This window comes from Paralichthys olivaceus, chromosome 18 (assembly GCF_024713975.1).
Source record: "Paralichthys olivaceus isolate ysfri-2021 chromosome 18, ASM2471397v2, whole genome shotgun sequence".
Classification (NCBI taxonomy): domain Eukaryota; kingdom Metazoa; phylum Chordata; class Actinopteri; order Pleuronectiformes; family Paralichthyidae; genus Paralichthys; species Paralichthys olivaceus.
This window is the reverse complement of record NC_091110.1, coordinates 1,741,239-2,021,265: the sequence shown is the minus strand read 5'-3', so window position 1 is coordinate 2,021,265 and position 280,027 is coordinate 1,741,239. Positions and strand designations below refer to the sequence as shown.

The window sequence follows — 280,027 nt, the reverse complement described above, 5'->3', positions numbered from 1 at the left end:
TAAGTGAATGTTGAATTTGTATTGCTTATAAATGATATGCAGATGTGTCTTGATTGGTTTAGTGTAGCATGGAACTTATACCACAGAGGAAATTTGGGAGACACCCCAATTACTGTGATTCAAATTGCCTTTTTGGTTACCAATTCTAATTTGCTTTGACAGTTACAACTCTAAGTTGTCTTCAAAATATAAGCATGTTTTTCTGCTGAAAGGTTTTGCATTGAGCTGAACTGCAGAGCTTTCATTTTTAAAAGTTGTGAACTCAGGTCTGAGGATTTAAGACGGATTATAAAAAGTTCTGCACATAAGGTCCAGCACCCAAACAATAAAAGAGTGAAAGTATGTTGTAGAACTGTTTGAGGAGGTCTCAGTAATGACAAGGAATAGCTCTAGAGCATTACCACAGGCTAAACAGGCAGATTTAAAGAGCCTCTGACCAATAGCTACAGTAAATGGACAAATGTTTCAGGTGTAGAAATTCATTAGTCTGATAAGATATCAGGGAAAACTCAAGAATTCAAGAAATTTTGACTCTAGCTAGTTTGTTAGCTGATAAATTAGATTACATTGCATTACAGATAACATGAACATGAAGTAGTTTTCTCCTCAGCTCTACATGATAGTCAACAGTGTGCCTTTATTTAACAGTTGATGGTCTGTGTTGGTAGGGAATAACATTATCAGTACCGTATTCTACATAAGGTTTGACCTTGACACTCTTCCACAGAAAGTGGAAGCAAGTTGTGCCAATTATCTTCTTGTTGCCAAAGCAGTCCTGACCTTAGAGTCATTTTTGGAGTGGCTGGTCATGGAGGCTTATTGTCTTGTTGCACCATCTTGTGGCCAGGATCAAGGTGAGTGAACTGTTGGATCTGTGTGTGAAGTTCATGGTTATTCACAGGAGGTTGTTCTGTACAGTATGTATGCTGCTTCCTAATGGAACCCTTCAACCAGCATCTTTTAATTACTATTTATTTATTTTGACAACCAGATATTGTTTCAATGTTTATTTCTATAATCATTTGTCCTTTATACAGAAGTTACAGCTTCAATGCTGAACATTGTCATGGTGTTCTTTCCCACACCATCTGAGTCATGGGGGAAGGTTTATTGTCTACTACTGTCTTGCATCTAATCTGTAGTCTAACAAAGACTTAGTCATCAGTAATCAGGGGCTTTGTGCAGTGTGCACTGTACTGTAAAGCACTTGTGGTCATCACGACTAGAAAAGTGCTATATAAATTCAAACCAAACCATTTAACATTGGGCTTGTTGCAAATATCTGGTATAGCTGTTGGAATGGCAGGAATGTATCAATCAAATTTTATTTGTATAGCCCATATTCACAAATCACAATTTGTTTCATAGGGCATTAACAAGGTTTGACATCCTCTGCCCTTAACCCTCAACAACAGTATGGAAAAACTTAACAGTGGAAAAGAACGTAGAAACCTCAGAGAGAGCCACATGTGAGGGATCCCTCTCCCAGGACGGACAGAAGTGCAATAGATGCCACGTGGATTCAAGCCCATGACCTGAGACTCTGACTCAAACCCCCCCCCCCCCCCCCCCCCCCCCTTTATTTCCTTTTGTTCCTCTATATTACTTGTTCTTTCTCCTTCACCCCAACAGGTCCTGGCAGAGGCCGTCCACACCGAGCCCAGTTCTGCCGGAGGTTTCATCCACCTGGGAGTTTTTTCTCCCCGCTGTTGCTCATGCTTGCTCGGTGTGGAACAAGTTGGATTTTGTGTTTCTTAAGATCTTGGACTTTTGTGCAGCACCCTGAGACAACTGTTTGTTGTGATACCGTGCTATATGAATACATTTGATTGATTGACGTGTAATGGAGAACGTCAGAGAAATAAGAGTAATTACAGCATTGGTTAGAGTAAATAGTTTGCAGCATGATGGAAGGTAAATGAATTGAGGAATTATTGTCAGCAATGGTCGAGTATCTGAGGAGATATTGTATGTCAAGCAGTCTTGTTGTAGTTACATGTTGTCCGTCTTTATGATCACGATCTCTGACTCCAGGGAAGAAGTCAGGTCAGTTACATGTATTGATGAGACATTCATTTATTTGATGTGATAAGGAGGGAGAAGAGGAAACAGAGGCTCCATGCTGGGGGAACTCCCATCATGCACTGGACACTTCTCCACTTCTCTCTGTCTCTCTGCCCCCCCACACTCATTTATTTATTTTAATACATGTCAATGACTATGTCACTTTTTCCTCCCATAGTCCCTCTCTCTCTTTTTCTCTCTCATTTCAGATGTCTCTGACTCCAGAACTGCAGGACAACAACTATTACTATTATAAATAACAATACTTCAGTAATTAATTATTATATGACTTGTTGCTGTTATCATTAGTAATCAATTACTTCTTTACACTGTTATTGTTTACATTTTAACTAGTCAGATCTGATACCTGATGGTGCTCAAGTGTTCCCGGTCTCTCTCGCCTCTCTCTCTCTCCCCCTCCTCACTATCTCTCTCTCTTCTCTCCCCTCTTTTCCACCCATCTCTCCTCTCCTCCCCTTTTCTCTTTGCTCACCCCAACCAGTCGAGGCAGATGACCGCCCACGTTGAGTCTGGTTCTAGAGGTTTCTCTCTGTTAATGAGGGAGTTTTTCCTCCACAGTCTCCAAAGTGCTGCTTATTGAGGGAACTGTTGGGTTTCTCTATATTAATAAGATTTTAATGTCTTGACCTTCTATGTAAAGTGCCTTGAGATGATGTTTATTATGATTTGGTGCTATACAAATAAAATTGAATTGAAATGACTTGAACATTCTAAACCTAATTAAACACAACTAAGAGCAGGTCTAAGACAGGCCTGGACCAACTCTAACTATAAGCTTTATCATAAAAGGTTTTAAGCCTACTCTAAAAACAGTTCATTGTCATTTGTTATTTAACCCCTCATCGCATAGCAAAGTTTAACATCATCATCACTGAGTGTCTTCTGCCTCCCTTGATGGTACTGTAATAGTCTGTGTGGAGTGAGCCCATGAGAGTGCATTTTCGACATAGAGATCTTTGTCACACATTTTTTATTTGTTCAATTGTTTCAATCACCTTCATAATATTTTTGGTTTTGCGGTCCTACACACTCTTCTGCACTCCCTTTAGATCAGTCACACGGTCAAAACCCCATAGAGACTGTGTCTGCCCCCTGCCCGATTAAATTGAAATGATGAAATCAAAAATAAGCAGGGAAGGAATTAAACATAAGAATAGAATTAAATAGAAATCACCACAACTTTGTCAACCACGGCTGTCTCAGTAAATGTATTAATATCTGACGACTCTCTCATTGAGACCTGCATGGATGCATCCTGAGGATTGTGCCAACCCCCCACCCTCCAAGTTTATCAAACCCATTCTGGAAAACACAACAGCCAATTTTATTAGTTGTAGTTTAGTGTGCTCCTGAATTCCTAATTGCGTTCTCTTGGGTTTTATAAGCCTAAAACAGATAATGTAATTATGGTGATTTTAATATTTGTTGAGAATAATATTGAGTATAATACATTGAGAATAGTAGCTTTAGTGCTGCATTTATTTCAATATTAGACTCAATAGGTTTCAGTCAGTGTGTACATTAACCCCAATTGTTTTGACATCCTTGACCATGTTCCAACATGTCATCAAAATGTACCATTTAACAGTCCTTCCATGTAGTCCCGTTCTATAAGAAAATAACTTAGTATTTTTTGTCCTATTGTGGGACTACATGCCATTAAGCACAAACTCATTGTCTACCAGTCTATCTGATAGTGCTGTGTATCAGAGGAGTCCTATTCTTCTCCTGAGATTGACCATCTTGTCGATAGTACTTCAGACTCAGGTAACACTATAGTGCCTCTAATAAAGATGCTTGAAGGAAATAAGCTCCTTCTACTCATGGTGAACAACCATTAAACAATAAAAGTTAATCTGTTTAAGTTCTGTTCCAGACTAATAATAACCACATTCAAAATCACATTTGTAACAATAGAAATAGAAATTTAAATCAAAAATGCCCTGCTTAGCTTAATGTAGTTCATAATGTCTGCATGATTTCAGACAATTATGAATTAATCAAGAATAATTCAACTGATCAACTAAATTAGCTCACTTAAGCTGGTTTGATCGAGGAATGTTGCCATATGGCGCAAGGAAACAAGAGAGGGGGTGAACTAATTAAAAGTAAAATAATGAGGATTTTAATTAACTGCTTCCCCAGACGTCAACAAGCGGGAATGTGGGGTTGTAATTAAAAAGTCCTGTTGTGCTGGCAACATTCTCTCCCTCCTGGTTTTAATAACGGTAAGGGCTCCATCCATCTAATTAAATCTGTAAATGAAGTAACAACATTGAGTTTTACACCCCAACCCCTCAACAGACCTACATGTTTCTCATAATTCTGTTATAAATAGGAATAGGGAAAATGGAGAAGGAGCATTCCTCTTAAGAAAAATAGATATTTCTGAATTCACTAAAGAGTACTTAAAAAAATTTGATTTGGGCAAATGTATTAAAAGTCAAAACGAAAAAGTCATTTACAAACAGAGGCTTTTATATTACTTTCTTGACAGGGATATTTGTGGTTTACCAGAAGAACAATCACCTCAATGACTTTGAAATGGAAGAAGTACCATTGGCTGTTTGGCAAAATAGAGTCACTGGGTAAGATAGTCAGCTAGGTGAGCAAGAACCCAACGGTCAGTCTAACAGGCCTCTGCAGAGATGGAGAACCTGCTGGAAGGAGGACCATCTGAACTGCACATGTGGTATAGGGTCTGGATAGAAAGCACTCTCGCGGAAAAGGCCGATTACTCCCCATTTGTTTGTCAAACAGAAGTTGAACATGAGGCCTTTGGACGGAATTACAAACACTATGTCTGCTAGTACACCAGGTACCACTCGTTACCTGTGACTGGGGCAACGGTTGACCTCTCAACACAACATTGACCTGAACCATAAGACCAAGACAAAGCTGAAGTGGCTTCAGGACAAGGATCTGTTAGTGAGTCTTTGCACCGCGATGTATGCTGTTAGGTGTCCACCAGCTCACCCCACCATTGTGGTGACTGATGACCCACCGATATATGTGTGACTACATGATCGACAACAATTGCTCAACAATAGCAGGAGGGTTCTCTCTCTCTTGTTAACAGTCACTGGAATAAGAAATGAATCTATTTAACTCTTGATACTTTAGCAAAAGAAATACATGAGCTATGCTTAGAACTATTTACTTTTTATCTTCCTGTTTTTTATATATGGTTGAATAAAGGTTTTCTGTAAGAAAACATTGATAATTACTTAAATCTGACATATTGATCTGACGGTATATGAAATTCAAACTCTTCTTTCCTCAATTTCATTTTTTCAGAATTGAACCGTGAACACAAACTCAAAAATTCAAGCTGGACTCTAAAAACCTTTGACTTGTCCTGCAAAATCAAATAATTGATTCAAAAGTATAACAATATCTTAACTCAAAAAATGCTGCTGTCAGACATCACACAAAGTCAGCATAAACAGTGTTCAATAATCATCACACACTACATAAAGAAATGCAAAACACAGTACTCTGGGCATAGCATGGACAAATCTATAGACTTTTCTGCCCTTATGATTCTTGCATACAAGAAAACCTGCATGATGTGATTTTACAGTAAGCAATGTCAACCATTCATTCAGCCTCAGCATCAAGCCTCTGGGCCGGGTCAGACCACAGGACTTAATCTACATCACAGGCAATCCTCTCCCACAGGGAAAGAATCCTTGAATAGATTCCACTCCTACACATGCTGCATCCATTGACAGGACCATCAATTTGCCAGGGACTGACAGGCTGGTGAATCGTCATGTGGTGAAGTAACTGGAGCTCAGCTATCACATCACATCTGTGCAGGACACAATTTGAGGAGGTTGAGTTCCTCACACACAAGAAGTTAGAAACATCTAATGTAGAAATTACACAGAATATTGATCAGTTGTAGAAATACTTCTAAGTTAAGAAAAACCTAAACATGGTAACACTCTTATTAGGGCTGATAAGGTGCGAAAATTGAAATTTTGAAAATTGAAATTGTGCAGAAGGCATAGTCCGACCAAAATTATATCTCATAGATTTAGACTTTTGATGTTTTGTGCTTGGAGTTTTCATTCTATCAACAGTGAAATATTTCCATTGTACTTCAAGCTTTTTGGAATGAATGACATTACCAGTTGGGTCAAGAGTCTTCTCTGTGAACAGATCTAAGTTTTAATAAATGCAGAAGGTCAACTGAGGCTCATCGAGTTAATTATTTTATCCACCACTGTGAACACCAATTAGAAGTCCAGCCATCTTTCATCAAACATCTGTGCAGGAGATTAGTTGATTGGGTATAAGGATATTGTCTTGGTGGGTGGACTTTAAACCATAACAGACATGTTTCTGTGCTCTGATCTATACACCTGTGTTTTCACAGCTTGAAGACTTCAGGTGTTCTGCATCTATCGGTCCTATGTATATATCATCAGGTCAGGTTCCATGTTAGAGCAACACAATGAAAGATATTAACTCAGATTTTTATGAATTATATCATTTTACACATGCAACTTTATGGACGATGCAGGACTAATACCAAATTTTTAGAAAAAAATAATTCTGTAAAAGAATCCAGAATATGATTGAAAGAGTGACCAACAATACAGTTGCATACAATATTTAAACTGGTGTACAGATACTAAGTTCATAGGTCTGTTTATTAGGTGTGAGCTTGTTCATTATCCCCTGCTACCCTGAAACTCAACTAAATAAATAAAGCCAGGACAAAGTTGACATTAAGTTTCATTCAGGCATCACATTAACTCAGCAGAGTGCTCAGGATGTAGAAAGTTCCATTGCAGTTGTTGGTCCTGTCTGTGTGTTTTAGTGTCAGAGGGGCGTGGCCTCTGGTTACCTGCACCTGATAGTTCAGCAGCAGTGCAAGCAAAGGGGTTGATGGGAAATTTCTCTCTGCTTAAATAGGCTGCCTTATAAGGTGGGTGTGTATAATAGATGATTGTGGAGAATAAGGTATGTCACATGATGTGTGTCACATGATTGGAGCAGCGCAGCTTGAGTTGGCTGCCTGAACTACCTCGCAGGGTTCGCTTTATTTATGGTAAAGCATTTTGCAAAAGAGTAAAACCTTTTCACAGCTGTTATTTCAAGAAAATAAAGCTATTGGGTGCTTTAATAAAAAGCAGCAGCAAACATGAAAAGTTGTAGCAGACTGAATATTTTGCATTTATTGTATTGGGAAATTACATATTTATTTTGCATAAAAATACATGCATTTATTTATATATTTAGTTTTTGATCTAGTACATTTAAATTGTGCAATGGCAATGATTATGATTAATGTAGCAGAGAGAGAGAGAGGAGAGAGAGACTAGGAATAACATCAGGTTTCAGCTCTACATAGATAAGAGTGATATTTATGGATGTAAATATGTTATTAATGATAGATGATGATGTAGCAACAGTTCATATTATGTAATAGTCTTACTAATAATAATAATAATAATAAAGAGAGAGAGAGAGAGAGAGAGAGACAGAGAGAGAGAGAGAGACTCTTGGAACCACAGAGAGCATGTGTTTTGTGAGCGAAGTGATCTAATTGGATAATACAGTGTTATGAGCTCTTTGTTATATGAAGAGGCTTGATTGTTAAGGGCTTTAAATGTGAGGAGCAGGATCTTGAAATCTGAATTTTACAGGGAGCCAATGTAGAGAAGCAAAGACAGGAGTAATATGATCTCTCCTAGTTCCTGTCAGCACTCGTGCTGCAGCATTTTGACTTTTCACATACTTACCAAGACATCCTGATAATAAAGAGTTACAGTAATCCAGTCTAGAGGTAACAAATGCATGGACGATTTTGTCCTTCAATTTGCCAATAAGCTCACAGTCCTCTATAGCACTTCATTTAACTTTCATCTAACCTTCATCCTCTTTTAGTCACGTTATGTAGTAACATCAAGGCCAACTCTGCCAGTTCTTAGTTTCTGTCTTTATCTGCCTAATGGTAATTCAAGTTTGTATGTTATAAGACATTATTAGCCAATATATCAGTCAGGCTCTAAAGGAGAGCAGCAGCTTTTCTTACATGACCCAATGATCAGGTGCTGTGCATCACCTCTCTGTCTTCAGCAGTTGTCAGTGTGTACTGCACATATTTATTTCTGACTGAGTGTCAATCTCCCTTTGAGAAGCAGGCAAGGTGCCAGGTTGATGTTCTGTTGGCCCCCCAGGAGTACAGGCTTTCATTAGCACTTTGTAATTAGGAACAGATGCAATCTGCAGCCTGGCACTCAGCTCTAACAGTGACACACACACAAAAATATACACATTCTGTTGTTCAATCACGGACACAGACTTGTGTTGTTTCACCTCAAGCAAACTCACAGGCATTCGGTGAGGCAAACTTGACCGTGGAAAGTGATTTGACAGCATGTCTTTACTGTAGTTTCCAACAGTTTGATCCACAGGAGGAAATCAAAAGTAATATATAAAGTAATATCTAAAAAAGTACTGTGTTAAAAAGCTGGCATATTTGCTCTTTGGACCAGTCACATCACTCTCATATTCTACTGTATCCAGCAAAAAAGTAAAATTAATTAATAACAATAAAATAATAAATAAATAAATAAAAGCAGAGTAAGCATTGTGATTATTTAGAGCCTCAGGCTCACTTTAAAATGTTCAGTGATTGTCTCACAAAAGCCTTGGACTGCATTTCACTGCATTAACATAACTTTTGGATCATATTGACACTTAAAGGTCCAGTGTGTAAGATTTAGGTGAAAGGAAACTATTGGCAGAAATTCAATGTAGAATATTCCTCATGATATTTTCGTTTCATCTAAATTGTATAAATTATATATTTTTTTACCCCAGAAAAGGCCCTTTGTATTTAAATACTTTATATTTACATTGAGGGGGTCCTCTCGACAGAGGCTGTCATGTTTTTTACATTAGTCCAGACTGGACAAACTAAACACCTTTTGAGTTTTTTTGGCAATTAAAGGCTACCTTCTTTTTCATGTTTGGAAGGAGAGGGTGAGGTGAGGGGTGTTCAGCTGCAACATGCAATTTCAACACTAGATATCACAAAATTCTACACACTGTACCTTTAAGATATTAGACTAAAGTAACATACTTGATGACTATGAACATTACTACCCAATAGGAAACAAACCTAATGGATTTGCAGGCGATTTATGATGCTTGGACATATTATTTTCATTTGTAACAAGTTTTACTTTGGTTCTGTTGTAAGGTTCTGAATGAGACATAACATCAAAAGGGAACCTTCCTATTTGGTCCCTTAGATATCTCTTTTGGTCCTTTGGTCTTTCTGATTTGATCACTGCATAACCCTACAATAGGATGGGTTTATGTCCTAACCAAACAACAGTACAGCTGATACTATTGTCTACATCCTGTTCTTACCAGTTCTCATAACTGCACATTCTGTCTACGTTACATTTTATGTTGAACACCCGTGACCACATTGCACTTGAGTGGATCAAGCTTGCTATCACTTTAACAGAGAGGCTTGACACACAATCATTTGTGCAGTCAGAACAAAGGACGGATCACACTGAAGGCTAATTATTGTGGTTCCCAACTAATTATCTTTGCCAGTGACCTGTACAGTGTGAGGAGGAAGTTAACAGTAACCTCTGTGAAAAACCACATGATATGATGAGGATTGAGCACCATGAGTAATATGGATTGTACTTGGGGCTGAAAGGCTTTGACTATAGGGAGAGGTTCACTTTATTATGAATTAAACTGGCTTCCTGTGTAGTTTGCTATAGATGTGATCATTGTTTACTGTAAATGCTCTCCAGTAAATTGGATTCAACACTGAAAACATGTAGGTCTTTGCAGATGCTGTATTTGTGTAGAAAGGTTTCAGTGGGAATCTGCTGTTTGAAGAAGTTCTGGAAATGATTTGGACAGCTTGAACAAAATACTGAAACATTACAACCTCATATCAAAATGTGTCCATTTTAATTCAATTCAATTTTATTTTTATAGCACTAAATCATGATATACATTATCACAGGGCACTTAACACAGTAAGGTCGAGACCTTGACAACTTTAGAGAAACCCAATAGTTACCAGAGTTAGCAAGCACTTTAGTGGCTGGGGATAGAAAAAACTCAACTGGAAGAAACCTCTGGCAGAACCAAACTCAATGTGGGCGGCCATCTGCCTCGACCGGTTGAGGTGAGCAGAGAAAAATGGGGAAAAGAGGAGAGAGACCAGTGTGAACAGTTGTGTAACCATCATGTTTGGACGGGTCGCAGCAATCTCTAAAGGTAGTTATGAGTCATTAGAAAGTCTCGTCATCATCTTCGTACATCCAAGCCTGAAATCACACTAACCAGTTCATCTAGTTATTATATATCGTCTACCTGCTCCTTTTTTTTTTAGATAGTTTTTAGGACAGATCATAGTCTGTGATTTTACATTCATGTAGATGTTGCCAATGGCAGCCTTAGTTCAGCATTTAGATTTAATAGACTCTGTTGATTTAATTCAAAATGTAAATAAACCCACTCAATGTTTTAATCACATCCTAGATCTTGTTCTGAAATATGGCATAGACATTAAAAATGTAATATTTCCCCAAAAGCCTTTTTCTGGCACACCATTTTTAAAATGACATGTGTTTACAATTATTACTACACTGATTCTGGACAAAAAAATCTATTATAGTTGGTGTTTATCAGATAATATATCTCAGGAAACAATTCCTCTGACATTTACCTCACAGCCATGTGTCAGTACAATGCAGGAAAGTTATCACAACTTCACTCCCACACTAGTTGATAACTTTGTAAATAGTACAGCTGCCTCATTACAAACAACCCTTGACGCTATCGCCCCAAACTAAAAAAGACAAAAGTAAATCAGAGGGATTTGCTCCATGAAATAATCCTCAAACACATGCTCTAAAACAGGCATCACGAAAGCTGGAGAGGAAGTGGTATTCTACCAGTTGAGAGGATTTTCACCTGGCCTGGAAAGATATCCTAATAAATTACAAGAAAGCTCTCTGAAATACAACCTCCTATTCATTAGAATACAAAACCAGGTTCCTCTTCAGCACTGTAGCCAAGCTGACAGGGAGTCACAGCTCTACTGACCCATCGAGTCCTCTAAGTCTAAGCAGTAGTGATTTCATATACTTCTTTACAAATTATATTATAACATGAGGGAAAAAATCACCACCTCCTCCCTATCAATAGCACAGATACATTGTCCCATCCAGACCAAAATTATCACCTTCCATAAAAGATCAATGAGGAATGACTCACACTTAAATAAGGAGGGGTTAAAATAGACCAAACAAACACCTATACTGACCTTGTTCTACAAATAAGTTCCACAGGAAACTTCTGCTCTGCCGTGAAAGCACTCAAAGAGCTGTCTGTGCCAGAAAGCAATCAGTTGGAATCCAGATTCTAGGACAGGGCTCAAAATCTTCAAATCATTTATAGAATCTATTGCATTGTATTCTGCCGGTAAAAAGACACACTCCAAACTCTGAATGCAAGCTGAATTAGGCCACTATTCATTACTTATAATGAATAAAAGAGCCATTAAATTCTGGAGCCATATTAAAAAGAGCAACCCTGACTCTTGCCTATGAGTTGAACGTAGAAAGGAGTCCCCTCTGTAAACTTGTCTTGAGGCTGGCTAACCTCTCCCCCCTCTCACATCACTGACCAGCCTCGGAGCAGTCACATCATCTTTCAAAAGATCAGACTGAACCAAATTATAACTAGAGAAATAAGAAAATACATCAATTATTGAAAAGATCATAGCACACATTAGAAACGTGTTTGGCCCTAAGCAGACAGTACAGTGTGACAGACTGCCTGACCACAGTAACTGAACCTGAAGTAGACACTGACAATAAACAGACTGAGTGAGCACAGTCTGCTAATAGAGGAGAGCAGACAAAGGCAGAAGTGGCTGAGGAGAGGCTGTGCTCTCACTGGGATGGAGGAGCTGTAGAGACAGAGCTAATACAGACACATTAGACAGAAATTCTAAAGTCTGACAGAGAGGGAGAAATTACTCCTCATTCTTGGAGAAAGCAAAGAATGTGTTGTGCTGTCAGCTAAATATGCCACTTCCTGCCACAACACAAGACACCAGTGGGACATAGACATGTAATATATTGTGCATACCACCATCTCCTTCTGTGTTTTGTTTCTTTGTCATTGTGTTGTTATTCACTGTTATTCCTTGTAATTTACCTTTAGATTATATCTTCATACATTATTGTAGTTTTAATACTATTATTGTATTTCTGCATTTGCCGCACATTTTAATGTCATGTGAAGCCTATTGAATTGAATTGAAAATGATTGAGAGAGAGAGAGGGAGAAGTACTCAGTGCATGATGGGAGTTCCCCCAGCAGTCTAGACCTATAGCAGCATAACTAAGGGATGGTTCTGGACTCACCTGATCCAGAACTAACTCAAAAAGGAAAGTTTTAAGTTTAACTTTAAATGCAGAGATGGTGTCTGCCTCCTGAACCCAGAGTGGGAGCTGGTTCCACAGGAGAGGAGCCTGGTAGCTGAATGCTCTACCTCCTGTTACTCTTACAGACTCTTGGAACCACAAGAGAGCCTGCGTTTTGTGAACCAAGTGAACTATTTGGATAATACAGTGTTATCAGCTCTTTGACATATGAAGGGGCTTGATTGTTAAGTGCTTTAAATGTGAGGAGCAGGATCTTGAATTCTAGTCTGAATTTTAAAGGGAGCCAATGTAGAGAAGCTAAGACAGGAGTAATATGATCTCTCCTTCTTGTTCCTGTCAGCACTCGTGCTGCTTTTCACAGTCTTCCTGGGACATCCTGATAATAAAGAATTACAGTAATCTAGTCTAGAGGTAACAAATGCGTGGATTCGTTTCTCAGCATCTTCCTGAGACAGGATGTTTCAAATTTTCTTAATATTGTGCAGGTGGAAGAAAGCTGTCCTAGAGACTTGTTTTATATGTGGTTCAAATGACATGTCCTGGTCAAACATAACTTCAAGGCCCAATTACAATGACCTCAGTTTTGTCTTGTTTTAAACACTTTGTCTATCCAAATGTCCCAAGTGCCTTAGTTCGGACGAGTGAAATATTTGAGTTCACAGGGGCCTGATGTTGGTCACAGGCCCTCTGTGTTGCAGCTTCTTCTTCCCTGCTTTACTGAAAATGTCTCATTCGCATAGATTGTCATCTTTTCTTTTGTGTTATTATCAAAAAGAGCCTTTGAAATAAATGAATGCCTCCACATTTCCTTAAAGTAAATGTAACTTACACCCACAGCCCATCCTGCCTTTGAACCTGGGTGGACAAGTAACTTGTTCGCACAAGATAATAACTTGTGCACACAAGTTGAAGAAAATGAAAACACAATAATAATACCACCTTTCAGGCATTCAGGAGATTTATTTTCTCGGAACACACATTCTGTGGTACACTGGGGCAATCGTACCAATAACCTTTATATCCTCTGCGGTCTTCCTCCCCAAATCTTATGTAAAAACTACATGGACGAAGATATAAAAATAAAAGGTACGACCAGTAACAGACTGGAAACCGGAACATATCCCTGCGGGCTGATGGTCATTCTGGCCACTGCTTTGTGTGTTTGCCATAACATGCAAACATTTTCCTGCCTGGCATTGTGCATATTATAAGATTAGACAAATTAATTTCCTCTTTTCTTTATATATAACTTCATGTCATTAGACTGCACATTTTCATTTGTGTCTCTGCTGTGGCTCAGGAGGTTGATTGGGTTGTCAACTAAGAAAACTAAAAAAGTTGATTGTTCGAATTCTGGCTCCTCCGATTTACAAGCTGTATTGCCTTGGGCAAAACACTGAACCCCAAACCCCAGTGAGTGAATGATGTGTAATAGAAAAACCTCTGGGTATAGATGTATTATATGTATGTGTGTGTGAATGGGTGAATGTGACTAGTATTGTAAGTGTAAAGCTCTAAATAAATGCAGTCCATACTCAGGAAGTTGGAATGGAAACTTGTGTAAAAGCAGGCGTGGAAGCACACAGTGTTCTGGGGCCTAAGGCAAATAGTAACAATGTGATTCTTACCCTGTATTCAAGCATTCGCCTTTTTCGTTACTGTTGATCTTGAAAAAGTACATACTGCAGTCCAGTGCATACTGTGTCCTCCACTACTAAGTCCTTGTTCACACAAACATGATGAAGTGGATGTGTGATCGTGTAGAAACCTGGGGTCAGGGGTTGTCTGAGCACTCACAGCCGTCCTCTGGCCTCTGGTCTCAGACATGACAGACATGGATCATTAAAAATGTAGTGAAGACAGACACTTTCTCCTTTATATTATGAATTCCTTTAAACAATGTAACATACACTGACACACAGAGCACCACAGGCTTTTGACAGCTCCTGTGTGTGTGTCCTTTGATTGATGAGCCCTATTCTAAATGTGTTTTCATCCAAATCAGTGGGAGTTTAACTGCCGTGTGCATGTTAATACCAAACAAAACATTAGCCGGAGCAGCCGAATAGCTAACTCTCTCTCCCTCTGATTTCATCACTCATCTCTCCGTGGCTCCGCATGACTCCAGGACACAGAGGAGTCAGAGATGGAGGGGGAAATGGAAGGCATACACCATTAGAGGCCGGTAATGTTACACACATGCTGCTATGACATTTCTGAGCTTTCTGAAAACTTCTTTTCATCTGTTCTGGGTCAGAGACTCATCTCGATGTTCTGTTGCTTATCTGAAATCTTTCAGGGACAGTTGTAAGTTATCTATTAATACGATAAGCTCAAAAAAGAGATGATGGTTGTCTGTGCCTGAGGTTTGTAGTGCTTAACATATGTAAATCCCTCAGTTGACAAGAGTGATATCTATTTCACACATAGACGTATTAGTGATGCAGGTCCACCTAACATGTGTTGGACCGGGGATTTACACAGCACAATTACCAAATAAATGTAATACACCTTAGGTTTCTCAGTGTTTCTCTGGGTAAACTCTGCGATGACGGCCAAGGTTTGGTAGTATTTTCACTTAAATATAACCAAGAATAGTAATCTTGATACTTGCCTCTTGTCCTCCACAAAAAGCCATCCGGTGATATAGCATAAGCAACTGGGAGCTGCCATTAACTCCCCATGGCTCTGTGAGCCTCTGCTGAGAAGCTGCAGATGAAATCCGCCTCAGGAGTGAAGCAGAAGGCTGGAGGGCTACTAATGACTTGATGTGGCACCCTGACTGTGTTCATTTCAGAATAACCCAAGCTCATCCTCTCCCTACTGGGCAGCTAATGCAATTACACACTTACATCTACAGGGGGCTCCTTCTTCCTCCAACTCCACCACTAATCTCTTTGTGACTTTGTGTGTGTGTGTGTGTGTGTGTGTGTAGGCAGAGGTAGAAGCTGGGACTGGTAGGTCTCCTGCTCACGATCTGTGGTTAATCAATCATTGTACCATCTTAATGACACCATGCTGCTTCCCTAATGTCTTCTGGCAGAGGCCGCCTGCCGCTGGCACAGAGCTCACGCAGATACACATATGGTCGCCTCAAATGACTGACAGGACCCCTTTCATGTGTGCATCCCTGCATCCCAGATGCCATCAGCCACATACAGCCGCCGCTGGCTAAGACTTGAATGGCGGATGAGGGGGAGGGATAAGAAAAGAAAGAGAGATGAAGAGAGTTAAAGTAAATTGTCCCAGGAACAATGCAACATGAGACAACGCCTGCAATAATAATATGATATAAACATCAGAGCACGATTGAAGTGAAGAGTAGGTAGATGTATACGCTGAATCATGAGTGTGAATACTTAACTTTTACTAATAATAGCAAAGTGGGGGCCCAAATAACTACAAGATCCAAAGACACTCAGCTGGGGCGTTAGAGAGCAAGCAACTCGAATAAGTGAGAGAAGAAAAGTGTCTCAATTTTCTCCTTTAACACACTGCAAAAGACATATGTCAATCTGACAGTATATTTTTGTTATATGCTGACGAGTCATCAGTGGTGGGAAGTAATTGCTGCACTTCGGCACAGTTTTGTGATACTGGTTGTGTTACTTTTAATTCACATTCAAACTGTTTTCCAAGCATCGGCATGTAAGCTGTAACAAAAAAGACCAACCTCTTTCACCACTCATTGGGCTGCAAGTTGAGGTTAAACTCTTCATAAATCACAGACGTTGAGAGAACAGGCCGAAGAAAGTGTTTTACTGCTAATACACCTTTTTTCAATAAAGTTTTTACACAAAGAAATATGAAAATACAAACCAATACACATTCACAAACATACAAAAAAAAGTCCCCAAGGAGAAAAGGAATCCCCCCGTCCCATCTGCTGGATTCAGACCTCTCCAGTACATCACTGCAAAAGATCCTTAAGGTTCTTAGAGGGTGAGTACTCTACTGTCTCAATAACTGATTCCTTCACTCTATGTACAAGAGCAGTCTGCAAGTACAAGAAGCTGGGCCATTTTTTGGATTACTGCAATTCATTTTACACTTTAGATCAACATATAACCTTTCTGTAATCCTGAAAGTGTTGTCTAACCAGACCAGAGGACAGAATGGAGATATCATACTCAGAGGAGACATGACACAGCTATGAATGTTCTTTGTGCCAAAAAATCTGTGACATCACCCCCATGAAGTCATGTGATTTCAGTCACATTTTCTCAACTAATAATGCTTGTTTTGTTTTTTTTTGGTAAGTAAAGCCTAAATTTGATAGGTCATTCAGAATGAGTGTGATGGATGAGCAGGGCAACTCGACTTCAGACAACTTGAAGAGAATAGAGGCGACCGTATTCCAGTATCCAAACACGGGGGGACATTCCCGGAACATATAACAACTACCAACTGCTTTCAAGGGACAAATAATACAAGTAGGGTAACCACATTTATTCATTGAGAAGAGCTTGCAAGGTTAGACACTGTGTATACAATTGTAATGAAGGTGTAAGTATATGTAAACAGATGTCACACAGAGCATCTAATAAAAAGGTTTGTTGTGTTATTACAAAAAACTCTTAACATTTGCAGAGCAAGCCACTGCTGTTGCACAGTACTTTATGATTTGAATATCTTATGAGAGAACTCTGCACTGAGGTAACACCTGTTCTTAAAGTCAAACTTTGTTGCATTAAAATGCCGCTAATACATCCACACTTTCGCTTCAGTGCAATTTGAGAAAGTGCTTTTCAACACTACTTCCTACCATCCTGGCCTATCAGCCAAACCGATAGACAGTGCTGTCCATTTGCCGCTGCAGTCGGTGGCCCATCTGTCCGCAAGAGTGCACACAAATCTCCTCCCCGTCACGACAACACACACAGACACACACGCACTCCTTTTCAACAGAAGTGGCAGAGGAGGCACTCTGGAACTAAGAGAGCAATCTATCATCTGAGTAAAGCTCCAGTTTGACACCACACACTGCTGCTAGAGAGAAACCATAAGCCTGAGGGGATTCATGACAAACACATGCACATGGCAAATGTGGAAATATTGGCATCATATTATTCAGACTTTCATACTGTATATGCAGCATAAAATGGTTCCACAGCTCACTCAAAGGCTCTATATGTAAGAACCTGAAGCAGTTGATTGTATACATTTCTGCATATGTGTGAGTGGATTGTTTTGTAACTTAAATGATGAGACCTTCCTCAACATAATTGCCTTTAACAGCCTGTGAACGGATCTCAATGTGAAAGACTATAGGGACAAATGTTCTGTGAAAATGTTGCTACTGGCTCCTGAGGTCCTTGGTACCGTTCTTCCTCTGACCTTCAATGCCAACGTGTTGCGACAATAGCTAATGCCAGCTTAGAAGTGGAGTCTGCTATTGTCTACAACTAACAGATGCCTCCATGTTAGTCAGACCATAGTCGACAACCAGACTCCACCTTGTTTCAAGCATTGTGCTGGAGAATAGTTCATGGTGAGACTGTGGCATCACTGAAGGTCAATGCCCTGGATATAAACTCATCTTGTCTACGTTTTTTACGTTGATATTTTCTGGAAATATTCCTTGAAACAGCAGACTACACATATTAAGAACCTTTCCACAGAACATTTTTGTCATTATCTGACCAGGGACCACAGGTTCATTTTCCAGTGGCTGTGGCTGAGGTATAGTGCAGTTGTCTTCCAACCAGAAGTTTGATCCCCAGTCTTCCCCATCTGCATGCCAAAGTGCCCATGGGCAAGATGCTGAACCCTGAATTACCCCTCATAGAACAAAAAAAAAGTGCTGCTAATAGATGCACTGTATGAATGTGTGGGTGAATGGGTGAATGGCACTGTACTGTAAAGAACTTTGAGAAGTCATCAAGAGTAGAAAAACACTATATAAATACAAAGCATAACCATGTTAGGTGTTGTAAGTCATCGTCAGCTTATTTTCTTCTCAGCTCTGCCAGAGCCCAACTCTTCACCCATGCAGATGCTGCTTGAATGATGTGGACTGCAGCACTGCTGCTCAACCAGGCAACTCCTTGAGAGTGTAGGTGAAGTTATGGCTGCTGCTGCAGGGGGATTTGTGTGGAACACATGGAACCTCCTCCTGTCATTGTCCGTCTGGCTACTGGTTCATGTGGGTTGAGACAGTGGAGCCTGAGGCAGAGGAATCTGCTGGATGAGGTTGGTGCTCCTGCCCCACGGCTGGTGCACTGTAGTGCCCCAGTGGAAATGAAATCTCTGCAGCCAGCAAAAGAGACAAGTAGAACATTAAAAGAGAAAAAGAACTATAACTAAACCAAAGTATGTGAAAAGTATTTAACCAGATGTCAGTACTGGTTTACCGGAAGTTGTAGGGGGCCATGTTGACGACGTGGAACATGCTGATGAACTGATACTCCAGCACCTGACGGGATGTAATCCATTTTGTGGCATCAAGCTGAGACATTTCTTTTTGTATAGTCACAAACTTCAGCACATCATTAATTTCTTTAACAACTTTAACTGCAGCATTTTCAGAATTGATAACCCAGATCTTCACTCACCCCCAGGACCTGGATATCTTTCAATGAATTCTATCTATGCTACACAAGCTCATGTTAAGAATTGAAGGGAATGATAAAAAAGATCTACAGGCAGGTCATCCAGAGAGGCAAACTTCAACCTACTGCTCTCTATCAGCTGAATCCCTGTCTCTCTGTGAAACAGTTTTGTGGTCTGGTCTGTTCTGATCTGATAGTGAGCTTACCAATAATATTCAGAGTACATCAAACTTGGACAATTGGACAAAACCTAATATTTAACAGCAGGGCAGAAATATGAGACTGACAGTTTTTGTTTCCAAATTAATAGGGGCATCAAGTTCATACAGTGATTCAAAAAGTCATTACAACCTGACTGTCCGCACGCCTAAACCTATCTATCATAATTTCTTATAATTGCAGAAGTTTTTGAAACAAAGAAATGTCCATTTAATATTTAACTTCTTATAATCATCATCATCATCATCATCTTATAATCCATCTTTCTGTATTATCTTACAAGGCACAATTACTTTTATTGATTCGAACTCGTAATTGTGCCAAATTGTGAGTATATTTAGACAGAAATCTGACCCATATAATAGGTGGATGTCAGATTTTTTACAATATAAAGGGAGGTGTTGAAGTTGCTATGTGGAGTTTCTGACTTCTTGCACAATATCTCAAAGAGCACACAGTACCCTACTACCCCTCCAGAACACTGCGCTCTCACAATGCTGGGTTCCTGTGTTTTGTGAATTTGGGCTATACAAATAAAATTTGATTTGATTTGATTTGATTTGACAATATTGCTTTGGAACAGTTGTTTTTATAAGCAGGTCAATCTTTCTGGCTATTCAATACTTTTATAGTCTTAATGACAACTCAAAGATCTTCACAGTACAGTAGACTTACACATATTCTCTATATGTAGTGCTCTATCAAAATATATCTCATTCACAGATGTGTCTTGCCGAAGGACACTGCAGAGCTCGGAGTGGACGAGCTGGGAATCAGACACACTGACCTTCCAATTAGTGAATGACCTGCTCAACCTCCTGGGCCAAAGCCAGCAAGCATACAAAATATGAATCTACTATTTGATTTATTTATACTATAATATGATCCTGCCATCTACTGGAGACCCTTGGTAACTTGCAGTTAGTCCATTCATCACAGTGGTGGTTTGATCAAGCCACATTTCCTGGAAAAGCAGAAAATTAGTTCTGTCAATTTATCATGCAAGAACTGTCAAGCTGAGATTTAAAGTTCAACTGATATGTTCTTATGAATGGGAACGTATAAGAACCTTCAGATCTGACAGGATGGTTGATGTTTATTTTGGTCTTGATAAAGTCTAGCATTGCAAACTTAAAATTATGAAATGTCCAAAAAAGCAGTTAAAGGCAACATTGTCATTTTGCATAGGGAAATTTGCCTTTGATATTTTGGTTGCCAAACTGATGGCTTACATTACTTCCAGGCATCAGGACAACACATGTTCTTCTTTTTTGTTTTTTTTAACAGCAAGGAACATTACCCATGTGGCCACGGTGTGAATGTGTCAACACCACCGAGGCAGGAGCCTTGGATTGTTCCTGTAAAAGCGATGAGCAACAGAATTTAACCATGACGATAGACTCGTGTTGAATATTCACAAACTGTGGTAAAATGGTACGGAAATGATCAAAAAATAACCTAAAACAACTTCATATAAAATTACAATAAAATAATTAAAGTAAAGGGTCTTTGGTTTTTCATTTTTGTTTTTAGATGAGAAAACCAACTTCCATCTGATTTGTTCTCCTTGTTGAAATTGATGAATGAAAATAAATGACAGGTGAGACAGAAGTGAAAGTAAATATTTCAAAAACAGTTATCTGTTCAGAGGTAAAATTGTTTTTATTTTTAGTGACTTTTGGCCATTTCTCCGGAAAAGAAAATAATAACAGTGTGATGAAATGAATGTTTGGACTTGCTTAACATAGATAAAGACATTAAAACACTGCAATGTCTGTATCTCGAGTATTCGGACTCCTTCACTGACCTCAGCTTTTATGTTGCAGCCTTTTACTCTCATTTTATCCCCTCATCAATCTAAACACTATTCCTCATGACAAAGCCAAACATTATTTGATACTTTAACATTTCAAATTGTTCAAATGTTTGTTTTCATATTGTTTGTGCTGACTGTAGATTGATGAGGGAAAATTTGTTAGCATAAGGGTACGACATAAAATGTGAAAAAGTGGACGGCAGTAAATTCTTTCTCAATCCACTGTGTATCCACTAGATATCTTACAAAAACAAGTGTGAAAAGACTCACAGCTTTAAAGATCTAAATTAAAACTAGGATAGATGCCTTGTTCAATTAAGGTGAACTAACTCAAACCGTGTCCACGGAATTAAACAAAAAAAACATGAATACACATTTCAACATTCCAGTTTTCAACAAACCTACACCAGAGAGAAACATGGAGCTTTACTGAATATTAGGCCGGCTGGAAGATACAGTCTTTTGTCATCAAACAAAACGTCCAACCAGGCAAACTGTCCATGATGTAGGGCTCCCACCTTTTTTTTTTTAAAGTCATTTGAACATCTAGCTGTTTTGCCAGTCTTGTTCTCAGGACTGTAGTCAGTAGCTTGAAACAAGCTCATCACAGGTAAGCTGGAAATGACCCAACTACTTCAGACTGTGTTTGTGTGTGTGTGTGTGTGTGCGTGTGTGTGTGTGTGTGTGTGTGTGTGTGTGCGTGTGTGTGTGTGTGCGTGTGTGTGTGTGTGTGTGTGTGTGTGTGTGTGTGTGTGGTTGAAAAGTGACAGCCCTTTAAAAACCAACTCCAACCACTAAAACACTCGATCAAACTCGGTCTGACTGGTGGTCGCTGGGTTTCTGTTCTGATTGGGCGGCTGCTGGGGCATGTGGCCTCTCCGTCGGGGTGGGGCCAGATATTCAAACATAGAGGTGTTGTGGGTGGAGAGCATGTTCTTCAGGTCGGATGGCATGGGGTCGGACCAAAAGAAGTCGTGGTTGAGCGCGTCATCACTGTCTGTACGCTGCGCCGGGTCAAGGACCAGGAGCTTGTCTATCAGGTCCAGCGCGTATGGGTCTTTGACGTAGGCTTTGAGGCGATCCTTCACTTTCCTCTTCTGGCCTTTAGGCAGCTCCATCTTCTGGTACAGTTCGTATTTCTTATCCACACCAGGCCACACCTGACAGAGAGAGAAATCATGTCCAGTTGACAAAAGCGAGCAGCCTGAAATCATGTGAAGCTTCTTCAATCTTAAGTAACAATCCTTTCTGTTATATCACCTTACCTCTGCAGTTATGGAGCCACAAAGCTGGCTGATCAGAGTGAGTTGGTGCTGCTCTGTGTTACCCTGCATGATTGGACTCCTGGTCCACATCTCTGCCATGATGCAGCCTGCTCCCCATAGGTCAATGGGAGGTCCGTAGTCCCGCTCACCTATCCAAATAAATAGACAAACAAACCGATAAAAGAATAAATATATAAATGAATAGATCATGTACAATTTCTTCTAGACTGTGTAAAATGTATAAAGCCATGTAACACAAATGATGCTATGTTAAGTGGATCCATATTCTATATTCATTATTATTATTATCATATTATTAATTCATATTATTTATTTATTATCCTAATTACATTATTACATCTAAAAGTATAACTATTATTATGATCATTATAACAACCAGTGTGAAAGCCAGGGGCACACACCAGTAAGACAAGCTAACCCCTCTCAATTGGACAGCTTAAAGTTTGTGTGTTCACACCTGGTATAGTGACAACTTGTTGTTCTATATGCAGATAATGACTGCCGTTTGTGTTTGCAAAGACCAAACATTTATTTTTTTACCCAGTCTGAGTTTAGAGAGAGAGCAGCAGAGAGAAAGAAACAGAGACATAAACAGAGGGAGAGGAGAGGGACATATGAGAGACAGACACAGAGAGGGAAAGACACAGAGAGGTTTCTCGATAATATTGTAAGGTCTTGACCTTACTATGTAAAGTGCCTTGTGTGATTTGATGCTACACAAATAAAACTGAAGTGAATTGAATTAACAGTAAGGAACGTTTTACGGTTGTCTCGTACCTAACAGCAGCTCTGGAGGTCGGTACCAGAGTGTCACCACACGGTTGGTGTAGCGGTTGCCCTGGCTGTTTTTAGCCAGGCTGAAGGCTCGGGCCAAACCAAAGTCTGCCAGTTTCAGAACGCCATCTCTGGTGATGAGCACATTGGCAGCCTTCATGTCCCTGTGGAGGATCTGATCCAGCAGAAGGGTGTGACATGATTAAAACACAGCAACAGTCAGTTAAATAAACGACAAATAAATTGATGGGCAAAATGGAAATTTGATGCATTCAAAGAAATATCTCCCCCCAAAAAGTACAGAATCTGAAGGCGGTGGATATTATTTATGATCTCTCTAATATAAGCTATAACTAGTGGAAGCATGTTTCATTTATTAGGGATGAAACCATATTAAGTAGGTGATACAGTATCAGGTAAATGGGCTCATATTCTGCCAGACTTGACATGAATATTTGGGAATTAGGTTGTGAAATAAACTGATGGTGTTCTTGTGCTCCAGTGGGATCTGCTGATAAGGTCACAGAAGCAGTGGATGGTCATTTTTATCAGCACCTCACCTTATTTCTGTGGATGTAGTACAGTCCATTCAGCAGCATCTGCATGACCTTCTTGATCTCTGCCAGGGTGAACTTAACGTTGGCGTTACTCAGCAGCCCGGCCAAGTCATGCTCACAGAAGTCAAACACCAAGTAGATGCTGCCTTTGTATCGATTGAACTGTGTAGCTTTAAGGAGAGGGAACAAAGAATATAAGAAATATTTACCAATAATGACACGACCTTTGTCTTTTACACATGACAGGGCCTACAGATAGAGGTGGGTTATCAACTGTAACCTAGATGAAGTCACTATAATGATATATGAACATAATGTGGACTTGTGACACCAACCTTTTGTTCTGCAGATCTCTATCAGATTGACCACATTCTCGTGTTTGAGCAGCTGCAGGATCTTGATTTCTCTCAATGCTGTGATTGGAAACTGAAACAAAGATAAGCCGAACTGTGAGAACAGGACATATGCAACTGTCTTTACACTCAATAACATGAATGACCCGGAGTCTATAACAGGCTTTTCCCTGCCAGTTCAGACTGACACAGTTGGTCAACACTGTTGGGTTCAAACTGCAGTCAGACACTGGCAAATACAGTGTAAAAAGACCCTTTACATGAATCAAAAAGCTTGGGACAGTATGGTTCCTATACAGTTGCTGTTTAAATAACTATGTTATAGTGATCAGGTCGTCCACTCAGAGTGTTCCTTTTGGGTCTTCTCATCTTTACATGTTTGGACTGAAAAAAGTGTGTGTGTGTCTGAATGAGAGACAAAAGTGGTGTCACTTGTGTGTTCGCTTTTCCTTACCTTCAGGTTCTGGCACTATCATAAATAAGCTATGCAAAAAAACGTAAATGATCTGAATATATTTAATTTATTATCTAGGGCAGTAGGGCTCCATCTGATTGGCCAAATACACTGCCTGGCCCCCAAAAAAAGGTCACACACTCTAATATTTCGTTGGACCACCTTTAGCTTTTAGTACAGCACAAATTTGCTGTGGCATTGTTTCGATAAGCTTCTGCAATGTCACAAGATTAATTCCGTCCAGTGCTGCGTTCATTTTTCACCAAGATCGTGTATTGATGATGGGAGAGTCGGACCACTGATATTCGATATATCGTGATACCCTTCTCTGAATAAAATTATTATTGATAATTGGAATTGAACTACAAACGTAAGACCAAACTAGTAATTGAACACAGCTTTCCATAAATATGCCTTTTCTCTTGTGTGGGGAAAAAAAACCTCAGGCTGACTCATAATGAGGTGAAGATACCAGTTTGTAAAGTGAATTCAATGGTCTCTTACTCCTTCTTTCTCATTTTCCATCAGAACCTTCTTCAGCGCGACCTTCTTCCCAGTCTGTCTGTGCTTTGCTTTGAACACCTCCCTGTGAAAGTCACAACAGGACATGACAACACATGAAGAGCTTGACTTGGCTTTTGGGAGAATATATATTGGTAAACAACTTCCAGCTAAACGTTGTTTCCGCATTTCACCCTTATTATGCAAGCGCTGCATAAACTCCATCACTGGCACGTGGAGGTTTGAGTAAGGGCCCCTCGTCATGTAACGTCGATGGACAGACTGAAGCAGCCCTCTGTTCACTAACACACACTCCTGTAGGTTTCATCAAGACCCTTCATTGTCTCACCGTTGCAACATATATAACTAGCATTAGCCTTTAGCAGTGCTGTCGTTAGCACGCGCAGACATAGACACACAGCACAGTCTCTCTGGACTCCTCACCCAAAGGTCCCCTGTCCAATTTTGGCCATTTTTTCATATTTGGAGAACTCGTCGCAGAAAGGAAACTCAACTCCATCGTAGTATTTGGACATGATGGCGGCCTCCCGGTCGGGCCTGGAGAAGAGACATTTCACTCAATATTGGGGCTTCTACATTGAAACACGAGCCGAATCTGAGATCGTTAAATGGATGAGAATGTAAATATTCAACACATGACATGATGATTGTCGTTATTCTTACTTTTCAGCCGTACTGGCGTTGGTCGTCCTCTCACGCTGCATCTTTGCGCCCTGTGTACGATCAATGCTGCGTTCAGGAACAACTCAGACTCTCGCCTTCTGCGGTGTAAATTATGGGAACCTTTGGAATCGTTTGGTTTCAGAGATTCATTGATGGAAATGATAATAACATTAAACGACCTGATAATTAATATGTCAAATTTCTACACAAAGACTACGGACTACAATTGACATTATAAAAGTTAAATTATCATGAAATGTGTGTTGTCTTTTCGGGTTGTAGGGACATTATGTTGTTTCGATGTAACTAGCGTGTGATTTGAATGTTCGTTGCTCCACATATTAAATTGCTGGGTCGCATTTGGTCACACACGAAAACATTGCATATACATGTTAACTACCATCTAACATGTTTTATAAATCTAATAATTAGGAGAGTTCCTGAAGGCAGCAACAACAGATAATGTTGTAGCGATTAACTGAGGGCGACATCTAGTGACCAGGAGGTGTAAGGACACCAGAAATATATATAGTAGCAAAACTTGACTGAAAATCCTAAATTCTGACCAACTGAACAGCGCGAGTACAATTTCAGTAACTGTAGATGAGATAACAGATATATTTTCATGTGGTCTTAATTTGTTAGCAACATCTGCCAAAGTAAGGTATGATTTAATGCATGCTGATAATGAGGTACTTCGGTTGCAAATTAATTTACCACATTTTGTAAGATGTTGTTATAGGCCCCAAATGCCTATTAATTCATTTGGATGAAATGTGTGAAATGTTAGATAAAGTCAATGATTTTGAGAATGAAATTAATTTTTTAGGAGATTTAAATATTGATTGGAATATGTTGCACTCTTCACTTTTTGTATTTCCAGGAGACCCATTAGAATGTTCTCCCACTCCATTCACGGCAGCCACCTGGACTGAGCTCTTTACTTCCCGTTCACTGATTCATTCACACAAGCTCCAGTGTGTAAGATTTAGGTGAAAGGGATCTATTGGCAGAAATGTAATGTAGAATAATCCTCATGATGTTTTCACTAGTTCATTTCATCTAAATTGTATGAATTGTAGTTTTCTTTACACCAGAAAAGGCCCTTTATATTTAAATACTTTATATTTACATCGAGGGGACCCTCTCTACGGAGGCCACCATGTTTTTTTACATTAGTCCAGACTGGACAAACTAAACACCTTTTGAGTTTTTATGACAACAAAAGGCTACCACTGTTTCTCTGTCATGTTTGGAAGGGGAGGGTGAAGTGAGGGGGCTGTGGCTCCTCCAACCAGAAGGTGGGAAGTTCAATTCCCAGTCTTCCCATCTGCATGCCAAAGTGTCCTTGGGCAAGTTGCTGAACCCCAAATTGCCCCATATAGAACAACAATAAAAAAGTGCTACTCTAGATGCACTGTGTGTATGAATGTGTGTGTGAATGGGTGAATGGCAAACCGTAGTGTAAAGCGCTTTGAGTGGTCTTCAAGACTAGAAAAGCGCTATATAAATACAACCATTTACCATTTACTATTGGTTCTCCATGCACAGCTTTGATACAAATGATAGATCACTGGCAAAGTGAAGATAGAGGCAAATTAGTAGGTGCAGTTTTATTTGATTTCAGTTTCGGTGTTTGATGTCATTGATCACTCTATGTTGTTCAGTAAGATTAAACAGTATTGCTTCACTGTCACTGCATTAAATTGGACAATATACCACCCCTATCTGACAAATAGGTGGGAGACAGTTTTTTCAATGGCTGTTTGTCCAAGATCAGATATCAATCAATCAATCAAATTTATTTATATAGCATGGTATCTCAACAAACTGTTGTCTCAGGGTGCTGCACAAAAGTCCAAGATCTTAAGAAACACAAAATCCAACTTGTTCCACACAAAGCAAGCATGAGCAACAGCGGGGAGGAACTCCCAGAACCAGGATCGGTGTGGACGGCCTCTGCCAGGACCAGTTGGGGTGATGGAGAAATAACAAGTAATACAGGGGAACAAAAGGAAATGAAGGGGGGAGTCAGGTCAGGGGCTTGAATCCAGCCCGGGAATCTCCACATGGACGTTTGCATGTTCTTCCAAGGGCGCGTTAGTCCCCCCGGGTACTCCTGCCTCCCTCATAGTTCACATGCGCAGTAATAGGACCTATGGCTCCAGAGGTGGGAGGTCCTCAGGTGGGAGTGCTGGTGGTTGCGAGATATGTTATGTATGGGGTTCAACAAGGGAGCTGTTTAGGGCCGCTATTATTTTCTTTCTTTATAAATTATCTCCTGTTAGCTTTAGAAAGGGCAGATGACTTTAAAATATATGCTGCTGCATCATCAATATGAATCCTGAATGATATTTTAACAAAGGATTAAAAGTTACTGGTAGAATTGGTGACATGGGATAAATTGATTCTGCTTAATGATGGTAAAACTATTGTCTATTGTAATAGGATCAAGGTATCAGTTATAGCAGAACCAACATTGACACTAAATATAGTCAATATTTAGTGTCATAGTAACAGGATGTTATCAGTAAACATCTAAAGAGCCTGGATTTCAAAATAATCCCCCCATAGTAAAATGATGTTACCAGTAAACATCTAAAGAGCCTGGATTTTCAAAATAACCCCCCCTCGATAGTAACAGGATGTTAGAAATTCGAAGGGCCTAGATTTTCAAACTAAGCCCCCTCCCAATAGTAACAGGATGTTACCAGGAAACCCGAAGGGCCTAGATTTTCGAAATAAGCTCCCCCGTAACAGGATGTAATCAGGACACCTGTAAAGAGCCTGGATTTTCAAAATAAAACCCTACAGATAGTTCACTGACCTTAAAAGGATGCCTGAAGGAGGCTGAATTTTCAAAATAAAAGACCTGGATGATGACAAGACCTTACCAGGGAGCCTGAAGAATGCTGGATTTTCAAATGAACCCCCCAAATAGTTACAGAATGTTCCCAGGAAGCCTGAAAGGTGCTGGATTTTCAGAATAAAAGTCCTGGATGGTGATAAGCCCCTACCAGGAAGCCTGAAAGACACTGAATTTTTAATTTAAAGCTCCCAGACAGTTACAGGATGTTCCCAGGAAGCCTGAAGGAGGCTGGAATTCCAGAATAAAATCCCATTGATGGTGATAACACCCTACAACCTTACAACATGGTTTCCCTCTCTCGCTGAAATTGGCACAGTGTCTCTCTCTCTCTCACTAACCTGGATCATGTTATCAAAATGCAGCTTTTATAAATGTCTTTCTCTCTCATTGTCTTACTCTCTCTCTCTCTCTCAGCGTCTCTCTGCTTCCTTTTAAACTGGTACAGTTTCTCTCTGTCTGAAACCGAAACAGTCTCTCTCTGTGTCTCTCTCTCTCTCTGTCACCAACCTGGATGTCATGAGATCAAATGTGTCTCTCTGTGGAGCCAGGAGCAAGCACAAGGCACCCATTCAAAATGTTTCTAGTTATTATTAGAATTTCTATAATATGTTTTTTTTCTGGGATTTGCATGAAATGAGATGGGTATCTGCTGTTAGGCTTGTTTCAGTCTTGAAGCAGAGACTAAATGAATTGCTCAGCATTATAAAGACATGTACTGCGTGACTTCAATTTGAGGGTTTGTTATCGCTTCTTGTTTTGGCAGGAAGTTCAGAATCATACAACATAGCTGACAGGAAGTGAAGTATTTAGGGAATCCTCCTTCTGACCATCCTGGGGCTGGACAGTTTTGACGTCATGACGCCGGTGAACGGAACTGACGCTCCCTGTGACAGCTCAACGCCGCATGATGGTGTGGAAGTTGCGCGTGGTGCTGTGCGGCTCCATGTTTGCCGCGCGGCTCTTGAAGCAGGGCTGGGCGTTCAGGTTGGCGGGACCTTCTCTCAGACACTACAGCACCAAGACAGCACCTCACATCCCGGGCATGGAGTACCAGGTAACCGCTCACCGCCTCCTCTGGTCGGCTCTGCACCGGCTGCTAACGAGCTAGCGAGCCACCAGGGCTAGAGAAGTTTGCACGAGCTGTTACTGTGGAAGTGGAGCTGACAGAACTCCAACCTACTGTAGAGCCGCCGGATGAGGAGAGACTGGGAAGTCCAAGAGTTTACTTCTACCATACTGTCACTGTACTACTACTACTACTACTACTACTACTACTACTACCACACTGTAACTGTACTAATTCTACTACTTCTACCACATTGTAACTGTACTACTTCTACCATACCGTCACTGTACTACTTCTACCACACTATGTAACTGTACACTTTACTACTACTGGACTGTCACTGTACACTTTACTAATACTACCATGCTGTAACTGTAGTTTACTACCACCATACTGTCACTTTACAGTACTACTACTATACTATTACTGTACTTTTTACTACTACTACACTGTCACTGTTCAGTTTACTACTACCACACTATCTCTTTACAGGTCTATTTATAGGCTATGCTACTAAAAGATTCCAATTGATTGAATGAATTAGTTGTTGCAGCCGTGGTACTATGTCATATGTCTTTGTCGTTGTTTTAGTAGTTTCTGTTTGCAAACCTAATACAAAAATGCTTTACTGTAATTTGGGCCTTGACATTTCACACAGCACGCAAAATGAAAACAACTGTCAAATGAAATTATGCATTTAGTTTGTCATAACAGCATTGTGTATTGATCATAATTGTTGTAGTATATTAAAATATGAATCACTAGTCATGATAAACAACTGTTCATCAACAGTTGAAAAAACAGTTTTCTGACTCAGTCAGTCTCGAGGAGTGGAGCAACTCCTGGTAAAGGAAAAAATACTCTTGATATGGAGGAAGATTTTGAATCTCATTAGGTTAAAATCTTTATTGTTAGATAGATAATCGCTGACCAAATGCAAAGCTAACGTTACCTTAATGATCTTGTTTATGAAAATGTGGAATTTATATGTGTCTGATATGGCTTATGCCATGTCTTGGTCTAGGAACACTAACTCCGTAACTTAAATCACATGTCTCTTTTGAAATTCAACACAAGCTAACCTTAGATGCACTCATATGTTGTGTAGTTTAGCTGATGTTACAATAAGTTACAGTAGCTTTTGGCATTGTAAGCTAACTTTGAGTCACAGTGGCATTTGCAATGTTAGGATTGGTATTAATGAGAATGCTCATTTTGTTGTCCCTTAACAAACAAGTTAGATCTTATATATTTTTGGCAGAGGCCCTGAAAAGTGTTGATAAGAGATGTCATTAACAATTGATACTTCTACTATCTTGCAGGTATACACTCAGTTTCAGTGTCTATTCATCACCCTGGCCTCTACACAGAATGTAGTGACTTTGACAAAGATCGGAGATCATTAAGCACATTCCAAACTAAAAGACCATTAGGATTTATCAGAGGGTCAACCAGAACAGTTCTGTGGTTTTTACTTGCCTCTCAAAATGAGGAGGTTATGAGTTAAAGCCACATAAGAAGAAGAAGAAGAAGAGATACTTAATTGATCCCTCAAGGGGAAATTCTTTTTACACTCATTTTTATACATGCAGTTTTTAACCCTGAAACACAATCCCACACACACACACAGGGCTCATAGGCATGAAAATGTGGAGAGAGATGGTGGAGTGATCTGGAGTGAGTGATATTATATAATAGACAGACCTGAAGGACAAAACATGTTCTTCAGGTTTGCTGTTACATGTACAGTGTTAGTGATAAGTGCTTATACTTTCTTCAACAAACTGACTCACCAGTTGTTGTCCTCTAAATTTGCCTTAATAAAACTTGTTGCCATAGGAATACATTTAAAACAATCCTGAAACCCAATATATCAAAAGGCACCTCTTCAATCCACCTGAATTATATGCCTGTGGCATAAGACATTCTGCAACTTGGAATGTCCGGCCAAATAAAGAATTCAGTGTACCGAGCAACAGACATGCCAAGGACAAGAACAGAGGCTTGTGACAGAAATATTGTGAGGAATACCCAATAACAACAGTCAGTGACATCAGCTAACCTCCTCGGGGCAGGGGTGAGGGTCACAATCCACTAGACTTTGAGAGCAGAAATATAGAGGCCACAAGAGGTGAAAACCTTGGCAGGAAGAATCGAATTGGAATATGCTAAGAACTGCAATTTCATGAATGACTTGTTTTTGTGGAGAACAGGCTGTGGTTATTAACATTTTGCTGCATGTGTTTGCCACAGGATGCCATTTGCACTCTGAACACCCTACAGACCAATGCCAGTGCCCTGGAGCAGGTACGACGAGAGCGGAGCAACCCTCAGCTGCAGCTCCAGGCCATGAGAGGCTTCTTGGAGCGAGCCGGTCTCATGGTGAGTCCATTGTCACGTAGCACACAGGGCATAGCTGTCACATCACAGTGACACCTTTAGGAGCTTCATGGAGTGTTATTGTTGGCTTTTGTGATTCCTTTTGTCTTACCTAGTTTGTGTTGTGTTTCAAAGGTGGAGGAACTGGACCATCTTAATATTATTCATGTGACTGGAACAAAGGGCAAGGTGAGCTTACTAGACACAAAAGCTGTTAATGTTGGATTCAGTCAGTAATCTTTGTCCATGTAAGTCACACATTGAAGGGTACACATTCATAGTGTTGGATTAGTGACTAAAGGGCAGGCCCAGTGCTTTTTCCTCTTAAATCTTACTGATCATTAGACAGTAGATAGCTGTCCCTTTTCAACATAGAACTCAAAGCTGTCATTATGTGAGCTCTGACATGCAAACATATTCAAACATGTGTTGACTCACTAAAGAGGAGTCAAACTATTGAACGGCTGTACATGGTTGGCCTTTTATGTGTCTGTGTTTGTCTTTCAGGGGTCAACATGTGCATTCACTGAGCAGATTTTGAGAAGTTATGGGTTCCGCACAGGATTTTACAGGTAAAAATAATATTATAGAATAATATTTACACTATTTGATAGAGAATGACAGGTACTGAAATTCAGGTGGCATGTGTCACTTCTTGTTTCTTGAACTGAAAAGGAGTAAAGACCCAGTACTGTGAATTTGGTCCATACTTAATAGCTCATGTTCTATCTTTGCTTCCTTTGTTTTGTGCCATCTAAGTAGTAGTTTGACTAAAGGTTAGCTCATGAAGCGATGACATCCTCAAAAGCCGTACTTATATCCTACTTACAGCATGATACATGGTGACAGATGAAGCCTTAAGAATCATTGAGGCTTCAATAATGAAAGTGAAAATCTGGTGGCTTGTAAAACTTTTTGATTTTAATAGTTTTAGACTCGTGTGCAATTAATATCTGTGACTTTGTGCAGATGTGTTGCATCAAATATCTTTTTATGCACTATGTCACAGTACAATAATTAAAATGTTGCTTCAGAAAGCCTAGAAAAGTTGGTAACACATAATGTCATGTACCTTTATAGTGAAGGCCTTATGACTCTGGACTTCAGTGTTAATAAATATGTAACGTGATGGATAATAATATTCATTTGATGATTCATTAGTGTTATTACCTTTTTAGCTGATATCCAGGTGCTCTCAATCTGTGATCCTGTCCTTGTATGTATTGTTTTCCTCTAACTAATGTACCAGCATGAAATAAAGCGTTCATTTAAAAACACAATTCAAACTCAATGAAGCAGCATGTTGTGAGGCACTGGTGGTGTTTCAAGCCTTAGACTTTCTAAAAGTGTAAGAAGCTCTCGAGCTATTTTATCATCTGTCTCTCACAAACAGCACAGTAAGTGCTCTACAGAAGGAAAATGAACCATATGAAGTTATTCAACACAACAATAGCAACTGAGATGGAATGGGGCTTAGGATTGTTTTTATGGCATTTTTATGCCTCTGTGCCCGGCGACAGCAAGTTGACAGGCATTATGTTTTCAGATTGTCAGCCTGTCCCATCCCTGTGAACACGATATCTCAAGAACACCTTGAAGGGCATTTTCTGTACAAAAAAGTATCTTTATTCTGACACTGACAGTTAAATGATGCTGTTGTATATATTAGACAGCACTGATTATCAATCCCATGTAGGTTAGGCCTGTTTTCCAACAACTGCTCTCCCTATTGACTTAACACGTTTGTTGTAATGTCTTAGGTCATTATGTACTTGTTTCATGTTGATGATGAAGCAAGTGTTTAAATTACATGTCACATGGGTAAGAAGGTATTTATTTATACTACATAAACTGCAGCATGGTCAGTAGTTTTTGAATTCAAGTTTCCCTCTTGGTTACAGTTCCCCCCACTTGGTAGAAGTCAGGGAGAGGATTCGAATCAATGGACGGCCCATTGGAAAAGAGCTCTTCACTAAATATTTCTGGCAGATTTATGGACGATTGGATGAGACGAAGGTAGGTCATGTATCAAGAAGAGTTGTGTAAAATGCAGACATTTAAATGTGTTGTTATTGAACTGAAACTGGACTGAGTAGAAAGGAACTAACCCTGGCTAATCATTTACTGCACTCCCTTACACCATTGAGTGCAATGACCTTTAATCAACTAAAAGTCACCACAGGCATTCCTAGCAGCTCATTGTGTATTCTCAGCCTAACTCGAGTATTATCAGTGTCACAAGTTGTAATTGAGTCCAGTGCCAAATGAGACCCTTCATGTCAGGATGAGCGTGACCCTCATGTGACAGAACTCATAGGTCACGTTAGTAGTATTCAGTGTGCTGTTTAAATATTTTGGATAGATTGATGGTCATTGGTAAAAACAACACTTACTCTGCAACATAGAGATGCCATGCCAGTCAAACAAAATCAGAGACTTGTGTTTTGTAAGGAGCAGATGTGCTGTGTTTTGATTTAACCCTCTGAACCCAATTGATTGATTGATTGCACAACTTTTTCTGAGTTGTAAATAGTGTTAATGATCGTCAGAAAACTTTACGTGACAATACAATAGCTCCACGGCATCAATGTCAATAAATTCAAAGTGATGCTATCAACATGAAATATTGATTTTTATATTCTTTACACACAGGGACTTTGATATACTGCATGCATAATAGTAACGCAAGTATTTACAGAAAAAAAAAGTGCTGATATCATGATTTGAAAATAACAGCACTTCCTTGCAAAGAATTTTTCATTGTCTTTGACCTCCTCAGGATGCCCACGGAGGAACGATGCCGGCATACTTCCGTTTCCTCACCATCTTGGCTTTCCATGTGTTTCTCCAGGAGAAGGTACGCTGGCAGCTTGGGTTATGGGGTTGCAAGTAGAGATACGGTTTGACTGTTATACTCGCCATATATGTATTTTCCAGCCATAGATCTTAATCTGATTAGTTTCACACTGTTGTCTGGACTGCAGATTTTTTTAAATTTTTTTTTAACCACTCACACCATTTTTTGCAAGTCAAGAAATAGAATAGATTGCCAATTATTGTAGAAGCTCAACAGTACAACAGAGAGCATAGAAAGTGTCCTTGCAATCGTGCAGTGGTTCAGATGTCTTGCGGTCAGATATCAGTGGGTTGTATTACCAAAGTGGTGTCACTATCCTTTGGCCCTCACTAGGACGAATGGTTGTATGACTTAAACTAACTTGTGTTAAAATGATAACATCCCTGTTGGTTCAGGTGGATGTGGCTGTAATTGAAGTTGGAATTGGTGGAGCATATGACTGCACCAATATTATAAGGTAAGATTCTCTGTTTTAAGGTCAAACCTGGAGTCTATATTAAGATGGCTTAATATGTAGCATATTAGAAAGAGAAGACAAGACAGCTGTGTAGGCTGTGCATTACTTATATGTGCCCTTGATACACAGAGACACTCAACAACTTTAATATCTTTTTTATGATGCCACATGCACACGCACCCAATAAAGAGCTGCACTACACTAATATTATCATAAAGAAAGTTTGATCTGCAATACAAACTATATCAGAGAACTGGAAACACATACAGGTAGTTGAGTGTTGGTATGGAACCTGCATTATTGTTTACATGTGTTTTCTCAGAGCCAAATACACAGCTGTTCTCTCTCTTTTCCAATATATTTGAGTTAATGTTTTAAAACCAGTCACAGTTCAAACTAAAAGGTTCCTCTGAGAGCACATGTCTCCTCCCAGGTTAATGGTAAATGTCAGACCCAAATTAAACTACACTGTGTGTTTGTACTAATGAAGGAATATCAACCACTACAATGTTGTGGTTCAATTATAAGCTTTTCGTAGTAGTAGTAGTACTACTAGATTGTAAAAACTGTTTTTATAGAAGAGTACAGTTCTATAGGACAGAAGAGTTTGATAAATGCAGTGTGTTAGCAGAATCACTTTCAAAACACTTTGTGATTTACAGGATATTATTGAAGAACATTTATCAGGAAAAAATAATTAATATGTACATTTAATATGTATATTTTGTCTTTTGGATTGTAATTATTTTATGCCTCAGTAGTGGAGAGAAGAGCAAGATGAGACTAGATAAACTTTATTTATCCCACGCTGGGAAAATTCCCTCAAACAGAGTCAGATCTCTATTGACAGCAGAAGTGGGTGCAGTCATGCATGTCATGTGCTCTTGTATTTGACAAGTAGTGCAAACACATATTTTGTACTTTCCACTCAGTAATACCACTTTTTGTTTCATTTTATCCCCACCAGAAATATTAGTCCAAGTTCTGAAACATTACCACCACGTGTAATCTACGTACTAATGTGTGACATTAAATACGTTTTTATTTATTTTACTATTTGTAAATGGCTTGTAAAACTGGCCTGACAACAAAAGGTTTTGGCTTAAAGACATTCATGAAAATCTTGTTTTTGCAGACCTCTAGTGGTTGAACTCATGGCCTTTTCTGCACTGATGTAAGCTGCTTTCAGACATGCACTGAACTACAGAGAATGCATTTGTCCAAGTCAGAGGTTCTGGACTTTCTCTGGAGTTCCTCCTGCCAGCCCCCTAATAAAAACTCTGGATTATGTCCATGAAATAACACAGCAGGAGATTATCAAGAGGATTGATAACTTCTTGTCTGACAATGACTTTAGTGTAGTGTGCTGCAGGGTGTGATAAGAAAAACTATATCTTGAATTTGGTTGTATTAAAACACAGCATAGATGACCACAGTGCAGCAGGACCCTGAATTGAAGGCTCACATGGACATTTAGATGGCTTAATGTAGACATAGTCTTGACTGAATGAGATAATTATTGTTGGAGTGGTAATGGGTACAAAAACAATCAAACATACAGGGCTGCTTTTCAGTTTGCTTGTTACGTAATTCTTACATCTTTTCCTGTTTTGCACTGTTGATTCATCAGCTGTTGTATCATAAAGTTTAGGCTTTTATTACAAATGTATCAATGTTGTATGAATCATTACCAATGTCTTCTCCTCTCTATGGTTCTGTCCCAACAGGAGGCCGTGGGTGTGTGGCATCTCTTCTTTGGGTATAGACCACACTCAGATTCTTGGAGACACCATTGAAAAAATTGCCTGGCAAAAAGGAGGCATCTTCAAGGTGTGTTCAAGTTGCTCATATCAGAAAGGCAGTTCTGTGATTGGACTAAATGTTGAAAGTATAAAAATCTAGATCATCCTCAAATCCTCCTTTTTATTTACTTTCCATGCCTTGAAACCTCTCGACAAATATCTGAAAGCATGTTCAAGTGTCATAGTCGCTTATGTTCGTACAGTGTAGGAAAATAGTGTTTGAACGAAATGCCCAATTTTACTTATTTAGTTTTAGCTCCACAGCATCAACAAGGCTCTTTCACTGATTCTCCTCCTGAATGAGGTTTCAGATGTGATTTGACTGCAGGTGCATACAGTGTAGAGTCTGAATGAGGTAGTTTCTCAGGCCGTACTGTAAATAGTCTGTATTTATACAACGCTTTTCTAGTCTTGATGACCACCCAATGCACTTTACAGCACAGTTTTGCCATCCATCCTGTCACAAACATTCATACGTGCTGCACTTTCTCTCTCACAACCTGACACAGCCATCAGGGGCAATATGGGCATCAGTGTCTTGCCCAAGGACACTTGGGCATGTGAAATGGGTAATCGAACCGGTGCCCAAATGATTAGTGGATGACTCGCTCTAACTCTTGAGTCTTAGCTGCCCGAATGTGGCCCAGAGGCCAGAGGTTTCCCAGTTCTGTTGTAGAGTATCTTGCACTTGTACTTGTACTCATCACACATCATGCTCATGTGATTTCAGCTGGGGGTTCCTGCCTTCACAGCCAAACAACCAGAAACTGCAATGGGTGTACTCAAGGACAGGGCCAAGGAGATCAGAGTAAGTGATGACTCACTCTAATACTTTGAGTGATTCTGTTGAAATGCCCCCTCTAGCTGCTTAGTTGTTTGTAATACAGTCTCACTTGTTGTTGTTGTTGTTGTCATAGTGTCCTCTGAGGGTGTGTCCAGAGCTGGAGGACTATCAGGCAGACTGTGGACCTCTGCGTCTAGGCCTGGCAGGGTTGCATCAGCACTCCAATGCCTCCCTGGCCCTCCAGTTGAGTCACACTTGGCTACAGAAAAGATGTCTACCAGGTGGGATGGGATGTTACAGACATTTGATTTGTATGTCAAAAATGTTTTCTGGTCTGCATCAGACTTCAGTTCTACAGTAGAACACCTTCTGTTAGGGAGCTCTTGCTAGTTTTGGTTTTCTTTGCTTGTTTTAGAAGTGTACCTGGTCTTCACAGGACTGAAAACTCAGAGTGAAACCTGAAGTTATTTTGATAACCACAGATCCTGGTTGGTAGCACAGGACCAGACAACACATTCTTAGGTGATGATGGTTAAATGTTGCACTTTCAGTTCTGCAGACACTGCTCGGGTTTTCTGTTCCATTGTAACATTTGACCAAATCTCATCTCATTTTATAAATGATGCTAACAGCCACACCTGTCAGGTGGATGGATTTTTTGGGGAAAAGAGAAGAGTTCACTGATGCAGATTTAAACACATTTATGAGAAAGAAGACATGTGCTCAGAAAAAAACATTTTATTTCAACTCGTGTAAAAAGGGAGCAAAATCAAGTTGTGTTTATATTTTTGCATAATATATGTCTGTATATGTATTTGTTTATTGAACTGGGACCATACAGCTGGACATAGTTGCATACAGTTTAGCAGTGGAACAGATGAATACTGTTCCACTGAAGCAAATATGAAGCCCTTGTGAGGTTCAACCCATAAAGAAGGAAGAAGATAGTATTGTTTATTGTTATTGTATTCCAGGGTTTAAAGTGTTGACCACAACCTGTCCTCTTTCAACAGACAAAGACTTTCCTTCCACCATTGATGATAACACAGGTGTACTTCAGGCCACTCCCTTTAAGCCCAGCCCCATCATGGTGAAAGGTGAGTCACAAAAATAAATTGATCGCTGATTATCAGAGCAGTTAAAATAAGATCATCATCCCACAATGGGGACATTTGTAGCGACAAAGATGATTGCTCCGCTTCATTTAAATTTCTGACAGAGCACACTCTACCAGTGGTGTGTTCAGGTGTTTAAGACTATAATCTGTAAACTAGCTTAATTAGTTTGATGTCAAGTAAAAATAGATATTTATGTAAATGTTATGTACAGTGGTGAAAAAAGGTATCTGGACCCTTCTGCCTTTTTAATATGGGTTATATTTGTCTGAAAACATGATCAGGTTTTCATCTACATTTAAATTATAAACAATATCTATGTAGCTGATATGTATTATTCATGTTTGTTAATATTTTGTTATTAATTTATTATGAATTAAGATGTGCTATACTGTGGCTACTCTTCCCAGAAGAGGGTACACAAAAACCAGAGTAGTCAGTGAGATCAAACAAAGCCCAAAGTAACCAAACTGATTGGGCAAATACACAGTAAAAAAAAAATATATATTGAACCGTTTCCAGGCTAAATGTGTGATGGGTGTGTTTGGTCTCAGGACTGGCAGATACCGAGTGGCCTGGGAGGAATCAGACTCTGAAACATGGAGCAGTCACCTACTTCTTGGATGGAGCTCACACCATGCGCAGTATGCAGGCCTGTGTGCAATGGTTCAGAGAGATTGCACCCCAGCATGAGAGGAAGGCAAGGTGAATGGCTCCCCCTAACGACATGACGCTCTATTACACCTGCATGCAACAAACAACTTATTACAAGTTCAGTGACTTCAGTACTATTCCCTTCTGATGAAACAAGAGCCACTTCACACACAGTTAATCTGATAGGGGCTCATTGCACTGAGCCAGACTGTTGAGGTGCAGTTACACATTTATTCATTCAATCATTAATCATATTTTTTTTGTGCATAAGTCAGCTTCAGAATACAAGTTAGACATGAACATTAAGGCTAAATTATCACCACAGCTTTAATGGATCTCAGCATGATAAGCCAGTATGAAGATGATCTGAAATGCCTGATCGCAAACCTAGTAATTTCTAAACCGAATGATTTGGATGTCAGCTGCTGCTCTTTGCTGTTACTTTGTTTGACCAACAACTCTGATGTGTTTGTGTTGTAGTGGACCTGTAGCCAGAGTTTTACTCTTCAATGCCACAGGAGAGAGAGACTCAGCAGCCATGCTTAAACTCCTGGTGGTGAGTACAACTGTGCACAAAATGATGATGTGGTCATCACAGCTGTTTTCAGTATGTTGGAGGTATTCTAGTATGGACATAGGTGACCTTTCTTATGTATGCATTTTTAATTTCTGTTTATTTCCTTTCTTTCATCCTTTTTTCGTATTAATCCATTTTTTATTTCCTGTGTTTCCTTTCCTCCTGCTCAGATCATAGGTTTAATAATGTGAGAATGGATTTTCAGTAAGTTGTTTGATGAGTGTATTTGTTTTGAAAATTGTTAACTTCCTTTTTGTGATGTTCAACCTTTGTCTTTCTATTCAGCCATGTCATTTTGACTTTGCTGTGTTCTGCCCAAACATCACTGAAGCCATCCCTTCTTGTAATGCAGGTGAGATCATTGAGGCTGTTGCATGAAGCTGTATTTGGTTTACAACAAACTGTGCCTGAAATTAAAAGACTATAACAGTGTTTTTTTATTTGTTTGCACAATACCGTATACTGCAATAATTATTCCACACTATTAAGCATACTGTAGTTTTTAGAGTGACATCCTCAGTATTTACAGTGTTTTCAGAACGCAGTCAGACTCCTTCACTTTTAAACGTTATGTGTTGTACATTTAAGTACCTAGAATATCTATTTTTGCCAACAGTCTACACTCAATAATCCATAATGACAAATTGTGAAGCATGGTTTGGTAAATTAAAAGCAGAAGTCTCTCATTTGAAAGTGTTCAGAGCTTTAATTTAGTTCTTTCGTGAAGCCCTTTTTGCAGCAGTTACAGTTTGCACTCCTCATGGGTAAAGTCTCTTCAAGTGTTTCACACCTGGACTTGGGCTTAACTTCATGAAACTTCATACGGTTAACTCACTCAATGGATATCTGCCTTGAAACAAGACTGTCAGTCCTCTTATTGATACTGTATGTGACGATGTGACATCTTTCATCTTTTCATCCATGTCCTTTCAGACCAGCAGAACTTTAACGTCTCAGTGGAGAACATGTTGACTCGCTGCCTTGACAATGAGAGGAGTTGGCGTCTTCACCATCGCAGGGCAGATGATAAAGAATCGCAGCTGTTCATCGAGGACACCCTTCCCCTCGTCCCTGAGAAGAAAATAGACACCCTGGTCTTCCCCTGCATCCTCAGTGCCCTTCAGTGGATTACCCAGGGCAGGGATTCAGTGCTGACAGACACAGCCAAGAGGGTTTTAACTGTTAAACCCAGCATCATGGCCAAAGCTACTCCACTCTGCAACGTAGCCGAGATCCACATCCTCATCACAGGAAGCCTCCACCTAGTGGGAGGAGCACTCAGACACCTTGACCCAGCAATCTCGAAGTAACTGGAATCTTGTGAGCTGAGTTAATGCAGACACTTGAAATAATGAATTAGTGGTTTGCTACTTCAACCTTTGTGGAAGAAAGATCTTGTCTGTCTGTATAGATGAGATTTTTGTACCTCCGATGTTTACCTGAATGGAAGAGCTGGAAGAGAGTCTGCTAAGAGTCAGTTAGTGTGGACAAAGGCAGCTCCTGACTTTGAAACAGCCACAGCTTCACACTGAGCCTTACAAGTGACGGCACCAACGTGTGGTCTTGTCTTTTTAGTCTTACATTAAGCCAAATCTGTTTACAGGAAGTGCAGAGGATACAGTCATCTAACCTGTTTGTGCTCTTGTGTATGTGTGTGTATGTGCGTGCACATGCGTGCACGAGCTTCAGCAATCACTGATGCCACCCTGGATGAACAGCAGTGATAAAATGTTTTTTCCATTATATTTGAATTTTTACCTACAACCTGAAAGTGCTACATGGACTTAAATGATTTTTTTCCTGTTTACAAATCTACAGTTTGAGAAACACTTGACCATTGTTGTCTTTTTTTTATCCAATGAAAATAATTTTGAACGGTTTCTACTTTTGTAGAATAGAACTTTTAGAATGTTCTTCAAACACATGACAGACTCATCTTGGTTGTAGATGTGTAAATATTCTAAAACTATAGTAACTGCCAATCAAATGATGTGTAATCTGCTTTACACTGAAATTATATTTAAGTGCTCCTTAATTTAAGTGTCATAACATCTGCCTGCAACAAATGCACTTATGAATAATGGTGAGAGATACTGCAACAGTAAATGTAGACTTATCATCTGGCTGCTGATGTTGTCATAGACTGAATCAGATCTGATAGGGTTGTTCAGCTATACCGGATATTCAGCCACATCCTTCCACCCTGTCACCAGTTTCACTAAGAAAAAACGTTGTTGAACCAGCAAGACAAAATGTCCTTAAGAAGAATTTATCTTTGTCAGTAGTGAAGATGAGATATCTGCTCATATGTTACATATGATTGATTGATATGAAAATTGTGTCCACCATTGGTTTTAGCATTACATGCTCAATAAATCCATCTCCCCATGTGCTGAATTTCTGTTTTCTCTTTCTTTCTTACGTCCATCTTTCTATGCTGTAAATGTTGTTTTAGGTTCACATGCAACTCTCACATTGCATCCTAATGCAGCCCTGGACTTGCACATAAATCACTGTGATGGAACTGTGCTGAGGCTACCACTTTTTCAGTTCTGCATATTTCTAACACTGATTAAAATAGGTGAATGTCATGGATGTTTTCTTCATCTGTCCATCCTCTGCCAACCTTAACATAAATGTTGCCTGTACACTTGTCTTTCTAATTTACCCATTGCAAGATTGCATAGTACTCAGTTAAAATCAAATAATGATTTATTTCTAATTTCAGATCTTTTCTGTTATGACAGATGAAAGGACTTGGTGTTACTCATCATGTGGCAACTGCTTGGCTCTTCTTTCCCTTTGTCAACGCACTTTTGCTTAAGCCAAAAGAAGAATGGAGAATCTTCCTCTGAGCAAAGTCTTGATGGAGAGATGCAAGATTAGATGATTGACAGCAGAATTATGTGTGATCTAAACTAATGTTTCTGATCTTCATCAACTATCTAAACATGTTAAGACTTTACCATTTCCCAGGTACTTTAGGGCTGACATAGTTGATTTGATCATTTGAAAATAAACCAGAAATTATTTTGCTAATCAAACCATTTGAGTACAGTAGAGTTCATACCTCCACCACTCTCCTCATCAAACCATATTTAAATTCACTAGATCCAGGATTTTCTTTGGATCTGCACCAAATCCCTCATATAGTTACATAAATATCAGTCTCCCAAATATGCCTGTTTTTTCTATCTATGAATTATTCTGTGAGAAATCAAGGAAACGGTTGAAAAACATCTCACAATGTTAAAGATAAGTAAAAAATTCCTGGATCCATCCCCTGTTTTAGATCCACATCAAAATGATATGGTTTCTTTCATGACCGATACAACATCCTTCCACCAAGTTTCATGGAGAAAATAATCAGCACATTTATGATGATGTCCTGCTGCTAGGTTGATGCCCTTCTACGGCCCTCTCCAGCTCTCCTCATGTCACAGCCGGTCTCCTTGTCTCTGGATGGGGGTGTTACGGCTGTATGTATTTCCTCTACTGTGTCCCTGTTTTTCTCTTGTCTCTCCTCTAGCTCCACCCTTGATTAACTGATCAGTCATCAATGTGTTGCACCAGCTCAGTTGACTGAGGTTCTTGAAAACTCCTGTGTCAGGATCAGAAGGGAGGCTTCCAGTGTGGGGACTGCTGGGCCTCAGCATGGGGCTTTAACATTGCGTCATTTGATCATTATAATAATTACCATGGTTCTGCTGTTTTAAAGGCTTTCTGATCGTGATTCATATCAGTGGTGGTCAGTGATTTTACATGTTGTTCGCCTCATAGGGCCACAGAATCGGGGGGCGTAACAAATGGGGGCTTGTCCGAGATACCAGATCCAGGTTTGTTTCTCATTCTTTTCTGTACTGAGAAAGTTAGGCCCCTGTTCTATTCCCCTGGACTAGTAGTGATAACATCTGTGGTACTAATTGCATAAATTATCAGGCATTAATTAGGAGGAAGTTTGGCTATCAGGTGTTAAAACATTACAATGCTTTTGCAGGGAGGGTCCTAAGATGGACAAAAGCCAGAGAATTTCAGACACGACAGAGGCTGGTTTATTCGAACAGTTTGTTCCTGGTGTGATGCACAAAGGGATTTTCCTTTGGAGATACCTTTCCTGGAAGGAATAAGCAACAGTGTCTCTCTTGGGGGGCCTGTTGGTTTGTCATTATATATATTTTTTGTTGTTTGTTATTATGTGCATTAACATGATTTGACTTTGTGTCTTGGGTACACGTCCATGTCCATCTAGTGAGTAACAGCATAGCTGGGGCTTTATCTGGTCATTGGTTTTGTGTTACCCATGAAGACTAGGGTCCAGAGAAGGTAGTTAGTATTGGTTAGGCAGTTAGTCAGGGAGACCAATGTGAAAGGGCAGTACAAGGCTGTTTTTTTTTCTGACTTTGGTAACCTAACATTTGAACAGAGGAAAGAAATGATGTTGCTACATCACCAACAGGAGAGTGAAGAACGGGCTCATGCCAGGGAGCAAGAATTGGAGATTGAACATTTAAAGGTAACGACTGTGGCAAGCTGAACTAGAGCATGAGAGGTACAAGATGGATCTGATTAAAGAGGCTAATTTTCTCCAACAGTGTCCACAGATACTTCTGATGTAGCTTATAATTTGAGGTTGCTACCAAAATTTAGTGAGAAGGATGTGGATACTTTCTTTGGTCTTTTTGAGCGGTTAAGTCAAGCACACCAGTGAAAGGATGTAGAAAAGACATTGCCCTTACAATGTGTGGTCATAGGTAAGGCTCAGGAGTTATTTTCAGCACTAAGTGTAGCAGAGAGTCTGGGCTATCTTAAGGTTAAGGTTGCAGTACTTAGTGCCTATGAACTTGTACCTGAGGCATATTGCCAGCATTTCAGGAAATTGAGAAGGTCAGAGGGGCAAACCTATGTAGAGCTAGTGCAAGAACTGACCACTAAATTTAATTGCTGGCTTTTAGCTTCTGAGGTAAAAGAAATAGAAGATCTTAAGGAACTGGTTCTGTTAGAGCAATTCAAAGATATTCTTCCTGACAGAGTTACTACTTACCTAAATGAGCATCAAGTTAAAAAGGTAAGAGAGGCTGCAGTGCTGGCTGATGAATACTTCTTAACCCATAAGATGTATGACTGGGGGTACAGGGAAAACCAATCTAGTGGTCGCCAGGTTAAAGTGAGTGGTGAGGTTTTGAGTCCAGGGTTAAAGTCCTCATATGGCTGGAAGGATAAAGGGGATCAAAGCAGGACTTGTAACTATTTTCTAGGTAAGGGACACTGGAAGAACAAGTGTCCTGCCCTTAGATCACAGAACAAGTTCCCCAAAATAGCTAAGCCTGCTGCCCCTGCCTATCCTGCCCACCAGATTGACCAAGAGGTGGTTATAACAGCTGTAAAATTCCATACTAACCCAAAATTGTCTGTTTCTGCATGTTCTGACTAACACCCAGTTCAGCCATCAGTGAAAATGTCGCCCACCCTAAATACAGAAGAATGTGATCCAGGTTATACACCTTATTTTCATGAGGGTTATGTGTCTCTGCCTGGGAGAAACAAACCAGTTCCAGTTAGGATACTGAGGGTCACGCGTGCTTTGTTATTGAGTCCATTCTTCCATTTTCTTCTGAAACAGACACCGGGAGTTGTGTGCTTTTTAGGGGAATGGGTATGCAACTGTTGTCTGCTCCTTTGCATCGTTTTTCTGTTGTATTGTGCTTCAGTGAAGGGGGAGGTGACCGTGGGAGTCTGGCCGTCGCTACCTGTTCCAGGAGTGGCAATCATCCTTAGGAATGATCTGGCTGGAAACAGAGTATGGCCTGATCTACTTCCTTCACTGGTAGTTCGTTCTACCCCAGTGGTGAGGGAACCTGCTGACCTAGATGTATTACCAGCCTGTGCAGTAACCCGAGCACAGACTGGTAAAGAAAAAAATTGAAGTTAGTTCTAAAGATGTTATGTCGCTGCCTGTTGTTCCTTTGTCCAGTTCAGCCCATGGGTATTTCCTACAAGAAGGGGTTTTGGTAAGAAAATGGGTGCCTCAAGGTGAACAGTTTTCTGGTGAAGCAATATGTCAAATTGTAATACCTAGCCCTCTGAGAGCAGGTGTGTTGCAGACTGCCCATGATGATGTTGCAGGTCACATGGGAGTGCAAAAGACGTACAACTGAGTGCTCTGGTATTTCTACTGGCCTCGTTTAAAAAGGGATATTTCCGCGTACATCAAAACATGTCACACTTGCCAGTTAACAGGTAAACCGAGCCAAACTATTAAAGTTTGTTCCGCTGTCACCTATTCCTGCAGTGTCCTCCCAATTTGAGCATTTGCTGATAGACTGTGTAGGCCCTTTACCCAAGTCTAAGGCTGGGAGTTTGTACCTACTGACGGTGATGTGTCAATCCACCCAGTACCCTGCCACCTATCCTTTGCGAAACATTCCAGCTAAATCTGTGGTGAAGGCATTGAGTTAGTTTGTCTGTTTTCGGCATTCCTAAGGTTATACAATCAGACTGGGGTACAAATTTCACATCACAGCTGTTTGGGGAAGTGAAACATGCAACCTCTAGTGCATCATCATCAACAAAGCCAGGGGGCTCTTGAGAGGTTCCATCAAACTCTAAAGTCCTTGTTACGGTCTTACTGCACTGAGTTAAATCGTGATTGGGAAGAGGCTTGTTCAGTCCAGTACAGGTTTAAGTCAAAATTAATTGGTTTTTGGACACAATGTCAGAGGTCCGCTTGCAGTCCTACATGAGGACTGGGAGTTACCTGACCCCTCAGCCAACCTGTTGGATTATGTAAATGGTTTCAAGCGACAGCTCTTTGAGGCAGTTAGACTGACTAGAGGAAAATTAGAGGTGACACAAAATAAAATGAAACGACTATATGATAGGCAAACAGAGACACGTATCTTTAGTCCTGGTGATCAGGTCATGGCTTTGTTGCCTTTGGTTACTTCTCCTTTTCAGGCCAAATTTCTGGGGCCCTATACTGTTATATTTATCTGTTGAAACTTTATTTTTCTCGTACTTCAACAAGAACATGTGGCATTTTATTTAAGTAGATACTTAACCAGTGGGATGGTCCTTTGCACTCCACCTATGGGACCCTGTTCTTATGGGGGGGAATGTGACAACCCTGGAGTTGTCCTGCTGTGGTGTAGTGCTGGTTTATGTGTTTCAGGTTCCTGTAGGTGTGGCCACACACTACAGACACCACTGACAGAACTGATTACCATGTTTATTTTAAGTTAGTTTTTTTTGTAAATAAACACTTAAACTGCTGCTTAAACATCCTCCTTATTTGTTACATAACAGAGCCAATGTGTAACACTGACCGATATAACATCCTTCCATCAAGTTTCATGGAGAGAATAATAAGCACATTTATGATGATGTCCTGCTGCTGAGTTGATGCCCTTCTACAGCCCTGTCCAGCTCTCCTCATGTCACTGCCGGTCTCCTGGTATCTCCTCCATAATACTGTAACCATTAAGTGTTCCCTTCATTTTTTTGAGCAGTGTTCGGGGCTAACACTATCCTGTAAAACAATCATTTATATATTGTTGCTCAGATTAAAGTTAAAAAAAACAAACAGAGTTTGATCTACACAACCAGTGTAAAGTTAATGTCTCTCACATTATACACAACAGCATTCAAACATTTTCAAATATATTTCTGTTTTCTGATGAGCATGCTTTTCAAAGACTATTAATTTAAAATGTATACATTATATATGTACAGCATACAGTAATGTCAGGCCCGAGCACACTCTTAACTGTAAACAATTCTGTGAATTATTCATTCACAAGGAACAAACACAAAGACAAACTGTATCTGAGTTATTACCAAGCACATACATTAAGTTTTGTGTATTGGCACATTATGACCAGATGAAATCCAGTTTTGTCAGCTGCACATTCATGCTGCTGATCTCCTGTTCTATCACATCACAAAGGTGTTACTGGATTCACATCTGGTGACTGGGGAGGTCACTGAAGCTCTCTGAACCCTCTGTCATGTTCATGAAACCTGGTGAGACTTTACCTTTTTGACATGGAACGTTGTCCTGCTGGAAGTAGCCAGCAGGACAATCCATGTTCCATATCCATTTAAAAGATGGTAAACTGTGATCACCAACAGATGAACAGCAACAATACTCAGATAGACTGTGACATTAAACCATGCTTGATTGGTATAAAAGAACCCAAAGTGTAAAGAAAACATTTGACTCAAGTTAGTGACTCTATCATGAGCATCCTCAGCAGAAATTGAGATCCTGTCCAGTGTTAGTGAGTCTGCGTCTCTGCAGCCTCACATTTCTGTTCTTGGCTGACAGGAGAGGGACCTGATGCGGTCCTGCTGTAGTCCTTCTGGTTTTCATTTGAGGCTCCATTCAGAGTTAAAACTAGAAGCTGTTCTGTGTAAATCTCATGAGACAAGGAACAGTCAAACTAATAAAAGACCCTGAGATCAATTGCTTTCATCATTCTGTTTGATGTGAACATTAACTGCAGCTCCTGACCTCTATCTGCAGGATTGCACACACTGAACTGCCACTGGTAATGTAATGTGATGTGATGTGTGTTGATGCAGGTCTCTGTGACTCTCCAGCCTTCAGTGTTCCAGTTCCCACACTGTGCATGATGTGACGTGGACACTGAAACAAGCTGCTGGCTGCACACTGCAGGTTCTTTGACATTATTGTCTTTTAGCCAGAAGTTGTATTTTGCCATGTCATCAGAGCAAAGGAAGGGTGTGGCTGTAGCAGGCTCTCCGTAAATAATACATTATTGGTGCCCTGACTTTACGCTCTCAGGAGATCTTCCTCTGTGGTACATAGTCAGCTCTTCAGCCACTCATTTTCTAATTTGATAATGGCCTGTATCATAGCTCAACAACACAAACAACACAAACCCTTAAGGATCTGTTGGGCAGAGCTTTGTGCTTTCTGGGAGCACAAATAGAGCAAATGCAATGCCTGTAAGACTGAAGTCAGGGATAATTACCTCATACTCTATAATTATTGAGCAGCAGCTGCACAAGCCAGTCACAGATACTGTAGCTGTAGAGTCCATTTATTTCCTTTCACCTTCACAGTAAATGTGACGCTCGCTCGAGGTGGGATTCACAGAACAAACCATACTGTTGTTGTTACAGTTATTATTGGACTTGCAACTATAATGTGGATGTATTTATCTAACAGTTTGATCAACACTCAGAAATAAGGTTTAAGGATGATTCCTGCTAGTGTTGAAGGTATATATTACTCCCATGATCCTGAGAAAAAATACTTTCGATTTACTTTGGTATTCCAGCGGTTTCTTAAACTAATGGAGATCAGTGGCCGTCATAAATGATGAGCAGTTATTTCTTCTTCGTGTGAATACTTAGAGGTTAAAATGATGTCGTTTCACTGTGTTCTCTTTTGTCCCGTTTATTGTGAACAGCATATTTTTAGTTGTGGAATAATACCTTGCAGTGCATTTTGTTTTTTTTTTGTCAAATTAGTTTGCATTTAAGAGAAGATGATTAAAAATATATTAGTTTTAAATTTTAAATTTTTGATTAATTCCTTATTATATTAATCGTAATAAAAGAATCGTTAGATTATACGATTAATCGAAAAAAAGAATAGTTGGATAATAGTTGGATTAAGCGATAAAAAAAAAGATCGATAGGTGCAGCCCTATATACCATCATATATACCAACACAACACACTCACACACTCACACACACACACCTGCACATAGCATTAGATTCATTCCTCACGTTGGGCCTCGGCAACACGATAAGACATCGTTTCTATTTAATTTGGCAGAAGTGTGGTGTTTTATTTTGAAGGGGCCGAGCGGACGCGGGGGTGAGCACGCGGTGTGAATGACAGATGTGAGAACATCGGTGTGGAGCTCTCTGCGTCTCAGTGTCGCAGTTTGGTTCACATCCGCAGTTCGAAGCGCTCGAAGCCGAAGAAGGAAGTGCAGCCATGGCGCAGGGCCTCCGAGACAGATTTGACAAGTTCCTCCATGAGAAGAACCTCATGACGGACGCGCTGGAAAAGATCGAGGTCAAAACGGGAGTGAGCAGGACGTACATCGCCATCGGTGAGTGTTGGAAGAAAGGAGGGGAGAGAGGAGAGGGAAGAGAGGAGAGGGAAGAGAGGAGAGGAGGCGCGGGCCTCGAGTTTACCGCTCAATGAGTGTAGAGACCGGAGGCTGTGTTCTTTAACCAGATGTGCTCTGATCTGTTCCAGCTGTCATCGCCATCATCGCTGTTTACCTCGTCATCGGTTACGGAGCCTCCCTGCTGTGTAACCTCATCGGCTTTCTTTACCCAGCATACATTTCGTAAGTGGGCTAAGGTTACCGGGATGGGCCTCACCCTGCCACACCCATCACGAGCACGCACGCACGCACGCACACGCACATTCATTATTCCAGTGTAATAAACAGTCTATGTGAGTTGCAATGTGAAGGACCGGATCTGTGTGTGTGTGTGTGCGTGCGTGTGTGTGTGTGTGCGTGCACAGTATTTCATCTTCACAATAACATATTATACAAATGCTTTTAACTGATCTATGAGTCATCATTTTGTGATCGTGGTTCCATTATGTCGTTTCTCATTCAACATTTCTAAGGTTGTCGTATATTTAAAGTTACCTCCACCTCTCTTAGCTTGGACGTCTCTTTGCGTCAAGGCTGTAACAAAATGTAGTGACACAGATGTAGAAAGACCAGGATTGTTCTCAGCTAGCGAGACTGTGATACTGTGGTTAATAAGACATTCAATAGCTTTAGTCAGTCTTATGATCCGGACGCTGAATTAAAAATGTGAACAATAGTCACATTCATAAGAAAATGTTATCAGAGCCTCAACAGTCCAAAACACAGCTGCTTCATGTCCTATCAGTTGTGAAACAGTTGTGAAAACTAAACCTTTCAGAGTAACAGACTGCAGTAAAATATTGAGTTAAGATATTGAATTTGGGTTTATACTTTTAGAATTTGAGTTTATTGAACTCCAAACATTTGCGTCGTTGAAGTTATTCCACGTATTGTTTTCAGAATTTTTACTCTTGTTCATTTTCTCTATAGTTAAAGCGATTCAAATGTTTGTGCTAATTTTTTTTCCATTTACAAATGAGCATTAACTCTAGAGCTGTACCGGGAATCAAGCGTAGCAGTTCAATATGAATACATGACTATATTTTATTGAACTGCCAGTATTTAAACAGGTTTCAACAGGATCTTCAGAGGGATGGCATGTTCCATATCAAACAATAGGGCTGGGTGACATGGACCAAATCTCATATCCCGGTATTTTAAGTCTGAATGGCGATATACGATATATATTTGTACTTTAAACAAAACGGTCAAAGTGTTTAGTTTTAACTCAGTGTCACAAGTGTCTTGATAAACTTGTTTTATTTTACACTATTAAAGTCAAAACCTTCCAGGTTTCCATTTTCTGCTCAACAAAAAGCTGTGCAAATAACAGATACAAACAGGTGTTCCCTGTTTGAAACATGTGCAGTAATATGTTAAAAAAAGAAATGAAAGCTATAGTTGAAAATCAAATAGCCTACATCCTACACAATAGGCATAATTCTGCTCTTACAGAGCTGTGCAAAGAACAAACATGTAAACAGTAGTACAGGCCTGACCTGTTTGGAACAGTATTCGGGTAAAAAACCTCTTACACAGTTATGCAAATAATACAAATGTGAACAAGTAATGGCTGAAAAAACTGGACTAGACATCACATTGTTGTTGTATGTTCACCAGAAGGCAGAAGACAATGATCTCTCAGAGCCTGAGCAGGCAGCTGCCTCTGTCTCACTCTCACTGACTCTTCCTCACAGAGGAAACGATTTGAGATGAGGAGAAGAGTGAAAGAGAGGAGCGCTCACTCTGCAGTTTGAACTCTGTATTAAAAGGAGGCTGACGCAAGGGTCTGAATTCACCATGACTCCTCATCATATGTAACCCTAAAACATAATCATAGAAACAAGTCATCGACTGAGCATGACGGTGTGTTGTCTGTAGTCTGTTTATGGCCTAAGTGCATAGTGAACAGTAGACACGGTATCAAACAGCAGTGTTATAACACACACTGTATTGGCTGCAGTTTTATTGTCCCCCTGACATTCATGCCACTAAAGCATATTGAAATAAAAAAACAAATAGACAGGACGGATATTGACTTGCTATGTGCAGAGAAGACTTCACCATAACCACAGCAGCGTACTGTTGTAATGGTTGAGGAAGGAGGGGCAGAGCATTGTTACAGCCACCACAGACGTACATGGGGAATTGTGTAGGTGTGCAACCTGTTGGGACAGGCTTCCTGTGCACAATGTCGCCACACGTGTCTCATTTTGAAACAATACAGGATTGCTGTTTTGTGCATTTCCAAACTCTGCAGGTTACAATACAAATGAGAACAAGAACACACAGAGTGATGGCTCGCTGTTGTGATGCTTGGCTCTGGTACATCGCATTATGCAACAATTCAAAATACACTTCTTGAAATAAGTCTAATTTTTGTGATTCTTAAACAGTTCTGATTGACGAGTCTGTGTTCAGATAACGTGGTTATATGAATGAAAAAGACGCCACAGTGGACGGCCATGTGTGATTTATTACCGTCATCACACATCATGTCCTTCAGATGGCTGCAGGGACTGAAATACCACCAATCAAACACATCAGAAAAATGGTAGTACAGTGACCCGTTTGGCTCTGGAGGAGAAATCTAAGAAAATCAACTAATGATGTCATTAGGGTTTCACTTGGAGATTTAACTTTAACAAGAGACGGAAATATGTGAATGGGTGAAATGTACTGTAAACTGCTTTGAGTGGTCATCAAGACTAGAAAATGGAATAAATACAGACCATTTACCATAAAAGTGAGACTAGTATACCTTCAGTCATGTTAGAGACATGCTAGTACAGTGATTCACTGAAATTCATGCTTTAATGGCAGTTCATCCTTACTACATTTACATTTCTTAAGGGTTAAGGGTAGAGGATGTCACAGCTCATTAAAGCCCTATGAGATAAATTGTGATTTGTGAATATGGGTTATACAAATACATTTGATTGATTTATACACCTCAATTTCATATTTTAGTTATTATTATTATTTGGGTTTGTAGAATGAGTCTGTCATGTTTTTTTCCACAGTCTATCAAACTATTTCTCTCAGATTCTGTTCCTCTCTCTCTCCAGGATTAAGGCCATTGAAAGTGCCACCAAAGACGACGACACTAAATGGCTGACCTACTGGGTGGTGTATGGACTCTTCAGTGTGGCAGAGTTCTTTGCTGATATCTTCCTCTCCTGGTTCCCATTCTACTATATTGGAAAGGTAATCCACTGGAAATGTGCTGAAAGTACTTTGATGAGTTGATTTGGAAGTTTTTTCCCCCTGAATTTCCTTGTGAGTTTAGTCTTTAGAGTCTAAAGTTGACTGGTGAGTTTGGTTGTCATGGAGACATCAGCGTTGCATGGTATTCAGGCTCACACTGATTACATAACACACCCCCTGGCCCCACTGTCTGGTTCATTGTTTGTAATGGACATAAAACCCATTCGCCTCATGTTTCATGGACTTGCTCTACAATGAAGCAACACAATTACAACTTTTGTATTGTGTAAAAAATGTGGATGATGATTCAATTCAATACAATTCAATTTGTATAGCGCCAAATCATAATAAACATCATCTCAAGGCACTTTACATAGAAGGTCAGGACCTTAAAATCATATTAATATAGAGAAACCCAACAGTTCCCACAATGAGCAGCACTTTGGAGACTGTGGAGGAAAAACTCCCTCATTAACAGAGAGAAACCTCTAGAACCAGACTCAATGTGGGCGTCATCTGTCTCGACCGGTTGGGGTGAGCAAAGAAAAAAGGGAGGACAGGAGAGATGGGTGGAAAAGAGGGGAGAGAAAAGATAGAGATAGTGGAGAGGGGGAGAGAGAGAGAGGCGAGAGAGACCGGGAACACTTGAGCAGCATCAGGTATCACATCTGACTAGTTCAAATGTAAACAATAACAGTGTAAAGAAGTAATTGATTATTAATGATAACAGCAACAAGTCATATAATAATTAATTACGTATGATTAAAGATAATAATAATAATTAAAGTATTGTTGTTAATAATAATAATAATCATAGTTGTTCTGCAGTTCTGGAGTCAGAGATATCTGCAATGAGAGAGAGAAAGAGAGAGAGGGACTATGGGAGGGAAAAGTGACATAGTTATTGACATTAATAAATAAATGTGAGTGCTCAGTGATAATCAGACTTCGTTGGGAGAAATGAGGATATGGCGAGCTGCCTCAGGTAACGAATGGAAAACACGGCACGCCTTCTAGTGAGGATGCCCACAATGTTAATGCCCTGCAAATATAACATGTGTGTGTAGCTGAGTCATTAAATTTAGGGCGGAGCACTGTGCACTGTCGATAAGGAACGACTCAGTGCTGACGACTCGCTCCCCAGCAGCCAGCAGTGCAGAGAGCCTCAAAGAAGAATGACAGGCATGGAGAGAGGGAGGCTCCCTTAACGCCTCACAGATTATCTGGGAAATTATAAGTTGACAGATATTGAACGCATCACATGCAGATTACCGCTAGACTACATTTAACAGATGTTCCCTTAATGCCTCATTTACAGATAATCAGTAGATGGGTGGGCGGTGCGCTGTGTAGAGCCGTTATGGTTGAGCAGGGTTGTGTCATTGCAAAATGTGCCACTATGAGAAGTCATGGATAAATGTACTTTGTAATAATGATATAGTACTAATCACTGTAGTAGCAGTACACGGTCTGTATTTATTTAATGCCACTCAAAGCACGTTACAGTACAGTTTTTGCTTCACCCATTCATACACACTTTCATACAGTGCATCTATGTGCAGCATTCATTAATCATACACTGCTAGAGGGTTCAGTAGTTTGCCCACTTTGGCACTGTGAAGGGGGAAATGGAAATTGAACCACCAATCTTCTCGTTAGTAGACGACCCGCACCACCTCCTTAGCCTTAGCCATTAACATGGACTCAAAGAATGAACCGAATCAATTTTGGTGATCGAAGCCCAAGAGGTGAAGGTCACGGTGGCTTGATGTAAGATCAGCTTGAGGGAATGTCTTCAGTTTTGGTATTCACTTGACCCTAAAAGATGAACTGATTAGACTTTGGTGCCTGTAGGTCAGAGTTCAAGGTCTCAGTGACCTCACGTCCCTATAAATGTGACATATTTGGACTGCTCAGGGGGGATTTCATTACATCTGGACCAATTCACTTGGACTCACTGGTTAACTGATATTTCAGTGGTCAACTGCACTTTTGAAAGGAGACATACAACCGCAGTGTGGCAATTCTACTTAACTGTAGCACCACTGTACGGAGAGAATGATGTTTTCTATGTCTTGATGACGGATAATTTATAAATTAAAACGTTTGTAAAGATAAGGCAGGAATAATTGGACTGAATGAAGAAACCCATCGAGGGCCACAGACACCAGCTTTTTTCTCTTATTTCCTAAGATGACTTATTGAGTGTTAAAGAATAGTTGAACCAGTGGAGCCTTTAATGTACCTGTGATGTCCTGATGCATCTTGTCTTCGTTCCCAGTGTGCCTTCTTGGTGTGGTGCATGGCTCCGACTCCTTCTAACGGATCGATCCTGATCTATAACCGCATCGTTCGACCTATCTTCCTCAAGAATGAAGCCAAGATAGACGACGTGGTGAAGAACATCAAGGACAAGGCGTCAGACGCTGCTGACAAGTTCAGGGATGAGGGTGAGTAACTCAACACGTGCGTGTCGAGCTTACTGTCAACACAAACCGACTTAAAGCTGAAATTCGGCCAAATTTTTACATTTCAAAGATACCTGTGGAATTAGGAAAGATCTGAACTTTACATGAAAGTTGAGATCAACAGTGAAATAAACTTCAAACTAAATTATCACGATTACTAAAGTACCAACGATTAACTAAAAGGTGTTGATAACAAAAAATGTTCATCTTGAATAAAGAAAAGTCTGGGTTTATCACAAGGGGCTGATGAACAAATACATTCCAAATACAACTGGTTGTAAACAAGACTTTCCTAATCACTTCAAGATTCTCTGAAACTTATTTAGCGAGTCACACTGGCCAACTGTCACTTCTGTTTCACACAGCGGCTGGTAGAGCGGGGCTCCACTAGATGGAGACAAAGCACACCGATACTCTGTCAGGCTCATAGATCAGTGTCTCTGAGGTTCAGACGACAGACGTGAGGCTGTTCTCTGTCAATATGTCAATGACCCATGAAATGAACAACACACAATAATCCTGTGTCCCTCTGTTGTTTTTCATTTACACTTTCAACTGATGACCCATCCTGCAGTCAGGGCCATTTACTTAATCTGCATCCAATCAGAAGCTTTCTGGAATTTTGAACTTCCCCACGACTGTAAATTCTTACAGTTAGCGATGACGTACATGGACCCACACATTCCGATTCACGCGCAGGTGATGGAAAGACGTCCTTGACATCGGAGAGCAGGCTGTCGTCATGACGTTCCATCTTGAGTTGATACTTACTGTCGACTCTGCCACATTCCGAGCAAACACAACTCTACACAAGCTGAACCTCAGCACAATGCAACTGACGCTCTTGTACTCTTAAAGGAGGAAAACATTTACACAGTGAGAACAGATGGGGAGAACCTCGGGGAGGTGGATAAGATAGTGAAGCTTTCATTATTCTATTCTATGTAAAGTGCCTTGAGATGATGTATATTAAGATTTGGCGCTATACACATTAAATTGAATTGAATCATCAGGGGCTACTTTCTAAAATGTGAGTATTAGTATTATCTGGTGGGCTTGTGAAAATGTCTGCGGAGAAGTGTTGAGTTTTACTGACAGCAGCTTCACATCGCATGCCAAAGTATTCAAGTCTGGATGTTAGAGAAGAAAAGTGACATGCGTGTGTAATTTGTCCACAGCCAAGAAAGCCACTGCTAACATCATTTTTGAGGAGAAGAAGAGCTCCTAAGAAGGACGCACATGTCTGCTGTCGCCTCTGGAGCCCATTCTGTTGCAGAAGAAATGTTGCCTTGAATATGATCCTGTTCAGTCCGTAACCTTTATCGTCATCCATGCTGTATCCGACGCTGCACATGTGTCACATGTATGAATGAAAGCAGCCGCCGCCGCCGCCCCCACCCCCCCCCGGTCAGTTTACTTTGCCTCGTCAGCTGTCAGATAACTGAAGCGCTTTGTGAACCAAATAAAGACAAACTTGTTGAAGCGGTTCTCTGATTTGGATTCTTTCTAGTTGTTCTCTATGCTAAGGTAAAGTGAGAAATGTTCAATAGTTTGTAGCCTCTTTCATTCACAGACGTTCTTCTGTTTCTGTTTATTGAATTTCAAATGAATCAAATAAGCAGCCATTTATTATCATCCTCAAATTTCAAGTAGTAGTTTAAAGGTACAAGGTATTTTTAGAGTTGTATTATATATTTTATTATGTGTTTATTGATGGTTTTATGTTGTTTTCCATCAACTCATTTCTAAAGTGACCTATTTATTGATGAATTATGATATTAATTTCTTTAAATGATTCCTATATATATTGACCAGTTAATGTAACTAAAAATCAATAAATGCAATTCTTGTTAATTTACTCAAACTATGGATTAAAAACGAATCTGTAAAACCTTCTAACTCACGTTTTTATTGTCCATTCATACACTGATTAATGGAATGCACAGGCGCTGTAGTACTTGATATATCATGAAACTTTAGGTTCATATTGTGTTGTATCTGAAAATATCTGCAAACATCAACCAAACTGATTTTACACAGGTTTGATTGAATTATCAATCTTTTCAGTACTTAGTTGTTGTAAATAAATGTGGTAACAGTTGTTAAAGGCGCAGTATATACAGTGTGTAGTGTTTAGGGACATCTAGTGGTTGAAGTTGCATGTTGCACCTCACCCTTCCCTTCCAAACATGAAAGAGAAGCTGTGGTAGCCTTCAGTTGGCAAAAGTTGTTTAATTTGACCAGTTTGGACTAATGTAAAAAACATGGCGGCCTCAGTAGAGAGGACCTGCTCCAGATATAAATAAAAAGTATTTAAGGTGAAGAAAACAACAATTTGTACAATTTAGATCATTACACACAAGGGAAATTCAATTTCTGCCAATAGATACCTTTCACCTAAGCACATTAAGAAACATTCACGTCAATCTCTTGTTACGTTCTAAGTGTAAAAGTACCCTGAAATTTGAACTGAATTAAGTGCAACTGCCGAAACAAGAATTTGTGATTTTAAGGCTACAAAATAAAGGAAAGATCCCAAAGTTTCTAAAGACACCATGTCAGGATGCCATGATTTTTAGGTGATGCGCAGGTCTGTTCTAGAGTTAAAGAAGAAGCTGTTATTTTTTTTAATTTTTTGTTTAAACCTTTTTTTTATTTTTATTTTATGAAGTCCTTTTTCAGTATACTTAGAAAGAGAGAAAAAAAGGAAAAGAACAAGAAAAAGAACAAGAAAGAAAAGGCTTAGATGGAAAAATATACATACGCATCTATATTATTACACAGGGAGAGAAGAATCATAGTAACAATGTGTACATTTCAAGAGGTAGGTCCAGGGTTTAGAGATATTTCAGTAATTTTTGTTCCATTTGTCCATAGTCTATCCTTCATATCAAAACAGGACAGAAACATTCTCACGCTAGTGCCCAACAACACTGGGAGAGCACATCAAATAGGACAGTAGGGGGCACTGTACTCAAGCAAAAAAAATTAAAAAAAATGAAGCAGTGCACTTTATTAGTTGTTATTAACTGCCTCCTGTTGTGATAAAGTGTCACTTATTTTTCCATGTCATACAGAAGCTGTTATTTTTGAAAGAATAAATGTCGGTGCAGGAATCCAGCCTGATCTCTTATATATCAGATATCAATCCATTAACACCTCTCAAACACTGATCAACATGTTTTGGGTTAGGCTACACACAAATAGAGTGTAAATATAATAAGATGTGGTTGTAGAGGCTTGGTGCAGTGGTTGCCTCACAACAAGAAGGTTCTGGGTTGAAACATAAACGTTCGGCCAATCTCACTGCAAGGAGTCTGCATTCTCCCCGTGCCATGAATAAGACACGAAGCTGAACTGAAATCCCTAAATTGCCTGTAGATATGAATCTGAGTGTGAATGGTTGATTTCCACTCCAGGTTTATTTGTTGTAGATTCATTTATGTTAAGTTTGGCAAAAACAAGTGGAGTTCAGGTCCACCTGATTAAAATCATAATTATGTTGAATGCAATGTTATATTTGACAGACAGATATTTGCAGTTAAAACGTTGCTGCAGCTAATTTCAGTTAATGGAGAATCATTTGCTGGTTGTAAATAGGTCATTTCCACATCCAAACACAGTTCTTGCAAAATATATGTATATTAAATTACTGTAAGATATGTGCATGTAAAGTCAGACTCTCAGGCCTGACATTAAAGTGTGTCCTGAATGTGACTGCAGAGACCACGAATAATCACATCTCACTTCCGCTGTGTGCAGAGAAACATTTACATCTTCTCTGCACAAAGCAGATTGTGTTGTATCAGCCTGTCTGGCTTTACATGAGTTTGTGTCAGTGTGAGCAGTTGTCACGTGTCCCAGACCAATTTTGTCTGAGGTGATCAAATTTGTTCACACTTGAACTCAGATCTGTCCACTTTACTCAAACACTTTCTATCAGGAGGGAAGTCAGGGTTTGTTCATCATTGTCCTGACATTCACTCACTGAGCTCTTTATTAGGAACACCATGATCATACTGATCATACCGTCAGCTGCACATTCATGATCTCCCATTCTGTCACATCACAAAGGTTCTACTGGATTCACACCTGGTTCACTGAATGTCAGCAGTTTGAAGAAAACATTCCACAAAGTATGTTATTAAATAATCGTTCATTAATCGTTTTTATAATATTGATTTGAAGTGATATTGCCCAGCCATACCCACAAGCCGGGCTGTCTCCATGCATTCATAATGTTGAGTTGAGATCTGCAGCCTCAGCAGAAATCCAGATTCATCAGACCAGGCTGTTTTTCAGTCTTAAACTGTCCAGTGTTGGTCAGTCTGTTTCACTGCAGCCTCACATTTCAGTTCTTGGCTGAAAGGAGAGACATGGTCTCTGTAGATCATCCTCCTCCTCAAGGTTGGACATGCAGTTATCTGAGTGACTGTGGTCCTTCTGACAGAGAGAATGCCGCTCCAGTTGGACTGCTGTCTGACCTCTCATCAACACAGAACTGCTGCTCACTGGATGGTTTTCATTCCATTCAGAGTTTAACTAGAGGCTGTTCTGTGTTAATCTCAGAAGATCAGAAACACTCAAACCACCCATCACATCACGGCAAAACTCTAATGACAAATCAGTGGTTGTGTCTTTGCAGATATCGACCAAGTGCACTCAGAGAAAGTGTGGCAGAATCAAAAAGTTGACACTTTTTTGAAGAGTTGGTACGAGTGAGTACACTGATTGATTTTAATGGCTTCATAAACAACTATATAAAACAGTTCATAAAAATTCATGCACTTTCAGTGTAAATTCATTTTTGAAATAGTGGAAATTTATGTACAACAGTGTGAACTGTAACAGTGACTTCATTCAGTTGGGTGGTTCACCACAAATATACTTGGCTGCATAGAAACATTATTATTGCCTACACAGAAAATAAAATGAAAACAAAATCATGTAAAAAGATTATTTAAGATCTAACAGGAGCTTCTATTGGAAGATAACTGTCTTTCTTCAGACCATGATTACAAAAGTCAGTTCCTTCCAACTCACTGATTTCACTGAGAAAAAAGAACTAAGAATTAGAGAATAAAACTGAGTATCGTTTAAGAACTTTCCCTTTACCAAAAGTTACATTCTGAAAGCATCATCAGGGAAGAACTACTGTACATAAAGTCAAGAGTAGAACGACAAAAAAGCCTGAGTTGATGGGGAAAAGTAGAGTCATAATAAATCCAAAAAGCCTGAGGAAAAAGACCACTGATTTACTATTTTACAAAAATTTACAACAGTATTACTGAAAGAAAAAAATGATACAAGTTGCTCTAAAAAAAGAAATCCAAGTAATTCTTTACAGCTAAGATATGTTATTAAATAATTCACACCTGGTGGAAAAAAGAAAACAAACTGAGGAAATGAGAAATGCTGTAAATGAGGTACTTCAGGTGGTGAGCCTGAGCCCAGACTGGATTCAACCTTTACATCAACCTGCAATGTGATTCATGTGACAACTGACTTATCACTGAGTTAACACTTAAATAAGCTTGATAATCACATTATGCATGAGAGAGGGACAGAGACAGACACACATAGAGAACAGTCAAATACAGGATCCAGTGTCATGGGTTGGTGGGAATATGAGGCAGCACTCAGGGTCAATTGTGTCCATTTCCAGAATTTAAAAAAGTTTATAAAAATAACAAAGAACGATGTGCTGCATGCTGTCGGGCCTACACAACAATGCAGCTTTAAACTCTTAAATAGAAAAATATGCTTTGATTATTTATCTGCTACCTGGTTTGAGCACGCCCTGGCGTTCTCATCCCAGGTTTCCGAGATGAGTTGAAGCGTAGAGATGACAGTCATGCTGAACTGACTGATACACAGTGCTTCAAACTGCTTCAGGTTGGAGTCCACAGTCCTTGTAAGGCATTTGCTGAGTCTATGGCTGCTACTAGCAGACCCAGGCAGCTCCTGTTATGTCTTGCGGCTGCTCCAGATCTGCTCGGGTGTGCTCTTGTGGTCTGACGAGTAGTCGAAAGGTGAGCGGTGCCCCATGGGGGAGCGCCCATCGTAGGGCGAGCGCTGGTCTCGAGGAGAGCGGGGCCCGCTGGCTGAGGCTCGCTGCTCAGTCTGCCAGTCTGAGTGGTAGCGGTAGGAGGAGCGCTGGTCGGAGTGGGAATAATCCTTCATGTCCAGCCGGTGGTCTCTGCTGCTGCGGAACTCCTCCAGCTTCCTGTGCTTACTGTCATTGTAGTATCTGCACACAAACACACCATCAGCATAACCACATGACAAGGCAGAGACAGCACCTACACATTTTCAGTGCTAGTGTACATCTGTACCAACTTCAAGTCATTTGATTTTCGATTTTATGATATACAACCAAAGATTTTCCTGTCCTTCCTGTAATGTGAATAATGTCACCGCTATGCAGGGAATATTATATTAGACAGCTTCTGTAATGTATGGCACACAGGGATTGAAGTTTAGATTTTTTTTTCCTCACCAGCAAGAGACAATGTGCAGACTTAATGTGTCTGTGTCACATTAAAAATACCTAAAAACTCATTTAATATTTATGCAAACAGCAGCAGCATAAACAGATCATGACGATTCATTTATCACACACCTGCAGCTCTGTGCACTGCTCTTTTCCTCAATGTCACTTCCTGTAAGCTCAGCTCTAGATTGGACCTAACATGGACATCAAAGCTGTTTTCAGACATGAACCCTGGAGGATGTCTGCACAGTTGGGTCTGGAGTTTGCCTTTCACACATGAGCAACGCAGCAGGAGATTCTCCGCTCAGGCGAGTTCACAACAACACAGGTATCTCCGGATCAGGGGCAGACACATGTAGGTCATGACATATTCATTTTGTTGTTTAAGATCGTGTTTTTGTTGACAGCACATTGACACCATCGTCGGCCATCATCACTAAGAGTTCCCTTGACATCTTATTCGTGTGACAACGCTTCTTCATCATGAGGTTTTTTGTCAGTATGACATCTATCGCCTGTTAGAAACACCATCAACAAGCCCACTCGCTCATTGTGAATCCTCCTGAGGATCTTCTGCTGTTTTCTTACTTTGGACATTCTCTGGAGTTTTTACTAAGGGCTGGCTGGAGAAACTCCAGTGATAGTCCAGGGCTTCTCACTCAGACATTTGCGTTCTCACATACAGTCTCTCTAGGGAATGTCCAGAGTTCAGTACATGTCTGACAGCAGCTTTATTTCCTTTATGAACAGATCACCTAACCTAAACACAGTTAGACAACTTATGTAACATGCCAACTTAATAAATGTTAATGTTTCCTCAAACAATAACAGCAGAAGCACCATCTATAGGAGAACTGTTTAATGCTGCAGGCTATGCAAAAAAAAAAATTAAAATGGTATGTTTGGTTATGTTTAATATTATGATAAATAAATCTCACAGACCACTGAGCCCACAATGAATTGATCCTACTAGCACATAGTGTTCCTACAGGCTGATATCTTGACTCTGGGGCATGGAGCTCCTTTACTGTTTAAATAGCAGCTTTTTTTTCCCCCAAGCAAAGAGAAACTAAACTAGGACGCAACTGTGGCAAATGAAAACAATGGCAGTGACATAATTTCCACACGTCATATGGGTTTGATGAAATGAATAAATGAAGAGGAGACTGGAAACTTCAGAGCACTTGTCTGGGAAGCTGATGTGTTTTTTTCTTTCAGCTTTACAAACTTCCATGAAATAACCAGGCGCCTCAAACAGTGCATGGGATTCATACTTAAAAAGTGTACGTGCGCACAACAACGCAGTGTTCACTTTATAAAGGTGCACCTGGAAATACTTGGTTCGTACTTGGATCTGCCTCATATCCCGCCCTCTACACGCCCACATTCAACCATAAATGGTCAATGCAAAGAGTCATGACAGAGTCACGGCATCGAGTGATGAGAAGAGGAAGCGAAACCTTCTGATACTGACATCGAGGTGTTTGTGAGGGAGGTGGTACGATGCACTTTTTCTCTGTTTGCAGTTGATGCGTTTAGTGTTCCCTGACAAAAGCACGTGAAGCTCTCAGACAGTCTTTGTCACTCACCTGTCCTGTCTGTCTCTGTCTCTGCTGTCTGGTCTGTAGTGGTCTCTGTCTCTGTGGTCTTTGCCGTTGCTGAAGGAGTACGGTCTTTTCCTTGACTCCCCTCCTGCTGTCTTTCTGTGGGACTCGGAGCCGTGTCTCTCCTTGCTGCTGCTGCTCTCGTGGTATCGACCTGTAGCCTGATGTCTTTCAGAGCTGTAGCTGTCCCTGCTACTCTCATCCTGGTGAGAGTTATCCTTCAGCCTTTCAATATCTGAGTATGAAGACCACACATAAATCAGGATACACAGACAACTTGCTCATCATTCCTTATGTACAAAAGAGGTGAACTCACTGTACCTGCATGTTTATAGCCATGCGTGTTTATACTTCTAGTGTTCTGTTCCATTGCCTGAGTAAAAACAAACATCATTACAGATCTCCAGTGTGAATTCAGGATGTTGTGTATGAATCCAAATAACTGAGTGTTTACGTACCTGGGCATTTTCTTGTCTTTTTTTGATTGCATGCTTATACAGTTTATGTAGTTTCCTTGCGTCAAACTCAGTGAATTTGGAAACAAATATCCAAAGGTTTCTGTAAAAGACAAACATCACCGCTAAGTATATGCAACATGTGGATCCAGATGAGAGTTGTATGGAGCCAGTACACTCCTTCATAACTGCTGGGCAGATGTGTGGTAGATTTTGGAACTGCTGATTTCAGGTATTAAAAATATCAAGCATTCTTACAGACACAGTGGCCCGGTTTAAATCATGTTCATTCTTAACTTTGCTTTGTGTTTAACATGTAAAATATGTTATAGAATGACAGTGTGAATACGAACTTTCTCCACTGTTTGATCAGATCAGGATTTGAATACTCCTTCAGACACTCAGTGATGTGGTCCCCGATCTGTATGAGGCACTGTCTTGTATGTTCAAGCTGCTCGCGCTCCGACAGCCCCTTCTCCGGCCTGTCCAGCTGCTTCAGGGCTGCTTTCACTGGCCGCATCCTCTCCTTACACTGCAACATCCAAACACAAGGTAACTCGAGCAACTGCAATCCATAACTTTATTAAACCATTTATAATCAAAATTAGGGCCGGATTTTATCTTTGACTTTTAATTTCTAATAGTCAATGATAATCAATGTGCTGAGATACACAAAATATATCACAGCCTAATATTTCTTCACAATTCAGTAACTATGGCTGTCACGAGCTGAATATTTAACCTGATGAATTCTCTATCTATATGTTTGATAATCACTGGAACATACTACACTGAAGGTCCTCTGGTCCAGTTCCTCTGACTCCTCAGAAATTGGCACATTCTCTCCACTTGCTGTTATATGAACTGGCACATCAGAGGCTTTCTTTGTCCGTTCTCTGGCCTCCGTTTTTACTTCATTCTAATGAAAAGGATTTGAAGAAGAATTTGAAAATTGATTCCTAATCAAGTTATCATCTTTTGCCCTTTACTTTTTTTACATTTACAGCCTTCAATATAGTTCCCAGTTCATTTAGTTAATTGATACATGACATATAGAGCTATCGTTTCACCTTTTCAACAGTCTCCTCTTGTTTAACTGAGTCCAGCGCCTTTGTGTCCTTTTTATCTTTTGACTCCTTAATCTCTTTAATGTCCCAACTTTCCTCCTTCTTTTCCTTTTTGCCTTCTTTTTTTATCTCTTTTTCTTTGACCTCCATCTCCCCTGATGAAGAAACTTCCTCCTGCTCAGGCTCCTCATCGTCGCCGTCGTCGATGTCGTCATCATCATCATCGTCGTCGTCATCGTCGTCATCCTCCTCCTCCTTCAGCACCACCCGGTCTGCTCGGGCCCGTCTGCTCAGTGGTTTTACTGGTGCCATCTCCTGAAAAGGTTAAAGCACATTGCACATAAAAATAAAACTCAAAACAGAAAACAACTACATCATAATAGTTAGCATCTAAATATACCTTTTCCTCCTTAACTTCATCCTCATCATCTGATCTCTTGTCTGACGGGGGATCTGAGGATGGACTCTTTATCACCTCTTCTGTCTTTGTCGGCTTCAGAGTTTTACTTTTTTTACTTCTTGGTTTCCTCTTCCGTGAATTGGCCTAGATTCAAACAAAAAGGGAGGGTTTACATATTAATCCATCCATATTTAACTAGAAATATGGCTCATATCAGCAGTTACTAATAACTACTATATATATATATATATATATATATATATATAAACACACATACACAAGTTGTTACATCATTTTGTTCTCAACAAATTATATAATGTACGTCAGCAAAGATTTTCAAATTGAATAATTTGTTCATCAAGATCTGATATGTGATTAAAGTGTTCCCTAATTTTTTTGAGCAGTGTACATATACAAATACACATATACATACATACAATGAACAAATTATTCAAGTTAAATCTTTATGATGTACATTGTATAATTTGTTGAGAACAAAATTAAAAAATAACGGTCAATAAACACCAAAATCAACCCATTGAGGGCTCGATTCAAAACCACATGCCAAAGTAAAATAATTGAATCGTAGGCTTATCCAATTTGCGTGTATTTCATCACGGCAACTCATAATGTGACTCAGTGTGTGTATGGCCTTTGTGTGCCTGTATGCACTCCTGACAATGTCTGGCCATGCTCCTGATGAGTTGGTAGATGGTGTCCTGGGAGATTTCCTCCACACTCTGGCCATGAGGCCGAGTATTGTCCTGCACCAGTAGAAACCCATGGCCCACTGCACCAGCGTAACGTCTGAGAACGAGGTGCCAGTCGGGCTGCACTGTGCTGAGCTGTCGCACAGACATGTCATAGCCAATGGTACACTGTTCCCGGATAACAAAGGCATTGATGCCATTGACTGGCCCTCTCGTTCCCCTGACCTAATTGAACACCTATAGGACATTATGTATCGCTGTATCCGCCCTCACCAAGTAGAGCTACGGACCATGCAGAAGCTCTCTGATATCCTGATTGAGGTCTGGGAGGAGATCCCAGGAGACCATCCGCTGACTCACCAGGAGCATGCCAGGAGTGCATACAGGCCCCACACACACACATATATGGCTATTTTAGTTGGAACTCAGGGTACCAAACTTTTAGAGTGCATTCTATATAATTAATTACGGCTTTTACATGTGTATGTATAAAGATTAGACGGAACCAGCTAAGGCAGAGATTTTTTTATGAAAAAGCATATTCAATTCAATTTGTATGGCACCAAATCATAATATACATTATCTCAAGGCACTTAACATAGAAGGTCAAGACCTTAAAATCATATTTAATATAGAGAAACCCAAGAGTTCCCACAATGAGCAGCACTGTCAGTGTCTCACTCATATCAGTGTAGGCGTACAGAGAAGGCTACGTGGCAGCAGCAAACAGTATAGTGCTGAATTAGAATTATCTCCCAGGTAGTGATGCAGAGGCAAGTTACCGTAACACTTACTGTCCCTGCTTGTTTCTGTGCTTCTTTTTTGGCCAGGTCCTTGCTCAGTAACTTGATGAGGTAGTCTGCTCTGGTCTGTAGTTGTTTGGCCTGTGGCTTCTTGTCAGGGTCATCTGGGAGGAGCTGATCAACAGTAGACAGTTAACATTGTCGTAAGATGTTTATGAAGGCAAAATTGTAAATGTGTATATTTTAAAATGTATAAAAGATTTGAGATCCAATATTTGAGTTGGCTGTTGAAAGGCAAAGACATTGCAATTATAGTCACTTCTCCTTAATGTCTACACACAAATGCACACACACACAGACATTAGCTTGCACTTGCTTCTTTACTGACTTTTGAAAGAAGGGCAAACTCACCTTGTGTGTGAGATTGAGGTCCGGGTCCATCTTAATCATCTCCCAGCTGCCATAACCATACTCATAAATTCCTATGAGCAGGCTGGAGTCATCCTCCTTCCCCCACTCAATGTCAAAGTGCGCTGCCTTCGAGTGGCATGGAATCATGTACCTATTGAAAGACAGTCAATTACAATCCAAACATACAAATACAGGAAGGAAAAAAATGGAATGGTCTGCTTTTCTCCAAGAACTGGCCATAAAACATAACCTGACTAGTATTTAAGCACGACATGCTAATAAGACAAATATCTATAATCAGTACTGGTGGTAAAAAGTAAACGCAGTTACATTGTTAATACATATATACACACACACACACACACACACATATGTACAGAAACTGTTTGGTCTACTCATCAACATAGATGTTAAACAGCTTCAATGATTCCTTTAAACCTTAATCTGTTACTCTGAGCTTCTTTTGTGTGTCTGATTATTTAGCTTTGTGATATGTTTGGAGTCATCTTGCCAGGATGCCCTCTTCTAGAGAGAGAAGACACAAGACTAAATCATCTCCATCTATGGACTGTTTGTCACTGTGAACTGATCAATACCTTAAGTCTCATAAGTCTTCTGAGATCCTTCTTGTGAACAGCAAACTCAAAATGTAAAAGTGGCTCTAACGCACACACCTCCAATCTCTTTCATTGACTGGGCCCAAGGTTTACTAAATCCCTACAGCAGGAAGCTTTGCCATTATGACAAGGGTTGGCTTCCATTATATACTGTGAATGTTGGATTGATGATGGATTCAGAAAGGAAAAGAACAACACCATGATTTGTGCTATTAGTTAAAAAGATTTTGTTAGTTCATATAGGTAAGATTATGGCACAAGACTAATTTAAATCTAAATGAAGACAAATCCTGTGGGTTAACTTTAATCACAATTCTTGTTTAAGGGCTGCTGCCCACTAGAGGACTCTCAACTGATTTTAAAAACGTGGGACACAACAGACATAATGACAGATTTAACCAAGTTTTAATCCTCTAACACAGACACTGGACGATTTGGCCAGAATGTCAGACCACACACTTCGTTTGTAGGAAACAATTTCACAGTGGCGATTTCAGACACTTGAAATCTTGCGATATCTTCTTCAGTTTTTTTTTTTTTTTTTCCAATGGAGTTTGGCAAAGAACTTTTAGATGCATTACCGCCACCCTCTGAACTGGAATGTGAAACCCTTGCACAATTAAGCGTGACTTCAGAAGAAAAACAAACATTGAGGATCCACTAAAATCAGTCAGATTATCCTCTAGTGTGCAGAAGCCTTAACAGAAATCATGTCGTGTGTCTGGAGCCTTACTTCTTTCTCTCCTCTGGGTCAGCAGGAATGGCCTTGTGGAGTGGAGCCAGCTCTTCCTCATGGGAGATAACAAGCTTGGCATTTACCTGGACACCAGAGATCCTGAATGTTGGGCCTTTTACTTTCCCTCTTCTGCCTCCTGATGATCAAACAAGAAAAATAAAGCGTCATCAAGTGTCATGCTTTAATAGAACTTGAATTACAAGAACATTTCTTTGAGGGACATGTCACTGGAGCATTAATGTAACCCGCTCTGTGTGCCCCTCATTTAAGTTGGGCAAGTTATGAAAAGCCAGGTTCACTCGCCATGTTGTATATACTGTAAACATGAAACCCAAACTGTGTGCTGCATCCAGTATCTGTTGACTGCTCGAATTGGGAGCCAAGCAGAAATGAATGCACTGGCATCCTATAATAATCACTTGTGGCGACCTGTCCCTGTGCAGCAAAATGTATTTATCTGGAACTCCACAGTTTATTAATTTGATCATAACATATGATGTGCACTGGTGCTACTGCAGATTTGGCTGTTCAGCAGGTGCTCTAATTTCATGTTGGCCTAGGATCAAATCTAATCAAACAATTTAGAAATGAGATCTTTTAACTTTAGCAAAAATCTTTGTTTTCCATAATGGACTGATGGACTCTTTTTGGTTACCTGAGTTCTTGTCTGGTCCACAGGGATTTTCACGCAGTGTTCTCACACAGCCATTGTGAACAGTCTCTGCCAATCGTTTCAGGTCATGCTCAGATTTATCTACAAGTTCGGCATCACGAGCAATGGCATCCAACCTTAGTGAAGAAGACACATGTTGAGCAGACTGCGTGTTGTTGTTGTTATTATAAAAAAAAAAAGGAAATCTCATGATGCTTACCTTTCCAGTGGTCCTCCAAATTTTTTGTAACTCTTAACAAACCTGTAGGTAGTTCACAGAGATATTAACAACAACGTTAAGAGTATATAAACAGCCACAGTGAGAAATCACTTATTAATATAATCACCTCCTGATCTCAGCATCGTTGAAACCCTTGATATTTTCTCGTGGGATGGTCCTGGGCCGCCCTCTTTTCTTTGGCCTCTTTCGGTCTGAGGGGGAGTCACTGTCGGACCCAGAGTATCTCCTGTTCCTACTCTGTCGGCCCTCAACAGCATTAAAGCTTATCTGTTTACGAAAAGGAAAAAGACAAATCACCTGGGGGTTCATCGAGAACCAAAACCTGCAATACAACTCAAATTTTAAAATACTACTAAACATTTCATCGAAAAATTAAAAGCATGAATATTGAGTCCTAATTATATTTGCCATGACAGCTTATTTACCTGTTTGGCACAATTCCTCATACGTGGCAGCAAGTAGATTTCTTCCAGCTCCTTCTGTCTCTCCTCTTCCTCCATCCTTCTCCTCTGCATCTCAGGAATTATGTCATCCCAACTCCGCTGACTACGCTCAGAGTCAATGTCTATTTCCTCATCCTCCATCATGGAGAAGTTGGCTACCTGCACACGTTAAGTCAACAAACAACTGTAAATGTTAATTTGCTGAGAAGCAGAGTACAACCGTTTTGGATATTGTTTAAGCAGCTCCTGAAACAAGAGGGATTTTAACCTTGAACTGTGACAGAAGCTCTTCTCCCACTGTCGAGGGTCCAGGGTCATTCTCCCTGGTCTCAGCTCTTTTGAGGATCTCATCAATGTCCATTTCCTACAGAGCAGAACAGGCTATGACATGACACCGCAATATATTTCAGAAAGGGTGTTTTTATGTACATACAATTGAGTATAAAATGACAGACCTGGGGTTCCTGCTCTTCTCCCTCTAGCTCTTTGAAAAGCTCCTCAGCACCAAACTTCAGGATGGCAGAAAGCTCCTCCTTATTGAAAGGTGCCGAACTGGAGGCAATAAAACAGAGTTATATAACAATGACGTGTGGCAGCAGTTTTTAGTGGAATACAAAGACTTTAGATGAAATTACTTTTGGGGGAAAAAAAGGCACATTCATCTTAGCAAGCCTGTCAATATCGAGGCGATCAACAAGCACCAGAATTTAAGATACAAATGGACATGGACACAGAGGAGGGAAGTTAATCAAGTAGCAGAATGTGGAATATATTGCTTGCCTCGAGGGAGCAGCACCAGTATGGAGCACGGTTTTGCCTGTAGTGTCCATCCTCTGAATGACAAGGTGGTCCAGCACCATTTTCTTCTTCGCTCTCTCAATGATGTCCTCCTCCACTGAGCTTTTAGTCACCAGACGGTAGATATTCACCTGCCAGTCCACAAGCAAACAGTAAAATATACAGTCAAAAGCTCATCAATAGGTGAGCATGTAAACAAGTTCTGGTGGTGCATTCGGATAAGGTAGATTTATATCTACTCAGATGACCTAAGTGGGGCGAGAACACAAAGTACATTTTGTTTGATAATGAAAATAATTTCACTACCTCAAGTCCAAGTCATTCTCTTGTAGAAGATTTTTTCAATGGGTACAGTCTGGCTAGGAGATAACTCTTGGTGAACTCACAGCAACTCAATACCATCTCTAGTCTCTGGCTTTTGTATCATTTTGAGTGTGAAAAAACTGTTAATGTACATTCCCTGGTCCTGGCTCTACTGGAAACAATTTCAGCTTTCAAAACCAACACCAGTGAGGCAGATTATTACTATATTATTATTATTATATTACAATTAGGACTTGAAGCACTTACATTGTCACAACTAAACATTGACTGCCAACTCCATGATGCATATATATATGTGACAGTTGACCTACCTGTGGCAAAACACATTACAACAAACAAAGAACATGAAATGGAGAGGTTTATGGCACATGCTTCCTACCTGTCTTTTCTGTCCGATTCTGTGGGCTCGGGCCTGGGCCTGCAGATCATTCTGAGGGTTCCAGTCTGAGTCAAAGATGACTACTGTGTCAGCCGACGCCAGGTTTATCCCCAGACCACCCGCACGCGTTGATAACAAGAAGCAGAAGTCCTAGGCACACAAGTGGAGTTGACTATAAGGTCATGGCACATTCAAATGAATAACAATCTACACTTAATGTTAGCTGAACATAGCTCAGAGAACTTACCTCTGAGCCCTCTGCATTAAAGTGGTCCAACGCCTGCTTCCTCATCTCTCCTTTGATGGAGCCATCTAATCTCTAGATGAATAGACAAAAAACGTCAAATTCAGAAATGTATAACAGGCATAGAGTAGCATCAGAAAGTATTCAGAGCCCTTCACTTTTACAAACTTTGTGCCTTTCATTAAATTGTGAAGAGTGCTACTGAGATGGTCTTCCTTCCAGTTGTTTTCTTGGTAATCTCTCTCTATTTAGTCAAATGGCCAATTCTAGGATAAGTACCGGTGCTTGCAATGTCTTCTATTTCATAATTACAAAGGTTGGCTACATCTCAGCAGAAAAATGCTGCAGGCTAGATGTAAAAGTCGTAAAACAATAAGGCGATGGTCCGATCAATTTCAATTGGGTCAGACAAGAACATATTGACCAACCAATTGGCCAGCTGAATGGGAGATGTTTCCAACATCTTGTGGAATCTATCCCACAACGAACTGTTGCTGTTTTGAGCACAAACTGTAGAGCTACCCGGTATTGGTGTGGTATTCTTGATAAAGTGTTTGTTGAGAGGTATGTACAGTATGTGATGGTCATGTGAGAACAGTGTGTAGCTACCTGAAAGAGGAACTGTCGGCTTCTCAGGTAGTCAGCAAGGATATCCAACATCCGTACCATCTGGGAGAAAATGAGAACTCTGTGGCCTCGCTCCTTCAAACGCACCAGAAGTTTGTCCAACAGAACCAGCTTCCCACTGCTGCGGATAAGGTGCTGTTGGAAGAAAGAGAGGCTTACCATTATTTCTCAAGCCTCCTCAAGTAATGTCAAGAAATAAATAAATATACTCTGAACTGTGTCAAATGTCAACAGAATATCTGCACAAACTTTGATATGAATTACAATAATAAAAACAGTTTTAATACTAATACATACAGTTTATACAGCAGGATGGATGACATGACTAATTTTGGGAAGTTTCATAAGTTAAGGCAAAATGTAATACATATTTATTGATTCACATTTATACTGATAGGGTCATCAGAAATAGGCCAGTATAAGACTGGGGACGAGGAAACAGCAGTGTTGGTTAAATGGCAGAAGATGATAATCATTAACTGGATGTGTTTCATCCACTGAACCTCATTAGATTATGCATTTGTGTTTTTGTACCCGAGTTGATTCAGTGTCTCCTTTGCTTGATAATCATCCATCATCATCTACATATGTACACCAATTTCACAGTTTTAAAACTTATTCTGGTTGTCACTCATATCCCTCTAAACATGATGCTGCTAGTATTATATTGGATCACAAAACCAGGTTCTTATGTCCACAAGTGGAAGTTGAGTCATTCTTTTTTGAAAGGGACAACTTGTTAGTAGTAATGTAAACCCTATCGTTAAAAGACATTAACACAAAATAAACAGACCTGCAAGGCTTCGGCCCTGTTGAGGAACTCGTTGTCCTCTGGAGGCTTGATCAGGTAACAGTGGTTACAACACTTCTTCAGCTCCATCATGATGTTCAGGAAACCTGATGTGCTGCCTTTGGTACCTTTACTAAGAGCCTTGTAGTTCCTGGTCAGGATCCATCTGATCACAAACAGAAATCACAAACACAGAAAACATTTAATATATATTTGTCGTTTCTTCTGCAACAGTGAAGTTAAAACACTGCGTCATAATCTGCGGGAAGAACTGCTTTTCTGTCTGCAGGAGTGTGTATGTGACTGTATGTGCTCGTCTCTGCCCCTCTTTGCACACAAACTGATAATCACATGTATTTAGTTGTTAATCGATTGGTGTCAAATTATGAATCCGGTCACTGAAGGTGTGGACATTTCTAGATTCTTAAATGCATCAATGCAGAGACAGAACATAATAGATTCATGTTTTCCACTACATTCATTGTTTTAGTGATGTCCTGTCGCTGCATAATTATAACCAGCGCTGCTTCAGGATCAGACAGACGCTCATTCAAGGTCCGGCCATCTTGTGTGAGAGTCTGTCAGAGTCTGCTTCATCCTCACTCCTCTTGTTTATCCTTTTAAGCCTTAGGTGCAGCACACAAGTCTAAACTGAATGAATGTCAAATCAGTGTGAAGAGCACTGAACACTGTCATTCACTTACTGTTGTAGTCTGATTTTTGAATTGAAAATCTTATTTGTAAATTACATAATTGTAATGACGGTAATAGTCTATAATTCTTTTTAACGCACTTTCTAAATAAAAAAGGAGTTCACGTTTGTCTGACTTATGAACTTATTAACTGATGAAAAAGCAGCCACATGCAGTAATATAGAAAATTGTGGATATGATACATTGAAATGCATCCAGATGCATTGTTGTGATTGGAACGTTGACTGCTGAATCGTAATCGAAGTAAATCATAAGGCTAGTGAAGCTGCACACCTCTACCTCACATTTAACCTGATGTCCTACCTGTGCACATTGGGTTACATCTCATATTGTGTAGCAGGTTACTCCTCCACTGGGAATTGGAAAGGAGCTAATTGCCATTAATTCATAATCAACCTATCCCCACTAATTTCGGTGTACAAGAGGTGAGAGTTTGTAGGGCACGTCCAAGGTTTTATGATAGAATAATTGGGGCTGTGTTCACACATCATCCTCCTCAATCAAACTCCTTAACTACTCCAATAAAACCTGCAGTGGTGCAACAAGGCTCAATCTGCCTTAACTTGGGTTTCCTGGTTCACAATTTATCCTCTCACCATCTTCAACACAAACACACCACAGTTATTTTGGGCATTAGTAGATATTTGTGTCTTAATAATAAAATTGTTTGTTTCGCTCGTCTGGCAAACAGGTGTGAGATTAAAGGTGCATGGCGATGACTATTAAATAAAAGCATGCTTTATTTGACAAAGGGTAGTTTCCAGCTCTTACTTGTAATACTGTTTCTGAATCGCGCTCATCTCCACTCGGAGGATCTGCTCCACTTTGGCAGGAAGGGATTTCTCCACATCCTTCTTGACTCTGCGCAATAGAAAAGGCTCCAGTTCTTTGTGCAGACTGGTGTAGCCGGAATCCCTGCCTTTACCATGCTCCTCCTCAAATAACTCCCAAGAGTGAAACCTTAAAAACATGACAGAAAAACAGTGCGGTTGTAGCGATAAGGTAAACTCAAGTTACAATTCCTAATTTTTTCCTCCTTAAAGGCAGAACATGCAAACAACGTATCATCTTACTTTGTACAAAGCATCTCAGGTTTGTTTGCATGATACTACCATATTTCAGAATTTTTTTAATGTGCTTACTTACTGGACCAATAAAACAACAACAAGTTTTTACTTTACTTTCTCTACGTCTTTTGTCAAGCCTTTTATTTGTATAATTGAGGCCTTTTAGAGCTTAAGAGGTCAAATTAGAATATGGAGGGCCAACAACGGCGAGACAATTAATGGGAAACACTGGGAAAGACATCAATTTTTGCTGTGATAGATATCAAAATGTACTGAACATGTATATCATACTTCAGGTACAAAAACAAAGTTAGTCTTCTAGTGTAACAACTGATGTGGCCTACTTTTCAGGCATAATGAAGTGCAGTAGGGACCAGAGCTCTTTCAGTGAGTTCTGCAGCGGTGTTCCTGTGATCAGAAGCCTGTGATTGGACTTGAAGTCCATCATGGTCTTATAGAGGAGGGAATCGTCGTTCTTCAGTCTGTGTGCCTCATCCACACCAATGAATGCCCAGTTAACACTGCCCAAAAACGACTGGAGACACATATACAGTTATATTACATGTTAACATTGTACTGTACATCTTTAGAACAGAATAACTTTAATCATTGCTGACCTTATCTTTGAGAAGAATCTCATATGTGGTGAGAAGGATATTCAATTTCAGTCTCTTGCTATGGACATGCATCCACTCATGTGTCCTGATCTATAAAATCAAAACACAAGTGAAAAGAAAAGATACAAAATGTTAAGACAGCCATTAACATACTGCGATCATGATGCTTGCACTCATACATCTTAACCATCAAATGAAGGAAAGGAGGGAATATGAAATTGCATCAACACAGTACACATTTTTCCCCAGGTATGACCTCGTGCCCAGACATTCCCCCTACTGTGTGTTTGACAGGTGCCTGAACCATCATACCATGTTCCTGCTGCTGATGTCTCCCAGGTAGACCACAACATTCATCTGAGGCGCCCAGAGTTGGATTTCTCTCTGCCAGGAGGTGAGTGTAGAGAGAGGCACAACGAGCAGGAAAGGTCCATATAGTTGATGTTCATTGAACATGTAGTTGAGGAAGCTGATGGTCTGGATGGTCTTCCCTAAGCCCATCTCATCTGCAAGGATACAACTGTTGCCTCTACCAATGATGACAAAGCAGAGGAGACAAATAGCAAAGTTCAGATTGGGTATCGGCAACACATCTGAGTTATGAAGCATTCAATATTTGACCATGGGGTACATCCCATTCATATATTAGCTGTTAACATGCAATTGGATGCAAAACTTTGGAAAGTGTTAATTTTTGATGTGAGACAATCAAGCACAGCCCCTGCATTAACAGAAATTCAAATAAAACTTGCTCCTAATGTACTATTGCTATTTATTTTGTGAATTACTGGTGGCAGAATAGTTATTACTAAGTATTGCCTTCAGCCAAAGAACAGATGTGGACTATTGGTGGGCCTATGTGGGTTTTTAAATGGCAGAGGATGATGTTTAGAAAGCAGGGCTGATATACAACTCTGACCTTACGCTGTCGTTTTTAATTAATTCATAATTTCCCCCAAAATTATGAACTATTATTAAGATTTGTTTGACACAATCTATTCAATTACATTTGAAAATAAAAAGAGCTGAAATGGATTTGCAATTGGTACTGTGCATATTTACATTTTATATTTAAATGTAAATAACCAAACTCTATAAAAAATATAAACATATTTTAATGTCTGCCAACATTTTTTGTTCATCAGCCTAGTAACCACAGACATTGGACACATTCCACACAAGTGCACCAATAAATATCTTGGTGACCACTTCACAGCGAGATGAGGAGCTTGTTTGTTTCAGGCTAAACAACAATGGTTTATGAGTGCTTCCTAAGAACCCGGCAGGGGAGGTGAACCTACCAGTGTTTCCTAAATTATGATGATAATCCAAGTTTCAGATATCTTCAATTTGTCAATCAATCAAATTTTATGTGTATAGCACATATTCACAAATGACAATTTGTCTCATAGGGCATTAACGGGGTGTGACGTCCTCTGCCCTTAACCCTCAACAAGTTCATTTAATTCTGACTAGTCATAATCCAAGTTCTAGATGTCTTAAATTCACCTGAATTCCCAAATGTGTCAGACTATTTTAAGATTTAGGTCCTATACACAAGCCTAAACTGAATGAATACATGTAGAAAGCATCAAAATATCTAAATGAGGATTGATGGGTGTGTATCTCTATCTTTGTATCGATATGGGGACTACTATGGTAGACCTTTGGACAATGCAATCTCAGAATTTAGGGAATGCTTGAGTCATACTTGCACCAGGAGTGGGCCATCCAGTTTAAACTGTCCAGCTGGTAGTCTCGGAGCTCCAGTCCATCACCTCCTATGTAAGATGGCTGCTTCTTCATGGGTACAAACCTGGGTCTCTGTTTGAGTACCTACAGAAAAGAAAAGACAGTCAGTCACAGATTACACTAAGTGGGACTAAATTCAAAACTCTACTAATCGACCAAGGACCAACACATTATCAACCAACACCAGTAGAGACTTGGCAATACATTACCTTGCAGTCTCTGGATGGAATGGTCTTGGACTGGTTTCGGCTCATATAATCATCGATGCATTTCTGGAACTTCCTGGCAATCAAGGCACCGTCTTCCCAACTACACTCCGAGTATGGTAAACCCTGCCACTTGCACAGGTAGTCTGGATAACCAGCCGCTGACTTCTGATTTGAATGACCTGCTCAAAGGAATTTTGAAAGCACATTTAGTTATTCAAATCCAGTGGCTCCAAATATACATATAACTGAGCAATACACAGCACAAAGCACACCTATGATTCTTTCCACTATTTTGTACTGAGAGTGCAGGTCATCAATCAATTCTTCCTGACAGTTGAAGTATTCTATATCCTCTGGTGAAGCCGCCTTTAACCTGGGAAGACAGAAAGAAAACAATTAGAAAGTAAGCAAAACACTGTATTTAGTTCAATCTTTCAGTTGGTACAAAATAAACGTTAGCATTTCCAAAATTCTGTTTGCAATACCACACATTAGCAATGCAATAGTCCAACCGAAATAAATGAGTCCTCCTTTTTTTATATCATATATAGGTGACTAAAATTCGACCAAGGGTGGACAAATCAACATCAGTCACATAGGGATGAGGGCAGCCGAGGGCCACTGGAGAGATACAAAGAGGGTTAGATATGCATAATAGTCTTGTAGTCATGTCAATGGATTTATTTCTGCACATGGCTATTTTGACACACCGTTGATTGTTTTGGTAAGTTTAGGTTCATATCAACAATTAGGACAAAAATAGAAATGATGACTGGGTTGTGATGATCTGGGTTGTTTGTATTTTAGTATATTTTATTTGTGTGTGCAGAAGGATAGCAGTGCCTATATTTAGATATTTCCTTAGTGAGGATATGGTCAATGTCTTGACCAAGGAGAATGACTGTTTATACTGTGGTTGTTGTCATCATATTTGTCCTGGTAGACTTTACTGCTGATCAGTGGGGGACGGTGCAACTCTCACTATCTGAGTTTACAATTGTGATAAAGTAAGCAAGATTGAAAACAAGCTCTCACCATTTCTTTTTTTCCTGGTCCTTCTTTTTAAAATTGTCCAGTTTCTTCATGCCCTTGACGTTCTGCAACTTGAGTGTCTCTTCTGTCTCCCAGGTATTGTGGATATGGGCCCAGTTCTTCCACTTTATCAAATACTGGACATCACCGGCCTCTTTGTTGGGATTGAAGTTGGTGTTAGGGTCCCCGTCTGCTTCTACAGCGTATACAGTGGTCACACTTCCTATTGCTGTTTGGAGAAAATATATAATATCAATAGTAATTCATTCATCAATAGAACTTGGATAACAAGTTGTTTGGTAAAATCTCTCCTCTCTCTCCTGGAGATTGTACTCGCTCAACCCAAGTTACGTAGTGCAAGAGCAGGTGTTCAGGGCAGAATGAAATAGGTGCCGATAACAAGTCGGTTTACCATCAAAATTATTTTTTAAGCTGTTATTTTAAGTTAAATAATGAAAGAAACTATTGGAGACTACTGGATAGTCGATGGCATTCAGTTTTAGTGTGGTATCTTTACCTCTTTTTCTTCCGATCCTGCTGTCCATCACTCTTTCCAGCGTTTCAAACTCATCTTCCTCAGGCTGTGGGACATCTTCACCCAGAACTTCCACTACATCGTCTGAGTCTGTCTTAAGTTCCTCATCCTCTTTGTAGCTAATGTTGACTGTGGCCTGCCGCCGTGGTCCTGCAGATGCTACCTTCTTGTAGTTATCATCCTCATCCTCAGAAGAAGAGCACTTCTTATTCTTCTTCTTCTGAGAGCTGCTTTTCTTCCCATTCCGAAAATTCATCCTGAGACATGACAAAAAGTGAAAGATCAATATCTAAACTGCTAAGGTGAGTGACCACTGAGAAAGTAAATAATTGCAAACAGACAGTGTGACAATCCCTCTCACATTTGTGACTAGAAATAGAGATGTGCAGACTATAAAATGAATTCAGGAGCATGTTTGCAAATAACATGTATTACAAGATTCAGCCCAAGCACTTACACACATACAAATGAAATATATATATATATATATATATATATATATATATATATATATATATATATATATATATATATATATATAAAAGCTTGGGCTGAATCAATAAGGGTGACGTCCTCCATGTCTAAGTGGACTGAGAAAACTTTTAGAACGAAGAACTATATTCTTTTAAGTGTTATTATATTATTTATCCTCTATTGTGCAGCATCCTGCTTTATAAGCCTGTGGAAATTAGTGTGTGAATATATAATATTATTTGGCTGCAGTGGTGAGTGACTTCAGATATACATTTTCACTAACAGTAAATTATTTCAACAAAGCTACGTAGAAAATGTTCAGCTTTCAACTTCTCATTTTTATCCAGTTGTGAGCATTGCTGCTGTTGGTTTGTATATGTCTGTCAACATGGGATCGAGGCTGATCAGGACATGACTCATATATCAATTTTTAAATGATTTATAATAATACATAGAAATAATTTATGATAATAACTGTATACGGTGTCCTTTTCTTTTCAAATTGAATCATACTGCTTGTACATGTCTTCATATTCAAGAAAAACATTACATTATTTGATAAATTTTCATTGCGCTCCTTAAATGTCTTTATGAAAAATGTAAGTGTTATGCCCTGGACAATAATGTAACCCTGTGTATCCAGGCAGCCTCTGAAGTGCAGTTGTCCACTTACTTGGTTGGAGGTTTTCTGCTTTTCATTTTGTGACTGGGCTCATAGTCTGATGCCGTTTCATCACTCTTCTCCTCTGCTGAGGAGTCTGATCCAGAACCACTCCCAGATCCAGAACCTGATCCGGAGTCAGAGGAACCTGAATTTCTTTTCCTTTTGGATCCACTTGATGAATCAGATTCATCACTTGATGAGTCCTTAAAAATTTGAATCAAAGACAGAATGTTGATTAATCAATCTACAGATTGTAAATGTATCTGACAATGGTGTAAATTAGTTGCCAGTTAAACAGAAAATGTATATTGGTCATTAGACAAGATTAAAACAAACCTCATTGGATCCACTATTTGAGGAGCTTTGTCTTTGCTGAAGCTGTTGCTGCTGATGCTGAAGCTGCTGTTTTCGGAGCATAGCAGACCTCTGCACCGCTAGAATACTGGGGTTGGACTTCCAGAACTGAAATTGAACGAAGGTGGTGGAGGATTAGCCAAAATATGCAAGGTTTTACAACTGTTGGCCACTAATTGGGCAGGGTATTGTTTGAATTGTATCGATTCTGGTTCTTATCAATTTCCTGTTTCACTTCAAAAGCATTCAAAAAAAACAAAACTGGAGGTTTAATTGTCAGATAACAAACATGTTGTTAATCTTTTGGCCGTTTACAGAACAACAAACAAAGTAAATGGTATTCACTAGTCATTTACACGGTCCAGTTAACAACGATAACTGTTTCAATTATCTCTTCTTCCCTTTTACATTTCCTCCCACCCATCTTTCACACTGTTGTGATGTCAGTCAAGCATGCTTGCTTGCATATGGACATGCTGTTGTGTTGACGTGTAGCACAGTCACACAGACAGGTCCCAGCTGATATTTTTTAATTAATTAAAAAAAGTATTTTTTATCACTGTGTGACCACGATAGGCGTTTATCTTCATTAGCCTTCTGTGCTTAAAAATATATAAAACTATTTGAAACTATTATTGTTATAACACGTGTTCTGTTATTTACTACATAAGCTTTTCAATTCAAAAGTCAGACTACAACACTCAGTCTATAACAGTGGTCAGTGCTCTCCACATTGATTTCACATTCATTCAGTATATACTTGTGTGCTTCATCCTTTGCAGCATTAAGGCGCATTACTCTGCTGGTCAAAAAGATATTCCGCTCTTCTTCTCTTTTTTTAATGACTCACACTTAAAAGTGATCTTTATAAAAACCTGCTGAATTAATATTTACATTCCTGGATAAACGCGTCGCAGCTTCTACTGTAACAAAGACGTTTGGAAAAAACTCAGCGTTATGTGATAATCTGCAGTACTTTGTTTGCAGCATGTGTGTGTGTTTTTGTCCGTCTTTGTTACTCACAAAAACTGCTAACGATGTGTATTCAGTTATTAATCAATGATGTCGGATCATGAATCCAGATCGTTCCAGTCACCTGGATCTGCGCTTCTCGTGGTGTTTGTAGCGGATAAACTACTTGCGAACAGCATTAAATACGTGCCTCATAAACTCTAAAGTGATTTTTTTTAAAACACAGTAATCTTCAGTACTGTTCAGGCCAGGAACTTCTGATTCAGTGTCAGAGTTTATTGTGAAAGTGTAACGTGAGCGCATGTCAGCAGAAGAGTGGAGTGGAGACAGGACACTCTGACAAGATAACAGACAACCAGACCTTTAATGTGTGTCTGTCCTGAAGCAGCGGTGGTTGTAATTATGCAGCTGTGGGTCATTGCTAAAAAAAAAAATCAATGTGACAGAAAACATGAATCATTCTTTGAAATCACATCTCTTTACCTCAGCTCCATCAATGTTTGACTTATTTGGTGGTTCTATCTTCTCCTTGGATTTCTCTGTGTCAGAGTCGGACTGGCTGCCAGAGTCTGAGCCACTTCCTGAGTCACTGCTTCCTGATTGGCTGCTACTGCTGGAAGAGCTAGAACTAGAGCCTGAGCCCGACCCGGATGCAGACCCCGATCCAGAACCAGACTCATCATCAGAATTACTGTTAAATTAAAACAGAAAACGATGGAAAAAATATTTGTGTATTAGAGATGAATCATTTGCAAATCTCATTGACATGCTGGACTTTGGAACACATTCAAAATAACAAGACAGCCCCATCATTAATTTAAATGAAGCCACTGGGCAATAAAGGTTTCTACTTGACAACGTGAAATTCTATTCAAATCCAATGTAATCCAGTAATACAATTTGTTAATTTGCACTACACATTAGAGTTAGATTACTTGGAAGTGGACTATTTCTCTGCAATCATTAAGCTCAGGGGGTTACTGTTTCTGCTATTATATCTTTCTTGAATTGAAAGATATACTGCTGTACAGTAAAAACAACAGATTTTTTCAAAACAACACTGGCATAGTCATGAGTCTGTAACTTAAGAAATGCCAAATATCATTGTAAGCAAACTAGAAATGACAGACAGAAGTGGGAGACAAGAGGTCAAAAAATTGTACTTGTGTCTAACAATAAAAGATAAGAGTCAAATATTCAGTTACTGATATCATTATGTATTATCATCAGCAACACCTGAAATTAGGCATCAATAATTTACCTTGATTCTCCACTGCTGTTGCTTACACTTTCATCCTCACTGCGTCCAGCCATGTTGAAGTCCAAAATATAGACTTCCCCCTGACAGCCTGTAGTACTATGTTCCACGTGGTTAAACTGTGAAATAAGATGCACAATAACAGCATTAGAACTAAAACCTGGAAATTGTGAGGACTGTATCTTCATCCTGTACTGCAATTCATAGCTGGCTGAGGCTCAGCAGGCAGAACGGGTTGTCCACTGGCTGGAAGGTTGGTGGTTTGATTGCAGCCCCCCAGTGTCTTCAGGCAAGATACTGAGCCAAAATACAGACTGAGCCCCAACTTGCCCCTGAGGCTGTTCCATCAGTGTGTGAGTGATGTGTGACTAAAAGTGGTCCTCAAGACTAGAAAAGAGCTGTGTTGATACAAACCATTTACCATCATTGGAAAATTATACAATGCAGGTAAAAATCTAACTGCTGATAAAGTGAAATGCAATAGGTTTTAAAGCAGTTACAGCTCGGTACACCATCCGTGACAAAGTGTTTTCTCTCCATCAAACCAACATATCGTCCTTTAACAACTGTCAATTTACTTCCACGTGATTTTTTTTAACGTCAATGTGTATAAAGTCACCGATGCTCTGCGCTTAGATTCTAGAAGAGATGCAGTGCGTCGGTTGCACAACAGAACGCTTTCTTGATGAATTATCAGGTTAAAAGCAGAACACACCGATCGGTGTGGATGGCTGTGGCTGCATGTTAACTTCACTGCATTTGCTCCCTCAGCGCAGAGGCCTAACAGGCCTGCGCAGCAGCAGCATGTTTTCACTTTGACACAAAGCTCCGTGGGTCGTTTCGAGACTAAATGACCCGACGGACTCTTCCCAATGGTCAAATCCCTCCTATACGAAACGGCCGTGCACCAATCCACATGCTGTCGATGCAGGGGGCCATTTGGTCTTCCTACTGCAACAGCTTAGCTTGTTGCTAACTAGCCAAAACCGGCTAACAACGCAAACATTAGGTATTGGCGGGGTACGTGAGGCTTAACGTATATACAGACACGGTCACCGCTCCAGACACCCTTTAACGTCAGATTGAGACGGACAACAGGATCTCATAACAATCTGCATTACCGTATTGCCACCAACATGTAGCTGGTGTTAGCCACTAGCTCTTAAATACAAGCACTTGCCGTTTGCTAGCTTTTAAGTGTTATGCTAATATTATGACTTTCTAACCCAGATTATCAGAACACTCACAAAGCAGTATAAACAACCATAACAGTAATAGTTCCACAATATGTGTAGCGTACATGTGGGTAATTGTTAAAAGCCGTGCCAATATTTATTAGACGTCAACGTGGGTTCAATAAACATGGAGGGGGATGATAGCGCAGCGTTTAGTGAGGTTGTCAAGGAAAGTAGCATCGGCTAACGTTATGAAGCACGCGGCTACCACGGAAGCTAACAAAATTACAAAACTTTGTCCCAGTTCATCTGAGCAGGGAACCGCTGGAATGTTCCCTTTCCAGTCAGAGTCCACACGCGCTGTTTAGCAGATAACGATGCGTAACCACGCTAATGTCTGTGCAAGTAGTGCAACGCGAAGATCGGTAAACGTAGTCACTATTCAATATTAAACCACAAACCAAAACTAGCTAGCCCAACTTCACCCTCTTCCATCTTGTTTTAATTCGCCGCTCACTTCTCGCGGCTTTTACCACATCAACAGCTAACATTAGCTTACTTTCTCGCTTAACTAGGGCATGCGTAGCTCCACGCTGTGTGTTACCTGGTGTAGGTTTGTGTTACCTGTGAAACTCCAATGAAATAGTTGTCCAAATTCGCTTTTCCACTTCAGGGGTCCTTTCTTCTTTTATTTAAACAGTGAGCTAGCAGCTGCTGGCAGCTAACGCTACCTTGCGCTAGCTAGCTATCTCCCAGTTAGGGAGAGCAGCCCCGGACGACTCAGTTCGGTGAAACTGGTGCAATGTTGGTCTTCCCCTCCTTCCAAAAAATCAAGTAGTCCCCTTTCCTGTTGTAGATGTAAGCAAACCGCGGTGCTCGTCGGTCAACTGCGATCGTAGAAAGCTGGCATTTCAATCCAGGCTCTTCCGACAACCGGCCTCCGCCATGACGCCGTAGGGTTCACTTCACTAGGAAACCCCGGGCAGTGACGTAACGACCGTGCTCCTCACTATACAGCAGCAGCAGCACATCTGGCAACAAGTACTTGATACAGAGCACATAGATGCACACATTGAAATGAAATTAACTTTAGCACAAACGACACGTGGAACTTTAGATGAAGACAGATCTGTGTTATCCACCGATGGGCTCTTGGTCGAAAACCAAACATTGGAGGTGTTTAGCATCAGTATCATGATGCACATTCACTTTAAAGTGGTTGATCGTGCACAGCCTGATGCGTGCTCTGTGATGTGCCCTGCAGAGCTGGAGGCCTTCAGTAGGTTTACACTGATGATGCATGTCACTGTCTATGGGAACGTTTCCTACATGCAGAAAAAGGCCCTATTATGAATCGCTTAATTCAGGAACGAATGATATGTAAACCAGCACTCATACATGCATCTTTCAACACAAACATAAACATGTGGAGTATTTGTTTCTTTTCTTATTTATTTTTTATTTTTTACACCTTTTAAGCAAAGACCCTACAGAGTGAGGACATTTTTGGAAAGTTATGACATTTTGACCAGTCTTCACTTTTTCAATGGGCTTAAGGCTCAAGACTCGGTTTTAGGGTTAGGGTTAGTATTAGGTATAGGTTTAGGTGAGGCATATAAATGGATGGTTAGGGCTAGGGAATTCATATTACAAATGAGTGTCTTCATTAAGATAGATGTACAAACATGTCTGAATGTGTATGGGCAGGTTATCATCTATAGTTGAATATGGAATATGGACTTGAGTTTGACATTTGAAATTAACAGTGTCGTGAAATCCAAACAGGGCCATGTGAATATATGTTTATGTTGTATATATTGGTATGACATCATTCAGACTATTTGTGCAACCTGCAGTGAAGTGATATCACAGTCCAAGAGTTCTTAGAAAAAAAGATCCACTGTAGCCGCACCGCCATCTGCTGGTCATATATGCTTATCACATGAACAATCGACACAAATAATAATTTCAACTCTGATTTTTTTTTTTTTAATTAAAGTAATTTTAACCTGTTTTGACCATATATAGATTATAAAAGATGCAGAACGACAAATCAAAATCAGACTGTCCGGTGATTTGTTGCAGCGAGCATCATATGTCCAATGATCTCGTTTTCCAGGATTGTGCACCAATAGGAAGTGATCAGCAGCCCCCGGAGCGGAAGCCCACTCACAAACATTTCTAAGCAGGGATAAGAGAATGGCACTGTTGTGCCGTGAAAACACCATCAGTCCTGTACACAGCTCACATCCACAGCTCAGATCCACACAGCTCAGATCCACAGCTCAGATCCCCACAGCTCAGATCCACGCAGCTCAGATCCACAGCTCAGATCCACACAGCTCAGATCCACACAGCTCAGATCCAGATCCACACAGCTCAGATCCACACAGCTCACACCCACACAGCTCACATCCACACTGATCGCACGTAGCTCAGCGATGGGCTGACAGAGGGACTGCAGGGAATAAACGGGCAGCGCTCCGCAGGGTGAGTGTTTGACCGCCTCCATAAATTCATCTAACACAATCACCCTGATCGTTTAATCAAGAACACAACATTCAGCAGTGAACCTGAAACGACAGAGATGTAGAGTGATGCACCGGGTTCAGAGAGACGAGTTAACCTGGTGGCTGATGTCCCAGCACAGAAATACAAGGACGCAGGCGACGCAGAGAGAGATCTCTGTATGTTGAGAGCTGCTTGATGCAAATCTCATGCAGGGATGATTTTAAAGGTGCAGCTGAATTAATATGAGCGTGATTATGACTCATAATTATGTGAATCCAAAGATGGAGCAGATGTCAGGGTGGTATGAACCATTACCCCGCTGTGGTTCAGTATCCGGCGGCACATAGGAGACTTGGCAGCTTGTTATATTTCACTTACTGTGGCTACTCATTTTCCATGATGCGTGAATTGGCTCCATTTTTGTTGTCTGCTAAGTTTGAGGTGACTGGTGTAACAAATATCTATCTATAAATACCTATTTAGAAATGTGCATCATGGGATCTAAGTTATTGATATTATGTCCCAGAGCCCATCCACAAACAGGGCTGCAAAACCAGCTAAAATATAGGAGCTGCCTTAATGTCAGTCTTGATAGTTACTGGTATATACAGTGTCAACAGAAACCTTTCTAGTAACCATAAACTGACAGAGCCTGGAACTTGAAGCCCCTGGAGCAGTTCCCTACCGTGCCTTGTTTTTAATCCGGCCTTTGCAGAACCATGATGAATATTTCTGTCACACTGGGTCAACACTCAGAGGAAAAGTCTATATGAGACTACTCCACTGATCATCAGCTAAAATGTTGTCCGTGCTCTTATCTTATACATCCCTGACATATCAATACATCCTTGCCCACCTATACCCAACTGTATCCAGCCTAACATAGCGGTCTGTAAAAGGTCCCTTCACCCACATGATGTTCTCTCTTCTCTCCAGTGGTATCTGTTAGTGAAAATACTCTGTTTTTATGAGACACAACTTTTAAAAAATCGACCTCCGCCTCAGAGGGAATAGAATATGGTTCCTGCCACACACATGATTTTTTAAAGTTTAATTTCCCCAGAGAATTTGCTTAGTTTTAGTTTGCTACAGGAATATAAAATTGCATTAATTTGCTAAATACTATAATATATCCGTATTACCAACTGGGAATTTAACGTATTTTTCAACGTCAGAGGCTGCAAACGCTCCACACTCATGTCAGATTTAATGCTAAATGATGGCCTACCACAATTCATATGTGTATGTTGCATAATGTACAGGGGCCCCACCACTCTGTGCGTAGGGTACCAAGGGCCGGAGGGGGCACCACACATTTCACATGAACTGTGGTGAAAACCCAATTATAATTTTCCCCTGCTGCCCTCTGCTGGACATTCTGCAATATTGAGCTGGGGAGGGGACAAGATAAAAGATCATCTTGATACCATAGACTGTATATCAAAAGGTTGATGCCTTTACTGTGGGTTCGTGACCCCTACATGACAGACCTGACTTTAATGCTCAGTTAAATTTATATTTACATCTTATATACAGAATGGAGTTATATATATATATATATACATATATATATACATATGTATGTTATTAGACACAAAATGTTCCAAATAATACAAACAAGTACTACACTGATGTGACAATGTTCAACAAGCTCCAGCACACAGATAGCAGATGCACATATCTGTTCCTCAGTTACAGGAAGGAGAGCTGTGATGTAACACCAGGCAGACAGCCAATCACGGAGGTGCCAGCAGACTGCTGACTCAGTGTTTAGCTCCGCAGCATCCCTGGCCTCATGTAGTGAATTCTCTGCTCTGAGATAAAAGGTGTGTTCACTTTCCCAGTCTGTAAGATTAGTTATTTTTGAAAATGAAACACACTATAATCCATCTGTTGGATGTAATAATATATGTCATGCATTGTAACAGCAATTAGTTGTGTATTCTCAAAACAGAATAAATGAAATAAATGCAAATAGTATTTAAAATGTATTTTCTATTTTTGAGTGATTAATAGGGTTCACCTCAGTTATGATTGAAATCAATGTATACACACATCCACATCCATCCAGTCTCAGAGTCCATTATGTGCTACTACTTGTCTTTCATTGAGGACAGGTTACTCTGTGGCCACTCTGCCATTAAGCTCCGATTTGTGGAGTGCTGCAGTGATACTCGCCCTCCTGGAAGTTTCTACCATCCTCACACAGGATCTCTGGACTTCAGCCAGAGCGATCATCAGGTCCTTGGTTTCATCTCTCATTAAGGCCATTCTAACACGATTGCTCAGTTTGGCGATCAGCTATAGTCGTGGTTGTTCCACAATTTTATGGTTTAAGAATCATGGAGGTCACTGATGGATTTTTGAAAATTCAGCATAAGGCTGCAACAAAAAATGTGACTCAGTCTGTATTTTTTTACATTGTATGGTCTTATTCCTTTTCATCAATAGGGGACGCTGTAGCACTGTAAATATTGCTGCAGAGGACACATTATAAGAGTGATGTGCACAGAAGAATGTCAGAAGTGCCCTTACAGACTGTTATAAAAGTTAGCTCTCTATTCATGACTGGGGTTGGCCATTTCTTGCAGCCTGAGGATTTGTACAGGACATCTTGTCATGCAAGTGGCACAAAATGATTCTACTTTAGAGAATGTTATGTTATATAATCTTAAGATAAATTTAACAGTTAGGTGTTAAATTAAGTTTAATCCTGCCATTGAACAAACACACATGATCCTGATCCTTTCTGCAGCAGTGTGCACTGATAAAACTGGAAACCCTCTCAGGGGGCATGTTGTTGCTTTACACATTGGAGGAGTTTTTACACCACAAGGCAGGATTAGTCATCAAAACATTTTCCCACAACTGAGCACATTTTCTGACTGATTGTGATAGCTCTGTTGTTGCATAAGGTAGAGCCATGTAGGGTAGATGTATATGTAAACCTTAAAGAGAATTTTTGGAATATAATAATTGCATCTTTACAAAAGACAAATCTCTCCGAATTTTTCAGAAGGATCTGCAGGGCAACTTTCAAATCCCTTATTGTCACATGTGAAGAAAGATAGTAAAATTCTGAGTGACAGAATGGTAAAACCTGTAACTGAGGATTTATCATTCTGTTACTAAGAGGCCTTAAAATTCAGAGATCAGAGAGTCAGATTTCAATGTAAAAATAGAAGCTTTTAAAACAGGGGTTACTTTCAGACAGAGGAAGTGAACTTCACTTCCCTCAGAGGGTGAGATCGAATGTGTTTGACATAGACATAATAAGGTGATAGAACAACGAGCACAAAGTGAGGTGCACATCATCATATGGTGACATTTTCCATCCATCTGTGCATCAAGTCCAAAGAAAGCTGAAGCCCCTTGAAGCTGATCTAAAGACTGCATGTCGCCGGTGTCTGTGTCTGAAATGTCACAATGTTGCGCCATCTCTTTCACGTTGCTCTTCCATTTTTAACTCTTAGTCTGACACTGTGATTCTCACTGCAGCATAATCCACTCACTCACAAAGGGTTTTTCATGAAGTTACTTGGGGTTTTTGTTGTTACTGTATTTGGTTTGTGTTCATAAAGTTTTCTCCATACGAAAATCGAAAAAAGCATTTGAAACAAACGAAAAATTGATGACTCACACACATTCAAGCAGACTTTTTTTTTTTTTTTATGTGACTTTGTACTGATAAAAAAACTCAGTGACCTTTGTGTTGACTTGGAAAAGGAATGGTGATGAAAGTGAATGAGGGGTTGAAATCACTGCATATGCAGCATATTTATGACATGTTCATTGCAATGGGAAAGTGAGTTTAGCATGGTCCTCACTCTAGAGGGAGAAAAGCTGAACCGGTCTCAACAAAGTGAAACAGTGACAAAGTCAACATACAAAAACCAGTGTGCACTTCCTGAGTGGTGAGCATGCTCTAGTAGTGATACATGACTGACCCACATGCAAACACACACAGATACACACACACATGCATGCACAAAAACTGTCTCTACCCTCGGGGGAATTCAATTTATTTTACCGCAGTGACTCGAGTTCCCATGGGTGATTCAGATTAAGGACTCCATCATATAAAAACAAGCAAACACACATGCATGCACACACAAATAACACAAAGCCAACAGAGATTCCATTAAGCCTAGAACCACACTCATATGATTTACTAGTTAAACTCATGACTTTATCATCTTTATTAGTCTACTTTGGACCATACTGGTCTTAGTTTTTTACCTTTTAAAACTTTTTAAATGCTCATCTGGACAGAGCTGATTCCAGTTTAAAATAAAAAATCATCAGGGTGACCTAAGCCTACGTGAAAGTGTGGGTACATAGAACCTGCTTATGCAAATGAATTCTTAGTTATGATATGAAAGAACTTTATTTAATTGGGGAAACAAATGCAACATATAATATGTTATAAATCAAGTTATATAACATTCATAATTTAAAGACGAAGTAAATTGCTTAGCCTAGTCAGTCCACTATGGTTGGTTCTGAATGAGCCAAAACACTAATTTTACCATCTGTTCTAAAGCAAATATAACAGTTGTATTGTCTTTATTATTTACTTTACCTTACTCCACTGCAAAATCAAAGAGCTATAGTTGCTAATTACAATTTCAAGTCATATAAATCTTAAATAATGTCCTTTTATATTCATATAAGTAGACTATCCTGCATGAACATCAGTGCATCCAATCACATTGTTATTATTCAAATTAAATGTTTGCTTAATAAATCTCTCTCTTTACAACACATTTAATTATATTGGTGGCATAGTTGGAATTCCATATGGCCCGGTTTGTGTACACCATTAAACATAAATGTTTCATGTAAAACAATAAATCTGCATCATCAGAATCAAATAATAGTTAGATAAAAACGTATTCCTCACATATAAAGGCTTACTGTCATATTTAAATTCTTTTAACATTTAATTGTCATGTTTTTTAAATTCATGCAGAATACAACAGACACAAAAACAATTCATTATAATAATTTATTAAGTCATATGTTATGTTCTATTATATATCTGACCTGAAAAATTAATCGACTCTGTTCCAGTCATTATTTTCTGTTGCTTTTAACTTCCCGTCATTCTCAGCATATTTTTACCCCATGAACTAAAGCTAAAAATGAAATGATCTTTAAGTTGGTGTTTTATTTGTTTGTGGCGTTACAGTTGTCACATCATTTCCTGTGTGCAACAGATGAGTTGGTCAGTGTTGAGATAAAAAAGGGAAGTAGGAGTTGAAGAAGTTGTTGAAATGAGGAAGCTTCAGTTCTCCAGCAGCTCACTTCGTGTCAGTGACCAAATTATCAGAGAACCTGCCAGGAAACACAAAAATAATCAACTGTGAGTGAGCGACTGCTTCTTGTTCATGGTTTTCATTTCTGGTTTGTCAGGAGCTGCTGAATGTGAGATGACCTGTTCACGTGTGTTTAAGATTGTCAAAGGACTGAAGGAAGTTCTCTAGAGGAGGATCAAACTCTGCCTCTTCCACGGACACAGTAAGCGCAGACTTTACTACTCAACTTCTCGTTTAAAATGTCTTTGTCAATGTCTCTCTCTCACTTTGCTGAGTTATTCTGGATCAGAAAAGAAGTCAAACATTCCTGTTGTTGCCAGTGCAGAAAGCCTTGTTTCAGGAAATTAAGATGACAGCATAAGAATAGTTTTGTTTGGACAAACTGATTTAAATATGGAATAATGGTATAAAGTAAATTTTGCAGAAGATGGTATGTACAGTATACAGACTGTAATGTTAAGCATTAACACCTCAATGACCCAAAAGTTCAAAGTCAAAATACCTCAAAGGAAACTGGCCCCTGCGAGGATATATTCTTATATGTCGCATTGAAATACTCTTATTGTGGTTTGTTGGGGTGTAACTACTTTATATACGGTTGTGCACTCAAGGCTCTGAGTTTAATTCAGCAGTTTCTGACCTCAGGATTGGGCCCTGCTTTAAGAGCTCCACAGACATCTTGGGAGTTGAGAAATGATTAAGGTGTTGGAAAGTGTTATGTGTTACATACATTCAGAGGAGAAATGTTGCTGTGTTTTGTAATGAGTAATAACCCCTAATTCATTAATTTTGCTTCTAATCTGCAAAGAAACTGACAAACAATGTGTTGCAGTAAAAACTGCATTTCCCCAGGAAATATACTGGAATTAAAGTATTAAGTATCAGAAATACCCAATTGGTTAAACTTCCTAAAGAAGAGAAGCTTATTTTAATTCATTTACATTATTTTGTCATATAAACGTAAAAAGCCTCCTTATAAAGTAGAGTAGCCAGTAGAGTAAGAGAAGAATTATCAAGGAAGTTATTTTTTTATTTCAACCATTATAATATGGCTTAGAGTGTAATAAAATATCTAACTATGATGAAGTGGCAGAAAGATCTCGTGAGAAAGTGTCTGCAAACGAAAATTTCCTCTATATTGTTTCTAACAATAAGATACTGAAACACACCTTTCTGAGGTAGGTCACTGTAAAAAAAAGAAAGAAAATGGATAGATAATGCAGTTACAGTAACAAGAGTTTACTATATCAAATCTTCACCAAATTATTTGTTTGAATCTACACATTTCACATTTAAAGTTGAAAAACAAACATTGTAATCTATATTTAAACAGTTATCTTTATTAACCAAATGCATTCCTGCTCACTGACTTCCTGTAATATATATATATATATATATATATATAAACCAAATCGGAAAGAAACAATGTCTAAGATAAAAAAAAAAACTGGACATGCTCAAGAAAATGTGTAAATACATTTAGTGTTTGATATCAGCTTCCAAAATCTTAACCTTAGTAAGAAAATAAATACAGTAAATAAAAAAACAGTTAAAGCTACTACGCAATCTCATTCTATAGAGACTTATACATTACAGATTTACATATAAATAGCACAGACATACAAACTGTTCCTTTATAGTTCAGCAAACTTTGCAAAAGCCTCATATGTCAATTAAATCTGGTGTAAGTGTGTGAAGGCTCTGGAGTTTTGGAAGGTTGAGAGACAAAGGACGTACGTCAGGCTGAGGAGAACATTATCAGGACCATTTAGCACAGCCGTTTCCTTAATTATGCTGTTCCCATGAACACACAAATATGATCATGACTGAGGATGTTCCATACAGCTAAAGTAAACTTAAATGTAGATTAGCCAAATAGTCTGAAAGTAAGAAAACACAACTGAGCTCAGTCTGTGCAGCTACACATTGTCATCTTGCTTTGCTGAGTGTGGTTAATGTTGACAGAGCTAGCATCAGCAGCCTTTTTCCACGTCATCTCTTTCAGTTCAACAGGTGTTTGGTGACCAGATTCAGATGATGCGTCCTTCCCTCAGTAAAACATATTGCTGCAGTAAAACACACTGTCTTATTCTCTAAAGAGAAAAGGCAGAGGTATTCAATTGAAATTAAAAGTTCGACAAACACAAATATGGGGCGACAACAGTTAACATATATATGATATATATTTTTATATTTATGTGCAAAAAATAATGGAATAAATGTTAATAAACTGGATTAAGTGTCTTCAGATACCATAAAAGAACTTTGGATGGCAGAGGTGCTAAAATTTAAATAGATAATTATATATGAAGGATTAGGCTTGGAATCTTACTGTTGCATGTTTAGCTTGACCTTGGTAGCATTTATTTCATTCACAATGTGTTTCTCAAGCTGAATTTTGATTTTTTTTTTTCAAATTCCTTTTCATTGCCATCATTTTCAGGCTTGTCAGTAAATATTTAAGATATATAATGAAAAAAATCTACAAAGTCACATACGTTTCCCTTACTACTTTTTCTTTTGTTTCACTGGACCATTCACACACACTTCAGTAAAGCTAAAATATAATGATGGGATCCATTTATCTAATTTGTAGCTTAATATAAAACTAAGTGGCTGCTTTACTTGCTAGTGCAAGCTAGCAAATTGAAATAATATAATACAATAAAATATGAATTTGTACTCAGAAGTCTATGGCAGGTTAGTAATGAAGTAAAATCCCTAAAAAATATATACTTAAAAAAAAAATCAAGCATTATTATATATGATGATACAACACTATATCTACCGGCAGTATCAGTAAGGATATTGTTGCAGTTATGACGTTGAGGGTCTATTGGAGGCACAGCAGGTTTGTGTATATTTATATATATGTCGCTCACTTGCACGATCAGTTTCCGCGCTGCAAATACGATCAAGTTCCTGTTTGAATTTTCCTGTTTTACACTCCCCTAACTGTGTACACAGAGGTGCAAGTCAAATCTCACTAACGGAGTTCACTCTTTGTTTTTAGGATTATTGCATCCCACTGGCTGAACTTTGTGACAGGAACATCCTTAAGGGAGCCATCTTCCAGAAGCCTAAATGGCTGACTTTGTGCATACACTGCCATTCTTCTATGGCAACATCACCAGAGAGGACGCAGAAGGATACCTAAAGCAGGCAGGCATTGGCAACGGCTTGTACCTGCTACGGCAAAGCCGCAACCATCTTGGAGGCTTTGCACTCTCGGTGTTGCACTCAGGCCGCTGCTACCATTACACCATTGAAAGAGAACCAAATGAAAAATATGCTATAGCTGGTGGTAAAAGCTACACAAGCCCTGTGGATGTGATTGACTACCACTCACAGGAGTTGGACGGCCTTGTGTGTCTCCTCAAGAAGCCCTGCAACAGGCCCGCGAACATGCAACCGAAGGTGGGGCTGTTTGAGGACATGAAGGAAAAACTGATCCGGGAGTATGTAAAGCAGACCTGGAGCCTGCAGGTTAGTGTCATCTCTTTATTCTCGTAGCTCTTCTTATCATTCTGTTTGTTAGTGTAACATTACTCATACGGATGCGAAACATTGGTCAAGGGGGGCGAAAAGCACAAACAGTCAAACAATCAGACTTTGATTGTGCTGCTGATCTTACTTCATTTCCTGATATACAGTATTTGGCTTTTACCACTCATGTTCTCAATTGCAACTGCACACCCTATATATAGTTAAAGCCAGTGTCTTACTGACCAGACACAGATCTGGCTTGGTCAGTAAAGTTTTCTTTTTATAAATACAAGATCATTTGTCACGTATGTGTTCAGGGGGCAGCTCTGGAGCAAGCCATCATCAGCCAGAGGCCTAAGCTGGAGAAGCTCATTGCCACCACTGCACATGAAAGAATGCCCTGGTTCCATGGATCAATTACACGAGAAGACTCTGAGCCCAGGCTACAAAATGGCTTGCGTACAAATGGAAAATTCCTGTAAGTATTTTACATGAGTTCTTAATAAAGCCTTGGGGTATATTTACATTTGATAGACTGTAATGGATTTTAACAACTGTCACTGTTTGTGAAAAGCTTGTTCAGAGATCAGGACATCTTGAATTTGCTGGTATGCAAGGTCTCAAGAAATCAAGCCAGTTTCTTCACGTGTTCATCCCTGAAAAGTTACAAGAAAACACACTGAGAGTAGTTCAAAGGAGAACATTTGTCCTCCACTGACCAGGAGTGAAATGTTGGTGGATGTGGGCTAGTAGCAGTCCCATCAAATATTGTCACTACCACCCTGAGACCAGACCTGCTACTATGGTCCAACACCCTTTGCATCGTCTACTTCATAGAATCGACAGTACACTGGGGGGATGCTGTTGATGAAGTGAATGAGAGGAAAAGGGCGAACATGGCATGGTTCTTCCTGCAGGTTCTTTACTAATGGGGGCATTCAAGAAGGTCATTAGCAATGCAATGGCGGGATTGACAATTGCTGACTGCTGGTCATTATAGTCAGGTGGAAAGAGAGCAATTGTAAAATGTTGGCATATTTACACTGTAGTATTGTAGCCTATTCCAAACAAGTGTTTTTTTTTGTTTTCAATCGAAAACAAAAAAAGATTTTCCACAGAAGCATCAGACGAGACAATGCTTTTTTTTTCCTATTTAGTTCTTGCTAAAGGCAGTTATATCCTGTCAAGAGCCACAGACACTGTTGAGTTCAGACAACGGAAACAATTCACCTGGAGTTACAACTCTACCTGTACAGTGTTAGATTTCCTCTATGCTCTTTGCTACATTTCATAATTCTGTGGTGCAGTTGTTTTGCACCACTGCAAATTAATAGTGAGAGTTACGAAATAAATGGAAATGCTGAAAAAGACAACATCCCACAGCAACAGTGCAGAAAATATTTCTTTACTGTATATTAAACTCAAGATGTGTTCTGCTTTGGTACACTTGAACGAAGAGGGTGTGAAGAATTTACCTCAACACACACACACACACACACACACACACACACGCACAGACATGCTCACTCACTGTGGTTTCCGGTAGTTTGCTTCCTGAAGTAGCCAACAAGAGAAGCAGAGTGAGGTCTCTGCTGTCCCTTTTCTAAATAAGTTGAAGAAAACATAGTTAAAACATTAGACGAATATTGACAAAGTGTTTCAGGTGTTGCATGGCAAAATTAAGGAGTAGAATGATTGTCAAACAATGATCAACATGTAAAAATAAAGGTAGAAAACACATTTAAAAAAATACTGTAGACTGAGTTTTAAAAAACTGATACAAAATGTTTTACTTAATTAGCATTTGTTGATGAAAAATTTGAATGTGGTTTGTGTTTTTTATAAAATAAATCAATCGGCCCTTGCATCAGGTGAATGTTTAAAAATAACATTTGACGAAGTCTAAAACCACAAACCATGAGCTCTGGCCCAGAGGTAGTCAGGTCACAATATAGATAATGTTATCTCAACATTTTGAAGCTCCAGAAGCTTTTCCATTAAAGGTGCAGTGTGTAGAATTTAGTGATATCTAGTGTTGAAATTGCATGTTGCAGCTGAACACCCCTCACCTCACCCTCTCCTTCCAAACATGAAAAAGAACCTGTGGTAGCTTCAGTTGTCATAAAAACTCAAAGGTGTTTAGTTTGTCCAGTCTGGACTAATGTAAAAAACATGGTGGCCTCTGTCGAGAGGAGCCACTCCATGTAAATATAAAGTATTTAAATATAAAGGGCCTTTTCTGGGGTGAAGAAAACGACAATTCATACAATTTAGATGAAAAAAACTAGTGAAAACATCATGAGGATTATTCTACATTAAATTTCTGTCAATGGTTCCCATTCACCTAAATCTTACACATTGGAGCTTTAACCTTGTATTTTGTACTGATAGAGTTGTTGTGACAAATGACCCAATTTTTTATAAATACATGTGTGTTGTTCTCTACATTATGTATTCAAGTCATGGTAAATTAAATAGTTTTGACCATCATCTATTGCCACAGACAGCATCTGTAACTCAGTGTGTGTGCTCAACAGCGTTGAAACCTTACACTGAAACTGTTGCAATGGTTCAATAAAATGTTTTCTTTACTAACTTTGTGATATGTGGGTGTGGGTATCACTACAACAGTTGACCAACCAGAGGCCATGTGTTCAAATTCAACCCTGTCTCCTCGAAATTACATTTACATGTATATATTAATTTAGCCAGTGTTTGTCCCGTTGTGGTGACAATGGTAATGGTAGTTTTCATGACAATTAAAGTTCACCACAGGTTCTCTTTCATGTTGTGAAGGGGAGGGTGAGGATGAGAAGTCACTAAATTCTACACACTGAACCTTTAATGTATACATATTATAAATGACATGATATGTAATGTATACAAGCTTTCTTTACCTTCACTGTCTGAGATGCAACTCTTAAGGCATCTGGTTCAAGGCTCAGTAGATAGTTGTCCTTATGTGATAACTGTTGACAATGCAATTTCCGCCCATAGCATAGACCAGAGCTATTCAACTAAATTGGGTGAGATAGGAAAATCACTAAGGGGGCCACACAGAATAATTTTCAACTAATGGCTACAATTAACTCTTCTGTTACTACATGGAATAAAGTAGCATTCCCTTTTTTTCCACTTTGGAATCTGTATAATCAATTTCATCAGCAGCCCATCCATACAGAAGGACAGGTATGATTAAGGATTGATACAGGTGTGCAAAATGTCATGTTACACCCAAAAACAACAACTGGTGTAGAACACAAGATGAATATAACAACAGTACCCATCAGACTGTTGAGCCTGTGAGACTCACAGGCTCTGATGAAGGAGCTCAAGCAGAGTTGTTCAAGCCACTGGGAAAATAACGTTTGTAGAGGAAGGACATGAGACGGGATTCAGTACCTCTCCTCCGTCCTGCTGCTGTCTCTGTCTACAGGTCCCATTGAACCTAATAGATATGTCGTAAGAGTTTAATCAGATCATGACAAATTAACATTATCACTCAGACTAGAGACAGACAGATTTCATTGTGACATCGTGCGTCAAGTAGTTTGGCCGCTGTTGTGTGTGTGTATACATATGAACGTTGCCATGTTATGTCGTTGGCGTCATTTGGAGTCTGTGCTGTAGTAATTGGGGGATGGGGTCACCATATTGACATCTTGCCGATAAACACGCTCCACCAATCACGAGTCAGTCTCAGCTGTCACTCATCTTTCACGCTGTTTTTAAAAGCCTCAAGCGCTTTGGCTCCACCTTTGGGATTTGTTGTATTGTCCATCTTTATATACAGTCAATTATCCATTGTGAGCACTGAGCAGAACTTGTCAGTATTGTCCCATTTCTTCTAATTTTCTTCTTCTTGTGTGGACAGGATTCGACAGAGAGATTCAAAAGAATCATACGCTCTATGTTTATTACATGAAGGACAAGTCATGCATTACCGCATTGACAGGGACAGGAATGGAAAACTGTCTATTCCAGATGGCAAGACATTTGACACCCTGTGGCAGGTTAACACAACTATTTTCTCATATTTCTTCTATACTGTTCATCTTTAACTGTGACGCTGAGCACCAGGTTTTAAACGTGTCACAGCTGCTGCCTGATGCATCGGTGATGGGACCAACTTATTCTCTGAAAATTATTATGAAGAAGATTGTCAGTGTGATCAGTGTCTGACATGTGAACTTCTGTCTGTGCCACAGCTGGTGGAGCACTACTCATACAAACCAGACGGCCTACTGCGAGTGTTAACAGAGGCCTGTCCAAGACCTGATGGAGATATTGGTAAAAATTACTGGAGTGTGACTGTCTGTCAAAGTCTGCTGTATATCAATGTTCATATCTAATCCACGTGTCATATGCTGTGCTCATACTCATACTGATACTGATAGGACGGCCACTACTCCCAAGAGACCATCCTGGACTATCTACTGTCCTTGTAAGTTCTGTGTATGTGTGTGTGTTGTCACACATGCATTTGCATATTCTCATATTTAAAGCATTGCTGCATCTATCTCTCTATCTATGTATCTATGTATCTATCTATCTGTCTATCTGTCTTATCTGTCTGTCTATCTATCTGTCTGTCTGTCTGTCTATGTCTATTTGTCTATCTATCTATCTGTCTGTCTGTCTATCTGTCTTCTCTGTCTGTTTATCTATCTATCTATCTATCTGTCTGTCTGTCTGAAATATGAATATGTCTGTAGTTGAAATATGTCTAAATAATATAAATCTAATCTATCTATCTGATTTGAAACAATTATTTGGTGTTCAGAGTAAAGAAAGAAATCTCTTATATTGTGAATGAACAGTGTTGCTTTGTTTCCTGTAGTTTAGATTTGAAAGAGTCAGGACAACTCAGTGTATACTCACAGAAATGTACCTTTTCCTGAGTCCTGAGTGCCACTGTAATGACCGTCACATTACCAGGTCACATACTGATAACCTCTCTGACATTTTGGTTTCTAGCACAGTGCAGCAGGTGGAATTCGCTCCATGTTCAAAACTGTTCCCATCCCTGGCCGAAAAAAGGTGCACTAACACACCTCCTGCCTCGTCATAAAGCCACTGGTCACAGCAGTGTGTAACACCCCCCACCCCTCAACACTCTCCTTGTGTGATTTTGCTTCTTAGTATCTCAACCTAGAATTTTCCTTGAGTTTTTTGTCCCTTTGCTGCCGCACCCCTCCTCTACCTGACAGATCGCAGATCAGGGCAGATCATTTCACAAGTGGAGCTGACCGCACACACAAACTTATTTTAGTTATGGTTTGTGTGACACTCTATTACCATCTAGAGGCCACTCAATGCCATTACATACTGAGTCACAGCCTGCAGTCTTCTGCTGTATCCCTTTCAGTGGCTGCCTCCAGCTGTAAGTGCACATCAAGACCAAACATGTCCTCATGGGTCAACATGTCTGTCCTGTTCCAAAAGAGCCTTCTTTTGACCGTTCCCAAAGAAAAACCACCATGGTCCACACTGAAATATCTCAACAATTAATGGATTGTCATGAAATGATCCTCAGGTTGATCAATCCTTATAATCTTACAGCTACCAGCAGGGCAAACCTTTCTCCTCTCCAGTGAAACAGCCTTTCATACAATGCCATGGACTCTGCACCAGAATAAGACCACCTTGAAAGTAGGGTCCACTCTAAATTTATATATTTTTTTGACCAAACAAATACAGGAGTGAAATGAAAACATTTTACCTGGTCCAGCTTAGAAACAGGTGATTTTTGAATTGAGGGAAACTTTAAAATGTATGCTTTCCTATCATTTACAACAACAAAAAATGCATCTGTTTTTCTCTCTTAGTTACACAAACCTGTCACAAATGACAAAACTGATGATGAATATCACATGTTCACTGACGAGTTACATAATTTTAACATATGAACAACACCCTGATCAGTTTTTCTAACTGAACAAAATATTCATTTTGTTTAGTTACATATTAGTTTATATATACAAACTATATAGTATGTTATATTAAAATATATTTAGGAAGCTTATGATTCAATCAAATTGATGTCAAGATTCTGCAATTTAACAAGTTTCAGCAGAACAGAATTAAAATGAAAAACAGTTGCAATTAGGTGAACTCTCTTAAATCACGAACGTGTGCAACCTTAAATCTGTAGGAAGGGATGTGGATGTTAGCCTTTATTAACTGAATTACCATTTTTTTTAACCAAATATGAGGTCACACCTTCCTCATTAGAGACTACAGAAGCATAACACTCACAGTGGACCGTGGGATATTTCGTGTGAGAAGATCCATCGGAAGTGTCAGTGCTGAGGAAGGGACATTTCCTGGAGAAGCCTTTGGTTTTGAACAGCCTTGTCAGCCTTATGATGTGTTTGGTGTTGAAATGTGAAAGGAGGACACCCTGAAATACACTGAGTTGACCTCTGAGAGGTTAGATGTTCAAACATTGGGAAACCCCCATCCTGTTAGGTGTGATCATTGAAGGAGGCAGCCCCTGAATTGATTTCTGCCTGAAACTTGTGATTTGTTACCTAAAGCTAAGCTTTATGCATCTCACACCTTTTCAGCATTTCCAACTTCTATAAATTCAATTGCTTTTAAAAATGTTTCTGTGGTGCTCTAGTCAACAGTGCTGGAGACCCAGAAAGGTTCTTAGATGTTTCTATTTTTAAAGCAGGGGTGTGGGACATGTTTCAACGTTCACAGATCATTGACTCTGAGCTGTTACAAAGTGCCCGAGGAACATCTGAACAGCAAATCATTAGTAAACTTGTTCCATACCCCTTCTTTGAATGCATGTGAATGAAGATGTTAACACCAAGCATTTATTCTCTTCGTCTAAACCCCCTGTATGGATAATCATACAATAGCCCATTTAATGACAGCCATGTATTAGAGTGATAGAGACTGATGACTGGTGAATTAATGAAAGGTTCTAGAAACACAAATATACTCACCTTTTGCCAATGGGTAGCTTTAACAGACACATATTTGAATCTGACCTTGGTTTCATTTCAGTCAATCACTGTAATACAGGCTCCATACAAAGAGTGGCTCCTTGCTGCATAAGAAAGACATTTAGTTATTGCCTGTTTATGGAATGAATTCACAGTGTATCCTGTGAATAATCGTGTGTTTTCCCCTCTATATGTTCTCTCAAACTTTGTCTTTGATAACTGATCACAGAGCCAGGGATCTCGACAACACCCCACGGATAATTTCAATGCTTATGACACCAGGGTACCCAACAGTCAAGCAGACAGCATTGGTAAGTTATTTAAACTTTGGAAACAAATATGGAAAAGAAAGTTTCCCAGTGTTTCCTTGCTGACTTGCTTGTGTGTAATTCCTGCGCTGAAGCTCTGATCAACTTTGAGAGGTTGGTTTCAGATTTACTCAGTTTAGTGGAAGCAGACAGAATAAAATGCTTTGACTGATCAGACTGAAATGTTTGAATGCTCATGACAGGCCTTGATTTCATATCTGGACTAAACAATTACATTTATGCCAGCTTCAATGAAGAAGGGAGTCATCACAGAGTACTTCTGTACACACCACTTTGTTTTTAAAAGTATTATTTGTGTAGATGCATTAAATACATCTTCCCTGTCTAAAGATGAAAAATGATCTTTCTAAAGACCTAAACTGCCACAGCACATATGTTGGAAAATATCAATTGCCGGCTGGATTATTTTACAAAGGCAACTTGTATTTTTTGTGAATAAAGGAATCACTACATTTATTAACAGCAGTCAAGGCCACAAGATGGTTGAGATAGATTTTGGGGGTGTACGAAGTGTACAAATGTCACACCGGAGAGCCCTGTCCCATTTATTTCCCAACAGACCACTTTTCTTCTTAACCATGGCTATGATCATTCTAAAACCATAACTAAATCTAGATTATTGTAACCATGCCAACGAAGGTCCTTTGGACAGAACAGAGTACTTGTTTTAACCCAAACCATGTTTCTCTACCTATGAGGGCACCTAATAAAGAATTCATTTCAAATCAAGGGCTTGTTATAGTATTGAAATGTTTTGTATCTAATTTGTATCTATTGAAATGTTTTGTATCTAAGTACAAATTCTGTACAAGACGGACAAATTGCTATTCCTCTTACGTGACATGGTCGTTTCTCCATCAGAGGCCATGCCAATGGACACAGAGGTGTATGAGAGTCCATATGCAGACCCAGATGAACTCAGGAGCGCCACAGTGGATCGCAAGCACCTTTTCTTGGAGGATGGAGAACTGGGCTCTGGGAACTTTGGTACAGTCATAAAGGGCATCTACAAGATGAGAAAGTATGTTGAATCACGTGTTGGTGTGCTTTTGTGGATTTGTAGTGAGTGTCAATACATACCTGGTCATTCTAACAATCGCTCTGTATTAGGACAGAAAAGCCTGTTGCAGTAAAAATTCTGAAGAATGATGACAACCCGTCGGTGAGAGAAGAAATGCTGCGAGAAGCCAACGTCATGCAGCAGCTGGACAATCCTTATATTGTCCGGATGATTGGCATCTGTGAGGCAGAGAACCTTATGCTGGTCATGGAGCTGGCTGAGCTGGGACCTCTCAACAAGTTCCTCCAGAAAAACAAGTAGGTGCTCCAAATGGATCCTGAATATTCTCCTGAACGAGACATTCCATTGACAATTCTTATTTCAAATTAATACTATAGACACTAGCGCCTGTCTACAAGCTACTGCCCCGTGGCAATGTGTTTTCATTATCAGTGTTAAAGGACATGATTTGCTCAGTGGACATGTACCCCTCAAAAAATTCAATTTTGTACCCTGATATCTGTAAAATCGCTGTTTGTATTAAAGTTGCAAATTCAAATTCATTATCTATCATTTAGCTTCAGTTCTCGATCATAGAAAATAGTAAAGCTTATTTTAGTTTGTTATATTATAGTTGTGTATATTTAGCTTCTGCAGGTCATTAGTAGAGTTAGTAACAACAAGTGTAGTGAGCTTTCCAAACAGCAGCAAATCACAGACACGTATTTTGAGACAGCATTCTATTTTAAGGTTTATTCCTAATTGAGATGTTGGTAGAGAAAATATTTCAAGTATAATTAATTTAATTCTTAAAAGATTGTTTTTCTACATTCACAGTTAAAATAACATTTGACAATCTACAGGCAAACTACCATGAAGAACATCACAGAGCTGGTCCATCAGGTGTCCATAGGGATGAAGTACCTGGAGGAGCATAACTTTGTTCACAGGGACCTTGCTGCCAGGAACGTGCTGCTGGTCACGCAGCACTATGCCAAGATCAGTGACTTTGGCCTCTCCAAAGCTGTTGGAGAGGATCAGAACTACTACAAGGTAACTGCCTTCACATAGTCTATGGTAACAACAGTGGTGGGTAAACTTACAGTAAAATGGGGACAATATGGCTGTCCCCCACATTTTTAGGCCTTGACATTTTACAGTTTTTTACAGTTGCAGACCAGTAGAAACATTATTTCATTTAACATTATAAATCTGTTACTTAGGACAAGTTGTTCTGGTTTTTTAAACTCAAACACTGGGACTTAAACCAAATAAAATGGATAACAAGTATAATTTTAGATACCTTTATCTTAAGTCTCCAGTTTAATCTCTCAGTCCACAACAGGAGACCCCCAGCAGACATTACAATATCTGCAAAGGTGGCAACAGCCTATGTCAATGTGCATATTATAAACATACTGTATCATCCAGCATTCCATCATCCTCTGTCAATAGAAGAATTGCACTTGCTTAACAACCGAAAGAAAAAAACAGCTAACACAGTCTCCTCAGTGCAATGGTGTGGCAAAAACAACACAATCAGACCCACTGATGTTTTATATGTATCTCTTCCTACAGGCCAAGGGTCATGGGAAGTGGCCAGTGAAATGGTACGCTCCTGAGTGTATCAACTACTTCAAGTTCTCATCTAAAAGTGATGTGTGGAGCTTTGGAGTGCTCATGTGGGAGGCCTATTCCTACGGCCAGAAACCATACAAGGTGTGACTATCACTCTCTCACTCACTCTCTCATTCACTGTCTGGCTTTCTAACTCACTACCTCACTCGCTCGCTCACTTACTCACTCACTACTTCTCTCACTCACTCACTCACTCACTCACTCACTCTCTCACTCAGTCACTCTCTCTCTCAATCACTCAGTCACTCTCTCTCTCAATCACTCAGTCACTGTCTCACTCACTCACTCACTCACTAACCTTTCTAACTCGCTCGCTCACTTGCTCACTCACTACTTCTCTCAATCACTCAGTCACTCACTCACTCTCTCTCTCAATCACTCAGTCACTCACTCTCTCACTCACTCACTCAGTCAGTCACTCTCTATCTCAATCACTCAATCACTGTCTCACTCACTCACTCACTTTTCTAACTCACTACCTCACTCGCTCGCTCACTTACTCACTCACTACTTCTCTCACTCACTCACTCACTCTCTCACTCAGTCACTCAGTCACTCTATCTCTCAATCACTCACTCACTGTCTCACTCACTCTCTCACTAACCTTTCTAACTCACTACCTCACTCGCTCGCTCACTTACTCACTCACTACTTCTCTCAATCACTCAGTCACTCACTCACTCTCTCTCTCAATCACTCAGTCACTCACTCACTCACTCACTCACTCAGTCACTCTCTCTCTCAATCACTCAATCACTGTCTCACTCACTCACTCACTTTTCTAACTCACCTACCTCACTCGCTCGCTCACTTTCTCACTCACAACTTCTCTCACTTGTAGTAAGCAAAACCTGTGATGGGGCCTCATTTCCTCCAAATGTGTCACTGTTCACAGGGAATGAAAGGAAATGAAGTCATGCAGATGATTGAAAGTGGAAGCCGTATGGACGCCCCAGTGAACTGTCCACCAGAGATGTACACCCTCATGAGAACTTGCTGGACATACAAGTAAGTGACAAGCTGTCCCTTATCATCATCACATGTGATCATGTATGTTGGTGACATCAGACTGTATCACAGCAGACAGGAATAACCTCTTGACTTTTTTCACGTGTTACAGGGCAGATGAACGAGCTGGATTCACCGTAGTTGAGCGAAGACTACGAGAGTATTATTATGACATCGCACAGTGATTCTTCCTTAAGATATTATGAGACTATGCAATATGTTGGCTGATGGAAAAATGAATTTAATAATGAACAAATGATTGGACATGGTTTTGAAATATGCATTCATTTGTAAAACATAACAACACTTCAAATTGATGTATCCAGCTGTAAAATCCATGTTACAACAAACAAACTATACAACTAATGCAGTGTTTCTTGTAAGTGCATTGTATGTATTAAATATTTACCATTTCAATGTCATCATAGCTAAACCTAAAATCCTTGAATAAAAGTTTATTGTTTGAGAGTAATGCAGAGTCTGATTTTTCAAGGGGGCTCCACAGAATACAACACCTGCTGCACTTAGACCCTAGAATCAGATCAGAAAAAAACTGTCCCACAAAAAAACCTCCTCAGGAATCTTCAGGAAAAGCAACAGATGATAAGGATAACAAAATGTACAGATACATTATAAACACATATACAGGACATCTACCAACTCCAGGGTGGAGCCAAAGACCTGAGACCTGGAAAGACAACAGAATACGAGGCACAGACAGTAAAAGACTGGAACTCCTGAAGGATGAATTTCTAATCATCTAGAAGGTTCTTGGTTTGAATGGGTTTTTCTTTGTATAGTTTTTATATGGGTTTTCTCCAGGTTCTCTAGCTTCCCCACCACAGTCCAAAAGCATGCCAATTGTGGTGAGGTTACAGTAATTGAAACTCCAAACTGATTGTAGGTGTGGCTGTTTGTCTCTATGGCAGCTCTGCCAACTACACCAGCAGGTAGCAGCAGAGTCAAAGTCATAAACAGGTTCAGAGTTGACACTTTGAGCAGGGCTGCTGTCCAAAGCAAGAACTCGGCCCACATTTTCTTTTTTGTGAAAAAGAATGGAGGGACAGTTTACTTTCACACATTATATCATAGTTGAATGGTCCACATAAAGAAAGTGATCACACCTGCAGGTGTATGTTATATACATGTATAAGGTCTCAAAACTGAATTTTACCAAGGTTGTGCATTTAGGACTCAAGTGTCCAATTAATCTCCACCTTTTAAAATCTACCTGTACCGTGAACAAATAGAACAAACAAATAGCTATGATAAGTTATACAGTGTGAACTGTGCGGCGTTGTCCTAGTGGATGAAAAGAGGCACATCAGACTGGAAGGTCGCTGGTTTGAGTCTATGGACTGACAAAAATATCTGGACTGTAGGATGGACCAGACCTGGATCTGCTAGAGTCCAATGGGACAGATGGACTCTCCCTATCCCACTGTCTAACTCCCCCAACATCTGCTCCCCAGGCACTTTCAATAGTTGCCCACTGCTCCATGTGGTCACTGTGTGTATTGTGTTCCGTGTGTGCTGTGTTCACACAGATGGGTTAAAAGCAGAGGTCAATTTTCCCCATGTTGCATGTAGTGCTGTGTGTGCATGATTGTGGGATAATAACAATTAATCTTAATCTGTCTTTCACAGATGCTTATCCCAATAGGGTCATTTAGATCCAAAATGAAGATTTCAATGTAAAGAGATGCTTTCATCTCGATGGAGCTGGGACTTCATCGTCTATTAAAAGTAAAGGAATCAGGCTGAATCCGATATATACTGTGTGTCTGCACCTGATTCATTATAAAGTGATGAATCATCCAACAGATTTGTCCTCTCTGTCAGGTAAATCACTTCTATGGATCATTTCTCTTCTGACCTTGTGCAGAAAACTGGTGTGTATTTTACAATGTATAACTTCAGACCAGATGAATAATTATAAGCTCATTGTCACATTAGGATTTTTAATTACACATGACTTACAACCTTTTGCTGATGGTTCATTAGAAAGTGAGAAATCTGTGAATGGTGACACTCATTATTAAACATTTATTTGTCTTTATTAATGACTTATTCTTATTCTAATTAATGACTCATGGCATTTTCCTCAGGTAAACCATGTGTGAAGCTCCTTTGATAAATAATGCATCCACCCCAATATAAAAGGCCTTTTTCTCTGAAGACAAGTGACATGTCACAGTAGGAAAAGCACATGTGTCGATAAATAAAATCAATGATTAGTTCCAGTTATCTGCTTCAGGTCAGGTCAGGCCAGTACCAGAACCTCAGATCATAAGAAGTTTTCACAAACGTTTCTGTGTCATTTCAAAATGACTGTGAAGTTGAAGGGAATTTGGTTTGTGGTACTCACAGCAGTGAGTGAGAGATAAGCAACTTTATAACGTGTTTTCTAAATTTGGTCACATTTGGGGCCCCAAACCATTTATTGAGAAACAGTTGCAGAGCAGAAATGGCCATCGGCATGACTGGGGAGGAAGAGGCCCATGTTTCAGACTAGGCTGACCTATGGTTACAAACGCTGTTCCTGATGAAAAATAGATCTAAACTATAAAAGGCTGTGATGGATGCTGTTACAGTTACACCTTCAACGGCTTGGGTGCAGACCTTCATTGTTGGGGAACCAATTTTCTTTACGCAACCTTGACTTGTGGTGGGATTCCCCCCGGCTTGGTGCTGGACATCTGCCGGAAAGAGGCCAGCCACAGTGGGGATGTGCAGCCTGGTGTCGGGCTCTGTGCAGCAGAATGAAGCCACAGGGCAGGCCTGCATGCAACCGCTGGCCAGGGCCTCAAAAGTCTGTTATAACTGGCTCGCACTACATCAGCACTACATATCTAATTTAAAACTGACAGGAACCTGATCCGACTGTGATCATGAAATCCTAATAAGTGAGTGAAGGAAAACATGGCAGGAGATTCTGCACAAAATATTCCTAAATCGCTCATTTTATTTATTTCATGTACATTCAATTTGCATGTAACTTTATTGCATAGGTTCAATGTAAAGGGTCACAGTTATTGAAGTGTTTTCTATCATGTTGCGTTAGGTGGAATAAATCAAATAACTTGAGAGTGGTTTGATTAAAAAATATGTGTTTAATGTATATATTTACTGTATGAAGTTTAACTTTAAATCACTCTCAAATTGGGATTACAGCACACATTCACTGAGAATAAATACAGATATTCATGAGGCTAATTAATTGTGCTAAAACAATAAATATATCTGAGACCATATATATATACTCAATCCATAGACTGTGTATATATATATATATATATGTTTAAATTATTTACTTTACTGTGTTATTTCCAAACATTACATGTCGGCTATCTCAGAAGTCTGTTAAGCAACCGAAACAATCCTCAGACCAAATTTTGTATATTTTCAGAATCAAAGCTTGGTAATTCAACTCAATATAAAGCATTATCACAACTAAATGAACATCATGCTTTTACTTTGAAGAAATTTGCTTACAGTTTTTCTGAATTGCTAAAACACTAATTCCTGTTGTGTGAATCAATTGCTCAGTTGTCTAAACTCATTCACTGAATTGAGCATCATTTTGACATCTTCACCAAAACACTATTTGCAGATCTCAGTCCTTCCTTTTGCAAAACTCTAAACACATGCTCATGCATAAAAACACAGTTGTCACTGTGATGCATAATGGTAAAAACCAGTGGCAAAATATGAACACAAATGAAACACATGAATCATACATTGAACACAACGATTCAAAATTGATCACACTTGTTTCTCTTCATGTCATGACAACATGACAACCAATATAAGCCAGTTCAGAGTGCAAGCAGGTTGTTCCTGCAAGCTCATGACAACAATGGATCATAGACACAGAGGACGAGTGTGTGTAAGAGGAGGCAGAGGCGGAGGAGAAGAAGGAGGCAGAGGAAGACGAAGAGTGGCAATTTCTAATGGTGGTACAGTAATATAACACTGTGTGCTGCTATAAGCAACCAGGGTGTTCTTCACCATCATGCCACTCAGGCCATATACTGTAACACCCAGCACCTTCTCACCTTTCTTGGGGCTCTTAGAGATGTGTTGAATGAACAGCAGGAACATGAGATGATTGAGCGGCCTATTTATGTTATAATTTGGGACAATGTTAGTTTTCACCGCGCTGTCCAAGTCAGAGAATGGTTCAATATGAATCAGAATATCATTACAGTAATCCACTTGGAGATGGAAGGTGTACGAGCGACACCTTCTTGCCTGGCAAAGGCAAATATAACGTGTGATGTGGATGAAGTGCTGTGGCCTGACCCAGCCCGAAGACAGGATGACGCTCAATGAAGCTCAACGATCAACTGTGTAAAGTACTTTATTGTGACCAATTAACATTTCTCCATGAGCAACATGCCTTAACCACTGTGTTTCCAATTTTTTGGTAAAGTGTTTAATGACAGCTCAGCAGTTTTTCTATCTGACAACATTGTTCATTCTTGAGCACCTGTGAAACTATTCTGAGGCGATGGTGTGGTTTTTTGCAAAAAGAATCAGAGTTTTTGTGAATGTAGTTTACAGAAAAGAGTATTGTGTTTAGAATTCTGAGAAAAGGACAGGAGGATTCAAAAAACGTGTTTTAACAATTGGGAAAAACTGTAAAAGGAAGCGATTCTATGAATGTTGTTGCCATGACAGAGATCAGCACTGTGTCTGTGTTAGTCCAATATGGTGAAATAAAAATAATCAAATCATCAAAATGATCTTTCGTGACAGATATGATGGGAAGCTGGCTGATCAGTTACTGCCCACTGCTGTAGTTTATCCAAGGACATAAACGAAAACAAGTTCAACTCAATCCACAGACTTCGAGCAAACTGCCCTGCCCCCACTGACTGCTACAGAGTGCTGGTTGCCTGTTTTTTACTATTTTTATTCATATTGAACATATCCAACGTCCAAATAAAAAAAACTTGGCTGTGCATTTCCTCTGGCAATTTACAATGACAAAAGTGAAACCGATTAAATGAACAGTTTGCAAGATATGTATCCCAAATACAGACAGACATGCAATTAGTATAGATTTGCTTATGTTTCTGCATAATAGACCTTTTGTATTTTAAGCATTGTAAAACCCCTGAATGGTTTCTAACTGTGGACAATGATAATCTTAAACTAATGGCAGTGAGTGGGAGTAACATCAGACTGGCTGGGAGATGTTTTTCTCTGATGTCTGTCACATTGTCATGGATTACTATTTTTAGCTGTGTATTCATTGCCAACACACAGTCCCCAAAGAAGTAGCTGTTCCAGACTTCTAACCAGAGTATTATAACATTAAATGTCCACTTGCAATCTATACCAAACTCTCTGGGTCCTGTGTACGCGTCGCCATGGGGCAAACCTGTATGCAATCCAGGCAAGGGTAACCTTAACACATTTACATTTAATTTGATTTCTAGAGTGCCAAATCATAACATACCAGGAACAGTTGACATCTCTGTCACTGTTTATTTTGACAATAAGAATGATATTTATAGATGTAATGATGTTATTTATGAAAGCAGCTTCCGGTAATAATAATACTTTTTTTCCTACTCTAGTTGAGGGTTAAGTTCAGGGGCACCTTGCTGAGCCCTATCAGGGCTAAGCAAATACAATTTGACTGATTTACAGAAATGGATCTTTGAATGAAGCAATGGAATTTATTGTGTGGTACAGCATTAAAAACAACGATCCCCATTTACAGAAAAAGTCTCTTTAAAGTTCACATTGGTCCAACTTTCTGCTGAAGAAGTGTCCTTCCCCCCAAAAAAGGTTATATATCACCCCCCACTGAGGCTGATTCATTCATTAAAACTGTCTTGAAAGTGGTTTGCAAAAAAAAACTCTTCAGAGCTAAATCAGTGAGGACTGAAACACATTTAGTGCAGAAGAAAAGGCAACTCAGAGGAAATACATTGTTTGCATGACTTCTAATAATTTCCATGTGTGCGGATACAGCAGTGACTGTGAGGATATAGTTAGAGCATCTGAAATCTGACCAGGGCTTGAATGGGTCATACACAAGGTATTAAAGTACCTTATGTTCTGTCTTGAGACCATGACTGTGGTTTACATTTCCTGTAGTTGAAGTAGAACTGTGCCAGACAGACAACATATGTCTTATTACCTTGTACCTAATAGGCTATGTAGAAAAAAGCATTTAAAAAAGGAGGAAATGAAACTCATGTTTTACTTAATAGCCATTTGCAGGATGTTCAACCAAAACTCTATCAGTTCAGGACCAACAGAGCAGAGCAAGAAAATAGTTGACAATAAACTCTCAGGCTTTTATTGAGTTGTTTCTATAAGACATCAATATGTTAATGCACTTTAAAGGATACTCTGCATATCTGAAACAATTCTTTAGTGTTTTTCATGTTAGTAACTCAACAGCCCTACTGACCAGATTTGCTTTTTAACTAGCATGTCAATCCAGTGTGTGAGACGTGTGTTTTAAACCATTCAAATGAAACGAACCTACCGCTCGCCTTCAGTTGCACTACGGCGAGATAAAAATGTGGAAACATCAACTTTCTTCATTTATATACATCTTGTCATGAAGTCTACATATGTGTCTTTCAACTGTTTGAATGTCCACATAATTACATATTTATAATGACTTTGATGAACATTTGTGTTTGCTGTCTTTTAAGCATACATGTGAGTCCCCCCCCCCCCACGTTATTACTGATGTCACAGAAACCGTCCTCACTGTAGAAGTCATCATTCATAACACGTTAATGACAGAAGCTTTGATTGTAGAAAAAAGGAAGGATTCTGTTGGTACTCGATGCAGATTATGAGTTGTTTTATCGTAGGTCACAGTGTCTTGTTTGCGATTAGCACACAGAAAGATATTATCACACATTCAACTGTCAAATCCAAATGTCCAATCCTTTTTTCAAGGGAAGAATGTAACGATAATCATTTAATAAAATGTAATGATTTCTTGCAGACACATCAGGTGTTATGATCACAGGACACTTCTAACAAAGTATAACTCTAATACACTTTCTGAGGCATCAGTCTTGCAGCATTCACAGAACTTAATGGATTTTCAATGGCTCTTGGATTAGTTCATTAGTCAAGGAGGCTACTGTTGCTGATTGCCTGCCACTCACACTGCAAACAGCAATAAGCATTTGATACATGTTTTAGATTGCAGAAGTTGTGAGTATTGTAAGCAGTGTTCAATGCTAAGTGAATTCACTTGGTTTCTCCATATGTTGACGTGACAGTTGCCTCACCCAACGAGGGGTTTAAAATACACCAGCCAGGATCAGCCCTAATGTCCTGCGGTCGGACGTCCCCTGGATGTTGGTACAGTTTTATCCATAGATATGTTGGAAGCAGTGGAACAGTAGGAGAGAAGGAGGCAGAACTCTGGGATAGTTTCTGCAAGTATTCTACCAGTGTTGCCTCACTCGCCCTTGAATTGAGGACGCCTCTTCTCCTTGAATGCAGCCAAACCCTCCAATCGATCTTTGGTTGGTATCACCTGAAACAACAACATAAATATATCAGTCAGAAAAAGAAGCACCTATTCATTTACTTAATCTTGTCCCATTCCCTGAAGGAGACATGGAAGAGTTGTTTCATATTGATGATGTGAGATTAAAAAAGTGTTAATATATAAAACACCAATACTAATGGAAGCCTTTAAGATGAAGGCAGGATATTACAGTGCTGTGGGATTAAATACCAGTAAAACACAAGCCAGATCAAGTCAATTAGAGGTTATACACGTCTGTTTTGATACATTCTATTGTAATTGCCCAGCCCTAGTGTTGTTTCACACACACTATATATTGCAGGTCATCAGTCAGAGTTTTCTTATACTTAGCTCCTTCCACTAACAAAGGGCAGTGTACAAAAGCTGCAGACATTTACTGCACATAAAACTTTGTTTTCAGTATATTTACAACACATAACATTATTGGACATGATTAATCCGTCTTTATTATCAGGATTTGTACCACAGTCCTTTAAAGTAGCTGTAATTCAACCTCTACTTAAAAAGCCCACTCTAGATCCAGAGGTTTTAGCCAATTACAGACCAATATCAAATCTTCCCTTTCCCTCGAAGATCCTTGAGAAAGCTGTAGCCAATCAGCTGCGTGACATAAGAACAGTTTATTTGAGGATTTTCAGTCAGGATTTAGAGTGCATCATAGCACAGAGACTGCACTAGTCAAAGTTACAAATGACCTCCTAATGGCTTCAGACAAAGGACTCATCTCTGTACTTGTTTTGTTAGATCTCAGTGCTGCATTTGACACCACTGACCATCAAATTCTTTTACAGAGACTGGAACATCATATTGGCATCAAAGGAACCGCCTTAAGCTGGTTTCAGTCCTATTTTTTAGATCGATCCCAGTTTGTTCATATCAATGATGAATCCTCCGTACATACCAAAGTTTGTCACGGAGTCCCACAAGGTTCTGTGTTAGGACCACTTCTATTCAGTTTATATATGATTCCTTTAGGGAACATTATTAGAAATCACTCCATTAATTTTCATTTTTATGCTGATGACACCCAATTATACTTATCGATCAAGCCTGATGAAACCAATCAGTTAATTAAACTTCAAGAATGTCTTAAGGATATAGAAAGTTGGATGACCTACAATTTTCTGATGCTAAATTCAGACAAGACTGAAGTTCTTGTAATTGGACCCAAAAACCTCAGAAACTCTCTTTCTAGAGACTTAGTTACTTTAGACGGGATCACCCTCGCCTCCAGCTCCACCATTAAGAATCTCGGAGTTGTTTTTGATCAGGATCTGTCTTTTAATGTCCATATAAAACAAATTTCAAAGACTGCTTTCTTCCACTTACGTAACATCGCCAAAATTAGACGCATTGTATCTCAAGCAGATGCAGAAAAACTAGTCCACGCATTTGTTACTTCAAGGCTGGACTATTGCAACTCTTTGTTATCAGGTTGCTCCAATAAGTCTCTTAGGACTTTGCAGCTAATTCAGAATGCTGCTGCACGTGTTCTAACAGGAACCAAGATCAGAGATCACATCTCTCCCATTTTGGCTTCTTTACATTGGCTACCGGTTAAATCCAGAATAGAATTTAAACTTATCCTCCTTACATACAAAGCTCTTCATGGGCAAGCACCATCATATCTTAAAGAGCTCATAGTACCCTACTACCCCTCCAGAACACTGCGCTCTCACAATGCTGGGTTCCTTGTGGTTCCCATAGTCTCCAAAAGTAGATTGGGAGCCAGAGCTTTCAGTTATCAAGCTCCTCTTCTGTGGAACAAACGACCATTTTCGGTTCGGGAGGCAGACACGGTTAACACTTTTAAGAGTAGACTTAAGACTTTCCTCTTTGATAGAGCTTATAGTTAGGGCTGGCTCAGGTCAGCCCTTAGTTATGCTGCTATAGGATAAGACTGCCGGGGGACACAGTCGCTTTTTACCTATGATGAAAAGCGACTGTGTCTCTCAGTCATTAAGGACGACAGGGATTGTCCTTTTGGAGACAAATGCCGTCGCAGAGTACCTGGCCTCTAAGCTGGCTGACATCGGGGAAAGCTGCTACCCCCTCTCTCTCTATTATCATTAATAGAGAGAGATGTCTCATTAATGCATGTTACTAACTAAACTTCTTCCGTGGAGTTTCTGTGCTCTCTCATCCAGCAGGTTCTCATGGATCATGGCTGCTCCCAGGTCATGGATCGTGGTTCCCACTACTTCCATGGCCCTTCCTGACATCCACCACTACTATTATTATTATTATTAGTCCTAATTCTATGACATTAATATTAACTTGTATATTATTGTAGCATTGTTATATATTACCACCACTGCTACTGTAATTATTGTCTTTCATTGTAATCGTACAATATGTTTCGGTTGCTTTGTTCTGTACATGTGACATCCATTGCACGTCCACCGAGGGTCTAAGGACAGAAGTTGTCACCACCTGTAGAAATTGTAAAGCCCTCTGAGGCAAAATGTGTTTTGTGAATTTGGGCTATACAAATAACATTTGATTTGATTTGATAAGCTAATGCATATATATCTTTCCATAATATACAGTATAGAATAAACACTCAAAGTAATGACATACACATGCCCTCGTTTTTAAGTACTACAGTGCGAAACGCTTACGAAACGCAATACTTTTGCACTGAAAATGTTTGACCGCTTGTTTTCGAGAAATGGTGCCCAGCTTGGCCAAAGGTGTATTTACCCTTGTGGAGGTGAAGGAGCTTGGAGAGCACCTACACCTGCACAACAGAGGATCATTCAGTGCAGGTGAGAGATGTCAGGAGGACACACGCTGGACACGCACAAAGTCATAGAGAAGCACAGGGACTGAGACGGATGTGGAGAGACACAAGGGACAGGAGCAAAGCTCACGGAGACATTCCCGAAGTTTAAGTTGGACTTTTGAATTTATGTTTACGTTTTGATTTAATAAAATATGCTAAAACCTGAATGGTTTGTCTCCGGCTGATGTGGTGAGAGCCCTGTGGCATGGTCAACTGCCACAACCCTGTATAAACCACACACATGAACAGCAATAAAGAAAATTCTGTTTAATTAAAACAAAAAAACAAAAAAAGACTATAAAATCTTCATTGCAGAGAAACCAGGTAAGATTACCACAAACACAGGCCAAGCAAACAGCCCATTCCAAACAGGCACTGAGTTAACAAGTTGAAAAGTAGAGATTCTCACCTGGGCGTAGCACGCCTCTTCAATGGCCAGGCCTGTAGATAAATCCACCTGAAAGAGAATTTGGTATCTCAGTGAATTCAGAGTTCGTATAAAACAACAATAAGATACAGTGTATGCAACTGAAAAGCATATCTATTTAAAAACTCAAGACTCTCTCTGAATAGCCCTCTTTTATGAGAGTCAGCTCCTATCACCATCTCAACACATACAGATTCTATCTTAGTACAAATGTTTATGATTTGCAGAATAAACGTTGATATACATTTGTTCATTTGGGGCATGTGTGCTCACACATGTGCAGGGGTGTATGCTAATATCAGCAAATGCAATTATGGAAAACTTGTTGCAAAGAAGAATACAGAATCACCTTTTAGGGATTATTTTAACTTTAAATCGGACACAACCAACAAGCCAAAGGTCGTACATGAGGTTTTTTTGTTGTGTAAATGTGTCGTGCGGCAAAAGATTCTGACACAACAAATCTGCACAAGCATTTGCTGATACATTATTGTGCTGAGCATATTGTGTGTGTGTGTTTTTCACAGTATACATATAGAACAAACATATGTATACTATAACACAACTGTTCACACCGGGTATTAAAGGTTCAGTGTGTAGAATTTTGTGATATCTAGTGTTGAAGTTGCATGTTGCAGCTGAATACCTCTCACCTTACCCTCTCCTTCCATACATGAAAAAGAACCTGTGGTAGCTTCAGTTGTCATAAAAACTCAAAAGGTGTTTAGTTTGTCCAGTCTGGACTAATGTAAAAAACATGGCGGCCTCCGTAGAGAGGGTCCCCATGATGTAAATATGAAGTATTTAAATATAAAGGGTCTTTTCTGGGGTAAAGAAAACTACAATTCATACAATTAAGATGAAATGAACTAGTGAAAACATCATGAGGATTATTCTACATTACATTTCTGCCAATAGATCCCTTTCACCTAAATCTTACACACTGGATCTTCAAAGTGTGTCCTGAATGTGTTTCCTGTGTCCACTTCCACACTCTTTTTGATGAAGACAGAGAGAGCGATAGGAGTCAGGAGGACTGACTGAGTAAATGAATTCATATATATATAAATATATATACAGTATATATATTAGCTAAATAAATTCCCCCAAAAGATTTTGATCGATTCAATCCGATGATGGAGAGAGACGATATATTCGTCCAATTGCCCAACCCTAGTGTACACACCCTGAGTGGACAAAGACCTGCTGTTGAATTATGGGACATTGTGCCAGAACAGTATACTGTCAGTGTCCTGCTCCATGCAGAATGGACGAGGCATGTGATGACAGCAGTGCTATAGGTGGAGAAACACTGCTGTTTATATTAAGCTAAGATGTTTGTAATATCCAGACTTACCTCTATCCCCTGGTTGATCGCAAGTTTTGCCATCCTTACTGCAATCGGGCCCTGTGTGAGTCAAAAATTGGATTGTCTTATAGATTACAAAGTCTTATAGATTGCTGTGTGTGATATGAATTGCTCTTGTAAATTGTTTGGAATAATAAAGTATAGTAATACTATTATTGCAGGACTTAAAGAAGTAAAAAATTGTCTAGTCAAGGCATTCACAACTAAATCTTCTTTTTGTTCTTCTCTCACTGTACAGTAGAACTTGTAGAACTTTCTTAATACAGATGTGTGCTGGTCAGTAAGGTGTTACCTGAGGGTTGATCTCTCGGGCGAGCTCCAGAGCCTGCAGGTAGGCAGCATCACCACTCTTATTCTGCTCCACAGATTTACTGACAAGACCCAGACGACAAGCCTCTGTTCCGTCTACCACCCGGGCCGCAAAGATCAGCTCCTTAGCAAGAGAGACACCGATCACCCTGGGGAGACGCTGTGTACCACCTGCAAAAGAGAGGAGAAAGCTACATGGAACATGGCCTTGACCACAGATGTTGAGGATAATACGGGTTGTCAGCTATACAAACATTTCAAATGAGTCATGATAGAAAGGTTCGAGGCAAAAAGGGTAGGAGCATCAAGCAGTAAACATGTATTCACTGTACAATAACTGGGGACTCCTTCAGACGTAATAAAACAACAGGAAAAAAGTAAAACGCCTACATTTTGCTGGTGTGGTGTCATCCAAGTGTCCGTAAGCCCTGACATTCAAATTCGACTCGAAACAGCTTCATTCACACCATGTTTTAAGGCTTAAATTCCTCTGATATCCTCCTCGGAGCCGTGTTTACGTTCGCACGCACACAGTGCACGGAAGCTCTTGCCCAAGCACACGTGCAGGTTGCGCGTTAGCACCATCGCTACTTCCGGTTACAGATTTTGAGCCTTAAAATGGTGTCAATGACGCAGTGTCAAGTCGAATATAAATGTTGAGGCATATGAATGTCCGCACTGCTGGTCGGATGACACCACACCAGCAGTATGGAGGAGTGTTGTGTTTTTTTTCTGTTGTTTTATCACGTTTGAATAATTGATCACCAGTTACTTCAATTGTATTGGGTTTGGCTGCAACACTGTTGACCCGTAAAACTCCTAAAGTGTTTCGTGGACTCAAACACTTCACCCACCCCTCCATCGGCACGGTGGGGAGTAAATAATGAGTGAATTTAAATTTTTCGCTGAACTTTTCCTTTAAGCTTATATGAATACAATGCAATCTGATGTGTTGTTATTGAACACACACATTAAACATTCACTGGACTGATTAAAGTCAATGAACCCTTGTGTTTAATAACTGGTTGACGTCTTCTGTAGCCATGGATCAGTCCTATACAATAGTTTATTCCTGGTTTATACAATGCATATAAAGAATTAGTATAATTCCATTCATATTTTTATATATTAAGTAATGCACTTATCACTTCCTGATGGATATTTTGACTCTTGCTGCTGTAATATTGCAGATTTCCCAATTGTGGGACTAATAAAGGATTCTCTTTATATGTATGTTTGGAGTAAAACTAATGGGATACCTATTACAGTAAATTATACAATGATTATTCTGCTTTTGTGACAAATGCAATCTCAATGTCTCCAATTCAAGTCTAATCTGGATTTGTACATTCACTTTTAAAGCAAAGCAAAATGTGTGAAAAATACTTCTAAAAAGAAACAAAGGAGAATGTCTGAATGAACCATAGACTGTATATAAAGAGGAATGAACATGTAAAACAGAGTGATATTAAACAACATATTTTTTCTTTAGTATGTTCAATGTGGAACCTGAAGACATTACCTCTCCCTAGGCTTTGACCTTGAAAGGTATTGTGAATATCTATGGCGGACCTCATGGTATTCTGCATGTGCAGCCAGTGACTGAGAAAGACATCCCATTTACAAAGGCCCACCTCACAGCTGCTGGCAGGAAGCCTCGAACACTTGCAATCATTCAGGCAGTTTTAAATGATCAGTTTAACCAGTTGAAGTGTAGACAAAATTAACATTAAGCCATTAATTAAAATAAAATATATCCTTACCTGCTCCAGGAATAATTGCAAGTTTAGTTTCAACTAGTCCCATTTTGGCAGTATTGGCTGGAAGGACCAAAAAGCAGTAGTTAGCACAATTTGCACATAAACCCAACTAGAATCGATGTATGATACAATACAGAGAAAATCAAAAACTAATAATATATAATAACTTTACTATTGATCATATCTCCACCATTGTTTAAATCAAGATCCAAACACTAGCTCCTGAGAAATTGACTAAAATGTAGGAATATGCGCAATCTTCCAATGTTAAGGAGAAGTCATAAAAATATTAGTTGATTTGCATCCAGATGTAATAGGTTCTACCTGGACACAGGCCCCACCCCACCGTCAGTTTACGGCAAACTGTACCATTTTGTGTAACACTGCTGATAAACCAACTAACAGACCCAGGCAAAATAGATCAGGCTAATTTGAATTAACTAGTTTACTCAAAAGGTTTGCTCTGTGCATCAATAAAGCCATTTCTTAACACAGAGAAGGTTTGCAGGGCTTACACACACACATGTAATAGTTGATTCCATGCGTGTCACAGAAAATCAATGCATCTCATATTTAAACAGACTTATCATTTTAGTCTCCTACCATCAGCTGTTAGTAATTCTACTATAACAAACATTAACAGAGCTTTGCACACAGACCAGATATTTAACTGTAGCCTCAAAATAAAACCTTACACGCAATTCTGATGTCACAAGCAAGGGCCATTTCCAAGCCTCCTCCTAAGGCAGCTCCATCAATTGCAGCAATGGTTGGTACTGGCAGATTACCTGTAAAAGAAAGACAATATGGTAAAGCCATAAAATGTGTTGTATTTACCTCACTGAACCAACATTATTCCACTAGAACTTACCAGTTATAAATCTCACTAGATTCTTCTGGCAGAATCTAGTCTACGTTCAGGTTTTGTGTTTAGAAACAAGTCACCTACAGAATTCATCACATTTGCCACAAACTATGAAACGATCTCTCGTTTCAAGGCTTAGATGTGGAAAATGTAGCTGTGCCTCAGGCTCATACTGTATTTTTAACATTTATGATAGAGAATATTTTTTTCCATTGACCAATTATGCCAACAGTCATTTACTTAACTGATGCAGTGTGTGATATAGTTATAGACCCCTGATAATATGGCTCTGTATCCTGGTGGGAAGCCCAATACTTCATTGTGCATAATTTTTTCCCCATTCTTGTAATGATAATAACAAAGGTACAATCAGTTAAATTGACCTAACCCTGAATAAAAAGGTCAAGGTGTAACATCTGCAGTGAATTTACAAACAGTCACAATCATTTTTTACCCAGCTCTGTGATGAGTGCTCTGGCTTTGGACACAAATGGCCCCACTTCACTCTGGTGCATTTTGGCTCTCTCCTTCAGATCTGCACCTGCACACAGACAGAACGTATCAGCATTACCAGTGGCTTTCTCGAACATGCAGCACAGAGTGCAGCGATCTGCTAAAACATTCGGATCTCTACCAGATCCAAACTGAGATGAGAATTGCATTGGCAAAAACGGCCACAACTGAAGAACAAGAGCAAATGAAAAGCCATTCCAACAGTACATTTCTAGTCAGAAATCCCTGTAATGTCCTGAATAAGGTGAGTTTACCTGCACAGAAGATCCCAGGAACCAAACTACAGAAAATGACACTACGCACTTTGTTATTCTTCTTGATATCTTCCACAGCTTCAAACATCTGAAAAGCAGAACAAATCAAAATTAAAAACTGCACATCTATAACCTTCTCCAAATTTTTTGAATGTAAAACTTATTTTACATCACCTAAGAACAATGAGAATTAATTGGAACATACTTTAATGGTCCAGTGTGTAAGATTTAGGTGAATGGGAACTATTAGCAGACATTTAATGTAGAATAATCCTCATGATGTTTTCATTAGTTTGTCTAAATTGTAGTTTTCTTTACCCCAGAAAAGGCCCTTTATATTTAAATACTTTATATTTACATGGAGGGGGCCCTCTCTACGGAGGCAGCAATGTTTTTTACATTAGTCCAGACTGGACAAACTAAACACCTTTTGAGTTTTTATGACAAATGAAGCTACCACAGGTTCTTGTTCATGTTTGGAAGGAGAGGGCCTCACCTCACCCTCTCCTTCCAAACATGACAGGTGTTCAGCTGCAACATGCAACTTCAACACTAGATATCACAAAATTCTACACACTGTACCTTTAAGACAAACTCAGACATCATATATTACAAGAGATCAGAAAATACTGGACCTAATAACTTGAATTTAAGAGGTCCAGGAAATGTAAGATACTCTGTGTCACATCGACTGAACACTCTCCATTCACTGCTGAGACGTCAAAGTAAAGCTGGGATTGTGCTTCTCAGAAGATGTACATAGATGTGAACAATGCAGGGCATAATGGGTCATCATTAACATGAAGGCTTGGAAAGGAACCGCACAGGCCGTTCGTATCTGTGCGTCAAGCATGTTGACTGGCTGAGTCAACTCGGATCATAATAACCTACATGCTAAGAGAAGCAGGATTCCAGCTTCACTGTCTGTCACCAATCACTGAGTTTAGCCTTCATCATGCCAAAAGTAGTAAAAAGGTTGATAGTAATACATACCATTTTTACCAGATTTTTACTTATGGCATTTTTGGCTTTTGCTCGATTTATTCCCACGACAACAATACCTGAAAGACAATGTTAAACCAAGCTGAATAACAATGGAACTCTTTAATAACAACATGTTAATGACGAGCCACATTATAGACGTCACATAACACAATGTCTTTACTATAAAGCACATGGTCAGATCATCTGCAGAAACTCAGGATTCAACACGAGCGGCGCAAAAATGAAGACACCATCGGAAACGTCAAGAGAATCGCCTGAATCCTCTGGATGAACTGTTGCTGTTGGGAATTCATCAGAGTGGAGAACCTTGCGTTGCATTGTGCATGTGTGGAAGGAAACCTCTGGAGAAAGCCCGGACCCAATTCCTCCGCAGTTCCTCCAGAGGTCTTGTCTGAAAACGGCTAGAGAACGTGTTATGACATGGAACAAAGGTCAATGTGTCAGGAAAATGAACTGCCTGTCAGCGTTGAGTCGAGCTCGGTCAGTTTTCTCTCAGGCTCAGACAGAAAAAAAACGGTGGCCCGAGTCGCTCTCTATTCTTCACAACTGTGATGTCCACTGAACCGTTTCACTTCTGCTGCAGCTCGATGTGTTATTCTGTGAGCAGGAGGATCATTCTGACAAAATGAGGTTTTGAGACCCAACATAATAATTTGGGGTTTCTCCTGGTGAAAGACTGCAGTGTGTGATCCCCTGTTGTCTGTCAGTCACGTGGAATGAACTCAACCGCAAGATTCCTTAGAAGACAGCAAGTTGTGTAACCGCAGTGATTCCACAACTTTGAAAGTCGTGTTGTGTGCACTTGGCTTAAACTGCCAAATGTGAATGCTTGATACAGGCTGTGTCTTTCTGTGACAGTAGACAAATGCCAGTGAGTTTGTCATTGATAAACAGGCTGGATACGCCGTCTGATGCTAGCAGACTTGACATGAATTTTGCAAACTGTCGTCTCTCTCTTGCTGCAGGGGCCCCAGGGGTGGAGGGAGGGATCGACTATAGAATCATCAGTGCAGATGCACTAGGTATAGGGTGAACAGTTTTTCTCTCAGTTCACTCTGAATAAACTGAAAACTCTTTTCTCAGGACGTGTCATTCTGTTTTAAACAGGAACGTTTTATGATAACCGGCAGCGCACAGCACTGTTCACAAGAGTACTATACATCTTGTGCGTATCTTCTTTTCTACGTTTTAAAAACAGCTGAGCGTACAGTGGAATCGGACTGACTCCGCAGTGGTTCTCCTTTCCTAACTCCTTACGCCTTCTCCTTCTCTGCATCTTCCCTTGACCTAGCGACCACCAGGGTCAATGAACAGTGGCTGAGAAAGGAGATTATTAGTTATTGTTAATTATTATTAATAATTCTTCTGATAGTGACGTCAGCGCGTACAGCCTGTGGCGGTGGGCGGGGCCCCGGTTGGCGTCCATCAGCATGTCAGACTATGTCTTCAGAGAGTTTGATGGAAGTACGTGCTGGGGCATCAGTCTCTTCACCCAGAAACATGACTGATGTGGTGACCGGACTTACCGTCGTCTTCTCCGTCCAGGTACCTGACGCGCAGGTCGTCCTTGGGGTCGGAGCTGTAGTGTCGCGCCGCCGCCGCCGCCGCTGGACCGTGGAGCCGCACGGCGCGCGACTCTGTCCCGGTGAACGCAACATGTCTCGTGCAGGAGAGGGCCGCCGCCAGGCTGCACGCGCCGACGCGGCGTGCCGCCTGCACGCGGAAGCTCTGCATCAGGACCGCCATGTTGACGAGCTGCTTGACTTTCAACTGTGAACCCGGTCACGTGTGCGCGTCACGTGACTTCACCACGGGAGACGCAGCCCCGTGTGTTTAGGAGAGAATATGAAAAAGAAATCCAGAAAGAATCCACTGATCACAACTGATGCCTTCCATTTAGTTTAATATCACCTCTAACTAGCTTAGTGACTTTGTTAGCTGTAATGATCTGCTATTACCATGCATTGTTGTACAAATCTTCAGTATCAAGCTAATATTAATATGTTAGGACAATAAAATCTGATAAGGATATATATCATAATACCATATTTGCTAATGTATAAAATATGAGTGGCTTGAAAATGTTGCCACATAAGTGATAAATCACCAGCTCCTTGCAAGGTTATTATAGTTTTGAAGTTTTCATTAGTTTTTATTTAGTTTTTCAGGTTGCTTTTTTATTTCAGTTTAGTTTTAGTTGGTTCAACATGTGATTGTGTAGTTTTAGTTTAGTTTTTATTTTGAGGAATCGACTAGTTTCAGTTTAGTTTTTATTTAGTTTTAGTCTTGATTTTTCCAGGTATTAAGAGAAAGCCTTGACTTATAGAAGCTGAAAAAGGATGAAACAATGTGTGACACCAAATATGGTTTATCAAGTCCTTTCATTTCATTCTTTAACCATCACCTGCAGGACAGGCACTAATCCAGGGAGAAAACGAAGCTGAATTAATCTGCAATATTCAGTTCAGTTTTAGTTAGTTTTGCATTGTTTATTGTAGTTTTTATTTAGTTTTCGTTTTTTTTGTAATTATCATTTTTATTTTTATTTCAGTTAACTAAAATATTTTTTCATTGCTAGTTTTAGTTTTAGTCTTAGTTTTCGTTAACTATAATAACCCTGGCTCCTTGCTTTGCACAATGCTATGTTGGACCAATTACTTTTCAGCTTACTTTGGAAAAAAATATTTATTATTAGTTATTTCTTCATTTGGTTATACCATAAAATGCTTCTAGAGTTCTGCAGTCAAGCATCATCATGGTTTTGATCCACAGCAAAAGCTGAAGTCAGCATCTAACAGTAGTTATGACCGTGTCCAGAGATGGACTCGACAATCAATCACAACCCTGGTAATATGTTCGATTCTAAACAGTCAGCTGGGACAGATCTGTGTTTAAATGTATGCTTTGAAGAAATGATACCTATATAGGGTTAATATTAAAGCTACAAAAAAATAAGAGCACACATGATTCAGTGATAAGACATTTATTGTAAACAAAAGAATCACTGTTACAATATCTTGATGAAAGTGGTCATCATCATCAAAGAGATATTCCAAAGTATGACAACACAAGCATACACATCAGTCATTTGAAATGAACCACCCAACATACAGCAGGGGTACGATGGCTGTAAACTGTAATAATTCAATTACAATTAAGTGAAGCTGTAATGCAGAATCTCTGGAAACACTTTTGAAAATGAATTATTAGTTCACCAAAATGTGACGGAAGAAATGTCAGAGCTTTATAAAGTCCAGTTGTCACTTCCATCAGATGGTAGTCACAGTTGTCCAGCCAGTGTCACACACATTGCCAGTTTTACCAGCAGTCTGGAAGCTTAAAGTCACCAACAAGACTTTTCAAAAAAACTGTGAAGCAGTGACAGTAGCAGAGAATTTAAAAGTCACCCTCCAATTTGCATAAATGATCAGTGTCAGTAACAGTATGTGTACTTGCAATTCACAAAGATGTTCTAATCATAGGACATTTTGAGAGAAAATGTTTCAACCAAGTAAAAAAAACATGAAATAACTAAATGAAGAAATAAGCACACGTATTTTATGACATGAGGAAAAATACTGAAGCTGTGAAGGCTGCTTTGTTAAGTACAGGTGTAGGACAGTGCAGACCAAAATAACCTCACTGAGGAAGGTCATGAACAGTCTTTGTTTGTATGCGGTTAGAATGTGATCCCACCTCAATCTGAGCCAGCTGCAAGGCCTATTAGACACAATAGAACATATAAGTTTAGTCAATGGAAATGTGCCAATTCAAAATCTACTTTCCATTAATACAAACCAAACTACAGGGCTCTTTCCAGGAAGTGTCATCACATTGAGTGGGGAATTATTCTGAAATGACAAACCTATGAAATAAAGCACCAAGTAAGCAGGGGGATGGACTGCTAAGTTTTCTCAATACAATAACCTTATTACATTACTCAAAAGGTTGGGGGTTTAAGCTTTAAGTTTTGGCCAAATTGCCCCCAGCTCCCCCAGTTAAACAGGGAATGGAAATAGCTGCAGGCCTGGTTGGAGCCTGCAGAGCAGTGACAGTAGGTTTGTGATGACAGTTAATACCCCAGTGACAGCAGTTATCAACCAGCAGTAAAATAAAGGTTTCACACGCAAGTGTTACACTGATTATTCTGATGAATTTACAATTCGCAAATAGTGCGTATCATCTTTATTTGGTCAATCTTCTCTGCACAGAGAACCAGGCTGAAGCGGAGTTAGGCCACTCATTTGTTGTTTCATAACCATGTATTATTTCAAAAGGTTCCTCCCACTCTCTGATGTACTCCCATTTAAACTAATCTAATTATTCATGGGGCCATCAATTTACTTCTTTTTCTGACTCTGTAAAGTGACTTTCAGTACTTTGAAAGGCACAATATAAATCCAAGTTATTATGAGGTTTCTCTTAACAGAAACATTGATTTCAATCACAATTTGTTCCAGTTTCTATCACAGATCCAATTATTGTCAATGTGTCAAAAGATTTTTCACATTAAAATCCTTCCTCAGAGGCCATTGTTTCCTGGTAAGCTTCAAATATTTCATGAAGAATTAACTCTCACTGGTGACAACTGAACAGTGGTTGAAAACACCACCATAGTACTCAATGGATGAAAACTGTTTTTAAAAAGAGAAGCTGAGGAGCAGACACAGCTCTGTTGTTGAGCTGAGCGAGTGCAGTGGTATTGAGCACTGATTATTTTGTAATTATACCTCAGCCTGTAACAGTGAGCAGTCTACAGGTTAAGGCTCTGCCATTATGTCAACACATTTTATTTGAAAACTTACAGTAATGAAAACATTTTTAACCCTAATAACCACACAGTGCAACAGCAAATGAAGTGGAAATGCAAAACAAAGGTTATTCAGAGGAACATCCCTTTGATGACACACGATGATCAGTGGTGCTTCTGTTTGACTCTATCACCGAATCTTGCTGTGTTGCCATCAGTCTTTTCAAAGGAGGCCACTTCAGCAGAAAGGGAGGCAAAGTCCTGTTTTATATACAAGTGCTCAGCATGTGAGTGTGCATAGGAAGGTTCTTTTACATCCACGGCAGCTTTGTTTGAGATTGGGCTTGAGGTTCGCCTGCTACTCTTGCAGCCATCCCACAGTGCATCTGTGCTGCTTCTGTGCCACTGCTCAGACCGGTGGCTCCAGCGCTGCATGTTGGTGACCTGTACTGACAAAGGGCACAGGGGGGACTGTGTGTACTCTGAAGAGTCGTGAGTGGTCCGGCAGTGTCCTCCCTCTGTTATGCTGACTGGAGATGAGGAATTTCCAGATAACTCATATTCAGGGTCAATGGCCTCCACTTTGATTTGAGTGGTTCTGGCTTTAATCCGCAGTTTATGGGGCAAAGCTGAAGAACTGGTGTCGGGCACTTTGTGTGTGGAGACAATGACACTTGTTGGGCCAGCTGTAGCTGGCATGAACCCTTTGGGGACTTGCTGCTCATCTTCACCATCTGACAATTTGCTTACAGCACCATCATCTGAGGTCCGAGGGGAGTTACTGGATGACCTGGTGATCTGCAGTAATGAAGCAGGTTGGGAGTAAACACCGGATAAAGGACTGGCTATGTAGTTTCTATAGAGCTCATAGGGACTACTCCTCTCCTGTGCATACCTGCCATTCTCTGCTGGTTCTTGCTTGACCTCTGTGGTATTGCAGACACTGAAGCTACCCTGAGTTGCAGTGCATGTCTCAGGCATGTGAGGTGAATGCTTGATGACTGATATGCAGCTACTACGCAAATGAAGGGACTCCAAATCCCTGCTGGAAGAACCTTGATCAGCGGTGGGTGGAACAAACTCCTGGTAGAGATTGACAGCGGCAGAGCTGGATAACTTCTGGGCTTCTTGGGCATATGCAGCTGAGCTCAAGAGGCCGAACTTCAGCTTCAGTGACAGGAGCTCAGCTTTGAGGGAGGCATTTTCCTCTCCCAGGGCCATCAGCTTGTTCTCCAGCACCATGTCGTTAATGCGCCGCTTCTCTCTTGAGCGCTTGGCCGCCTCATTGTTTTTGCGACGCCTCTCCCAGTAAATGTTGTCTTTCTTCTCCTCTGGGATAAACTCCCTTTTCCTACGGCATGTAGTTTTAGACTTAAATGGATTAGCAGATATTTTGTGACCCATCAGGTCTCTGTTAGCCCCCTGTAGGGCCACAGCCAGGACCAGGGCATCCTCTCCACTGTAGGACTCACTGGAGTCCACCTCTTGCTTGATTGATTGCATATTACCAACGTCTGCTACTAACAATATGCTGGAAAGTCTTTAACTGCTCACCATAATGCATGTATGCATCGACAGCCACATTCAATTAATCCACTGGAGAATATCTGGAAAACACAATGAGGTTTAAATGTCAGTGTTGAATTGAAACAAAGTTAATCATGTTAATCAATAGTAATAAAGTTCTGTATTTTCTCTAGGGAGGATGTGTACCTTGCAGATGATTCAGTATATAACTAAATACAGACAGTTGTATTGGTATTATAAGATGACAATGTTTTGCAACGATTCAATGGTATTTCACATTTTACAAACTGTATTATTTGCATTCATGTCAATTTACTAAATAATGTCCTTTAAATCTAACTTTCAACAGAATAATCTGAAATGCAGCAAAAATGCAGAACATTAAGCACAATCATTTCCTACTGAGAATGAAGTTTCTTTATGGAGATGTTGCCTGATTGTTTAGTTCTCCTCCTTGTCCATTGGTGTAAACTGACTCTTACTTCAGTGTATGACTTGAAGTAAACAAGCAGATGAGGATAATTTTGTTCATGATTCATGTCATTTCTTTTATGTTGAATGTAATTACATGAGTATAAATCTGAGCTTGCAACTTCTCAGCAAGTTCTGTCACAGATTTGTCTTATGAAATGGAAAGTAAACCCAAGGATGTCCTCCATTTTCTCACAAAGGCAAATGAAAGACCACACACTCACACAGGTTGTATGGTGTTGTAGTTGTATGTAAGGTCAGGAACATACTTCAACATATGGGTGCTTTTAAACAAATTTGAATATTGTGAATATATTAATGACGAGAAATATTTTCCATCAGTTATTTAAGAAAGTGGATCATTGTGGAGCATTTTTAAACTTTTGATGATTCCCTCAGCTCAAATAATTAAAAACCATATCTCAAAATATTCAAGATTTAATTTCAAGTAAAAAAAAAAAAATCACTATTCATACAGTATAAATACGATGTGTCTCTCCGTCTAGTTCAGTCCATGTAACTACAATCATAGGGAAGACTAATCACCGATTAGTAAGACTTGTCATGGGAAGGTGTGTGGCAGTTAACAAGGGTGGAAAATAAATGCAGAGTCAACAAATCTAATAACTACGCACTATTTGTTAAAACTATTCTAATTCTGTATGTAGAGACACTTTTTTTTTTGGCTTGTGTTAAATGCTAAATCTAATTTCTAATCCTGGGTTTAAAATAATTTTTCAATAGGAGGGTTGCCTTAACAGGCCTGTATTTGGATTCCAAGCTCCCATACACCCAGAAAAGCCACAAAGGACTGCAGACAGATGTGATCATAACATGTGGCCTGGCAGGGGCTAACACACAGAAACAGCCTGTAACCGGAGGCCTTCCTTCCACAGTCACACACCCCCATAACTAATGTTAATTATGAGTGCAGCAGAAAGACGTCCCCATATAGAGATGAAGAGGGTTAAAGGGCGTGGTAACATTTCTCCTCTGACTGTGTCCTAATTTTGCTGCTGGTGTAGGTCAACATTTATTTGGTGAGTGAATAGGAAATGACAGGTGGACTTGTGTATATGGGGTGTGAATTTATTTGAATGAACCTGATCCCAGAGAAGCCACACGTCACTTCTTTCGTTATCTACTTGGCAACTTGCAACTCAGCAAAATGTTTGCCTGCTTGACGTAAGCGGCCACAGGAGAAGTAGTCCACTGTAAATCATCTCACTGTAAGGATCCATGTGTTTAGAGGGGCAGTTTGCACAGATGCTGGGGATTGGACACAACATGGCTGCTGTTATCGCTCGCTTTTGTCTTTCCTAAGGAGGAAACATGTGACATCAGGACTAAATGTAGAGGACACGTGATGTGGATGGGTGGTAGTATGACTGCACCGGGCCGGTTCACCAGAAGTTCAGAGGGCTCGGGTCGGACCGAGGCGGTCTTACCACATTCTCTCATTGTGTCCACATTACACAATACTGAGTCCCTCTGGCTGCCAGCACTTTCTATGGCTGCACACATTATGAAATATCTGCTGTGTGGCAATCACAACACGGGCCTGTGTTTGTGGATTGAAACAAGAAACTTATACATGATAGTTTGAATAATCTGTGGTTATAGAAGACAGGTCATTAACAAGGTTCCTTTAGAAAAACACATTCAGGCCACAGATCTCAGGCTACGTGCTCAGACACTGTTTACTTACATGACATCATAGTTTACTCATGACGGTGAAGCTTGCTTTCTAGTTCTGTTGTTATCAAGAGGAGAGACCACACGAACTAGTTTCAAGGCCCCTATTGTGATAAATAACTCGCCATTACAGTCACACACCGACAGCAGCCATCGGGGTTTAATACAGTTATTGCCAAACACGTCAAATGTGGCGCAATGTGTAACCTAACAGGCCCTACGCGTCTGAATAAAATAAAGAAATAAATACAAATAATCTCCTCTACCGAACGTTATCCAGGGAACTGCCAACACTGCACAGCTCACATTGACCAACACACCAGGGGACCACCACGAGCTCTGCCGCACAGTGAAAACAGAGGTTAGCACACAGGCTAACGTTAGCTGCGCCGCACTGGACTGTGGGCGGTGTTCAGAGCGAGTAAACACTCATGTAACACTGGACACGAGAACATGGGGCCGAGCTGCAGCTCAACTCAGAAACCGTACCTTCTCTGCCCGCGGCTCGTTCCGTCCGCTCTGGTTTTCCGCCTCGCGTCAAGCTCCGGGAGCCGGTCCGCTGGCCCCATCAGTCGGTCCGCAAACAGGAGGTGGTGGCCCGCTGTCCTCCAGGACCCGCTTCCCTTCAAGGTGGCTCCTGACTCATGGATCTATGTTAGTAGGTCACCGCCTCGCTATATTGGTAGCGCCAGGTTAAGTGACAGCCGCCGCAGCCAATCGCGGCGCAGCGGCTCGGGGGGTTTCAGCCAATGACGTCTCAGACGTCGCTGATGCGTCAGCAGAGAGCTCAGAGCTCATAGAAAATGTATGTCGTCATCTGCAATGGTGGTGCGTTCAGAGGCGTCGGTTCACCAGGGGATACTACCACGACACTGCTGCTAATAATATATTATTATTATTGATATCATGGTATAGTGCTAATATTACAAGTATATAATATAATCATAAAAATTATTACTGATATTATGGTATAGTGCTAATATTACAAGTATATAATATAATCATAAAAAATATTACTGATATTATGGTATAGTGCTAATATTATAAGTATATAATATAGGCAAAACATTATTATTGATATTATGGTATAGTGCTAATATTATGATTACATCATATTGTTATACTTGTATGGATATCATAGTATACTGTGTGTTATACTATGATATACTTAAAGTATAGTGTTACTATTACTATTAGTGTTACTATTAGGATAATATAATATTATTATACAATTATAATTATTATTTTAGTAGTTCGGTAGATTATATATAATAATATTATATTATATATATAATATATGTACGTGTGTGTGTGTGTGTGATATGGTCAGACTGGATTGGTTTATATGTGGTCAGTCAAACCCAGTAGGGTTGGCTTCATTCATATCTATTATACATCACATTTTGTTTTGTAAAATGGACAATACTACAACTACTACTAATACTAGTAGAATTAGTAAATATTAGTTAGAATTAGTTAATGCTGATTGGAATTGTATAATGTGCTACAGATACTGGTGGTGGAATGATATTAATCTTATCCACAAAACACAGTCTATTGTGGGCTGCTATAAAACGTGCATGCACTGATTACATTTTGATGAAGTGAGGTCATTTTGAAATATAAAAGGTGCAAATTAGAAAGAGACCAGAATTTCATCTCCTAACACTGCTCAACGCCTCTAGGGGTCACTATTGGATAACTGGTGAGAATTTGGATCGTACCTGCAAGTTCAGAGTTAAAATGGCTGCTGCACACCAGAGTCTGTCCCAACACCCACACTGACTATACTAGTAAATGATCCAATGGTTACTGCTGTGACACATGTGTGGGCCTAACTGCACAGTGCCCACATTCCAGTTCAAGGGGTCTGGAGTTTTTCCAGAGTGCACTGGGACACAGCCTGTCACTCACACAAACACTAAACAACTAAACTCAGACTTTTTGTTCAAATCAGAGGGTTTTACTGTAACATTCTCCTGTACTGTACATCAAAGCAGTTTGGTTGTTTCTCTTTGATTATATTTTAAAGTATGGAACCTGATTCTGATGAAAGTATTTCTCATATTTATGTTAACACTGACATATATGCAGTATTAATGTGCTCCCAGTAAGAGAAGAGGCTAAATGTGTTCCATCCACTGTCATCTGAATCCTTTCTTGATCTATAACAACCTTAGATCATGTTGTTTATATTTCTTGCGGAGATATCTAGGGAAGTGTTTTTAGACCATATTTTTGCTCACCTTGACTGATCTCACACACACACACATACGCGTAAAACAGTACCCTGCTTTTGTGCTGTGCCAGCACACAGGGTGATAATATATAATTTCATATATGTATATATTTTGTATGTAAGAATCTAAAGATCAGAGAAATACAATATAAAATCCCTTAGATTACTTTATTGGTATCAGCCATACATGCATTTCTTCATTATAAAGAAAAATGATAGCAAACTATTTTCTGCTCTGATTGAAGTGATATACACAATTTTCTTCATATGACTTTATTGGATACTCCACAGATGGATCTACACAATGCATGGTAAGCAAAAAACTGCAAACAAAGCAGATGTGGTGGAAAGGACATAGTTTTAACACTAGGCTTAGCAATTTTCACCAGTAAAGAAAAAATATTAACAACTAAAATGTTCAAAACCAAAGTACATAAATTAAAAATCTGTACAACTTGGTTATAAAAGTTTATATAAAAAGTATCCGCTTCATGGGAAACATGTCGTGAATAAGACCTTTGTCAAAGCCTCAAAAGAGATTCAACAAGAGTCTTTGTTCTTATTCTTTTGTTCGATGGCGGTACGTTACAAAATACATCTTAGTGAACTTCATTAATAACAAAGTTACTCTCAAAACTACTATCTTTGGTCATCATACATTCTATCGTTCTATGTCTGTGGCTTTCACAAACCACAAAATAATCACCTTTAAAAACAATATCAAATCGTCAAAAGGGACAAGTTGCACACAAGCAAAGCCCTTGTCTTCTAACACAGAAACCTAGGTTCATTTCTGGGTTCTGGTAGCAATACCTATGGCTTGGTTGTACATTCCAATAAACACCACTGGCATTGTGGGCGGGTGGGAAGAGTGTGAGTGATCATTTCACTCTTTGCTAATTCTTACCAACTGGTAGGCAGGGTTGCCTTTAAAGGAGTTCGGAGGTGGACAATGCCCTCGTGGCATCCACGTGAATAGGCATTGCACTTTAAAGTTTGCTTATTCTTTGACACTGACATGTAAGAGGTACAAACATGACACACACTTGGAATTCAAATGTAACTGTCCTATCTAAGAAACCCATAAAAAAACATTCAGTCACAGTTCTGCAGAATTTCTCCTTTCACTTTACGCTGCTCTTTGAATTTTCTGGCAAGCAAGCACAGCTCACAGAATATTTTAGCTCAACTGTCCTTCAAACATCAACACACTTATGTGTCTGACAAGCGGACCACCATTTCTTCAGTCTGTGGAGGGTCATTATCACCTAGCAATTCTGTTTCAGGCACTGACAGGTCCTCATTTTGGTCTATCTCCTCCTGGGATGCCCTGTCAGCCAAGTCCTCGTCAGTGGTCTTGGAGTTCTCATTTAATAAGGCTGCTCGCTCTGTCACAGAAGTGTTGGAGGGGGCAGTGGTGACATAGCCTGTAGATGTGGATCCACTGCCACTATGGTGGGAACCAGCTTTGGGAACGATTTGGGGTGGATGGTGCATCTGCTGGTGGGGCATTGCCATGGGTATTTGCATGGGGTAAAAGTTCTGCAGGTATGGGTAAGCTGACATTGGGTGATATCCATTGACAGGAATGTAGAGCTGTGGGGGCACCATTGGCCGATGCATTTGACCCTTCATGGGCATGAACTGGGGCTGATGGAATGGTGAGCTCTTTTTGGGGCTGGTGTAGCGTGATGCATTTGCTGTGCTCATGCTGATGTTGCTAACAGGGCTGGTGCTGAGAGAGCTGGTCTGAGTAGTGTTGCTGGTGCCAGAAGTCTGAGCAGAGCTATTATAGTTAGACAGACTCTCCCAAGAGCGCAGGCGTGTGTGGATGTCCTTGAAGCGAGGTCTTCTTGCCGGAATTTCACTCCAACACTCCAGCATGAGAGTGTAAATCCAGGCTGGGCAGTCATCTGGACATGGCAGTAGCCGGTGGTTGCGAACCATCTCGATCACATCCTGGTTGGAGTAGCCACAGTACGGCTGCAGACCATAACTGAATGTCTCCCACATCAATACACCGTAAGACCAGATGTCAGAGTCGGTGGAGAACTTGCCATACATAATTGCTTCTGGGGACATCCAACGAATAGGGAAAAGACTTGTGCCCATGAGATTGTAGTAATCGGCAGAGTAGACATCTCTGAACAGGCCCAGATCCAGTATCTTGATGCTGAGTTTGTCGAAGACTAGGATGTTTCGGGCAGAAAGGTCTTTATGGATCAATTGTTGGCCGGAAAGGTACTCCATTCCAGCAGCAATCTGGGTGATAACATGAAGAAAATCAGCTTGCTCCAAAGTGGATTTGACGGTCTTATCATCATCTGAGCTGCCAACATCTGAGTTTGGGGAGCGCATCACCAGATACTCATGCAGGTCACCGAGGCTGGAGTAGTTGAATATCATGCTCATTGGCTGCTCTTTGGTGACCACACCCAGCAAACTAACTATGCTTTGGTGCTGTATGTGAAAGCGGAGCATGGCTTCATGGCGAAATTCCTCACAGAGAGTGACATCAACCTTGTCTTTCAATGTCTTGATGGCCACCACTTGGATCTGCTCACCAGGAGCGGTGCCATACAGTTGGCCTTTGTAAACCTTGCCAAACCGATCCTCGCCAAGCTCCTCCATAAACCGTACTGCTGACATATTAATCTCCCTCAGCTTGGCCTGCAGCAACAAATAAATAAACACAAATACATGTCAGCAAAGTGTATTACGAACAATAAAACCTAAAGCAGTACTTAAGCACTGAAATACAACTGTATGGCTGTAATGGATGTTCAGACAGAATCCCGTAGTGCATTAAAAACGTAAACATTTGCATTGGTGTTATGTGTTGCTTGAGGTACCAATTAAATGAAGACCTAAAATGTATGGATCTGAGTTTGAGAATCAGGCTCTGTTCAGACATAACATTTTCATCTATCTGTGGCGATCCAATAACAAGTGGGCTGCTCTAAGTACACGTGTGAATGTATTTGAAGTGCATCGCAGACGCATCTGAGATTCTATCACTCAGAACACATTCAGAGGTGGTCTGGGATGCATGTGGTCATAATTGTCCTGAGCCACATTGAACAAACGCCTACTCAGCTGACGTCATCTGACCTGCTACAATTTCATAATGAGCCCAAAATATGTAATATATATCAGTGTTTCAAATACATTGATTTATTTGTGCCTACTGCAACAATATTAAAACTGACCTGACATAATGACATACATGTTTATTGCTCATAGAGGAGAAAGTGAAATCTGAAGTTGTCACTGGAGACACGAGTTGACACATACTAATACCAGTTCTGAACAGACACATAGTCAAAAATTTTAAGGTTTAACGAACATCGAGACATTGCACAGTGGTTTATCATAACTTGAAAAGGGAATTTTACAACTCTCAAAGGTACAATCCCTGTATACTCCATCTTGACAAGCAAACAGAAGATTCACCCTGTTCATGTTGATGAGTAACAGACCACAAACATAGGTATTTCATTGATTGGATGTAATGAACCACAAAAAGTTAACTGAAACTACAGGGGCATTAATATATTTAAGTCCAACCTTCCAGGGGTTGCATCATTTTTAACCTGGTTTAAAGGACTTTATCATTTCAACTCCTTCTGTTTATATGGAACAGATTCTACACTGAATTTCAGCTTTGTCATTTATTTCACCAGAAGTCTGTTATGAAATAAATTACTACGTCTTTGAATGCACTGCTGATATTGTTAAGAACACTGCTATTCAACAGAATGAATAAAAATCAAGTACCCTTTATCAAAGTGTCTGTGCACTGTGTGTATGCATTACCTGGTGTTTTTGTTGACTGAGGAGAGAGAGCTCCATGTCCTGGCTGGGTGAGCTGCTGAGCTGGCAGCGAGGTGGTGTGTCAGTCGAAGCCTTTTGCTTATTGCGACACATACACACCAGAAAGAAGAGGCAAGCGATGACCAATGGGATGGCAATTGCAGGGATTAAAATGAACAGGATCTCCTTCCTTGGATTCTCTGGAGGCTCTGTAAAACAACAGAGTAACAGATATAGTCATTCTTTGAACATATCATCTGTGGAATCAGCGTTCATTTGTCCTGATCTGGCTATTTAAGTGAAAATAATGTCACTGTGGATAATCCCCATTAAAAGCTACATCCTTCCACATGGTGCAAGAATAAAATTCCACTCTTTACATCTGGTAAAAGTCTTACTGGAACAAATGTGCTCTGTTCTCTGAAAAGAAAATCAAAGAACCAATGGAAAAAAAATACAGAGGGCCCACAAGGACTAGAACAAAAATGACACAAAGAGAAACACAGGGCAGATATATATTGACAATAAGCTTCAACCAGGATGCATACAGTGTGAAAAGGAATCCCTGAGGAACACTTTACGGTTCTGTTGCATTTCTTCACTTTTCAGTCAAATAACCTTATCAAAAGTTCTGTAGTGGGGCCAAATATAATAGAGGTACTTACAGTTAATTAATTAATACTGGCAAGTGCATTGATAGTAAATTGTGACTAATTGGGGGTCCTTAACCCCAGAACTGCACATTAGTAACATAACTGATGTGGTGGTTCTGACTTCATTGGTATTTAAAGGAGGCGTTGTTTATTGTGGCCGTGAGCTACCAGCAGAAACACTTAGACACTGTAGGCTACAAAATGTTATTGATTACATGCTGTGCAAACTGTGTTGTACAGTACTCTGTAATGACCCAATTCAAGGTATACTTTAGTAACTTAGAGGTTTCACAAATATCGAAATATGTAATCTTTTGGCTCATCGGCTCCTCATTATTATGAGAAGCAGGACTAGCATGACTCAGGAATGTCAATTATATATAAACACCATTACTTTTTTCTCATTAAATAACTACTTCATTCTTGTAATATTACAACTTTATCCTCTCAATATTAGCCTAAACTTTATTCTTTAAGTTTTATGGGATTTTTCTTCTTCAATATGGCTCTAGTACTCTAATACTGTTGTAGGAAAGAGACACATTAGGGAGCTTTTAGAATGTCTTAAGTCAACTTTTTGTTGACCTACAGTCGCAGCCCTGTGGTCTATCTTATGAATGTACTATGTACCCATAGCAACAGGGATATGCGACACAGGAAGAAGAAGCTTCTGCAGCACAACATCAACCTCTACCTGAACGGTCTATTTCTGGCCTGTGGGTGGCCACAGGACATCCGTCATTCTACTGCGGCATTATGTTACAAAGCATGTGGTGAAAAATGACTCATGCTGGTGTGCTCAACAGTCCACACTGCTACCCACAGTCTCTTATTTCATCACCCATCCATTCTGAAAGAATGCTGGTGGTCTAATCGTGACAATAGATGATGCCTGAACTCCTTTTCACACATTCACTGAATGACAGTGATGGAATAATCGGCCTGATCTGATTGACTAAAGGCAGCAGCTTCCGTTGTTCACAGGTGCAAGTTTTTTTAAAGGTGTGACGTTCACACACAACCAATCAGTAACACTAAACTGTGCTGCCCCATGCATGTTGACAAAAGAACATCCTACATCACAGCACTCAGCAGTTCTACGCACCCACAGCGATAATGTGATACTTAAGTTCACAACGTTCCAATAGATAAGTATTGCTACAGTAATTTGAATGGTCATGATGTAGAAAAAGATTTACCACCATCAGATCTCTACATGACCCTGGAGGAAATTCTGTCAAACTCACAATTAAGATTGCAAATGTGAAAACATTTCAACCTTGGCTTTTGCTGATCTGTTAAATATAGAAATATGCCTGTTTGAGAAACATGCTATCGGTGTTCTGCAGCTGTGTCAATAGTAAAGTGCGTGATGATATGTCAGTCGGTGTCATATACTGATTCTTACAGCAGATACTATTCCCACTAGCATATTACTACCTTGTGCAACTTGCAAACGAAATCCCACTCATTGGCAGATTCTACACTCCGTACATACTGACCTCGTGTCCCTCTTGTTTTGTGTCATTTACTGGTTCCTTGTGGTAAACACTAGTACTTACTGCAGGGCTGGATGTCACACAGGTCTACCCTGACATGTGGGTCCAAGGTGAAGCACCAGGGTGCCTGCATCAGGCCTCCGGGGTTACGACAGAAGTTGTGACTTCCCCAGAGCTCGGGGTACTCCTGGGACAGATGGTGACTGTGAGGGTACTGAGAGCTCCATGGTTGGCAGTGCTGACCAGATCTAGTGATGCTGACTGTGCCCCTGTATTCAGCCCCACTTTCGTTGTAGCAGAGGTGGTCTTCGGGGGAATCTGTTAAGCAGACAGTGATTCAGTGAGGATACTCAAACACTATAAAAGAGGTGATTTACCCTGTGTACAAGGATTGTGGATTTAGTTCAGTGAGTGCTCTGAAGTGTGCAGCTTTATAAACCATGCTCACAGTTATAATAGGATTGTATTACTCAGTGTTTCTGTGCACTTCACTTCTAACATTTCACATTTTGGAGCTTCATGTTGCAAACTCATTCTTTGAATGGAGTATGCCAATAGTTTAAGAAATATGCTTATTTTCTTCCTAAAAAATGCTAAGCTAAGCAAACCACATCCTGTCTCCAGCTCTGTACTTTAAACATCCATCTTCTTTATCTCACTCTCAGAAATAAAGCAAATCAGTATATTTCCCCATATTCTGTACTATTCCACCTCACAGAAAAACTACATTTTATGATGATCCTCAAAATTTTAAATCAAACTTAAGTGAAGATGGGATTTGTTTATGATGCCAACTCTTTAAATCCCTCTCTGAGACTGAACACATGGCAGTTACATTCCTTAAAATTGTGAGGTGAAATCAAAGCTGAAGCTTTTACAAACAGTGATTGGTTGTTTGTTCTTTGGGCTAGATGTAATTCCTTTTTACTTTGGAGTTGCATCAAACAGGTAAAATCTAATGTTGATGAATGAAACTGATGAATGGTTGTTTGAATGGTTGTTTGACCAACTCCACATAGTATTAGAGTGACTAATTTGTCCTTGATTTTATGAGCTATGTATTTTTAAATCAACAACTGTAATGTGTGTGTGTGTGTGTGTGTGCGTGCATGCCATAGCATCTACCTACATGGACCTAGTTTTTCTGGTGGCACTCCTATCCTCATGCAGGACGCAGCATCAAGCGTGCCTGGCCGTGGCAGTAGGTGGCAGCTGGGGAGCTTCAGCTGCATGAGGATCATGGGATTGGAACGGGCGATGGTGTACTCTGCGTGGCACAGGTCATTCTCCAGGGCCTCGCACTCGTCTCGACAGAGCTGACGGCGCCGGGGGCCCCGGGAGCCTTCGTCACACAGAGGGAAGACGTAGTAGCAGAAGGATGGGATGGCAAACCTGGAGCACTGATCGGACAGGTGGGTGGATGTGCCAATCATAGTGAAAGCAGCTTGGAGAGAAGAAAGGGACACCTGGTTGAGCTGTTTGGCACTTGCTTACACACTTATAATACAAGTGTTTATTAAAGACTCAAGTATGTCAACTAATGTGTGGTATTTCTTACCTGTGATCCGGTTTTCACTCTCCCCCTGCATCTGCAGTGACTCAACATAGATGCTCTGGTTGCCTATGAAGCGAGCACAGGCGATGCCTCGGTATGGCTGGCAGAAACCTTTTTCACGTGACCTGAAAAGAAAAACAAACAATGCTCAAACATCTCTTTAGTGCCCACAGCAGATGGCACAGGGCCTTTTATTTGCCTGGAGGGCTGCTGGGGGTCCAGAGTCATGGGATCAGGGGGCAGTGACCAACATTACACCTACAAGTGTAATTTAAACAGCTCTTTCATATCAGTAAGGAGAAGGATAAAGAGGGGAAGGAGCAGTCGATCAAGCCATTGTTATAAGAAGTGGATGCTGAGGATCCAGCCCCAGAACAGCACAGACTCTGCTTAATCAATGAGGTGCACCAGAGGCATTCTTACATGTAGAAAGCACCTTCCACGAAGCATTCAACACCTCAAAACCTCTGCTGCTACGCCCTAAAGACAGGACACACACCCACAGGAAGACCTTATATGGTGTCATCAGTATTTTATTTTCTTCCCATACACAACCATCTGTTTTTAATGGAACAGAGCACCATACTGAAGTCAACTGCAGAACATTTTTAGGCCAAGACAGGACTTGATGTGTGTTTTTCCTGATAACAGATATTGACAGTCAGTGAGACAGAAAGTGTTGGACAACTGCGAATGGTTTTTCTTTTCGGAGAGTGAGGTTTCACAATTTAAGTGTGTGCTCATTGAAACCTGAAGTTTTTGGGAACCACAAAATCTTTGGCAAACTCATATAAACAAACTCTAATCTTCCAGTACAAAGTCATGTATTGTACAGTTACAATTGATCTCACTTACTTATTTAAAACATTTAAAGACATTTCTGTACAAATCAGTACATTGGATTACTACTGATGATTAATCAGCACAAACAACTATTATCACTTAAAGCACTAAATAAGTTTGTAAATTCAGCACTGGGTGCAGAATCAGCATTGTTTATGACATATGACTAAGAAATTATATAAAATGAGTGAAACACACTGAAAATGGAACCATACATTAAACAGAAAAGGAGCCTTGTCTGTGTGTCGATCTGCTGTTTCAGTGTTGGTGTTGTATAGTTGTGCTTGTTAAAGGTTCAGAGTTTAGAATTTAGTGACATCTAGTGGTGGAGTTGCATGTTGCAGCTGATTACCCTCACCTCACCCTCCCCTTCCAAACAGGAAAGAGAACCTGCCTTCAGTTGTCATTAAAATTCAAAAGGTTTAGTTTGTCCAGTCTGGACTACTGTAAAAAACATTGTGGCCTCCGTAGAGAGGACCCGCTCCTTTGGTAAATTTAAAGTATTTAAATATAAAGGGACCATTCTAGGGTAAAGAAAACAACAAGTCATACAATTTAGATGATGACACACTAATTATTTTATATTCAATTTCTGCCCTTTCAACTAAATCTTCCACACTGGACCTCTAAGCCTAATCTTATTTAAAACTTGGATCTTTGCTAAAGTCACTCATAAGTTATGTTTGTGCAGGACTTAAGTCTCAGTCCACAAAATAAACAGGCTGAGGCCAATGCACAAAGTAAATACCTGCCTGCACTAAAACCAGCTGGTGATGGCCTGGCTCCTCTGCCCTGTTAACAGCACAAAGGACGCCGGGAGTCTTTTCTCTTTTCATTACCCACAATCAGATTTACACGGCACACATAATTTCATTCAGCTGCTGAAGAAATATTGAAAATGACTCATGTTGTTCACATTATTCTATTTTTTTTTACCAGCAATTGAATCTGGACACTACTGAGTGAGTCTGTTTTGATTTTGACTTGTTTAAGAATTTAGAAATTTTAATGACTAATTGCTATTAGTTGGTTGGTGAAACAAAACTAGACAAATGAAAACAATTAATGGAATCATTGAGAAAATAATTGGCAGCAATAAATAAGTTGGCACCTTCAAAATGAATTTTAAGTTAAGGTATAATTAATACTTCTACGAATGACACCAGTTAGCTCATACTGATGTTGTCACTACATTACATTTGACTATACTGATTATGACTATGTTAATGTAAATTAATACCAGCTTTTGCTGTACCCCCCTACTCCCTGACTCTAGCTATAAGACATTAAAGGAGTCACATTGTTGGCTGATGAGATTCATTCAGAAACTGTTGGTCTGAATGAGGACATGAATCAGCATTCTTTCCAGTTCACAGCAGGCCTTTGCAAACCACCGGCTAGTGTCTGACTTTAGGCTGAGGAATTTATTCTGAGCCTCGTGCTGTTGAGTCAAACCCACAAGACAGAGAGACGAAAAGCCTGCATGTCCTGCTACCCTCATCAGTGGCTACATCACTCAGTGCAGCATAGCATAGGTCTTCACCATCTCTAATAGTCAGTCAAAGCAATGAAGGCATGACTGTTAGCTGACATGTCTTTACATGCCTATTTTAGCTTTGGGCAGCGACTTGTAATACTACAAACATACATTTGCACTTCTACAGCTCTGAGGGTTTCGACAAAGTAAGGCCAGTTGTTAAAAACACACCTTCTAATATGCTCTCACAACTGGTGTGTCGGATAAAGGAAATGGTTGATTGCATGAAAAATGCGAATGTCTGATCTAGACCTAAAACTTTAATCCTTACCAAACATGAGCCTAGACCAAGGAGGTGACCATTCATTTAACAATAGTTCAAGAAAGGTAGTTCCATAACCCACCTCCTAGTCTGACAGAGAAAAACTGCTGTTAAGTAGTAACACCACTCAGTTTAATAATGATAATGAATATAACCAAACATCAACCCAAAATAAATCAGAGGTAAAGAGTCCTATTTCATGAAGCAAATTCACTGGGTGTTCTGGTAAGCTTTATAAATACTGTTTCAATACCACAACATTTACATTTTTGTTATTTATCATTTCACTGTGCAGTGGGTGCTGATCTCCGTCATTGCAACAGCACTTGTAGAATCACTTCTTTAAAGTAAAAGCACAATGTTTATTATGTTGCTGCAATGCTTTATACTGAGCAGCATTAGAGAGCTTTCATTTTGAAAAGTTTGGGTTGATTGCTTAAAGGTACAGTGTGTAGAATTTTGTGATATCTAGTGTTAAAGTGTCATGTTGCAGCTGAACACCCCTCACTTCACCCTCTCCTTCCAAACATGATAAAGAACCTGTGGTAGCTTCAGTTGTCATAAAAACTCAAAAGGTGTTTAGTTTTCCTGTCTGGACTAATGTAAAAAACATGGCAGCCTCCGCAGAGAGGAACCCCTCTATGTAAATATAAAGTATTTAAATATAAAGGGTCTTTTCTGGGGTAAAGAAAACTACAATTCATACAATTTAGATGAAACGAACTATTGAAAACATCATGAGGATTATTCTACATTAAATATCTGACAATAGTTCCTTTTCACCTAAATCTTACACACTGGACCTTTAAAAGACTTCTGAAATAGCCAACATGCAATGTATGAAAAAATAAAACCACTAACGTCAATCATTCAAACTCATATATAAGCCACACATGTGAACAATACCCAAGAAAATATGTTTCATTTTACGAACAAGATTGACTATAAAATCTTCATTGCAGATAAACCAGGAAGGATGAACATTAAGTTTTTTTACTTCACCCTGCACTGTATATCGTATATAAAAAAAACTCTACACACAATGTAAAGCACAGAAACAATAAAAAAGTGACAGGATATGGTAGAACTGTTGGAGGAGGACTCACTAATATAAAGGAATGGTTCTGTGGTAGACTCCAGAGCATTACCACAGGCCAAGCAAACAGGTACATTCAGAACAGGCACTGTACCACTCTTACTAATGCAAAGAATATGTTGGTGCATGGATGTAAATGGTGTGTTGCTCCTATGAGCCCAGGAAGTGCAGTGGTGAATTTGGTGCAATGTGGACAATATTAATACATTTGGAATAAACGGGCAAACGGCGCTCTGTAGCAGTGGGGGCTGGGACTCAAAAAGTCATCGTTTTTCAAGTGCTGATAAAACTTGGAGTAAGACCTTTTTATGAGCTCTGTGAATCCTAGATGAGGCGTATAAGTGTGTTCTGGGAACACAGGCTGTTTCCATCAACTTTGTATTTCCTAAATAGACAAACATCTCAGGAAAGTGCAAACAAGACATTATTCAAAGTCTAAGTACAACAAAGGGGTTGTTGAAAGTTTAGTAACAGGGCAGAAATGTCTAAATTTGGTAATGTAGTGTTTCAAAGGCCAGAGAAGCAAGTTTTAATAGGGTTTAAGAGTTACTGAGCTTCTTTATGACTGTTTGGAGAAACCTTTTTTTACCTTTTTCATATCCTTCTCACTTTTACCCTGAAAACGTACTAACTTACTAACTTATTATTCTTCGGCTCTGATTCAAGATTTATTCTTCAAATGAACACAGGCTTTCTGTTGACCACACTTTCTTTGCTGAATGAGGATTTGAGTAATGTGGTTGGTGATTATCAATGAGATATTTTACCTTATTATTGATCACTGCTTGTTTATGATGTTGATTCAATTTAAAAAAAAACGATTTCTGATTATGGCTTGCTAAATAAACAACCGTGGCCAAATGTCTGGATATAATTATATACAAGTTACTTCATCATTACAAAGGTACAGTTACATTAGGTCCCACCTGTCCCACTCTGTTACTCACTGCAACCCCAAAAAGTATTACTCAAATGAAAGCACTTTAACTAAATTGGATTAATATAAAGTGTTTGAATAAAATACACCCCAATCCAGAGTAAGAAAATTTTACTTCACAAATGAGAAGATTTACAACTTTCTTTCATATAACAAATAGTTGCAGTTTAAAAAAATACTAAAATAGATATCGCAGATCCTTTGTCTTTATTGGGGAATTTTAATATAGTACAATATTCTTACAAAATGATTGCACCAAAAACAAAGCACTATAAAACTATTCCTTTCATATCTCTATGCAAAGATAATACAATGCATGTATAAGGTTGTTTTTTGCATGAATGGCTGTGAAGCACAGTCATTCAGAGTTAAAGAGAAATACACAGGTATTCTGCTCATCCCCTCTACACTAGTTTCAGTCTCTAAAGGTCTCCACAGCAGTTTTACTGAAAACCTGGACCTGAAAAAACATACTGTTCTTTAACATAATCAGTAAATGTAATGAAAGAGGGTTCCTTGGTTAACATTTACAAGTGGATTTTGAATCATTGATTAGTTTATTTGATGCTGCTCATACACACACACATAACGGATCAACAGCCACATAACCTCCTCAAATCATCCTGGAAATTAACTTACTTCTCCCAAATTCACTTTTGTCAAATTATTTTTCTGTGCTGTGATTCTGAAGAAGCCTATGTTTGATAAAATATGCCAGTCATAAATACAGAAATGGGTACACTGCAGGAGTGGTTTGAAAAGTGTAGAAAATTGTATTCCATTGTAATGTGCTGCAACTTTTCTGATGAAAAGATTCTTCATTTGGAAGATTTATCTTTCCGCAGCTGTTGCGACATTTATTCACACATGCTCTGACAAACACATGAATCACAAGTGTTCACTTACGTCTCATCTGGGCCATGTGTGGGCATCAGTCCTGTGGAGCCAAAATAACAACATAAGGAAAACATTGAAATTGTGTTAACAAGCATAAATGGGGCTCTTTCTGTTTTGTATTTCCACAGTTACTCCAGTTGTTTCAGTACTGAGGGGAGGCTAACTGAGAAAACAAAAGGGCTACCCTCTCTCTGTGTTTTTCTGGAAGACGCACCATCTTTCATCGATTTTAAATGTTTCCATGAAATGTCCTGCCAGGTGTCAAACAGAATTGTATAGTGAAAGTGGAGCTTAAACAGAACCAGTCTTAATGTAGATGGTGTCATTACATTTTTTTCATCATGATAAGTTAAAGCAAAAAAACGTGTTTCACTCTTTCATAATTTACTGTGTATACAGTAAGTCAAACACTAAACATTCATTATTTTGAACATTTGGTTTAGGCCTGAATTATTAAGTCAATGTATATATAATGAGAAGCTTACCAAGTTTGACGTACAGGACACCAGTGGCAGAAATGGTCTTGAATGAGTTGTAGGCGACACACTGATAATAGCCAGTGTCTGTAGTGTCTAGGTCCTGGATGCGGAGCTTCGATCCCGCCTCTGTCTTGCGGATGGTTATACGTCCCTGCTCCTGGACCACTGGGGCGTCATTCTTCAGCCAGCGGATGGAAGGTCGAGGGTGTCCTGTCACTTTGCAATGCATTGTGGCTGTCTGGCCCTGGAAGTGGGTGATGTTGTTGACTTGCTCCTGGAACTCCAGGAAATAACCTTGAGGAGATGAGACACGATTGTTAGAGGTTTGAAGGAAGCATTAAACCTGGAAAAATGGGGCCTATAGAATTGTTACATTAACAGGGCAGAGTGGATGTTCAGGGAGAGTTTCTTTCATGCTTCACTATCATTGGCTTGCTCTTCAGCTACATCCATCATCGTATAGTACAGCACAGCTGGCATAAATGGACAATCCGCTCCTTCGGAATATTTTGCCACCACATGAGCTTCCTCCTTCTCCAACAAACAAACAAACAAACATAAATACAAATACACAGCTGGGGGCTGACCATGTTGAGACATGGACATGATGAGGATCTTATCAATTTTTTGTGTATTACATTGCACTGTGTTATTTGTTTACAATCATCCATAACCAGCTTTATGTACTGCAAAGTATGATGATGAATATAATCTCTAAAGAAAATGATATGACTTCTGAAGCTCTATTTCTAAATCAGTCTAGATTTGGATCATGTGGTTGTTTGACAAAAACAATGAATACAAGTGTGCTGTTGAGCACTGTTGCTCATTGTTGCTTTCTAACAAATATCTGTAAGAGTCAAGATCTGTTATGGACACAAAGAGCGTCTTTTATGGAGTGCGTACATGCTCTGCCTATAATTGTGTCAAATATTAGGATTTAAAGGTAATATTAATATTTTAAATATATATACAGTATATTAACTTTAAATGTTTATTTTGAACATCTCATTCAGATGTAATACAATGTAGTGAGCTCACTTTTATCAAGTGGCGGGATGTAACAAAGTACACATACGTCATTACTGTACATTTTCAAGTATATGTACTTAACTAGATTTTTTCCCGGATACATTAAATTTTTACTCCACTGTATATATCAGCAAATATCTTTTCTTGCTACTCCACCACAGTTTTACAATACATTACATTACATGTTAACATAGTTTTTTTTTTAACTGATCCACTGATCCACCAATCAGAGCAGATAACAGTAGACCTGCCTCCTTTAGCAGCGGCATCACTGGTGAAAAAAAACACCTGAAATGATTCTGAAGAGGCCGAGACACAGACATAATGATGTAGTATACCGTCACATTAGGGATTAGGCTACTTTTACTTTTAATACTTCAAGTGTATTTATAATCCAGTACTCACATAGAAAAGTTAATGTTGTGGTTTTACTTTTACTTGGGTAAATATTTGTCTATTTATTTGCACTCATATTTAAGTAGAATAGGTAAAATGATTGAGTTATTCCTGCATCACTACTAATCAAAATTAAAAAGAAGCTAGTGATTTCTTATTGTTTTTCTCATTCTTTAATTTACTGTTTTCATGAACGTGTGCTAAATGAATGGACCAATAGACTGGCTGACCATGCTTCCAACCACCACCTACGACTGGTCCCATCTCTCCCTTGTCTCTCACGGGTTTTAGTTCAACAGTAATAACAGCAGATGAAATAAAGCAGGATAAATGTCCTTTATAATGAAAGAGACAAAAACAAAAGAAAACACAGGTATAGAAGGATGAAAGCAAAAACATTAGCAGACCACTCAAGACTGGGCAGTGAGCCACTCACATTCCAATTGGAAAATGACTCCAGAACTGCTTCCTCTCTCTGGAGGCCTGAAATGTTGCTGGCTACTCACCAACTGTTAAATCAAACAATTCTGCCTTGAAAAAACCTTGGAGTAAGAAATTATTTAAAAAAAAACCATTAATAATATATTTTATTTTGACTAAGATTGATGATAAAAGCGAGAGTGTAGAAACTTATTTCCCTGTTCATCTGAGAGACAATAATGCTGCAATACACCTCAGATGAGAAGAGCTTTTGTAGCATTCAATGGAAACACGCTTGTTGCATATTCAAGATCTCAATTCAAGGTCTCAGATTCAGTCTTAGACTTTAGTCAGTTAGAGTATTCACTGATGAGTCATTTTTGAAAGGACGTCAGCAGTGCAGAGATAATGCAGGAAAGTTTATTCCCAGTCCTGTTAGCTATGGAGATTACTGAATAAGGAGATAAACACACACACACACACCCATACCCTGGCTAGTACCATCTGCATTTTGAGCAGCAGCCAGGCTCTGGGGTTTACGCAATGGAAAACTGAAATCTGTGCCCAGCTTCCCAACCTGGTCGCAACAGAGCTGTCCACAGCACGCTGTAGATGAGTGATGTCACAAGGCTGCTCTTTAATTAAAACGTCTTCATCTGTCATCAGGGGATGTACTGCAACTCTGAGCGAGGGAGGTGTGAGGGCAGGGCGGAAAATGAAAGATAAAACAGCTGACATGCAGCAGTGAATACATCTGTGAGTGTAAATTGAAGGTATACTGACCCACAGCAATCTCATGATAATGAAAATGTCCCCTTTCAAAAATTCTAAGTCACTCGACTAAGACTTTGTTCAGCCGACATCTTCACTGAAACCTCAACATCTCCATCCAATCGCCACATCCCAAGAGGCCATCACAAACAGCTCTGCTTCAGAAACTCAGGATGAAGCTGTTCCAAAACTTTTCACAACTCTGCATCCTGAATTCCTTCCCTTGACATAATCAGCTTCATCGCCTCCACCTATTCTAAGTAAGACCCAGTACACACCTGGTATTAACATGTCATTTTTGTGATCCGATCAAAATTGGACAGCTCTAACTACAGGTGTGAACATGACCACATTCGGAGGTGGTCTGGGCACATTCTTAAGCAGTGTGTGAACACATTGAAGAACCGCCTACTCAACTCACATCCTCTTTGTAACTGGAAATACATACACATACTGGTCAACATGTTGATACCAGGTGTGTACGGGACCTAAGAACATCCACCATCGGTGATATTAGGTTTTTCAACAAACTGCTGAAACTACCCTTTTCATTTCACTCTCACCTCTATATGATAATCAAAGTTCTATAAGTACTTTCTAATATACCCCTACAGTTCCTGGCTCCTCACCATTGAAATCCTCTGCCTCTTCCACTGTATCCATCTATCCATCAATCAATTAATTAATCAATCAATCATTCAAATCTTTGTGTAGCCCATATTTACTAATCACAATTTGCCTCAATGACTCCCTTTTATTCTTCCATCTTTGACCCTCCTTCATCCCTCAAAGACTGAGCCTTATCAAACCCTTTTATAACCTCAACATATAATTTGCATCGTCTTTGTAGATGAAGATATAAACTAAAGTTATTATAAGTATATATATATATATATATGCTACATACCTGTGACACAACACACATCCATCACCTTTCTATCTCAACACGATGCAATTCAAAAGAGTTAAAGGATGCATGCATGCTGCGACACTGGGATTCAGGCATCATCATTCCTCTTTAAAGGTCAAACAACTTTATGACTATAATAGGTACTGTGGGGGCATGGCTGCTTCAAATATCAAGGTTGAAGTTGTTGATGAATTAGTCTCTAAGAGACAGAGGTAATGAAAAGCAGATTTTTCTTAAAACTAGCTCTTTGGTAAGCTTCCACTGCCTGTCCACCACCAGGTCCAGTGGACCATCAGTTTGTCTTGGAAATGACTAAGAAATGCAACAGATGACAAACACTTAATGGTTGAGTCAGAGTTTACCCTAACTTCAAAGAAGATATTACTAAATCAATGGCTGCACAAGACAACTGCTGAGTTATGTTACATTCTTGTGCTGGTGAGAGGCTCTGACATTTGAGATATGAGAGCTCTGTTGTTTGAACATTAAACCCATAAAACACAAAATAAACACACAAGTGAAAGCTAGCCTTCAAATTGTTCTTGTCAGCTGCCAACTATTGATCGATTTATATCGTGTAGCTGGGTATTGAGCCTTAATATTTTTGGACATTCTGCCGAGTTTTTCTTGGGGGCTGGCCAGAGAAAGTCAGCAGAGTGCAAACGCTCTCACTTGGACAGTTGCGTTCTCACATACTGCCCCACCAACGAATCTCCAGAGGTTCTCCAGACTTCAGTGAATGTCTGAAAGCCGCCATACTATAAATAAATGTCCAGGCAATGCCCGTGGCAAAACTGGATTATACATCCATCCATGCATCCATCATCTATACTGCGTATCCTTTGAGGGACACGGGGGAGCTGGAGCCAATCCCAGCTGACACTGGGCAAGAGGCAGGGTACCCTCTGGACAGGTCACCAGTGTATCACAGGGCCAACACAGAGACAAACAACCATTCACACTCACATTCACACCAACATACTATGTAGAGTCTCCAATTAACGGTGGTGTTTTGGTTCCCCCTGTGGTATTTTGGTTTCACTCACCATTAGATAGTGCAGACTTCAGGTGAATCAACTCAGATCTCAAAGAGCATCATCAAAAAAAAACAAGGACAATGTTTCTGAGTTCAGATCTCAGTGTTCGCACTTCATCCTCAGCGACAGTGAAGCAGTAAGGGCCTATGTCAGAAAAAAGGCAGTTGCCCTCCCTTCAGGAGGAGAAAGTGTCTTCAAGTCGTTCTGCATTGCAGTATAGAGGCTATGTTGCCTTTGTTTGTTTACACTGAACCAGACAAAGCAGCATTTGTCGCCTCAAGTGTGATTTTATGCAGCGTGTCACTCTGGTGGAATCAGAGGCGTGACATGTAACACAACAGTGTCAGCCTCCTGTCCCGTCAAGCCTTACCGGTTATGCAGATGTTGATTCGATCTGTGGCTACCTCCACTGCAGGTGTAAAAGCAGAAACCTTTATAGAATGTGTCAAATTAAAAGAGCTCGGACACCATTGTCTTTTCATTGGAGAATTAAAGCTACCAAGATGCTGCAATACTTTGTTAGCTTGAAAGAAACATTATCAGAGTACAAAAGGTTACATAGCAGATAAATAGTCTACATGCTGCGCATTTGCACAAAAATTTGATCTGGGTTGGCTGTTAGCAAGTTTCTCCGAAAAGTACTCAGGAATTTTAAACCAGTGGGAAAATGTCATACAATTGAAGAGCCCCCCACTCAGAAACAACAGATCCTCAGCATGAACCATGCACTGCAGTGTAAACTCATTTACTAGACCTGCAGCAACAATAGATGCTATCGGGTTCTCTTGTAATAGTAGAATAGTTCATCTTTCATCAAGTTCTAGAAATAAATCTCCTAACAGTTCCCACAACAAGCAAGCACAGTGCTTACTACATTAAAGTAGCAGGTCTGTCCAAAACAACTTAGATCAAACCATGATGATCCGACGAGCGTGACAAATCCTTGACTCCATGCTGCTTCAGGCAGTCACCTTCTCAAAAACTCTTGTGCACCCTCATGGCAGAAGTTACAATGATGCAATCCTCTCCTGTTCCTACATAATCTGGTTTAGCACTAATATTAACATCCAGTCCTTTTGGTACCCCCACACCAGATGATATCAGAGACAACAAAATCCAAGTACTGCCCTGTCAAAAGTGCACTCAAGCTCACAGGAACCTTTTATTGCCACATCCATCAACCTGTATGTAGCAAAAATAACAGTGTAACGTTGTATATTTTCTTTATTCTTTCAGTTTAACTCCAGTTTTGTGGCAGCGTGTGTATTGGGTCTGCATTAACAATCCAGAACAAGAAAGCTATATCAGTTATAACACTTAAACTAGGACATTATACATGAGCCAGCAACATGACAACTGAGCAATGTGCTGATACCTATACCAGTTATATACCTATGCTATACCAGTGCAGTATGTGTCTATAAATATATGTAGGTACAAGGGAATGAGATTTCAAGTTATGGAATAGGGGCGTAAGGGGATTCCAAAGTATTTTGGTAGTAAGTTTTATGTATTATGTTCCTAATCTATTATTTCAGGGTATTTATGGCCTTGAAACTGAGCAAAACATTATCATTATATTTCAAATTTTGGGATAGGCTACTTAAAAGATTATTGGGTGCACACGTGCATTTACTTTGGAGCCAAGGTCTAGGGTATTGTCATGTGCCGTGTCAGTATGTTTTACCTCAAACTGAATTACTGGAAACTACCAAACACCATTGGCAGGCAATGTCCTTTCACAGCCCACACACCAAACTTCAAGGCTGTGGATGTTCTATATTATAGTAATAAACTATTCTACACAAGCTGGCTTAAACACTAACCATCACCTCTGTGAAAACCCTTACGAAGCTTAATACTTAAAGATGTGACATATCAATGTGCTATGTGCAATGAAACTACACCTAAAATAATTATTATAACAAGGATAGAAGAATCCCATAAAAAGTTCTGCAGTATTTTCTCTCTGTTCTAAAGAATGATTAGTATTTATGAAAACTATTACTGCTCAGTGTTCACTTCAGTCCCTAGACAGTCAACACAAACAGTCCTAACATTGTACCGTTCCATTTCCCCACCCTGGTATTAAACAGACCTTGCTGCAGCAGTGTCTGCCTCCCCTCAAATTATAACATGATTGATGATCCCAAGAGGCCACACTCAACACATACCGTGCTGCGTGACAGACCTTGGCTGAGAAGACATGGCTTAAAGAACCAGAGGGCACAGCCATTAACAAATCTGTTTCTAATCATTAATGGACTCTTTATTACTGCTGATTGTTTTCATGAGTTGACCACTGACACTGACTCCTGGAGGGAAAATGGCTGTGCAAAAGTTAGTTTGAAAAATGAAACAACTGAAACTTCTACAACTGCTTATAAGACATTCAAGTATCCAAATCTCGGCTATTAACCAGGTGAATACCATCTTACCATGCCTAGTAATCAAAATGAAGTTGCAGTAAGATAGAATTATTTAAAGTACGTGTTCTTTAACTCTGGCCATCCCAAAAAGACTCTTGTCTGTGCCACACACATAGTATTCACAATAATAATATGTAAGTACTTGCATGTGTGTGTATTATAATACTCCCATCTTGAAGACGTGTTCCGCTTGAACATGTGTGTCAGTCTAGTGTTTATAGAGGAACAAAGATGTAAGTGCCACAGGAAGAGAACTCGATGCTACCTTCAGATGAATCTTGTCTGCTTGTGGTTACAATGTGGGAAGTCATGTGTGCTTGGTGTTTAGGAAGTCAAGGGGTGAAAACACTCCTGCTAGGCAACAGCAACATTGACACTTAGATTAATGTTGCTGCCCAGAGTCCAGAAGCCACAGAGTCTGACAATTTAGCGAGCTAGCAGACGGATAATGTCATGCAGGGTATGCTAAGGCGTAATGACAGAGGAAAAAGAGGAGACCATTGATAATATCAACATTTTCCCCAGTTGTTAAACTTCCATGTCCCCTGCCATTTCTGAAAATAACAAGTCATAGCTCATGAGGTCTGAGGTTGTGAATACCACAAGAGGGGGGTGTTCATGTAGACTCTACTTGAGTAGACAGGAAACATGGCCCCATTTGAGGGCAGCATAAGAAGACACACATGTGCAAGTCTTAGGTCACGTCATCCAAAACTTTAAATCTCCATAAGTCCAAAGTTTCTGTGGTGAGTCTGCTATAGGTCTCTGCTATAGGCCTCTGCTATCAGGAAATAAAAGTCAAGTCAAGTTGTTGCTCAGGATCGAAAAAGTTAAGTCAAACAAAATGTGTTTTATTTGCAACGTTAACAAAAACTGTTGAACACTTACACGTAACCCAAGCACAATGCTGAGTGTTCATTTGCAATGTCAGAGTTAGCATGTAAAACAAAAGCTCATAATTTGTCACTATGTTTTCCTGACATGGCTGATCTCCTGCCAGTGTTTGTGCGTTAGTGTTTTTGCTTCTGCTTCGTTACATCACAACCCTTCAGTCTTCATTAATTAAGCAATTAAGTAATTACCCACAATACATTTACTCACTACTTTCTCACTATTATCTATCATCCCACAGTTGTTTACATACCGTTCAGATCTGCTGGTTACTTGAGCTTAGCAGTCAGTGAATGCTTCTCGATCACACCCTTCAACTCTCTGTGTCTAATCTTAAATTATGGCTCGACCGCCTTTAGAAATGATGGTAAACGTAATAGTAAAATGTGGTTTCTATTCTGTAATGGAGGTGAGGCTCATTTGGAAGTGCTCTACGCCATGGAAACCCAATCATACACTGTGGTAGTTGGCCGGCCAAGCTCCCAATTTTCTGAAAGCTCAAAGTTGACGATTTGTGATGTGTTTGCTGAGGTTTTCAGAAAATGGCCAAACAAGTGCATTTTACATTAAATGGTAAGAATATATAATTTCACTTTAGACGTAAGATAAATTCTTTTTTCGATACTTAAGAATGTCTGAAGCTAACCTTTGTTTTTCCCAATTTCATCCCTCATTATGCCCTTGCATATCCTGCATTAAACTAGCTGCCCTGTCACTTGCTGAATTGTTGCCCTTCGGCTTCTAGACAGCGACAGTCGTGTTAATTATTAGTGTCAATGTTGTTGTGGCCTTGCAGCGGTGCTCTCACAACTTAACCACTTGAAAGCAAATGACGCACACCGTGTCCATTAAGAACACCGTGTCCATAACAAGGCAGTATCAAGTTCCCCTGAGCGGTAGCTGTGGCAGTTAGCGCAGCTTAACTTGCTGATTGTCGACCACAGCCGTTGGTTTTAATTTGTTTCGAGCATTCTACACTTCAGATTTTGTATGGATTTAACAAATGAGATAGACAACATATGCAATAGTGAGCATAAGAGGTGTTTTTGTACTGATGTTTAAAAGACTGATAACAACTCAGAAAACAAAAACAGGAGTTTTAAACGTACCTTCCGCAGTAGGTGCAGCGCCGCTCTGAGCTTCAGCCAGTCCATCTGTATCCGCTGATGGTCCTGGATCAGCTGAAGAAATAGCAATACAACAAGTGTTGGAATAGGTAACTACATAGGTAAATCTGTCAATATCATTTAAACAAACATTGTCGAAAACATTACCCACCACACCTCTCCAGCTTCAGATTTAGGTTCTACATGGAGGTTTAATATGGTCGCAGTCAGCTGGAGCTGAGCTCTGCTTCCTGACATTGAAATCACACCCTGCTGAAGCACAGCTCTGTCTCCTCAATCACATCCTGTCTCACAATCTTGCATTACCCAAATAAATGTCCCACAAAATACAACATAGTCCACAACACTATAACTTTACTTTTTATGTTCTGGCAGATCAGTACAAAAAAAAACTCCATGGTTAGAACTAACACCACTGAGAGCCCATTTGGACAGATGTGTATAATAATATCTGGGATGTTGTAATATTGTGTTCTAAGACCACATCTCCTGGTTGGGGTTGCTTTACCAAAATACCCCAAAAACAATTGGTTTATTTGAAGGATAATGACACATTTAGGCCTTTCCAGTGAAAAAATGTCTATAATGCAGCAACAGAAAAAAACATGACATACATAACTTGGCTAAAAGTTTCATTATGTGTCTGGTATCATGATGGCAGTTTGTTGTCTTTAGAGGATACTTTTTGAGGAATATGGGTAATGGATACTCCGGCTGCTCAAAGTGATTGGGCCTGGCTCTTCCTGGAAGCTAATCAGGATCAGGCACATGTACACAGACACAATTTATGGCTTGGTTATTAGCTAAACTCAACTTGGCATTGGCTCACGTCCCTGTGATGCAGAGCATGTGCTTGACAGATGTGGGTGGTGGTAGAAGTTGGTGTTATAAGGACTGCTGTGAGTAAAACCAGTATTCCTTTCAGTGGCCGTACCTACCTCTATAGATTAGAGTTTAATCCAACCATAGATGTGAGCAGAAATGGAGACAAGCTTTGTTCAACATGAGAAGGGTGGATTATTTCACTAATATCATATTAATAACTATCAGATGGTAGATTTGCATTCACTAGCTCTTAGCCACTGCCTCTGAATAAAATGGATCAAACATAGAGCTCTGTTACTACGAAAGTACGCATGACCTGCACTAACTTTACGACTATGGAGTTTCCAATCTTTAATCAAGAGCGTGGTCTTTCAGTTCAAGCGCATGACTTGTTGAATTTATGTTCAGATTGTGTATTACTTTTCATCAAAACCCTTCCCTTGCACTAAAATGGCTCCTGTTTGCACTTTAATTTGCTCTGCTTCTGCTCGAACTGTGTGTTTGCACTCAGATATATTGTTGCTCGCACTGATTTCCTGCGCTCCAGCTTCAGCCCTTCTCCGCACTTGGGCTGCTTTCTGTGCGCTCGTGAATCGTCTGCTCTTGGATTCCTCCTGTGAGCTTGGAAAGTTTTGTGTTACAATCCTGTCAAAAGTCAACCAATAGAATGCCAGGTGTCGTTCATTTTACTTCAGTGCGTCCCACGCAGGCGGTTACTCTGAAGGGAAACGACGTCACTTAACACAAAAGTCAAGGACCTCAAGTTTTTTTTTATTTCAATAGTTTCATAACTGGATTAAACTTTTGAGTTAAGTCACAACGTTTCCCTTCAGAGTAATTGGCATTCTATTGGTTGGGGACTTTTGACAGGGTTGTAACACAAACAAATCCAAGAGCAGATGATTCACTAGTGCACAGAAAGCAGCCTGAGTGCGGAGTAGGGCTGAAGCTGGAGCGCAGGATATCCGTGCAGGCAACAATGTATCTGAGTGCAAGCAGTTTGAGCATAAGCAGAGCAAATTAAAGTGCAAACAGGAGCCATTTTAGTGCAAGGGCAGGGATTTGATGAAAAGTATTACGCAATCTGAACATAAATTCAACAAGTCATGCTCTTGATCAAAGATAGGAAAAAAACTTCATATATACGACATCCTTGTAATGTTGCATATCATAGTGGATACGATCACACTGACAGGATGAAGCACAAGCACCAACACAAAACATTAGAGTTTGTTTGATCTTGAATGTTCTTAGAGAAATACTCCCATCTGTTAAACTGTAGATAGATGAAAGACAAATGGAAACAACACACAGATGTCTACTCAAGAAAATGAATATGTTTCCAGGAGAGTGTGTAAATAGAAAAGCTTGTGATGTAATGTGACATATTTTAAATGCTGGTATCCAAACAGCTACAGCTTCTCAAACTGAAAATGACAAATATTTGGGAATTTGGAAGGAATTTCCTTAAATGCCCAAATAGGTTGAAAGTCAGGCTTATAATTCTTGTCTATAGCTTCATGGCTCTGCATACCATAGTCCACTGATCTTTGTCACTGGTGATACATGTCATGCTCCACATTGTAACTTGCATAAAAAAGATATCATGTTTAACTAAGAACATTAAATTGCACAGTACAGTATACAGTCCACTGTCCATGTTTAGAAATAGTTCAAATAAAGTCAGGTCAGCTGACTCAAATTTAAGAAGCTCCATGTGTTCAGGCCAACTCTGTAAAGAACTATATTACCAGCTGGGTAAAATAACCTATAGATTTACTGTGTTTAAGTTCGTAGGTATTAGTATTTATTTTTTGATGATGTCAGTAAATTACAATGTCAATTAAGGTCAGCGTTGCATTATAACTTGTCATCTTGATCAAATTAACTTTCTCTGGTGCCCATTTGGTCCTAATTTGAATTTGGGGGAATAGAATACAAAATGATCAACTCACACTCTGTGGGGTGTCATGAACACAGCAGCCTCCAGGAGCCACTAGTAGGGCTTTATTCTGGCCACTGCCAGATGCCACTGAGCTTTCCTATGTACCATGAACCCCACAACACATGTAGTCTTTCGTAATATAGTAAACTAATGTTTTGAAGAAAACCAAGACAACCAAGAACTGCACTAAGCTTCATTGTGCCTGGTTGTAGGCAATGGCTGTGATTGATTCCATGTATCTACAGCCGTAGAAAATGTTTGATTGGGGGGCGATCGGACGCTTTTCCATCTCGAGCTGAGTAAGACTGCTGGCTGCTGCATTCCACCATGAAAGGGCCCTTTGAGAGCTAAGAGGCCAAGCCACAGCTCCATCTACTGGAGTTTTGACTGAGGGCCTTCTGGCACACCTCAACACTTTCCTTCTCTCCCCTGTTTAAACTGCTTGTTAAGCGTGCGTGTGTGTGCGTAGGTGTGTGCGTGTGTGTGCGTAGGTGTGTGTGTGCCCGCTTGCGTCTCAGTCCTCTATCCTTTGTCTCTCTTACACCCCATCCTCCACCCCTCTACAATTTCTGCTCTCAAATCCAACCTTTCCCTGAGTTTTGGACAAGGGTGGATTTGACAGTTCGCAGAGAGCAGACCAGAGTTAAACAAACATTTCCTGAAGACAGAGCTACTCAGGACACAGAAGCGATGTTGCTGGTTCAGTTGAACCTAAATGGATGGAAGTACCACAAAGTGTCAAAGGAGGAAAACACAGAGAACTCAACCACTGTTTTTCTTCTCTCCAAGAATGTGAGTGGATAACAGAGGATTTTAATGCTGCTAGCAACTGTTATATTGTTTTTTTTCCATCGATGTAACCGTAAAGAGAATGTGAGTTAGAAACCAGGTTGATGATCCTGCTGAGCTATCGGAAATTGTTAATCAGTATCTGTATGGTGCCATCTCTCCTCGTTGACACTGCCAACACTGGAGCCATTTTCACACCTGTCCTCAGGGGATTTCTGTAGAATTGGATCCAGACTTTCTCTGCGGTTTGCATTTCACACATACACAACGCAGCAGGTTGTTCCCTCACAACAGCATCAAATTCTCTGCAGGATTCAGGTGAGAGGTGGTGCAGCAGGCAGAGGCAGGACTTAACGTACTAATTCCACTGATCACGTGATTTTGTTTACAGCACATCGACACCGCCGTTGGTTCTTGCCATCTTTGCCGGTGTCTTCTACGTACATGGCTCCGCTTTTTCATCTGGAGATAGTCATATTTCTTTTTTGTTTGTTTTTGTGTTTGTTAGAAGCCATTAACCCCCCCCACTCGCTCACAGTGAATGCAGCTGGGGATCCCCTACTGTTTACATTCTGCAGACTTTCTGCTGAGCATATGCTAGGGGACCAGGCGGAGAAGACAGTAGGGAGCCTCTCACTTGGATATTTGCGTTCACTCATACACTTCCTACAGAGAGCATGTCTAAAGCAGCTTGAATAAAGCAGGTTTAATGATGCGGAAGATACCTCTGTAAGACACAGGAGGTGGATATCACTGATAATAAGGGGACAACATGCACTAAAAGCACGACCACTATTTTCAGCACCTGACAACCTAAAGTATTAACAATGCAAAGAAGTGATATTTGACCTTGTGGAGGCCATTCAGAGGGAGTTAGAGTCAGCTGTGGGAAATTTAGTGCAGGGGAGAAGTGCACATGGACCCACAGCAGTCTGTGAGGGACAACACAGAACAACCCTTGAAATCATCATAGGGCTCTGAGACGTTCAGGTTATGGGAAGCTCCGGATTGTGGGTGGTTAAACTCCTACAGTGAACATCACTTTAGTGTGGATGAAAGGAACATTAACGTGGTCAAAGTAGTCAAATTTCTGTTGCTTTGATATTTAGCATTACAGGGTTGAATAATGCTGTCTTCAATCATTTTAACAAGCTCTTACTTCTCTTCTCTCACACGCATTTTATCTGTATATTGACCTGCTGTGATTCCGACTTTGCATACATTGCTCAGATCTTAGTGAGGCTGGAGCGGCGCATTATCTCTGCAGTCAAAATAAGTCAAGTCCTGGTCAACCTCCCTCCTCTAGATATCCGAATCAGACCACACTGTGTGCCTCTGTCTGTCTCTCCCTGCGGAGCCTCTCAGTTTTCTGTTGGGGGACTTATTCAGGCCCTCCTCAGTTACAGAGATAAGTGCTGTCTAAGAAGGAAACCCCACACTGCTTTCTGAGGTTTTATGTCAATGGGATCATTGCTTACAGACATAGGTTGTTCTCAAAATGCGTCATTCTATGCTTTATACAGATGTGAGTCTGTTTGCTTCCATGTGGATTCAGTGGGAAATGCACTTTCTGTTGCATCTTAATTTTCATTGAATTGTTCACGACAGGTAAATCTTTATCACCTGCCCCAACTGAGACCAGCTAAAACACCACCTACCACAGATACAAATATGCCATATAATAGTTGTAGTAATAATAATATTTATTGGGACACATAATGGTCATGATAAATGTTCAGCAAATCATTACATTCACAGATAACTTGGTATCCATATACTCCTTGATTTTGAGTTATTTAATACAATCTAGTTTTCTAGGTTTTTGCTGTGAAAATGTAAACTGTTCATTGTGATTTGAGAATATTCATAAAGCAAAAAAGGTCACTTCCTGCTGCCTATGACTTTGTATTTGTACATACCATCTTGCCTGAAAATTGCATCCCATTGGTTCTAATAACTTTAACATGCCTTTTAACAAACACCTCTAAATGCAGATTGGTACTCTGGTTAAACAGAAGAAGCATGTTGGCTGATGGAAATTCTAAAACTAGCAGCTCATTTGCCAAAACTGTCATTTTAAGCTTGTACGTATTGCACCTTAACATTAACGTATTTTGTTTATGCATCCATACACCACTGTGACAAATTTGTTCCATCAACATGATGAGCACTAACCCTTAAAGAGGACATACTATTAAAATTAAACCTTGAAGAATGAGCATTCTCTGCAGTTTAAAGCCATGGACTCATCAGGGAGGATTTCCACACAGTTCCTCCTGGACTTACATAAAACGAGGCTCATTACCAGAGGTGACTGAGCCCTTGCAGTAGGCACAGCAGCTTACCACTCCATCAGATCTGCCCCCTCTCTAGCACACTTCAAATCATTACTAAAAACACATCTGCTCTTCTTGGCCTCGATTTGAGATCATTTTTATCACAGCTGATTTTGTTTTATTATTGTATATGTTATATTTTTATTTACTTTTAAATAATCTACCTTCTACTTTCTTTCTATTTTATTTTACTACTTGTACTGTATTATGTGTAACTGTCTTCTTGTTCTACCTTAAACTTGTGAAGCACTTTGGTCAACCAAGTTGTTTTAAATGTGCTATATAAATAAAATTGACATTGACAACAGTTTAAAATGTATACAATGTATTAATATCAAAAATGTCATTCGATCCAAGACACAATTTCCCCCTGGTGACCACGAAAGGCAAATTTGGTTTGAATCTGGCCAACAGCTGTCCCTGTTCGGGATGAACAAAGTCCCCAATAAACTGGAGCAAAAATGTGTTGTTCCTAGGAAGCCAAATCTTCCAAAGATCTTGTTTATCATTTCACTCTTGGCTGAAACGGTCTGTAGCTGAAGCAGAAATTTTTATGAAATTAGATAAGTACACAATGTTGGGTGAGCACACCTTCCTCACTCTGCAGCTGGCTGAATTGAAAATAGTAAAGACATAAGGCCGACATTTTTGCAGAGAAGCCATTTGCACAACACCACAATCAAGTCCTGTCTGCTGGAGCTAACGGGGAAAGAGAGTGAAATGACGCCAAATCAAACAAGGAAAAAATGAGAGCGGAAATCCTAAATTATTACTCTCCCAAGCCAGTTAAGAGTGGCATGGAAACTCTGAATGTAACGTGTTGGAATGTGCTATTGGTATTTCAACAAATCTCTTCACATGTCCTGTCTAACACACACCGTCTGTCGAACTGAAGGAAGAAACAGAAGATGTCCTGAAATTATGACCCCTCATAAAAACTAAAAGTCCATGTATCTGATTGTAGCACTTCAGCAGTAAACGAGCCACACTGCCCTGAAGCTACATACTCACTCAAAACATCTGTTATGTACTCCCACAGAAGACTGGTCAAATAAAAAGAGATAATTCACACGTGTGATTTACTCACACTTTGGGCATGTACTAATCTTTCTCATACTTTTACTATAACATACGATACTGTTTGTTAATGAACCTAATCATTTCTGAGGACCCGGCAGGTTGAAGTCCTGTAGTCACTCTTTTTTAAACTCCTGCTAAATGCTCCGTGTGTGTCTGCTGTGCACAATGGTCTTCTCAGAGGTTTTTCACTGCTAACAGCTGCCTGCTGGAAACAAAGCCTGAGCCTGAGACAAACCATAAACATCAAAGCTGCGGGCAATAAAAAGATAAAACTTAAAGAGACTAAAACGCTCTGAAGAGCTGCAAAGTCGAGTGTTAATAATCTGTGATTTCTGCACTGAGTGACACTTGAGACATAATACAGTTGGTTGGTTTATTGTTAAAGGGCAACTCCTTCCACTGATTTTATAAATCAGGTAGTTATGATACTACTCTGAGAGGAGCTTTGTCAAGTTTGGGAACAGCCAACAAAAACAAGAAGATGTGAATTCATTGCAATATGAAAGGTAGAGGAGTCAGTGATTGTGGAGATTGCGCCATGTTAAAGATTAAGAAATTCTTATCCAATAGACTTTTTGTTCAAAATCTGTTGCGATGTTACCATTTTATTTTAGGGGAACCCAACAAATCCTACAATGAGCCAACACTTGGTGACAGTAGGGAGAAAAAAAAAATCTAATCTATAATAAGAGGAAGGAGCCTGAAGAGAGCATGCAGAGACCAGGAACGGTTGTGTAAGAGCTGAGATAGAGGGAGAGGGGGACATGGGGGAGAAGGGGCAGTGAGAGCAAGAGACGGTAAATCTGGCCTTGGATAATAGATAGTGCCAATTTAAGGATTACCAGGGGAAGGAGAAGGAGCACTCTACCAGACTGTGTGGATTTATAAACGGACTAATTGGGAGTGTAGATGAGAGCCAGGTGTTGAAGTTAAGGCTAGTGCATGGGCAGAATGACTACCGGTGCCAGTTTGATGGCGGCATATCCTCCAGAACTAAACCGCACAGTCAAAAAGGAGAGATAGTTGAAGATCGGGTCAGAACAACGAGAACCAGCAGCTCACGCTATTTTTCTTTCATGAACTCACCAAGTTTTCATTTCCATCCATGTCTGTCCAGACTCATATCATACTGAATACCTCTTGCACTTGGAAGGAATTTTATTAATTGATATAGTATTTGCAGCAGGTCCTATTTGGTTGTCATATTAATTCTTAAATTGCATGTGTTTGGATATAGCTCTCAGGTCCACCAAACTTAAGGCTACTTTGGCAAAACACAGAAAACCTGGATCCCTATAACTGCCAACGCATTGCACCAAATACAGTTTCTCTAATAACAATGCATAGTTGCATAATAATGTATATGACAAAACCACACAACTATGTTTGGATATGTTTCTATTCACACACATTTGAAATGGTTGTCAAACACCAGAATGAAGCCAGATTCTCTAGGGCTCAGCTTACATTGTCTTCACGAAAACTACAACTTCAATTCCCTCGTGCACGCAAACAATAACATTACCTCTTTAGAATCACTGCTAGTTTTTCATTTCATTTTAAACTGCCAGTGTTTTAGCTTTATTCTATCAGTGTGTAAACAATAGTGGCTAAATAATGCTGACCTCTTGTGACCTTGCTAGGCGAGTCTGTGAATGCTCAAAAATCAAACACACTGCTCTCCTCCAGTAGCTTTGGATAAGTCACTACCTGTGCAATGCTCGGTGTGTGTGAACTTGCCCTCGAACGTAAAATGATCCCAAACATGTTCACACTTTAAAAAAATGGATGGGTCAGCTGACGATGCATGATGTGAAACAGGCAGCTTGTAGAGCCAAACTAAATCCTACAATAAATGCAGTCCAACAATGGTGCTGCTCTGTCTACTTCTTGGATTGTCAGATAGTTTGTAATACCTCCTCCTTCCACACGCTCCACATAATTTGCTCAGAAGAAAAACTTCAAATGACCTTTTGGGAGATTAAGCACATTAGCACAAAATACAAGACAAATGAGAAAAATGTCGATGTATGATGTTATGTCATTTGTTACATGCAACAAACAATAACAACAAGCACACAGTACTTCTTATTTGCTACAAGAGACAGCGTGAGGGCACAGGTTTGCTTGAAGCACACTGGACTCTTAAGACACCTAACCCTGGTGGTTTCTGCATTGATCAGTGAACTCAAACTGTATTTATCTGAAATGTGAATACGAATTTTTAAACCAAAGCTTTCCTGAGAATTGAATTTGTCTGTAACACCAAGTTCCACTCAGTGAAGTGACGGTGGTGAAGACCCTCTCAAACCCAAACGTTGTCCAGATGTGACTACTTTTGTCACAAAGGCTCCATCACTCTTATCTAGACATAAACAAGTTTACATGCTTTCTGACATGATGGCTGGATCGTGGCACTCTCTGGATTGTCAGATGGTATCACTTGCCATGGAATTTCCCCTCTACAGGCTCTGATGCTATCTTCCCACCCTGCAAGCCCTCATCACGAGGCAGCTTACACAGGAGTAACTCCATCCCCATGACTGAGTTAAAACAACAATAGCCATCTCATAAAAAACCAGGAACTTCCGTTCAAATATTTGGCCATTTGGAGGCTCAAAGACAAGACAATAAATGAGACCGGGAAGGTCGTGATGGGGCAAAGCTGAGTCATTTGCATTTTATTGGCTCTCTGATAAGATACCAAGCTTTGCATACCAAGCTAGCTCTGTGGAAAACCAGCACCAGCTATTAGGAGAAAGATTTTGGATGCATATACAACAAAGCTCAAGTGTCAATTGTTTATCTTTCCCCAAACAGCACTCGGTCATTCATGCTTCAAGCAAACAGTCACAGGGAAGAGCAGGCCCGTGGAGCTGAAAGGTACAACAGAATATTAGAGATTATTTTCTCCAAACTCTTCCTCTTTGCTCGCTGGCTCTGAACTATGATTAACAAGGCATCTGCTGGAGGAGGAGGGGCAGGCCGTTACTTTGACAAGCCTGCTGTTAACATATTTTCACAGACCCATGGCAGACTGTAAAGGCCCACCCCTGCTTACTGTGGCCGTTCATCTGTCTCTCTCAACAGATCTTCTTCAGTTTCCACAGATTCATCACATAGTCTTTGTGACATTTGTGTGACGGGCGTTAATACCATGTTCGACCTCTGTTTGTGTGAAACACCTCTTTAGTGGAATATGGTTAATTTGATGGTTTTCCTTTTGCACATCTGCTTGTCCATTCGACAGACATGTATTGTTTTCTGGATTTCTGGCTCAGACTTTCCTCCATAAAAACAGGCCCACTAACATATTGAGACCTATAGTAAGTTTTATTGTTAAATGGCCTCATGTGGTTCAGGAGTCAAAGCCAGAACATGAGGAAGTCAAGTGTCTTGAGCAGTTTTCAGACTGCAGAGGGACTCCAAAGAATTGGTTCTGGACCTACACCGCAGTTTTCCGTATGTGCAACGCAGCAGGGGATTCTTACAACAGCAACAAATCCAGATTCGGGTGAGGGGTGGTGCAGCAGGCAAAGGCAGTACGTAACATATTATATATTGTATTGACGACGGCTTTTATCACCACAAACTCTCTGGGCATCTTCGTCTGTGACTGCTATGTTTGTGGCTCTGCTTTTTCAACCTGAGATATTTGTCTCCTGCTGTGTTCTCACATCGCGTTCTCCGGACTTTCTGTGGACTTTATACTAAGGAGCCAGGCTGAGAGAAAGTCTGCAGAAAGTCCAGAGGCTCTCACACGGAGCTCTCACATTTGCGTTCAAGGGATTTTTGAGTAAAAACCCTATATCTGTACTTGAGGAGCTCTATGCATGATTCTCCTCTCTGATTGATTTAATATGAAAACAGTATCTTAGGTTTTGGTTGCCGTAAAAATTTGGACATATAAGGTTTTCACCTGACATCTGATATTTTTGTTTAATGCTAAATAATCCATAATCCAAGGAAAACTGAACAGGGCAATACGCTTTTGAAAGTGACCTTGTTTTTATTAATTGAGTTACAGAGGAATGCATGAGGGATCCAGAATCAATATACATAAATGCAACAAAAGCTCCACTAAAGACAGTTACACAGGTAGAGAAGTATTCACCATAAAACATGAGAACACATCCTGGTACACTTTAATAGGATAATTATAAACAGACTCAACAACACTGCCTGTGGCTCCAGAAATCTTCTCATCTAAACAGATGACGGCCAGGCACATGCTGGAATTCAACAAGATTAAAAACATCCATAGCGACTTCTTCTGGGAAATAGTTTTTTTTTTAAATGCTTTCTTTTTGCAAATACTCTTGATCGAGAAGTGTTGTGACAAAATGTCTTAAACATACAAACTTAGACAGAAACGGTCCTGCCAAGTGCCTCAGCTGACCTTTCACCTCTGGGTGTGTGTAGAGGGGTTGGAGGGGGAGGGACTCGCTCTCACTTAACAGACTATACAATTTATGTAACATAGTTCAAAAGGTGATCCAGACGACTTCCTAACCAAACAACCGATAAAACCTCCCAACATGAGGATCCTAACACAGTAAAGGGAGTGTGATGTATGACGTGTGTTTTGTCTGGTGCAGAATAAATCTGCCTGCGCGCCTATGAAAAACACACTAAGACCAACTCATAGAGACATGCTTTATCTCCTCAAGTCCCCACACTCTATAAATCCACCCAATTTGCTGAAAAGAACGTCTTTAGTGAGCAGTGACACTGGTGGAAAATCCACTCCACACAGGAAGTAACAAATTTACCTTCCAGTTAAAGGTTTCTCTCTAAACAGACAGGAGTGATAAGTCTATCTTTAAGGCAGCAGTGACGGCTGTACCTCTTTACCACCCCCATCATTGTAGAGCTATTGCTAGAGACCCCTTTGTGTTATTTGTTATAATATATATTGGTACGTAACATGTTTATTAATGTTTGGCAAGTTACACTAAGAAGCCCTGTTATAGACCAATGGGACACAGGTTGGTGATGCAAGGGATTATGGGATAGTGGTAACGGAAAATGAGCATATAATAAAGTTGCACACAAAGTCAACAGTGAGTCCCATGTGCTTATGTTTAATGGAAACATGACACCCATCTCAGCCAAGGAGCTTTATTGGTACATAAAGGGGCCATGTGGCAACAAACAAAGGCTATGCTGATGTTCAGTGATGTGGACAAAATGCTCTGTGTGTCCCTAAAATGTGTTCCAATCAAATTTTCATTTCAAGTGTTTCGATTTTCATTTTTTTCCATATTTTTTTTATTTTTTTTTTCCATCTGTGTTTATTTTCCAGCCGTCTCCTTCTCCCCTTTCTTTGTTGTGGATCAGCATGTCAGAGTGCAATCTTTTGCAGGACAGTATATTGCATCGGCCGCATGAATGTGGACGAGACAAACAAAAGAGGAATAACTTTCTTCATACTGTGCATTGAAGGGCTCTCTGTCTTTAGTTGTCTCTGATTGTCTCTGTTCTCCTCTCTTTCTGTTAACCTCTTCAGTGCTGGGTCACACTCTGATGTAAAATGTCCGTCCTGTTTTTTTCTAACCACACAAACACAGTGAGGAGGTACTAAAGGAACAGGGGGTTCTACAGCAAAACCATGTTGTACTGCTTTTTCTCCTTCAAACACTTGTAGCCCCCCTCCTCCTTCCCTGTTTACTAGCTCCACTAATTAGCACCATATGTTAAAATGATGCCTCTATGGTTTCTTCTTAAAATAAAATCAAGATAAGTCAATCCATGATATTTATGCATGCTGTACAGACTTGTCTTTAAAGCAGTTGGACTGACACAGTTGAATCAAAACAAAGCTTTCTGATTATTTAAACAAATGATCACCAATAAAATGAGACGCTCCGCCAAAAGAAGCCAGGAACTACGATGTCTTAAACAAACGACTTTTTACGGAGCCTATCCTGTCGACTACTCAGTCCACACTGAGCCCTGGCCATGGGAATGTATTGCGTTGCTCTAATCAGTCCCAGACCAGAATTATAATTAGTACCAGACCCAAGACATACCAGCACATAGTCTGCCTCCGAACGCTCATTTCACTCATGTCACCTCACATCAACAAATACAGAAATTGAAACGCTCGTCACTGTTAATCTGTTTATTTCAAGTTGATCACTGTAGCTCGACACATTGATGCCATCACTGTCCTTCGCCTGCCAGGGACCATGTGCACTGATGAGCTGCAGCAATGAAAATATAGTACGTGGCTAGTCGAGTTATATGCTCTGCATTCTCAACATATGTGTGATGGTTTGGTTGGATTTTGGCTGTTCTCCATATTACAATGACTGTAACTCTTCTTCCTTGCACATTTATCTAGTAGTGTTTATTTCATGTTTATGTGTAATGAGCATGTGCAGAGCAGTGATCACAACAACTTGGCCCTGGACTGATACTGGACCACAAGCATCTTCCAACATGAACTGATGCTGCAAAATACAGCTGACCGATGGTAATATAATGGTCGAGGGTTTTGGAAACTATTTTCCTTTCACATTGCCAGCAGATGAGTTTTATTTGACCTTGGTGCAGTTTGTCATAGCTTTCTGTCACATACCCACAGAAAACAATATAACAAAGAAGGTCATCTGTATGCTGATAACTAGTCCACCAGCACTGAGGCTTATTTGTGTTTTGGTAACCAAGGAGATGGCGCCTGAACCAGTGCTTACCCTCATTCCACCAAATGAGCGCGTACATGTGGGTTAGAAGACAAGATTCTCTTTCAGTTTTTTCCAGCGGATAATATTCAGCTTCACACGCATGCCAGAAAACAGGGTTGGTAATAGGAGAAAGGAGCATGAAGGCCAGTGAATATGTTCAATAATTCCATATTCCAATAAAGTACATCTATCTATTTATCAAAGTGAATATGTCTTTTCCATCAGTCTTTTCAAAGTCAAAGAGGACTGAACAATTTTCATGCACTGCATAAACAAAGGCTGGATTTGTGGCCGAGATTGGCAAAGAGTTGCAAAGTTAGTGGTAAAGAGGACGTGTGTCATAGCAACTCATTGTGAGTCCATCCATTTTGTTTTCATTACCGGTGACTGCAGGTGGAGCCAAACTGTGTAAAAAAAAAAACTTGAGAGAATGGCAAGACATGATGAATCATACAAACAGAGGTATGAGAGTGCACATTGTCATACACCCAGCCCAGTACTTGCACCAGTGGGTGTGTTGGTGTTAAAATGTGGTTTGTTCATGCACATTATTGGTGCATTTATATCTTGAGGCAGGAAAAATAGACTGATCAACAAAAACAAAGTCTATTTCACTGTTATTTCATTGTCAAGACGGTAACATGCATCTACATAAGGTGAGTGCACAATGAACATGCGCTGCTTTCAGACATGCACTGAAATCTCCTGATATTCTCTGCAGTGACCGTATAGCCATTTTCAGACATGACCTGCAGGTAAAATCTGAAGAATTGGCTACAGAGTTTACCCGCATATACCTTCCCCCATTCAAAACAAGTTACGCTCACCACTTGTCAGAAAAAACGACCCATGTTAGACACTGAAGAATTAGCACATAGCTCAACCTTGTTCAACCCATTCATAGCAGATGGCTGCCGTAGGTCAATCCCTCCTTGTTACTCTTCTCACAAGACCTGAGTCTGCCACTGTAGCTCCATTCACATTCAAGATGGCTGTAGCACTGTTGACACTGGAGAATGGAGGTAGAAGCTGCATTCCTTCCAAAGTAAGGGACTCTCAAACCTACGTATTGTGACTTAAACTTTACAGCTGTTTCCTTTATAATACAGATGATTCAACCAGGAGTCGCGATCTGCAGTTGTAACAAAGAAAACTCAAAAATCCTCTACAGCCACATTGAAGGGCTGCTCCCTCAGCTGACGTCCTCTGACTCACCCCAGTTTTATAATGAACCAAAAATATTTTCACATACACTGATTTATCTGTGCGCAGCGCTTTCATTCACTGAACCCTGCTCGTGCCCTCACTCTCTCTAACACACACAACAGTCTTTGAAGTGATGTTTCTACGTGTATATTTACATATGGTGGGGCGAGAGATCAGATCACAAGTGGTCAATGGAAAGCCATGGAAACCCATTGTAACGTCTCGTGTGAACTTTGAGCCGTCCACTTGTGATCGGATCACCAAAGTTGCATGTAAATGCAGGTCTGAACAGGGCCTGATAGTCCGGAACCCTCTGGAGCGCTGTCTTTATGTTGTGGCACAGCTATGCATATAAATACAATAGCGCCCTGCAGCCTTTCTCAAGCAGTTTCGCACTCCTTTGAGTGCTTGTCACCAGCCAGCAATTAGCTGCAACTTAGAACAAAGCTACCACTGTTGCAGGCAGGATGACCAGGCACTAGCACTGATGGAAGAAGGTTGGCTGTAATGAGGCAGCTGAAAAAGTAATATTAAAAAGTACCCCTCCTTTAACGTGGGAGAAAAAAGAAACACATATTGTAATAAGATCACAATCTTCAGTCAGGAGGGAGGGGCGGTACACGTGATACAGTTTGTAGTATCATCAATCAGTGTGCTTTAGAGAAAAAAAACAATGAACAAGGTGAAAGAGAAAGATTAGGACAGCTTTTAAACTGTTTTGTCTTAAACCAAATATTCAAAACAGCTTCTAATAAACAAAGGTGGACTCCAAAAGTTAATTATAGAACACAACTGTGCACCCAAGTATTTGCTCATAATATGCTGAAATTGAAAACATCAACAATGGGCTGGAATAAGAATTTAGGGGCATTTTGGGTACTATAATAAAATAGTGTGTGTAGGTTTCAGGTTTAACTCTTACGACTCATATTCTCACAGCTGCTGCTGCTGCTTTTCATAGCTTTGTTTAGACCTGAAGAGATCAGCTTATCAGACAATCAGTCAATAGTCAGAACATCTCTCAGCATACATTTTGATAATCGCAATCATTTACAGACCTAACACCATGCATTTTTCAGCATTTAGCTCAAGACTTGCTGGCTTTGTTTTTACTATGCAGACGTATCATGGCTCTATCGTGTCACACTGGTGCTTTGGCTGTGTACATCCTCTGACATTAAAATGATGTGTCCGCAAGTTGCAACACGCACGTGAATGCTCGGGGCAGCGCTGATGTAATGGCCTCACATATGATGCTGCTTCGACCACACCCACTGTCGTGGTCTGAGATGTTATGTCCTCCAGTGTCACAGATTGCGAATCAGAGAGTTCTACTTGGTCGGAATTCTGTGTTGTGCCCTCTGAATACTCCAGCAATATACATAGCACACACGTTGTACATAAGAAGTATGTAAACAATTATATTCATGACACATCTGGTTGTTATCATGTGGCTAAAAAGCGACATCTGCAAACAGGAGAAATTATTACTCTTTTATTATTACCATGTTAAATGGTTTTGAGAGAATAGAAAAAGTCTGAATGTAAAGTCTATAGGATCGGACAGTGGAGCAAAAGCAGCCCTTTAAAAATACAATTTCTACTGTGCATTATGCAATGAGTCACCAGAAGGAGAGAGACCTACAGTGAACTGACTCGGTAATGTCAGTCGCACAGTGTCATCTACTTAAGTTTGCTAACATTACCATAACGGGAGCTACTGGTGATACCAGATCAAGTAAAGCTGCAGCAATAAAAGCCCTGCATGTACTGAATTGAATAACATTATATTTTATAGCTTATGAATTCATTTTTTCTTTTAAGGGGAAGATTGAATTACTTTTTCATTCTAAGGTTACACTGTCAAGCTTTAAAACATGTCATCTCTTGTTGTCCTTGGCAGAACACTCTGACTTCATGCCCGGTCAAATTAATATGGGATATACTGTACATGGCTCAGTGTTCACTATCTTAGTGTTGGTCCAAAATCAAGTTTTCACATCTTAGCATAGAATTACCATGTTCCTTGCTCCAGAAACTGAGGGAAAACGCATGGCCCTGAACAATCCCCTCCACGTTTCCAAAAACTCCAGATTAATGGACTGACCGCTGGCTAACTCTTCTGGCTTTTCCAGGGCCACTACACATTGCTTCGCTTCACGACTGGAGTGGGGAAGGGGGGAAATGGACAGGGGGCAAACCAGGGTGTAACAGAGAGTACGGTGAGAGGAAGACAACTTGGAAAAGGCTTGTATGTGTACACCACGCAATGGTTAATCATCTCTCCTTGTGTTTGTCAGTTACATCAGTGCCTGGCCTGTAGGTAAATAACAACACCATTAGTTCATCCACTACTTCAAACCAGAGACAGGTTCCACCCTGGAGTGGCACTATGGATTTATTAAACTGTCTGATTTCATTGGTGGGGCACCTGATTACAACAGCATGAATGGTTTATATACAGTTTCTGGTTTCCCCTAATTAAGATTGAAAATCCACATTAATCACTCTCACCTGCTGTTTTATGACTATTTGAGGAAAGGTGCAACGTACAAAAACCACACAGGTTTTACTTAGAAGGAAGCAATAAGTTGTACAGTTAAACTGCAGTTTTCTGGAGCGTGTTACAGTAACTTCACGTTCACAGAGATCTCTGAATCCAACTGCATCACCGACGGTCAGTCCAACACGACACAGGCAGGTACTCAATTACACAGGTTGTAAACAAACAGAGACTTTGTTGAAACCAAATGGAGAACACGTCGGGTGTGACGTTATGGCTGTCATGTGGTTCATGTGTGCCCACTGAAATACCGAAAGTACAGAGGGTCATATTTGAAGCAGTTACTGGTTAAGTAAACAGTTGTTTACAATTAAACCTTTTCTCACCCAAATGACTATTGGCAAGCCTGGACTTTTTGCACATTGTGCTTCTTGCCAGGCCTACTTTTTTTTAGCACATTCTGAGATTGCAGCAATTAGGCCGGTTCAGACCAACGCAGTCCCCAGTCATTTGAAAGGAGCCAGTCACTAAGCACAGCAGGGAGGCCAATGCAGGGGGCTCCAGCAACAAAAAACTGTGTTGTCCAGCTAAAACCGAAACCAGGCTCAACTTTATTCACTGCAATGTGACATCATCCAGCATTGCACTGAACTGTATATATGCAGGGATTTAAGGCTGGGGTATGTTTAAACTCAGTTTTCATGTGGGTTCTAACATGTCTAATGTTAAATGTGTTTCTAGCTGTCTTGAAAGGCACCATGAGAAGCTAACAGCTATAGGAACAAGTTACTGGTTAATAGGGATCATTGAACACTATGCATGGTCCTGCACTCAGTTGCATTAGACCCTGAAGGTTTACAAAATGGGGCTTTTTGCAGAAATGAGCCGAAGAGCTAGTTCACAACCGTAATATTCTTCAATGAAATTAAACACTTACCAGTTCTTAACCTTTTTAGGTGGTGTTCTAGTGCAGCTGCTTATGTTTAAACTACATGTAATATTTGCCTTCTTTGAACAATGATACGTACCTACACAGCTGGGCTTGTTTTTCAGTATCCCAAACACGCTTCATCACAGGTATGACAGAAGTCTCCTTAAACCCCCACCACAGCAAAGGAAGGCCCTCTGGCTCCATTTCCATCAGCAGCTCTGCCTCTCTACTCTAACCTCAACATGGTGACTCATACCACTGTGAGTTCTCATTAGTTAAAGCTTCCACTACGTTCACAACTGCAGCTATTTCTGGTTCTTCCTCCACAGATTCCTCATTCAGACCGCTCTAACTGATTTTTAAAACATTACTGACAAAAGCAGACCGAACATGCGTCAGCTAATAATGCACAAATCACTATTGTATCAAATTGTGCTGTTCTTTGTACGTGATATATTCACGTTACTAGGCAGTGCCCCATTGCAAAGTGTCCTGCCATGGACATCATGTTTCATGATCTGCATCTGGTCGACTCATTTCCAGAGATGTTAAACAGTTGTAATTATTCCTTTAAGCCTTTAGCTGATACTCTGACCTGGAGACTTCCAAAGGTTTTCATTTTAAAATCAATCCAGATGAGCATTGAAGCTCTGTGTCAGAAATCATCTCCATCCTAACCAACACACATGACCATTTAAATTCACGGGTTATGTGCATGCCGATGTACAAAGGAAGCAGATTGTCAAAGTTGGAGTCGGTTGTTAAGTTGCAGAAAACACTACAAACTTGGAACAGCAATGAAGAAAAGCAACACCAGGGATTACTTTTCCTGAACCAATGATGATGAGGAACTGGTACTGACAGTGTTAGCAGTACTTAATAATAAGTAATTCATTGTGTTGCAATCACCACTGGTAGTTGAGGCTGAGGATGTTTGTTTCCTTACGGAAAAATGTCACATAATATGAGCATGACCAATCAGGGAGGGATAACAACTGATAGGAAACAAATGTGAGTGTCCGCATCATTGTTTCCAAAAGTCTTTTTTTCTCCATTCAGATCAAAACACAACTTTAGTTTTCAAACTAAAACAGGAACAGCTTCACTGAACTCTGGAGAACTGGAGGCTGAAAGTGGGAACGCAAATGTCAGAGTGAGAGTCTCTGAAATCTCAAATCTAGAAGACACTTGGCGAAGATGTCGAGAGAGCTTTAGGTGATAAGAGCTGACGCCGGTGTTGATGAGCTATAAACAAAAACATATGATCTCTGCAGCAGAATTTATACTGCTCATAGAATGGAGGAGAGGTGAAACCCTTCAGTGGGCCTCACATCACACTTCAACTAAAAAGGCAAATGATGGTAATTATTCTCAACTTTAATGTCATCATTTTTTTATCACGCCAGGAAAATAATTCAATATTTGATCATTCCTTAAATATTTTATTTTGTGTGGCTCGTAATCTAAACTCAATTCATTTGTGTAGAACTTCACGTAAAAGCACTGAGGAAAAGTCAGGGGGAACCTCACCACATTCACCCTGTGCTGCACTCTGATTATCTGTTGCTGTTGCTGATTCCTCTAGATATCAAATCTGCTAGAAATCTAGGAGGCAGAGGCTAAAACTGTCAACGAGACCCTCGAAATGCCTCTTTCACAACCAGTGATTTGATATGGCAGGCTGTGGGCTCAGGAGATAGAGTGGGCCGTCCACTAACCAGAAGATCAGCGGTTTGATCCCAGTCTCCCCTATTGTGAATGCAGAGAGTTCAAGATACATGAACAATCCAGACTAGAAAAGTGGAAATACAGACCGTTGTTTACCATTTGGCTCCAATCTGAGGCTTTTGTCAGTGAGAGGAAAACTTTGCTGAAATACTACCCCCCCCCACCGCCCTGTGGAGAAGATACGGAGGATCTGTGGAGTTTGGTGCACGTCTGGAGGCTGACCTCAAGCATGTTTCAAAGTTTTACAACATAGTTTTACGGATGGGGGCCACTGGCTGCCTCGAAGGTAAAAAACGAAAACCCCAAAGTCTGCTGAATTAAAACCATTTTGTGTGATAATTCAAAAATGGTTGTTTATCACAAGGACCAATTTATGACGAAACACCACTAGAATAAGTTGTTTCTTGTTTGTAATGTCTAAGAACGAGCACAGTTAGTTTTTTGTAATGTACTCGCTCATGTTCCCAGAGAGTCAAACTTCACAGACAGAATCAGATTCTGCACATGTGGTTTCCATACATTCACAAGCGTTTATGAAAATCACACAGTTGCATTCATTAATAGCTGTGTCTTTCGGTCCTGGATAAGAATTCTTCATATTGTGACGTGGTTTCAACCATACTGAGAAGTTTGTATGGTCATCAACATGAGTTAGAAGTGGAATGTTCTATAAAACAAAGGGGATGCACAAACGGGGGGGGGGGGGGGGGTTCGTTTACCCCGCTGCGCCCCACCCCCCATGGCCCTTGACTTCATACCAAATGGTGAGTCCTCAAAGACAGAGCTGAAAACAGGAAACCCCGCAACGCAACCCCCCACCCACAGGGGGGTGCATCTATTAGCATGACCGACAAAGACGCGCCATCACCTCCACCTCAGCTTTCTATTAACATGACAACGACACAGAGACTGACACAATTAGCTTTCATGAAGACGAGGGGCTGCAGGAACACATGTCAACAAGCCGAGAGGACAAAGACTGTCCGAGTGGCTGCAGGAACCCCACATGTATTCACACAGAAAGACGGTGGAGCAGGTTAACGCAGATGGGAGGGATGAAGAAAAGTCTGCAGAGGGGATGTGAAATCTGCAGCTTCACACAGAACAATCAAAGCTTTCTGAAACTTCACTGCAACAAGTAAAAGTCCTGAGAAAACAGCGTGTAGGCTGTTGTGTGAGAAGTCAGATCTCAACGGGGAACAAAACACAATCCACCGAAAGTTCTTCTCCAACTTTCTCAAATGGATGAGAGGCTGTTATTTGCAATGGGTAGTAATACATGTGCTGCACGCTGTGCATCCCTTCTGCTTCTCGTGTGAAGCTGTGTCTGAGCTGCATAGTGAAACACACTCACCGTCACATCTCAGCTTTGGGAACAAGAGCAGCATCCAGATCAAACTCCTCAGGAATGTGGCCATAGCGGCGGTGTGCACACGCACTGGTGTCCGACACGATCTCTATCACAAACTAACGATGGTGGCTTCATGCACTTTCACAGCTTCTCCTCCTGCTGGAGCTTCTCCTCCTGCCGGGTCCTCAGTGAGCAGCCGGAGCGGCACAGACTCTCCAGGTGTCGGAGCAGACGCGCATGAATGTGCGGGACAGACGCGGCTTCGCAGAAGGAAACAAAGGTGCGAACCTCCGGAGCTTAGTCCGACAGATCACGTCGAGAGCCGCGGCTCTGCCCCAGCTGCTGCTCCCAGACTGGCCCCTGCGCTGCCTGCGCAATCAAGCACACGCGCGCAATGAGTTGCAGTAACGTTTTGGTGGAGGGCGCCATCTAGAGACAGAACCACTCAGCAACAACTGTGCGTCAGTCTGAAGCCTCAAGCTCAATGTAAACATATGATCTAGTGTGTGTGTGTGTGTGTGTGTGTGTGTGTGTGTGTGTGTGTGTGTGTGTGTGTGGTACATCCTGGAGACCTGTCCAGGATGTTCTCTGCAAACGTGGAGAAATCACAGCCATATGGTACACACAGCCAAATACATTTAATAAACAGACATCTGAGTGGTTTTCCTTCAGAGTAGTTATTCATTTTATCCAAGATATGTTATCATTTTTTTCCAAGCAAAGAATGTTCATCAACTGCATTCTCAAACACATTTGATATGCATTCGGTCAGAAGTGAGTACAGTTCGTTTTGTGAGGAAACTGGTTGGTTTGGTTCTCATATGTAATCTGCCAAATAAAAGATGCTTTAGGCACAATAGGAAACATATAATCCAGTATTTCTGGAACAAAATGAAATGACGTTAATGTCAAGAGTTTCACAGTTCCTCTTCCAATCTGTCTTAATAACAACTCATTTTAAACCACATCTCTTCCCTTCAATTAAAGTAGCTTAGATGGAAATACAATTAGAAAAAGAAGAAAAGAAAACCAACAAAACAGACTCCAGTAGTAAAAAATGTCTGTTAAACATAAAACAACCAGTGGCATATTAAGACAACCATTGTGCACAGTTCATGTCCTAACAGACTGCATCATGTGGAGTTAAATAATGAGTGCAATGTTTCCTCTTTGGTCAGTACATAAAAAGCAACAGATCATTTGGTCAGTGAAGATCCTGTTGAGTGATAACTGAGACACAACTGCTGCCAGAAGACCCATGCATACATTCAGAACAACATACACACATGTGGTACATGTAGTTGAAACGTGAACAAAGGCAAAGAATCAAAGAGACAATGTTTCCAGTCAAAACATGAATGAGACCGTTTGGTCAGGAGTGTCCTCCTCACAGTGACGTCATACCAGTCCAGTGGAGTCCTGGTAAAGCTCCAGCGTCTCTTAGCAGTCACAATCATTACATTGTCATTTCAGGATGGTTACAGCAGCCTCTTGGATACAGGACACGGCCTTCTGGATGTCGTCCTCTGTCTGTTCAATGGTGATCACAACTCTGATGCTGAGGACGCACATAGGAAACAGTCAGACACAACAAGCCAATGCCAATGACATTAACACATGCTGTGCACTGTAAGATAAATACATGAACATATAAATACAATATGTTCTGCATTAACAGATTAGTAGTGAGTATCCCTCTCAGCTCTGAGATGATTGGATTCCTACTAAAGACACAAGTCTTAAAAAAATGATCCATGATTTCCTGGAACAACTAGACACTGTAGTTTTCAGCAAACATATCTGACAACAGGAAGAAATGGCACATTTACACACTGTTGTCATATACAGGATGGTGAATGTGGGGCTAAGTCAAACTACAGTGTGTGTGGGCACACTGACCCCCTACTGACCATCCTGAGTGACCCATCACAAGTGGTCAACTTAAAGTTCATGTGTGAACACACATGAAATCAGATCTGATCACTCAGACCGCATTCCGAGGTGTCTGAGACACGTGGCCACATTCTTTTCAATGTGTGAATGCAAATGTGTACTGGGCCACATATGAAGGATCGCCTACACAGCAGACGGCCTCTGAACTGCTACACTCTCATAATGAATCAAACGTATTTGTTTGTGGCCATAATATCAACATGGCCCGCCACATAATGATTGATATTTCTCTTAAATGGGTATACATTTTCTCCATAGCACAGCAGCACATAGCTCAGTGATTCATTCCTCTACTCCTGACTCCTTTCTTTTAACACACACAGACCCAAGCAAATTGTCACCTGACACGTTGGTAAACTTAAGACTGGGTTAAAAAAAAACAGAATTTGGTCTTCACGAACACAAATGATTATTATGATTATTTGCATAGAGAGCAGGAAAGTGAAATCAGCTCGCAAATGGTCACAGGAGACACATTCAGGACTGAAGTGAACAGGGCCCATGATACATCAGGCTGTGATGAACACATGGAAACTTGATAGTCTGTTAAGTTCCCTGTTGGCTTGAGTCTACGTGTGAGGTTTGTTGATGAAGACTTAGTGAATAGTTATTATCATTAACTACAACTAAATCATTATATTATACTGGTCATACACTCAGTGGACAGTAGGTGCAGTATATATTGGCAAGGATTTAGAATTCATGTTCTGCAGGTGGAGCTTTACCTGGGTGGGGGGAGGAAGCGCTCCTCTTTGTCCAGGTAGCGTGCAATGGTCAGGGCCACACCTCTTTCCAAACACTGACACAGAAAACATAAAAACTAAATAAAACACTTACAACAAATAGTCTTAATACTGAATTATATACCACAATTTGATCTACAACTGTGGGACAATTTAGAAAAATTAGGCAAAATTCGAAAGCATACTAAATATTTCTGTGTTCATTTATGCCCTTAAACAAACACAAATGTGTAAAGGCGGAAATTGTTTTGTTAAAATCTAAAAAAAGAGTCATCTTGATGCTACAATACTGCTGAAGAGAAGCTCCTCAACAGTTTTGAATAATATGAACAAAACAGAAATTTGGGACAGGGAGAAATGTCTTCATTAAATATCGTCTTGTGTTTACAGGTGTAGGACTTACATAATCTACAATGGAGCGGAGCAGCAGCATGTCAGCGTCTCTGGAGCCAGAACTTTTCTCGAGCTTTAAGTGAAGAGCCGGGGCAAATGGCACTCCCACTAACTTCAACCCTGGAGTTCTGTCATACAAAGATAAACAGGCAAAAATCCTCACACAACACTGACAGAAATTTCAACGTAAAACGCTGTGTATCTTTAGGTGAATTCCTGATGAACCCACAGAACCAACAGCTATATTCAGATATGATAACATCTCTGTTAAGCTAACTTTGGCTCATTGACAGTTGTCCCTGTCAAATAAACAAATAAATGAAATTGAATTAAATCTAGTGGTGAAGTTGCATGTTGCAGCTGAATACCCCTCACCGCACCCTTCCTGTGTATATTTAATTGTATTGTTGACAAAGTAGTAGTAGTAGTAGTAGTAGTAGTAGTGTTATAATATTCAGAACATGTAATATATGTTGAAATATGTGAGTATTGATGTCAGCATAAAAACATGTAAATTTCACCAATTAAAGGTTCAGAGTGTAGAATTTATTGACATCTAGTGGTGAAGTTGCATGTTGCACCTGAATCCCCCTCACCTCACCCTCCCCTTCCAAACATGAAAAAGAACCTGTGGAAACCTTCAGTTGTCATAAAGACTCAAAAGTTTAGTTTGTCCAGTTTGGGCTACTGTAAAAACACATGGCAGCCTCCATAGAGAGGACCTGCTCCTGATGTAAATATAAAGAGCCCATTCTAGAGTAAAGAAAACAACAATTCATGCAATTTAGATGAAACACACTAGAGAAAACAGCAATATGATTATTTTATATTAAATTTCTGCCTATAGATCCCCTTTACCTAAATTGTACAAACTAGACCTTTAAATTTAATGAAGTCACTCCCTCTGAACAGGACTACTTTAAAATACTAATTCCTAAGCAACAAACACACCACATTTAGTGTTGCAACCTCTCTCCCTTTTGTAAATTAGAAAATAACTGAATTGTTTAGCACCTACAGAAGTCCCCTTGATTGAGTTTAACCTGCAAAAGGCAACTACAAACTAATAGAGTAATTTGTATAGAGACATATGTTGTCATTCAGCACTGTCTTGATTTACAGGGACAGACTGTAGTCAGAGAAAGAAAGTCATGTAGTGCAGAAGAACTTACCCCTGTAAAGCCTTGTAAACCTGTTTGCACTTTTCCCTCAGGACAGCAAAAATATCTGCAAAGGAGATGATGAAGGTGAATGAGTGAAAACAGCACTGCTTCTAATCAGCAACTTTAGCACTTAGAAATGAGTCTTCTCTCAAATAGCACCTCGTCTCAACCACGCTTCTCTGTACAGCTGAGGTACACAAATGTCCTAATAAAAGAGAGGTGCACAGAAGTAAAAGTATTTCTGAGCTTGTACCTGGATCCTCCTCCATGATGTTGAGGGCCTCGATGGCAGCAGCAGCCAGCATGGGAGGCAGGGACGCAGAGAAACAGTAGCCCTGACCTGACAGACGCTAAAAAAACCAAACATCTTACTTCTGACTCAGTCACAGCAGACGACAATAGGAGAAGCATTAAATCAGCAGGAAATCACTGGCTTGTTCTCTGTTGAACCGTTCGCACTTCTTCAAATCATTGATACCTCTTGGATCAGGGCAAAGACTGTTTGCAACATAATTATCCACAGCGGACTACAACTAATGACATGAAAATGCAACAGATACACATGATGCCAAACTTCAGTACTGGGTTCTTTCTTACAGGGGACACTGACTGTCTGACACAGGAGACATGACTCACTGACTCACCTCAATAGAATAATGTCATTTAAATTCGAACATTATCTCATGGCACTTTACATAGTAAGGTTGAGACTCTACACTGTTATAGAGAAAACCAACAGAATAAAGCAGAGTCAATGTGTGCGGCTATATGCCTCCGTCGTTTTTTCAACAGGTATCAATAAAACTGTTGTTGTTTTTACCTGGTGGTCAATGACAAAGGAGCGTCCGCAGCAGAAGCCTCCAATGGAGGCCACAGCATTCTCCATGTTAGCGCTGATCAAGTCGATGTCATCGATCTGCAGGGGAGCAGAGATGGTTCAGTGTTGTGACTCAGATATGCTCTTAATGTTGATCATTACTGCTCATCAGCTGCTCAGCCTTTAACAGTGTGAATCTAAAGTATATCCTCGAAGCTGAGTGCACTTACATTGACCCCAAAGTGTTCTGTTACTCCTCTGCCATGTTCTCCCAATACACCAAAAGACAGGCTCTCTTCCAGAAAGATCCGCACCTTGTACTTGTACTTCAGCTCCACCTGGAAGTCACACAAACGGGCACCAGAGCAGAGACATTCAGATCCTGTTCAGACCTGGTATTAACCTCAGTCCAGAGTGATCCCATCTCAAGTGGTCCCAGGAGACACGTTCAGGATGCATTTTAATATCTGGGGTGAACAGACCAACTTAGCACTGACCACTTGTGATGGGATCTCTCAGGACAGATATTAATACTAGGTCTGAAGACAGCCATATATCACATCACATTTGACACATCTCCCATGTTTGAGAGTTACACAGCAGGAGTTCAACAGCTACCATGGCCCAATAAAACTAATTCAACTTATAACCATGTTGCAAGGGAAATGAAAGGACAGCCGCTTATATGTTGTCTCAAACCTTTCGCGGTGTTGAAGTAACAGGAGTGAAACATATACACTGCTGAATGACGTCAGCATCATGTAAACAACTTTAGCTCCTTGCTCTTGAGCTCATTGTTTGTATCTGCTACAGGCAGATGATCCTTCAGATGAGCTCTCAGTTAGATGTCTGACAGAGTTACATAATGTTAAATGGTCCTAAGGAGCACTGTCGGCTCTTCTTTACATGTTCACAGCATCATAAACCATGTTCACCTTTTCCAAACGGGGAAATGTGTGAACAAAACATAACACCTCACGCCAAACTCTTATTGTTGTGTTGAATCAACCTATTACACCTGAGTAAGACCATTTAAGGTTGAACTATGTGATATTGTTTGTGCTGATTTTTACAAGACATTGATGTGCAAGAGGATCTTTATCACCACAGGCCCCATGACAGCATTTATTGAGTCTGGCCAGGCATTGAACCAAGGAGATAAGGTTCATCATAGTATATCATTAGCAGCCTGTTAAGTCGATCAGTTTTCCATTTACCAGTTCGGGGAGAGGACAGATGTCCGCAGTGTTGATGTACAGCCCCTCCACAACAATGAACTTCCGGGTCACTCGAGCTTTACGAGGATTCTGCAGAAGACACAAAGTCTGGTATTGAACGAAGCTTTGACGACAGTACAAGTCATTAAAACAGGAATATACATGTAGTTCAAACACTTGAGGCCGTATGGTGACACCTGACATCTGGCAATGACCACACTAATAATAGTATTATTAGTAATGTTTTCATTTAAAAACAAAATAGATCTTTGAGTGTGTATTAGAAAAATAAACTCTGTCTATAGGTCCTTCCAGAAACAGGGATCCCATGGTGGGAGCATGACGAATCAGGGCAAGGTATGCTGTGACAGGTAAGACTCAATCAATCGTCTATGTGATTGTTTCCAAAAGTCTTTGTTTGTTTCTGTCTGTCCAGACTGAAGTGCAGCCCCAACTGATTTTTTTAACATGATGTAGCCTAAAACTAAACAACACTGTACGAACCTTCTGGTCTTCCAGCTCCTGCTCCTTCAGCAGCCTCTCCAGATCCTCCATGTCGTTGTGTTTGAAGTATTTGATAAAGCTGCGGGACGCTTGAAGACCCTTCTGGATGGAGAAGCAGGCTGATTCATCCCTGGACACACAATCAAGGACAAAATAAAAACTAGGGAACACAAATCAAAAGCAGGCTGCAGATGGTGGATGTGTCTGTGTGCACTGAACCTTTGACCAACTACAGCTGACAGAAAATCATTGTGGCTTTTTCGCATGATACACGATATACAGAGACAGAGCTTACACGAAGATGATGTCACCCCTCTTGGAGTAGGCAGGGATTGCACTAGCAATGGTTGCAAAGCCATACGAATAGATGATGGCCTCTTCTGTCTTCATGAATGTGGCCAGACGGCTCTCCAACTCCAAGTGAACATCTTGAGGAGGAAAACAGGTAAGTGGTTAATTTGCATTTACTGAGAACATATTCAGGCTTACATACCAGTAACCACACCGACTCCAACATCAAATTCAATGACTTTTTAAAGACTTTGCAGGTTCAATTTCAAGGCACTGGCCTAGTAAGATTTTTGATACAGAGAACTATCAGGCATTACAGAAGCTCACAGACAGAATACAGAGGCTTCTTGTATGGTAAAGCTAAATGTAATTCAATGAGGATTAAAGGAAGAGTGTGCCAGCAGTTTTGAGAAAATTTTGAGCTATAAATTACAAAATAGTCATTTGTGCCGTAAAACTGTAGCACTGCACTACAGATGACTCTGTGGGGAAACCACTGCAAACAGGAGTTAAACAATATATCTCCCAGGCTCCATCCTTTTGACTGATACTGGAGCCAGAGTATCAAACATATTCTTAACAGCCTCCATGTTCTCTACAGTCTGTTGAATTATCCCCAAATCAGACAAGAGGATGTGAACAGAAGATGAAAGGCAGATCATATTTTCTCACTCACCAAAGGTTCCGTAGAAGCCTCTTGGACCACAGGTGCCCACACCATATTTCTTGAGTGAGGCCAAGGCCTTTTGCTGTCATGAGGAGGAGAAAGAAAAGTTTAAAAAGCAGTTAAACAAAGATTTTTTTTCCACCACGCTTGAAACAATAAATAATAAAGGAGTAGGAGTAATACTACAGGAAGTAAATCCTTAGACTAAGTACTAACCTTAACCCGCTCATTGTCGAGGAGACCCAGGAAGTTAAATGATGCAAAGTTAACACACTCTTTTCCATTGATTACGATTTTGTGGCTGGGAGGTCTGCAATGGAAAGCAGTGTGTAAACATTTCAGCGAACACACTCACAGTATTGAGTTCAGATCACAACGCAGTATCTAGTTTTCGTATAGGCACCGTATCAGGGTTGTGCATACTGTCACCACAGTGTTGTGCATTTGTCCTCATTTTCAGGCAGCCACACCCACTCACTTCACTGAGGTATTCACTTTGAATTGCTGACACATGAAACAAGCTCATTTATAGTGCCACAGTTCCATTGGTTCATTGCACGATGATCTTAACTTTCAACCAAAACAAAGATGACAAAGACATGGCATGATGTCTGACTGACAACGTGACATGAAGTTACTGTTACTGAGCAGCTGACATATATGTTGATATTTTTGTAAACCACTGTAACCAGCCAATTGTCAGCAATGTCAATAGTCAGGCTCTAGTCTGATCAAAATTTGACAATAAAAGCGGAAAACTCCCTTATACCACCACCACTCACACTAATGCTTTTGAGTGCAGGTTGTTAAAATCCACCTTCTGCCACTGTCTGACGTGTAGTGTGTATCAAGTAGTTTCAGCTCTTCTTTGAAGCTAAATAATGTGTGTACTGAGTCAATTATTCAAACTCTACATGTCTGCAGCACGTTAATTAAATTAATCCATAAATAATGATAACTTCTGCTTTCTATTCTATATTTTCAGTGTCATCATTTGTATAGTGAGGTTTGGTGTTGCTCTCAAATTGCAGGAGTGAATTCTGTTCAAAACCAAATGTGATGATAAAGAACAAAGCTTGAATGAACATTTAGCCCACGAGGACAGTTGGTTTCAGCCAAAACTTAAAAGCACCATGAAAAGAAAAATGCATGTTCCCAGGTTTAATCCTGTGCCCCTGTGTTAAGTGTACATTTATCTCCTATAAATATAAAACCAGAATCTTAAGATTTTACATCAAACTTCTTTTCTCTTCCTGTAAACAACTGTTGACGACTTGTCCTACACTCAGGGCCGTTAACTAATGCTACATCCAATTGAAAACCTTCTGGAATTTATCACTCCCTGGGCCTGACTAGAAATTCAGACCGGTTCACATACACTGTCTGTCTGAGCAGGTTGACAACAAGACCTTATTTTGAGCTGCTTGTTACTATCAACTCTGCCACGGGGGCATGGAGCACATTCAATGCTAGTGGCTACTGTAAACACCAATCAATAATATGAGGATTCAAACAGCTCTGGTGTTGGTTTCCCTGGGTCTATAAGCAGTACGTGAAGCAGAGTGATGTCCTGTGGGTTTTACCCGGTGACAACATCGTAGTTGAGGGACGGTTGCTCTTTGGACAAAGGGGGAACCAGGGGCTCTGGCTGCCACTCCTCAATCAGGTCCTCCTTTTCCTGTAACATGGACCCAGATGACAGCTGTTTGTGGACACAGACACAACCACTGCATTATGTTTTTCACTGTGCTGACTCTACCTTCTCTGTCAGTTTATACGTCTCATGAAGTTTGTAGGTCTTGGAGAACAGAAGCCTGATGATCCAAAGTATGAGAATCCCCTCCAGGATCAGGTGATAAGCAGGAGCCTGAGGCCGACAGGGAACAGTTAGACCGGCGTCAGACATTTTCAAACATGGGTTTCAGTGTGTTTGGGGAAATCCACCGAAAAACGCCTGCGATCACGTGACGTTTAACAGCGTTTCCACGTTCAGCCCCGATTGTGACTGACAGCTTATTGGACCAATAGCAGAGCAGCAGAGGGTCTCCGCCTCTGGAATGTTGGTAGATTTAGCAGGATAAAAACCATGAGTCGCAAACTGAAGAAAACAAATCGCAAGACAGCGAACGCAGGACTTTAGATTGAAAAACAACCGCTTCTTTCAAATTCCCTATGTATTTTGTCATATGTTTGGCTGCATTTACAAAGTAACGCCACACCTTGATTGCACAACCTAAACTCACATTTCATTCCGGACTGTTTTTTTAAAAAACACCCCAAACAACAAGTATCTGTGTTTTGTTTTATTCGTGTTCCTGTGACCCACTATATGATCTCACCTGTGTCTCCGTGGACAGCAGGACGACCACACAGCAGTTTCAAGACATAAACAAATAAATAGCATGACATGGACTCTGTTATCTTGGCTTCTACGCCAGAACTCAAGCAGTGGATCGGTTTCAAATCATTTCTGCTTTTGAGAGGAAGAACGATCCGCGAGGTTCAGTCAAACTTCCGTGTTTCATGACTTCTGGCCGTTGAGTGGCCGCGAGCAAGTCGAACAGGCGCCGCTGATTGGCTGCGACACTCGGTCCGACACGTTCCCCAAGCCACCGTACCGACAAGTTTAACGTTTACAGCTTCGGACTGAACTGAAAGCACCGACGTGTCCGCGAACAAGCCGGGAATCGACCCGGGGACGCCAGAGGAGACACGTACCTCATAACACGCCTGCACCAGCTCCACCAGCACCCACTGTTGCCCGGACGCCATGTTCAGCTCTCCTGTGCAGCGTCAGTCCTGCTGCGTTCACGTTCTAGACAAGAAAACCAGGACATCCGAGCGTCCATCCATAAAAATAGATAAGTTGAGGTAGGCCTTTGTACTTTAAAAGGTTAAACGTATACTTGGACAAAAAGCTATAGGAGCCGAAGATTTGATGAATTTGGTTAGATAGTATTTTTTGTTCGAATTATGGATTGTCTTTGAATCAAGTTTGATCAGACTTTAAGTTACTAGAAGGATTTTTTGAGCGCGAACGTTGTCAAAGAATTGATGACTGATCCAAATGTAAAACAAGTGATGAAAATGTTTCAGGATATGAAGACTTGTGCGGTGAATTTGAAGCTAGTCATAAGGAGTATCAGCATGTATTGTCGGAGAAGGAATGCGAATCTGAGGATGTATTGTGGTATCAACCCTAAAAGAAATCGTTGGTGTTGGAAGCGAATGCATGGCTAGTTAAACACGAAAAAGATGAGGATGATAATAGTGGTGATGATGACGTTGAGATAAACCCAGAAGACAGTGTTTCTGCAATTCATGAAAGGAAAGCGGACGATGGTGGATCAAAGGTGTCCTCAACCTCCTCTGCGTTGAGTCGCGCAGCCGCTGAGAAGGCCGCGCTAGAAGTTAAATTGGCAGCTCTTAAACAAAAGCACGCCATAGAGAGCGAGGAACCAACCATCTCCTTGGTCTTAGCCACATTCAGACACAGGTGACTCTCATTGGCCCACTCCACAAAGTCAGCCACCACTGCCCTGTACTCCTCCACCCGCCCATCCCTTATACACCCAACCGTGTATAAGGTGAACAGGAAGTGGGGCAGCACCGTCCCCTGCAGGGCTCCTACATCACTGACCACCACATCAGACAGACCACGACCCAGCCGCACAAACTGTGGACTGCCTGTCAGGTAGTCAGTAATCCAGGAGATGGTGGGCATGTCCACCCCCACCACCTGCAGCTTCTCACCCAGCAACAGCGGCTGAATGGTGTTGAATGCACTGGAGAAATTTTAAAAAAGTGATTCTCACAGTGCAGCCAGCCTCATCCAGGTGCGACTGAGCTTGTTGCAGCAGGTAAATGATGGCGTCATCCACCCCCACATTAGGCTGATATGCAAACTGCAGCAGGTCCAATAAGGATTTCACAGGTGGTCTAATGTGGGTGAAGACCAGCCGCTCCATCACCTTCATCACGTGGGACGTCAGGGCCACCGGGCGCTAGTCCTCTGGTCCAGATGGTGACTTCCTCTTGGGGACAGGAAGTTTGAAATTGGCAATAATAATAAATAAAATACAGCCAGTTAAAGGTGATATAGAACAATTATAGCAAAAAGAAAATTATAGGAAGGCTAAATAGTATGGAGGATTTTGTGAGCTTGTACTTTCATGCAAGTTCCCTTTGTTTCTGAAGGGGGTTGGTCGGGTGTTTGGCCATTTGTAGTTTCACATTATTTTAATTTTAGACTGTCAGAATTACAATGCTAACACAAACACAACACATGCTGTTTATGGCATTACACCCAGACATCAACAAGAGGAACAGTGTGAGAAGTATGTCCACTGATGAAGTGAGTGCTATGTCCTGAAATAATCCTTCATATTTCTGTCAGTGATCTTTTGTGCGCCACGCAAAATAACACTTAGAAGACAAGGCTTACTGTAAACAGATTTAAAATGCAACCATCTCTTCTATACATAACTATAACAGGTAACAACCTTAGGCTGCTTACCAAAGTTTCTGATCGGTGAGACTGGAAAGCCCACTGTCCCAGTGGCCACTAGTCAGCTTACCGAGTTGTTTCAAATGGTCTTTCTCCCAGGCATGCAAGGATTTACACAACACTTATACCAATTCAACTCTTTGTAAAGAACGAAAATGGCAAAAATATCTTTTTAAACATTTATTATATTAATCAGATAATATAGCAGTTGTTATTGCATTTTTGGGAAACAAATCTTTAAACTTGATATTCTTTGCAAATCCTCAAGTCATTCAAAAAAGGAAAAAACAACCTCAGAATGTAATTATGAGTTAGTATCTCATTGTTGTGAGAAAATGTATTGTTATGATAGGTGGATGCAATAAATGTGAGATAAGTATCTCGTAATTATGAGATTGTTGATCTTTGTCTTTGGTGATTGTAACCCACTTATATAAAATTGCAAGTTTAGATTCTAGTGGTGTGGATCATTGTGTCATTCCTTGTTTTCATCTCTTTCTTTTTCATTGAAACAAACTGACATAAAAGGTGACGCTAATCTGGTATTTTATGGGTGAATTTTCTGATAACATTATTGCAAAATCTTTAGCAGTATAATTGCACAAATGTATCCAAACAAATGTTTGTAACAAATGTTAAGAATTAGATAACAGAAATCCAGACCTCTAAAAACGGCTACTGCACAAATAATATCTAGTTAATGTTCTTTATTAATTGGTGACAGAACCCGAGCCACTCTCATTCAAAGGAGTTTTGCCATTTTTTATCCAACTATCATTGAGCAGATTGTTCCTTTTACCGATAAGAATGTGGGTATGGCATCAGGCCGTACTGCACTGATAAGGTGTGGTCCTGAGGAAGACATGTAAACATCATAATAACTATGGCGATGTAAAAATGTATATAATAATATGCAATTATCTCTCTCTTACACACACACACACACACACACACACACACACACACACACACACACACACACATGCTGCTGCTGCTGCTGCTGCTGCTGCTGCATGCGGGGGACAGCGGCCGTCCACATTCCACATGGCTTCACACATGATTAGCAGAGTAACAGAGTATTAAATTCGTAGATTAGCTGAGTTGCAGATGGTGATTCAGCAGTATGCTGAAACCTGCAGCGCAAGTAGTAAGTAAGTAGCACTTTGTGTAAAACCATCAACATAATAATGATTAGATTATTTATATATATATAAATAATCTAAATATATATATACACATAATATTTGATTTAATTTCTTGTCGTTATATTGAATTTTAAGCCAATATTCAGGTATTTTCAGTGACAGTTCTTTGGGTCATTGTCATTTTTCAAACCACATAGCTTTGCATTTACAAAGTAACCTAAGTCAAACCCAAAACCCTTAAATATGTAATACTGAATTAAACTGTACAATGTACAATGTACCAAAGATCAGACAACTTGTATTAAGTCTGCGGTTTTCCAAGCTGAATGGACACCGTTGTCTGACTCATTTACAGCAGCATTCTCGGTTCTGCTCTTGTACATCTGGATCTATTTGAAACAGGTTCTAGCTTCTGTCAGGTCAATTTGGATTTGGGTCCTGCCGAGTTTTTGGTCCACCTGTTTGGACATTACAACACACACAGTCCATGGCTGTCTGCATTCAAGCAGATGAGAGGTAAACTTACATGGAGAGACCACTGGGTCTTGAATGTCAGGATGAGGTTCTGTTATACCCTATTTCTACATGTTTCTCCAGCCACAGCTCTGCTAACTGTATTGCCGATGCAAACGTACTTGCTTTTGACCCAAGGCACATTTTGTGTTGCTTCTGCTCAAGACTTGTGTTGCAGTGGACAGGATGATAAATGTGGAATATTCCTGGGTCTTGACTGCGCAACACCTTTAAACCAGAATTTATAACTTTTGTGAACAAGTCCACATCTTCCAATCCCCAGCCGAGGATTGAGGTGTCGAAACCTCCAGCTTTGATTAAATCACTCTTGAAAACACATGTGATTCCAAAGCCATAATCTCGCCAGAAACCACTTTTCTTGGTGAGCACAAATTGGTTTTCCCTGTGGGCCTTCTCAGCATACACTATCTTGGGGTTGTACTGACTAAAGACAACAGGGAAATAGACCTGTTTCCCTTGGACGGTGTTGTCTCTGCAGCGCTGCAAGGCATCGCCATTAAATACAAGATCGACATCGCAGAAGAACAGCAATGTGTCGTTATCAAGCTTTGAGGAGCCCAGCTCCAGAGCCAGGCCTCGTGAAAAGTTGCCTGGGATGGGGATTACAGAGATGTCAGCTGTGGGATACTTCCTATAGTAGTCATTGATTAACTGAAAATGTTTTCCACTGTTCTGATTGCTCTCACTGTCCACAAGGACAACAGAGAGCTTAACATCTTGTTTGGTAATCAAACAGACTTTCTCAAAGTTCTCCATGAAGTAGACAAAGGTGTCGTAGCGACCAGACAATGGAACGACAATGTTGACCTTCCTCTGGCTTTGCTTCCACATTTCCCTGGTTGATTCATAGAACTGGAAGGGCGATAAGAACTTCAGGGAGTTGGACAGGAAGGACAGGGATTGAGATTCGGAGTTGATGGCAGCCACAAGTTCAACCACATCCAACTCTTCAGTTTCAGAAAAGAAGGGCCGACTAAAGGGCTGCTGAAGGTAAGCGTGCCGCCTCACAGGCACTGTGATTTTGCGTCCCTTATGTTTCTTGTACAGAAGCAGTAAATCTAAGATGTATTCAGCCCCATGCATTGGATCCACCCTGTAGTAGCCATACTGAATCTCTTTAAAGTCAATTATACGGCCACGTGTTTTAGAATTCTTATTAATCATTTCCATGACCTGCAGAATAATATCTTCTAGTGCAGTCCAAAGCAAGTTCCCGAGGCTTTGTCGCACAATCTTGTTCTCAACAGCCGAATAAATGTGGCGTCCTGTCAGGAAATCCCACTCAATGACATCATTTCTCTCATTGGGCTGATAGCGCATGTAGGAAGGGGGCGAGCCCAGTTGTTGATCCTCCCACAGCACTTCAGTATCACTCAGGTAACTCATAATCAAACCGTCACGGTGGAGCAGGATGGTGCGATAACGAAGCTCGGAGATCTCACGGCTCAGTGTGAAGCTGTGCAGGCGGTACTGGTAGGCTGGCTTTTTGTTGGGGTGAAGTGTAATGGCATTGCGGATCTTGCTACTGTGAAGTTCTTCAATGAAACCTTTCTTGTTGTGTTCATAGTTTTCATAGAAGAGCTGCTGCATCTGTGAAAAGAGTTTGAACACCATATTAAGGTGATTTCCAGGCACAAAGTCAAAAATTGCAGATGAGCTGCACACTGAGCTCAACACAGTAAATTATCTGACCAATACACTGAAAAATATTGTCTATATACACAAAATACAGGCAAAATGGTTGCAAGAGTGCAGATTGTATGAGGCATATGATTATAACAAAATTAAAATTACAGACTTGAGGTGAAAAAAACATGGACCAGTAAAAAAAAACAATATTGTGTTCCTCAGTTTTATTGCACTGTGGATTACCTACTGATCACTTACAGTAGTTGTGTGCACAGTTTTTTTCTCTAAAACACCTATTTTTTTCATTTTCAGTCTGTTGTTTTTCGGTTTGATCTTCACAGACAATGGTTCAGAGAATCTTGTTCTGATGGGATAAAATGCGTCCTGCTGGACTTTAGTGATGTCACCATTATCCCTCTTAACGTAACATTTCAGCTCCATCACAATGTATAGAGACCAACGGTTGCTGTTCTATAGCCAGTGTGCATGAGACAAGTTTGTCACTAATAATTTAAACCAATATTCAGGTATTTTCAGAGATCGTTCTTTGGGTTACAAAGTGACCTAAGTCAAACCCAAAACCCTAAATATGTAATACTGAAGTAAACTGTACAATGTCCAATGTACCAAAGATCAGACAACTTGTATTCAGTCTACGATTTTCCAAGCTGAATGGACACAGTTGTTTGACCATTGCCGTTCTATAGACAGTGACACACACACTCACAACTGAAAAATCTAAGGACACATACAAATAGAGCAAAACTTTTTTTTTCCTGTTTCTGTCACTTTCCCTCCAGGCACAAATGTGAAGCAGGTGCACAAATGCTCTTGTTTTACTTTTTAGGAGATGTAAAAAATGTGCCATATATAGTCATTAACACCAGTAAAATACAGCCACAAAGTATCTCTCTCCATTACAATTACAAGTGAGGTGTCAAAAGGTCAGTCAGTTCTGTTGTTTTATTTTCTGCACTTTAAAACACATACACAGCATGTCATCCAGTATACATGCCCTACACTGTGTTCGATTTTGGATACTAACATCTCTGAGAGTTTTTTTCTTTGGGAGTTCCCTTAAGTAGACTTAAGAAAAATGTGTTGCCGCCCCAGTACAAAGTGCTTGAAACAGAAAGAAGACTGGTTCAATCCATACCTCATACGACCACACACACTGTGTCCCTCCAAAGCGACGCACACAGCGGCCTACTTCCACATCCTCATGGGTGGTATACATCTCCCTCAGACAGGTACTGATGTGAGGGACCATCCTGCGCAGCACCTCTCGACTGAAGATCATCCCAGGGCCTCCCATGCAGAAGTTCTCTCCGGGCTCTAGGGCCAACTTGCCCAACTCCTCAGCCATGCCGAGGCCCGTCTGGCCGAGGTAAAGGGGCTTGCTGCTGTTCAGTGAGCGCAGGAACAGCTCCAGCTTCTCACCTGGAAAGAGAGACAAAGTAAAATGGGCTTTTTTACAAAACAGTCATCCTGGGCTGGATATTCTTATATTACTTTGCCCAGTATGAGCACATCTTTCTACAAAATAAAACTAGTTAAAACTAACAAAATCATCTTATCCTACAAACATGGATTTATTTATTGAGCCATGCGCATGCAAATGTCCTGCTCAAATGAATATACATGATATGCAGAAAATGTTTTCACACATGAACATGTGTAGTAGAGCCACTAGGGGTTTCCTTCCAAACACACAGCTCATGTTTCTTTGAATAATTCATCCATCTTAGTAGCAGTAAGAATAAGATGGACTTTCTCGATGGTCTTACCTGAATTCTGTCTTCATTCTATTCTATGCAATGCCCTCACTAACTACAGAGATCAGGGAACATCACTTCAACAAAGTGTGACAGGCTAAGAAATCCAGCAGTCAGACAATCACACAGGTTGGAAAGTAAATGTTTATGTGGTAAAACTGAATTTAACTCCACTTCAAATATTGGTAATAATAATTCCTCCCTGTGTGTACGGTGAGAAGCCTATATCAGTAAAACCGCAGTTGAAGGAGTCTGAGATGGAATGGACAGTTGTCACAAAGGTCTTTTAGGTACGACTGGATTAATGCATGAGCACTGACCCTGTGTTTGTGGTAATTTGCTTGAACACATTTAGGGATAAACATCCTGGACATTTTGCCACAGGGACCTCCTTTACCATGTCCCTAAAGATTTGACCCATAGGAAGGAGGGAGGGTAAAGGAGGGAGTCACCTGATACCTGTTACATCCACCCTGCTTTTAAGGTCAGGGTCAGGTCATCGTTATTTAAGATTAGCTAAGATTAGAAATCTAAGATGAGTTAAATAATGTTGAGATCTGGGTTCAGCTTGGCGTCAATAAAATAAGAACCCTTTATTTCACATGATCTGCATACGTTTATTTATTTTAGACTATAACGACATAATATCCCATTATAAATAAATATAACTCTTCAAACCGTACATCCATACATTAGAGAAGCCCACCATGCACATACACACACACACACACACACACACACACACACACACACACACACACAGAGAGAAACATTGTGTTCCAACAACATCCACAATATGTGCAAATGATGCTGCCTTTTCTTTTTCATGTGCCAGTATTACCACTCGTGTGCAATGTGTGTAATATTACAGTTTTTCTTAATCTGTACATGAATTCAATATCATGTGTGATATTTAAATATATATGGTCATTTTACAAAACACCTTTTACTTGTATCTGTATATCTTTGACTTCTCTGTTTCACTGTGATCTATTCTACGATATATTTGAGTTTACTGTTATCAAGCTGGCACAAGAATTCCCTTCGGTGTTCATAAAGTTGTATCTGATCTTATCTCATCTTATTGGTAAGAATAGCTCAGTTCTCAGAATAGTCACCTCTTATATAAACATCATCATCCGCTCGCATGAACCACTCGTATTTATCCAGGTAATGGTCGTGGATGTACTTGAGCATCATGAATGACTTCTTCTGTGGCGGGTACGAGTCGTCCACACCGGCCAGAGAAACCACGGGGACGGGGGCGGGCAGGTGGATCGTCCCGGAGCCGGTGCTGGAGAAGAACTCCACCGTCCCGGGTACGGACCTCGTCCAGGTCCGGTACGCGGCGACGGCGCGGGAGCCCAGATATTTCTTGGCTGTCATCACACCGACGTAGAGGAACCGCCTCGGTCTGCTGACGGCTCTCCCCGTGTCCCCGCTACTGTTTCCCCGACTCAAAACGAAGTCCTCCCCCGGACTTAGCTGCGGGCTGTCCCGGGCTTTGCTAGCCGCGGTGTTACCGAGGATGTCGGGACCGTTACCGATGGAGGAGTCTCTGTAGTAACACGCGGGAGACTTTTTCCTTTTGCTCTCCAGCACCTGGGGGACGATGAGCCACGAGGACGCGGTGAATCCCAGAAAAACGCCAAAAATCACGGTGGTCCACGGCCTCCTCGGTTTCAGAGCCATGTCTGTTTCCCCTGCGGAGAGCTGAGCTCTGCGGTGCCTGTGAACACATGAATGCTGCCGCTGTCCGGAGCTGCTGACGTGTACGGCTCCGCGGAGCTCTAGCGAGGCCCGGGTGTCCTACCTGACGTGGAGACGCTTCCCAGCTCTGGGGGCATAACGCACGGGGCTGAGCGGACCCAGTGTCCGCTCTAAAGTGTCATCATATCCTATCTGAGACAGTCCTTCCCCCGGTGCACGACGCTGACTTACAGCCAACTTCCAGACTGACAGCCTCCACATGTCCCGCCTCCAGTCCAGTGCCACATTCTCCTGTCGCATCAAGCGTCCTCCTCTCCTACTTACTTCTCCTATTTCCTCCTGTTTCATGTCCTGTCTCTGCTCCAGTTACCAATACATCACCCCGACCACTTGTGAAGAGTCCTGTTCTGTATGTCTCCTCTTTTCTGTTTCCTGCCTACATCTCACTAACACCTCTCTTTGGAGAGGAGGATTTGAAGTCATGTAAACATTTCTAGCCTCCACACAGAGATCATCTGATCACAGTTGGACAAAACTGTTAGTCCAGTTGTTTAACAGCTGTCTATGACTTTCACTTAACTTGATGTGCACACATCGGCCATGTCCTCAGTGTCCCTAACACGCTGTCCAAGTCTGAGCCTGTATCACTTTCAGCCACACAAGCACAGAATAGACTAACTAGTCCTCACCCTCCATCTCTTCTTTGCTCGTTCATTGTCTAAGTGCTAGACTTTGGGTGGAACCCTCCATGCATTTTAAGGACATTTTGTGTCTGATATCCGTGGCACATATCTCCTCCCGTGGCCAGCTGGATATCTGAAGACTGCTCTTAGTACATATTGATGGCTTGTCTCTTTTTCTTATCACTGAGCTGGCACTGTCTGTATCCGATCTCCGTGCGTCCTCATCATGGAGCTCATTCACCTGTGGGATACCCAGGTACTTGTAACTGTTCTGAATGTGTTTGTGGAGCAGTGCATCACCTTGGAATGCTGCACTGCTCCAGAGGTAGAGAAGGTCGTCCTCTAACCAGGAGGTTAATGGTTCAAGTCCCTGACTCCCCCAGGCTGCATTCTTGTGCAAGTTACCGAAACTGTAATAGAATAAACGATATGAATGTGCGTGTGTGGGGGGGGGGGGACTTGTACTGTAAAATGCTGTGAGTGATCAATAATACTGGAAAGCATTATGTAAATACAGTCCATTTACCATTTGTGTGAGTTCAACATTATGTTCTTAATTAAGGTTATCAGTACACTGTTGGTCTTGTACAGTCAAGTGCTTTGAGTTGTAGGCTTTCTAGTCGTCAATTCAGGGGGTGTTCGTGGTTTCCAAGCTTTGAGCTTCGTACTGACTCATGGAACTATTCAGTTCAGCTGCAACGATGCCTGTGGAGGTCCACTTCTGCAACACATCTGATGTAACATCACTTTTTTAATATTCACCTATCCCTTAGTCTTGATGACCATTCAAAGTGCTTTACAGTACAGTTTTTTGCCATTCAACCATTCAAACACATCCACACAGTGCATTTATATGGGCAGCACTTTTTCTATGGGAAGGCCCATCTGTCAGGGGCAATTTGGGGTTCAGTATATTGCCCAAGGACACTTGTGGGAACATCTTCATCATGTGCGTCCTCTTCTTTGGGTGTTAACCGCAGGTTACATTCACAAAGTTGCATCACTGCCACCCTCAATTTGAATTCTTCCTCACTGTCCATTTATTTTAAAGCTGTTTCCAGTCCAGTTGTCCAGTGAGAACAATCATCTCACACCGTCTGCTTATTGTAACATAATGATGTGTTCAGCTATACACAACATTTATTGCACTTCTGTTTGTACAGGGAGAGGGATCCCTCACATGTGGCTCTCTCTGAGGCTTCTATGTATATTTGTTGAGGGTTAAAGGCAGAGGATGTCACACCTTGTTAAGCCCTATGAGACAAGTTGGAATTTGTGAATATGGGCTATTCAAATAAGATTTGATTGACTGATAATTTGTCCTCTACCTGCCGTATTTACAGTAATTGTATCACCATTCCTTCTATACCATGTGCAAATGTCCTGCATGTTATGTACAACCATTTTAGCTGTTACTTTTGCTGTTTAACTATATTAAATTTACCTCAGTTTCTCTATACAGGCAAAGACAAACTTCATCTTTTTTGCCATTACTGGATTACAGTGATCTGCTCTTTGTGAATGCACCTGACCAATGATGAAAGAAGGTGGTATATTTGTGCTTTGCATTTAATTTCTGGCTGTGGAAAAATCATCACTGTGTATTGTATGCTGCTGCTAAATTGCCATTTCTGTATGCCTGCAGACTTTTGAATTGGCTGGGTTCTCCTAGGGTTGGTTCCTCCTTACCTACGTACATACTTGTGTAAAAGCCAATATCAACATTGCCTGTACTTTCTCAGTATCCTTCAAAGGTTGCTTCCCAGAGTTAGAAAACAACTTTGCAGAATTTTTTATTTCCTGGAAAATTCTACACCAGGATCAAAAATAGTCAGTTTCAATTGTAAAGGACCAAGAAATGTCTCTTACCGTTCACTGTGGATGCTCTTAAAAAGTCCAAATAAAAGCCAAAGGGATTTGATTGCCTATTTTGCAAACATAGCTTCTATCCCATTAAAACAATATCTCCTATATTGCCTACATATATTAAGAAACTTGATCTTTCCATTAATGGAATAGTGTAAATGAATAACCTGGTATTCGCCTGTGTTCTCCTTTCCAAACAGTGTTATGTAAACTTTAGACCAGCAGATTTGACTAAAACCCACTGTTAAGAAATACATTTCTTATTCTCGTGTGCGCACAAGTTATTTTCATATATTTATTTTAAGATGTTTGTCTTAATCAGATTTGTACCACCTGGAGAAAACTCAATCAAGTTAGCAAAGTTTTATTGTCACCTGGGAATGTCATACAATAAAATTCTTGGCGCTCTTGCACAGAGACACAGGATTGTCAGGAATCATTTGCTGCATACTGAAGGACAACAGGCTCAGCCAACAGAGGGACTATGTTTCAATCATAATACTTGATAAATAAATAAAAACTCTTAAAAACTGTAAACGCAACTTGTGCATCCACCACTCATGTCTTTACTACGCAGATAACTCTGTGTGCACAAGATAAAGAAAAAAAAATCATCTTTTGGTTCTTCAGGAGCTACATACTTGAGACGTACTGACTGCACCTTACAATATGTTTCGGTTTCTTGATATTTTCTTTGAAATGCAGGTTCTTCCACATGCATGCTGATGGCATGCTGGCCATAATCACATCCGTCTATTGTTTATTCCTGATGGTTCAAATGTTTATGTTCATGTTAAACTCAAGACAGAGCAGATATATAGAGATTCAATAAAGAAATAATATTGTCATTAGTCCAGTCAGCACACCTCAGCGATCAGAGAACAGTGACAGGGATCTATTGGCAGAAATGTAATATAAAATAATCTTAGTGATGTTTTAACTAGTGTTTTTCATCTCAATTGTATGACTTGTTAATTTCTTTACCATTGAATGGGCCTTCATATTTACATACTTTATATTGACATCAGAGGTCCTCTCTACGGAGGCTGTCATGTTTTTTACAGTAGCCCAAACTTGACAAACTAAACACCTTTTGAGTTTTTATGACAACTGAAGACTACCACAGGTTCTCCTTCATGTTTGGAAGGGGAGGGTGAGGTGGTGGGGTATTCAGCTGTAACATGCAACTTCACCACTAGATGTCACTAAATTCAACACTCTGAACCTTTAATTGTTGAAATTAAATCAATCCTCTTATATTTCAACATATATAACAGATGGTAGATATCGCCATAAATGTTCATAAATATTATAAAATGTCTGCTACTACTACTTAGACCATAGCTGTGACCATATAGGAAATGTGACACACCCTCATTCAGCCAGTTCCTTTTTTTTAGATTATATTTATTGGTTTTCATAATTCAAATGGACAATAACCAACAAAAGTATCAATCAACAATATAATTAAATACACACAATTTCAGACTGTAAACAAACCTAAAATATTACATATAGAAACATTTTTCCAGTTTCATGTTTGTATTTGTATGTTTGTCTGTTTCAAAATATTCCTTTTTTAAACTGGTTGGGGTCGCATCTTTAGGTTAACTGTAACACACAACACTTTGAATCTGTTATTACAGTGCCATCTAAAGGTTTATGAATAAAATAATATTTTGGGGTTTGGGGGAGAGGAGTTCAGACAGGACCCAACACTTGTAGTATAACATTTTTAGAGTTATACAGTTTAAAAGCATACATAGAAGTCATGAATTAATCGATAGATAATGAAATTTAACATATGAAATCTGGAATATGGTGATTTCATGTTTGGGTAATGTTTACATTATAACGTGCAGTAGAATATTAAAGGGACTCTTGAGTTTAGATTCCATCTCGACACCCTGGCTGTTTCCTTCCTGGTAGGTTTGCAGTGGATGACCACAGAGCCTGGCAGAGTGTTCTGACTCAAGTGGTAACAGTCTGGCCATCGGGCATGCGGGGTAGTCTTCACACTCCTGACCCCTGGAGGCGGCAAGAGCAATGAGCAAGAATGAACATGCATGACAGAGCACAGAGAGAAATTAGCAAGACAATACATGTCCCATGGTTCTATAAATTCGATTTTGATATTGGTACAGGAGGTGATTCTTATTTCCATATCGTTGGATTATTGCGATTGTGTAGAATGTGTGATGATAAGAAGTGGGGAGTTGATAGACCAGCAGATGGCAGCAGCATCAAAGCTCCAGGAGGAGCTGCTTCTTTCTGCTCTTTCATCAGGCTGAATTCAACATGGTTGCATTTTCAAAGGTACATATGTGCAAAATACCTTAAAACTACTGCAGAGGGAATCTGACCATTTCAGTTGGTGTCAGTGTATTTTTGTACTTAATCCAAGGTCAAATGTTGTCAATATGGTGTGGAATCAGAGAGGAAAAGCCCACAGGGCATCTGAATACAGTTCTTATTAAAACATTAGAGCTGATTATTATTATTGTCATAGCATTTGATGCCACAAATGTGTTGGCTTGGTTTTATCTTAACCTGGCAACCCCAAACATGTTCTCACTGATGGCTTATGGTTGATCTTTACACAATTGGCAAATCATTTTACCATTGGTTACAACCAATAAGTCTTTATAAATAGATAGATAGCTCAAAAAAGTCCCTTATTTAAACTGAAATGTTAAAAGTGATTAAGAAGATCAGGCACAAAGTAAAATCCAAAGTTCTTACTTCATCTGGGACGGTGTTGCATCAATGAAGGGTTTAATTCAATCAGGAAAATAGAGATTCTGCTCCTTGAAACAAAGCAAAATCAATAACTATACATAACATTTATAGTTATGATCATAACAATATATAATACATATAGTGATGACTGTTATTGCTTTTCCACTCTGTTACATACACTAGGCACAGAATAAATAAAGCAACCCTTTGTACAAAACACAGTAAAAAAAACCTAATGATAATAATGTATTATGATAATATTGTTATGAACATGTCTCTGTAGCAGCTGCTATTTAAAATTCTAAATAATACAAATGATAAAACCCCACTGATTTCCTGTGTTGACTTGTGTGCGGACTGAAAGTGTGACGGAGATTTGGAGAGCACATCTAAAAGATGAGATCAGGAGCTCACTCCGACAGATCCAGTCACCGGAGGAGAAAAGAGAAGCGGCCATTGGCGGAGGGGCTGGTGACGTGAGCAGCCGCCGGGCAGTGTTTTGAGGATGGGGAAAGTTTGTCAGTGTGAGGACGAGTCGCTGCTGGAGACTGAACACCGACACGACCTGTGAAGTGGATGAGCTCGGCTTTGTTTCTGTTTACCAGCTGTTGGACATATCAGCAACATCTCTGCAGCAGGGACCCTCCGCTGCTCTCACACACAAGGTAAGAGTCTCAGTGAAACGAAGCTCATCACACACTTCTCAGCCTCAGTGAGTGGAGGTACAGCTGCTGACCTCAGGGTGTTCTATTCGAAATCTAAGATATTCATGTTGGACTGCGTATGTGCATGTACCTGTACATTTCTGTACATGACAGGCATCAAATCAAATTACACACACACAGTGTCCATGACTTCAGAGGACATAACACTGATTCACAATCATTTCACGGAGACTTCTTCTACCACTTGCCTAATCCTAATCATAACCCAAACCTAAACGGAAATCAAATTTAAACCTAAAACAAGTCATCATGCCAAAATGTAATGATTTGTTAAAAGAAAGACAAATCCCCATAATGTGACAGTGTAAACAGATTATGGTCCACAACATGGGCATTACCTGGACCACACACACACACACACAGAGGATCATTTTGATGTTATATAATAATCCATATCTTTGTCTATCACGGTTCAAATCTAGCATTGATCTAAATCCCTCACACTAGCAGGAGTAACTCTCTTGTTGAAAAGCAAGTCCGATTATTTTCTGTTGATGCATAAAACATGAAACAGTTCTTCTTAGGAACTTAAAACTCCTCAATTCTAAGATTGATGATTATGGCCTATAACCTTCCACCTCTCATCCATTGACAGCTGGACAGCAGAGATCACAGAAAGTGTTGAGAACAAATAAGAAACCAAATCTGTTTTTTCAAATTCACAAGATCTGACAAGAGAACAGAAATGAATGCAGCAGTCTTTCATTCACTTTTCAGTCTGGACACTGAGTGGCTGGATGGAAGACATGCTGATATTCCTCTGTAACTCACCAGGAGCACCAGGACACTTCCTGATGGCTCATGGTTAATTTGGGCCTGAACAGTCAGCCTGATGAGTGACAGAATAACAAGCAGCAATGAGCTGATGGAGCTCCTGCATCGGGTGCACACTTCACCTGAACTGATAATAATCATCTGTCGGTGATGAGCGGTCAGAAAAGTAAAGAGCTGGAATCACAAAGCAGTCATGTGATTTTTGGTTTGCCATGTTCAGAGTGAGAGAGGACATAGAGAGAAATACTGCCTTATAAACTTTGAAATCATTTATTTATTATCTAGGTTTTTTAGTATGACTATATACTATTTATAGTATAGTGTTAACTATCGCTATACATAGGACCTAACCCTAACCCTGTAGCCTCAACCTGCCCCTCTAATGATAAAATGCTAAGATGGTTTTAAAAAAAAAAACTTAATGAATATAATTTTTTTGTAATTGTTGTTAAATCACAAATATTTTTAATCTGGATAACGTTCCTCCCAGATGTTTCTTAGCCGACAGAATCTGTGGCCTGGTGGTTTGTGTGAGGTTGTCTGGGAATGGAGTAAAATTTCCTTCCTGGATTATTGCTTTATTTAATCGCTGTTGTGGAGTTTATGTATGATATGCTGAGATTTGATGTACTGTAAAGGTTTCGTGGTGACTTTAGTGCAACCCAGTGGGAGGAGAGGTGTGGCAGGGGACTAGTGACTCAGGTGGTTGAACGTGTGTAAAGCTTTCTTCAATTCCATGTTCCTAATAAAGTGCTTAAACAGACTTAAACAGAAAATGAGAATACATTGTACTGTAATGGATCGTCTCCAGCCTCGAAATAATAATGATAGCTCAGACTGGGCTGTGAGAATAACCAGAACACTGATTTAACTCCAGGTCATAATGTTTCTCAGCAGAGTCTTGGTCTATCTCAACAACAGTGTTTGTCCGGTGCAGCTGTTAGCATGTCCAATCATGTCATAGAACATTTTGTTTCTCAATAAACTTGAGTGGCTTTTTTTCAAGTTCATATTTAATCTGACATCCATTGTCTGGTCTTCATATTTTAAAAATTCATGAGAATTACTTTTCTTTGTAATGTGTAGGAAGGCATTGGCTATGTTCCCAAAGGATGCCTGAGAAAGTTTAAGAAAAGTTCAGAACATAAACTTCCAGCTTAGGGGGATGGATTCTGGAGCTAAAATGAGAGGAATATGGTTGAAGGTGGAATAAGAAGTTGAAAAAAAACACATTATCTCTGTAGTTCCTCCACCATCCACTGACATCAGAATAGATCACAGTGCATTAAGCTGGAAATTGATGTTATCACCATAAACCTGTAGGTTTGTACCTTAATGTAAAAGATGCCTTCAGCTGAATGACAACAGATGAAACCATGTATCTACAGAACAAAAGTTACAACCCCATTTGAAGTGGAAACTAGGCTTTAATGGCACAGGACTAAGACTCATGTGATTGTTGTTGGATTTTGTCTAAATTTAGATAAAACATTTACAGGACTGTCTCAGTCTGCATCCTGTTTGGTAAGTTCCAAGGCCTGAGGTAAAATTTTTGTTTTATTTCCCCCATTACTAAATACAGTAGATAGGTTACACTCTGTCTATTTCTTTGCCACTGAGCATTACTTATCTAATTGCAGTACATTAGTAATGCGATACACGCAGCTTGACTGGAGTCATTTTTCTTGTGTTTTGTGTTTAATTTGAAAACAACCAATCTCCAACCTGAGTGTCTGGTGAATAAAGAAGTTCACAGTCACAGTACACATTTTGACCTATCATTGTAGGAAAAGCAGCAAAGTTTACAGCAGAAGGAAAACGTATGAGCATAACACCAGTGTTGAAAAAGCCTGGAATTTCCCGTAGGATGTTACGTGATAAAATCAAAGTGGCAGATCGTCACACATATGAAGCTTCTGTAGGATTTCTACTTTTCGCTGATGTGGTTTCCATCTCTTTCGAATTTCGGAGATTTACGTGCCACTGGGGCCCTATTGTAATCCTATTGAACCACAGACCATGCATGTCAAAGGTGCAGTTTACATTCTGCGCATCAATCCCGTTTCTTCTCATGTAGCTGTTCCACATATGCCACCTGTTACTGTTAAGAGTAGGAAAAGACTCATTGGAGAAAGACTGAACAAATAGTCCTGAGGGACTTTAATGGGTCTAATAAGTTGCACCTGCCAAAACCATCCAGACACACATTCCCACTTTTCCGGACCACCAAGCACGAGTGTTATGGGATAAGTGAGGAGAGGTTCGTCAGATGCAACCATGGAAACAACGTTGCAGATCTACATGTTTTGTTTGCTTTATTATTTTTGATTTGCCCATGTTTAATATCTTCAGTAGGCTGATTAAATAAACTAGGGGTTTATGCTTGCCAGTGAAATTGAGTTTGTAGTTTTTTAGTAACCGATATAAAAAAAATTTAAATGCACAAATGCAAACAAAACACCTCATACACAGGTCAGAATCAACTCTCTTACCAGAACAACGCTCGACATTTGTCTCCAAACAAGAAAAGTTTGTGACTCAAAACACACTGACCTAAAAAAGAGTTACAATAGGTAACATTACAATGCTTTAATCACTGTTCTCTATGAAGTAGTTTATCTGCTCCAGAGCCACCAGGTCCATCATATTGTTATAGGAAGCTGCTGAGAGACCAGCCACTAGTGGATGAAGGCCTGTAAGGCTCAGAGCCAGACACTTATCCATGTAAAGAGCATGCATCATGTTGGGTTCAAGCATCTAATGAAGGAGAGTAATTTGGAGATTAACCAAGGAGCAGCCAGATGACATCAAGCCGTATGCCAAATTTCAAGGACTACTAGGAAGAAACTGTTTGGCACTGTTTGGTAACCAGGAAAGCCTAGTGACCTCTGGATGGACTGCTGGCACCTGGGAAAAAACAAATACTGCCTACAAGGGGGGAGGAAGTGGACAGGACAGGACTTTGACACATGAGCCAGCCACACATACAATGCATAGTCTGGGTGAGATTGAAGCAAAGTTAAGCCGGGATAAAAACTTTGTTGAGGAACCTCCAGGAGCTGGTTGAAGTGAATACAGATCTCTCAGAAAGTGTGGGGAATCCAAACCCCAGGCAGAATACCTCAACCTCCACATCCACGCTAAATGACTTCTACACACAGGCAACCACAGCTGCAGACATCAGTGCACGACTCTCCACCTTATTTGTTTCATAGTTGTGAGATGGATGAGGGCAGTGCAAAGAAAGGTAGGATGAAGTGAGGCAGACTAGTGTGAGCAAGATTTCCTTCATCCTGTGGGTTAAAAGATAGCAGTAGTGAGTATGTGAGGGCAATGAAGGCAAGAGCCAGGTCAACTCCAAGACCAAAAATGATTTCCCATGAGGACTATAAGAACTGCCTCAGATCAACAGAAGGGTTCCTCAGCAACGGGAAGGCTTCTTGGAGGAATCAATGCATGCCAAGCAGCTGGAAGAGAGCTGAAGCATGAAGAGGAATCAAGGGACCTTTCACAGTTTCACGCTCTCTGCTAAAGGGGAGAGCAACATATTCCTGGCCTGCTTGCTTGTGGAAAGTTGGTGTATGTAAATGTAACTGTAATAGTTTGCAAAATGGAGTGTAAATACCATAGACTGTATATAAAGATGCGCGACCAAAGTGAAGCTAGAACGTGTTGATCATTACCTGGCGGCTGGCTGCAGTGTAGGTGCAAACTAAAATGTTAAGTAAAGGCCAAAATCTTTTTTTCCTCTCAAAGGTTGGTTTCAAAGACTGATCTCTGTCCTGTAAGTGTTAGATGTATTTGATGATATAAAAATGGGGAAATGTCATGATTGACAGTTGAGACTGATTCACTATTGGTGGAGTGCATGTAAATGTAGGACCTCGCCATTGTGTCTACATCCCTCGATCGCTACTGCAAAGACTGGGCTAGTAGCGTGATAGGTTTGGTGGAGTTTAAGTGGGACAACAAGACATTTTGAATGGATTTGGCAAGAATGCAGTGTAAACATATCCATAGAAAGCCACTAGGGTTGGGCGATATGCTAAAACTTTCTAATCCATCAACAAACCTTCATTAATGAATTTTTCACACAAGTGTGTGTTTGTGTGTATGGGTGTGTATGTATGGTGCACACATGTGCAGGGGCATGGAAGAGCTTGTTGAAAAGAAGAATACAAAATCAGTTATACGTTTAATCTGTAGGGGGTCGGAGGCCGTCAGCAGAGTCAGTGTGTGTCTGTGTTTAAGCGCAAGTGCAAGAGAAAAGTGAGACTGAATAAACAAATGAAAAAGATATATATACATATATATAAACTATGTAATAAGTGTCAGTTTGTAGGTTACTTATTTATATTCAAATAATAACAACATTAATATCAATATAGTCAAATTAATTCTTGAGTAGACTGAGTTTGAGTTTGATGAAGTCAGTACTGAGAAATTTGTGTTTGGAATTGTAGAAAAAAAAACCCTATATATATGTATTTATATATATATATATATATATATACACACACATTGTAGTTTTTCCATTTAGAGATCTGATTCAATTCTTTTACAATCACTAGCCATTATTTCAGCATCAGAATGTCCTGTGTGTTTAAGTTTTACTGAAGTAGTGAAACAGCGGCTGAGAGGGCTGATGTTAGAAGGTCTGTCAAACACACTGTTCAAACATACTGTAACTACAACTCAACAGGTGCTGTGCTCCAAAACTGGACAGAGGATCGTGGCAAACAATTAATAAGGGCTCTTTACTAATCCCCTCGCTATGACAACATTCATTGATTTATTTGTAGCCACTACAATATGAACTTTGACCACCGTATGATTTTTTTCGTATTTCAAATGAGTATATGCAGTGCAGAGCTGTGCACAGTGGATTGATTTGTTCAGCCACACTCCCATGATGCACATACTCTGACTGGCTATTAACAACATCATTTGGTCTTCCTGGACAGAGATGATGTATGCGTAGCATGAGCATATGACGTGAACTGACATACGTATGAACTCTCATACTTAAAGCTGTTCACTTGTGAGAGAACAGAGTGTGAGACGGATGGTAATACATCCGCAACACACACACACACACACACACACACACACACACACTTGACTTTTACTGTATAGTATTATGTTAGTCTAACATAATAATATGTTCGCAGAATTAATGTCTTTACATTGGTGTGTTAGCATCAATGCATGGACAACTGAAACTGATCGATAATCATGTGCTTATCTCAATTAATGGAAATATATTATATATATATATGCATTGAGTCCAGTCTGTAAGTGTCCATGTGAATGAACAGAAGCCTATGACTGCTGTGTTGTGTGCATGGAAACACACATTCTGTGGTATTTCAGTGAAAGTGAATGAGGGAAAGTCAGCTCACACTGCAGGAGACACACTAAACTGACTGCAGCTGTGCTTTCTCTGAGGTTTCAGCCAACCAACTAGGAATGACGGCTGTTTTTGAGAAAAGTATTCAAAGATATTTATATCTTTGCTCCGGTTGAGACCGTTGTCATTGAAGACAGGGAGACAATTTTTCTCTCTATAACACCACTATTTGTTGCTTGACGATTATTTTGGCACATCACAGGCTCAGTTTGTCAGAGTCAACATTACGTGGTGAGAGTTGTATACTATAATCAGTCCGACCTGTGCTTTGTCAGGCTTCCTTGACGTACGTCAGAGTCAGCTGTAGGCCTCCTTCATCAGCCTCAGCTGTTGTGTTGCTTGGTGAAACCATTGAGTGGTAATGAGAGAGTAAGAGTACTGTTGAGGCCTTCTTCAACAACCCTTCAAACAAAGTAAATAAAGCAATAATCTATATATTGTACTAAAATAGTCAATTTTTAAAAGTAATTGCTTATTCTGTAATTAGCCTAAATTAACGGTTTGTGGTGTATTAGACATAAATTGGTACAAAGTTTGTTGTGAAGTCTCAGTATCTTTAGTTTAGTTGTATTTTGAGCTGTGCAACCCTTGTACAATAGTATGGTCTGCAGTATACTGCTTTGTGCTAAAATGTGCTTTGACAAGGGTAACTCCAACAGCAACTCTGGATTTCCAAGGATTTCCATCTGTTGCATTGTGGGACAAAAGTGCTTACATGTATTCAATTGTGATCATACTATGCTCTTAACAATACTTATTTGGTAATAGTGTGTACGTTACTACCAGGTCATACCTGTGTGAGATGGTAGTAATTAATATTGTTCCATTGCCTTAGCTCAGCCTCTGTTAGTGCTGGAGGGACTTCTGACAGCAGGTCTTGGTTCCTGGCAGTCCTTAGTGAGCGGACAGAGAGGCGTCAATACTGTGCTGCCCGGAGCACTGTATCAAAGTTGTACAGCCCAGCTTAATCCGCTCCATTAGGATTTTTGTGTCTGGAGCCCTTTTACACTCACAGCATGGTCCTTGTTTTTGCAGCAGTGCAGTTGTCTCGGGGTGGGGAGAGTTTCAGCGTTGGTGGCTGCAGCTGTGCCCTCTCTCAGCTCAGTGAAACCAGAGAGGACTGGCCCTGCAGGCCTGTAAACCGCAGGCACAGACACACTGTCAACAGCCATGCAGCCACTGGAGACATCTGACAGGCTTCCTCCATCAAACAACTCTTTTGAAAGGAAGCTAACCAGGAGACACAAGTCTTACCTTCCTGGCCTCTTCAGATTCATCAAGCAGCTGGAGTATTAAAGTTGCCATCATGTATTGAACTCGCCAGCTGTTTCTGTACCATTAAGGAAGTTGACCAGACATACTTAGTGTGAGTACATTGACAAATCCTACAAATCGCTCCAGAGATTCAACTGGTAGATTTAATTTCAAACAGTGTACATGAGGTTTGGTCATTTCAATGTTTAAACACACATTATCAAGGACTGGAGACAGGCAGAAAACCTGCTCCAGATTGCATGCGACCTGAGACTGAGATATCGGTCACTACTGTCCTCGAATGGTCCAGCTAAAGCTCGTATTTAAACCCCATACGATATCTGTGGAGAAAACAGAACTGTAGCAATTCAATTTCTGACCAATATCTTGTGAACTATGAGGCACAGGGTCTAGAAAATCTTGAAATGTTGTTGGATGGTGTGGAGTGTGCACTGGGCTGTTCACTGGGTAGACAGAGAAATATGTTCTGCTCAATGGCCATGAGAAACAAACAGGGAATGAGGTGTATAGGACACACACAAGGATTTGGTTTTCTGTGTCCCAAGGTAAACTTCTTCAATCCTGCATCATGGACTGGCAGGTCTCTCTCTACCAGAGGATGATATACAGACAAAATGATTTCAACAACATTTTATTTTGAATTAAAGCAAATGTCCTGACGTTCCCAAAGACAGCAAGTGTGTTTTTTCAGAATCCAGTGTTTTTTCCACTAAAAGTAGATGATCTCTGATTTCTTAACAAAGGGCGGAGACTATGCTCCTCAGACAGAAACTGTCTTGTCTCATTTAGGTCATCCTTGTAATTAAGCTTTGGAATAGCTGAATAACAACAGAATGCGTGCAACCACCAATATCTTACTGGAGTTCTGTCAAAATAAAGTATCACAGCTGTGTTAAAGAGAACTGACCGTTGTCATGTTTGTAGGACCACACCAGCCAGAGAAGATAGATTGGATGCTGTTGATTATATGACCCAGATTTGTTTTATTCAAACATTTATGTTACTAAACTAAAGGCACCACTTTGGAAATTGAAGGTTCCCATTGAAATTGTATGTGACTAATGTGCTTGGTGGTGAAAGAATGCTGCAATTTGCAAAGCCTGTGGGTCCTCTAGAATTTTCATTCTAACCAGATTGCGCAAACAAGTGCTAAGAATGTGAATGTGGAAACTTAAAGTATAAAAAACAGACGATAACATGTTTTCAATCTTTAGTTTTTGTAAAAGTCTGACTGCAGGTTAGCTTAAAGGCTCAGTGTGTAGAATATGGGACATCTAGTGGTGAAGTTTCATGCTGCAGTTGAATACCCCTCACCTCGCCCTCCCCTTCCAAACATGAGTGAGAACTTGTGGTAGCCTCAGTTTTCATAAAAAGTCAAAAGCTTTAGTTTGTTCAGTTTGGGCTACTGTGAAAAAACATGGCAGCCTCTGTAGAGAGGACCCACTCCTGATGCAAATATAAAGTATTTCAATATAAAGGGATGATTCTAGTGTAAAGAAAACAACAATTCGAACAATTCAGATCAAACACACTAGTGAAAATATTACTTGAATTATTTCATATTCAATTTCTGCCGATAGATCCTTTCACCTTAATCTTGCACTGAACCTTTAAGTCAGCACATACAGCATGTGTATTATACTGCACACAGACCAGTGGCATGGAGTCAGAATGTGATGACCTCAGACTGTGACTTTGATAGTAATGACTCATCACCTCACTTGGGCTGAAAGCTCAAAGATTAATACTAACACAATGAAATCACTTAGGAAAGGTTTAGCAGGTATAGTATTGACCATGCTCACCGTGATGATATAGTGTTATAGTTTGCTAGCATAGCACTGAAGGGATTTAATTATTTTTGCAGGCATCATGAACCAAAGTATCAATAAAAGTAGCTTTGACCTGTCGATGATGTGAAAAAAAAAGTCATTAGAATATTAATCTTGACTGTCCATCCAATTGCTGTTGGTCATATGTTGATTTGGGACCTGAGAACAGACTGAAGGAAAAGGAGTACAGCTAATGACACAGGTCCACCGTCTGACAGCAGCCTATCGCGCTGCACTAACAGACCAACAGACAAACAACAGATGATACCTCAGATGATCTCATTAAATCGGTGACTATTTGATCTCTTACAGTCACAAGTTTGTTGCCAAAAGGCCAAATGAAGCATGGCTGTTGTCTGATGATCTGTGCTCCCTGCACTCCAAATACTAAGTGTGAAAGGGGCACCACTCTAAATTACTGGAACTTTGCAAATGGTATTTTTATAGTTAAATAAGACCAACAAAGTGACCAGTGTTGTCTGATGATCTCGCTGTAATCAGTGTTTCTCCCACTTCAACTTTCATTCAGATCATATCAATAATTTCACTTTATCTGCTGAATAGTTGTGAATCAGGAGTGTGTGCTGAAGTCAACTTCAGTGTCATCAGATGTTTCTTCAGTGTGTCAGATACAAGTTCAGTTAATATTCCATATGTTCAGCTGTTCATCTCATTTTCAGTTAATTGGTAAAGATTATTAATGTTAACTACATTTTAACCCTGAAGCTCAAAACTGTACACATCCCATCTTCAAGGTTTTATTATTTCTGGTTTTCTGTTACAATGTTGAATTCAAACTAGATTCAATGAAAACATGATCATTTTCTTTTATGAATTTTATAAAATATATTCAAAAATAATAAATCTAGATTTTTTTTAAGTCCTCATTGTTAGTGTCAATTCACAACTGTGGCTTACTTTCAAAATAGTGACTTTGTCCCACACGCAGAACACATTGTCTGATGTTTTTATAAATTATTTATCTATTTACCATTGTCTGACTACTCAATGCTAACAGTTAACTTGTGTCTTCTCCTGTTTTAGGGTGCAGCTCTTACAGAGATGGCTGTGTTACTGTGCTGCGACAGGACACTTCTGTTGGCTGTGGTCGTTTGTTTTCTGCCTCGCATCACTTCCTCCCTCAATTTGGAGGATCCCAATGTCTGCAGCCACTGGGAGAGGTCTGTCACAATGCTACTGTCTCAATGTCATTTTCTGTCTAAAAGCTCTTTGACATCACATTTCCATCAATTTCTGTTACCGGGGTAACTGATTCCGCAGGCCACACAACTGGCGGAGCAGATCAGGCCATATGAGCGAACCACAGGTTGCATTCAGAGCGACCATAGGCCTGTGTGAAAAAACACAGCACTCGTCGTTACTGTAATGTAACCAGTCCATCAGTGCAGCAGGGCTGTTTATTCAGGGGGCTCTGAAAACTACAATGCAGGTCGTCAAGCTCGACATTTGCTGAAGCACAATGCGCTATCTTTAAGTAAAGTGTGGTGGACAATCACATTTAATACATGTACATGTACTGGTCCATTCCAGGTTGATTTCTTTTTAATGTGAGCTCTTAATTTCTGCTGTTTACTTTGCAAATAACACAAGTTGGTTGAAAACTTGACAGATTCGTAAAACTTTGTCTTTAAGAGCTTCACACACTATTAAAACTTGCAACTGGAATCACTAATAGGTTCAGTGTGTAAGATTTAGGTAGAAGGGAACTATTTCATGTAGAATAATCCTTGTGAATTGTAGTTTTCTTTACCCCAGAAAAGGCCCTTTATATTTGAATACTTGAGGCCGCCATGTTTGTTACATTAGTCCAGACTGGACAAACTAAACACCTTTTGAGTTTTTATGACAACTGAAGCTACCACAGATTCTTTTTCATGTTTGAAACGAGAGGGTGAGGTGAGGGGTGTTCAGCTGTAACATGCAACTTCAGCACTAGATATCACAAAATTCTATACACTGTACCTTCAAACAATACACTGTCACTACGACAGGCGCTTGTTTTAGCACAGGGCTGTATTCAGTCTGAATCCCTGCTGAAGATGAAGTCAGGAACTAGCATAGCTCAACATAATAGGAAACCAGCTGGCTCTGTGAAAGCCTCAAAATACTCCAACATTTAAACCCCTTTCACAGTGGATGGCAATCCACTAACATCTGGCTTTAGTTTTCAATGTCAGAGGGTACAATTCACTTCATTGTCTAATGTTTAATGCAGCAGTCACTGGTATTTATCAGCTCCAGCCCCAGTTGGCAGAGATGGAAACATGACACTCAGGTGGACACACTAATTTTCACCCTCTTTTCCTGGCACGATACGAAGCCTCATGGAGGCAAGGTAGGATTGTTGCCTCCTCCTGTGGGAACTTTGCCACTTCTGCTGTCTGTAAATTCAACCGATCAGTCGTTCATTCAGTGCTTAAATGAAGACTGAGCTAAAAGACATGGAAAAGCAGCAAAGTTACTGTTATACTGGGAAAGAAAGTTAATGAATCTCACTCATTTACACACTGTCTCTGATTTGTTTAAACAAGTATTAAACAAAGTGTTAATTCAGTAAATGTACACCCTGGTGTTAGACTAACCTCAGTTTGTCAAAGACATGACTCGTTTTTTTTCCAAATAAAAGTGTTAAAAAGGTGAAGTGAGGCACTTGACAAACTTTCAAATTAAAAAGAAGCTTGGAAATCCATTAAGTGAAATGTAAAAGAACAAAGGTAGAAGCAGATTTCCCAGCTAGATTATCTTTCAGCAGCTAATCTGAGGAAACAGCTGCGGACGCAGTCAAAGCGCTCTTCTGTTGTTATTGTCCCGAAGACTGACGGCAGAGAAAGATTCAGAGAGAGACAAGAGAGGGACAGAGGACTGCTAAGACCTACAGTGTTGATGATAATGATGTGGCTTCATAGGAAACTCTCACACCCGGTTTTAATATCCATCTCTACTGATTTGATCATAAGTGGTGAGCCAGGTGTCATTTCATATATATATAAATATATATATATACTGTATATATATATACAAATTTAAGCATGTGCATCATATTGACTTTACAGATGAGAGAGAGAGAGATTTTACTCATTTCAAATAGTTAAAGACATTTAAATACAATATCAATATCAATGGTAGTGGCCATAAATAAATGTCCCTATGGGAAACAGAAAGATATTTACACCAGCTCTGATCAGGGTCTCAGGAAAGTAAACAGACTTGCTGTTCCTTCAATGAACGATGGTCATTTTTGAAAATGTTATGTCAGTCAGAGAAATCAGAAAGATATGCTTATCGATACAGTAACTATACAGTAGAATATAGTAAAACGTTATGAGAAAAGTACTGTGAATCAAAGTGAAAAAAAGTTAGTTAGAGAAGGCTGAGAAGAACAGATATATGATACGCTATTCTTCCTTAAATAATAAGGAAGAAAAACATCCCAACAGTGACTATTGTTGAGAAAGGTAAATGTGAATGAGTGGTGAACATCAGTTAGCAGTCAGTGCAGGTCATTGAACGTGGCTCATGTGAGGGGGTGAAGTTAGACTGGGTTTATCATAATTAAACGGTCTGCTGAGATTTGATGTGGTGAAGCTCGGCCTTAGAGGAAAATATTGGTTGGCTCAGTATTGGTTGGGGCCAAGGTTGGTTTTGAGTCTGACTTGACTCTTACTTTTATGTAATAATGGTTGATCAGGTTTTTGGGGTGTAGAAAATGTGTCGGTGACAATCCTTAATACATGATGTTCAGTGTTGCTTCCTATCATTTCTGAAGTGTTTTGGCAGATTTAATAAACTATGTGAAGACAACACTTTTCATGCTTTGTCACAAAGGATAAAGTAAATACATCCATAAATCTTGTCTTGTCTGAACGACCACATTCAAGTGCTTAACACTACAGTTATAAGTCACTCACACACTCATACAGAGCCTCCTACCACACAAACTCTCTGGGGTGGCTGTGGCCTGCGTGTGAATGAGTAAATGTAAAACTGTAAAGCACTTTGTGTGGTCATCAAGACTAGATAAGCATTATATAAATACAGACCATTTACCAAATACAAACAATCAAGTGATCAAACCACTGACCATCTGACACACACACACACACACACACACACACACACACACACACACACGCACAGACACACACACTGATGTTTCTCTCTTCTCTTCCTGTGGTTTCAGTTACTCAGTGACGGTGCAGGAGTCGTACGCCCACCCTTTTGACCAGATTTATTACACCAGCTGCACCGACATCCTAAACTGGTTCAAGTGCACCAGACACAGGTAAGGACGACATCACTGAGGCCTGAAGCAACAGTGTGTAGTGGAGAGAATGGTGTTTTTTATAGGATCATACCACTGTACTATAGCAGCGCACTTTCCCCATCTGTCAACCATTTTACAAACCTTATCACAATGTTTTCACCACCCGTCCACTTGAGACTTGTTTGACTCTGCAAAACCATCACAGTGATATTTTAGTTTTGTCAAGCTTATGTTATTGATAGACCAATCAGTCTACATTCATAAGTACATAACCATACAGTGAGAACAAACCAAAGTAAAAGACTGTTCAGTTTCAACTGATAAAACTGTAGTTTGGTAGAAATTCTCATCACACAAGTCCATTTATTCTGGGGCTTATGTAGTAGAGTATGTTGCAGCCACTGCACATGCTATATTGTGCCATGTGACAAGTAGCATGGTCCTGAGCTTAGCTTAAAATATGATCACAACCACTATCAACTGCCATTGCAACTATATTTGTATGTAATGTCATCAGTTGCAGCGCTGACATTCAGTCAGACAACTATTAAATACCCTGCATGTGTTCAGACTCTACATGTACATGCTGAACACTCCGTCAACTCCACTTGAAGAATCAAATGAAGTCTAATAAAACATGTCATCCATACATTCTGCTCTCACAAAGATAATAATGTGTACTCTTCAATTATTTAATTAGAATCTGATCTTTATTTATGGTTTTGTACTTATGTACTTTTGTACCCATATTGAGAATTTGTATAATTTCAGTAATGCGCCCCAGTTAAAACGACAACATCAGTAATAAACATGTGGTTTAATACTAGATTTTAATCAGTTATGTAACCAGGTGGATTATGTTCAAATGTTTTAAGTAGATGGGGTGATAAACACTGCAGAAACAAATTATTCACACATTATTCAAGCAAGGTAAGAAGCCACTGTTAATTATTAACTATATTCAGTTTTCTTTTACAGCTTTAGAGGTGCTCTTTATTAAATGCACTTGCTTAGTTATGCATGATTTAGTTAAATAATACAGATCTCATCAATTAATCAAATTATATTTGTAGAGCCCATATTCACAAATCACAATTTATCTCACACAACCTTACAGGATGTGACATCCTCTGCCCTTCAGACTCATAGAGAGCCACTTGTGAGGAAGGACTGAAGTGAAATAGATGCTGGGTGTAGTGTCAAGTTTCAAGTCCAAGTTATCATCTTTGTGGGAGAGGAAGTACCTAATTTTTGCAATGTTATGACGTTGAAAAAAGGCAGTCCGTGAATTTTTTTATAAATGTGAATCAAAGGTTTAAGTCTGGATCAAGATAACTCCTAGATTCTGCTAAGTTTCTCCTGGTTTCATAGATAAGTATAACTGGGTATTGTCTGCATAGCAATAAACATCTCCTGATAATGTTCCCTAATGGAGGCTGATATGAGGTTAATAAAACTGGTCCCAACACAGAATCCTTGGGAAACCTGTGATTATTTTAAGTGTGCACAGATGACTAATTCAAGATACAGTCAAAAGATGGATGACACTTGGTTCCATGAATAGACTTTTCACTCTGCATTTGAAATGAACATCAAATAAGCAACACTGTGTGTATGCAGGTTCTTTTACTGAGTGTGTGACCCTGTGTGTCTCTGTGCAGGGTGAGCTATCGTACAGCATATCGCAGAGGAGAGAAAACCATGTACCGGAGAAAATCCCAATGCTGCCCAGGTTTTTATGAGAATGGAGAGATCTGTGCCCGTGAGTAATTCTCTCTGTCTCTCTCTCTCTCTCTCTTTTAAGACCATATAAAAATTGTATTTTGCTAATCTTTGTTATCATCATAAATATATGGGAGCAATATTCATTATGGTTAAGAAACATTTGTTTTTTAGCACCTGGACTATTCAAAAATGCCAGAAAAGATACCCAGCAAAACTAATAAATGAGGTAATTATAAAAGGACTGTAGTTTTGATGAATTGAGTCATTTTGAGATACGTGACAGATTCAAAGACAGAAACCTGAATGAATGAGTAGAGTAATACAACCAACTCACAATGCAGGTTTCTGAATGTGTTGATGAGAGTCATGACCTCCACAGTGACAACAGCTGAACACCAACACGAGTGCAGAGCTCGTTCTTAACCTGCCTGCTTGGAATGGGCTGTTCGCGTGTCCTGTGTTAAAGCTCTGGAGTTACTTCAGAATTATTCCTTGACATTAGTGAGTCCTCCTCAAATAGTTCTAAAATGTAGTGTCACTTTTTTACAGTAAGAGTGCTGGACATTGTGTGCAGTCTACCCTGCAGAGTGTTAGAGTTAGAGTTACAGTTAGAACATTTTGTGTTCATCATACCTGGTTTACCTTCAATGTTTTTCATAAAATGTTAATGTTATATTATTGTTAACATGTGTGGTTTATACATACGTTGAATGGTAAACTAAACTGGTTTTATTTTTAATACATTACATGCTGGCTAATTCAGAGGTCTGTTAAGCAACTGACACAATCTTTGTACCTAAGTTCCCAACTTTTCCAAATAAAAGCTCTTTAATTCAGCTTGATATGAAGCATTGCAGCAACAAAACACCATTGTGTTTTTACTTGGAAGACAAATTGCCAAACAGGATGTGTTTCTTTAAATGTTTTGGCCATGATGGAGATCAGCACCAGTGACACCCGTCAATGTATAATATCGTTATTGCTGGCAGGCCAGTTTTGGTCAGGTGCTAACCTCTGCTGTAGTTTATCCAAGGATGTTGTAGGAGACATGTTCAACTCCTTCTGCTCTGTTTGCCTGTTTATACTAAATTTAATTTGATATTGAACATATTGTTTTGAATTGCATCAACTGCAACTTGCAACACTGAACTTCCCTGGGCCCTTGACAATCTATGTGTCAAGTGTGAGGCAGATAAAGGGTTTTCAAAGTGTGTTTCACATACAGACAGTCAGGCAGACATTTGTGAAATCAGTAGGTATATTATGGATTATACAGCTGCTGGAAAAGACATGCAAGCCTCAGCTGAAAGACTGTTACTAGTCAGAAAAACAGACCCTGTGTCTTCTACATGTGTTGTTGTTACAGTGATTTCACGTCGTTGAGGCTACTGTGTAACCCCCCCTTTCGTCAGTAGCTAGCAGGCAGTGACAGGTGTGAAGTCACTGCGGCAAAAACAACAACTGTTGTTCAGCAGTCACAGTAAAAGAAAGAATTGTGTTAACACATTTCCTAAGTAGTTGGTGATAAAGGAAACTTTGATTCAAGCAGGGATGTGATATTTTGGCCCCGCAGGAGTTCAGAGGGGAATTTATTTTGGTGTGAAAAGACTGTTGTATGAGCAGCCATCACATGCTGCTCTGATAGACTCACTAAGCTCCTGGACAAAACACTGCAGCGAGGAGGATCTGCTCCATGGCATTTTCACAAGTAACTACATTAAGGTTGAGTTTAGTAGACTTTGTTTGGATAGAGTAGATTTGCTTGCTTTCCCTTTACATGTTAATCTGAAATATTTTTCTTAGAAAACTTTTTACGAACAAATGTAAGAAGATATTGGTGAATGAGGCCCAATGAAATGCTAGAAATGCAGCTGGTGACAAAAGCAACGTTATGATCCTTCTCCCTAACAGTGCTACTGTGTTTCTCATGTTAGAAATAAGTTAAAAAATCTAAATAAATCAGTGTAGTCGAATATCATTTATACATTGTATCATTTCAGTGTAATTTCTAAGTTGCACACAGTATATTTCAATATTAATAGTGTACTTGTTATAAACCTACGAAATTAACACCAACTCTGCACTTCCTTTCAACTCAATAGGGATCTTTAGCCTTTTTCAGCTCATTATTTTGGTTTTGCATTCCACAGCTGTAAATTTGGCTCCCAACAGGGTCGGTTGACTCTCAGAACTAGTTCTAAAGACATGCTGTCTGACCATATTGGGAATTAAACGTGTTTATAGTTGCTGTACTGGGAGGCAGAGTGGCAAGGCAGCTGGGATAAGCCAAATGGGACAATGGTGCATATTTTCAGTCTCTCCAGTAAAACATTCATAGTCTTGCACTTGTTTATACACACAACATCCCGGAGCACGAATCCTGCTTTAGAGATTTGAAGCACTTAGCACTGAAGATCTAAATATTGTTCTCAGAGATGGAGGAGACCAAACCACAGTGTAAAGGAGAGTAAACATTACACTTACGTAGATTCATCAGGCGGACACAGAAACCTCTCTCATCCAGCTGTTTTCTTATGTGAAACACTTAAGTAAGTCAAGGAATTTACTGTTATTTGCATTTGCATACAATGAAATGCTGTTTACAGTAATACAGCAAACTGTTACACACACACAATGAAACCAGTGCACATCAACACAATAATAAAAAACATAAACAAATAGATTTAAATAATTAGAAGAGCGAGTACAGTGGGTTGAGTAGTTTGTTTTTAGTGATGTTGAGTATTCAAGCAAAACAGCCTTTTTTTGGTATGCAGTCTTCCCAGACCAGTCTAAAGACTGATCACTTGTTTGTTGCCATATACATGAAGTTTAATTTACTGATATATCAAGTGTGCAGTTATCATCTTGTCCTCATGTGGTCAAGTGTCAAGAACGAAAAAAAGAATGATTAAAGCCAATGTAAAATCAGTGTTTCCACCAGTTTAACTTTGAATGTGATCCTCCTCAAATATGCTATTTTGATTAATGAAAAACAAAACTTTTGGAAGCATGACAACATTTTGATTGAAAATCTGTTTATATCAGCTCTTTATGAAACATGTGGCTATCATTTCCAGCCTACTTGTAAACAACGTGCTCCAAGTTCTTATATTTATGACATAAATCATTAATACTCAGAAGGGAGAATAAATTATGGTTTTGTTTACTGACTAATTCTTATGCAGATAACTTTTCAAAGTCTTTGTTATTGTACTGATGACTGGCCTGTCTTCCTGTCTCCTCCTTGTCCAGCTTATTGTGCAGAGAGCTGTGTTCATGGCCGCTGTATGGCCCCCAACACCTGCCAGTGTGAACCGGGCTGGGGGGGCTCCAACTGCTCCAGTGGTAAGTCCTCCAGCTGCTGCTGTCTGTGAGCAGTCAAGTCTTTGTGTGTGTGACTCTGTTTTTTTGTGAAAGCACTCTGAACACACAGGAGAAAAAACAGACAGTTGTATCATCTTACTGACTGTTACACTGTACCATACCATACCAACACAGAACAGGAGCGAAACACTTTGCTCTCATGGCGTTTTTTTTCTTTTGCCTCAGACTTAAACAAAGATCTGAAAACTATCGACATTTCAAAGACAGATTGGGACGATTGTTATCGTGAACTCTTTCGGTTTGTGCTTGCTTCACTGTGGTCTGGCTAAGCTCAAAACGCCCTCATTTGAGGCTGATATTACTTTTCAATTGAATTAGTCTGCACAGAAGCTCATTTACAGTTCTGTCTCTCAGACATCTACATGGTCCATAACGCCCACACACAGTCGGTGCGGCCGTCAGCTGCAGTTTTCTCTTATGGCCAGCTGCAAGAAGCTCCTTCATTTCCATAGTCGCTTTGCATTTTGGGACATGAGAGTAGACGTGGCGTCTTGTATGCAGTTGAACACAACTATTACACCTTGTTCATGTGGCTTTGCAGCAAAGTACCTCTTGGTATTGTTGATTGCTTAGAGTACTTAACAGACTATATGAATGCTGTGGGAATGCTCACAAATAAAAATAAAATGATGTTTGTACTGTTGACAACAGTTGACAGCAGTTGACGGCTTCCCTCCATAATGCACAATGACAATGTGAAAAACATTTGTTTTTCATGGAAATCAAAACTCAAATCTCTCATTGGCAAACGTATTCGGACCATTTGTTGTAGCTTTAAATTGTAAGTATGCTCTAGTGATCCTTGAGATCTCAGCAGCTCCTCATAAATCAGCAGTGTTCAGCAAGTTCACACTTAAACAGCCTTCAGTTCATAAAGATTAAAATGACCTAGTTCATGTTTATAGTTCATAAGTTCATAAGTTGACAGTCCCCAAAGTGAACAATTTCATGCTCATATCCTCCATTTTATTAACCTATTGAAACCCACTAGGCCACCGGTGACAAGCAGACACTGACGAGGTAGCATATGAAATGAAGTTCTGTCAACATGGACCTGCTGTATCTTATTGGAATGAGTAGAAGGTCGACTAAACACACATAACAACCATTTCACCTGAACATAACACAATTTCAAAAGCAACCAAACCAGCATTGTCTATACATGTTCACACAGCAGATACTGCAGGTGTCATATGAAAACCCAGACTCGTTCAAGGTACAAAAAGATGTAGCATTGTTCAGTCCTGCAAGAGTGAACGATGCTCACATTCACGTTCAGCAGTTTCAAACTTGTCCCATTGGGACTTTGATACTTCTCAGCACTGATGTTCCTGTATTCTATTGTAGCGGATATGCCTCTCAGCGTTTGCTATCTTACACCCTGTTACTTTGTGTGATGTGGTCGACCACAGCCTTCTCTGGATCCGGTGTTTAGGGCCTGTACTTTTCATTGCTCTTATTCTCAGGCTGCTGGACTTGAGATGAGGAGTTTTCAGGAGGCATGAGGAGTCTTGACATTAGCTGCAGGTCATCAGTTGTGTTCTGGTTCAGTTGCTGATCAGTTGTTTTTCTTGTGATGTCACCTTCTCCCACATGTCGTTTCAGTATTGCTCGGACTCAGTTCTGGCCGGATGGTTTCCTTCTATCTAGGTTTTCTTTCTCAGCTACTGTGTGTCTTGTTCCAGTAGCTTGTCCCAACAACTCACTCAAGCCTGCCCTGAGCAAGAGATGAACCTCCCTGATCTGCTGTTTCAAAAGCATTGCCAGATTTAGCCCTATAATCATTCAATAACAGCTGCTACTAGTATGATGAGATCTGATTTAGAGACAAAATGATCAAAAGCAGCAACCAGGACTGATTTTTATGAAAATAATATGTAATATTAAGTATGATATATATTGTGTGTTGGTCTGACTGTAGCTGACTTGATCTGCTGACGGCTGCAAGGGTGGAGTAAAAAAATATAGGTCAGATACTTTCTACTTCTCGTAGCATCAGTGAGCCGAGAACAACAGCTGATCTCGCAGTGTTTGCTTTTTTTCAATGAAACAGATGAACAATGGCGTTGACTTAGAACTTTGTGTCAGCTGAACATTAAAACTGTAGTGTACAGTGACCATGTGTAAACACAGAGACTAACAAAGATGAAAAAAATCAGGCACACATGAAATACCTTCACAGAAACCTCCAGAAACACACCGACCAGTGGCTATATATATTCAGTGAATATTATATGTTCACACAATTATATATTATATATTTATATGTTTTTTTTAAATTATGAGATAAGATGTAGATAGTGTTCCTGTTTGGACATTTTTAAGATAAATATTTATGGGTATACATAGCAGAAAACACACCTGAATTCTCAGTATAAAACCCTTCTTCTCTTCATGGTTTATTGACAGTTGGCAAAGGAATTGATGCATTACCACCACCAGCCTGTATAGAGTGTGGACTATGTAAGCTTCAGTTTTCAGACCTGTTGAAATGTTGGCAGTTGCAGAGGCAGTTCTGAAGTGGCTCTGCCTCAGCACCCGCACTGTCCTGCTGAAAGAAGTATTTATGGATACCATGGTTTCCTGAAAGTGTAAAACCCAACTATTTGCAGAGGTTCTATGTTCTAGTGTTTTCCCCTGTACAGAAACATCCCATTGCTGATCATATGCTCAACATCATGTCATCAGTTTGTGTTTAGTGGTAGTAAGTTATTTTGTTGACATCAAACTTGCAGACAGTGTTTGTGGGAGGTTATTTTTGTTTCTACTTATGAGCCTGTGAATCTCCCCTCCATGCATGTCTATAAGCTGATATGCATGAGGAGCCCACAGGGTGTGCCCCTGCTGTCTTCAGTTTCAGCCTGTAATAAAGAAGCTTATTGTTGTATATTGGCCCCAGGGCTCTCCTGGGCCCCACTAAACCCAGCCAGTCTGTCTGCTCTCACACACGTCTCAAAAGATATCTCTTGTCATGGAACTGAAAGAATGAATGAATGACTTGCAAAAATAAGGCTAAATTGTAGAAATTAGCAACAAGCAAAACTGGTTGCTAAAAGTTTGGATAAGAAGAAATTAAAGTTGGTCAGAAAGAGACAACGGATGAGAAGACAAGAAAAAAAAGATTCTCACTTTATATTTTTTCAAGATTTTCCAAGCGATGCAAGTCAGATATCTGTTAAATTGAACTCTAAAACAACCAGAATCATCCTGTTGCACCTATTTACTCTGCTATTCTAAAGCAGCCAGCATATTCAAATCCCTAAACCAAGGCTGGATGTTCCCCAGCCCTGCTCCAGGTCATGTCCTGCTGTGTGCTCACATAGATATCTGACAAGAAGCTCTGCAGACACCACTCATGGCTGGAAGACTACTCATCTTATAGTTTGATTTACATGGGTTATACATGTATTGTGTTAAGGACGTTAGAGTTCATTCGAATCTAATGTTGCTTTGCAATGACACAAGAAAATCATAATCAATGAATTAAACTGTGCTACAATACCTACTTCACTGGGGTAAAGGCATTAATGTTGTATTTATAAAGCTCATGTATTTTCCCAAAACAGATGGCCAATGTTTGAAACTTTTATTAAACATTACTCAAAAAGGAGGAAAACATTGCAGTGACCATGATTTTCCAAGCTTTGGGAAAGAAAATACACACAGTATTTTGGACAGCCAGTCAGTAGGACACCCTGGTGTGTCTCCGATTAACTTCTCATATGGTGACCAAGACCATGTTGCTGCAGTAACCAAACCCTCATATACTTCTCAGTATATCAACCATGTACACAGCATCACATCATCTTGTCTGTTTTCTAATGTAACTACTGTAACTATAGTAACTACTGATGTGTGACTCTGGGTTGGCCAGCACACCCAGTCAGTCCATAAATCCCAGGCTGATGCCTGGCTCTGTCTACTGCTCTGCTCAGACCTGGTACAAAGCTGATCACAGGTGGACAGCTCACTACGTGTGTGAATGGATCTAAGACACATTTGGAAGTGGTTATTAAGTGAACATTAATTTGTCCTGGACCACATTGGAGGACTCGACCCAGCCAACATTCTCTGACCCATTACAGATTTATAATAAAATATAATAAATAAGTAAAATAGTATTTCTTTATTGGACTACCAAAATGGTTGTGCAATGATTTACTCAGCTCTCTCTCTCTTCCCCCTTATCTCTCTGACATGGGTATTTGGATTTAGAGTGAGGAAGTGTGATCTGATCACGAGTGGACACTCCACGCATGGAGACTCATTCTGCTGCCAGGTGAGAACTGATCTCAGAGCTCTCCTCTGGTGATCAGATCTCTTAGGACAGGTATCTATAGCAAGCGTGAACAAGGTCTATCAGTGTGTGATAAAGAGGCTGAGATGTGTCATGCTGATCATGACCTGTTGGGGATGTTCTCATTCCACTATGAGAGAACAGGTTCACAGGCTCTGAACCTTTAGTTATATAATATTCGTGGTATTTTGTTTCTTTAGGTGAGAAGAACATGTTTCTACACTAAATGGTTAATCTAGGGGAGACTGGTTTTGTGCGAACACATCTCTGTGATAAAGCAGCAAATATATTAGTTATCTTGACTCACATGAGTCACCAACAGCATTCAGCCACTGTTCATTCACGACCCCCTTCAGAAACTGAAGTCTAATTTCCAGATAATACTAAGATGCATTGACTGTGTTTTACGGGTCAGTGAGCTTCAACAATATGTCTGAGGATCAATTTGGGGAACAAGAGCAGGAAATGGCAGGAGGTTGTGTTCACTGGTGAGCAGGAATAATAGCAGGAGAAAACTGTGTGGTAGCAAATGACCTGAGGCACTGGAGCATGTGATTAAAAGTACACATGACAACAGCACAAGATGCTCAGGAGGCCTTAAGTTCAGCTGTGAGAATATACTGAGTAACAGCATGTACTGTATAGTCCTACAGTCCGTGTAGGATCCTCTTTTTGTGCGTTTTAGTCAATAAACCTACAGTACTTAACTTTCTGTCCTTTTATTAATATTATCACATTATTTGAGATTTAATTCAACTCAAGTCACTCAAATCTTCTCCAACACACCCACTTTATTTCCTGGAGCTTCAGGCTTCTTGGAGGCCATTCTTCGTCGTATTTAATGTCACCTGCATCTGCCAGCATCAGGTCCCCAGCTTCTCTCTCTCACCCCTCCTTCTCATATTCATATTTGATTGTATACAGAGTGTTGAAGTGAGATTCAATTATAAGGTGGCACTGGAGGCACGCTGTTTACTCTTGATCGGATCAACCCTGTCACATGTTAATTCTGCATCAACACTTGTATAATGATTTCTGATAAAGAGCTAAAACGTTTTTTTAATCACAAGAACGTATTAACGTTCCCCCTCTTACTTATAACTGAGTGTATAAACTCAAACATAGTGTATCTCAAATCAATAATGAGTTGAATCTTACATCACTATGACACGATCAGAGTGAGTTTTCGATTTTACAGAAACACATAAGACATTATACAAAACAGGATGAAAAGTTCTCACCATGAATAATCAATTGGTCTGGTGGAGTTCTTCAGAGATATGCCTCTTCTTCTCGGTTGTGTGTGTGTTAGTGGAAAGACAAAGAGTGACATTTAAATAAGAAAACTAATGAAAAGCATCTTGTGTTCTGTGTCTTCCACATATATAGACACTGTGCTATATATGTGTAAAGACGTTGCTGAATGGAGTGACCATTTTATTGTAATATGACGATAAAACTCTGGGTGATACACATTCCCCTTCAGCATGGGAAAGTGGAAGAATGCTACAGATGTTTTTTCTCACTGCGAATCCTCCGTATCAGTGTGAAAGGCGTTTTCTGTTCCCATGAGTGCACCATGCCTGGTAGACTGGGTAATCACTAGATAGATGGAAAAACATTCCGGCCCCAATCCCTCCTTAGTGAAGAGAGTGAGAGCTGAGCCAACCATCAGCAGCTCAAGTTACTGGCTCAAAACTTTGTGTTACTTTTGGGTTGAAGCGTTTTATGATTTGTTGTGTCTGCATTCACTCAAATGAAGATACATGGATGTTGAAGGTTTACTCTCGCTCATGTTTTGTCCCGTGAACTCAGGCGAACATTAAGAAGTATAAGGATTTTTTTTTTAAAAACCTGAGATCCTGAGTTGCATCCAACCTTGTGACCAAACCCTGGCACAGTGCAGTCTTTTTTGTTCAAGACCGTGTTGAATAGGCCAGTGAAAGGGAACAGTCTGTTCTCCAGCGAGTGGATGAGGAGCCTCAAGCTCCTGGAGTCTGGCCTTTCTTCAATCTAGGTCAGGTTTCACAAAGGTACCGGGATGGCCGAGTTGAATGCAGGAAGGGTTTTACATGTGCATTTTAGTATTTCTAATCTGCACCTCCCCTTTATCCCCCACCCAACCCCCATCTCTCCTCACAACTGTTTGTCACACAGGACAAGACTGCCTGAGGAAAAGGAAGTGCACACTTTTATCAGGGCAAAGAGAAGTAGGCTAATGCAGGAGGAATAAAAGGAGCCTGTTAATCACTTGAACAACCTCAGAATGGTGGAATAGTTGGGGATGGCTGTGTTACTTTGCATGCTGGGCACATAAACACCAGACTCTGTGTTGTCGGTGTAGCAGAAGAGTGGAGCCCAGCTCAAATAATTTGTTGTTAATTCAAATAAAAATGTCATCTTGATCACTGTTGCTTTAATAATTGTGGCCTACAATATATATTATATATTATATAATATATATATAATGTAGGTGACCAAACCCAAAATAGACAATATTAATTTGAGCCCCTAAAATAGTTAGTTTGAAAATTCAATTACCAGCTGTGGATGTAAAGTGCCTCCTGCTATATGTTTTGTTACTGTCAGTGCCAGAGAGAACCAGTAGCTGAAGGCATTATGTTTTCAGGTTGTCCGTCCGTCCCGTTCTTCTGAACATATTTTCTCTCGAACTGTGACTTCACAAAACACTTTTTTGCCTTGTGAACATGTTATATTTTTATTTAGATGAACTGATCAGATTTGGGTGTTCACAGGTCACAGGTCAAGGTCGCAGAGTCTTCACAAAACATGTTTCTGGCCTTTTGAACATGATGCCTCAAGTCTATCTTTTGGGGATTTTGTCTCAAAGATAAAGATTATGTACATATAGTTAGTAGAATCAACTGCAGGCCGATAATTCTTGTTCACTACAAGTGAGAACTTTTCCCCTCTGATGAAAACTAACTGATGCTTACCTGTTAACAATGAGTAGCAACTTAAAGCTGAACCAAACTAAATTGTATCATGTGACCTCTCAAAGCAGGCCTCTCCTTGCATGAACCTGATGGGAGGAACTTATTTGTAGTTTAAATTCATGTTGGGCCTTCCCTTCTTACCAACACCAAGGAGCTGTGCACAGGAACAACATAGGCTGCTGACACTTTTTTCTCCAAGTGACAAGATCAAATATTTGCAGTTTGCATTTAATTAATATCTTTGTTTTGATATCACTTTAAGACTCAACCATTGAGTTACAAAAATATTCCACCTTAAAAGTGGCTAGTTGTTTGCCTCTAAGCAGCCCATTGAATTAAGTCATATTTTTCAATGCTACTAACATTAACTTTAAAAGTGAAAAGGCAGCAAGACATTGCTCCATTCATCATCCTCTTCTCACAGATTTTTATTTGTGTTGCATTTATAAAGAAACACTAAAAGGCCTGTTAAATCTGGACAGCTTGTTTTGCATCACATTGCTGCTGAGAATGAAAGCTAGTTTAGCTACATTTTCACAGTGTAACTTATTAGATGAGTCTGACCTCAGCTACACTACAGCTACAGCTTCTCTTCAGAATGGATGTAAATCATTCAAAAAACTTGTGTTGGTTCACCTGTGTTTCTTAATACCACACTGATAACATCCTACTGCATCATATGTTCTAATACTACTGAGTTGTATGTTTGTCTGACTGCTGCCTAATATTCTCGTCTATGAAATTCATTTTCTATTTCATTTGAAAATGTATAAACATTCTATTCTCTTCTCATATGAAGATTTTATGTCACGTTAACTGTCTTTATATCTAATAGTAAGACAATTAAATATGTCACCAAGGACATGTTGAAAAAACTAAAATGTATTAAGTATTCTCTGATGTAGTTCATGAGAGACAGTGCATCTTTATTCTCTGCACTACCCAAAGAGAAAGAATAGGAAAGGCACATGTAACCACAAGATACTGGGACAGTTCACATGCATTTTTGCATTCTATTCTTTATATTCTGATGTCAGTCACAGCCTCAGGAGTCAAAAACCAACACAGCACTTTTTTCTTATTTAACAGACACATAATTAAAGCTTTGTCATGAACCAAAATATGAGGCTTCAGATTAAAAGACTAAACTTTGGACTGAGCATTGTCAGGTGACCAAAACTCTTCTGCAACGGGTTCGGCACTTCCTGCAGAAAAATACTGTAGTTTTCAGATTATTCTTGACCTTGGAAACTGTAGTCTGATGCAGAAAAAACTACTGAAAGCTCCATGTGCATGAACGTTCACAAACCCTCACATGAGTTAAATATGGAAGATGATACATTCAAATTATTGTTGAAACTTTTAAAGTCCATCAAGGACCTTCGGTCAGCCAACTCAACTGTGTTCAGTCCTAATATTTAGCATGAAGGCTCTGACCACATCACTCTCACAAGGAAACACCAAACTTAGCACAGCAGGGAGTGACAATAATAACTTTTCCAGCGGGATATAGACACAGAGCCAACAGGCGGGTGCTGGGTGGAGGTGGGTCATTAGAATGAGTGCAAATCATTGAACAGAACAATGACGGCATAAGTAAACCACCATGATCAAAAGGTGGTGAATACAAATTGAGCCTGTTATGTTTATCTTTGGACAGAAATGATCAATTATCACTAAACCTGCCAAACACGTAGCTGACTATGGTAGTATACAGTAGTATACACAGTATTCATTATGAAGTCCTTGGTTTTTTCCTAGTGAAAAATCTCACTTGCCCATGAACCTAATATAAACCTCTATGACGCACAGTCCCATAATTAAAGGTCTGGCAGTCACTGTAAACCTTCCTGACTCTCCTGTTTTGTCCCCAGTCATTACCAGACGCTGGATGGCAACAGTCTCTCAATGTGTCCTCATCAAGATGAAAGACATCTAGAATAAACATGTGGTCCAACACATTGTCAGGTTTATCATGTGGCTAAGGCTTCCATTACAAATTGTGATTGGAAAGCCAGATGCATGGTAGAAATCACTCATATGAGGTATGGTCTCATTAGGGATGGAAATCCAACAGCCAAAGGTTAATGAGGCGGGGTTAGGTCATCAGCTGCTTGTAGAATCCGATGGTTTTCATGACAGTGATTAAAGCAGCCTTTGGTTTCAGCCCTAAGAATCAGTTCAAATGGTTGACTTTTCTTAATTGTGTGGTGGGACACAAGTCCCCGGCAAATCTCCATTTTGGGTCAGGCTGTGCTTTGGCTTTACATATACAGAATGTATTATGACCCCATTCACCTACTGCACATTGATGTGTTGACAACTTAATTTTAAGTGGATAAAGTAGCTATTTTGCCTTCAACCTACACTCAGTGACCCATAATGTCAAGGTGAAAAATTCAATTTATTAAAAAAAAGAGAAAAATCGATTAAAAATCAATAACTGAAATCTTTTATTTACAAAGGTTACCCATTGCTCGTGCATGTCCTGTTCATCCTGTTCATCCTGGAACTTAACTGGATTCTACTTGTGTCCAATCTTGACTTTGATTTTCAGCTTGTGACAGTAACCACTGGGGACCCCACTGCAGTAACAGATGTCAGTGCCAGAACGGAGCACTGTGTAACCCCATCACTGGAGCCTGTATCTGCACTCCCGGATACAGAGGCTGGCGATGTGAGACCCAGTGTGAAATGGGTACCTACGGAAACGGATGCCAACAGAAATGTCAATGCCAGAATGGTGCTGCCTGTCACCATGTGACTGGAGAATGCAGGTGCACACCAGGATACACCGGAGCTTTGTAAGTTGAAGAGAAAGTGTGAGCATCTGTTTGGTGTTTCTAGTCTCTAAAAGTAGTCTAACATACTATTAGTACTGCAACTGCTAAAAATATGATCATCTAGAACAGAAAATAAACAAATCTGAGATAACTGATTTTTAAGGTCAGGCAGGAGAATTGTTTTATCAGATGATGAAGACTATGACCATGTGAAAAAAACACTCCAGAAGTGAAATTATTTTACCCCCTGAAAAATGTCCATCAAGATTTCGCACTTCATTTTGTGACCGGAATCTCTGAATATGCTAACATGGCCCTGCCCATGCTCACCTGCAGCTACCGAGCCCCACCCACAGTTTGACACGATTGGTTTGTGACATCACAAACCCTGGCTGCCTGAATCAGTTTTTTTCAGACAGGCATTTGTTTACTGCAGTGTTAAGGTGGAAATACTCAGTCATGGTGCTGATAGCTTGTGTCTCTTTAATCATATAAAAGGCACAAGGGGAATATGTGAACCTGTTTAAAAAGCTGGTGGGACTTACATTACTGTGTTTGTGCTGCAAAAGCTGGGATCATCTTTGTTGAATGTCACTTTTGTCTGTAACTCTAACGGAAATTCACATCTTTAACAAAACCAATTCTCACACATGACCTTGACAAGTGCACACATATGAACTGGACCTTGTTTCCTTTCTCTTCATAGCTGTGAAGACCTCTGTCCTCCAGGTAAACATGGGCCGCAGTGTGAGGAGAGATGTCCTTGTCAGAATGGTGGAGTGTGTCACCATGTGACCGGAGAGTGCTCCTGTCCTGCAGGATGGATGGTACGCACTCTTAACTGTTAAGAAGAATGGCTTATGCCATTCACACTTACCTTTATTGTTTTTGACAAAATACATACCGTACATTTTATTAGCAAATTCAACATATTAATGAACAATACATTGTTCTAACATTAATGGGAAACAGATACCCAGGCCATAAAAAGGGTTGAGGAGAAACAACTGCTCACGTGATTAACAGCTTTGATTCCGTATGTATGTTCCTGTTGTGGCTGCTGTGTGCAGGGTACAGTGTGCGGCCAGCCATGTCCAGAGGGGAGATTTGGACAGAACTGTTCCCAGGAATGTCAGTGTCACAACAACGGCTTTTGTGTGTTGTCCACTGGACAGTGTCTTTGCACCCCTGGATACACAGGAGAACGGTAAGAGCAACTTTTTCAGCACATCAGCATCTCTACAGTAACAGCAGCAGCTTCTGTTCAAACCACTATCCCCCCGAGTGCTTAACCTGGATTTCCCGGGATTTGCACAAATCTAAATTCAATGAATCAATTCACCTGTAAACACACAGGATCCAGTTTTTATATTTTTGTATGGTTATTATTTTGACAGGTTTTGTCCATTTATTTGCATTCTGCAAAATGTGTGTGACACAGATCACCTGACATGTAGATTGTCTTACATGTGTTACGTTTTGAAACTTTTCATTGGTTCTAATAAATACATTTTTTGTTTTTATTGCCTAAAAAGATAAAAAGTCACCAATAGGTTAAGTTGCATCAGTCTTCAATAAAAAGGGGGAAGCTAAGGTCCTGAGAATTTCCACAGTTAAGATTGTTTGTGCAGTTTTAGGGAACATAAGGACATATGGTCAGTTTGACAAAAATCCTCCCTCATAGATCTGTCATGAGAAGATGGGCTGACATGCTTAAGTAGTGATGCTCAATGGAGACATACATTCTGTTTGACTCTGCTGCCCTTGCTCAACTCTGTAGCTCAGGGAGATTCAAGTTTTAAAATCAACCCCTTAAGTTCAGAAGATGTGTTTTGACCCACTCGACCCAATTATGACATGCTGAAATGTCAGATTGGCTAAATCAAAATTAAATGATCTGTGTTTGCCATACCCCCCCCCCCCCCCCCCCCCCCCCCCCCCCACACACACACACACACACACATCCCACAGAGGAGGAGAGAAAACACAAGCAGGAAACATAGTCAGTATTTTCACAGACAAATCTCAGCAGAGCACCACACATGGCTTCAGGCCCATATAATTAGCAATATCAGAGAGCATGCACCATATACTTAAGCAGACCAGTGATGAGACAGGAATAGCCTCTCCAAGTGCACTTTTATGACTAAATAAGGGTTTAAGAGAAGCTGAACATTATGGTATAGCACTGGTTGGAACTGGGCCGGCCATGGCACACCCAAACCCACTGGAAACCATTAACAAGACGATAAAGGAAGGGAATGTAGATGACAGGATTTAATAAATGTAACTATGCTGTCAGCTGGAACGGGTGTCCTGTTGAGACATGGCTGATGGGATCAAATATGAGAAACACCACACTGACTGTCAATTGAAGTAGAACCCACGGCGTTCATTTCCTGAGTGGTAGCTGTTTGCCACATTAGCTGAGGCGCTGTCTTCCAACAATGACTGTGTTCAGCTGTGGATTCACCAGGGAGCCTTTTCACTGCAGTCAGTCATGTGTGATGTTCTGTAGATTAGTCTGTACAACTAAAACTGCTCCAGGACAAAACACAGATTAATGATCAGTGTGGAATAGAATTAATAGGATATTATAACATGTGTACTCTCCTGTGAAATGCTCGTGGTACAGTGATCGTTAGCCCCTTATTGTGAGATCTTTGTTGTTATTTTTGGGATTGGAATTTGACTATAATACAACAGTATATACATGCATGCTATGTATACATGCCGTCATATTCACACTTTTATTTATCAATTTGCATTTGGCACACCTTAGGGATGCATTACTCAGGGACTGTCTTATAAAGTTATAAAAATATATATATACTGTATATATATATATTTAGTGCCTTGTTTCATGTTTTACAGAGATGTATGGTCAAATAATAATAATCTCAGGCATACATACATACATACATACATATATACATATATATACACACACACACACACCGTAGTCTGTGCTTCCACTTAGCTGGTGTGTCATCCTCTGCCCTTAACCCTCAGCAAAAGTCAGGAATGGCTGCCAAAGAAAAGGAGCTTGATAGCTGAAAACTCTGGCTCTGACTCTCCTAACTTAACTAAACTAAACTAAACTTTCTAAATGAGAAGGATAATCTTAAATTATCTTCGAAATTTAACAGGAATGTAGTGAAGCTAATACAGGAGAAATGTTTTGCTGGTTCTGGTCAGGTAACATGCTGCAGAGTTTTTGAAGACTTACTAGTGGATCCAATGGAATTACAATAATCAAGTCTGAACTTAACAAAGGTTCAATTACTAAAAAACTATGACATTTAACTTCAAATTTTTGCATCAAATCCCATTTTTTCATTTTAAATAATCTATGGCAATGAACACTTTATAGACATGTTTAACATGAACGTCAGCATACTTCATTCTCTATGAAAATGTATTTTTAGGAGAAATAATTGTAATGACAGGAACAACACAAGCAGGTATTTGATTAAGGTTTTTAATGAAGCCTTTGTATTTTCTAATCCACGATGGATACTGCTGTGCCTTGTGGTTCAAACAGGTGCCAAGATGAGTGTCCTATTGGAACTTATGGTGCTGGCTGCGCAAAGACGTGTCGCTGTAAGAACAACAGCAAGTGCTACCACACCAACGGAATGTGTCTGTGTGAGCCAGGCTACACAGGGGAGATCTGTGAGGTACGACTGTGTCCTGAAGCTCACTACGGCCTCCGGTGTGACAGGAAGTGTCCATGTTACATCCAGAACACACAAAGGTAAGCAAGGAATAGTGTTCAAACGTTGCTCTTCATTGAGTTCATGGTTTCGTGTCTTTTTTCCATTCAAACGTATTGAAAAAGGCAAAAGAAGGTACTCACCCGTTGTCTGTATGTTTGTTAGTGTGATCTTTGTTCCTTTACACAGTCGACTGTGGCCAGTACTCAGTTAGATCTGTTAGGCTGGCACAGCTGGCAGGTTGCATGTGTCCGGGGCAGAGAACAGCTGATCTGCTGATCATCAATGGGACTGCTGTGTCACGCAGACCAGCTGTCAGTCAAACAGTCACTGACAAATACAGCCACATTCCACCTGTCGCACTGTAGATAATCCCCGCTCTGCTGGCATGGAGGGAAAAACATCATGACCCTCAGTCACATCCAGTCAGCTTCTACACAGTTCTGCTACTCAGAAAACACTTGACAAACAAAATACCTGGGTCCCAGTTTGGCCAGTTTGATTTTTTTTAAGTAAACATTCTCTCTTACTCTCTCTGACTTTACCTATGGTGTGTTTAATGTCTATATCATCACTAGTAAGTGGTGCTGCTCCTCGAGCCTTTGTGCACTTCAGTCAATGTACCACACAGACACAAACCAACTAACCAATCGGGACAGGAGTACTCAAGCAACTCCCATGTACTTGGAGTGTGGTGGCTTTGCACACAGTGGTAAAATGGCTGTTGTCTTCCTTTTTAACAGAAAGGGCTGTCTCTGTAGGCCCCCTATTCATAGTACAGCCAGACACTCATAACAATCTGTGGAAAAAACAAGCACCTAAAAGACGTACTCTGTTTACATTGCAGCACTGTTTCACTGTTGCACTATTCCTGCTCAATACTGCACCGATTCCTTATTAATTATTTAAATCCAGAGAGGTGTGGAAATAAGGCCCATCTCATTTTTTTCTTTTGACTGAGCCTTTTGTTCTCTTTTGAACCTCCACTGGTATCTACCTATTCTCAGAGAACATGGAGCCTTTGAGTTTGATCACTGGCTAATACTCTCCATTTGGTTGTGCTGGCATGCCAAAGCAATAAGGGAGTGGAAACATGGTTAAATAGGGTTTAAGTGGCATATGAGGTGAAAGGTTTGAGTGTTGAGTCCCTCATCAGCTGATAGTGAAAGGCATGATGTGGTAAACTTGAATCTTTTCAGTTTTTAGGTACAATACCTTTTCTGATGTCATTCAATAGCTTTATTTGTTGGTTTTATTCTTCACAGTGCTGCTTTGTTTATTTTCCACAGAAACCCATTGATTCGTTGAAATTGATTCAATTAAAATGAAGTGAAACCAAGTCCACACAGCACACATGAGCACCGTGCCAGTCAGGTGCACCCACCCGAGACATGGAGAGACTGTTGAATTTTAGATGTGGTTGAATGATGCTTTTTATGAAAAGATTTGTTTCAAGCACACTAAACCTCCTGAGGCATGGCAGGCCAGTGGTGATTCTGTGAAGCTGTTTTCAGACATGCCCTGAACTCCAGATTTCCTACGAACTTTCTCCGCAGGGCCTGTATGTGTGAACGTAAATGTCAGAGTGAGAGCCGTCTGAGTTTCTGTTGACTCTCTCTGTCCGCCCCCCCCCAGTATAAAGTTAGCAACTCTGGAGGGGGGCGATGTGAGAAAACAGATAATCTGCAGGTTAACCAGGAGCTATGGTTCGGTGTGGTGATGCTTCTAACATGCGATAGATGCAAAAATGAAATAAATAAATAAATACAAATATCGCCAGATGAAACAAGGATGTCATACACTAAGAAGACACCGACAAAGACAGTTTGTGGTGATAAGAGCTCACGCTGGTGTCAATGGGCTGTAAACAAAATGTGATCTCCGCAGCAGAATCAATGTCCTGTCTCTGCCTGCTGCACCCCCCATCACCTGAATCCTGTTGTGAACGCATCAGAGCAGAGAATCTTCTGCTGCGTTGTACATGGACATGTGTGAAAGGAAAATATGGACCCGATTCTCTGGAGATTCTCCAGAGGTCAACGGCTTAACTCATGCGTAGGGACAAAACATTTCAGAAGGAGCAGTATGAGCAACACTAAACAAGCAAAGTACAATCTGTAATTATGGTGTGTTTCTCTCTCTCATTTCCAGCTGCCACCCAATGTCAGGGGAGTGTACATGTCATCCTGGCTGGTCTGGCCTCTACTGCAATGAGACATGCACCCCTGGATTTTATGGCACGTCCTGCCAGCAGGTGTGCCAGTGTCAGAATGGTGCCGACTGCCGCAGTGTGAGCGGAGAGTGTATCTGTGCTCCAGGCTTCACGGTAAACAGTTTTCTATCATATCAGGGAGTGAATGAATGCTTTAGGTCACATATCTCCTCTCTGCCTGGCTGACTCACAGCCAGACACTCGTACTTTATGAAGTGAAAATACACTAAATGTTTCCACTTAACCTTGACAGTTCAACAGTCAAGGTTCATTTGCTCATTCAGGACAGCTGGAAGCTGCTGTCACTCAGAATGTAGCTCTTTAGTCACATCTAGTGGCAGCAGATAGAAATGATAGCGATTTTCTTCCATCCCCTTTTTTTGTTTTTCTGGCATCAGTGCATGAACAAAATAATTTCACTGGGCACATATTAGACACCACTTACATTAGATACACAGATATGGGTAGAAAAGCAGTTAAACTATACGCCCAGCTGTCGGCCTAAAACTAACATCACCTTCATAAAGGAGGGTTTATTGCAGGGGAGGGTGTTGCATTAGAGTTAGCTAGGTCAGTTTAATGTATGTCATGTGACCTGCATGTTCTCAGGTGAGCTATGATGTCACTGAAAACACACAGATGACTCTGCCTACCTTTTACCAATAGAAAACATCTATCTGTCTGTCTGTCTGTCTATCTATCTATCTATCTACCTACCTACCGACTTATCTATCTATCTATATATGTATGTATACATACATACATATACAATAAGGAATAAGACATGTAACAGAGATGTAGAAAAGGCTGCTTTGTTAGTCTTGTTGGTGAAATGCAGCAGATGAGCGATCACGTGTCATTGTGCTGTTGATGGTCGAGCTGTGTGTTTGAAGAATGAATGGTATCGGTGCAGCCAGCTGTAACCATGTATCTGCTGACCTCCTCAGGGTCCCAACTGTTCGGTCCCGTGCCCAGCAGGGACACATGGCGTGAACTGCTCCTCCGGCTGTAACTGTAAGAACAGAGCTCAGTGTTCTCCTGTGGACGGGTCGTGCTCCTGTAAACCAGGTGAGGAGAGAACTGACCCAGGGGAAAAGAGGAGAGCATATACAGGACATGTGAATAAATATGTATGATATAAATATGAATGTGAAATGAGTCAGTATTGCATCATTTCATATTTATTCCAGGTTATTTTTTTATTTAATTCCAGCAGTTTTTATTATAAAAGTCTGTTTTTTTTCTCTCTCAACACATGACCACACATGACAGTGAACTGTCATAGCCTTAGGGATTGTATTATCAACATCATGTTTTCCCCTCTGTCATTGGTGATCTTTCTTTTTCTCTCAGGCTGGCATGGGGTGGACTGCTCTATCAACTGTCCCAGTGGTACCTGGGGTCTGAGCTGTAACCTCACCTGTATGTGTGGGAATGGAGGATCATGTAACGCCCTGGATGGTCACTGTACCTGTGCTCCTGGCTGGAGAGGAGAGAAGTGTGAACTCCACTGTCAGGTGAGAGGAGATGGATTCTCCCAGAGCTTTGAAAAAGAAATAGCACTTAGTTTGGTTTAGCTCAGTAATGTTGTGTTGTTTTGCCCACGTTTGAACGTGTGAGTGGAAGAGTTGTGAAAAGCTTGAAAACTTTCTCTGGCTAAATACCTGCTGCTCATCATGTGATATGTTACTGTGATGTTGCTCTTCTCCCTCCTCAGGATGGCACCTACGGTCTTGACTGTAAAGAACATTGTGACTGCAGTCATGCCGATGGATGTCACCACTCTACTGGTCACTGCCGCTGTCTGGCTGGATGGACTGGTAAAACAGAATTACAATCCAAATGGCTGTTTTCTCTATGTATGTGCAGCGTGCCAAAAATAACCCTGCTCTCTGTAGTTCCGATTTTTCATTCTTAAAAAATCTATTGTATCCAGTTGTTATGTGACTTAGGCAATGTGAGATCTTAGGTCAGCAAAGATAATTATTTGAGCCTAGAGGACAGAGAGGGTGTTAGTTCACAGTCACACATTTGACTAACTCTATCCTACTGGCTGAAAGGAGTCTATAATTTTAAATAGAATAAATTGAATAAATAAAAAATAATCAGCATTTCAGGGAACACACTTTCAGCTTTCGGTCTGAAGGACTGATAACTCTCATGTCACGTGTTAAGTTGGGAGAATGTGCATACACTCTCCTCAATGAGGCCTTTGTATCTGCTTCACTGGGCTCCTCACTGCTTCGCCCTGTTGCTGGATCCAGAGCAGGTCATCCACTAACGAGAAGGTCTGCACTTCGTTTCCCATCCCCGCCATTCTGAAAGTCTCCTTGGGCAAGATATTGAACCCCAAATTGCCCTTGATGGCTGTGCTGGCAGTGTGTGAATGATGTATGATAGAGAAAGTCCTGTACATAGATGGTTATCAAGACTATAAAGGTGCTATATAAATACAGACCATTTACCATTGAACTCAGAGACTTAACAGGAGAGCAGGGAGAGGAGAGTTATAGATTGAAGGAGTGCACAGAAGAAAAGAAGGTCTGAGCTTCTACAGACAGTGTCCAAAGAACAATGTAACTAGAGTCTTTTTAGTCAGAGCTTCTTGTAGTGCAATATAATTGTGTTCACTGTGTATGTGTGTGTGTGTGTAGGTATCCATTGCGACAGTGTGTGTGCAGAGGGACACTGGGGCCCAAACTGCTCCCTCCCCTGTAACTGTAAGAATGGAGCTTCCTGCTCACCTGATGAAGGAACCTGTGAGTGTGCTCCAGGATACAGAGGCACCACCTGCCAGAGGAGTAAGTCCTACATCAGCACCACATACTGCTGCATCCTCACAGATGACAAACAAGTTGATGTTAACTTCAGTAGTATTTCCATAGTTCTGTCTATTCTCTGCTGTAGTTAATAACGTCTGGGAGCACAATGTCATCAGACCATCAGACAGGTTAGAAACAAAACTGCAGGTTGTAGTCAAACTCGGGAGCGAAATGTGACCAGTAAAATAATCCCTCAAGCTGTCAGTTGTAAACTACCATGACAGTTTACAGCTCTACCACTGAATATTTAGATTTGGCCAACATACTGTCACACACAAACTTTTATACGAAGGAAACATTAGGTGTCCAACCTCAGTGATTCTCTCTCTCTCTCCTGTGTAAAATGTAAGTGTTTCAAATTTTTCTGTCACCTTGGAGTGTGAGCACATTTGTAGACAGGATTTTCACTAACTGACGTGAAAATTGTGGACATGTAGTCTGATGTCAAACCCTGAGCTCCCCCTGAAAATCCTGATTGTGTGTTTAGTTTTGACCAGATTAAATGAAGTCCTCTTTGTGTTTCTCCTGGTTCGGCTGCAGTCTGCTCCCCTGGTTACTTTGGTCACCGCTGCAGTCAGACCTGTCCACAGTGTGTCCACAGTAACGGACCGTGTCACCACATTACAGGACAGTGTGATTGTTTGCCGGGCTTCAAGGGGGCACTGTGCAACGAGGGTGAGCATTGCACATTCACCAAGTTACACCCATTCACCCCACAGCACACAGGTTCTACTGTGTTACAAAGGCTTCAGGGTTCAGTCCACGTGGATTCCTACTATTTCTGAAAATGCTGTTCCAGCAAAATTCCTTAGTTTATGACGCTTTCTCAGAACCCAGTCAAAGATATGCCTGCAGACAACTGCTAGCATGAATATCCCTTGAATGGGACAAACATTTGTGTCATCCAACCTAATTAGTTTTTCTCTGCAGGGCATACATGTTCCATAAATGTTTATACAGAACATTTGGTCATATGATTGAACATGTTATCAAAAGGTTTAGTGTGTAAGATGTATGTGGATCTATTGGCAGAAATTTCAGAAAAATAATCCTAGTGATGTTTTCACTAGTGTATAATGATCTAAATTGTATGAATTGTTGTTTTCTTTACCCTACAATGGGACTTTATATTTAAATACTTTATAGGGGTGAGTTTTTTACAGTAGCCCAGACTGGACAAACTAAAGACCTTTGAGTTTTTATGACAACTGAAGTCCTTCATGTTTGGAAGGTGAGAGTGAGGTGACGGGTATTCAGCTGCAACATGCAACGTCACCACTTAATTCTACACACTCAACCTTTAACGTTTGATTGCTTATCCCGTAAGAAAGATCGTAACCATTTTAAAATGTCTCAGTTAACCTAATCAGAAACCACCATCCCTAGATGGCAACAACATTATAATGATAAACACACCCATGTCCCGTGAACAGTGTGTCCCAGCGGTCGCTTTGGGAAGAACTGTATATGGAGCTGCAGCTGCACCAACAACGGCACCTGTAACCCCATCGATGGCTCCTGTCAGTGCTACCCAGGATGGATTGGTAGCGACTGCTCCCAACGTGCGTATAATAAAATGATCAAATATATACAATAGTGGTTCTGTCATGTACTTGTTTCTTCATGAGACTGTATTCTGAAGAGAAATGGTATTTATGTGCTTATATATTTGTGTGGTTACTGTGTTGCAGCATGTCCGCCTGCTCAGTGGGGACCCAACTGCATCCACACATGTAATTGTCACAATGGAGCCTACTGCAGCGCATATGATGGAGAATGCAAGTGCACCCCAGGATGGACCGGCCTCTACTGCACACAGCGTCAGTCACAGACACACTCACTTACTGACTTATTCTGTCTGTTTGCTGCAGCATTTTACCTCTTTTCACTTCAAAAATAAAAGTTATTTAAATGTTTGCATAGTATTATATTTTGAAATACAGCTGTATATGATAAACGTTAGAGGTGTTTTTGTTTACTAAAGGTCAGTTTTGATACATGTGCTGTATGACATGTGCTGTTATTTCCGGAACATACAGTTTAATGGGATGTATGATGAATTCCTTACAGGCTGTCCTTTAGGTTTCTATGGGAAGGATTGTTCTCAGACCTGTCTGTGCAGGAATGGAGCTGATTGTGATCACATCTCTGGACAGTGCACCTGTCGCACTGGCTTCATGGGACGTCACTGTGAACAAAGTATGTTACTCTTTCTTTCAAATTGCAAATTCAGGGTTTCAGCTTCAGCAAGTACTTTTAATTTAGAGGCATCCCTACTCCATTTGAATGATTAGCTCTTTTTTTTTTATCTCCAGAGTGTCCTCCTGGTTCGTACGGGTATGGCTGCCGTCAGGTCTGTGACTGTCTAAATAACTCCACCTGTGATCACATGACTGGTACATGTTACTGCAGTCCAGGCTGGAAAGGAGCTCGCTGTGACCAAGGTGAGGAATTACCTCAGTACAAATGGCAGCATTTAAAGTAAAGGAAGGGTTCAGTTCTCAGGTCTGTTATTGAGAATAGTTACTCTAATCAGATTATCTTGGTGGACTCATCATTGACAGCCATCTCCTTTTGAAAGGACAACTTTGTCAGGTTTTAGTTTAACAAAGACTAAATGTTCCGTTTGACTAAACCAACCCTGTGCCTGAGGCTGTAGTTATATATTTGCTCCTCCTTCTATCTTCAGCTGGTGTGGTGGTGGTGGGCAGCCTCAACAGTTTGACCAGTGCAGCCATGCATGTGGACACCTACCAGATTGGAGCCATTGCAGGAATCATTGTCCTGGTTCTACTGGTGCTCTTCCTCCTACTCCTCTTCATCATCTACAGGAAGAAGCAGAAGGGAAAAGAGCCCACCATGCCAGCTGTGACCTACACTCCTGCTATGAGGGTCACTGCTGATTACACCATCACAGGTGCAGTACAAGTTGACCTGTTCAACCAGCTCAGTGATGGGAATATGCACTCCATTATCTGAGCCAGCATCTGAAGAAAACCAAAATGTAGCAACATACATAAGTCCATAACGGCAGTAAAGCCGGCTAATCCAATATATCACTGTGAAATGGTTCCTGGCAGTGCTAAAGACACTAGCACCCTAACACAACCGTGCATGGAGTTGTGAGATCTGAGTCAGGTACAGGTATGAGCAGGAGGTCTGCTGAACAGTCGACACAAAAGTAACTTGATCAGCTCCACCAACATCCATTAATGTGTCAGTCTGATATGGTGAAAAATAAAATGAATTAATAAAATCATCTGCCTGGCCAGATATTAAAACTGCCAGCCAGTTTTGACCTGTAGGCGCTATTGCTGACCATTGTCCTCTGGGGTATAAGTCTAGGTTTTAGCTGGGTCACGCAGACACAAGAGAGAGACTTGTCCTGACAACACTACAGTCCACTCTTCTTTGTGCTGTTTCCTTTGGGTCACTGTTGGAGCAGAGAACCCCTCCCCATTGTATGATGCTGCCCCCATCATGCTTCACTGTAGGGATGATATTTCCAGGTGATGCCCAGTGCCTGTTGTTCACTAGACAGTGTCTGTAGTTTTTCCCAAACATTTCACTTTTTGTGTCATTTCTAAATTCTTAAAACATATTTTCACTATGTCATTATGGTGACATGGTGGCTAAAGGAGAAGAATTATTCATTATTTAAAATAAAATATAAAACACAACAAGGTGAGCAAAAAGGGAAGGGGTGTGAATAAAACAATAAATACAAATTGCAAACAGTGATGATTAGGTCCTCATGCAATATGACCACCGGAGGAGCATGTGTCCAGTAGGTGGCACTATGACTAAGACTGAACTTTGTCACGTAGATGTTCTCAGACTTGGAATCAGATCGCACATGAACTTTGCCTGTTTTCAAACATCCAAATTCTCTATTTTAGATTGTACATATGCTGAGAATAATGCTGTAGGTTATGTTTGTTATGGTGCAATGACTTGAAAATGACCCACTTCCTGTTGTGTTGAGGCCAGGATTCCAAGAGGCTTTTCATACATCAGAGCATGATAGATATGACAAATCATTTTGTGCATCTATTCGAAATGTGCCGTGCGGTTGGTGATCTGATGATCAAGGCACTTTACCCGAGTGATGAGAATGCCAAGTCTTGCGAGTTCTTGAGCATGTTTGGCCTCAATATCACCACACAGAGCTTGGGCCCCAATAAAAGACTATAGTATGTTACTGAAAGTGGGGCTGTGAGAAGACTACTTCATAAGGAAAAGGACTGAATAACAAGTGTCACGTTTGGACCTAGAGAGGAGACAAACTACAAAGAAAAGATAGTTTCTATTTGTACCATATACTGAACTGCATCCATGGAAACAGTTTACTATTAATAACATGTGCCATTCAACTCCTGCTCCTTATGACATTGCTGAATGAGATTTCATTTTAGCACATCAGGCTCTGTGAGCTCTGGTGGACTGAGTTGTTTAGTGCATCCTGGTAAGTGATCTCTTCACCTTGTCATTTTTCAGATGCTCACCCACCAACATGTGAGGGTCACCCCAGCAACTACTTCTCCAACCCAAGCTACCATACTCTGACCCAGTGCATCAGTCCGTCACATGTTAACAATGGTCCTTATGGAAAGGTATGGAAGTGTGACTATTTCAGACTCTCTAGTATGGAACGTGTCTATTAACAAATGTCCTGACAACTGATGTTTTTCCCTTTAACTCAATAAAATGTTGCATGTTTAGACCAAGAACAACCAGCTGTTTGTGAACTTGAAGAATGTAGAACAGCGAAAAGGGAATCCTCTAACTGATCACACTGGCACACTGCCCGCAGACTGGAAACAAGGGGATTGCTTCAATGAACTGGGTGAGTCATGGCCGCAACGAACCTGCAGTTCTCAGCGGGCAGGCACATCTGCCCTCACTGCATGCGAGTATACTGTGTGCATGTTCACAGGGAAACATACAATTAACACAGCAACCCCTTGTGGTTGGAAATGTGTAGTCACTGACAACAACTTACTGGCTAATCAGTTTTATCTTCATCTTAATGGGCAGAGATGGGAGACTTTTCACTATTGTACAGTTGTAAATGTTTCATTATGTGAGAATGATGCTAAAGGACATTTCAGTATAATCTAACCATAATATTTCCATATTTCTTCATACCAGGAGCCTACGGAATTGATAGAAGATACATGGGCAAATCGTTACGAGGTAGGCTGTGTAATTATACAAATGAAAGCAAAACACTTTGAGTTTAATGTTAGTATTAAATTCTCTCTGGCTCCTCTGTTCACCTCATCTAGATCTGGTAAAGGGCACACCATATCATGCCAGTTCCTGTTCCCTAAACAGCTCTGAAAATCCATATGCCACAATAAAGGACCCTCCCTTACTTACGACCAGAAACACTGAGTGTGGCTACGTGGAAATGAAGTCCCCAGCCCGACGGGATTCACCATACGCAGAGATCAGCAACAGCAGCCCCAACAATAACCGGAATGTCTATGAAGTTGGTGAGGTGCTTTAGTTAACCTATGTTTTGTTGTCATTGACAGTGCTTTACTGATTCCTTTTACAGTTGCAGTAACTGCATAATGCAGTGCTCTGTCCAGTTAGGGGTGAGGCTGTGGTCTCTAACCGGAAGGTCGGCGGTTCGCTCCCAGTCTACATAGAATTATCACCAACCCATTTGAACTTCTTTTAGCTCACAAATTCAAATCTCATCCACTGAGTTTCCACCTGCAGCAGACAGATGTGCATGACAACAAATAAAACCTTTCTCTGTGTTTACTGTCCTTTAGAAGCATTGACAAAACTGATAACATGCCAGATTGTTTTCATGTTTTTTCTGTCCTTAACTGGAGAAATTAATTTAATAAAGCAACTTCTGGAGGCTTCATTTTGACAGAACTTGTAGTCCCCCCTGCTTGACCTCCCTGTGCTGAGCTAAACTTAACATATCCTGGACCTATCTCTGAACTAGATTTACACAGATGAATGAGTGTGATCACATTTTCCAAAATGTTGGACTGTTCCTTTAAGTTTACTCACCCCAACCCAACTCACCCGTCTTCAATTTCAGAGCCGTCTGTAAGCACCATCCCACCCACTGAAGATGGCCACACACAGTTTGGTCAGGATCCATACGATCTACCAAAAAACAGCCACATCCTCTCTCACTACGACGTCCTGCCAGTCAGAGAGAGTCCATCATCCGAGGTCAAAGAGCTGGACGGTGAATGATGGCTTAGTGACTCAGCGCAGAGTTCAAGTCTCCAGTCAACAGCTCCAGCATGGGATGTTCCACAAACAGACACACTTTATATCCACATCATCGTTTTACCTGTTTCTAGCTGTTATACTTTGACATTGTCAATGTCATTATGTTTCATGACTTCAAAGTGGGTATAAAAGTGTTTGAGGTACAGCTGCTGTATTTTATAACAATATTTAAACTGCAAGAAAGTCTTCGTAGGTCATTCCATATGTCTGGGAGGTAAAGTTTGATGAAGAATGCTTTAAACAAAACAGTCTGTGTGATGTTCTGTCAGACCTTTGCTAGCAGCAAACGGGTTCCGACTGTTCCAAACGGCCACATTCAAAAGCCAACAACCTCCAACAACCAGGTCATTTGCATATCTTCGCAAAGCAAAATGTACTATGAGGATAAAAAAAAACCACACATTCAGCGTTTTGGCAAAGTATTTGAGGTGTTGAACTTGGTTGTACAAACAAAAAAAGGTCTGCCAACCTCTCATACCTCCGTATATGTGACTAGCTGCCAAAAAGAGGGTTTAAATGTTGGATTATGTTATTCAGAAAGTTTGCAAATTGTCAGAGGCAGCCCCACCCAATTGCAATGTCAGAGAAGTGGTTTCAGATGCTGTCAAATGATCAGAGCACTTCATTTCAAGAATATCAAAAAAATTCCTTGATGGTGTTTGCGTATAACATTCAATACCAAGATCTCTATTTTGCTATCTATCTTTATTTTTGTAGTTACAGTATTAGAAAATGGCTAATGTGATTGAATATTAGCAGTTGTATCAATAATAGATTATTCTTGAAGTTGGAGAGGGTACCAGAGTTAAGCTGCTGACGGTGTTGATGTTTGCACATAGTAATGACAACAGTTGTAGTCAGTCAGTGTTGAAATAGTATTTAAGTTAACCAAAGTTGCAAGTGCCATTTAACGTTTTTATAAGTGTATTTGAAAGCCACGCAAATCTGTTTAATCCGAGTTGTACTGAGCCCATGTTTGTTTTTGGGTCATTTCTATAATTTCCTGTTCAATTTATCAAAAGATCATATTGAATATGTAGGAGACATTTTAGTTTATTTTCAAAAAAACTAAAACCACAATTCATAAATATTAATCATACAGCTTAGTGGTCATGATCTGTGATCTCTGTTGCCATTCACAGTTGCTCCAGTGAGCAGCATGTCCTTCCTGCCATCTCAAGCTGCCAATCAAAGAGCTACAGCTGAATCCTGCCTCTGTAATAAGTAGAGCCCATACAGCCACATTGGTTGAGGAGACTCTTGCACTACAACAAGCAAGGTGAGGTTCATGACAGAAGCTGACCTTCCTTCCTATGGCACCTAGACTGAGATTTCAGAGATCCTACAAGTGTATTGCAACCTTTGTAAACTCAGAAGTTACAAAACAATATACCAGAATAACAATCAGCTTGTCACCATCTCCACCTCTATAGTGGTCAAGATAAGCAAGACCAGAGCCCTTGCAATAGTGGTATTTATATTTAAGGAAACGGAAGTCGAAGCAGCAGTTACATTTTGAGGCGGTCACTCTAAATTCTGTCAGAATTTGTGACAGGATAGATTTGGCCATTTTTGACCGTCTCATTTTGGAGCCACAGCCAAAGATATCGCCACGTTCCCCTCCTGTCAGAACAACGATTCAAAACTACCCTGCACAGTGGGACTCTCGCAAGCACATGCTTTTTATTTTGAACAGAAAATGTTAATCTGAGCAAACAAAAATGTGTCCCGTGTGCATTACATTATAAGTCTATTATATCGAGAGCCGTACGACAGAAAGCCCTTTTTATACGTTTCCTCACTTTTTCTTTTTTTTCTTGTTTGTTGACAGTCGATTGCTTGAAACTAAAGACTTCAAATTGATATTTGTATAAAGTCGTCCTGGCAGAATTTAAGCTACAGGTGGTGACACTAAACTTATGTGGTTCATGTGTTTCATTTAAAAAAATGTCAAATTGTGTAGCTTAATTTCCCTACACCTTAATATGTTTTCTGATGGCAACATAATCTTAATAAGATGTTTGTTCATTGTGTTGATATAGTGAATAATTTTGTGTTGCGTGCAAATGATCTGATCCATTATTTTTAACTGTGTAAAAGTATACAGAACATGTAGCATGGTGAAGACGAAAATGAAAAAACAATATCAGATGGAAATCCAACCAGTGCGTAGCTTATGTTGTTCAGAGGGCACTTGTAGCTCTTTCCACACAAGGAACCATAATCTGGGGCTTGATTTAACAACAAGCTTTACGAGAACTTTTACAAACTAATTTAGTCTACACCATCTAATAGGTAAAAGTGAGACTAGCTCCATTTTTGTAAGGAACATACAAACCTGATCTACACATTGGTACTTGGCTCTTCCTTATGCTGTAAATGCACTGTACTAAACAAACCGGGACATTTCAGATATGGCAAAAACAAAAGAAGTAAGCATTTGTGGGTCAGACAACAATAGAAATGGACTTATTGTTGACTCCAGCCCATTTTAAATGGCTTCCTTTCACCGGATACCCATGAGGGCCTGGACGTGTTGGTTTGTGTTTTACACTGTTTTTCTTTTTGGTTGTTCAGCTCCACACAATTGTAAAAATGATGGGTAAGACACATGTGCTTGACCATTCACTGTCAGCACTGCTATTACCCACTGAAGTGCCTGTACCTTGCATGCAGTTTCTGAGCAGTGTCCATATTTAGATCTGCAAATTGTGGAAACAAAAGCAAATATTTGACAATGTTATACTACATTCCATTACATTCAGTTTCAACAGTGTTACTTTGTCCAGTGAACATTCTGCACTGCTCTGTCTCTCTTTTTTTTGGTTGTCCTGCTGAATGCAGAGGTAACATCATGGTTATTGTGGTTGTCTCCTGACCAATGACGACTGACAAAACTTGACAATCCTAATTAGTATCAGGAGCATGTAGTAGTATAACCAGGTTTACTGGGAGCTGGCACTCAAAACAGGCAGTCAGTCCACCACCAGGATACATGACCTCCTGTGTGGAGCATTCCCACCACTGAATATATTTCTGCTGAACACGATATATATGCTGAGTCATCACATTAGTGAACATAGTGAAATCACCAGTTTAACACCAGTTTCAGTCATCTGCACATTAACATCTAGTCAATGACACAGCAGCTGATCTTTATTACTGTGCAGTTTATAGGGCTCAGCATGTGAAATGCAAGCTTAAGCTGGACTTTTGCTTTTTGAAAGGATCATTATAACCATTTACATTATTAATCTGTGAGAAACATTGTCATATTTCACATAAACTTGTTCAGAAAATGTCACGTATCAATTTTCAGTTTGATAGTTTGTGTCTTTTTATCTTTCCTGTATTCTGAATGGCCTGAAATAGCAGTCTTAAGCTATTCTGAGTCTATTTTAAATGCTTGTAAAATAATGTACATAATTTGATAAGTTCTGATGTAAAAATGTTGATATCACCCAATGTCTTATGTCTGCAAAATTGAAAACATGAACAAATATGGCATCTGGTTTATGTGTTTATGTAAAGAAAATGTGTACTTGGAAAATCTAGATACTGGATTACTTTTGTAATCTTTTCCATTTCTCTTCGGTCAGAATACTGTGGATTTGAAAAACCACTAAAGATGTTTGCTCTGAAGGGAATGTTTGAGTTTTTCTCAAACCTTCATTCCTCTATTTGGAAGATCATTTACATGTAAGCTTCCACTGCACTCTTCCAAATAGGGTGACGATGATTTGGCCACTGTCATGAGATTCTATCTATTATGCTTTTGTTCTGTTTTTTTATTTTATTCATTATAGAGCTGTTTGTGCGAATGCCCTGGAATAAAATTATAATATTATCAAATACTTTACCTTCTTATGGAATCTGTGAGCCCTAAACCACAACCTAGAACCCAACCTAACCCCATCCTATCCTCATTTTGTATCCTGTGTAAGCAGTATGCATTTAAAAAAAGGAAAACAAATCACTCTTGAATGCCAACCAACTTACAGCAACTGCTCAAGCTGAGTCAACCAGCACACAGGCAGATGGATAAAAGACCTACAAACCATCCACAGACTATCGGGCTGGAGTCACATCACTGACAAGCAGCACTAGAGCCTCAGGGGGTCCTCTCCTCACTGTATACGCAGGACTGCACCGCACTCAAAGCACAGACACCATCATTAATTGCAGATGACACAATTGTGTTGGGACTGACACAACGGTGATGAGTCTGACTACAGGGGTGGAGTCTGCCAACAGTCTGACTGTTAATCAATCGACTGACCATTTAGACCTTTTACCATTTACCCTTTTACAGTCAACATCTTCAAAAACATACACGTGCATTAAAGCAAATGAAGTGATATTTGTGTTGTTTAGCAAGCTAACAAGCTTAAAACATTGTGTTGAAACTGTTGCCAGCTTCAACCAGTCTGATTGTTGCTAGTTCCATTGTACAAATCGATATTCAAACAGTGGACTAAAGTATTTGGACTACGACCGTATCACGTCAATTTTAAAGCAACCAGCCGCATCTGTGGATGCAAGCTTTTGTGTTGATGTAAACTGGGAAATAAATCTGAGAAACCTCTCTCTGAGAAACCTTAGACAGAGCTGCAAGTGAGGGGTTCCCTCTTCTAGGATGGATGAAAGGGGAAATAAAACAGAGCACATGAAAGCTCTGCAAAGAGTGATCAGCACAGAACAACCACCTAGCTACCACCTATTCACTCTGATGCCATCTGGGAGGCACTATAAGTCCATTGAATTTCAGACTTAACAGTGTTTATTCAAATTCCAACAAAGAACTGAACTGAAGTGAGATGTCAAATAAGTTGGAACTGTGTAATAATATCCTGGTTTGAGTGCCATATGTGCAATCACTGTATCTATATGTCTATTTTTCATCTTTGATATTTACATTCATTTTTTTGTGTGCACTACTAAGATAACCTAAGTTTTGTTACACAGCTATGCTGTTCTGTTCTCAATAACATACAGAAATGAGACAGTTGTAATAACCAGCCAGGATGAACAACTCATTTCTAAAAAATAAATGGTTTGTTATTTGGATATTCATTAACGTGAGTATTTTAACCACCATTAACTACATTTTAAACCAGCCTTATCGCTAATTTCATTTTGCTGCACATATTATTTTACAGAATTTACTAATTAAAGTAAAAACAAGCCATAATGAGTAAATTTCAGATTCAACACTTAGTGCTGCGTTAAAAAACATCTTCTCTGCACCTTTTTGTACACAAATGTCCACACAGCCTGGCACATATCACTATTATACTTTATACTCACTATCATATTAGCAACAACATCGACTTTCATGCATTATTCATTTTGGTGTAGTGTCACATTTAAAAAACACTACCCTCTCAGCACCTTCGTGGACAAAAATGGCCACTCCCTAAAACACAATATATATTAATATTTTTTTATTTTTAATTAACAAATTTTTTTAAACAACATCCGTCCTGCTCATAAATACCAAATATTCACTCATGTGTATTATTTATAAATACCAAATATTCACTTGTGTTGATTATTTCAACAAATATCAGTCTGGGTACACAATACCACAATTTCATATTAAAAATGTTATTTTCCACATGATAATGAGATTTCTTTTGGAGGGGTAACACAGCCTGGCATATGTTACTGATAAGCATCAACATCAATGCTGTTAAGACAAATATGCCCCTCGCCTTCAGTCCTATTCAAAAATACCCCCCAAAGATTTTGTCTTTGAATCCTTTAAAATACCAGTTTGTTCAAGTAATACAATGTTTCATATGACAAATACTAGTGGGAAATATATGTATATTATATTTCTGAGATCAACAAACCTTGGATATGTCAATGACTAGCCAAACAAGCAATAAACACACACATAGACACACACACACTCACACACACACACACACACACACACACACACACACACACACTGAAAGCTTATCTGTAACCCATACACAAAAATTCACAGCAAAATTGAGGTTTCATTTGTTATACTTTATTGAGTGTACATGTAGATGTGCACGTCATGCTTGTGTGTGTGAGTGGTGATGATGTGTGCAAGTGTGTGAGAGAGACAGAGAGAGAGAAAGGGAGTGAGGAATTATATTACACAATATTATTTCTCTGCTTTGTCCTCTGGATACTGTCATAACTGCACACACACTCACACATGCACACACAAACACTCATGCATATAGACACCCCCTTACACACACACACACACACACCTTCGCTCAGCACACCATAAATAATAAACAGGAATATACATCAAGATTTGAGGTGTGGTTTACTATATAGACATGCATGTGTAGGCCCTCGCACCTGTGCATCACACACACTCTCCGAAGTCCACATCAACACACACATCATTTCAGTAGAAAACATTAGGTTTATGGGTTCCATTATACAGAAATAGTGCCACTACAGGAGACCAGGAAATAGTAGTTTACCTATATGCATATGGGAAAATGGGTCAATATGATGTTAAATAGTATAAAATATTATATATTATTATTATTATTATATTATATATATAATATACTTGAAGCCAGGGCCTCAGAATAGAAGCATAAATATGTGGAATGCATGATTTTATGTTGTCATGGTAGAGGGATCAAAAAAAGCAGTTATAATGAGTTTCAATTGGACCGTTTTTGCCTTGAAGGTGCCACAATGTTTTTTACACAGTGAAAAAATATCCTAGGAACATTTTCAAATTCCACAACAAATACACACAAAGGGCTCCAGAGTGAAATTGTGTACAAGTCCTCATTTGCCATTAGCTGCCTCAGACATGCCCCACCAGCCTGATCCTGATCTGCCCCTGGCAGTAACACTGCTCCAGGTAGTTTTGCTGCAATGATTGCCTTCCAGGAGCTTCTCAGATCAAAATGAACTCTATTGTCTGAACACCGGAATATGCTCAACCATCCCTAATGATTTGAGATCTGTTCTTGCTTGTTGTTCAGCTGTTGTGGAATTTAGGTAAAGGGTGAATAAAAAGTGACTGTGACCAATGTCTCCGAGAAGTAGTCCACCATGAGATGACAAAATAAATCATTACTTTCCAACAGGCAAGGATCTTTCAAATTATATAATTATGATTCAATTGGTTATTGTAAATTATTCTCCCCTTCACACCAGGCTCAACTTACTGTGTGTGTGTGTGTGTGTGTGTGTGTGTGTGTGTGTGTGTGTGTGTGTGTGTGTGTGTGTGTGTGTGTGCTATCAGCTGCAGGTTTCCTGGAGCACAGTTGCAGTAGCAGCGGAGCAGTGTGGAAGTGTGTCACCGTGATCATGATGGTGAGCGTGGTGCTGAGCAGCCTCCTGGCAGCGCTGCTGGCTCTACTTTTCTACCAGAGGATAACGTATCCCTTCTTCTGGGTGGATTTGATTTACTACTTGAAACTTCGGAGCTACAGAAAGACTTCGCAGGCTCGTATGCAGCAGGGGATCATCACGTACCTCGACTGTTTCCTCTATCAGGCGAGAAGGAAGCCGAACAAACCCTTCATTATCTTCGAGGATCAGACCCTCACATACCAGGACGTGGACATCAGAAGTAACCGCTTTGCCAATGCGCTGCGGACGGAGACGTGTGTGAAGAAAGGAGACATTGTGGCTCAGTTGATGTGCAACGAACCGGACTTTGTGTGTGTGTGGTTGGGATTGTGTAAACTGGGCTGTGAAGTCGCTTTTCTCAACGTCAACATTAAAGCCAAGTCTCTGCTTCACTGCCTGCAGAGCTGCGGGGCGAGGACGCTCGTTGTTGGGGCAGGTAGTACACGTATCCTCACACGTTTCCTCACACGTTTCCTCACACGTTTCCTCACACGCAAGGTGTTTAAAGTCATACCACAAACAGATGGCCCTGCAGAGCCGTACAAAACCTGTTTAGGGGCCTCCTTCCGGCCTGGTGTCAGGGTTCCCAGAATTTAATCAGCACACTGATTCTGAGAGTAAAAATGCACAATGTGTTTTACTAGACATTGATCCATAACACATTTTAAAGTTTGTTGTCTTTGTTAGCACTAATTCATTCTTGTAAAACTTTGTCATTTTCTTTTTTTTTAATTGTTTTTGTCCAATTGGCTATTTAGTTGCATTCGCTCCATATCAGCAATTAATGCGAAACGTAAAGTTCCAAAGTAGCTCAAAAAAAGAAAGCTGTTTTCAAACATGACCCGCGTGTTCTCTGCACAGATGCATTCCCAACAGCAACAAATCCTCAGACGAGAGGTGGAGCAGAGGCAGAGGCAGGAAGTGACATGTGAACTCCACTGCGCTGTGATTTTCCTGAGAATACACAGACATCTTCGTCCGTGTCTTCTACGTGTGTGTCATTGCTTTTGAACAGGGAGATATTTGTTTTCTGTGTTTTTAATTTTTGCATCTGTGAATCCAGCGGGGATCCCCTGCTGTGTTCTCACATCGACTTCTCCTGAATTTCTTCAGACTTTACACTAGAGGGCCAGGCTCTCACTCCGACATTCATGTTCACACGTGCACCTCCTCCAGAGAAAATGTGGAGTAACTGCAGGGTTCAGTGCATATCTGAAAGCAGCTGTATTTTACATCAGAGATTAAAAAATTGTTCATCACAGACACATAGGGTGCCATGACTTATTGAGGCACTGCTCACGTCTGGCATTAGAACACATCTTGATGGCGGTGGCCACAAATAAATCAATGTATGTGAAACACAGAATTATAAAAATAATTCAGGTTCATTGTGAAACTGTAGCAGATCAGAGGACATCAGCTGTAGGTGCTTCTTCAATGTGGCTAAGGACACATTCACATGCGTCCCACAGCACCTCTTCATATGACCTGAGTCATTGTGTCTTAGGTACCTCCAGTTACACCACTACCTACAGCTGACCATTAGTGATTGGATAACTCAAGACACATCTATATAGTCTATAGAGCAAGTGTAATTAAGAAAAATAACCTAATACATAAAAACATAATTTAGTTTTCATATTTTAAAATATAGACAGGAGAAAATCAGAAAGAGCTGAAGAATGCACATTACAGTATGTATGCAGAACATGGGATACGAAATATGGAGCAGTAAATGGCATAATACTGCTGAATGAAATGTGAAATACTTTAGTAAAAGCTCAAAATATGAATTCAAATTAGTAAAAGTACTTGAGAGTGTTTAATCTTATATTACTTGATTATCACTTAATATACATTTGGATAGTTAAACTGAACCAACCATTATATTTTTATAGATTTAAAAATCTTTACTAGCTACAGTACAGTATAGCTGTCAGATAGGTGGTAAAGTTAAAGGTAAACTGATTACTGACAGTTGACATGTGCAGAGCAAAGTACAATGTCATGACTTCTCCCCTCATTAATCACACTGAAAGTATGTATATGACTGGTGTGCAGTCCCTGAAGGTGAGGGATGTGATTATATTGACAAGGGGTGTAACGATTCTCCAAATCCACGATTTGCTGAAGAGATTCTGTAGATTTCTGAGTCTCAGTTTTTGTTTTTGTGTTGTGTCGGGGGATATATATACTGACTTGAACATTGGGTCTGCAATCTCACGGTTGTTATCTGTCTTGAACAAACCAAAGTTCCACCTCAGACATGTGAAACATGTTGACAATGAATAAGTGTAATGTGTAATACTGACAAAACATACAGCTGGCCCTGACTTTGAATAGAATGAAATAATGATTTACATGTGTGATAGCATTAACTGTGAAATTAGTTTTGTTACATTAGTCAGGTAATGTAAGCACAGTAGGTTGCACCTGCAGCTGTGGCAGCGGGTTTGGGTATCACAAAACAAATCATTGCACTGCTACTTTTTAAATCACTTCCATGTCATGGTTTGACATGCAGTATATTCACATCTTTGAGTTAGGAGGACAAAGTAAGTGGAACCCCGTGGAGTGGAATTTAGTCTGATACAACATCTAAAATGACCTTTGAGTGGAATCTACAGCTCTCTGTCCATGTGTGTTTACTGGCTGTGGTTCTGTGTGATGAAGCAGTGCTGAGATAACCCAATGTGTCTGTTTATCCAGATTTGGTGCATTTGGTGGAGGAGGTGCTACCTGATTTGAAGAAGGACAAAATGGCCGTGTGGGTGGTAGATCACACATCGCCCTCTGAGGATGTCAACAGTTTATTGGATAAGGTGGAACGCATGTCTGGAGAAACCTTAAGTGAACTTCCTAAAGTGGACATCATGTCAAACTTCCTCTTCATTTTCACTTCAGGCACTACAGGTACTGTGTGAGCTTTGTGTTATAACTCTACTTGAATACTTTAAGATGAAGTATTTTTAATTTAATTTAGAAATATCTGCAATCTCTACAACCTGTGAGATCAAGATATCAGATGTTGATCTGTTGGTCTACCTCAAGTTCAGGTTCAGGATGTGCTTGATATTCCTCTCCTCCCTATTTTTCTCTGCTCACCCCAACAGGTCGAAGCAGATGATCGCCCACATTGAGTCTGGTTCTAGAGGTTTCTCCCTGTTAATGAGGGAGTTTTTCCTCCACAGTGCTGCTCATGGGGTTTCTCTATATTAAGATTAAGATTTGAAGGTCTTGACCTTCTATGTAAAGTGCCTTGAGATGATGTATATTATGATTTGGCACTATACAAATAAAATTGAATTGAATTGAATATCCTGAATGTATGAGTTGTCAGTGCAAGCTTGCAAGCTTGACATGTTGTTGGCTGATTACATTTGTATGTCTGCTATAGTAACAGCAGTCATACACCATTCTTTTCTAATATAAATACACAGTCCTACCAACATAAGTCTCAGCAGACAGGGAGTAAGCAGCTTAATGGCCATGTCCAGAATATTGTTCTGGAACCACTTTCTAATGCAAACAAAGACTTCTTGGCAGTAGCAGAGTTTCGATCCATAAAAGACAGGCTGCTGCATCTGCACAAACCACCAGTAGCCACATTTGTTGGTCCAGCAACTATAAAAATGATTTGGCATAAAATGTTGTACATTCATGCTCCTGTAACCTAAAGAATAATTCAACACAACTAATACACGTTTAGTGCAAAATGTGACAAACAAACCTATCACAAGTAATTTTGTCTACATATTGGTGGGACTGTGCAAAATATATAAAGCTTGTGACTCAGTTCTGGTGCCCATCTGTTCCAGGTCTCTCTAAGGCAGCACGCATAGGACACCTGAAAGCCATAGTGAGTATGGCCTTCTTCGCAGTGTGTGGAGCCACATCTGATGACATCATCTACATCACTCTTCCTCTTTACCACATGTCTGCTTCCCTGTTGGGCATTGGAGGATGCATAAGCCTTGGTAAGAACGGCAGTACTTCAGTCAGTGTAGATTTTAAACTCAGTCTTTGGGGTCTTCACCCCCAGTGCCCACCAGAGACACTGCACTGTATTTCACCTTCAGACAGAAAACCTTGAAATGAAATTGTAATTATGCTTTGCAAACTTTTACATACATTTAGCACTTTTCTAGAGCAGCATTCCAGTGTAGTGTTTTCCCTCTGTTTTCAGTATTTATGCTAGGCCAAGGCTGCACTCTGAAAACAGTAATGATGGAATGGTAATTGGTCTGTATTTATAAAACTCTTTTCTAGACTCAAAGTGCTTAACGGTACAGTTTTTTGCGATTCATCCATTCTCACACACATTCATACATGGGCAGTGAGACCAGCACAGCTGTCAGGGGTAATTTGGGGTTCAGTATCTTGCTCAAGGACACTTCACAAATGCTCGAGGAAATCAACATAAAGAAGCATTTCTGTTTTATAGGTCCATGAGGAATTCTCACTTCCTCACATTACAGGAGAAAAGCCTGAAACAAAGAAAAGGAAATTTCTCGCTTCAGCTACATTTGTGAATTTTATGTTGACATGTAGAAAAAGAGAAATATCTAAGTTTCTATTTGCATATTGTGTTACATTGCCGACTGCTTTCCATCTTCATAATATTTTCTCTTTTGGATCACAGGTGCAACTTGTGTGTTAAAAAAAAAGTTTTCTGCCAGTCAGTTTTGGAAGGACTGTGTGAAACACAATGTGACTGTGGTGCAGTACATTGGAGAGCTCTGTCGATACCTGGTCAATCATCCTGTGGTAAGTCTTCAAAACACAAATCTTTCTTTTTGGTAAATTATAATATTGAATTTCAAGCTTAAAGGTGCAGTTTAGGCCCCTAGAGGTCACTAATGGGTGAACCACAGCCCAGATCCGGAACAAGATACAGTCCTATCTGGACCCAAACCTACAACCAATAAATCATTGAGAATTGTCAAATTTTGACAGGACTTTTTTATTTGATCCTCCGTAGCTTTTATATACTTTTCAACACTGGTTAGTGGCCCAGGAAACTCACAGACCAATTGCATGCATTGCAAATCATTCACGTGATGCCACTCAGCCAATCAGATCTGTGAGTTCTGATAAGCATTCTATCCACAGTCGATGAGTGACATGAGGACGTATAGACAGTGAGTCAGAGAAAAGAAAGAAAAGTAACTTCACATGGTAAGCTCTGAAAAAAGATTCTTACATTTTTCCGGTGAGCAGGTGAAAACCAGTACCTTTAATTTTTTAAAAGCAGAAATCTTTCCCAAAATGTAGGACTATTCCTTTGTTAAGTTAAATGCTGCTTTGTCCTCTAGGTTCCAGAGGAGAGAGCTCACAGGGTCCGGCTGGCAGCAGGAAGTGGTCTCAGATCAGATGTTTGGAAGAAGTTTACCGAGCGCTTTAAAAGAATCAAGATCAGAGAGGGTTATGGCCTGACTGAGGCCAGCATCGGATTCCTCAACTACACAGATGAGGTCGGACCGATTGGGAGGGCAAGCTATTTCAACAAGGTCAGGAATAAAACATTTATTTCATTACTCCTCTTGGACTTTGACACAGATTTGTGTTTTTGCAATACAATGCATTCATTATTAAATGAAATAATAGATAAAAAGATGCTATTGCTTGCATTATGGGAAATGTCGGATCAGAAGGCTGAAAACGAGGTTAAATAGAACACTATGGCTGAACCAAAACAGCAAAGTTGTAGGTTATAAAATAAAACATTTAGCTGAAATATTCTAAAAGGCTTTAGACAGCTTATGACGTGGTAATAAGCCACTGCCATATTATACATATATTATGTATATACAGTATGTATATATTATACAATGTCCACTGAAATACCTGACCATCTCATTAAGAAGTACATGAAATAAATGTAAAAAAATGAGGAAATGTACAGTAAGTATAAAGTCAACAATGATATAACAGTAAACATCAATCATATGTTATATAATATATGATATGTATTTTTCTTTTCCAGCTTTCTATGCCATTTGAGCTCCTTCGATATGATCCCCAATCATATGAGCCAGTCAGAGCAGACTCTGGAATATGCATACGAGCACAAAAAGGTAAATGAATAGCATGCCAAGTCTTTTTACATGACAGTGATCTAGCCTGTGGGACATAGCTGTTTATACAGAAGAAGAGCTGATGCGTCCTCTAAATGTGCATTGTCTTTCTGTGCACAGGAGAGGCAGGGATCCTGGTAGCCCCTCTAACAGCTATGAACCAGTTTCTGGGCTATGCTGGGAACAAGGTCCAATCAGAGAAGAAGCTGCTCAGGAATGTGTTTAAAGCTGGGGACGTCTATTTCAACACTGGAGACCTACTGCTCCATGATCACAGGGACTTTCTGTACTTCCATGACCGCATCGGAGACACCTTCAGGTACCATGACAGTGTGTATGATCAAAATGATTTTTTTTAACTAAAAATGATGATACTCAATGTTTTATAGGGGTCATATTGCATACTATTTATCTGCCAGACTCAGAATCAGAATCAGCAGTGTGAAAGGCAAACTCCGGAGAAAGTCCAGACCAAAATCTGTGGACAGTCTTCAGAAATGTCTTATGCCTTAAAGGGATAGTTCACCGAAAAATAAAAATTCATTTACTATCTACTCACTAAGTCATAACATGCCTCCAACGTGTCATCCTAGTGTCTGTAAGCCTTGACATTCATATTTGACTTGAAACGTCATTTACGCCATGCTTTAAGCCTAAAAGTCCACTACCGGAAGTAGTGATGCTAGCGGATGTAGCGATGCGCACCCCCACAGTGTGTGTGGTTTTCCATTGCGTCTGTGAGAACGTGAACGTGCCTCAGAGGAGGATATCAGAAGACATTTAGGCTAAAAACATAGTTTAAACGACGCCATTGTGAGTCGATTATGAATGTTGGGTGTTTCCGACACTTGGATGACACCACACCAGCAATATGGAGGCATGTTATGTTCTTTTTCTGTTGTTTTGGGGTTTTTTTTGTCACTTTTACTTCAATTTTATTGGATCTGACTGAAACACTGTTTACTCCAAGAGTGTTTTGCGGACTCAAACACTTTCACCCACCCCTCCATCGGCATAGTGGGGAGTAGATAATCAGGGAATTTTCACTTTTCACACGAACAATCCCTTCAACAGTGATACCTGCAGACAGTGAGTTACAGCAGCAGAGAGGACTGATGCTGACTCCTGTCTCATGTCGCTCTTCTCGAAATAGTATTTGATATCTTGTCAGATTCTCCAAGTCACATTTTTATAAAGGGAATGTGACGTGAGGGAGTTCCCTGCAATAACAAATATACTATCAATATGTTTCTCCACATTATAAATTATATCCATGGTCATTTCAAGTCAAGTAATTTTCTTCTGCAATGTGTGAAACAAAGTGAGGATTTGGTGTTGTTGTAATAAGAGAGCGTCACAGACACGCCAGACATAAATAAATGCTAACAACAGCGTCTGCTACTTGTATATGCTATGGTGATTCTACACATAAGTATAAATCAGGTTTAGGTCTGTGTCCCGTGCTGTAGTGTTTCGCTCCCATTAGAATTGTGTTTCCCGTAGAACCTCCCCTTAACCACAATGACACAATGAGCCCAGCATGGAGCACAATGAGGCCTCAGACTGGCCGACTGGCAGATAACCGTTACAATTGAAGTTATTGTTTAGCTGCATCTATTCTTGTGTCCTACAGGTGGAAAGGAGAGAACGTGTCCACCACCGAGGTGGCGGAGGTTTTAGGTCTTGTTGATTTTATCAAGGAGGCCAATGTCTATGGAGTCACTGTACCAGGTCTGTGGAATCTGTGTTACTCTGTAATTTATATTACTGCTAAAGTGGGTTTTTGTTTGCAGCGATCCTAGATCTTTAAACAATAAGGACTCTGGGGAAGAAGTCAAGTCAGTAACATGTATCGATGAGACATTAATGATGAGAGGAAAGACAATCTCCATGGGTCACGTGTTCCCCGATAAGCTAGACCAGAGATGTCAAACTCAAGGCCCGCGGGCCACTTCCGGCCCGTGGTATGATTATATCCGGCTCGCGATAAAATTATATCCACACCTTCACTCCATCTTATGGGTTTCCACAGCACAGAACCTAACCCCAAACATTAATGAACTGGCAGCCAAGAAAGGATACCAAACATCTGGCTCTGGCACATGGAAATAAAAGACCAATGTAGCGTATAAATATCTTTTCTTTTTGCACTTTCTCCAATATCCTGTCTATCCTGTTTAATAAATGTTGACCCTGTTTAGCCCTTGACGTAGTCCCAGTTTTTAATTTTGGCCCTCTCTGTGATTGAGTTTGACACCACTGATCTAGACCTACAGCAGCTTAACTAAGAGCAGATGTGAGGCAGCTCTAACTATAAGCTTTATCAAAAAGGATGATTTTAAGCTGCATATTAAACATAGAAAGTGTGTCTACCTCCCGAACTGAAACTGGAAGATGATTCTAGTGGAGAGGAGCTCACGTTAGAATATGCTGCTGCTCAAGTAAGCAAAGTGGAATCACAATTTTTTGTACTAAACATAATTTTGTCAGGTATATTTCCATGTTATAAAGTCTCGGATATTAACCAATTCAATTGCGGAAGTCCTGCAGAGTATAGACCATTCACAATTTTGGATTCTTCGGAACAAGATGAGCCATTTATCTGCCTGAGTTTGGGTTTAAACATGTTTTCTTATTAAAAAAAGGTCTGTGAAGCGAGTTCCAGGATAGGAAGCTCATAGTTATCCATTTAAATCTGTTCATTTTCACTTTCACATACAGCAACATATCATTGATGCAGCTCTTAAACAGACAATCTGGATTTGTCTCCATTGCAAACCCATGTAGCCATAACTTTTAAATAAAAACCTGGTTTAACAGAACCAACACTGTAGTAAAAGTCATGTTTTATTATGTTTTTGAGAAACACTGAAGATGTCCTCAAAAGAAAATTTCCAGCAGGTCCTTCCACTTTGCAATTCCATGACATCACAGACTAATCAAAGTAAGGCCATTGAGGCATTGCAGTTGGTTTCCTCTGATTTATTCAGTAGAACTTAATGTATTTTCTCAATCTGTGTATGCAGGATATGAAGGCCGAGCAGGTATGGCAGCTGTTGTCTTAAAACATGAACACAAATTTAATGGAACAGAACTCTACAACAGTTTAGTCCGAGCACTTCCTGCATATGCCTGGCCATGGTTTCTCAGAATACAGGTGAGTCATATTCATTGCCTTAACTATGTATAGTTATAGTTATATATAGTTATTTAGTTCATTTGTTTTTCTGCCTGTTTTCAGACCTCTCTGGATGTGACTGAGACGTTCAAACAGCAGAAGACAAAGCTGGTCCAGGACGGCTTTAATCCTGATGTCACCAAGGACCCTCTGTATTTCTTAGATGTCTCTCAGAAGGACTACATTCTCCTGACTGCATCTACACATCAAGATATTGTGTCAGGAAAGATCATTTTATAGATATTTTAAGAGCATTTACTTTAAGAGTACTGATCAACTGTGTTATGGACACATTTCCATTGGTCTGTACTGTAAACTTTATTTTGTAGAGTTTTAAAATAAGAGTTAACAGATGGAATTGTTCAGTATTTCAAGGGAAAATTATTTTATTAATAATTGTAATTTTTTATATATATTGGCTACAGCCCTCTTGACCTCAACCACAAAGAGAGGGTCTTTAGTATATTGGAGCATTGTCTCTTTCTTATCTTTTTACTATTGTTTTTATGTAATTACATTAATTGTTAGCGACACTATATTCACATACAAATTGTCCGTTGAAATGCTAACAAAGTTAAGAATCTGTGTGTGTATGTAGTAGTAGTAGTAGTAAGTGATCATGCTCTGTCCTGGTTGAGTTTCATTGACTGTGCTAAAACAAAGAAGAAATACAAACCAAAACACTGCAAAATCAGTGTGATTGGAATAATTCAGTGAGTGAAAACAGTATTAAGTTCAAATGAGAACCTCAGAGAAACAGTTTATCGTATCACTGTTGTTGTACTGATGGTGCCTTGCTGAATTTATAATAAGAGATATTACACTCCCTGAGTGTTTTTGAATCTCCCTTTATTAGTGACCCACCATTTAGGTAACATTCATACTGGCAATGAACATTATGTGAATGATTTTAATTTATGGTGGAGACCTCATTTAATTATTTGTGCTATTAACATTTTCAATTCCTGGGCGGATTCTCCTTTTCTTAAATTCCCTAAATTTCAAATTCAAAAGACTATATTGTCATTGCACAGTCGTACTTCATACACTAGCACAACGAAATTGTGGTTTACTACTACTTTGAGTAAATTCTAAAGGAAAATAGAGTTTAAAGACTGATGTCTCGAACTAGTTTCACCAGAATCACTAAGTGTATTATTATATATGATTACCCATAACAAAAAGGACACACAGATGGTGACAAGATAAATATTACTGATTTTAATGAAATTAGATTGTTATATATTTATTCATTTTATAACAGCTAGAAATAATAAATAGAGCAAGTTATACAAATCGATTGAACTGACTTTTTTCCCCAGGTTTTTACTGTAGTATAGTTTGAATGAACAATAGTTTTTATCGTCCTGTAATTCACATCGGTAAGTAACCATGCGCATTTATAGCTGTCTCATACAGCATATTGTGGTCTATTGGACATTTCACTTAATTTGTCAATCTTTTAACCAAAACTGTTCCATGTATTTAAATGTAAATACCATGGGAAGTTTTTTTTATGCTTTATTGACAAACAGCAAAATTAACAGTTATCAAGACGAGCATAACAATACATGAAGCATGAATAATTCCAGGGGATCCTGACGAGCAGAAATGAATCAGTGATATATTATAGAGGGCACATAAATTAAAATAAATAGTATTGAATAGATATATGGTTTGACTTCATATACAAAAATTTTAAAGGTGGTTATAATTAGAAAATTAAGATTTGTGGATATGTCATCTAGCAGCTAGTAGTTCAAATGAATGTAATATTGGTTTGTTTTGGAGGGGGGTGTAGCAAAGCCAGTTGACAAAAGGAGGAGTCCACATCAATGTCCTGTTTATCTCTGTAGAAAAAGTTTGGAGGGATAAAAACGAGGACTCAGTTTGACATGCCACTTCCTTGGTCTTATTCACAATTAAATATCAAGAGGGAAGGCACCAAATGTTCTTCCAGTCCCCGATCACAACTTCCTCCAATAGGAAATTACATTTGGAGTAGAGACCATCCGGGAGACGGCCGCAGACGTGGCAGCATGTGACGTCATCAAAGAGGGTCGGCGGGTCATTGATGGCAGCAGTGAATCGCGTTAGTGCAGCTAGCAGGTGAGTGGAGAGGCAGGAACATATATCAAGCTATACCACAGACGGTCGAAGATACAGATACGAACGACACTTCGTCCATATTGAAATGTTGATGCTGCTCCAGCTGAGAGAGAGAGAGCGTGCGTGTACACGTGTACAGCTGAGCTGTGGCGTGAGCTGTGCGGTGAAGGAAGCTAACGGCAAACTGTTCCAAACTACGGCACGGACATGGTTTGAAGAACTGTGCCGTAAAGACGGTGTGAGGTGAAACCGCTGTGGTGTGCCGTTCTTTACCAGACTGCACAGAGCAGATGCAGATCAAACTAAGTTAGTGACATTTGAATCAGGAAGCAGCGAGTGAGGTGGCAGTGTTGTGTATGTGGTGAGACGTAGAACAGGAGTTTCTGCTTGTTGTGTTAAAGCATCTGAACAGGAGTGCTGGTGCCCCTGGAGAGCCCTGAGGGTTCATTGTGCTGGTACTTAGCCCTGTTTCTCAGCCTGTCACATTGTTATGATATCCTATTCAGCTTTATGCAACCAAAGAGTGTAAATCCTGGAAGTGTGTGTTAGCAAAGCACTGGTTTGACTCCCGAAGTGTAACTTGGTCACCTCAGCTCTGGGTATCAGATTGCCTAATTGATTGCAGTGTACCTCACTGCATGGAACTTATTGGAATCATTTTTAAGTAAGGTGATATTAATGCCAAGGATTTTTGTTGCACTAAATACTTACCTTGTGCGATTTAATTCTTGTAACTGATTGTGGCATCACCACATTTTATATAAACATTGAAGAAACCATTCAGTGTAAGTCTAGGGTCAATACCTAATCTGCTTCACAAGGTTTATTGGTTTGATGCATCATTAGGAACTGTCTGCAGGCTTTAGAACTGATGCAAGAAATAACAAGTTGAACACATCTTAATTCATTTTATCTTATTACAGCTAGAATCAGGGTTGAATTGAAGGAATAACGTATAATAAAGAAGATGATGGAAGAGAGTGGGATTGAGACTACGCCTCCTGCCAGTCCTACACCTCCTCCGACTGTGGCTGCCACAGTCTGCGCTCCACCTATGACCATGGGTAAGACCTGACCTATCAAGTGTTGCAGTGGATTACCTGCCATCCTTTGTCAAGTCATTTGTTGTAGTTCATTTAACATCACAATGAAAGACACATTGTTGAGACAAATTTCAGATTGGTAATCCATGTCATGTTCAATTGTTATGAACATGGTATTCTTATATCCTAGAGTATAAAATAGGCAACAACAAAAACACAACATTGGTGTTGAGATGAAATCCACCAATATTTATTTAAATATAGAAATGTGGATTTTAAGAAGAAGATGTGAATGTAGCTGTTTCTTTAAAGAACAAAAAAAATAATAATTGTGGGTTTTCAACCTGCTTGCCTTGCATTGAAAGTCACATTGTTTTCCACAGGCAGCCCCTGCAATTTGCTTCAAGGTAAAATGTTACTTGGAATGACTTTAGCTATGGAGAAGCAGGATAATTAATCTGACTTTTGTGTAAATATAATCCAGTTAAACTTAAATCTGGATATGGAAACCATTTTATTCCTGGGTGTAAATGTAGCCCTTTTTAATTTCAGGTTTTTCCAGCCCTCTGTCCCTCCCAGGCACCAGCTCCATCTCTATCGGATCCACCTCAGTCTCCATCACTCTCCCTCCTGTTCCATCCCTCCCTCCCTTTAGCAGCCCAATGACTGCACCCCCTTCACTCTCCTCCCATTTTCCCCCTCCCTCCACACTCACCTCACCCTTCCCAAGTCACTCACCTTTCCCTCCCTCCACCTCCCCCTCTTTTCCACCTATGGTCTCCCCCATCAGACCACTTCACGCCTCAGCTCCCGGTGGGTCAGCCCCTCCTGTAGGTCCTCCCATATCTAGCTTCTCCATGAGCGCAGGTTATGATATCACACGTGGCCACGCTGGTCGAACACCACAGACACCATTGATGCCAACTTTCTCAAGTTCTACTGCCATGCCTGGTAAGAGCCACACCTGTTTTAACACACGGTTTGCATTGTCAACATGTGGAACAAGGCTCCTTTTTAAGCAACTACATTGACACAATGGAGAACAGTAGATATGTAGTTGAGTCAACAGATAACGTTACATTAGCAAATATTAGGAATATAAAAAGATTATTTTATTTTACCTGGCATAGGATGTTGAATTATGCCTTCAACCAAATAAATCCACTGTGTGCAAACTTGTATTTTTAGGTCTCTGCACCTACAAAACACTTCACACATTGTACAGACCAATACCATGATACTGACCTATTGGTTAGTTTGTGAGGAAAACAATATCTCAGGAACACCATGAAGGAATTTGACTCAAGGATGAACTGATTATAACTAGGTTGATCATAGGTTTCTGTTTCTATGACCTAACAACACATGTTTTTGTACATAATTCCATAACATAACTACATATTACGAGGCATGTATCCACCAGGTGGTACTTCTGTGTTCACTCCTTAAGATTGGTATTGTCGGCAAAAATCCACGATTGGCCGAGCTCTAGCCCTCTCTAATTAAAAGTTGATACATTTATGTGGATTTGTTTTTTAGAATTGTCCCAACATATGTTCTAGGTGTCGTATCCAACGCCATGGTTCAGCAGCCAACCATGACAGGGGGATTAAATACTGGATCTCCCATAACTTTCCCAGACGAGCAGGAAGATCCCAGAGTTTCTGGAGACATCAGCAGTGGTGGGGGCATCTGGGGCTTCATTAAGGTAATCCCACTCAATCAAAGGTGGTTTCCAAATACATTCAGCATCTCTGGCTGGAAGCAGCACCAATCACAAGATAGCAGCACCAATTAATAATAAGAAGCTGTTTCTAAATAACCTTATTTTTCATCGTACTTGAACTCTGGCAAACAGTGTTCACTACCTCTGATCCTTTTTCACCTTAGTCTAGAAGTGCTCTAGTTTACTCCAGGTTATTACTTATTATATGTATAATTACATTGTTTTCTTTACCCTTTTTTCAGTAAGAACAAATTATGGTAAGATAAATTATATGATATGATGCAAAAAAAACAAAATATGTTGTTGTTTTACTTTTTTTACTTATTTGGAGGTTAATTTGATTTTAGATTAATATGTACTGTGAAAGTGATGAATGTGAATTAACCATTTCTCAAAGCTTTGCTCTGTGTTCTGACAGTCACTTCTTATGCTTTGTCTGTGTGTCCTTAGGGAGTAGCAGGCAACACTGTAGTAAAGTCAGTCCTGGACAAAACCAAACACTCTGTGGAGTCCATGATCACCACTCTGGATCCAGGCATGGCTCCGTACATCAGTAAGTAATCCTGCTCTCATCATCACTATATTCCTCCATAATGTTAGAGCATTTGACTAAATTTCACTCTATTGTTGCTCCCCAGAGTCTGGTGGGGACATTGACATCGTGGTGACTTCAGATAAGGAAGTGAATGTAGAGGCAGTCAGAGATGCCTTCCAGGAGGTTTTTGGGATGGCCATGGTCACTGGAGAGCCCGGTCAGTCCAACATCGCACCACAGCCAGTGGGCTATGCAGCCGGTGTCAAGGTTAGTCCGCTGCTAATACTCCAACCTGCTTTTTACAGTTCTTTAGACATTTCTATAAATAGCAGAGAGTGCAGAATTACTGTAGACGATTTCTATTTTAGCAGGTTAATACTTCATCATACTAGATGAAGTATGATAATATACATATTGCAGATCAGATCATATCAGTTCAAATCCAAACCTTTTCTTTTAAATAAGCTCATAAGTATTTGTGATCTGATATATATGGCTTTCCAGTTCAATCAGGAAAAAGACTGAATGTGTTAAACTTTTGTTTATAACAGAAGCAACAAGAAAATCTTCAGAAATAATTTTACTGAATGTAGGGCCACTAACAATTGGTTTCATCATTAATTAGTTTTATTATTACTCATGAATAAGAAAGTGTTAGATTTAAGAATTTTATGTTGAGACAAAAAAGTTTTATTCAGAATTATGTCTGTCACCTCTGGTCTCATCCAGAGGCCCAGGACAGTCACTATGCTGTCTAAAGACTACCACCTCTGTATGCTTCCCTTTTGACATAACGGGAAGTTAACTTTCCAATGGACAATAGGCCATTCAAAGATGATATTCATGCCTTATCAGAATCTACCGTCATCCAACTCTCTGGCCTGTCGTTCAGTTCTGACAAGCAATGAAGTGTCTTTGGTTTCAGTCATGCACACGCTCTGTCTGTGTTCATGCATGCAGGGGGCTCAGGAGCGAATTGACAGCCTACGACGTACTGGTGTGATCCATGAGAAACAGCCAGTGGTCTCATTGGAAAGCTTCATTGCTGAACTCTTTCCTGACAAGTAAGAAGAAAACATTTGACTCACACTGTGCGCGCGCACACACACACACACACACACACACACACACACACACACAAACACACACACAAACACACACACACACAGTGTGCAACTGACACATTTGCACACTGATGTAAAAACACTAACCAAAATACAGTAGAACACAACATAGTTCAATAGCCCTGCAACAATACCACTGTGGATTTTAGGAAATAAAATCTGTAGTGTAGTGAACTAAATCTTAGAACATGCTTGTTACATTTGAGAATTTGAGCTATAAAAATCTGTTTGGCCTTTATAGGCAATTTAAAAGTGGAACCATGTTACCAACACTAACGAGTAGTAGTAACTGTTTTTAATATTTAAATATACTACAGCCTCTAATCACAAAACTATATGAAATTCAACAAATTCTCTTTATGTGCAGTTTAGTGAAGCATTTAAAGTTGGAGCAGACTTCACCTTCAAAAGTTGTTTAACAGGTCATGGAAAAATATACATGATATCTGCTGTGGCGCAGGAGAGAGAGTGGGCATCCACTAACCAGAGTGTTGTCGGTTTGATCCCATTCCATGTGCCGCAGTGTCCTTTGGCAAGACACTGAACCCCAAATTGCCTGTGAAGGCAATCTGTGTGTTATGTATGATAGAAAGTGCTGCACATAGATGCACTGTATCTATGGTAAAACTGTGCTGTAAAGCACTTTGAAAAGAACAATGTAAATTCAGACCGTTTACCGTATGTCATATCAGATACACGGGCAGTGTTTTGGGTAGTCCAAATATGGTATGCAAATTTAGGGTTAAGGAATCTTGAATCAATAAACATCAATAAAAATTAAGTCCATAGAGACCATTTCGAGATATTAGCCAAAGTATTTTGCAACCATTGTTGGCTAATTTCTCATAAAGGTATCTACAAGTACCTATTCCCTAAACATGCTTCACTATTAAGATTTAGAATTACATTTTCAATATAATTTAGAAGAAAATACAAAAATAAAGATTTAGCTAACAATAGGGTGCTTGCTGCATCTATTACCATAACAGAACAATATAGATCTAAGATAATTGTAGTAATTGCTGCTAATGTAGTATTGCTCAATTGGCAGCAATCATGCAACTGTTGTTCTAAGAGTTGTCACGTGTTGAAGAGTGTGAGTAACACTGGCGTAGTGAGCCTGCTGGTCAAATATTTCTTTTTGGCTTCTTTGTTGGCACAACCTATATTTGGTGTAGGTGAGGGATCACATTTCTACAGTAAGCTGGTGATTATTAGATCTTTTCAGGCAAAATTGTTAGTGATAGATCAGCAAAAGTGACACGCTAAATTTCTCCATTTAAAATGGGTACAGATTGTGGACTTTATTGATATATTTACAGTTATTACTGACATAGGTTTAATAAAATATTTAATGAACCAATAATTAATAAAGTATTTTCTATCTAGCTGTATCTGAATTGACCATGAATATATACTAATAAAAGCTTTCATGTAATGCATAGATGTTTATTATATTGGTATAGTACTTATCACAACATACATTATCTCAAGGCACATTGCATAGTAAGGTCAAAACCTTAAAACCTAAACCCACCAGTTCCCACAAAGTGCAGCATTGACGACTGCAGGTAGAAAAAATCCCTAAGCTATCTGCCTCGACCAGTTGGGTGAGTGGAGAGGTGATTGGAAAAGAGGGGAGAGAAGAGAGAGAGAGAGAGGTAGAGAGTGGGAGACAGACTAGGAACACAAGTGTAACTTTTTAACTCAAACCTTAAATTTTGAAATGGTGTCTGCCTCCCAAACCGAAACTAGGAGCTGGTTCCACAGGAAAGGAGCCTGGTAGCTGAAGGCTCTATGTCTGATTCTCTTACAGACTCTTAGAACCACAAGAGAGCCTGTGTTTTGGGAGCAAAGTGATCTGTTTGGATAATACAGTGTTATGAGCTCATAATGGGGCTTTATTGTTAAAGGCCTTGTATGTGAGAAGCAGGATCTTAAATTCTATTCTGAATTTTACAGGGAGCCAATGTAGAGAAGCCAGGAGTAATATGATCTCTCCTTCTCGTTCCTGTCAGCACTGCTGCACCATTGTGTACTAACTGGAGAGTTTTCACAGATTTACTGGGACATCCTGATAATAAAGAGTTACAGTAATCTAGTCTAGAGGTAACAAATGCATGGACTAGTTTCTTAGCATCCTTCTGAGACTGGCTGCTTCTAATTTTCCTGATATTGTACAGACTAAAGTAAGCTGCTTGTTTTATGTGGGTCAAATAAAACTCCAGTGTTCCTCACAGTAGAGCTTGTGGCCAAGCTAATGACATCTAAGGTGACTATGTATTATTATTATGTACTATCTCTTGCTTCAGTTATTAGAACTATAGATCGGTCTTCATTGATAAGTACAGCTGGGTGTCATCTGCGTAATAATGGAAATGAATGTCAGGCTCTATCATACTGTTGCCGACAGCGTATATAAACTGGAAAGTATCTGTCCTAGTACAGAACCTTGTGGAACTCCATAACTAACTTTTGTGTGCATGAAGGAGTCATTGTTAACAATTCCTACATAATCCCTTTCTTTTAAATCTCCAGGTGGTTTGATATCGGCTGTTTGATCCTGGAGGACCCCAGTTACAGCATCCACATTGAGGTCTTCACTCAGGCAACTCCTTTGGCTCTAGATCATATCCAACAGGTATAAAACAGCAGATGACATGTTCACATGTACTACCGAGTACTATGGAACATTATTTTGGAAAAAATGGAACATAATCTTTTCAGTATTAACCATACACTGTATATAAAGATGGACGACATTGCAGTTTCCCAAAAGTGAAGCGAAAGGGTCGCTATTGCCCAATGAGGGCTGGTTGCAGTGTAGGTCATGAACCCCACCTCCTCAATGTTAAGGAAAGGGACAATGCCCCGACATTCAAATTTGACCTGAAGCGGTGTCATTTACACCTTCGTAACATTTGTGTGTGCAATGTGCACACACTGCACACAAGCTCTCATGGGCTTGCGCGGGGTGCGTGTTAGCATTGCTACATCCGCTAGCAATACCACTTCCGGGTGCGGACTTTAACGCTTAAAACACGGTGTAAATGAAGGAATTTCTAGTCTAAAAAGAATGTCTGTTCTTCTGGACATTTAGACGACACCAAACAAGCATTATGGAGGCATTTAATGCTTTGTTTCTGTTGAAAAATAGATCACCGGTACTTCAATCGTGTTGGATGTGTCTGCAACACTGTTTACCCCTGAGATTCCTAAAGTGTTTTCTGGACTCAAACATCATTTTCATTTTTTGTTGAGCAATCCCTTTAAGTAAGTTTGGTTTTAGGTAGTTATTTGATGCTATAAATTGGTGTTTGACAGCTGAGATTGACTCGCCATTTAATAAGTGCATGTATCGGTGGAAACTATATATGTCAGATCCAACCCTGATTGTGACTCTCTCTCTTTGGTGCAAGATGACAGCTTTCACATTCTTGATATGTAAGCTTCATTTCTGGATAGTGGGTCAAAAAGGAGTTGGTATAAACACTTTTATGTGCAAACAAAGCTCTGCTGTTGTCCTTCATAAAGCTGTCGGTGTGTGTATACAGTGTACACTTGGTTTACTATGGTTCCCAATGTGAGCTTCAGAAATCGATTCAGTATCACTTAATCAGAAACCTCCAGCAACTCATCATTTTTTTAACTCTTCTTGTGCAGGCTCAGTCCCTGACCCCTCCTGACTACAGCCTCCGCTGGTCAGGTTTGATTGTTCCTGTGGGTGAGGTCCTGGAGCGCAGCCTGCCCAACATCAACAAAACAGACTGGCATCAGGCTATGACGGGTATGACCCAACGCCAGATGATCCATAGTGCTGCTAAAGCTCTAGCTGGAATCTACAAACAGCAGCTGCCACCCAGGACTGTGTGAGGCTGAACGATTCCAGTATTTGTCACAAACTGGAAAATAGATAAAGTCCCGTTGGGACAGCCAGCTGATGGGACAGTGAGGATCCTCGTCTCTCCCCATCAGTCTCCCATCTGTCCTGGGAAAAGCCAAATGCATATTTAAAGTCATTAATGTTTGTGCCAACAGATGTTTATTGACATTCCAGCACGTGACCTGAGTTTTGATGCAAACTCAGAAGGTAGAGAAACTTAATTATTAACTGATCGTTTATTCATGTCCCTGAGAGATTTTTACACGTAATATTAATGTCAACAACCTTAACTGAAAATGTGGCCATATTTTGTTTTCTTATTTTGTTTAGAAATGCTTAACATTATTGTAGACTATTACATAGACTGTGTCCCAATTGTATATGAACTACAGACCCAAAGTTCTTTCAAAAAATACCTTCTTTGCCTGAAATCATTTTTAAAGAAGATACCCAGAGAGAGAGAGAGAGACTTCCAACGTTTTGACCTGTGACATGTAGAAAAACATGACCCTACCTGACCCCATTAGATTAAATAATATAATGTAGACCTGATGTTAATCTGATTGGGTCTTGGATACTACTACTAAAGGTAGTCTCACTGTATATTTTAACACAGTTAATTCAACTTAGTACTAAAGTTGTCAATATACTATTTTTTTCAATAAGCACACAAGAAACTAGTATGCTGTTTTGTGATAACCAGAAATGATACAAGGTATTAACCTTGTATCTTATCCTGACAAGACTCAGGAAACCTGAAGAGATTTTTTTTGTAACTAAATTGCTGCTTTCTGATCTGTTGCCAGTGTCATCAATCTAAGGTCCAGCTTTTTTTTTAAATGTATTACAAGCTGTAAATCATTGTTTTCCTTGCTAAAAACTACCACTTAAACATTTAATTATGTTTAAGCAACAGGGCACCTGCTAACCCATAATTCACCCCCCATGCTATGAATCAATGGTGTCCATATGCTTTATTCATATGCTAACTTTATGTAATAATGTACTCTACTAATTCGATTAGTACAAATTAAGATAAATGATTCTGGGAATATGCAACATGCAAACTTAGAAATGACAAGGATATTAAAAGTAGACTGTGACACAGGGCCTTGAGATCTGATAAGGCCTTTATGTCAGTTGATGTTATGCCTCAGTGGTGTATATTCCCATATATCTTTAATGACCATCAATCAATTACCATGGAACATGGGGTTCAGGAGCCCTAAGACAGTTCCCGTAGAAACCTATGAAAGCATTGGATCACTATCAAGCGATTGTGCTAAAAATAGTTCATTGTTTTTAAAGCATTTGATGCAGTACAAATCTTGACACCTGTGGTACTACTTCTGTACGAAACGGTTGGTTGAACATGTAGCCTTACTTGTAATGATCCTTTGACTGAAGGCTTCCTCACTTGTTACACAATTTGCCCTGTTAGTTACAACACCTCACTCTAAAGTCGAGCAAGTTCGGTCTGTGTTTCTCTTTCTATACATACTTAACTGAGTCCATTTTACAAAGTAATGCATGAAAGCCATTTACAATCAGTATATACTGTGCAACTGGGACACAACTAGACTGGTCTGATGGGTTAAATGATGTCATCATGTTTTAGATATCTGTTACTTAGAAAGTCATAGTATCACGTACACATTCATATAGGTTCTTGCTTTTTTTTACTGCAAAATATTTGCCTGCCATAACTGTGGAGCTGTCTGTATTCATTAAGAAAAAACACATTCTGACCACGTATTATAGAGGCAGGGATGCAAACTTGCCACCTTTCAGTAAAAACTGCTTTTTCCAAAATAGGTGATTGATAAGTTTAGATGTGGTGAGTTTTGGAAATAGGGGAATAGTGGCTTTATTGACTGCACACATGCCTGAGGTTAAAAGTCTTACTGTAGCATTATAATATTTAATTGGCTTACATGACAATAAGTCACGCTGAGACTGTTAATGAGCAAGGTAGAGTTGTTGTGATGTATCTAATGCTAGCCATAAATCTTTTATGTAATCTTAATTGTTAATGTTATTTCCATGAAGTATAATAATAATAATTCACATGCTTGCGATCCCAAAATCCACTTGTATATCTTCACTGATATTAGGCCTAACAATAAGCAAAGATACCATTTTTCTGTCTATTGTAACATAAGCTGAGCTCTTCAGCCAAAGTGCCACCTTAAAGCTGGGGATAGGTAAAGTTGTTCCAGCATTGGCAGCAACTGCCAAAGCAAACTAAAAAGTAAGACTATTTTTAGAGGGGCTCAGGACAGAGTCATAACCACAATGTAATTATACTAGGTGCTTTTAGATTTGTTTCGGAATGTGAGATTAAATAATGAGAAAGATGTACACACGTATGAGCGCTTGTTACAGTTGCACAATTCTCATCACTTGAGAAGGGGCAAATACCAAGCTCACTGAAAACAATAGAAGCTGAATTGAAATTACCATGTGAACAGTTTTCTTTTAGTTGTAGTTGTGAAATCAGTTTATCACTTTCATATCTAAACACTGCCTTTTGATACACCCTTCTTTTATAGCTCTTCTTTGCATCATCGCCCCTGTTCAGACCTGGTATTAACATCTGTCTCTGGTGATCAGATCACATGGTCAGCTTTAAGTTCAGATGTAAAAAGACCCAAGACCTGTTGAGGCTGCGTTTGAGAGCCAATCACTCAAACACATTGTGGAGTGGAACACATTGGGCCCAGTGACCCATACCTTTGGCCCCATTTTTTTATCAACGTTAACACAAATGTGTCCTGGGCCTCACTGAAGGTCAACCTGCTCAGCTGACGTCCTCTGACCTGCTACAGATTCATATTGAACATGAGCTGAAAACGTCATTTGGTCTTTGTGAACAGAAATGATGTATGTGAAGATCAGGGAAGTGTGATCTGATCACTAGGGTTCACCTGTTAATACCAGGTGTGAACAATGCCATCATCACCTTTTCACTGCTGATGAATCTACATCCTTGCTTATACTACCTTGGGATTTGATCAAAAGAAAAATAATGTATTTTCTGCTGCTTCAGGCAGTTGGACACTGACAGAAATGGAAGTTACTCATACTGTAGGCTTAACATCATTGTATTTGGGTGGAAAGAGCATCCTTCTCTGTACTGTGTGTCCTCTAAATGTGCCTTTTTACGTAAATAAAATCAATGAATTTGTACTTGTTTGTATCTGCACACACTGACAGATTTGCAGGAGATTACCCTCTTCTCACAACTGAATTTCTTGTATTCACGGTGGACACAGAGATCTGCACTGTGCAATTAGATAAAATTAGATAAAATGTCTTTCTTTATCGTACAACACTGAGAATAACTGTTTTGGCAAAAGGAAAGGAATTCATCTGTTGAGCTTCACCACTAATTTGGGAGTTGATGAATAAAATTCGAATCCGCTGAGCTTTCATTTAAAGGAGTATAAAGTTTTTTCACATCAATAATTCATATTGCCTGAGGTTAGAAATTCTCTGACTGAAGACTCAGATTCATTCCTGCACTGAGTAGAGGGTAAGTGGAGGCAGCTTCTTGGGATCCCTGAGCATACACTGACTCACCACACGCCTGCCTTTAGATTGCATCCTGTCACCTGATTTGATCTTTCGAAGGTTTTGAAGGTGCAGAAATGTTCCTATAAGATACACGACCACCTGATAATGAAGTGGAGATCCACCGCTGAGAGGAATGATGTGACTAGCATGAAATGAATTATTTGGTATGGTGTTCTTATGTGCCCTGTCAAACTGCAGCTAGAAACAAACAATCCAAATAAAACCAGATCAACTATGGTGTAGCCATCTCCTCAATTCTAATCAATGATGTGACCAACACAATTAAAGGTCCAGTTGTAAGATTTAGGTGAAAGGGATTTTGGCAGAAATTTAATGTAGAATAATCCTCACAAAGGTTTTACTAGTTGGTTTCATCTAAATTGTATGAATTGTAGTTTTATTTACCCCAGAAAAGACCCTTTATATTTAAATACTTTATATTTACATTGAGGGGGTCCTCTCTACGGAGGCCACCATGTTTTTTATATTAGTCCCGACTGGACAAACTAAACACCTTTTGAGTTTTTATGACAACTGATGCTATCACAGGTTCTTTTTCATGCTTGGAAGGAGAGGGTGAAGGGAGGAGTGTTCAGCTGCAACATGCAGTTCCATTACTAGATATCACAATTTCTAATTCTACACACTGTACCTTTAAGTGAGAACCTCCTCAAGATATCTTGAAACCAGAGAGAAGGATGTTAGGGTTATTTGCTGTGGTCTGACAACATTGTTCCTTCTCAAATATAAATGCAATTTACCCAGATGTTTGTTAAAAATAAGCTAATAATATAAGACATACTATGTCCATGAATCTTGTTTTTTCTTCTTGCAGCCATGCCCCTCAATTCATACACCATAAGTCCATCTATGTGAACAACTGCCACTGCACTGTTTTCTGTAAATTATATTTATAACATTTTATTGTGTCCTAACATTTAGAGCATTGTTTGCATTGTTTGCAGATCATAATTATGTTCTGATTATCATCATAAACAGTTTGCCCTTTTGAGCTGAACATCCTGAAAACGGAGGAGATGACTGGACTTCAGGAGTAGCTGCCCTACTTCCTAGTCTTAACACAGGGAGTAGGGCAGCTCCTTTTCTCTTCTTGAGCCAGCACAGGAAGTTACACCTACCTCATGAGCTATTGATCCAGATCTACACTGAGTCTCTTGTCTGCACATGACTCACTATCTCCTTTGATTCCACCAAACAAAACAGGAAAACACTACATCAGACAGTAGTGACTGAAAAAAGTCATTGTTGCCAAACTTCCCTGCATTCAGCACTTGTTCCAAGGCAACAAGGCATTAGGAGACAGTTTCACACAGCATTACATGAAATCATCCATATAATAACAATCTCTTAGAGAACTTAACCATATCCCTGTAATACCAAAGCATTCACTGTACCTTTAAAATCTAGTCTTGCCTTGATCGGCAACATCAAACCAGTGCCTTTAAACACTTAGGCAAGATCTTGAAAGATGAGATCTGGGACTTAAGCTAAGGTGCAGCAAATATGATAGAGTTAAAAATTAACACTTTATCCATGTCCATTCTGTCAAAAACAAATCCAAGGGGGATTCGTGGACATCATATTGACATGAATACATGTGCCAACATCAGGGGCCTGTACTATGAAGCAACGCAACACGGATATCTCTCTGTCATCCGGCTGAACTGAACCTAACAAACACAGTCAGGCTCAGCAGTCACACAACGCTGGTTATCAACTTGTTAGGTCAATCAAGGCTTTCCTACTCTAGATATGAGCGTGTGTACATAAAAGGGGCGGGGATTTCACCATATGATTATCCCAACATTGACAATAGTCGCATATTTCACAAACTGGTGGTATAAAATATATTATGTGGCCATGACATAAAGTGTGGGAACAAATAACCCGGGGCCACTCGATATGTATCTGTTCTTTGCTAACGGGACCTGGTGAACTGAACTGAAGAAGCCTCTTGGATAAATGTTTCACTTAATCACATGATGTTGCCTCTATAATGGGATTTCGTTTGACACACACTGGGCTGCACTGACTCTGAGGCCACACTGTGGTGAAAACTTTTGCAATTACCAATCAATAAAAACATGGACCTATTTTCATGCACCATGGTGCACGGAACATGACTGTGCACATTTGGAATCTCGTTGACAGGATGCGCCTGGTGCATCTGCAAACAGGGAGG

At 40.1% G+C, this 280,027-nt stretch overlaps 13 protein-coding genes and 1 long non-coding RNA gene across 18 annotated transcripts; 6 read left to right on the top strand and 8 right to left on the bottom strand.

Annotated features, from left to right (window-relative positions):
- Window positions 1-20,945: 20,945 nt before the first annotated feature.
- Window positions 20,946-25,883, bottom strand: cdk9 (cyclin-dependent kinase 9 (CDC2-related kinase)). The gene is made up of 8 exons (XM_069513965.1): window positions 25,735-25,883; window positions 25,495-25,608; window positions 25,054-25,135; window positions 24,078-24,168; window positions 23,746-23,912; window positions 23,189-23,360; window positions 22,391-22,539; window positions 20,946-22,285 (listed from the first exon to the last, which is right to left on the bottom strand). The coding sequence occupies exons 1-8, from the start codon at window positions 25,773-25,775 to the stop codon at window positions 21,920-21,922; spliced, it is 1,182 nt and encodes a 393-aa protein (XP_069370066.1). The 5' UTR covers window positions 25,776-25,883; the 3' UTR covers window positions 20,946-21,919.
- A 3,238-nt stretch (window positions 25,884-29,121) lies between these two features.
- Window positions 29,122-42,691, top strand: LOC109626570 (folylpolyglutamate synthase, mitochondrial). Its single transcript, XM_020082635.2, has 15 exons — window positions 29,122-29,657; window positions 31,923-32,051; window positions 32,184-32,237; window positions 32,556-32,620; window positions 33,950-34,064; window positions 34,828-34,905; window positions 35,301-35,362; window positions 37,090-37,192; window positions 37,895-37,972; window positions 38,082-38,229; window positions 38,962-39,045; window positions 39,618-39,768; window positions 40,198-40,273; window positions 40,580-40,646; window positions 41,228-42,691. The coding sequence occupies exons 1-15, from the start codon at window positions 29,508-29,510 to the stop codon at window positions 41,602-41,604; spliced, it is 1,737 nt and encodes a 578-aa protein (XP_019938194.2). The 5' UTR covers window positions 29,122-29,507; the 3' UTR covers window positions 41,605-42,691.
- Window positions 42,692-50,123: 7,432 nt separating this feature from the next.
- reep5 (receptor accessory protein 5) lies at window positions 50,124-58,017 on the top strand. Its single transcript, XM_020081533.2, has 5 exons — window positions 50,124-50,383; window positions 50,533-50,626; window positions 53,512-53,650; window positions 55,932-56,100; window positions 57,297-58,017. The coding sequence occupies exons 1-5, from the start codon at window positions 50,266-50,268 to the stop codon at window positions 57,344-57,346; spliced, it is 570 nt and encodes a 189-aa protein (XP_019937092.1). The 5' UTR covers window positions 50,124-50,265; the 3' UTR covers window positions 57,347-58,017.
- A 2,901-nt stretch (window positions 58,018-60,918) lies between these two features.
- On the bottom strand, window positions 60,919-85,661 carry chd1 (chromodomain helicase DNA binding protein 1). Its single transcript, XM_020082107.2, has 36 exons — window positions 85,299-85,661; window positions 83,503-83,618; window positions 82,725-82,932; window positions 81,252-81,377; window positions 80,925-81,118; window positions 79,760-80,034; window positions 79,246-79,471; window positions 78,483-78,583; window positions 78,211-78,389; window positions 77,961-78,085; window positions 76,562-76,778; window positions 76,250-76,339; window positions 75,977-76,167; window positions 75,337-75,525; window positions 73,856-74,018; window positions 73,045-73,197; window positions 72,439-72,510; window positions 72,192-72,341; window positions 71,471-71,619; window positions 71,146-71,242; window positions 70,959-71,054; window positions 70,673-70,849; window positions 70,354-70,514; window positions 70,227-70,268; window positions 70,010-70,143; window positions 69,352-69,490; window positions 68,002-68,152; window positions 67,642-67,764; window positions 66,138-66,281; window positions 65,741-66,052; window positions 65,458-65,589; window positions 65,024-65,202; window positions 64,674-64,773; window positions 64,537-64,588; window positions 64,201-64,450; window positions 60,919-62,368 (listed from the first exon to the last, which is right to left on the bottom strand). Exons 2-36 carry the CDS (start codon window positions 83,553-83,555, stop codon window positions 62,086-62,088), a joined length of 5,433 nt encoding a protein of 1,810 aa, XP_019937666.1. The 5' UTR covers window positions 83,556-83,618; window positions 85,299-85,661; the 3' UTR covers window positions 60,919-62,085.
- A 1,372-nt stretch (window positions 85,662-87,033) lies between these two features.
- Window positions 87,034-107,395, top strand: syk (spleen tyrosine kinase). Of its 3 annotated transcripts, none has more exons than XM_020081639.2 (15): window positions 87,034-87,164; window positions 92,601-92,705; window positions 95,517-95,989; window positions 96,307-96,467; window positions 99,864-100,002; window positions 100,198-100,279; window positions 100,387-100,433; window positions 100,967-101,029; window positions 103,178-103,259; window positions 104,139-104,298; window positions 104,388-104,594; window positions 105,141-105,330; window positions 105,856-105,996; window positions 106,811-106,923; window positions 107,036-107,395. In XM_020081639.2, the coding sequence occupies exons 3-15, from the start codon at window positions 95,588-95,590 to the stop codon at window positions 107,106-107,108; spliced, it is 1,860 nt and encodes a 619-aa protein (XP_019937198.1). In that variant the 5' UTR covers window positions 87,034-87,164; window positions 92,601-92,705; window positions 95,517-95,587; the 3' UTR covers window positions 107,109-107,395. The 3 variants fall into 3 exon arrangements, with proteins under 3 accessions (XP_019937198.1, XP_019937200.1, XP_069370009.1); XM_020081641.2 differs by lacking the exon at window positions 87,034-87,164 and adding an exon at window positions 92,368-92,550 and having other exon boundaries at window positions 92,642-92,705; XM_069513908.1 differs by lacking the exons at window positions 87,034-87,164; window positions 100,967-101,029 and adding an exon at window positions 92,368-92,550 and having other exon boundaries at window positions 92,642-92,705.
- A 5,824-nt stretch (window positions 107,396-113,219) lies between these two features.
- On the bottom strand, window positions 113,220-125,563 carry auh (AU RNA binding protein/enoyl-CoA hydratase). Its single transcript, XM_020082525.2, has 10 exons — window positions 125,280-125,563; window positions 123,742-123,809; window positions 122,749-122,836; window positions 122,436-122,522; window positions 121,812-121,904; window positions 121,120-121,176; window positions 119,340-119,527; window positions 119,036-119,086; window positions 117,661-117,708; window positions 113,220-114,451 (listed from the first exon to the last, which is right to left on the bottom strand). The coding sequence occupies exons 1-10, from the start codon at window positions 125,497-125,499 to the stop codon at window positions 114,374-114,376; spliced, it is 978 nt and encodes a 325-aa protein (XP_019938084.1). The 5' UTR covers window positions 125,500-125,563; the 3' UTR covers window positions 113,220-114,373.
- A 1,157-nt stretch (window positions 125,564-126,720) lies between these two features.
- Window positions 126,721-132,874, bottom strand: nfil3 (nuclear factor, interleukin 3 regulated). The gene is made up of 2 exons (XM_020082493.2): window positions 132,686-132,874; window positions 126,721-130,110 (listed from the first exon to the last, which is right to left on the bottom strand). Exon 2 carries the CDS (start codon window positions 130,004-130,006, stop codon window positions 128,669-128,671), a length of 1,338 nt encoding a protein of 445 aa, XP_019938052.2. The 5' UTR covers window positions 130,007-130,110; window positions 132,686-132,874; the 3' UTR covers window positions 126,721-128,668.
- Window positions 132,875-135,446: 2,572 nt separating this feature from the next.
- On the bottom strand, window positions 135,447-178,614 carry ror2 (receptor tyrosine kinase-like orphan receptor 2). The gene is made up of 9 exons (XM_020082374.2): window positions 178,406-178,614; window positions 157,002-157,073; window positions 148,013-148,300; window positions 147,537-147,567; window positions 141,959-142,080; window positions 141,530-141,844; window positions 140,464-140,718; window positions 138,252-138,457; window positions 135,447-137,105 (listed from the first exon to the last, which is right to left on the bottom strand). The coding sequence occupies exons 1-9, from the start codon at window positions 178,467-178,469 to the stop codon at window positions 135,648-135,650; spliced, it is 2,811 nt and encodes a 936-aa protein (XP_019937933.2). The 5' UTR covers window positions 178,470-178,614; the 3' UTR covers window positions 135,447-135,647.
- Window positions 178,615-179,021: 407 nt separating this feature from the next.
- Window positions 179,022-189,012, bottom strand: sptlc1 (serine palmitoyltransferase, long chain base subunit 1). Of its 2 annotated transcripts, none has more exons than XM_020082625.2 (15): window positions 188,869-189,012; window positions 187,910-188,017; window positions 187,734-187,828; window positions 186,367-186,460; window positions 186,160-186,232; window positions 185,488-185,620; window positions 185,193-185,322; window positions 184,689-184,778; window positions 183,702-183,809; window positions 183,475-183,570; window positions 182,908-183,004; window positions 182,664-182,718; window positions 181,502-181,619; window positions 181,081-181,154; window positions 179,022-179,960 (listed from the first exon to the last, which is right to left on the bottom strand). In XM_020082625.2, exons 1-15 carry the CDS (start codon window positions 188,920-188,922, stop codon window positions 179,867-179,869), a joined length of 1,419 nt encoding a protein of 472 aa, XP_019938184.1. In that variant the 5' UTR covers window positions 188,923-189,012; the 3' UTR covers window positions 179,022-179,866. The 2 variants fall into 2 exon arrangements, with proteins under 2 accessions (XP_019938184.1, XP_069369563.1); XM_069513462.1 differs by having other exon boundaries at window positions 186,367-186,967; window positions 187,073-187,828; window positions 188,869-188,937.
- Window positions 189,013-190,824: 1,812 nt separating this feature from the next.
- Window positions 190,825-197,579, bottom strand: chsy3 (chondroitin sulfate synthase 3). The gene is made up of 3 exons (XM_020081652.2): window positions 196,859-197,579; window positions 195,122-195,405; window positions 190,825-193,926 (listed from the first exon to the last, which is right to left on the bottom strand). Exons 1-3 carry the CDS (start codon window positions 197,430-197,432, stop codon window positions 192,355-192,357), a joined length of 2,430 nt encoding a protein of 809 aa, XP_019937211.1. The 5' UTR covers window positions 197,433-197,579; the 3' UTR covers window positions 190,825-192,354.
- A 5,597-nt stretch (window positions 197,580-203,176) lies between these two features.
- On the top strand, window positions 203,177-251,059 carry megf10 (multiple EGF-like-domains 10). Its single transcript, XM_020081808.2, has 25 exons — window positions 203,177-203,403; window positions 213,799-213,935; window positions 216,956-217,057; window positions 218,701-218,801; window positions 222,020-222,112; window positions 231,963-232,209; window positions 232,895-233,015; window positions 233,259-233,395; window positions 235,733-235,945; window positions 238,056-238,230; window positions 239,064-239,184; window positions 239,470-239,633; window positions 239,834-239,936; window positions 240,771-240,917; window positions 241,479-241,613; window positions 242,372-242,500; window positions 242,630-242,758; window positions 243,009-243,137; window positions 243,254-243,382; window positions 243,628-243,855; window positions 245,436-245,551; window positions 245,661-245,784; window positions 246,090-246,134; window positions 246,227-246,436; window positions 247,006-251,059. Exons 2-25 carry the CDS (start codon window positions 213,817-213,819, stop codon window positions 247,164-247,166), a joined length of 3,378 nt encoding a protein of 1,125 aa, XP_019937367.1. The 5' UTR covers window positions 203,177-203,403; window positions 213,799-213,816; the 3' UTR covers window positions 247,167-251,059.
- On the bottom strand, window positions 231,975-236,328 carry LOC138405432 (uncharacterized). The gene is made up of 4 exons (XR_011239168.1): window positions 236,048-236,328; window positions 233,204-233,376; window positions 232,873-233,001; window positions 231,975-232,107 (listed from the first exon to the last, which is right to left on the bottom strand). It is a non-coding gene; the product is annotated as an uncharacterized lncRNA (long non-coding RNA).
- Window positions 251,060-254,468: 3,409 nt separating the features above from the next.
- On the top strand, window positions 254,469-264,656 carry LOC109625975 (long-chain fatty acid transport protein 2). The gene is made up of 10 exons (XM_020081606.2): window positions 254,469-255,009; window positions 257,283-257,486; window positions 258,392-258,550; window positions 259,216-259,340; window positions 259,889-260,083; window positions 260,560-260,650; window positions 260,771-260,969; window positions 262,284-262,381; window positions 263,677-263,807; window positions 263,892-264,656. The coding sequence occupies exons 1-10, from the start codon at window positions 254,529-254,531 to the stop codon at window positions 264,066-264,068; spliced, it is 1,860 nt and encodes a 619-aa protein (XP_019937165.2). The 5' UTR covers window positions 254,469-254,528; the 3' UTR covers window positions 264,069-264,656.
- A 1,014-nt stretch (window positions 264,657-265,670) lies between these two features.
- prrc1 (proline-rich coiled-coil 1) lies at window positions 265,671-277,437 on the top strand. Of its 2 annotated transcripts, none has more exons than XM_020082345.2 (9): window positions 265,671-265,937; window positions 266,861-267,001; window positions 267,533-267,931; window positions 268,543-268,688; window positions 269,157-269,259; window positions 269,345-269,508; window positions 270,202-270,305; window positions 272,904-273,006; window positions 274,029-277,437. In XM_020082345.2, exons 2-9 carry the CDS (start codon window positions 266,905-266,907, stop codon window positions 274,236-274,238), a joined length of 1,326 nt encoding a protein of 441 aa, XP_019937904.2. In that variant the 5' UTR covers window positions 265,671-265,937; window positions 266,861-266,904; the 3' UTR covers window positions 274,239-277,437. The 2 variants fall into 2 exon arrangements, with proteins under 2 accessions (XP_019937904.2, XP_019937905.2); XM_020082346.2 differs by lacking the exon at window positions 265,671-265,937 and adding an exon at window positions 266,061-266,180.
- The last annotated feature ends 2,590 nt before the right edge of the window (window positions 277,438-280,027 follow it).

What these genes read in the sequence shown, in the direction of transcription:
- prrc1 (XM_020082345.2), top strand. Translation starts at nt 266,905, where the DNA reads ATGATGGAAGAGAGTGGGATTGAGACTACGCCTCCTGCCAGTCCTACA. An exon ending in AGGCATGGCTCCGTACATCA is followed by an intron (nt 269,260 to 269,344) that starts GTAAGTAATCCT and finishes GTTGCTCCCCAG; the next exon opens with AGTCTGGTGGGGACATTGAC. An exon ending in GCTATGCAGCCGGTGTCAAG is followed by an intron (nt 269,509 to 270,201) that starts GTTAGTCCGCTG and finishes TCATGCATGCAG; the next exon opens with GGGGCTCAGGAGCGAATTGA.
- nfil3 (XM_020082493.2), bottom strand. Translation starts at nt 130,006, where the DNA reads ATGCAATCAATCAAGCAAGAGGTGGACTCCAGTGAGTCCTACAGTGGA.
- megf10 (XM_020081808.2), top strand. Translation starts at nt 213,817, where the DNA reads ATGGCTGTGTTACTGTGCTGCGACAGGACACTTCTGTTGGCTGTGGTC. An exon ending in GTCTGCAGCCACTGGGAGAG is followed by an intron (nt 213,936 to 216,955) that starts GTCTGTCACAAT and finishes CTGTGGTTTCAG; the next exon opens with TTACTCAGTGACGGTGCAGG. An exon ending in TGGTAGCGACTGCTCCCAAC is followed by an intron (nt 242,501 to 242,629) that starts GTGCGTATAATA and finishes ACTGTGTTGCAG; the next exon opens with CATGTCCGCCTGCTCAGTGG.
- reep5 (XM_020081533.2), top strand. Translation starts at nt 50,266, where the DNA reads ATGGCGCAGGGCCTCCGAGACAGATTTGACAAGTTCCTCCATGAGAAG. An exon ending in CATTCTACTATATTGGAAAG is followed by an intron (nt 53,651 to 55,931) that starts GTAATCCACTGG and finishes CTTCGTTCCCAG; the next exon opens with TGTGCCTTCTTGGTGTGGTG. An exon ending in TGACAAGTTCAGGGATGAGG is followed by an intron (nt 56,101 to 57,296) that starts GTGAGTAACTCA and finishes ATTTGTCCACAG; the next exon opens with CCAAGAAAGCCACTGCTAAC.
- chsy3 (XM_020081652.2), bottom strand. Translation starts at nt 197,432, where the DNA reads ATGGCTCTGAAACCGAGGAGGCCGTGGACCACCGTGATTTTTGGCGTT. An exon ending in TGATGATGTTTATATAAGAG is followed by an intron (nt 195,406 to 196,858) that starts GTGACTATTCTG and finishes CTCTCTTTCCAG; the next exon opens with GTGAGAAGCTGGAGCTGTTC. An exon ending in AGTGTGTGTGGTCGTATGAG is followed by an intron (nt 193,927 to 195,121) that starts GTATGGATTGAA and finishes CTCTTTTCACAG; the next exon opens with ATGCAGCAGCTCTTCTATGA.
- auh (XM_020082525.2), bottom strand. Translation starts at nt 125,499, where the DNA reads ATGGCGGTCCTGATGCAGAGCTTCCGCGTGCAGGCGGCACGCCGCGTC. An exon ending in GTAAAAATCTGGTAAAAATG is followed by an intron (nt 122,837 to 123,741) that starts GTATGTATTACT and finishes TCTGCTTTTCAG; the next exon opens with ATGTTTGAAGCTGTGGAAGA. An exon ending in CCCGAGAGATCAACCCTCAG is followed by an intron (nt 119,087 to 119,339) that starts GTAACACCTTAC and finishes TGACTCACACAG; the next exon opens with GGCCCGATTGCAGTAAGGAT.
- ror2 (XM_020082374.2), bottom strand. Translation starts at nt 178,469, where the DNA reads ATGGCCACATTCCTGAGGAGTTTGATCTGGATGCTGCTCTTGTTCCCA. An exon ending in CGCTGCACCTACTGCGGAAG is followed by an intron (nt 148,301 to 157,001) that starts GTACGTTTAAAA and finishes CATCTCCTCAAG; the next exon opens with GTTATTTCCTGGAGTTCCAG. An exon ending in ACACATGGCCCAGATGAGAC is followed by an intron (nt 142,081 to 147,536) that starts GTAAGTGAACAC and finishes TTTTCTTTTCAG; the next exon opens with GTCACGTGAAAAAGGTTTCT.
- cdk9 (XM_069513965.1), bottom strand. Translation starts at nt 25,775, where the DNA reads ATGCAGCGTGAGAGGACGACCAACGCCAGTACGGCTGAAAA. An exon ending in AGAGATCTGCAGAACAAAAG is followed by an intron (nt 23,913 to 24,077) that starts GTTGGTGTCACA and finishes CTCTCCTTAAAG; the next exon opens with CTACACAGTTCAATCGATAC. An exon ending in GTGGCTCCATAACTGCAGAG is followed by an intron (nt 22,286 to 22,390) that starts GTAAGGTGATAT and finishes TCTCTCTGTCAG; the next exon opens with GTGTGGCCTGGTGTGGATAA.
- syk (XM_020081639.2), top strand. Translation starts at nt 95,588, where the DNA reads ATGGCTGACTTTGTGCATACACTGCCATTCTTCTATGGCAACATCACC. An exon ending in GGCATCTACAAGATGAGAAA is followed by an intron (nt 104,299 to 104,387) that starts GTATGTTGAATC and finishes GCTCTGTATTAG; the next exon opens with GACAGAAAAGCCTGTTGCAG. An exon ending in AGGATCAGAACTACTACAAG is followed by an intron (nt 105,331 to 105,855) that starts GTAACTGCCTTC and finishes CTCTTCCTACAG; the next exon opens with GCCAAGGGTCATGGGAAGTG.
- sptlc1 (XM_020082625.2), bottom strand. Translation starts at nt 188,922, where the DNA reads ATGGCGTCCGGGCAACAGTGGGTGCTGGTGGAGCTGGTGCAGGCGTGT. An exon ending in TCTGTCCTCTCCCCGAACTG is followed by an intron (nt 183,810 to 184,688) that starts GTAAATGGAAAA and finishes TGTGACTTCCAG; the next exon opens with GTGGAGCTGAAGTACAAGTA. An exon ending in CATCATGGAGGAGGATCCAG is followed by an intron (nt 182,719 to 182,907) that starts GTACAAGCTCAG and finishes TCTCCTTTGCAG; the next exon opens with ATATTTTTGCTGTCCTGAGG.
- LOC109626570 (XM_020082635.2), top strand. Translation starts at nt 29,508, where the DNA reads ATGATGGTGTGGAAGTTGCGCGTGGTGCTGTGCGGCTCCATGTTTGCC. An exon ending in ACAGGGCCAAGGAGATCAGA is followed by an intron (nt 37,973 to 38,081) that starts GTAAGTGATGAC and finishes TTGTTGTCATAG; the next exon opens with TGTCCTCTGAGGGTGTGTCC. An exon ending in CAGCCCCATCATGGTGAAAG is followed by an intron (nt 39,046 to 39,617) that starts GTGAGTCACAAA and finishes GTTTGGTCTCAG; the next exon opens with GACTGGCAGATACCGAGTGG.
- chd1 (XM_020082107.2), bottom strand. Translation starts at nt 83,555, where the DNA reads ATGGCTGGACGCAGTGAGGATGAAAGTGTAAGCAACAGCAGTGGAGAA. An exon ending in GACCAGGAAAAAAAGAAATG is followed by an intron (nt 78,584 to 79,245) that starts GTGAGAGCTTGT and finishes CTGTCTTCCCAG; the next exon opens with GTTAAAGGCGGCTTCACCAG. An exon ending in GACAGAGACAGACAGGACAG is followed by an intron (nt 62,369 to 64,200) that starts GTGAGTGACAAA and finishes GTTTGTGTGCAG; the next exon opens with ATACTACAATGACAGTAAGC.
- LOC109625975 (XM_020081606.2), top strand. Translation starts at nt 254,529, where the DNA reads ATGATGGTGAGCGTGGTGCTGAGCAGCCTCCTGGCAGCGCTGCTGGCT. An exon ending in ATGCATACGAGCACAAAAAG is followed by an intron (nt 260,651 to 260,770) that starts GTAAATGAATAG and finishes TTCTGTGCACAG; the next exon opens with GAGAGGCAGGGATCCTGGTA. An exon ending in CGCATCGGAGACACCTTCAG is followed by an intron (nt 260,970 to 262,283) that starts GTACCATGACAG and finishes TGTGTCCTACAG; the next exon opens with GTGGAAAGGAGAGAACGTGT.